Here is a 288358-nt window from a genome sequence, read left to right on the forward strand (position 1 = left end):
ATCAAAGGCAGTTCGCACCGGGGTACTTGTGCTGGCAAGTGGAGCTGTCAGGGAGCGATAAAGGCCAAGAGGTGCCAAAGACCATGTACACTTCAAAGTGGTCTATAGAGCATGGGTTGTTGTTCCCATGTCTACCGCCAGACCCCGTGTCTCCTGCCAAGCATCCCCCCTCACGCGGGACGCCCCCCTGCAAACCGCATAATGCCACGACATATACACGTCATTCATTCACAAACACACCCCTGTTTCGAATTCTTTATAACCCACTTCATATTTCTAATGACAACTTCTTTGCGCTTTGCTAGTCAACCCGTGAAGGTGCTGGTTATCTGCTCTTCGTCTCTGTGAACTTCCGTGACCACTTCGAGCAAACTCATCAGTTTGCAACCTGTGAACTGCTCCCTGTTCTACGACAAGAAACTACTCTGATCCCTGCATCTAACTGTTTGCTCGTCAAGGTAAGGCCATGTACCATACTCATTTTGCGTCCAATTTCTTTTCGTTCAAGACAGTACATGCAAGGAACTAGTCACATGTTCTGAGTTTAGTCAAATTATTTTTGTATTTTTTTAAAGTTATTCAAATACTTATCCGCATGTGAATAACGTGTATAGTTCCAAGAACCAAAACATACCTTGCATTGAACCTTTTATGTATTTAATTTTTTAACACATTGGTATTCATAGAGAATTGTTGATCTTTACTTTTCAGAACTTTCCACAATGCCTGCCTGTTCCATTGGCGGTTGTCCTTCGAAGACCCATAATAAATCTGAAGGTACTATAATGCATGTTTTCCCTAAGACAATAGATCAGATAAGAGAATGGGTCCGATATTGCGGATATCCACCCTCTGAGCTTGAAAGTAGAGTCCTAGAAGTCTTTGCGGACAAGAGGGGTGATCGATACCGCATCTGCAGCAGGCACTTTACCTCTGACATGTACTCCACATCATTGCTAATAAAGAAGAACACACCGCGAGCGAGGCGAAAATTGCTCTCAACCGCTATTCCCACTCTATTCGTCCACATCCCTCCACTGGTGAGTCAAGTTTACGTATTTATCTCTCGGCCTTGCGGTAGTGTGTAGCATTAGCTAACAATAATTTCCCCATTTATGTATCCACTCAATATGAAGGCGGAAGATTCTCCATCCGTGTCGTTATTGCAGTCATCAGCCACTTCAAGCGCCTATCGGGTAATCTTACTTGGCTATTCTGCCACTGACTTGTTTTAGGCATGTAAATCAATAGTTTTAATTTATCGTGTAATTATTTTACCTAATGGTACACCCTTGTACTCGTCCTTTAGTCTTTGTTTTCAGTTATAATTATTGTTATCCAAAATAATTCAAGTACTGTCTTTCAGGGAGATGCTGAGGAGTCCAACGTATTGACGACTACCGTTGATGTCACTCAGATGCTCGAGGTACGTTTCAGGACAGTTCCATCGATGGAGATCATCAGATCTTGCATTCTTGTAGCGTGATTGTTACACACAATGTTTCTTTCGTTTTTAGCCATTGATATGTCCTTCTGTCGTCGCCCTCCTATGTGTCTTCTTTTTTCAATATTGTGTTCATTACTAATGAAAGTCCTATGTTTCAGGGAGTCGATGGAGCATTAGTCCAAGAAGAAGGGGGAGCGTGCAGTTACGGGTCGGCGCAACAGCTTGCAGAAGTGTGCACCGCAGTTACATCGTCCCTTGATGTTCTTATGCATTTCGAGGTATGGATACTGACAGTTCGATGAAGCGAAATCATATGACGTGATTACATCCGCTATACTTCCTTCTTTATTAACGCAAGTACTATGTTTCAGGGAGATGACGGAGCTTCTTCTACAAGAACATCACCCCTAGTAGTTGATGCAGATTTCTGGGTGGTGACACTTCCAACGATCGAGCAAATCGAATCATATTTAGATATCCATTATTTATTTTAGACAACTGATCATTTGTGCAGGTCTATTTAGATGAGCCGTTCACGCCTGCACAAACTTTCTGGTCTTTTTATCAAAATAGAAAACCATACTAATGCAATTACTGTGTTTCAGGGAGTCACTGAAGCATCATCTTCAATAATATCATCAATGGAAGTCTATGAGGAGCCCGAGGTATGGATCTTGACAGTTCCATCTAACTAGATCAACAATGCGTGAATAATTGTCGTTTGAATGTTCTACACAAAGCGTTCATTCGTGTTTTGCTATTGAGAAGTACGTGGGTATTGGTCCCCAAGTACATTTTGTGTTTTCGATATTATTATACATACTAATGAAAGTTCTATGTTTCAGGGAGTCCATGAAGCGTCAGTGCATGATGGATGTGCTTATCAGGAAAACATAGTCGTTGCAGCGCAAGAGGAAGTGGAGACATGCACACACGAGTCGGAGCAACAGCGTCCTGATGTTGAAGTTCGAGGCAAGAAAGTTTCAAAGAAAAGAAAGCAAAAGAAGGTTAGTGTCCTGGTCACTATATTATGTTGTTTTTCACTGTTAATAGTTCAATACTGTAAGTTGTGTTTAAACTGAACAACCCTTTTCCAATCTGTCCTCTAGTTGCGAGTGGGTGTACGAACTAGATCTACACAGACAGTGAAGCGAACGAGAGATGTTGCTTGTCAAACCTTTTGGCAGGGACTTGAGACTGGAGAAGCATTGTGCCAATGGGAAGAATATGAAGTGATTGACAACGGAGCTATACCACCACCAGCCATTGATAGTGAATGTCCTCCTGGTAGTTCGGATGCAGTCGGAGATCAATTCACAGAATCCACACCCGCAAAAACTAAGACGGCGAGAAAGTTGAAGAAATTGTTTTATTCACCCATCGCCGGAGAAGGAACAGATGTTGCAATGGAAGAGAATGAAGTAGACGACAATGAAACACCATCAATATCACTGAACATAGCGGAAGACGATATCAGAGATTCTACCTTTCATGTGAGTGACATGTCCTCAACGTTACAGGCCGAACCAGCTGGGATGCAGAGTGACAGTATAAGGAAAGAGGCCAAATTCATTGTATTCGATAGTTGTTTGATTGATATTATTATTCGGATTAAATGTGGGCATTTGGTAGGTGGGGAAGTATGTGGGGAGCCATTGATTAATGTGACTCGTGCAATTCGAGGCACTAACCTTAAAATACATGCCACCTGTACAAAATATCATCCTTTCACATGGTCTGCACAACCTATGCTGGGACAACTGCCAGCAGGCAATCTACTTTGTGCAGCGGCTGCACTTTTTAGTGGTTCAAGTTTTAAAAAATTAGAGTCTTTCTTTCAGTTTGTGGGAATCCGTTTCATTGCGAAAACTCAGTTCTACAAATACCAAACCGATTATCTATTTCCAGCCATTAGCGAAGCTTGGAGAATGGAAAAAATGTCTATTGATAGTACATTCGCGGGCAAACGGTTCAGGCTAGCCGGTGATGGACAGTGCGACAGCCCAGGATTTTCAGCCAAGTACTGCACCTACCACTTTCAGGACATGGAAAGTAAGAAAATTGTGAGTTCGGTGGTCGTGCAGGTGTCACAAAGTACATCATCAGTGGCCATGGAGAAAGTTGGCTTTGTAGCATCATTGCAAGAACTACAATCGCGGGGAATGGTGATCGACCTGATAGCCACGGACAGACACGTTTCAATTGCCAAGACAATGAGAGAACAGTACAAAAATATAAATCACCAATTTGACGTTTGGCATCTTGCAAAATCAATCAATAAAAAATTGTCGGCTGCAGGTAAAAAAAAAGAATTGCAAGGTATTTCACAGTGGTCCAAGTCAATCAGCAACCATCTTTGGTGGAGCTCAAAAACATGTGGAGGGTCGTTGGAAATTCTACTGGAAAAAGGGCGGTCAGTAATGCCACACTGTACGAACGTTCACCGATGGAACACGAACCAACATTTCCACAATTGTGAACATGGCCATTTGTCCACAGAGGAGGCACGGAAGAAGAAGTGGTTGATTCCTTCATCACCCACTCACAAAGCCATTGAAAAGATTGTATTTGATAAAACTATAACAAAAGCTTTGAGGGGACTCACGGAATTCTGCCACACAGGAGATTTGGAGGTGTTCCACAATATGTGCCTAAAGTACAGGCCAAAACGATTGCATTTTGGCATGGAGGGCATGATAAATCGGACTCTTTTAGCGGTCTTGGCACATAACCATAATGTTGGCCGTCAACAAAGTAGGATGACCGGAACTTTAGGGACGCTTCGCTACAATAAGGCCTTCACTAAAAGAAGTAAACAATGGGTGATCAAACCAGTGTTTGAGGATATGCAATATGAGTTTATTGAGAAACTTATTGTTGACGTCCTAGATAGGCACATAAATGGAGTTGTGAATGAACCTGTGCAGGGGACAACTGCATTGCCACCCAACATTGCATCTGTTCCATGTCCACCTAAAGAAGAACTCATTGAGAAATACACATCACGGTTTAAATGATTGTAATTTGATTGTCTGTTCTCTCAAGTCTCCTCATGTCGCAGGCCCATTGAATATGTGTATCTAGCCAACCTTGTTCATTTGCGCATTAAATTAAACCAAACAGTAATATAAATCATTTTTCAATAAATATAGAATCTCTCTGTATTTATGGTTCTGTGTGGCTGCAAAGCACGCAGACAAAATGCAAAGATGGAGTGTAAATTTCAAGTCCTGTGAGAATGCCTTACACTGAATGTAGCTAACTTGGAATGTGTGCTCGTTCGAAGTGAAGGTCAGCTGCTTTGATTTTTTCTCGGGTGCCAGAATGGCCCACGACTCAGAATAAGGTTCTATTGTATTTTGACCTTGACAGGCCTGGACCACGTAAGAAACGATAATGAATATAATTTCAGAAACGAAAGCCATTTCATGTTCGTTCATTAGAAGAAATAACGTCGGCATAGAAGGAGTGGTATTTCGGGGCTGCCCTACGCACAGACGCAATGGAAAATGCAAATATAATGTAAGTAACTCTTTAGATGAGTTTATACCGCAATTTAATTACTATACAGTTGCTTTAAAGACGGGTTAAGTTGTACTTGTTCGTTCTATGTGGCATGTTGTTTTGTACCGCGCACTATCTTGGGGAGAACCGTCTACTTGGCCCCCTTCCCGCCCCTACCTGCAAGGCTAAAAACCTCGGGGTCATCTTCGACTCCACACTCTCCTTCTCTCCTCATATATCTGACGTCTCTAAGAAGTCACACTACCAGCTGCACCTCCTCAGAGGTATTCTTCCCTTCCTCTCCTTCCCCCAGAAGCTCACTGTCTCCCGAGCCCTGGTTCTCTCTAGGCTGGACTACTGTAACAGCCTCTATCTTAATCTGCCTGCCTCCACTCTCCGCCCTCTGCAACTTATCCAGAACAGAACTGCGAGACTTGTCCTTGGCCTCAAGCGGGCCCTTTTTATTTATTATTTATTATTTATTATTTTATTACGCTACTTACCTTGTACTGCACTTCCCCCCCACCTCCTCTCCTTGCACTTTCTCCTTTTCCCCTTACCTCTGCACTTGCGCGATCTGAATGACACCTGGCCTAGTAGGATCGTTTGTCTGTCTTCCCCTTGTTCCCCTCCCTCCCTGCCTCGTCGCGCCTTGAAACACTTGTGTATAGGCGCGTTACAAATACCATATCATATCATATCATACTTTTACGGAAGCACCTCAAAACCTTTGCTTCTGCTTTCTCTCTCCCTCTCCCCTGCTACAACTGGTCCACTGTCTGCGATCTCGGTCCTGGGCCCTTCCACTCTCCACCTGCACTCCCTGTCAACCCCTGCACTGGGGGACTGTCTCAGTATCCTACAGCCCCCCTTGACGTATAAAACCCAGTTGCACTGTCCTAGCTATGAAATAATTTCCAGACCTAATATATAAAATGAATAATTTTAATAAAGATCTGATGGTGAGACTAATTTCCTTTTTTTATGTTTTTCAAATAGATACATCGTCCATTATTGTCTGTGTCACGAGTACCAGACACCGGCGGATGGGTTTTTTAACCGCCAGTTGCTTCTCCGCGTGAACAACGTTAGCACCCTGACCATTTTGTGGGACGATCGCCAAGTACAAGTATGCCCTTACGCGGTACTAACGGCTAGATGCAACATACAGACCGTTGTGGTGCCCTAGTGCCTCGTTGTTGGAATAGCCATGCGATTATCAGTGCGACCGAAGAGTTTATTTTATCGTAAACCAACACCATGTCTACTGCACACGAACATCGCTTGCCTCAAGACGAAATATTTTGGATCGAGAGCAAATAAAAATTAATTGATCTAAGACCCTGTGTACAGCAAAGGAACATCGTGTGCCTCGAAACGAACTTTTCGGAACGTGAACAAATAAAAATGCAAATCGCTGAATATTCTCAAAACATTTGATGTCCAATAAATGTACTTTGCCAAATGTACAATCTTGCCGTTTGCTTTTAAACCACTGTTTCATATTCCGAATTGTGGCGCTGTATTGTGAGATGATCTAAGACCCTGTGTACAGCAAAGGAACATCGTGTGCCTCGAAACGAACTTTTCGGAACGTGAACAAATAAAAATGCAAATCGCTGAATATTCTCAAAACATTTGATGTCCAATAAATGTACTTTGCCAAATGTACAATCTTGCCGTTTGCTTTTAAACCACTGTTTCATATTCCGAATTGTGGTGCTGTATTGTGAGATGATCTAAGACCCTGTGTACAGCAAAGGAACATCGTGTGCCTCGAAACGAACTTTTCGGAACGTGAACAAATAAAAATGCAAATCGCTGAATATTCTCAAAACATTTGATGTCAAATAAATTTACTTTACCAAATTTGCAATCTTGCGGTTTAATTTAAAAGTACAGTTTCATATTCCCAATTGTCGCGCGCTGTGTTGTTTGAGCTCATCTGTGTTGATTTCCTGGTTCTGTGTGGAGTCGCGTATAAGACGCCTGGGCGCATTTGCCTACGCAGCTCAGTCACGTCACGGATAGAAGCGGGGAATATGAATGTTTTGATCAAGTCTGTTTCAGGGGCGGGGGATTTGATTTAGTGCCGCAAAAGCAGGTGAGCCAGGGCGATGCGGCAAGTGATAGGATTATCATAAAATGGCGGCTGATTTCGAGTGCGTTAATGGACGAAAAGTCGGGTAAGGTCCATAGGAAAGTTTTCCACGATCTACCGAGTTATGCTTAAAAACACATGGCCGAACCGTAGGGACAATAAAAAAAAAGTCCCGGAACTCTCCTTTAACTCTTTGCGACCACAAATTATTGTAGTCGAGGTATACCGCAGGCCTCATCTTTATAGGATGTTCACGAGCTTTTGGCAACGAGCACTGCGAGGATTGAAGCTGCTTCCCAAACAACAGCGTTCACCTTTTCTTCACCAAGGAATGTCAACGACCCGTTGCTCTTGCCTTAAAAGGAGTTTACTCAAGGAGTTAACTCAAGAAGGGTCCGTCGACGACTCATCAAAGAACTCTATGAAACCAGGTACATTGGGGTCGTAGACCCTTTAGAAGGAATCAAGACTATATTAAGCTTATCTGGACTGGGCTTGTCAATACACTTTATTTACATGTTGCCCAGGATGGGGTATTCTCAAACAGAACAGTTTCTCAGTAACGGGACTCAAGTTCTGCCATTTCTCAACTTAACTTGCTTTCTTTCTGTAGCCTATCGTTGATTCATCTTACAATCTGATTAGTATGTTATTTGAGCTTTTAGCCGTGGATGCATTTCAAAGGAATTGATAGTTAAGAGTGGTACCATGTAGAACTGTTTATCTATTTGCCATTATAGTATTGCCAGAGTACAAAGTGTGTTATTGTGATTGTGTATATAACATGAACCTTTTTTCCATAAAGACTGTGTTATCACTGTAACAGAGTCATGTGACAGAACGCATACGCGAGGTTCAAGCGAATGCCACACATGCAAGATTGAATAAAGGGGCTGCCCGCCAATGACAGTTGCCACCGGGAACCTGTGCCAAGTAGACGTGCGTCCGAGTCTTCTCTGAGGTACTGTGGGCTGGGCCTACTTGACAGGAAAGGCCCTGGGGCATATGGAAACACATCACATTTGGCGACGACAATGTCGCTGAGTGGAGGAATGTTTGCTTCACATCCATGACTGGTTTTAGAAGCATTGGCTTCATACGCCCACTAGTTGCGTCACCTGTGCAGTAACCGTGCACCGCCATTTTGTTTAACTGATGGTTGCAGCCCCACACGGGGTGCTTGTGTGCCGTCTGGGAACAATTTTTGGGGACTAAAAAAAAAAGAAATGGGAATATGCTAATCAGGGTGTCAACCTGTGGAAATACATGTGGCAAGCTGAATTTTTGTTCTCTGAGGAATCCATCCTCAGAGACAAGGCTGCGTGAACTGGCCGGTTCCTGCCACTGGGAGAATGAGGAGGGAATGGTCCGAAACCAACTCATACAGGGTTGCAGTTCAGGAGAACTGCGACATCAAGTGCTTTGTGAACCGGGATTAACACTGTTGCAGATCCTGGATATGTATAGGTCACACGAATTGGCCGACAGTCAGGTCGCTAGAATGGATGCCGCGACAAATCCAAGGAAGGGTGAGGAAGCCTTTGCCATCGGAAAGAAGACGAACAGTGGATCCCAAAGCCCAAAATTGACCTAAAATAAAAATGACTTGCCTCTGCCGTGCCAGAAGTGTGGGTATGACCTTCTGCACTCCAATGAATGTCATGACAAAAGGGAGGGTGTGTGTGCGCTGTGGGACCCCGGGCAATTTTGCCAAGATGTGTTGCACAACAAATACAGTGGTCATCCTGCGAGGACTAAGCAGGCCCAATAGTGGTGGCATACGCAGTCAGCAAAGTGTAGCCGCTGTAGAACAAGCATTCCAGGAGCTAGACATCACTGAGGAGGAGGAAGAAGAGGAAGAAGTATTCTTCATTTCCAACATGGACTCTATCTCAATGAAACTCAGGCAGCCCCCATGTCTAGTGGATATACGCAAGACCCCCACACCGGTGTTGATTGACGTGGGTGCGTCCGTATGTGTGATGGTGCTTTGCCACTATGAAGCGTTACCTGGACTGCCAAGTTTGACTGAAACTAAAGCAAAGATATACTCATTCAGCAGAGACCATCCTCTTCCCCTACAAGGAGTATTCACTATATCAATCTCACACGTAGGACGCTTGATAAAGAAAAATTCTTTTTAACCATTGTCAGTCCCCACTCTCTGTTGAGCTGCACCACGTCTGAGGCGCTGGACACGTTGCACTATCTGTGTATAAATGAGTTATTCAAGACCTCACCAACCGCTTTTCAGACATCTTCAAAGGGGTGGAAAATCTAAAAGGAGAGCTGATCCATCTGCACATCAATGAGTCGGTGCGCCCTACAGCCCTGAAACACAGCCGCATACTGTTCCACCTACGAGGGCAGTTTGAGAAAGAACTTCACAATTTCATGAACCAAGACATTATCGAGAAAGTTGATAGCCCCACACTATGGGTGTCTCCTATTGTGGTGGCGACTAAACCAAACCAGCCGGGAGCAGTACGCATTTGTGTAGACATTCAGCTACCCAACATGGCCATTAAGATGGAGCGCCACCTTACACCGATGCTGGATGATATAGCGGGGGAGTTGCAGAGCGACAAAGTGTTCTCGAAACTTGACTTACGCTCGGGATACCACCAGCTGGAGTTACATCAACAATCTAGTTACATCACCACTTTTACCACTCACAACGGCCTCTATCAGTATAAAAGGCTACATTTTGGAATTCCCTCTGCCGCAGAAGTATTCCAAAATGTTATCAGGGGTGCTCTCGCCGGACTCAAAGGGGTAATCAATCTAAGCGACGATATACTGGTGTATGCCACTTCTCAAACAGAACACATGGCCAGACTGGAGAAGACACTGGAGTGGATCAGTGACCTAGGTTTGACCCAGCAGCATGAAAAATGTGAATTCCTAAAAGAAAGTATTGAGTTTTTTGGATTTATTTTCCATGCTGGAGGTATTTCACCCAATCCACAAAAGGTGAAAGACATTCAGGAGGCCAGGCCCCCAAACAACCCCTCTAAGGTGTGCAGTTTCCTGGGGATGGTGAACTATTGTGGGAGATTCATCAGGAACCTTGCTTCCATCTCAGAACCGCTTAGGGCCTTATGGTCCACCACGGAACAGACTGCCTTCGACAATATCAAAATTGCACTTACAGGTGATAAAACAATGGTTTATTTCAACCCGGAGAGCCAGAGCTAGTTGTTGATGCCAGCCCTGTTGGCCTAGGTGCAGTACTACTCCAACCAGATTGTCAGGATCAAATGCAGCCCATTGCTTATGGTAGTAAGTCCCTAACTGACACCGAACGAAGATATTCTCAAATTGCATGGGAAGCACTGGCCATACTGTGGGGCTGTAAACATTTTAGACTCTATATCCTGGGAAAACCTGTCTCGGTCATCACAGACCACAAGCCCCTGATTCCCATCATGACAGGGGCATACTCCAAGCTGCCACCTAGGATAGAGAGGTGAATTCTCAGCCTCATGGAATACGACATAAAGCTTCAGTATAGGCCAGGGACACAGAACCCAGCCGATTATTTATCCTGCCATCCTAGGGAATGCGATGCGCAAGAAACTAGCACAGATGGGGAGTGCGAGGAAGCCATCTGGCAGGTGGTTGAAGCATCCATGCCGATAGCGCTCACACTGGATGAAGTGGCAGAAGCCTCCAAAGCATGACCCACAATCACTATGGCATGCACGTCACAAACTATCTACATCTGAATAAGGCCTGCTAGTAAGAGGGAGATAGACTGTAATCCCAAGGGGGCTGGTAGACAGAGTAATGGGACTAGCGCACAGTGGCCATCAAGGCATTACCAAGACAAAGGCACAACTATGAGCGAAAGTCTGGTTCTCAGACCTCGAGAGATGGGTTGAGGATTATATACACCAATGTGTCTGGTGTCAAGCAGTAGCGCATGTGTGTAAAGAACCATGCATTGCAACCATGGAACAGAGTGACCAGCCCTGGGCACTGGGCATGCAGACTTTGGATCCACAGGGAGGGAAACATATTTTCTGGTCCTCATTGATCAATGGTCCTGCTACCCACAAGTGGAAATAGTAGAGTCGACCTCAAGTGACCAGACCATCCAAGCCATGAACAAGATCTTCACAACCCACAGTTTTCCCCAAGTTATGTGTTCTGATAACAAACCCCCATTTCAGAGCTGCCTATTTGCCACCTTCCTGGATGAATGTTGAGTAGTACACTAGAAAGTGACTCCTGGCTGGCCCAGAGCCAATGAGGAGGTGGAGCGCTTTATGTGTACCCTAAATAAGATTCTCAGGATCACTTAGGGCCAGAGGGGGGAACTACAACTAAATTTAGACCAATTCCTCTGTGAATATCAGTCCACGCCCCATCAGTCTACAGGGGTAGCCCCTGCTGAGGCCCTCTTCAACCGATGTCTAAGAGGTTTGACCTGAAACTGAGGGACAGTCTCTTGAAATAATCAAGGACCAAAAGATCCTGGAAGAACGAAGAACACACAATGAGCGAGAAAATGCCCAGAGACATCTGAAACCGACAAGCATTGAGGTTGGGGACACTGTCCTGGTGTGGAAGCGGCAACCCGAGGGGAAACTGTTGTTGAACTACAAGCCCAAACCCATGGGCGTAACTCATGTAAAAGGATCCATGGTCACGGCAGCTGACAGTCGAGGCACAATCACTAGGAACTCATGTTTCTTTAAGTAAATTGAATCTTGTGACCCACAGGAAAAACCTGTTGAGTGTGGGTCTCCTGCTCGCACCTATGATGGTTAACCTGCACCCAACAAAGACACCGGGGACCCAATGTCAGACGAACCTCCACAAACTGTTAGCCAAGACGAAGAACGCTATCCTCGCCAGGAAGGACGACATTGTCCAGTGAGGTTTAAAGATTGCATTCTAAACCCAAATCTTTAAATAGCAGATGTTACGGTGAGGCCCATGTTGTGCCCGGCATTGTTTGGTATGATATACCCTGCTATGTGTCATGTTGACAACCAAGATGAGTTAATATATTGTTATTTTTGTTTGTTATGAAAAAGGAGGGATGTTACAGAGTCATGTGACTGAACGCATGTGCAACGTTGAGGAGAACGCTGCGCATGCGCGTTTGAATAATGGGGTGGATCGCCAATGGCAATTGCTGCCGGTAAACTGTACCAAATAGACGTGTGTCCGAGTCTTAACTGAGGTACTGTGGCAGGGCCAACTTGACGGGTAGGCCCCTGGGGTATATGGAAACACATCACAATCACTAACATAGTGTGTGGACATTCCTTTGTGGGTGCTTGGGGACTACACTGCACTTAAGAACCAGCCTGCATCACCTCCTGAGAGCTAAGCCTTGATTGTTTGTCCATTGCTACCAACAATAGAAAATCTTGGCTGGGGTGTTCTGTGCTTCGACCGTATAGAGAGCAGGAGTAGAGATAAACCCCCTCCAGTCTTTACACTGGTGGCAGCGGTGGATGCTTATGGTTTTAAGGATCAGTATGCAACCTTGCCACTTACAAAATATCTACACTTTGTTAAATTGACGTTCAGTTGTGTACTAGATAACTACAATACAAGCAATGGAATCTATTGCAAATGTAAATTGACTCGGATGAGCTTAGAGGCTTTCCACAGTGGTTGTGAAGCCAGGGAATTAGACTTTGATGATGAGTCCAGGGCGAATTTGATAGCTGCCCTGGTGGATTATCAGACTGATTGTGAAGCTATTCATGAAAGTGGGGGGGGGGTGCAACCATTGAGGCCCCTGCCACTGGGGCTGTTGTTGAATCTGTTTCTGGGAGTGCCACCACTCCTGTTGTCTCTCTTCCGAAACCCTGCTCTCCACTGAAGATTGAACTTTTAAAATTGGAGCTACAACGGGATCAGTTAGCCTTCCAATATAAAAAGTTGGAAACAGAAGCTGAATTGAAGAAAGAGGAGTTGGCACAACAAGTTATATTCAAAGATAGGGACATGGAGCACTAGAAAATGCAGCTGCAGAGAGACTGAGTGGAGACTTCAGCTAAACCAGTTGAGAGTGTCAAGTCCCTTCCACCAACTTTATGAAAGATTTGGTGTGTGTGTATGTGGAGGGTTCTGGTATCCTCCAATGTATTGAAGCATTTGAAATGGCTTGTGGAATCCATGACATTGACAAAAGAGTTTGGGCTAAGTGTTTGTTAAGCAGAATGCCTCAGACTGGTTATGACTGTATTTTGAAACTAAGTGTGGAGGAAAAGGGTCAGTATGAGTGCATGACGTCTGCTTTGATTGCCAGGTTTGGCCAGACACCTACCCAATAACTTAAAAATGTTCAGGGAATTTAAGAAGCGAGAGAATGTGTCTCGGATAGACTGGGTGAGTGTTGTGCACATGAACATGATGGGGTGGATTGGTGGTTACGAAGTGAAAATGATTGTTGAATTGTCCCACATTTTGTTTTTTGAGCATTTGTCGGAAGCCTGTTCACCAGAGCTGCATCAGTATGCTGCTGACCAGAAGCTTTAAGCTGGCTGGTTAGGCTGGCAGACAAGTGGGTCTCCCATCGGGAATCCCCTAAGGAACCCAGTGGGAAGGACAAGGACAAAAAAAGGGGACCTCTCAGAAGACTGAGAAGTCCCAGAAGCATTCACAGTCGAGTAAACCAAAACCTTACTCTCCTAAGACCCAAAGATCTAGTGGGATAAGTCCTATGTGGGTCCTATGTAGTTGGAAGTAAGTGCAAGAGTAAGAGTAGTGGTCCTTCTTCTGCAAAGCAGGCTCCCAGTCCCACCAGTACCATACCCCACATTTGTGGCACTTGTTGGGAGTGCGGGGCTCTGTATCATAAGAAGGGTGACCCCAAGTGTAAAGGAAAGGCACTTGGAGTCCAGGCTATCAGCCTGACCTACCCTTACCCCATGCCTGAGGTGGAGGCCATTGTGCTCCTGTGGAGATTTCCCTATTGTCCCTTGGGCCCTGGGACCAGTACGCCGACGTACTGGTGACAATCCCACAGAACACCCATAGGTTTTTGAGAAGTGTCCTCCTGAATGGCCAGTCTTCTACTGGTTTGAGAGACACTGGGGCAAGCAATGCAGTGGTGGACAGGACCCTGCTCAAGCCAGAGGACTATGTAGGTGCTCCTATGAGAAACACCAGGTTAGCTGGTGGGCCTCCCAAATTATCGCCTGTAGCCTTAGTCAACATTATGATTGAAGAAAAGACAGCAAAGCTTCCTGTCCTGGTTCAGGACAGCATACCTGCTAACATTAAGTTAGGCAATGATCTTGTAGAATTGGGGACGATCGCGGATGGTCTACCCATGGCTGCTGCGGCAGTCACCCAATCACAGGTCGCACCAGGTACGGCTGAAAGTCTGCTACCCAAGCCGAAAGGGAAACCCAAGGCAAGAAGACAGAAGAGTAAGAAGGCCAATCTGCTGGTATTCATGCTCTGGGCGGGCTGAATCCAGTGGTCATCCAAGACTCCACTCTGAAGGGAGCCAAACCAGAAGACCCTCCTGCGGGAGAGGTGCTTAATCCAGAGGACAACCCTGACCTTCAATGCCGGCCTGCTGAAGGGGGGCCCTCTAGGGGTGACTTCTGTAAGGGTCAGAGAGAGTGCCACTCTCTCAAGGGTCTGAGGAAACAGGCCCTGGCCCAGGCACAAGGAGAAGGACCTAGGTCTTTCCAGATTTACTGGAAGGGTGAGCTCCTTTGTAGTGAGCCCACTTCTGAACCTGGTGCCCTCAAGAGGGTGGTGGTACCGCAGGTTTACAGCCCCTTCCTACTGCAGTTGGCACATTAGGTGCCCTTAGCTGGTCATCTTGGTACTAAGACTAAGCAGAGGGTCTCCTGGATGGGAGTAGATGGGGAGTCCCACTGCAGGACATGCCCAACTTGTCAGTTGTCTGGCAAGACTGGAGGCAGTGTCATTGCCCCACTGCAGCCATTTCCAGTGGTTGGCACATATTTGAGAGGGTGGCAACCTACATTGTCGATCTCCTTGACCCTCCCACTTCATGTGGACATCGGTTCATCCTGGTCTTGGCAGATCATGCCACCAGGTACCCTGAGTCTATACCCCTTCGGATTGTTACTGCCAAGGTATTTTCCAGGGCTCTCCTAGGCATTTTCACCCGAGTTGGATTCCCTAAGGAGGTAGTCTCTGACAGAGGATCCAACTCCATGTTGAGTTACATGAAAACGATGTGGAAAGAGCGCAGGGTAACCTACAGGTTCTCCATCTCTTACCATCCTCCGACCAATGGTCTGGTTGAGAGATTTAATAAAACGCTCAAGGGAATGCTCTGTGCTTTGGAAGTTCCCCAAAGGAGGAAATGGGATCTCCTCCTTCCATGTCAGCTGTTCACGAACAGAGAGGTACTTCAAGAGGGTGTTCGTTTCAGCCCCTTTGAGGTACTCTTTGGACATCCCAGGAGGGGACCCCTTGCCTTGATCAGAGAAGGTTTGGAAGCCACTTCTCCAGGTCCTGCCAAGCAAATGGGGGATTGTGTGTTAGGCCTCAGAAGGAGGATGGCACATATGATAGGCCAAGCAACAGCGAACCTTAAGGCAAGCCAGGAATTAAACAAATACTGGCATGATCTTAAAGCATCACAAGTGGATTGGACTCCAGGACAGGACATCCTTATGATGGAGCCTACCAAGCCTCAAGCTTTGGCAGACAAGTGGACTGGACCCTTCAGGATCATCTCCAAGATGGGCGCAGTCAACTATCTGGTTGACCTGGGAGTCCCCGGTGTAGCCCCTCGGGTATTCCAGGTCAACAGGCTCCCTTTCCATAGGCGAGCAGAAGTCTCATGCCTCTTGCTATCTTCTGAGCAAGAAGAGGATGAGAGTGAGCCCCGTCCTGATTTGCTGCATAGCAACCCTCAGGATAGCTCAGTGGAGGGAGTGCATCTCTCTCCTGATCTGACATCAGAGCAGCAGAGTTCCTGCAGGGCTTTGCTCCTGCAGAATGGCCCCCTGTTCTCGCTGTCACCAGGCCTCACCTTGTGGTGCAGGCACAACATTGACACTCGTGACAGTGTATTAACACAAAAAGGGCAACACACAACTGTGGTGTGGTTTTTAGAAATGCAGTGAGGTTTCCCTCTACCAGAAGGTGTCAGAAAAACAAACAGTGACCAGGGAGTTACAGGGTAAGTATTAAAGACAGAAGGATAGATTGGGAAAAACTCAGGGGTTTTCAACATACCGATTACATACTGTAAGATTTAAACAGTCACTATATAAAAAAACGTAATAGGCCATTTTGTTTTGTTTTGGCAGTGCTGCATTGACTTTACCATGTAACTCGTTAAGACAACATCCGATCTCATCAGGACTGAGTACCATTGCTATAAGGGTCAGAATGACATGAACAAGGGCACCGGCAAGTTCTAATATGGAGCCCTTGTCTTTATTTGCATTGCGCTGGAACCCAAAATTGAAGTGTCCCTATAGGAGACCATAGACATATGCAAATCCATATAGACATTTGAGATACCTAATTTAGTATCCCTACCCTAGACTTATAACCATGTTTGAAGATGGAAGGGGATTTAAACCGACACAGGCCATCTCTACAGCAACTCTATTCTTTGTCTTCACAGTAACAATATTGTGAGGTTTCCACTGAACGCATGCAGACAACTGTCTGTTTATTTTCACCAGATTTTGTCACAAAACCTGATGTATGACAGATGGAAGGTCAGTACACCATTACATCTACTGTACCATTGACACTTCTGTCTACATATAAGAGAGAGCAATAACTTATATGTTGGTAGCTTTGAATGTGTGCCCTTTTTCATCTGAGCTATCTCTCACCATTGGCGCTAATGTGTATTATGTGGATGTCTCTCAGCCTCTCTAAACCATATAGAGATACATAATTTACACTGTACTCTCTAAGCAATTGAGCCTGTAGCAGTGATTGAGGAGTGTCTATGGATTATCTTTGTTTTTCTATAGGTTCTTCTCTTGAACTTTCCTCTATATGGCGAAAAGAAGTGGGGTAACGTATACACCCCGTGGCAAGACTTTTATTGCTTGAAATTACAAAGTTTATACCACAGAAACCGGTAGAGAGTGGTTGTGACATGGTGGAGGCCAAAACCAAACCTACCCACACCATGAGCAACCTTTGTATGTTTTTTAACTTTCCCACACTCTGTCTTATACTTATAATTTTCTAGATGGATGTTGTGGGTCGTTATTGGTTTGTCTTCATTTAAAAAAAGCTCACCCAAATAGGGAGTGCCTGTTACATTTCTTTCGTAACTTGGAGTTACCCTAGGACTGTTCAGCCTGTCTACGGGATATTAAAACATTTTGTACCCAAAGTAGTAGGTTGACCTCCCCATTTTTGCCCCTAGGTGTTAACTCTTTTTAACACTCACTCACCCATATCCACCCATTAGGATACCAGTGACCTGGGACAGACAGGAGTATAACAATTCTTGGATTGTTATGTTTTTTTTCAAAAATTATTTCTCTTTATCCTCTTTTCCTGTCCCTGTTAGATAAGCGGTCCATCAGTGCTTTCTAGGGAATATTCCTGTAGTGGCTTATGCAGATGAAGGGAGAACACGCAAAACTGCGCAGATGGTCCATTAGCCTGCAAGGGTGAGACTTCACAATTGAACATAGACCAGGGAAGAGTCATGATAATGCAGAGGGCCTTTCCAGAAGGTATGTTGACCATCTGGATGAGAGTGTCAGTCTTGTGGGAGATTAGACCACCCTAACCTCAGTCTGGCGGTGTGACTGTGATTCTGGAAATGCATTGGAGGGACACGGCCTACGTATACTTGTCCTTTATGCCTTTATCATGTATGTTCTTCTTGTTTTCTACGCAGGAGTTCATGGAGGTCTCCTGGTGGTGCGGCTCTTCCTCTTTTTGGTTGTGGTGAACAGACCCTTTGAATACCCTTATGGCACCCATGGGTGGGGGTACAACCCTGCACCCCTAATGTATGTTTTTGGGCACCTGTGTGTGGCCCACAGTGCAGGGTATGGGCTGATGGCATCTCCATGCTGAAGTTGATAACTGATTCCAGGCCCTACCATTGGAATCAGTTGATTCCTGATAGGAAACAAGATGGCCCCTGTGGCCTCTTACTTCCTATCGGCTGTTATCTTGTTTTTTCGTGAAGTCCTGGGAAGCCCTGACTCTGTCCCTTCCCCCTGACTGGCTGTTGGGTGGAAGTTCCATATATGCTATTGTGAGGAAGTCCAGGCCAGACTGGCTGGAGCCTTCCCAGTGACTTTATGTTGTGGGTACGCCCGTGGGGTGGGACCTGGGTGAATGGAGTGTGTGACAAATACACATTTCATAGTATGGAAGTCTAGTATCTGGTGTTTGACACAATGACTGAGACAACCCTGCATGAAACTAGTATAAATGCAGTGTGGGGTGCTGAATGGCTGGGTGTTTGTCCAAATACCCATTCCGTGTTGTGATTGTCTGGATGTAGATGAATGGCCTGAATGCACTGTGAGCCTGATTGGCTGTCTGACTGAATGCCCTTCTGAATGACTGGTTGCCTGAGTGTGACCCAGCAGAGTGATTGAGAGACCAAACAGTGTATCTGGGAGCCTCTCACTGATGGAAATCGTTCAGAAGCTGAAGTCGATAATAGATGCTTACTCTCGAAGCAGAGCCGGAAGAAGAAGGTGAACCACTGTTCCCTTCAACGTAATCTGTAAGCTGTTGTGTCTTCAAGAAACTGATCCAAGAGAGCAGCTGGCTAGGAGACCTCTTCCCAATCTACAAAGACTATCATGCACCAGCTGATCTTTGCCAAAGCTTCCTGGTATTCAGAGCCTCGAAAGGCTGCGGACCAGAGAAGGGGACCGCCGCAGAATCCGAACTGAAGCACCCGGACATTCAAATCCATCGTCATTGACCCGGATTCACAGGTTTGCTATAACCGCTGGAAGCCTGTCGAAGAGTGTTGCGCAGAAGCCAGAGACAACTTGACATTGTGTTGCTCAACGACCGGAGCTGCAATGCTCCATTGCCTAAGACATTTGATCCAAGGACTCCTTTGCTCATCATCGTCGACCGCTTTGTCCAGCTGGAGAAAGTCAAGGTCGTCGACGACCGAGGAGAATCCGCCGGTGGGTTTCCTGCCACCCAAAGACGCCACTGAAGATCTGACAGCCAGCCGTGGTCACGTACCTATCGCTGACGTCAGACGCTGATGACTTGATGCCCTTGCTGAGCCAAAGTTCTTCATTAACTCTTTGCAGCAACAAATTTTCGTCGTCGAGGTATACCGCACGCCTCATCTTCACAGGATGTTCACAAGCTTTCATCAACGAGCACCACGAGGATCGAAGCTGCTTCCCCGACAACAGAATTCACCTTTCTTCACCCGTGGCTCCTGCCATAAAAGCTGTTCACTGAAGAAGGGCCTGTCGATGACTCATCGAAGAACTCTACTAAACCAGGCACATTGGGGTCGTAGAACCAAGAATCAATACTATATTAAGCATATCTGGACCAGAGTTGTCAATAAGCTTTATTTACAGGTTGCCCAGGTGGGGGGATCCTCACACAGAATGGTCTCTAGGTAACGGGAGTCTGGGTTCTGCCATTGCTCAACTTAACTTGCTTTCTTTCTGTGGTTTATCATTGATTCATCTTTCAATCTGATTTGTATGATATTTGAGCTGTTAGCCGTGGATGCATTTCAAAGGAATCGATAGTTAGACCTGCATATCTTTGCCATTATAGTATTGCCAGAGTACCAAGTGTGTTATTGTGATTGTGTATATAATGTGAACCTTATTTATATAAAGACTGTGTTATCACTAACATAGTTGTGGACCTTCCTTTGTGGGTGCTTGGGGACTACACTGTACTTAAGAACCAGCCCACATCACCTCCTGAGAGCAAAGCCTTGATTGCTCATCCATTGCTACCAACAATACAGAATCTAGGCTGGGGTGCTCTGTGCTTCGACTGCCATATAGAGAGCAGGGCTACAGATAACCCCCCTCCTGTCTTTACACTTATGTATATAGTTCAATAGCTGTAGGCTTCCTTTATTTATTTCTTTTTCTGGACAATTATTATCTTTCCATGTTTGTACATAGTTTGTCTTCAATACATTTTCAATTCATGATTCAACCACACCCTTTTCTGTCTCTTTGTTCATGTTCACCTTTTCTTTGAACATGTTCTCCAAGTAAATATGTCTAATGGGTGTCATGTGGCTTTAGGGCATTCTCTGTGGGTCATGTTGATAGTGGTCTGTTTTCTGGGGACATGTGTGCATGCTTCATGTGTGTGTGATGTTTGGTATGATGCATTCATGGTCAATATATGTATGCAGACTATTCTGGATATGGGGAGCTGACATTTGTTTCAAATCATGTGTTGCACATCTTTTTCAAGCACATCTGTTGCTTGCCTACTTCTGTGCTTTGCAGTTCTGTTATGTTGGTCGATGGTGTACATGATGTGAGTGAGTCTGTGGTACACGTATGCTACGGTTGACATGACACTTAATTTATGGGAAAAGTTCATGGGTGTTGATTAATGTTGGGGGCTGTTTGAGGCAGGCATGGTGGCATTACTTTGATTGACTTGTCCAAATGGCATGTGGCCATGTGTTTCACATGTAGGGTTGGAACAATCACAAGGCATATGGTAGCAAGGAATGGTTGTCCCATGCCAATACTTGTGTTGGGGCACTGCATGTTTGGTGGCAGTGTCTCATTGTTGGATAAGTGAGTTGTTGATTGTGAGGCTAATAGTGTCAATGTGTGGGTGCATTTGGTGATGAGTCAGATGTTTCATGATAGTGTTTTGGGGATGGGTACTCATTTCCTCCTGTGTCTTGTCAAATGTTCCACCCAGTAGAGATGTTTGGGGTACCTGATGGCAGCTCATTCACATATGCCCATTCACTTCTCGAGGTTCTGATTATTGGACTTTGTGTTCCTTTCTGGTTACACTGATGTTTAAGTGTCCCTTTGGCACTTGATTTTCCACATGTATGTGCTTACATTTCATAAACAGGTATAGCTTATTAACATTGGGAATGGCGAGAAGGGATGTGGCCTCACTCTGGATCACAACCCTACACACATCACATGTGGACTATGTCATCTGTACATCAAGGGACCAAAATGCTGTGACAGTATGGTCAGCTATTGTGGGCAGCTGAGTGTGATCCAATGGGGAGCCATGGTAGAGGTGGCTGTCCTCGATACAAAGGCACTGCTTCCAAGTGATCATGTTGCAGGAGGATATTTGGCAGGTGTACTTCATGGTAGACCCAGGTCAGAGGAGTTTAAGTAGGTAAGTGCTCCACATTAGACTGGGACGAGGGCGTACTTGTGGTGCTGCCTTACGTTAAGGGATTGGATTATAGATTAGTGTGGGTTCTGGGATAAGGCCGGGCGTGTGGGTGCTTCCTTACATTAGGGGCTTCTGGGCAGAATAGTGATGGCACTGGGACAAGGACTTGTCAGTTGAAGGAGAGGAGTGGAAGTAATGGTGGTTGCTGGTTACCGATCCTTAAGTATTTTATTACATGGGGCCGGGTTGAAAAGTTGTTCAACAGCGTTATGTTCTTTTCACCATGGGACCGTGTTGTGGCATTACGGGCCTACTCACTTTTTCTTTATTCTGCAGGTTTCTGGCTGTATTTAATTGCATGAAGCGCTGTTCATTGCGTTTGTGCAATGTTCTTGCTTGTGCTAACTATGTAGCGTGGACTTTATGCCTTTTTTTTGTAAATGAGGCACTGATAAGTGTCATGATTTATATCTGGAAAAGAAGAGAAAAAAAATGAATATGGTGTTTCTGTTGCGAAGGTAGGCACCACCCCCCAAAAGTAAGGATGAAGACGATGAAAAGGGATTTGTAGGTAATGTATTAAGGACTCCTATGTTATATATTAATGTTAGCAGAGTTTCTCACGGTGTGGACATCATGTAATATGTCATTTGTATGGTGCCGTTTCCCATTGGTATGGCCTCAAAGCGATTTAGGTGGACCCCCTTGGGAGACAGAAGTCTAAGGTATGGGAAAATTGTCAGAGGAGTTTAGAATGTGTGTGTGCATTTTAGCCAGTATGGTGGTATTTAGGGGTGGCCAATGCCCTGTTAGCTAACCATGTCAAGCTTTATACTTTATAATTGTTCTTCTAAAATAGGCTTAATACCGAGATTTGTTTTTAAGCACAGGATCGGGTTTCGAACATGTGTTGCACTGTGTTTTCCTGCTTCCAAGACAAACGTGTTGGCCCTGAGCTATCCCCTCTCAGCCATCTTGCTTGCAAGTGGATGGATGCTGTGAGCTAGTTTGGAGCATATACAAGTGCAGGAGACTGAAAATGTGTCCAGCTAGACCACATTTTTGTCATGAGGCATAGCTGCATTCTTGTGTTAGAGGTGTTGTGCGATGTGTCTTAAGTAAAGTAAGATAGCAGATGTGCGCGGTGGGTGGCCATACTTTTGGCAATCTTCCATAAGCATGGAGTGTTATACATGCCTGTGTGTCCTGGCTGGTTTCTTGGTGCATCTATCTAAGGCCAGGCCCACCTGGTGGTAAACAGCCTTCATTCTTAGTCCGAAAAATTATATAGTAGTGATATGTTTTTGTAATAAAATGGACACAAATCATTTATGTATGTGTTGTGTGGCGGCTAGTCTTTTATTTGCTTTAGACTTCCCTTTCACCATTAATGAGGAACATTTTGACACACATTAATGCACCGTCCTTTGGTTGTGCAATATAAGGTTTCTTGGTGCACAATTGTTTTGTTAGATACAGTTCCTTTATCTGTTAGCACATGTTTAAGGGAACAATTAAATATTTAGAGATAGAATTATCCTTAATTCTATCATTGAAATGCATCTGAACTTAAGTATGTTTTATTTACCTACCACCAGCATGTTTTTTGCCAGAACTTCGCAGATTGATGAATGGCAAATACTTCCCTTGGATATTAATTTCTTATGAGACGTAAAGCAGTGAAGGAAAGGATTCATTAGTTCCACTGCTTTAAGTTACTCCATTATTCTCATTTAAGCTCTTGCAGCCACAAACAATTTCTTAAGAAATATTGACCTAGACAATATTTCATAAGTAATTATCTAGTCCTTAGTACTGCTTGTGCCAAACATTTTTCAAGAGTACAGAACAAAATCTATGTGTTGCCAATTATATTTGATTTTCCTCTCCACCACACCTGTATCCTCTTCAAGATGGTCATTACATTGTGCAGTTATATTATCTGTTTGCATTGCATCCTGTTACAAGTCCACTCATGCATTTGCGATGTGTCTTCGCTGATTCACCCAGCCTATCTAGATTGTTCCTTTACATCAGAGAGTTATCGCTGCTGAGAAAAATATACCCATGTCCCTTCATAACGATGATTACAACTTGCAAGCCCGAGAGCATTTCACAACCCGCCAATTACGCGAAGGGCATTCAGCAACACCACTAACAAGACAGTGAAACAAAATACAACACGTTGAGAAGTCAGGGGATGTGTGCTGTACCCAAAGCGTTCAAAGTAGTCTAATTCGTGGCTGCAGACCTCCTTCTGAAGGTAGGACGATACAGAAGGTATTGTACCTCTGTGTATGTATCTATTTATTACATACTGAAATGCCACCTTACTTTTCAGATCGGCGACATATTGTGCTTCCATTTTTTGGACTTCGCCCAATAATAGGCATTCCGACCCGTAACAAGATAGGACAGGCCACCACGAAATAAAGTAGGGAACTGCTCCATTGATTGGCTGTTTCATTCCATAGAAGCAATTACACTTCCTTTTCAAAAAAGTGTGTCACCTCCCTCATCATCCTCTTTGTCTCCCCTTGTAGACACATTACACACACTTTGGTGTACTCGAGAATCACGTTATCGTCCTGATGAAGGCTACTTATCTAACTCACCGCAGTTAGTGACGAGACGGCCGAAACACACCATGTCCACCTTCCTATACAGCAACCACCGGCACTGTTTTATTTAGGACAGGCCCTATACAATTAAGAACATGAACTGCAATTATGACATTGTAACTTGCCAGTGTCCAGATTTTGTTTCTAAGAAAAATGTTGTTTTATGTAGAAAATATTATGTTGAAGACCTTTTGTCTGGCCAAATCAATGTGTATGAATGAACTGTTTTGAAAATGTGTTCCCTATAAAGAGAGATGTATACAAGATTGGTTAGTACTGGAATAATACAAACAGATGTGTTAATGAAAAACTGAAGAGTCTGCATAGTACTGGCTACAAAGAAACTACAAAAGAGGGGACTTTATGGTTGTGATAAAAATGTCAGGCATTCATCTTGGACCTAAAAATCCACTGCTTGGAAAGGGGGACGGAGGAGTATCAGGAGAACATGCCCTAAACTTCTATAATTCAATTTGCAATTGCAAATATCTGCACACATTAGTGGAAATGTATGCAACGATAACAGCTTCAAATTAGAAAAACAGAAGTCCAAATGATACGGTTTCGGAGAAAAAAAAACCTCAAAGGGAGCAGCCAGAGATGCGCTTTAATCGTAGCAAGCATCAGTTTTATAGAAACGCTTGAGAAATTACTATATATTTGCAGTAGGTTTGACAAACGCTACCAAAAACCACGAGGTGGCCTTAATAGAAGAGTTGGTACAAAGTGCAAGGAGTTCCAAAAAAAACGAATGATGGCAGACTGCTAGCAAGTCGAGAACTAATGAAGAGAAGTGATTGCATGAACACAGCGAACAAATAAGCCTTACATTTATCTAAAACTGTAATAAAATGAAGAAAAGAAAATACACGAATTAGGGATCCCTGAATGATGTGATTCAAAATGTGCTGTTTTTCTGCGGGTCACTTGTAATGCTAGACTCGATATTTTGAAACCAGACGCATACAGTTTAACCGCCCGTGTTTCTTGTAATTATCTTTTTTTTTTCCTTTTGGTTTCACGCTGTTTTCATGATTAAACTTGTGCAAAGCTTGGTCGATAAAGAACCAGGAGCGCCTCCAAAATAACGTGCCGAGTGCGGCTTCGCCAGTGCCACTACGTGTGATTTTCTGGTACTGACGAATTCCTACTTTATTAAACAAACTTTCTATCAAACCGAAATGCCAATAACGGTAAATGAAATTAAATCAAAATCAGCTGAATGTCCAGTGAAAAATGTAACTTCGAATCGTGAATGGCATGCGAGACTATGTTATGTTATCTTATTTATAGAGCGCACTTCAGAGACACAATGAAACCTACATTTCGGGGGTTGGGTGGCTAACTGGTAATGGGATGGGCCACTTCTGGTAGTGGGTCGGGTAAACTGGGAGGCTCCACCCCCTTTGTTCTACCCCAAGGGCTGTGTGGCGTGAGGCCCAAGTATCAAGTGGTACCGGCCCAGCATTACATCTAATCACACACACAATTACACATCCACTCACTCATTTCAACATCTCATTCACCATGCACTTGCTCGTTTACATGCACATCCAGCCCCATAACATCTAATTCACACACGCTCACTTATTCACAGATACATTACATACACACCACTTGCACGCATGCATACATACATAATTTGCAAACATAAAACACTCTTTGACACTGCTAGTTTCAGAAAGGCGTCCGTCCCCTCTGTGACTAATAAAACACTATGGGCCTCATTGCGGGTTTGGCGGTAGCCATGGCTGCCTCCAAAACCGGGTCCGGGTTCCCTGAATGGGGAATTACCGGGCCATTCCAAGTTCGGAGGGCCAGGTAATTCCTCCCTCTGGGAACCCGGGCCCGGACCTTCCCCATTCCCATTTGAGCCCCCGTAGGGCTCAATGGGAATGGGAGCTAACAATGGGCTGATTACGACCGGCCCGTTGTTTGCTCCCTGGTCCCCTCGCGGGACCCGGTAATGACATCTGGTTTTACCAGGTATCCTTACCAGGTCACGCGAGGGGACCTCGTAATCTTGCGGAATGGGTTTAACGGGTCCGCCTCCATTAGCGGAGACCATTAACCCATTCCACAATTCTTGTAATGAGGCCCTATGTATGGAAGCCTCACTCCTCAGCTCACATTTGGAGGGTGGCTGAAGCCAGTTTAGCTCAATGGCGTTGCACGTCTGGTGTAACTCCAACACTAGCTGAAGAGTTGGAGTTAGAAGAAAGAGAGTGACTTAGAGAAAAGAGCTCCTTAGGTTTGTTGAGGGCATTCTCAACCTGGTTTGCATAAAAACCATGCTTAGCTTCACCAATAGTGCAATGATAAGAATTAGACATATCCTGAAATGCCAATTTAGCAATTGGGCAGTAGCACTGACGCCATTTGCGTTATGTGTGCCTGCATTTAAGACGCAGAGCTTTGTGGTTTCCATTAAACCAATGCTCTGATGGACGATGTCGATGTATACTAGCGCGTAGAGGAGCAAGACAATCAGTTGTTATGGCAAGAGCATGAGCTAGGGTAGAACAATCAGTGGAGTGGACCCAGCCACAGTTATCAGTAATGAAAGATAAGATATTGTCCTTCACAACTGATGTCCAACTTCGTTTGAGTGTTTTAAATGATCTTGGCAGGGTACAGACAGACTGAGATGTAATAAACAAACGAATAATCGAATGGCCAGACCAAATTATCTGAAAAGCTGGAAAAAATGTAACCAGCGAGCTAACTGCAAAAGCAAGATCCAATGTATTTCCTGACTGATGCATGTGTCCACATACAAGCTGCATGGGATCTAAATCAGTCAAGCATTACAAATGTGTACAAGGATAGATCCAAAGGGTAAATACATTTGAGGTTAACGTCTTCCTTTATGAGTACATTCGTAAATTTACATTGACGTTCAATAGCCGGTTCTAGGAATGGGCTATAGGAGGCTGAATCTGCACCAGGAGTGCCATAAACTGTTAAAATGTGGACCACACAGGAAGCAGAAATGACCAAACGAACCAGTACCGCTTCCATCTTTATAGAGTGATCAAATGGGAGTGGTGTAAAAGAAAACTGGGAGTTAAAAATCTGCACAATACCCCCACCCGGATGAGTGGATGCATGATCTAAGCAAATCATCGTATAGTTTTGTTGAAATGCCTTTACTACAGTGGCACTACAGTGGTAGAGGTGTCTCTTAATCATGTTTCTGTAACACACATAATATCTGTCAGTAACTCCTAATATCTGCTCCTAACGAGCACACATTAATAAGTAAATAAGTAAACATTTAAATGGGCAGCTAAAAAAAAGTGCCACAGATGAACTAGCAGGTTTATATATACAACATTGAAGTAGGGTAGTGTCTGGTGGAGCTAATTCTAGTTAAGTGTCACAGGAGCATAGATCATCATTCCTAGAGAAAGGAATTCCCACTACTGTATTCAACCAGGGCCTGTCCTGCGCAAAAGGCCCTCTTCGTGTGCTTGTCTGCTTTGAATACACATGTTATAACTTGAGCCTTGCCCCTCCCCCTACCAGAAGAGAACAGTGAAGAAAGACTGCACAGGGTGTCTGTGAGGGGAATCCAGGCACCTTCCTGCCCAGATAGTTAACATTACAATGTACCACGAAAAATAAAATAAAATAACCAACTTTAGTTATAATGAGGCACCCAGGCACATGCCTTAAACGTGTGTGAGATTAAAAGGAAATTAATATAACAAATGTAACAAAAGTAAGCTAATGTAATCAACAGAACCAATGAAAGGAAAATAAAAAAAAGCAGGGTAGCTGAAACGCCCATACCTGATAGGATTCTGAGGCCAGCAGTTTGCATTCTAAGAGCAGATAATGCCTGACCCCTCCCACTACCAGGAAAGAACAGTGAAGAAAGACCGCACAGCATGTCAGTGAGGGGAAACCAGGCACCTTCCTGCGGAGATAGTCAGTGTTACAAGGAGCCAAGAAAAATAAAATAAATCATGCAATCAACAGAACCAACAAAATAAAATAAAAACAAGAAGGGTATCCGAAGCACCCATATTAAATGGGATGGGAGACTAAATAACTGCATCCTCCATTGTGCAGTATACAAGGAGAGTTTTTCCACTGAATGTAGCTAGCCAGTACAGACTAACTTGCACATGTTCATCACCAATAACCCTGAAGTGTAATTAAAATACAACGCATTGTATTGAATATATATGAACTTGTTTAACCATAATGACATTTAACATTGCCTAAGTAAATATTTTCAACTTGTAATGGTGTATTAAAGCAACGATTTTAATTAAGCTGTATAAACCTAGCCAGAGGGCTGTATTGGGAATTATGGGCCCTGAAGACTAAGTTAAAGCTCAGAGAGGGTGTTTAATAAGGTCTTCAGGGACAAAAACTCCCGGTAGGGCATGAGGGCGTTGTCTATAATATCCTCCGGAGAAAACGAAATAAAGTCATCTGCATTAAGTGGATACTTTGAATTGGCTAACTGTCTACTTCCTTTACACACTGGACCATATGTTGCATGCTTTGAAACATATGTGTATAGGCGCGTTACAAATGCCATATCATATCATATCATGCTTTGGAGCAGAGGGTAACTTTGGAGTGTGTAATCTCTGCATACCCAGTAACCCTGATCAGAGACAGAAGTAGCACAACATTTGGTGCAGCAGGACGCAATTGTGCAGTCTGTGGCAGCCTGTGGCAGTCCATGGTGAGGCTGTGACTGCTGGAGCAGCGGATCCATTACTGAGACCCCAGTATGAGCACACTTCGATGACCACTGATGGAAGTAAGTCCTACTAAGAGCAATCACTTACACTAATTGGCTAGTCTGCTGTAAGCCCATAGCTAGAAATTAGTGGTTTGAGAGTACACAGTCGCGCTACTAGATCTGGTTGACTTGTTGTATTGTCTGACTAATGTACTTGGGGATGCTGGTCCGCATTTGGACTAAGGGTCTTTCTTTAATGATATACGAGCTGTTGAGCAGCAAAACCAAAATAGTATCACCCAACTAACAGTCGAATGTGCCCGTTGCAGTAAATGGATCAGGTAATACCAATGAGGAGAATATAAAACTATCTCCACAGGTCAAGAAACTACAAATAAAAGATAAACAGTCACTGGCATAGGTGGTAGCCAGAACCGTGAGCTCTGCCACTGATTTAATGGTGAAAAACAGCCAACACAGGGGTTGTGGCTGTTGGACATGTGAGCTCCGCTAATAAATCAAAGGAGGACACAGCTGTGGTTGCTGGTAAACCAGTCAATGTTACAAGCAAAGGTATGAATGGTGTCTCTAAAAATGTTTTACATACATCTTGTTCATTAAACCACATTGATCTTGAGGATCTTTTTTAATTTTCCCCTCAAGGATTTCATATCATATACCTCTATATTGGCCACTTTTGTTTCTGAAGAATTGGATAAGAGAGTGCCACTCTCCATTTGTCCTTGTTCAATGGGCTCTCATATATGGGAAGGAAGGGAGGAAGTCCAGCTATATAGACCATCATTGGGCCAAATGGAATCATCGGCCAAAATTCTGAAAGCAAATTATTGCGAGGAAAGGGGGGAAGGAGACATATGTGACCTCGGGTAGGCAATTAGGTACGATCCTATCAATGAAGACATGGGTAAAAAAGACAGCCTTTAATCATCAGAGCGTACTTGAAAATGAGAGCACTTTAGGTCAAGTAGTTAATGCATTATCTTTTCCAGTATTGTCAAGAATATCTAGCTCTATGGATAAGGGTTCCAACACCCTACAATTTGAAATACGAGAAGTGTTAATGTCATTCAAAGAATTATATGCAAAGCTAAACATTTTGGAGGGTTTCATAACAGCACTTGGCCCTGGGTCAGTTAAGACAGATACCTCAAAACCTATAGCTGTGAATGCCATAATATATGAGCTTGTAAAGCTTTTAAAGATCTTAGAGCCCCCAAACAATATGAATACTCAAATAAGCAAATTTAGATTCTGAGACAAAGAGGCTAGGCAAAGATTATGCAGCCTTTTTTAACTCTACCACTCGTTAGAAATGATGTGAGGCCAAGCTTGAATGTAATGTCATTCCTATTAGCAGAGCACATGCCTTGTTCTGAATAGGGGAGCAGAAGATCACCATGGGTGGGAGAAAAGAGGCAAACGCTAGTGAGCTACCTCAAAATTTGATTGGTGAGATCCAAAGTTAAGGCCATCAAAGATGATATGGGTAAATTGATCTTTCTGGATGCTGGCATTGCTCCTGCCTTTAAAACCTTCAGATTAACCTGGCTTGTACATCATTTCCTGGTGATGGCAAACAGGGATAGCTGATTAATTTGCTTGCAAATCAAGGAAAACAGCATTATACTGCTAACCAGGACCCATCTAATTGACTTGACTCGCCATCAAGGCACTTTACCTTGATAAGTCATGGGCCACCTGTCCAGAGAAGGTTTGAACAAACTCAGGCTATGTCTTCCACCACACTTATCCCACGTACTGCCACAACAGTTCCCACTTTCATTCGACCCAATGGTTTGATTTTACTGTTCATGGCTGGTGGTGATATACAATGATGTCTTTCTTTTCAAGCCAGCCCAGGCAAGAGTTATAAACCTCTCCCTTCAAGAACACTTCCGGTTTCACCTCCTTAGCCAAGGGGTGTTGACCTTCCACCCCTATGATGACATCTGATTTCAATCAATGACCCATTGTCCATTCCATTTAATGCTGGATCTTGCCATTGGGCACATGTCTGTGGCCTTGCTCCAGCAACCCTGACTAGGCCAGAGCCCGGGGTTATCCACATTTGTGCGCAGGTGTAATAAGTTCATAGTTGGCAAAGCATTGCCTTCAGCCAGCATAGGGATGGATGGCCTACGAAAAGTAAGCATTTGGGTAACTTGCTATCATTGGCGTGGGGAAAATTCACTTCCGTTCATATAGGTTTCAAAGCGCCCTCCTCAAAGAGAAAGAAAATCCCTCCCCTCATTTTGTCCTACTGACATGCATTTTTTTGTTGTTATTTAATTTAATGAAACAACATCCCCTCACACAACCTTTTTCTAGACCTTATAAACATCTGAGAAGTTCCTTTCAACAGAAAAGATATCCAGGTTCCTATACGTATCTTTGTACCGAATATTGGCAACAAACAATTTGAATTGCTGGGGGGACCTATTACTTTATTAAGAAGGCAATCAAATCACCAGCTAAGAGAACATCACACAGCCCCAATAGTCTCACATTGTACATAATGTAAATTCATGTGACCAACCTATGGTAGTCTTAGTGGTTGATGCTGAAAAGGCCCAAGATCAAGGTCAAGTTGAAAAGGAAAATACGTTATACCTGTCTGCTCTCAAAGGTTTGTGTGAATGGTGTCTCAGAGGATGAATTCTGGCTAACTCGAGGAATCTGCAACGGGTATCCGCTTTGGCCCATCTTATACAGTCTAGTGATGGAACTACTAATGACTAAAATCAGACCAGATCAAAAGAAGAAAGTATTTGCCTGTCTAGATCTTCTCGTTTTTTTTTAATCTTTAAGGTGGAGAAATCAGAAGTGTATTGCTTAGTTAAGGCTTACAGCAATATTTTGAGTTACGTTAATTGGGACAAAACTGAAGCCATCTATGTAAACCTATTGTGCTTTCCTGAACTGTTCTGGGACATGGATGTGATATGGGAATCAGATGGCATTAACTATCATTGATTTATATGTGCCCTCACATTAGCCACACCCATACACCTACATATGTAATTATATACATAACTAGTTACTGTCTCACATCATCACGTATAATCTGCTGTCCTATTGTAGTGGAGAAGGACTGAGTGAATCTAGATGGTCCTGGTGTCAAAAACCTTACATATATTAGCTGATATTACATTAGCCTTACCTTTACACTTTTTCAAAACCCTTGATTAAACTTTGTCCAAACGTTTGTGGTCCAAAAAGAAACTCCCCATATACATTTGGATACATACTTTAAGAGAAACAATAAAACAAAGGGTTGGGTACACTTTTCACCCATCAAAGAGGTAACTGTTCAGCACAAACCCTTATGGTGCACCTCACATCATGCATTTTCAGTAGAGGAAACAGTAAATTCTCCCATAACTCCAAAAGCATTTATATATGTTCAATTTCCGAAGATGATCCCTTGTGTTAGTACTTTTATTCTTCAGAGATACATTAAGGAGATATGGGACCAAAGCCTTGAACCATATTACATACTGGTAGAATGTTTCATATAGTAATTGCTGGCAAATGTATTGAATGGGCCAAATGGTTAAAGAAAAACTGTTTATTCTAATTAATTCATAAAGGCAATATAAAACATCTTTAATTATATCTGGTTGCAGTTTTAATTAGACCATCACTTTCAAGTTGACTACTTGCAATAGCAAGCTGCATTACCTGCCTCTCTACGAAACAGGGGAGGTCTTGGGAGCTAATGAAAAAGAGAAGGAGGCTTTACCAACTGAATACAAATGAATGGGAATAAAACCATCCCATTAATATAAAAATGTGTGCATGCTAATTTCAACCTCTGCTCCAAAATCCCAGATTGCGTGCAAGTGGGGGTGGGGGAGTGGCTGAGTGGGACAGAGCAAAAGAGAGAAAGAGAGGAAGAGGCCCTGAATCAAATTCAGTGGGCATGTATCAGGAATGATTGTTTACTGGATATCAACTGAGCTTCAATGCCACAGCCAATGTGTTTGTTAGAATAAATGATTCTATGTTCTTTCAACACATTTTATCTCATCGGACAGACAGGGTATTTGTGTTGGTTTTGCAATGATGAAAAAGGTACTTTCCAATACATGCTATAATCTTGCTTTACAATGAAAACATTACTGAAGTGCAGTCTGGAGAGCTGCCTATGCTATTTTACATGATGACTCCCCACTTGCAGGGTATGTCAACATGTAAGGTTGTTCGGCCTCACATGAGCTGCATGCAATGCCATATAGAAAGTTGCTGAAGGTTCTACTCATACTAGTGTAAAGACAATCACAATTAATTGGAAGGATAGAGATAGGATAAATGAAACACTAAAGTGGAATACTGTTTCCAGCTTTAGAATGCTCTAAACCAGTATATAACCTGGAAACAAGAAAGCATAGACTTCAAATGTAGAAGATGATTGACTTTCTTTTAGATGAGAGAGTTAAGAGGTCAAGATCATTGAGGGTGGACCTAACATGAGAAGAATCCCCTGACTACAGTAAAACTATGAATATAACCCTCTTCCCGAGAAGTTACTTCTCTAGAACCGTCTCAGATTGTCACTTCCATTATGATTGAGCCAGAGAATACATGGGGTTCAATGTTCAATTCACATGTATGTTTTAAAATTACTGATTGTTAACTTTACAACCAAGATGCAATATGGTCCAGTCAATTATTTTTCTTATTGTCATAATGGATTTGATCTGACTTGATTTGACTTGGATTTGATTTACAGTGTTTGTTATACTGTGTTTTTGATATACTGTGTTTTTTATTGTATTGTGATTCTAGTGTCATTTTGTAAAGTTTCTTCGAAACTAAACAAATAAATAAATCATAAATAATAAAATATTATTTCAGCTCGTTTTGTGATGTAATTACATCTGCTTGCAGGTGCAGGTGTATATGAGTTTGAAGTTCATACAACTCCTACTCAGCCCCACACTACTACTAAAGCAGCTGTGATGCCAACAATAATTGTGAAACAGGTACAGACTGACACGTATAACTTAGTTGCCTCTTGTGGTAAAATATACTAGAGGCAGGCTCGACTCTTCAGGAGGTATGTAAGCCAGTAAATAGGCAGCCAAACAACAACAGGACTGTGGTGCCAAATCAGAATGTTCACCAAAGGTTCTATACAAAATGGGAGATTTTCACTAAACTAAAAAATACAAACTGTGTTGATTCGCAAGGTACCATCACTTCTCCCCAAGGGGGAGCCCTTTCCCATTAGGCTACAGAGGTGTGACTGCTACTCAATAATCTCCCTAGGGGTGGTAGAGGCAGCATGTGTGGAAACCATTCAGAGCGGGAGTTTTGAATCCTGTCAGCTGACTGGGGAAACTGAAGAGCGGAGGACGCCAGCAGGGTGCTGAGGGAGTTCTTCATCGGTTCAGCAAGAGCTGACCTGAACACAAAGCAGGAAGAGAAAGCTGAGCACTCCAGAAGAGTGCACAGCCACTGCAATACTGCAGAGGCTGAGCAGAGAAGCCTGAAGAGCTGATGAGACGCACCCCAGTCCCAGGAATCCCCAGTGGCATATCGAAGACCCAAAGAATGTAATGGGAAGTACTAGAGATGCGTAGGAGATACAGGGGCTTAAGAGAGGCATGCTCAAGAGGCTCTCTGGTGAAGCAGAAGTAGCAGTCAAACTACTGGGAAGGGTACAGTGAGCATCCAAGGAGAACTTCCTCATCGCAGTGGCAGTAACAAGCCCACTGACCACAAGAGAAGGGTCTGGGACCCAGAAACAAGCATATTGAGCATCAGAGGAGAACTTCCTTGTCGCAGAGGCAGTAATAAGCACACTGACCACCATAGAAGGTTCTCAGACACAACCACAAGCACAATGCATGTAAGAGGATAACGTCCTTATTGCAGTGGCAACAACAAGCCCACTGACTACCGGAGAAAAGTCTGGGACCCCAACACAAGCACATCAAGCATCAGAGAACTTACTTGTTGCAGAGGTCACAACAATCTTGCTGACCATCAGAGAAAGTCATGGTAGCCTGATATAACTATATCAACTGTCCGAGGAAAGCATCCTCATTGCAGTGGCAGGGAGTAGTCCACTGGGGCCCGAGAAGCACTTGGGACTTTGCCGCTACCAGCAAAAGGGAGTAACTCTCTTGGTTCTGAAAGTTGAAGAAACTGAAAGTCCTTTTAATCAAGAGACATCAGGGGAAGGGAGTTATTCCCCCTGACTTTGGTATCAACTATATTGGAGTGAGTGAACTACCACCAGGAAAAGGGAGATATTCCCCCTGAAATCATTTTTGCCAAAGAACATCTATGAGTTTACCACCCAACTACCAGGAGAAGGGAGTAATTATCCTGAGGAAGGAACTTTTCTGTTAACTTATCCTTTAGTTGTGGTGTAAAGGATAGAAAAAGGTTTAGACACAGGATGGTGGAGTTTGATTTCAAATTACTTTCTGACAGATCCTTTAGTATTAATTTGAGATAGGGAAAACCCTCTTAGAAGATAGGGATAGTGAGGCTTTCCTTCCTTAACAGTAACATTCTTTGCCAACCAAAATGTCACCCTTATGTCAGGATCCTTCTTCAAAACCATTACAAAACACATTAAAAAGGATAAACTAATAAGAAATAGTATTAAAGAAGACACAGAATATGCAGACTTTTTTTAACGAAAGTGGGCAGTCTGGATATGAAGCAGGGGACAATAGTCTCTGAAGCAATGCTCAAAAGAGTGGGTTTCTAAATGTCTGTAGGGCCCTTAAAAACAGTCCAGCGCAACAGAACCACTGACAGTAACTTTAACATTTCCTGCAGGCTTTTCTTTGACAAACCAGTCGTCTGGGTGGTTTGGCAGCTGCAATGGCTTGCAGTATGAAGACACTGGGAAACAGGACTCCGATGTTGGATCAGCAGAGCAAAGTACTCGGCAGACACCAGATGTCAAAAAGCAAAAACTCACTTTTGGCATTAAGCAAGCTAAAATGGTTTCTCACAGCATCGTGGTATGGCAGAGGCAAGGGAGCCAGGCGAGACTGGTCACCAGGCAGGAAGTGCTCATTTGGTACATTAAAGGACTCATCAGTTCTCAGATGTGGAGGCAGCTCTGTTTTGGCATCTAGCAAGCTCAGATATGCATGAAGGGAGTTGAAGCAAAGCTCAAAACTGTACTGGTAGGTCTTTGCAGTAGCTAGAAAATGTAAAGCTGGCTAAGGTTATTAACTAGTTTAGAGAATCAGGTTGGCAAGGGAGCAGCCCAGCGCTACCCCCCTAGGAGGCGAGATGCATTCAAAGCACTATGATGGGCCACGGGGTATGGGGGATGGTGAGACGACCACCTCCCAATATAAAAGAACCCCACTTCAATATAATCAAATATAATTAACCCACATAGTGTAGCATAGGACGTGAGCAGCGTTGTTATTTTTGCATAGATATTGGTAACCATAGGCAGAAGGGAAGGCCAGAATGGTAAATGTGGCATTGCATGCACTAGGCCCAAATCGCGAGACAAGAGAAATCACTAGCCATGCCTGAGCTCCCATGAGGACAGACCACACCCCCAATGGCCACAACACTTATTCATTTTCTTAACAGAGTTGCAGAGACGTTCGACAGGGATGCGCCCTACAAGGCTGCGATCAGAGACCGGTGCTGGCGTGCTTGTTATCTCACACTGACGGACAGGGCACTTTGCTGAAGCAACAATCAAGTGATTTGTATTGAAAGGTGCTGGATGGGATAAATTATAGTTTAAAACGAAGGTGGAGACCTTGGAGCCGGATGGCACAGAGGGGAGTGAGTGAAATGTGTGTGTGAAGGTTAGAGTGCCCCAGAACCTCCTTTGTGCCCATTTTAAGGCCTGCCAAGTGACCAGTATGGGTGGTAAAGTAGTCATGTGGTAGGAGTATCATTCATTTGTTTTCTGAGCTTCGAAGTGAGTAGAAGATGATCACTGCAGCACCCACATGATGGAAGACGGACGGATTGGGCTGGAATGAATGACTTGGCATCCCTTATGGGGCTATCCTGTATAGATGCACACCAACCAGCCACACAGGATTTTACTCTATGCATTGCGTAATGTGTGACAATGTTTCTCTTTATAAAATTCTGCTTGTACTACTTTAGCAGCTACGTTGTTTGCTGTTGCTCTCATCTGCATGTGAGATTAAAACGTGTAGCCCTTACAAGAAAGAAAATGGCAAGTCCTTTTTTCTGCCCTTCCAAACTAGAAATTTGCTAGAGAGCAACTCCGATTTGAACAATTCTGGTTGTCATTATTCAGCCAGATGCAGACATTGTCCTGACATACATGTACCTCAAATTATCCTTCATGATAACACTCCTCTTGGAGATTTGGGCCTCATAACGGCCATGGCGGCCAATACCTCTGGGATACCACCAATGCAAATAACATTACAACTACTCGGTCTGGCACTATTAGCGCCGGATAATGAGTAGTGGTATGGCAGTAAATTTGCATGCCCCATTGGGTCCATTGGACCCAATCGTGTTTCTCTGCACTATTAGCACTGGTGCAATAATAGCACTAAAAACGGGTGGAAAGTTGTGATTTTTACCTCCAGCAAAAAGCTGCAGGTAGAACTCCAACTTTCCTCCTGACTCATGATCAGACCGCCCCCTAAATACAGCAGTAATAACGTTACTGCTACATTTAAGGGATACCACCCAGCTGAGGCTCAATCTTCACCTTTATTAGACTGTACCCAAATAAAAGTGTATATGAAACCTTATTCTGATGACCAAAGCTGAATAAAAGATTATTCAACGTAAGGGGGCAGAAAGGCTCTAATCTCTTTATATTACCAATTTGCTACAGTGAATGGGTACATTTCAAGCCTTCTATAAGTGTACAATCATGACTGTTGTGACAGGAATCGTTGCCTGATGTCATCATCCCCAGAGTGCTTTGTCTGCAGGTAGTGAAGAAGCAGCACATGAAATGTGAGTGTCTAGGCTGCAACTACTCTCCTCAGCTACTCTAAGTCCTTCCTCTGCCCCATCTTCCAACACCAAAGTGTTTCTATTAAGAGTGACTGTGGTGTGACCTCTCTATGGTCCTATCAGTGCTTGCCTTTGAAGCACTGCTTCTCAGCTAACACCCTGGAGGTATTACTTGTCTTCTTGGGCAGGTGTCAAGCCTTACCAGAGAGAACATATGGGATCTACTAAGGATGGACACATATGGTTTGTTTTTGCTGAAACCCAGTCCCAGACAGGTGAAACTCAAAATTGACATTTGACTGAGTCATTGGAAACTAGGTTGGTGATAGTATGACATCAGGAGATTTTTGTCAGTAAAGTTGTATTTTCCCATAGACCACACTATCAAACCAGATATGGTTTATATTTATTTAATAAGTTGCCAGCAGGACTTTGGGGTACACAGTTATATATAATTTGAATCAGAGGTGAACAAGGTTGAAGGTTACCCCTGAGGGTTGTATCTTTGGGATCCAGCATGATGTCTACAAAAAGCAAATGTTGGTCTGTAATTGCCATGTCGGCAAACTTTCTGGCAGCTTCTGGGGATATAAGAAGACAGCTCCAGCTATATGTTTGCACTAGATTTACCAGCATGGACCATTATAAAAGGAAGGTTTAATTTAGCAAATCTCAGTTTGTTAGATAGAATTGCCAACATCATTTTGAATTACTAATCAAACACATGTCAGATTAGTACACCCTCAGAGATGGGTTTCTGTCATACCCGCACATTCATACATCTTCCCTTATCTGAAGTTATGTGTATCATTAACTCACCCTCTCCCTGTGCCCCCTTCCTTTGTCTTCCCTGTTGTAGGCAGACAGAATTTCAGAGCCTATTCACGGGTCTTCTTTATTTATTTCTGGTTTACAATATTTAATGACATTTGTTTTGTGTTAATGTGTTTTGGTTTACAGAAAAAACATGTTAAAATAAACATAAACATAAATATATCAATTATAGTAACCTAATTTATTTAATAATGTGCTACAGTTTATATTTAAACTTTTCACATGATTATATAAAATCAGAACAGAAGATAAAAGGAAAAAGAAAAATTAAATGAATAGCATAATTCTAGGGAAAGGACAAATTAGGAACACATAAAAGTAAATACCATAAATTATTGTGTTTTAAATAAAGCAATAGGAATGTAATGTAATTGGCTAGTGTGGTATTGCGCCAAATATGTGTAAAACAATTATTTAGGAAATGGTGAACTGGCAAGTGGTTATTAAAATGAAAGCAAGAGTACAGATAAATCGCTGTGGGCAGTTACTTAGATCTTAAATAGATATGTCCAACAGTATTTCAATCCTGAGACATATATTATTGCCATATATCAATTATAAAAGAAATCATAAATACATCATCAGCTAAGAATGCAACTCATCACTTTAATACAATTAAGCAATTCATAACTCAGTAAGCATAGTCAGGATGTACTACTCTCAGTGTTTTGGACATACTATCATTCAAAAGACCAGCCAACTCACATACATTTTATTTGATGCCTAAAGCTTTGAATTTAAATCAATAATAGTTAGCTTATCGAAGATTTCAATAACAGATCTTGTGGTTGCAGGACTCATGAAACTTTTAGGCCTTCCCAAAACATGTTGGTCTCTATCCTTTTGGTGCAATGTACAAAGTGATCAATGTTAATGTTAATGTCAAAGGATATTTGTGCCACGCACTATCACTACCGTAGTGGTCCCCTGGCACTCTGGCGGCTCTGAAAAAGGGAGAAAAGTGTGGGGGGGTGAGTTAGTGGGCAAAAAGCTGGAAAAGTGCAAGAGAGTAGTGATGTGCTGTTGGCAGCCTCAGCCAGGTGGGTCTGTTGGCTGGGCTTGGGGTGTTTTACGGTCGGTAGTTGTCGTGTGCTGTTGTGCAAGTCTATGTGTGATTTGTTTTGTTGTTGCAGTGTGGTGAAGTTTTTGCGGATTGTTGTGTTGTAGGTTTGTGGTTGTGTTTGGTTAGAGTTTGAGAGGTGTTTGCAGAAGGGTGAAATTGTTAGTGGGTCGGTTAATTGGCATTGCTGTCCGGAAGTGAGGCGCTGAGTTTCCGTGTTCTCTTCAGATGGGGTGCGGGAGCATCTCTGCGTCTTCTGACCTGATCTGGGCTGTCAGATATTCACAGTCCCTTTCACACATGGCATCCACTGACATTCATAACCCCACCCAAGTTCACCTTAGGCCACCTAGTTGACATCTGTCTGTATGCGGGGCAGACAGGCGTTTGTGCCCCCCTTACAGTGTGGCCCAGAGAGCATTCTCCATGCAATTAGTACGTGGTAGTGCCTAGCCAAGGGTACTCTAGCTATATGTGGCGGGTGGTTAGCAATCGGCATCTTATTCATTTATTTTCTTATTTATTAGGTTTTTAAAAAATATATATATATATATTTTTATTTCTGGCTATCACATTTACCATAGAGAGCACGGACATTGACAATCTAACAGTAAGTGTTTTCATGTTTCCAAGCTCTCTTTATATTCACAGAATCTACAGCTTAGCTTATGGACAGGTAGTTTCAATTTTATATCAGAATTTTAATGCATATAAATTATGCTACAACAAATTCTTAAGAACAAACTCTGCATTGTGGGGTAAAGTGCATCATTAAATACATCTGGAGAAATCCATATCTCCCCCTGTCCCTAACACATCCTCAATACAATTTGTAGGAATAAATTATGTTGATCGCGCTGGACCAGTCAAACTCCCAAAGCCTGAGTTTTACCTTGTACAGGTTTTGAATAAAGGAGGTTTTAGTTATCCCTATTTTATTCAAAGGATTTTCAGAATAAATGACAGTCTCCAATTGATCTTGAATCCTTACCCATTGGAGCATTAAAGATGTCATTACCTAGTGAGGTGTCTAGTGAAACACGTAATTTATAACAATCCAATAATTCAATGGGGGCCCCAGGTGGAAATAGCTCAAAGGAAAGGGAGACCGGGTTTAAGGTGATGGCGTAAAATGGTATTGAGGAAACACCTCAGAAGTAATAAAACGGCTTGACGAATAAGATCTTGTTAAGTAGATGCAAATCACAACTTGAGTTAAATTCCAAGCCATAAACTATACCACGCTCTATCTTTTGTTTATGAAACATTATCAGCTAAATGAGTCTAAACCAACATAATTTATGTTTGACCTTTTGTGTTTGGGCTATCTGCATTTGAATCATAAGCACAGAATCTGAGCATTCTTATTAGGTCTATTGGTAATCAAATAGCGTAGATAGGTAAGTTGATTATTACTTGCAAAAGTACTTCACCTAAATTCTACTGTAATATTTTTTTGTTCCCTGAAACGGAAGAACTCATAGATGTTAGGTCAAAAATGATTATATCTTTAGTGTAAGCTTACCACCTAATATTTTTCTTACCTTAGCATGGTGAAAACATTCTTGCAGGGGTTATGAGAGTGCCCCGAATGTCCCACCTTATTCCCACAGATGTATTTGTGCGAAGCATTATTAAAATGCTCAAAAGGCCATTAGCTATGTCCCATGATTTTAATGTATTCCATAGGGTAAACCTATTAAACATCTCCAAGGCCCCAGAGAAGTCTATACTTGCAATAGACCTTGATTCCTGCCTTCATAGCTTGATATTGCAATGACCTACTAATTAGGTAATTCAAAGATATCATTTGGTGACGACGAAATCCAACTTGAAATTTAGCTTGATTGTGTCTACGCCCCATTGTTGTAGCTGATATAATACAAGTGATGCAAGCATGTTTCTATGTATAGGACAATGTGACAGTAGTTGACTGGCTCAGCCCTGTCACCTTTCTTATAAATCGCCTCAAAATATGAAGCATACCAGCATATGCTAATCATATGAGTGCAATCTTATTAAAGACAGTGTTTAATGTTTCGCCCAAGTAATAGGATCATGTTTATTGTACAATTGGATAAGATATGGTATATTTTAGGGATTTAGTTGAAGGTGTGGGGTATAACTTGCTGAAGAATGTCTCTCATACAGCTGCAGGAATTGGGTTGAGTTGTGTATCTCTTTGGGAAACCTTGTTGTGACTGATCAATCTCCAAAATGAGAAATTATTTTGCATCACTACAGACAACATACGTTGACATTTCCTGAGAGCCAATTTCTGTATGTGACTACTTCTTATATGTTTGTTTAAGCTCTTTCTTTTTTAATAATGCATTTAGTTAAGTCTAGGGTATAACCCTGAGCCAGCAATCTTAGATTATATTTAAGGTTACTTTCTCTTTAATTAATTCATCATACGCATGAACATTGCATCCCAGATAAATGTAATTCCTAAAAAGGTTAGTACTAACACTTGGGGCTACAAATCTACTAACATTTCTTAAAACTTATCAGTTAGGAACAAATATCCACATAGTGATATTCCCCACTGAGTTAAAAAGAAGGTTTGACAGTCCTGATTTTCAAAGGAACCACTCATATTATATTATTTAGTTGAAGGATTAACTTGATCGCTCAGCTTGTATCTTCGAATTTGTAGGTGGTGACAAATGAGTAGCCTATTGTAGATGAAGCCTCCTCCCAGAACCACAAGGGAGCACCTTTACCGTCTCCCAATATGTTCCAATTCAATCTAAGTAATTCCTAGTTCTCCATCACTGCACTCCACTGATTCCCTTGCACAAATGGTTTTTCATGATAGCCAGGTTTCATACATTTGTCATTAACCTGAGAAAAGTATTGATATGCCACTTAAAGTTGCTCCAGGTATTTGCAATTTAGATCACCCACCAGTATAATATCATTCCCATCACCTATTCCAGACCATGCCAATAATACATTATTGAAACAATCCAAAAAAGACATATTATCACATGTAAAACATTAAAATAAACATTAATCAACAAAATAGTGGATGACATTAAGATGGTATCTGAAGTTAAGATCACATCCAAAATACCCCAATGTGCATAATTGCAGCAAACTGGCTTAAACATAGAAATGTCATTAATGCCAACTAGTAGATCTCAAGAAGGACAGCCAACTTGGCCTTTATGAGCCCTTTGCAGCAAAATTGTAAACCAAAATTGTATGGGGTCACACCTTTTGTAGAATAAAATATGTTCACATTGGATTGATTTAAGGCTGTAGTGTCTGAGTTAAATAAATTGCTTTGACCACTGTTGTTTCAAGAAAGAAAAGATAGGCTATTTTCCCTAAAGATGAGGGAATCCAAGTGAGGATTGCTGGACTGCAAATGCGCGCAGGTGAACCAGGACCAATCAGATACCTTTTCTTCAGATTAAGAATTGTCCAACATCATTGTTCTTATGCTCGATTTCTCTGAGTCTAAATTCATCCACACAACTGGGTTGAGACATTTGCCCATAATGGGAAAACTGACATTAAAGTTTTCACTTCAGTATTAGAGAATATAGCGTTTGATCCTATGCAGACAAACCTGATGAGTACAATAAGGGGCCCGACGAGGTATTGGACAAAATGTCCCCTCAGCAAATATTTATATAAAAATAAACTTCATAGGATTCTCTTAAGTCAAGTTGAAAGATTGAGTCAAACACACTCTGTGAGCTCTTTCAGACAATTATGGAGGGATTATGGTAGGCCTGGGAGTAGAAGCCAGAGCGGTTATGCTCATTATTTTTCATATCAGAGGTCTATGTGAACAGCATTATCTCTATTGTTTCCTGCAACTTTACTTTTCTTTTGTAGAGTGTATTATGCAAAATTAATTTGGTTCAAGGATTTGCTACTCTGAGTTTATTCTATTGACTCCAGCCATGGCTAGGGTGTGGCCTCTGAACAGTGTGCAGGATATGTTCTTACAGCTAAGAATAATTTTAGCCAGGAGTTTCTTAGTCTTTTTTGGTAGTTTCTCATTACCTTTGTTAGCTTTACACTATTTTCCATTTTATTTTGGGTCCGTGGTTTTGACAGGAAGATCCTCTGTTCAGGGCTGCAGAAAAGGGTCCTTGACAATGTCACATGTGATAGGCCCCACAAACAGTTTGACAGTACATAAAACTGATGGAGTCCAGGTGTCCTGTAAGTGCTCAATATAATTTTTGGCCACCAAAATACAGATAAACTGGTCTGAAAGATTGTTGTTATAGTGGTTTTCTTATTAAGTTGTACATCACTACATATATAAATAGATGATTTATCACAAAATAAACAGATTTGGAATCTGTATACACACATAATTATAAATGATAGAAACAGCAGAGAGTACTATGCCACTGCACTTCATTTCACTCAACTGCACTTAACTGTGCACTTAACTGTGAATTTCACCCAATGCAATTCACACAATGCACAGTCTTTTGCAATTATTCTCTACTGGCATGCAAGCCGTTCAATTAGTAGGTGAGCCGAAGGCTCTGCAGCACCAAAAACAGTTCTATAGGGTCTTCCAACCACTCAAATTGCTGATAAGATTACCAAAATTATTATTTCTATGGCTACCTACTTTCCAGTTCTAATAGGTAGCTAGGAAAATCATTTTGAAAAGCTTCCTTCAGGTATTACCCTTTACTGATTATGGTGTGCTTGTTATTGTTGTGTATTGTACTATCTGTTAAAAATTACTACATATATTGATAACAATACAAATAAAATAAATTATATAAAACAATACTTTTTATTTTGTATTTGACATATATAACCTTGCATGGTTTAAATGAGGAGTTTGACCTATCTTAGACTTTGTAATTGTCTGTATACATACAAGCTTTGAAAAGGGGCATATTGCAACCACCTTTAATCACCCTGGATCCAAAAGTGGGATTGATGGTGTAACAAATAGCAAAGAATGTACTTTTTTTCACCAAGCATGCAAACCGCAATGCACCTCGTCCTTAGGCACTTCAAAAGATGCTGGATAAAACTGAAGACACCAGGAAATTACACTTCTTATATGATATTTGTCTTCTTTCATCCAAACAGTCTTACTTCTTTGACCTTCTTCACTCACAGTTTTCTCACCCTAGATGTCTCTTCAAATCAAGATCTTTCTTGACTGCTTTCATCTCCTATTCCAGATCCTTCAATTAACTCTACTCTCACTGCCACAGATTGTCCGCTTTACTTTATTGCTAAATTTTCTTCCTTTCGATCAGCTATTGAGTCTTCTCGTACTCTGGACAGCTCTCTATCTTCTGTTCCTCTTTTGGAAACTCCTAAGGTACCCTTTTATGGGTTCAATCATATTACTAACAAAGATACTCTTTGTCTTCTTGCTTGTGCTCACCCTACTTCTTCCCCTTTGGAACCTGTACCATCTGCACATATATTTAAAATCTATCCCTCACTTGTGTCTTATTTTACAATTTTATTTAATTTTTGTCTATTCTCGTCTACCTTTCCTTCTTCATTCAAGCATGCTACTATTATTCCTATCTTGAAAAAACCCTCTGCTGATGTAACTTCTGCTTCTAATTTTCATCCTATTTGTCTTCTTCCATTTCTTTCTAAAATTATCAAGCACGTAGTATATACTCAAGTTTCTACTTTCGTCTCTCAAAGTTCTATTCTCCCTCGTTTTCAATATGGGTTTCAGCCAGGATATTCTAACTGAGACTGTTCTTCTTTCGGTCCTGGACTTTTTACAATCTGCATGTCATGCCAAACAGTCTTCTCTTCTAATACTTCTTGATCTTTTTGCTGCGTTCAACCCTGTTGATCACACACTTTTGTTTTCTGCTCTTTCTTCTTTTGGTTTTTCTGATTCTACTCTAGCTTGGTTTGAATCATATTTATCCCAGATAACTTTCTCAGTCTCTTGGTCGGGTGTCTCCTCTGAAACATATTCACATACTTGTGGTGTTCCTCAAGACTCAGTCCTTGGCCCTTTCATTTTTTCTCTCTATACCTCATCACTTGTATGCTGATGACACAAAACTCTTTCTTTCACTTCCACATTTAACTGACAATATTCATCACAAACTTAGTGCTTGCTTACTGGCTATCCAATCATGGATGTCAGATCATTTTTCATTTCTTAATGCTGCAAACGTGGAGGTTATTTTCTTTCCTTCTAGTTCTACTTCTTTGGCTTCTTTACCTTCTGTTATCTCATTTCCTACGGCTCAGCTACCCATTCGATCAGTAGTTTGTAATCTAGGTCTTTTTCCTGATTCACATCTTTATTTTAGCCATCATATTTCACTATCTGCTTGCTCCTGTCGATTTCACCTGTATAAAATCCGAAAGCCTGTTTGTTTATGACTTTCAAAGCCACAAAGCTACTGGTGTCTGCTTTATTTATTCACAGCTTTTGTATTGTTCTTCACTTTTTGGACTTCCTATTTCTCACATAGCTCTGCTGAAATATGTATATCATGCCTCTATTTGTGTCCATTGTCAATTGGCTCCTAGTGATTCTTTTCCTCTTCTTTGGCTCAACTTGGATGGATTTCTTTTCATCACAGTTTAAAGTTACATTTCTTTTGTCTGGTTTTTAAAGCTCTTTATGGTCTCGCTCCTCCTTACCTTTCTTCACTTGTCTCTTTTTATCTTCCCCCTCGTTCCTTTTGGTCTGCTTCTCACTACCATCTTGTAGTTCCTTCTCCATCTTGTGCTCAATCTCGTTTTCAGTCTTTTTCTCTTCTTGCACCTTTAAATTGGAATGCTCTCTCTGCGTTCTATTACTGTTTATTCATCCTTTCGGGTTTCTCTATGGCCCCATCTTATTTTATCTGGCTAATGAGGACATTGTACTATTGCTCAAATACTTTCAGGCCGATTCATGGAATAATTAGCGTGGCGCAAGTGGGCAAAAACGTGCGAATCGCAGTGGAATAGCGAAAATCGCAGTGCAAGTGCGAAAATCGCACGAAAAGCAGCGCATGTCGATTCATGGAAGGCCGTGCGCGAGAAAACCAGCGGATGTGCGATAAAAAAGTGCGCGGCGCACGTTGGCGCACAGGCCATCTAACAGCGTGCGCCAGGTCACAGCGAAAATCGCACAGGCCACAGCGAAATTCGCACATAGCGCGGCGCACGCAACAAAAGTAGGCGGAACACGGGCGTAACACTCGGAATGGGGAACAACTTGCCAAAACGTGGGCGTCACGGGGGAAGTACAGGGCACAAGTGCGCGGAACGCCCACACGCTCGCCTACAACACGTATTCATGGAATAGAATAGGGGAAAAAAGCGCACGCTCAAACCAGCGCACAGGCACAAACATGACCGCCACAAGAAAGCAGGCGGTAGCGTCTCTGCGGCTGTAAGAAATGTGCGCCAAAAGGTGCGCCAACAAATAGCACCTATATACTGCCATGATGAATGTCCCATACTGTGGCCCTCCAGGAAAAATGACGTGCAAAGGGGTACCCACAAACACGGACACCCGCTGACAAAAAATACGTGTGCGTGTATACCGGGGTGCGCGGGAAGTCTCACACGCGATTTCAGCAGGGTACGTGCATCACAGGGGTTCGCGTGAAGTTATTCACGCGATCGGGCCTGGGGGAGCGGGCTATGTGTATTTCAGGGGTTCGCGTGAAGTTTCTCACGCGATCGGGCCTGGGGAAGCGTACTACGTGTATTTCAGGGGTTCGCGTGAAGTTTCACACGCGATCGGGCCTGGGGGAGCGGGCTACGTGTATTACAGGGGTTCGCGTGAAGTTCCTCACGCGATCGGGCCTGGGGGAGCGTGCTACGTGTATTTCAGGGGTTCGCGTGAAGTTTCACACGCGATCGGGCCTGGGGGAGCGGGCTACGTGTATTACAGGGGTTCGCGTGAAGTTCCTCACGCGATCGGGCCTGGGGGAGCGGGCTACGTGTATTCCAGGGGTGCGCGGGAAGTTCCACACGCGAATAGCCTGGGCGCGTGTATTTGAGGGGTGCGCGGGAAGTTCCACACGCGAATAGCCTGGGCGCGTGTATTTCAGGGGTGCGCGGGAAGTTCCACACGCAAATAGCCTGGGCGCGTGTATTTCAGGGGTGCGCGGGGAGTTCCACACGAGAATAGCCTGGGTGCGTGTATTTCAGGGGTGCGCGGGAAGTTCCACACACGAATAGCCTGGGCGCGTGTATTTCAGGGGTGCGCGGGAAGTTCCACACGCGAATAGCCTGGGCGCGTGTATTTCAGGGGTGCGCGGGAAGTTCCACACGCGAATAGCCTGGGCGCGTGTATTTCAGGGGTGCGCGGGAAGTTCCACACGCGAATAGCCTGGGCGCGTGTATTTCAGGGGTGCGCGGGAAGTTCCACACGCGAATAGCCTGGGCGCGTGTATTTCAGGGGTGCGCGGGAAGTTTTACACGCGATTTCTGCACGGTACGTGTATTTCAGGGGTGCCGGGGAGTCCCACATGTGATTTGACAGTGTGGGTCCTCCCAGGTGTACCCTGTACACCCTCCACGGCCCCTGCAGGCAGCCCACACCACAGGGTACTACCCTGCATCCCTGGTCATGTCCCGCAGGCAGCCCACCCAACATGGGCATGCCCCCCAGCAAAGGCACATGTCTCCTTAAACTAATGAACACCAACTCATGTCCCCTTGCACCCCCACCCCCCAGCACTGTGGGGCACCTGCCAGCAGGCCCCCACCCATGTCCAACTCATGTCCCCCACCACCCCCACCCCCCAGCACTGTGGGGCACCTGCCAGCAGGCCCCCACCCATGTCCAACTCATGTCTCCCACCACCCCCACCCCCCAGCCACCAGGGTCACCCTCTACCAGGCCCCCACTCATGTCACCCACCACCCCCACCCTCCAGCCACCAGGGTCACCCTCCACCAGGCCCCCACCCATGTCTCCCACCACCCCCACCCCCCAGCCACCAGGGGCACCCTCCACCAGGCCCCCACTCATGTCTCCCACCACCCCCACACCCCAGCAGTGCAGGGGCACCCTCCACCAGGCCCCCACCCATGTCTCCCACCACCCCCACCCCCCAGCCACCAGGGTCACCATCCACCAGGCCCCCACTCATGTCACCCACCACCCCCACCCCCCAGCCACCAGGGTCACCCTCCACCAGGCCCCCACTCATGTCTCCCACCACCCCCACACCCCAGCAGTGCAGGGGCACCCTCCACCAGGCCCCCACTCATGTCTCCCACCACCCCCACACCCCAGCAGTGCAGGGGCAGCCTCCACCAGGCCCCCACTCATGTCTCCCACCACCCCCACACCCCAGCAGTGCAGGGGCAGCCTCCACCAGGCCCCCACTCATGTCACCCACCACCCCCACCCCCCAGCCACCAGGGGCACCCTCCACCAGGCCCCCACTCATGTCACCCACCACCCCCACCCCCCAGCCACCAGGGTCACCCTCCACCAGGCCCCCACTCATGTCTCCCACCACCCCCACACCCCAGCAGCGCAGGGTCACCCTCCACCAGGCCCCCACTCATGTCTCCCACCACCCCCACACCCCAGCAGTGCAGGGGCAGCCTCCACCAGGCCCCCACTCATGTCACCCACCACCCCCACCCCCCAGCCACCAGGGGCACCCTCCACCAGGCCCCCACTCATGTCTCCCACCACCCCCACACCCCAGCAGTGCAGGGGCACCCTCCACCAGGCCCCCACTCATGTCTCCCACCACCCCCACACCCCAGCAGTGCAGGGTCACCCTCCACCAGGCCCCCACTCATGTCTCCCACCACCCCCACACCCCAGCAGTGCAGGGGCAGCCTCCACCAGGCCCCCACTCATGTCACCCACCACCCCCACCCCCCAGCCACCAGGGGCACCCTCCACCAGGCCCCCACTCATGTCTCCCACCACCCCCACCCCCCAGCAGTGCAGGGTCACCCTCCACCAGGCCCCCACTCATGTCTCCCACCACCCCACACCCCAGCAGTGCAGGGGCAGCCTCCACCAGGCCCCCACTCATGTCTCCCACCACCCACACCCCCCAGCCACCAGGGGCACCCTCCACCAGGCCCCCACTCATGTCTCCCACCACCCCCACACCCCAGCAGTGCAGGGGCAGCCTCCACCAGGCCCCACTCATGTCTCCCACCACCCCCACCCCCCAGCCACCAGGGGCACCCTCCACCAGGCCCCCACTCATGTGACCCACCACCCCCACCCCCCAGCCACCAGGGTCACCCTCCACCAGGCCCCCACCCATGTCTCCCACCACCCCCACCCCCCAGCCACCAGGGGCACCCTCCACCAGGCCCCCACTCATGTCTCCCACCACCCCCACACCCCAGCAGTGCAGGGGCACCCTCCACCAGGCCCCCACCCATGTCTCCCACCACCCCCACCCCCCAGCCACCAGGGTCACCCTCCACCAGGCCCCCACTCATGTCACCCACCACCCCCACCCCCCAGCCACCAGGGTCACCCTCCACCAGGCCCCCACTCATGTCTCCCACCACCCCCACACCCCAGCAGTGCAGGGGCACCCTCCACCAGGCCCCCACTCATGTCTCCCACCACCCCCACACCCCAGCAGTGCCGGGGCACCCTCCACCAGGCCCCCACTCATGTCTCCCACCACCCCCACCCCCCCAGCCACCAGGGGCACCCTCCACCAGGCCCCCACTCATGTCTCCCACCACCCCCACCCCCCCCAGCCACCAGGGGCACCCTCCACCAGGCCCCCACTCATGTCTCCCACCACCCCCACCCCCCCAGCCACCAGGGGCACCCTCCACCAGGCCCCCACCCATGTCTCCCACCACCCCCACACCCCAGCCACCAGGGGCACCCTCCACCAGGCCCCCACTCATGTCTCCCACCACCCCCACACCCCAGCAGTGCAGGGGCAGCCTCCACCAGGCCCCCACTCATGTCTCCCACCACCCCCATCCCCCAGCCACCAGGGGCACCCTCCACCAGGCCCCCACTCATGTCTCCCACCACCCCCACACCCCAGCAGTGCAGGGGCAGCCTCCACCAGGCCCCCACTCATGTCTCCCACCACCCCCACCCCCCAGCCACCAGGGGCACCCTCCACCAGGCCCCCACTCATGTCTCCCACCACCCCCACACCCCAGCAGTGCAGGGGCAGCCTCCACCAGGCCCCCACTCATGTCTCCCACCACCCCCACCCCCCAGCCACCAGGGGCACCCTCCACCAGGCCCCCACTCATGTCTCCCACCACCCCCACACCCCAGCAGTGCAGGGGCAGCCTCCACCAGGCCCCCACTCATGTCTCCCACCACCCACACCCCCCAGCCACCAGGGGCACCCTCCACCAGGCCCCCACCCATGTCTCCCACCACCCCCACACCCCAGCCACCAGGGGCACCCTCCACCAGGCCCCCACTCATGTCTCCCACCACCCCCACACCCCAGCAGTGCAGGGGCAGCCTCCACCAGGCACCCACACATGTCCCCCTGCCCCCAGGTCCTGACGATACTCAATCATGGCAGTAATGGGCAGCATACCCAGCACAAACACCCAGGCAAGGATTGCATCCACCCACATAGTGAATGCAATTACATGATACAACCCCAATGGCAAGTCTGTAAATGAACACATGTCCGTCACACACACATACACAATGGGTGCAAGTCAATGTCAAAACCCATATCACCATATGACATGTATGAAACCAATGAGAAAATACCACAAGTGAAAGTTAAAAAGAACATGTATTAAAGATGAAAAATAAGTAAAAAAAATCAAACATACAACAATGGGGATAACAAAATAAATGGTCCATGCCCGAGAACAAATGTAAAAATAAAAAAAACAAAGTAATCCAAAAACAAATGTTGTCCAAAGCAAAATCATGTGGAAGTAAAATAATGAAAAACCATTTCCTCATGGTCAACACAATAATTAATAAAAAAAATGTTTCTTCAAAAAGCAAACTATATACACGAAAATTCCAGGGTCCATGAGCCCAACACCATAAATGAAACCTACTACTACCTAATGAAAATAATATATACAAAAAAGTGGCCATTGTCCGAGCGGTCCAAAAAAACAAAAATGAATAAAGGAAACCTAACACTAACTAACTAAATAACTATATACAAAGGCAGCGGGCAAGTCCAGCGGCTCACTCGGTGATGTTGCTGGCCAGGGCATCATCGAACTCCATGTCGATGTCCTGGAGGCGGGACTCTGTCCTGGCCCCGAGGTCTCGCAGGGATAACCCCATGTCCAGCTCAAACTCCCTGCGAGCTTCCTCGAGGCACTCAGCCCGCCTCAACGCCCGACGCATGGAGAACTCCGCCCTGACCATGGTGAGCCGCTCCTCTTCCGCCCGCTGCCGCTCCGCACCTATCCGCTGGACCAACTGCTCCCACACGGAAGACACCACCATCCCAGGGTTGCCCTGCCCTCCGGCCGATGCCTGCCCCTCTGATCTTGAAGGCCCCGAGCCATGATGCCTCCCACGTCGAGCCTGCTGCTGCCTCCGACGCCACTGCCTCTGCCAGCACGACGGCATCCAGGCTGATGGAAACCACCGACGCCGTCGTGCACGTGCCCTGCCTGATGATGCTGTCACATCTTCCACCTGCTGGGGTCCAGTTGCTGTGTTGTCCACCCCTGCTGGACCTCCGACTCCCAACTGTGGCAGGGATGGGATCCCCACCGAGCTGGCTGCATTGGTCGGGGCAGGTCCACACGGGGCCCTGGTGGCATCTGGGCCGGAAGACGGCAAGGAGAATGACTGGTGTATAGCCTGCACAGAGGAGGAGAGGGCCGCCAGATTGGACAACACATGCAGAAAACCCCCGAACATGGCCGATCCCAATTGGGCCACGTCGGCACGGTGCACTTCGTGATGACGTGCGTCGTCCTCCCGGGAAGCACGCACGGCATCACGAATCACAGCCGTGCGCATCGCGACCCCAATCAGGACCTTCTCCACACGGCCAGGGGTTCCCACGTCCGCAGGTGGAGGGGAGTCAGGTGACATGGACATCCCCTCTACCTGCCGACGGGCCTGGGACGGGGCATCCCTGCTGGTGCATGGTGGTGCACTCACAGGGTCAGGGACAGCGACATGCACAGGCCCCTCCACGGTGACCTGTGCTGCCTCCTGCCCCTGGCCCTGGACTGCACCACTTGCACCAGCAGGGATGCCCCCACCAGGCCCCATGTGTGCCCCAGTGGCGGCCTCCTCCTCCTCTGTGCAAACCACCAACCTGGATGGCTCCTCACCGTCTCCCACCGTAGCAGGCCCCTGTGGGGGCTCACCCACCCCTTCCGCTGCAGCCGTGGGGGCATCCCCGCCGCCTTGCTCCACAGCGCCGTCTCCACCCTCTTCTTCACTAGCCGCTGCGTAGAGGGAGACAAAGAACACAAGCATCAGGGCACTGTACAATGGTCCCCTAGACAGGAAGCAATAGCAGATGAGCACCACTGTCAAAGTACACTTCCATCATGTCCCTCCACAACACATGGGTCAGTCCAGGCAAAACACACACAGTAACAGGCATGGTGCATGCCATGGACATTTCCATGCATGTCCAATGGACTCTTGAAACATTCAATGATATGTAACTCACATGCATCATGGCTCATGCCTATCACATGCACACACTTCACCTCAGTCACATCCATCTGGCCCCAAACACACCAAACACAGCGGATACAAGGGTAATTTGGCTGCTTCACTGAATCTGTGCATTGTCACACACATGTGTCATGCATCCATGGCATGCACAAGTCACAGACACGCAGGTCAGGCACACAGACATGGCTACCATATATGTACCTGGCATCAGCACCCATCCCTCACCCCCACCCATGTCCAGGTACAGAGACTGGCATGCTCTCATGTTCAAAATCTGCATAGGGCTCCCCATGCGGCATTTGAACACATGCAACAACCATGTGGGTCACACATCACTGGTCGCACATGCATTACCATGATGTCCCTGCACACATACATGCATACATGGCCTATGGCACACATACAGGCAAGTATCATAGAACCAGCACACCGCAACATGCCCTGTCTCACACAGTAATGCTTGGACACTTACCGCTCAACTCCAGACGGGCCTCCCTCTCAAGGATCTGGGCGTGGAGCGCTGGGCGTACGCGTTCCAGGACCCTCATCTGGATGGAACTCATGCGGCCCCGGCCCCCCTCCACGAGGCGCCGGGCCTTCACAAGGGTCCTGGACCTCAAGTCCTCCCAGCGCTTCTTGATCTTCAGGACGTTGCGGGTTGCCACCCCCTCCGCGTTGATGGCAACCACACAGTCGGCCCAGATCCTCTCCCGTCCTTCCTTGCTGGCGCGGGACGATCCAAAGAGGGCATCATACTGCCCCAGGACATGCTCCACCAGGACACCAACTTCGGTGGCAGTGAAGCTGGTGCTCCTCTGCCCCTCTGGCCTGGGGTTGCCACTGGTGCCAGATGTGGAAGTGCCCGACATGGCAACCCCAGAGGCAGGTGTGGGTGGGCAACTGGGTCCTGGGGCTGGGCTGTGGAGCGATGTAATCCCAGTCGGGAGTCTTCAGTTCCAGCAGGGGTGGACACAGCAACTGGACCCCTGCAGATGGCTGATGTGCAGGCACCAAATGGCAGGGCACGGTGGCAGCAGGCAGGCAGGCAGGCAGCAGCAGATGGCACGTGTGAGGCTGCTCAGGGCACTGGGGGGCAGTAACTCGGCCTTCTGGGCAGGAGCGTGGTCTTCCGTGTGTTTTCGCGTGGCCAGCTTGATACGGAGTGATTTGGCACGTGAAAATCCTGCACGTCAGCGTGAAATCCGAGGAAAGGCCCTTAGCGCGTAAGCGCGTCAGCACGCATACGCGATTCTATTGGACCAGAGTCCCTCAGCGCGTAAGCGCGTCTGTGACGTGACCCGCACGGGTGTTCCCCACTCAGCACGTGATGACGGGGCACACGTGGAAATACTGCACGTCAGAGTGTCATCGCGTGTAATTGGACAAAAGTGCGCGTACACGCGATTGGCCTATGTACGTGTATTTCATGGGTGCGCGGGCACTTACACACGCAAGTACGTCAGCGAACCTGTATCCCGTGGTGCGTGTGAATTTCCACACGCTATTGGACTGGGAACTGGATTCCAGGGGTGCGCGGGTCACACGCTCGCCTAGAACACGCGCAAAGCATAAATTTGCGCACTTTAACAATAACAAGCTCAGACGCCAGGATGAACATACCGTTCCTAGCAGCAGTGGCAGTGGGCTACCAAAGGAGGAGGAGGAGGATAGTCAGGGCCAGAATATTCACACCCAGAACCAGCCTTTTCGGGATGCCTGATGACCAGGTGTATGGGAGGTACAGGTTTCCACCACACATTATACTGGACCTGGTGAGTGAGTGGGAGGATGACCTCACATCACCCACCCTGTGCTCCCAAGCACTCAGCCCCCTGGAGAAGGTCCTCAATGTACTGCACTTCTTAGCCACTGGATCATTTCAGCGGACAAGTGCCATAGTGGGTGGGGTGTCACAGGCCACCCAGTCACGCTGCCTACACCAGGTCTTGAACATCATGACTGCACGCCCACCAGTCCGCAGGCACATATACCTGCCCAGAACACCTGCAGAAAGGCATGCTGCCGCCCTGGATTTTTACGGTGTGGCACGATTCCCCAAAGTGCTAGGTGCCATCGACTGCACCCATGTGGCTCTACGTCCCCCCAGGGCATCTGAGAACATCTATAGGAACCGCAAGCACTGGCATTCCATCAACGTGCAGGTAGCATGTAATGCCAAGGGAATCATCACCTCAGTATATGCCAACTATCCCGGCTCCACCCACGACAGCTTCATTTACCGAATGTCCACCCTAAGCCGGGACCTAGAAGCTGGGCGGCATGGCGATACATGGCTGCTTGGTGAGTATGTATGCCACTGCACATGCATGCATGTTGTATACTGAGCAAGGTCACAACCCCACCAATGATACCAATCACCACCTCCACAGGGGACAGTGCCTACCCTCTCAGCCCCCACATGATGACGCCAATTCGGAACCCCACCACGCCACCCGAGGTAAGATATAACACAGCCCACATTACGACCCGGGGCATAGTGGAGCGCACATTCGGAGTGCTAAAGTCACGCTTTCGCTCCCTTGACCGTTCTGGCGGGCAGCTGTTATACGCTCCCCCAGTAGTGTGCAGGATCATAGTGGCAGCATGTGTCCTGCACAACGTTGCAACACGCCGGGGCCTGGCCGTGGGCATTGGTGGTGGCCCCACATCCCCAACCACATGCACAGCCGCTGCGCATGGGAGGGGAAAGCGCACGGGGAGGCAGCCCGTACACAGCTAGTGGCTAATTACTTCACATAGAAATCACACCCCTGTGGAGTGCACACTGCCCTGGCACATTCCATCTGACAATCAATGATGACTCAACCTGACACTGATCCTGAATGTCTGGAGAATGAACCGTGAATACCATATCAGCCTGAGATTGTTCACCTGGCAGTGTCACAATGTGTGCATCCCTACCCACACAGACACCACCAATGCAGTTTTGTGAAGTTACACATTCAAGCAGCTAAAATGAATACCCACTTGCAAAATGCAACAAGAGGACAGTGCCATGTCAGCCAACCCAACCCCAGCACCGCCACACGACACACCGTGCCATGTCATGCTAATTGCAGGTAAACAAAGTAATCCCCACAACATGACACTAGTCTCACTATGTACAGTGTCCCTATTAGAAACCTGCAACACCTGAAATGCTCACAGCAATGCCGGACCAACAACATACTTGAGCACGTAGTACCATTAACATGACATCACAAATGTTACATATTAGTAGTCTCACCACCTGGAAATGCCTGCACTCCCACCACTACCAACTGTGCAGTGTTGGCGCCATGTAGAGTTGTAGGTGCACTGCTGCCAACATGGACCCCATCTCCAGACTAGAGGTCCTTGTGTAGACATGAGGAAGGGACCTGCAAATTGGGAGGTAGACACAGAAGAAGAGTTACACATCAATGCAACATGCAGTGTACAACACAACAGCAATATGCACTAGGAATGTATACACAGTATTGACTACAGACTGCCCACACAGCTCATGGGAGTCCAACGTCACTGTGTAATTCACTGTCACTTGGGCACACCCTTTGCAAGCCCATGGAAACGGGAAGCAGGAGGGGTGTGTGTGACTCAAACCCAAGCATCTGAACCAAATACATTACAAGCCTGCATGTGCCCAGCCACAATGCAGCGTATGCCCACAGGAACCACGGAAGCCAACAAATCGTCCCAAAAAAATTGGGAATAAAAGAAATCAAAATAAAAATAAAAATAAGAAACAATCAAAAATGGCCATTGATGGGCCCAGGGGGGTTGGGGAGGCCACCCAGGAGGTCCGAGGACAGGATGCACACCAGAACCCACCTGCGTGGATCCTGGGAAGATAAAACACCTCCATGGGCTCATGGCCCACACGGCTACCCTATTGTGGGAGTATCACTGCTGTCGCTATTATCACCCTGTGCAGCTGCATCCGGAGGTGGTTGCACTATGGGAGGCAGCCCACGCAAGGCCCTAGTCTGCTCCTCCATGGCTGCAAGCATGCGGGTGTGGTAGGTCTGGTTCTGGAGGATGAGTGTGCGGAGGTCCCCATGCAACAACTCACGGGATGCCCGGACCTCCGCCCTCGTTGCCTGCATCTCAGCTGAGAGCGTACGGGTGAGACGCTCCAGCTGCTGTTCTGTCCTTTGGTGTGTTGAAGCCTCAAGCTCAACAAGAGTCGTCCTGAGGTGAAGGAGCTCCTGCCTCAGGGCTTCCCTGTGGCCCTGGGACTCAATGGAGATGGCCTCCTGCAGAGTCGCCAGTGCCGCCCGCCTGTCCCTGTTGGACCCCAACATGTCCTCCCTGTGTGACTGGCAGATGGAGTCGGTTGCCTGCTCTAGTCGCTCCATCAGCCTTTCTGGGGGGACAATGGAAGTGGCCACCCTATCCATGGCCTGAGCCATCATCTCGGATGATGCAGCCTGTTGGGTTGCCATACCGTAAATGGATTGCTCCCATGCGGTATTGCCGGGTGGCGTACGGCCACCATGTCGGCGGGCACCACACCTGTCTGGGGCAAGGCGAACTGCGCCTTGCTGTGCCGGCACTGCCTGAGGCTGCAGGACTGCATTTCCCCTCTGATCTGCTGGCCCAGGAACAGGATCAGATGTCGCGGAGTGTGACCCTGCATCCGTAACCACCGAAGGCGTAGCTGCCAACACTGATATCCCCATGGAGGGTTCTGACCCTGGTGCAGGTGGGTGAGACAGAACAGAATCCCTCCCTGGAACACTCACCTGCGACGGCACGTAGGTCTCATCCGAATCAACACCTGAGTACAGCTCGGGGGAGGTGCAGCCAGAGACACCCCTTGAGAGCACGACCTGCAGCACTTCTGGGTTCTCCCCCACCACCACACCACGTCCCTCACTGGTGGTTGGTCGGCCCTCGGACCCCTCCTGGGTCTGCACCATCTCCACAACCCCAGCAGTATCAGGTGCGTCTTCCCCTGCAAAGACATGAAAACAAAGAAATGGAAACAGGCATTAGCACCATGGCACACAATGAGGGCTGAGAAGCAAGAGAACCAGTACTTGATTGACACATGTCCCACATGACTGAAACCCTCCCATGCATGCACCCTCACTGCGTATGAAGTGCAGGCAAATGGCACACACTGATGACACCAAGATGGAAGATGAACACATTTTCTGCATGCTGCCTGGCAGTGGCATCACACATTGGCCTGTGATTGCCAGGTGATACACACATGCCATCACACAGATGGCATGTACCATTGCTATTGAGTGAAGATGGAGAGGAGGGCAGCACCTATTCATTCAGTCCAGTTCCCGCATGTAATCGCTTTTCTAATTCTAACAGGTCAGATTTTTCACCTGGAGCTGCCAGTCTGAAATGGTCCAATTGCACAGGGACATGTGTGTACAAATGATATCCAGGTAACAAAGTCACTCCACTTTACCATAGCCATGTCAGACATGTGACTAGTGGACAGCGACATGCCTAGTGAAAGTGGTGGAATGCAAACAAACTGACTGAATGAACAGTGAAAAATAAGCAACTATGTTGTGGCAAGGTGACACTTCAAGGGCAACTGGCGTGCAGTTGGGCTAGATGTCTACTGTTGGCAGAAGGGATACTGCTATGGCCAAATGCAGCTGCGCAGGAAGTATTGCATGAAGCACATGGCTGACCCATACGACTCAGGCGCACACACTCTCACCTGGCACACAAACAGAAGCCCTCACACACACACCATGCACATGGATGACACACACATGCATGTGCACTCACCGGACAATGCCTCGTAATCAGCCAGATCTCCCACGCCTTGGATCTGTTCCTCCGTGACGTAGGTCCCAGCGACTGACTCATGTGGAGTGAGTTCCATGTCTACTACTGGAGACCCACCTCCAGACACTAGAGTTGCGGCATGACTTGAGGCCAGCTTACTCTTTGCCCTGCGCTTTAGGTCATTCCAGCGCTTATAGCAATCATTGGCTGTGCGCCTCACGATTCCAAGGGCACTTACGATGTCCGCAACGGTCTGCCAGTGTGCCTGGCGTTGTGCAGGTGTGGTCTTGGATCCTGCAACAATGACCATCTCGTTGTCATGTCCGGACACATACTCGACAAGTGCATTCAGTTCGTCATCCGTGAAGCTGGGCTTCCTGGATGGGCCGGACTGTGTAGCCGTGTCTGGGGCATCAGCCTGTGCCGGACGAGCACTCTTCCTCTTCCGCTTGGAAGGTGGTGGTGATCCTGAGTGTCCTGAGCCGCTCTGGACACTAGGGGCAGGAGCCCTGGTGGACTCTGTATCAGGAGTGTGGGATTGCACACTCAGCATGGGAGTTGGTGCAGGCATTGGTTCTAGTGTGATGGTGTCAGGGGGAATGTCAGCAGCATGGACTAGGACCGACACTGTCCTGGCTGGGTGTGTGAGGGCTGGGGTGGATGGAGCCGCAGCTGCCCCTGCAGCCTCTCCGCCCTGCCTCCTTGGTGCAGCAGATGACCTTGCTGGCCCAGATGCACGTGGCATGGTGACATCAACGTGCACCAGCGCACGTGTCATAGGCCTGCTGACCTGGAAGTCAGCCATGGAGTCAGCCAGATCTGGTGCCACAATGGGCTGGTCCAACAAGGGCTGAGCATGGATGGTGTCAGCCACATCAGCCTCAACGGGAGGGGGGGGGATTATGGGTGCCCTTGACTGGTCCTCCACACATGGGGGGACAGGCTCACCCTGCAAGTAACGACCACGTCCCCTACCGGATCCACCACGGCCACCACTTGTGGCTCTTCCACCTTTGCCACCCTTACGGAATCCTCGCCTCCCAGCCATGGCACTGATGTAAATGTGCGTATGGGAGTGGCTGGAAACTATTGTCCTGGGCAATTGGGGGTCAAAGGGGTTGGGTACCAGATGGTAATTGTACCCTAGTGCTCTTGCAAGGCTGATTGTAACCCCTGGGGAAAGATGACGGGTCACGCTACGCACAGGAGCCCCAAAAAAGGGAGATGACGTGCACGCAACCCCTCCTAGACCACGTGTGCAGAAATAAAAACCTGCACTACGCTGTGGCACCCAGTAACACAAGAATGAACGTATGCGTTTCACACGCAGCCTAGAATGACCTCTGAAGGGGTAGGCTACACACGGGGCAAGCACAGATGTTAGATACGTGCGTGACTCACCGTCTGCCTGGTAAACGAGCGTGTAAAAGGAGCACGTTTGGTTGGCAACACCCCCGCCAAAAGTAGATTTGTACGCTCTCTGAGGAGACAGGACAAAAGTAAAAGGGAACACTGTTTGAGGGAACAGGCCCAGGTAAACCAGTAAAAGCGAAAAAAGAGAAAAAGCTGTCAGAGGTAACAGGGAATACGAACTTGAAACGCTGTGAAGTAAATCGCGTGTGAAACGACAAGAAGTACAGAATTCACCCACTCGCTCTCCACGAAAAGCACGTACAAGGAAAACGTGTTCTACACATACCTTTTATACAGGGCCACACGTCCAGCGTCACTTACGCGGCGTGTACGCGCTAGGGCCATTTCCACCAATTACACGCTTTGTCACTTCTGCGTGTAGGGCCATTTCCACCAATTACACGCTTTGTCACTTCTGCGTGTAGGGCCATTTCCACCAATCACACGCAATTACACTCTGACGTGCAGTCTTTCCACGTGTGCTCTGTCATCACGTGCTGTGTGGGAAACACCCGTGCGGGTCACGTCACAGACGCGCTTACGCGCTGAGGGCCTTTCCTCGGTTTTCACGCTGACGTGCAGGATCTTCACGTGCAAAATCACTCCGTACCAAGCTGGCCACGCCTACGCACACGGAATACCACGCTCCTGCCCGGAAGGCCGAACTACTGCCCCCCAGAGCCCCGAGCACGCTCCCACCTGCTGCTGCCTGACTGCCTGCTGCCCCTGCACTGCTGGGGGGTGGGGGTGATAGGGGACATGGGTGGGGGCCTGGTGGAGGGTGCCCCTGCACTGCTGGGGGGTGGGGGTGATAGGGGACATGGGTGGGGGCCTGGTGGAGGGTGCCCCTGGTGGCTGGGGGGTGGGGGTGATAGGGGACATGGGTGGGGGCCTGGTGGAGGGTGCCCCTGCACTGCTGGGGGGTGGGGGTGATAGGGGACATGGGTGGGGGCCTGGTGGAGGGTGCCCCTGGTGGCGGGGGGGTGGGGGTGATAGGGGACATGGGTGGGGGCCTGGTGGAGGGAGCCCCTGCACTGCTGGGGGGTGGGAGTGATAGGGGACATGGGTGGGGGCCTGGTGGAGGGTGCCCCTGCACTGCTGGGGGGTGGGGGTGTTGGGAGACATGGGTGGGGGCCTGGTGGAGGGTGCCCCTGGTGGCTGGGGGGTGGGGGTGATAGGGGACATGGGTGGGGGCCTGGTGGAGGGTGCCCCTGGTGGCTGGGGGGTGGGGGTGATAGGGGACATGGGTGGGGGCCTGGTGGAGGGTGCCGCTGGTGGCTGGGGGGTGGGGGTGATAGGGGACATGGGTGGGGGCCTGGTGGAGGGTGCCCCTGCACTGCTGGGGGGTGGGGGTGGTGGGAGACATGGGGGGGGGCTGGTGGAGGGTGCCCCTGGTGGCTGGGGGGTGGGGGTGATAGGGGACATGGGTGGGGGCCTGGTGGAGGCTGCCCCTGCACTGCTGGGGTGTGGGGGTGGTGGGAGACATGGGTGGGGGCCTGGTGGAGGGTGACCCTGCACTGCTGGGGTGTGGGGGTGGTGGGAGACATGAGTGGGGGCCTGTTGGAGGGTGACCCTGGTGGCTGGGGGGTGGTGGTGGTGGGTGACATGAGTGGGGGCCTGGTGGAGGGTGCCCCTGCACTGCTGGGGTGTGGGGGTGGTGGGAGACATGAGTGGGGGCCTGGTGGAGGGTGACCCTGCACTGCTGGGGTGTGGGGGTGGTGGGAGACATGAGTGGGGGCCTGGTGGAGGGTGCCCCTGGATGCTGGGGGGTGGGGGTGTTGGGAGACATGGGTGGGGGCCTGGTGGAGGGTGCCCCTGGTGGCTGGGGGGTGGGGGTGATAGGGGACATGGGTGGGGGCCTGGTGGAGGGTGCCCCTGCACTGCTGGGGGGTGGGGGTGATAGGGGACATGGGTGGGGGCCTGGTGGAGGGTGCCCCTGGTGGCTGGGGGGTGGGGGTGGTGGGAGACATGAGTGGGGGCCTTGTGGAGGGTGCCCCTGCACTGCTGGGGGGTGGGGGTGTTGGGAGACATGGGTGGGGGCCTGGTGGAGGGTGCCCCTGGTGGCTGGGGGGTGGGGGTGATAGGGGACATGGGTGGGGGCCTGGTGGAGGGTGCCCCTGCACTGCTGGGGGGTGGGGGTGATAGGGGACATGGGTGGGGGCCTGGTGGAGGGTGCCCCTGGATGCTGGGGGGTGGGGGTGTTGGGAGACATGGGTGGGGGCCTGGTGGAGGGTGCCCCTGGTGGCGGGGGGGTGGGTGTAATAGGGGACATGGGTGGGGGCCTGGTGGAGGGTGCCCCTGGATGCTGGGGGGTGGGGGTGTTGGGAGACATGGGTGGGGGCCTGGTGGAGGGTGCCCCTGGATGCTGGGGGGTGGGGGTGTTGGGAGACATGGGTGGGTGCCTGGTGGAGGGTGCCCCTGGTGGCGGGGGGGTGGGTGTGATAGGGGACATGGGTGGGGGCCTGGTGGAGGGTGCCCCTGGTGGCGGGGGGGTGGGGGTATAGGGGACATGGGTGGGGGCCTGGTGGAGGGTGCCCCTGGATGCTGGGGGGTGGGGGTGTTGGGAGACATGGGTGGGGGCCTGGTGGAGGGTGCCCCTGGTGGCTGGGGGGTGGGGGTGATAGGGGACATGGGTGGGGGCCTGGTGGAGGGTGCCCCTGCACTGCTGGGGGGTGGGGGTGCAGGGGGACATGAGCAGGTGTGCAGGGAAGTCCCCTGTTTTGTAGGCTGCCTGCAGGGGCCGTGGAGGGTGTACAGGGAACACCTGTGAGGACCCACCCAGCCTAATTGCGTGTGATAATTCCCGCACACCCCTGTAATACACGTACCTGGCCAAATCGCGTGTGATAATTCCCGCGCACCCCTGTAATACAAGTACCTGGCCAAATCGCATGTGAGAATTCCCGCGCACCCCTGTAATACACGTACCCAGCCGAATCGCGTGTAGAACTTCCCGCACACCCCTGTAATACACGTACCCTGGCCAATCGCGTGTAGAACTTCCCACGCACCCCTGTAATACACGTAGCAAGCCAAATCGCGTGTGATAATTCCCGCGCACCCCTGTAATTCACGTACCCTGGCCAATCGCGTGTAGAACTTCCCACGCACCCCTGTAATACACGTACCAGGCCAAATCGCGTGTGATTATTCCCGCGCACCCCTGTAATACACGTACCCAGCCGAATCGCGTGTACAACTTCCCGCACACCCCTGTAATACACGTACCTGGCCAAATCGCATGTGAGAATTCCTGCGCACCCCTGTAATACACGTACCCTGGCCAATCGCGTGTAGAACTTCCCATGCACCCCTGTAATACACGTACCAGGCCAAATCGCGTCTGATAATTCCCGCGCACCCCTGTAATACACGTACCTGGCCAAATCGCATGTGAGAATTACCGCGCACCCCTGTAATACACGTACCCAGCCGAATCGCGTGTAGAACTTCCCGCACACCCCTGTAATACACGTACCCTGGCCAACCGCGTGTAGTACTTCCCGCGTACCCCTGTAGTACACGTACCCTGGCTAATCGCGTGTATGACTTCACGCGTACCCCTGATATGCACGTTACCCGCTTTGCGTTCCTTGTTTTGCAGCCCTGTAGACTGGTCCAGGGTTAGCGCAGCCCTTTGCGATGATTTAGCGATTTTGATGGCTTTTCCTTGCGCGAGGGCGTTCTTGGGGGCGTTACTGGCGCTGCTGCAGGGTCGCTGCGATACTCTGCGCCACGGCTGGTTTGGGAGCCTGAAATCCATGAATACGCTGTGCGCGGAAATCGGTTTTAGCGCACGTGCCTGGCGCAGACAATCGCACGCGGACACTCTGCGGCAGCCGCTTGCAACACTTTTCTGCGAAATTCTATGAATTACCCTGTTTGTGTTTTAAATATTGACTTCATTAGTTGGACTGTTTTTGGCGCTATATAAAATTAAAAAAAAAAAAACAAATACAAATACAAAACATTCTAGAGGAAAGGAGACCTCTTAACCACTGGGGCCCACCCAATTGTCTAATAACTCAAAAGGGCCCGGGCAATTTTCCATAGCCCCACAAGGGAGAAAAGTGGTCAGTAGGTCTTTCCACAAGCCACACCCAGTTTCTACTTCAAATGCCCCGGTGGGATCTGTGGCATGGATGATGGCCATGAACTTTTCAAAGTGACCAGTTGCCCATGCACTCACAATAGACCATATCAACCAATGGTGGCTTCACGTGGTCAGCGGCATGGCCAAAGTCCATGAACTGGGAAATGTGGCCACTGGCAACAACCACATGGCATGCTCAGTCAGCAGAGTGAGGGGCTTTGGAGTTCCCTTGCCCATGCCCTTTGTGTACTATAGACATGGCTTTGTATGTCATTAGTAAGCCATTGAAATTCAGTGACAGACATTGAGTAAAATGGATGGTATGTTTAAGTTGTACTAATTAAAAGCTATACAATTCACTGAAAAGAAACTAAAATGGACAGTGTGGCAGCAATGCAAGATAACATAAACCCATAGAGGTGTGTGTTATAATTTTTAAGGCTACCATAACAGTGCCACTGTGATCGTAATATCCAAAAATAACTCTACCATGCTATGCACGTCTAATGCCACCAAACATACCACCACCAACATATATATAAACGTACTTCCAGCAGGACTTAATCAACAAAGCACAGTTAAAGAAAATGTGATGTAGCCCACCAGTTACAGTCATTTTAAGTTTAATTTGAGTGAAAATATAGAATGAATCCACCCTAACAACATTAAAGATTAAAGAGACCCCATTCCCCAACTTATCACTATACCGAGAGATGAAATAAGCAGTTTATGCTGTTAGATGAATTCTGGTTCTTTTACAGTGATGGTGGCAATGTTCTGAGGCATTAGAAACCAGAATGGATACACTCATGGGGTTTTGCTTTCTTGCGCCCAGCAGTAACTTCCTGTTGATAAAGTTTGATCACTGGAATGCATGTTGTGCTAATTCACACAGAAGTCACCAGACGTCAGTGGAGGACTGGCAATGTTTTGTTTGGGGGGCAAGTTTCATTTTTTGGCACAAAGTGCAGTGACCCAGCCTACTATGTAGAGACCCCAACTTCCAGAACAAGCAACTCAATAACCTCTCCCCCCACACATTTGCCATTATTTTTAGCAGCCATTACTTTCCTTAAATGCAACGTATCTTTCAGTTATGATATGATATGATATGATATGATAAGATATGATATGGAATTTATAATGCACCTATACGCAAGTGTTTCAAGGAGCGATGAGGCAAGGGAAGGGAAACAGAGGGAAGACAGAGACAACGATCCTACAAAGCCAGGTTACAAGGAGATTGAGCAAGTGCAGAGGAGGAGGAAGGGGAAAAGTGCAGGGGCAAAGGGGAGGGGCAGTGCAGTACAAAGGATAACAGTAAAATAAATAAAGACAATAAATAAAAATGCGGCCAGCTGGTGACAAGTGCAAGGGTAAGTGCAGACATCCGGAGTCAAGAGCTAGTAGGGGCTGTAGGGATACAGAAACTGTCTCCGAGTGCAAGGGTTGCCAGGAAGGCAGTGCAGGTGTGCAACTGGCGGGGAGGGGACCTGGGCCCGAGATCAGAGGGTAGTCAGGTATCCAGTGCAATTACAGATTCAGCCAGGAGATCAGCATGGGAGAGGGGGAGAGAAAGCAGAAGCAAAGAGGAAGGTCCTGAGATTCTTCTGGAAGTGAAGATGGTTCTGCTCAAGTTTCAGAGAGGCAGGGAGGCTGTTCCAGAGGGAGGCCCCAGCAGAAGAAAGAGCAAAGAGCTTGAGAAGGAAGATATTTAGGAAGAGAGAGTTCAAGGTATTGAGGTCCCAGGCCCCAGAAGGCCTTGTGGAGAATGCAGAGGGTTTTGAACTTAATCCTCACTGCCAATGGGACCCAGTGCAGAGATTTCAGTCCTGGAGAGATACAATCCCTGGGCTTGAGGCCAATGACAAGTCTTGCAGTCCTGTTTTGGATGAGTTGCAGAGGGCGGAGAGTAGAGGCAGGAAGATTTAGAAAGAGGCTGCTGCAGTAGTCCAGCATAGAGAGAACAAGAGCTCTGGAGACAGTGAGCTTTTGGGGGAAGGAGAGGAAGGGAAAAATACCTCTGAGGAGGTGCAGTTGGTAGTGTGACTTCTTAGAGACGTCAGAGATGTGAGGAGAGAAGGAAAGTGTGGAGTCGAAGATGACCCCAATGTTTTTAGCCTCACAGTTGGGAGCAGGAAGAGGCCCAGGAGAGGCCGGCCAGAGAGTGACAGGAAAGGACGGGGCAGGTGTGCCGTTGAGGAGAATCTCAGTCTTACTGACATTAAGGCAGAGATCATTGGTCGCCACCACTCCTGGAATTCGGACAGACAGTCAGAGATGAGAGAAGGAGAAAAAAGTATTGCTTTCTGGAGACCCAAACCCCAAAAAACTCTCAGACATATCAAATATGGTAAAATTATTTCACACGGATAATACAATTGGAGGAAGTTGAAAGCTGGGTTTTGGGCCTAGGTTTCCTTGTGTTCCATGTTGCAATTTGACTGCAGGTTAGATTACCTCCCATCTGATCCCACCTTTAGTTTTAGGCCAATGCAAATATAGAGGTGGTGAAGCTAGTGAATTCATAAGTAGAGCCAAGTCATTGCTAAACCGGGGGTCTGGATTTGCTCTCAGAGCCAAACATATGGTGGGATGGCAAAAGACCTACACATGGCTTCCTCTCTCCCCAACCCACAACAAAACATCCATACCTGGCACCCTGTCTTCCCACCGACAACATAAGACCATTAGTTGGAAGTTTGCCTCCACACCCATACACATTATACATATGTGGTTACATCCATAATTGTTTATGAAGGAACACTATAGATTATGAACCTATATGAGTGAAACTTTCTCTACAGATAGTTAAAGAAAATAAGACATAATGATGAAAAGTGATTTGCTCAGGATTACATGATATATGGGGTGAGGACAATTGGAATTTGGGCTGGTCTTTCTTGTTCCACAGTTTTCAATAGATAAGGGGAGACTTCATCTTCTCATATTCCATCTTCAATACTAGAGCCATCAAAACATTTTCTGCAGAGTTGTTATTCAAGGGTTAAACTAGCACATGGTTCAATACAATCTGGCTTTAACAGCATCAATATATCCACAAGAGGAAAGTCAATAAATTGTCTGTATCCTGAGGCAAAAACATATGAGAGTACACACGACTGTACAGACTAAAATTATGTTTACAATTAAATCTCACTTTAATTATAAGCTTAGTCTGTACGATTGTGTGTACTTCCAAAGCACCAAGTCACTTTATAAAGAAACCTGAAAAAATAAATATGCATCGATTTGACAGAGAACAAAAAGAGGTTGAGCCAGTCACACAACCAGGTGCAGTGGTATGAAGGTGCAGTGCAGATCTCAACAATAGTCAATCACCATGCTGACTTACCATACCTTCGCGGATGCGTACCTCTGTATCATTTACCCTATTGTCCTTACCCATCGCCCTAAGATGTCCTTGCTTTGCACCACATCCTTAATGCCCTCTGTCACCCTGTTCCTTATATTTAACTGTCAGCCCTCTGGTTCCCTTTAACTCCATCCTTTAACCCTTCACTCAATCCCCTTCCCTTAGTTTGCATGCACCTTCCCTTGACCACATTGTTCATTCACCAATATCTTGCCACTCAACCCCTTCTATTACCCCCACACCAAGCCTATTCCTTTTCCCTTAAAACCTTCTATTACTCTGGTTCACATGTAGACAGTACAGCACATTGAAGCTGCAATTGTGGTGTTGCTGGTAATTATGGCTATGTTGTCCGCACTTGGGCGATGCAGGGTGAAAGATGCCAAGTGGACCTGGGCCTCATTATAAATGTGTCCGTCTGGAAACAAGGGTGCTGGTAAGCTCCCTAGAACCCTTTTTTCTGGACTGGCAAATAATGAGTCTGCCTGCTGGAGCCGCTGTGCCCAACAGGTCTGATCCTGCCGGGCGCAGCGGCTATGGCAGGAAGACCGGTCACAGAAGCACTGGCACTGTTAGCAACGGTGCCGCCGATTCCATGTCCCTACGGGAGTCTATAGGAATGGGGACTTACATTTTACCAGCTTCTGACTTCTCGGGCTGCCGGACTTGGAATCTCCTGGTGATTGAAAGGGGGCAAAAGCAACCTATCATTTTTATTTGTGTATTAGAGGAAGGTGGATTGTGTGTGTGTGTGTGTGTGTGTGTATGTGTGTACACGTGTACATGTGTGTGCATTTGCATGTTTCAGTTTCTGTGACTGGTGATGTGTTTGAGTTATTTTTTCTGCATGTAAGATGCTGCAACAGGTGAAAGAACAAAATGAAGTTTTAGAGGGCAGACTTACGAATATTCTTACTATAATGACAGGAACTAAAGAATATTGGTATAGAAGACACTCTGAAGTTAGATGTATAATCAGAAACCTGGGATTTCCAACCTGGTTTATGACTTTAACTTGTACTGAGTATGGTTGGGATGATCTTGCAGAGAGGATTTGTGAAAGTAATGCAGAGAATGACAACATAGAACACATGACACAAGGATAATTGTGTTCTATGGACCCTGTAAGTGTATCGCAGTTTTTTCATCACAGAGTTTTAGCCATGTTACACTTTATATGTAATCATGAAAATGGCCTATTAGGCCGTGTGGAACATTTCTCTTGGAGGAAAGAGTATCAGGCATGTGGAGTTCCACATATACATATACTGTTGTGGATTAAATATGCTCCTCAATTTGGTAAGGAAAGTGATGTCAGTGTGATGGAGTTCATTGAATAATATGTTACTTGTTCCATTCCAGCTCAGCATGTCAATGTTGATCTACGGATCAAGGTGGAAAGGTTTCAAAATCATTCATGTGGGAAGTACTGTCAAAGAAAATACAAAAGTAAAGAAAAATACTACACTCAGTGCAGATTTGGCTTTCCAAGGCCTGTGACACCAGTTGTTCGAGTGAATAGTCTAATGCCATCTGTTTGCAACCATGTTATTGATAAGTCACAGAGAAATACCTATCATTTCAAAATAAAAAAAGGAATGCAAATGTATTAATGATTACAATCCTGTCATTGCCCAGCTGTGGAATGCAAATACTGATGTACAGTTTATTGTTGATGATTCAACAGTTGTTGCTTGTTATGTTACAGCCTACTTGACAAAAGCTGAAGTATGGGCGGATTTATCATTAGATAAAACTCTCAGTCAGAAACTTTTCATCTTTGGTTTGAAGATGCTGTCACATAGAGTGTGCGATAGATATGAAGCTGAAGATTGGCTTACTAGTTTACCTCTGGATGGTCGTAGCATTAATGTACTTTGGTTAAGTCTTGGACCAGCTAGTAGTAGACATCGGATACTGAAGCCTTTGACTGAAATTGAGCAGTTAGTTGAAGCAGTACCTGTCAGTACTTATTATGATTATAGTGATTGATTAGAAGGAAAATATTGTGATGTACAAACCACTCAACTATTTGAATATACTGACTGGCAAGAGGTATGCAAGGGAATGTAATAGAATTGTGCTATTTAGGGGTAGAACTGTGTGTAGCTGATTCAAGGAGCGATGGTGGGATGTCGCAGGCAGGCCATCTCTATTTGTGCAAACAAGCTAACAAGATTCACACATCTTATTGTGGTGACCTCAACTGCATAACATTTAGTAACTGCATTTGCATTGATTTTATTTTAATGAAATAGAATATTGTTTCCCAAGACAGCCTGTTTCTTGTCCCAGAATTGTGGGGTGGGGTGTGATTGTATACTAAAGAGTGTTATACCAGAATTGAAACTTAGTGAAAACAGCACCCTAACAACAGATATTTAAAAGCATTGTTGGCTCCTCTGGGGGAACTAAGTGGATGAAACAATTGATTTTGACACAATAGTGCATTGAAAAACACAAAATGTGCGCAAGACCACTGATGTGTGTGTAGATGAGTTGGTGGCTGAAATTAGATGTTCCCTTTTGTATAGTCTTAATAGAGTATACATGTAGTTATTCTGACTTCGAGTTTGTGGACTTGTAGGTTGAGAAATAGTGGATTTCGTTCAGAGAAAATTAATCAGGTACATGGTTTATTTGGTTACTTGATTATATATTGTATACAGATACATAATCCATTTCATCACAGTACATCAGGGTTCACATGAAAGTGCCTCTTGATCATGCATTTACTAGATATTTCCTGTATGGGCCCTGTCCGACACAACATATTAAGGCATAGAAAAACAAAATAAAAGAAGTTGTGCAAAATGTAGAAATACATATTAGGTATAAGATGGCCCATTAGATGACGCATTTAAAACCTTGTTTATGACCTTCAGGGTGAGGGAAGAGATCAACAAACTTCCACATCTTTGTGTCTATCTCTTATTCTACTTAAGCTGGTGGAGGACAGATTAGCTGAAAAAGTACAATCTTTACAACAATTTACAGAAAATGCCCAAAAGTCTTTCCGCAAAATTATCCGTCACGCACCAAGTGAGTGATTAGTGCAAACAAGAAATAAAAACAGTTGAATTAATCTTTAGGCAAACAATAACAAAAGAACCAAGTGGAAACAAGACACAACTAATTAAAATGGTTCAGAGAAGCAAAACAATATCTAGAGAGAATGTTTTTAAATACTAATGTAACTGATAGTTTTTTTTTTAACACGCTTAATATCTGAGTTCAGTTTCTAAGCGCAGATCCGAGATTCAAACCTTTGTTGCTCTGCATGGTCTTGCTTCCAACACCAGCACGTTGCACCTGTGCTATCCTGTGACATTCATAGCTAGTTATCCTGTGACATTAACAGCCAGTGTCTAAAGATACATAATATATTAAACGCCAAAATAACTGATCAACCAACTTATACCAATGCATTAATGTAAATTGCATTGTGAGCATGAAAACACAATTTAGGACAAATAAAGAGACAGCTTCAAAGTGTGCCATGAAAAATGAAGATTCGTGGACACAATGGGGCTGATGCATGGAACAAATGTGTGCCGAAAATCGTGGCGCAAGCTTGCGCAAGCGTGAAAAAGCAAGCGCACGTGTGCGATTCATGGAAGGCCCTGCACGTGTTTTCCCTGGGATGTGCGCCAAACCCACGGGTGGCGCACACGGGCGCACATGTCACTGCAGCACCCAGAACGCCGTGCGTGACGTGCACAGCAAAAATACACAATGTGTAGCGCACACACCAAAAAGGGGGCAGAACACGTGGAATGGGGAACAGCACGTGAAAATGTAGGCGTAACGTGGGGAAGTACTGCTGGGAAATACACAGAAAGCCCACACGTACACGAACAACACGTATTTATAGAATCGACTACGGGAAACCCACATACCCCAACAGACATGCACAGGCGTAAACACGTCCGGCACACAAACGCAGGCAGAAGCGTCCCCACGCAGTATAAAAGTGCACGCAATCAACAAACACGTATATACAGCTAAGATGAATGTCCCATTTCTCGCAGCACTGATCGTGGGATACCGCAGGAGGAGGAGAATAGCCAGGCCCTGCATTTTTTTTTGCCCTGGACCAGCCTTTTTTGGATGCCTGATGATGAGGTCTATGGCAGGTATAGGTTTCCACCTCGGATCATCCTAGACCTGGTCACTGAGTGGGAGGATGACCTCACATCACCCACCTTATGCTCCCAAGCACTGAGCTGAGGGTGTCTCACAGGCCACACAGTCAAGCTGCCTACACCAGGTGTTGGCAATCATGACTGCGCGCCCCTCAGTCCGCAGGCACATATACATGCCCAGAACACCCGCATAAAGGCAAGCCGTGGTCCAGGACTTTTACAGGGTGGCACACTCCCCCAAATTGCTCAGTGCCATAGATTGCACCCATGTGGCCTTATGTCCACCTAGGACAACTGAGCACATCTATCGAAACTGAAAGCACTGGCATTCCATCAATGTACAGGTTGTATGCAATGCCCATGGAATCATCACCTCTGTCTATGCAAACTATCCTGGGTCTACCCATGACAGTTTCATATACAGAATGTCTGCCCTGAGTCGGGACCTGGAAGCTGGGAAGCATGGCGACACATGGCTCATTGGTGAGTACAAATGTCTGTGCACATGCATGCATGTCACACACAGACATATCCACAAACCCAACTAATGACAACCATCCTCACCTCCCCAGGGGACAGTGCCTACCCTCTGAGCAACTACATGATGACGCCAATATGGAACCCCACCACACCACCCCAGGTAAGATACAACGCTGCCCATATTGCAAGCAGGGGCATAGTGGAGTGCACATTCAGAGTGCTCAAGTCACGCTTCCGCTCCCTTGACCGCTCTGGCGGGCAACTATTATATGCACCCCCAGTAGTGTGCAGGGTCATTGTGGCAGCATGTGTCCTGCACAATGTTGCAACATGGCAGGGCATACTGGTGGACATGGTGGTGCCCCCATATCCCCAACCACAGGCACAGGCGCTGCTCGTGGCAAGGCAGCCCAGACCCAGCTTGTGGCCACATTTTTCACCTAAACTCCCACCCCTGCGGAGTGCACACAGGCCTGGCACATACCAGATGACAATCGATGGTGACAAAGAGACAGTCGACTGTCAAAACCTTACCACCCTGAGAATGTAGCCACTGAAATGCTACATTGTGTGCATCCCTAGCTACTTAAAAATAACCAATCCTGTGTGACCAAAAGGAACACATGCAAGGTGTATATCACACCACCCCTCTGCAAAACAGGCCATGACAATCACTGGTATGTCACCCAAACCCTCCCAACCCACATCACCCTTGTTGGCCACACCATGACATGGTATGCAACAGCAAAAGAGCAAACCAAAAGCGCAAAATATGACCAATTAGATACAAAGTGACACGTGATAAATGGAAAGAGGCCTGAGACAATCACACCTGACATGGAATCAGATGAAATGACTGGCCAACAACCTCCCACACATACAAAGCATACACAAATGCATGCCACCAGCGGTACCATCAACAAAAGACAGAATGCCTGTTGGCATACACATTGGCCAATCCAAATCCACAAATCCCAAACCCGTGTGCTGTGTGTGTCTCCTGCCTCACACCGATCAGCACACAGCACAGTGAGCAGCCATTGTGTTGGGGATACACCTTGTGCATCATATAAAAAGAACAAACAACAAAAATAACCTACTGACACATGTACATGATCCACAAATGGTAAGTGATCATGCGCTGCAGGGACACAGCATGCCAGAGAAGGCAATCTGTGTGCACGTGTGGGCATGAAAGGGTGGTTGTATGTGTGGTGGAGCATTGTGTAAGTGTGTGTGTCAGTCTGGACATGCACTCAATACATGCAGGTGAAATCAAGTGACCCTCAGTGTCCTCCTGAACACATCACATGTGAACATTGGCCATGTGTAAACCCCAGTATGTCAAACCACAACAATCCCCTGACACCTGAAATGTAAACCCAAAACAGGAACAGCCATTGACCAGCAGAACACATCATGTACATAGTACCCCACAATGAGAATGTCAGAGAGTGCACAAACACTGTAACCCAAGCGTACTGTTCGACAGCAAACGGCCCTCCCTCATTTACTCATCACCATGACCTTCAGAAAAACTGTGTCTGGGGTCTGTTGGCTTCAGACTTCTAGTCTACCTGGCTTCACGACCCCCCTACCCCTTGGTTTCCTTGTTCTACCTTTCATGTAAATAGGGTCCAGCCCCCTCAGAGGCCATCTTGACTAGTAAAAATACCAAATCGCAGAGAACTCTAAGGAGCCAAACCCCCAAACCAGGGAATAAGCCTGTAGCCACCAAAAAACCCTGGAAGAGTCTCCAGTAGATGACTTGAAGTCGCTGAATATGGCCAAGCACATGTCCAAGCAGAATGATAGAATAACTACCAAGGTAGCACAGTTCAACAATGGTTCAACAGGATGGGTAGCAATTTCAGTACACAATATTCAATGAGAATGCAACAACTGATGGGTAGTGTCACAGCTTTGGTCTCCAGGCGCAGGAGTGGCATGAACCAACCACCCGCTCCTCGGTCTGGGCGCCTGCAAGGTAAAACTTACACAGGCCTCCAAGACCCTAGCGAGGAAAGAGGTTTGGGATCAATTGGTTGGATAGGCATCAGTATTTAGGATAACCAGAAAGAGGGTCAGGAGAGGGGAGGTGGATGGGCAATGGAAAGTAGTGAAAATACAAAATACAACTATTGACAATTACACATACTCAATCAGAGAAACCATGTACTTCATGCACATTGAACAAAAAGGCTCAAAGGCGAGCAAAAGAGAGACTTATCTCTGGGGTGAGGGATGGCCTCGTGCCTGCACAATCTCAGGTCCGGTAACAGGAGCAGTTCAATGCTGCAAAGAGAGTGTGAGTTACTATTCTGTGTGTGTTTTCCCCACACACACATAACACCATTCATGCCTCAAACTTAGTGACTCCTCCCCAAACAAGCACTCTTGTCTGCTGCTTTGTTCGTATAGTTTTGCTTGCCCTCGTGATGGTTTATACACTGTTAATGCGGTAAGGTAGCCTACTATATTAACTAATTAAACTAACTATAAAATATAAAATGGCCACATACGACCCGGGGGTGGGGGAGGCACCCAGGAGGGGGGAGGTACAGGGTACACCTCAACACCCACATGCGATGATGTTGAGATAAAAAAAAAAAACCTCATGGGCTCAATGCCTGCACGGCCAGACCTGTGTGGGAGATAAGTCATCGTCCGAGTCACCCTCTGGATGTAAAGCAGAAGGTGGACATGGCACAGTACCCTGACCATGTCTATGCACAGCTTGCCCCTCGTCGGCAGCAAGTCTGCGGGACTGGTAAGCCTGGTCCTGTGCGGCGATGACACGTAGGTCAGCATGCAGCACCCCACGTGATATGCGTGCTTCCTCTTGTAAGGTAGCACGTGTAACACAGAGTTCTTTCTGCATGGCCTCGCATGACATCCGGGGCACCTCCCGGAATGCACGTAGCTCAGCCGAGATGATATTGTCAAGCTGCTCCAACCTCTCCTCTGTCTGCTGCCTCTGGGACATGTTGAGCACACCCTAAGTCGATCTGGGGGATTGATGGTCACCTGTGCCCGTGCCTTTCATGACAGTGAAGGTATGACAATCTGACCATATAAGCCAATGGTGTAACATTTCTCAGAAGTGGGTTGGTGCAGGGCAGAACATGTGTACGTTACCAACTATATACATCAACAAGTACATTATGATGTCAATCAATAAACATGAAGGCAGTGTAAGGGCAAGTTCAGGCATCACGTGCAATGTGCATGCAATGGGTTGCATGGCTACCGGCAACCCCCCCAAGTGAAAATGCAGGGAGGCATTGCATGGCAGTGAAAGGTTGACCAGAAAACTGTGTATCGGCAGACAGTGTTGACTAGCGTCAATTGCATCATCTGAGCCAACTGACAACACACCAGATGACCATGGGACAGTAAGTAGGACACATGATGAACCCTCAGTAGTACACCCATTTGTGCAGAAGCCACTACACCAGTTGAATAAATTCAGAGGGCCTGAAACAGGGGGAGGCCTATGCCCCACACAGACTATGACACCCCAAACATGTGCTTGATGCAGGACTGAGCCAGAGTGGGCATGGAATGGCTGATCAAATTCCATTATATGTATGTCATCCTGGACACGTACTACAATGATCATCCTGCCAAGGACACATAGGGGCATGCATGGAATGCACATGGAGCATGAATGGGCACTCATCTCCCTGCGGAGCATCTGCCATCGCACAGTCTGAGTGAGACACCCTGCATCAAGGACAAAGGATGTACCAAACAGTATGTGTCTGGCAGATTGCCAGGGGAAAGTGTGCATGTACACAGGAGTGTTGAACAGGCCATTGTAGTAGTCCAACATGATACCCACCAGTGCCATGGTGAAATTGGGGTGCAGGGGGTGGAGGGGCGAGGGAGCATGCCAACTTGGAGTACCCGCATCCAGGCAGAACACACATGCACTTCAGTCATGCGATGACATAGTCCGAGTGCTGAGTGGAAAGACACCCCAGGCTACATGCAGAAGGGCCAGTGAGCTGGAACATGGACCGCAGGGGCAGCTGGCTGACTTGCATGTGAGTAGGGTGCCAATGTGATGATGAGGACAGTGTCCGTCTGCTCTACATGTCAAGCATGCTGCACAGCAGGCACGCATCAATGAAGCATTGCATGACTCACACATGAGAACCATGTACACATAGCATGTAGTGGCAGTCAAGCACAACACATCACACAAGCAAACCACACATGGGCTAGACAAACACGCATCAACACTCACTGGATGGGGCATCAAAATCCAGCATCTTTCCCACTCCTTTGTACAATTCTGCCACTAATGAACTCCGCAGTGATCAACTTGTGCGAAGTGAGGTCTTCCTCCTCAGGTGGTGTTGCACCAATGTGGGATTTGGGATGATGTGCAGGGTTCTCGTCTGGACAATGCATTTCATTTCGAATCCCTCTTTGGCCGTGTATTCCAAGCGGTGTGCGGGGAGTTTTACAAGTGATTTTGCTGGCGCGAGAGGGGTACGTGTATTCCGAGGGGTGTGCATTGAGTTTTACACACAATTTTGCTGGCACGTGAGGGCTGTGTGGTGTTTTTAGCACATTTTCGTGGTTGGGGGACTGTATAGTGGTCCATTGGCCTTTGCGCCATGTAAGGGATTTGTGCAATGTTTTTGGTGCACGGGGCGGTGTTGGGGGTGTAACTGGCACTACTGCAGGGTCGCTGCACCACTCTGCGCCTTGGCTGGTTTTGGAAGTAAGTATCCATGAATGCGCTGTGCGTGAAAATGGGTTTTGGCACACGCAGCTGGTGCATGCTGGCGCATGCGCACTCTGTGCGCCAGCCGTGAGCGCCACTTCTGCGCTTGATTCCATGAATTACCCCCAATGTGGCCAGCTATATCATGATATAAAAATCATGAAGTAGCAAACGAATCAGAACACCTCCTAAGTTCCAGAATAACAGATCTAGCACCAGGGTGAGAGTAGAGCAACACTACATACAACAAGAGCTATCAGAGTTGCTAAAGCTACTATCCAAGGAGAGATTGCTATACATCTACTGATGAAAATAAATATGACCAAAGGCCACTCAGTTTTCCGGAGAGTGGAGGAAAATGATCTCAACTTAAACAGTAGGTCAAACAATAGACAGAAAGCATTGACCAAAACATCGGAGCCCAACAGGGAAATCTTGATGCTAATGCTCACAGAAACCTTGACTATGAGTTGAGAGGTCAGGTTGGACCATGACGAGAGAACAGTGTTCCAATTTAATATACACAAGGAGAAGTAGAAAGGGGGGTGTGACAGAAAGTATATGGCAAGCTTTATGGAAAGCTTCTTTTATCTCCTGTGAAAATACTCCTGAGTGTGCTGAAATGTTGACAAAGGCCAATGTTGAACCCTACTTACTCCATGAGACAAAATCAGATATAAATTTAAAATATATATGTTTAGTGAGGAGAAAGATTTGACAATTACACGGATAAAACATGCAACCTCTGTGGACATAGAACCTAGTGATTCTTTTTTCCCACATGTAGGGCCTCCTCCAGAAGAGCAGAGATTTTGAATTCAGAGAAATATGACAAAGAACATGAAATAAAAGATAGGGAATAACCAAACCACATACACGTTTTTCCAAAGTTATTATGGAGATGAGTTTCCCCTATCTCTTAGTTTTTCTAGGTTTCACAATCCTAGTGGCACAGGTGACCTGAAACAGTGAAAGACATGGGGCACCTGTCCAATTTGTAATTGTAAAGTGCATTTTCATTCCTCCAGAGTCCTTGGCCTAACCACACAAACTTGATCCTGAGGAGAATGCCCCTGAAATGAAATACTATCAACAACATGCTATCAGAAGTATCCACTAAGTTACGTTTATTCTGCAATCTGGAGATGAAAGATGACAGGTTATTCACACCCACAAAAGACAGAGTGACTTTTTGGATGTCATAGATACAGGGTCCCCTATGATCTTGGAGAAAAGAAAGGACCTAAGCTAGTTAGCCATCGGTGTGGGCCGCACACCTGTGTTACCCACTAGGGGTTAATTTTCTTATCTATGTTAGTTGAAAACAATGTAAACAAAATGTAGGATACTTTCAATGCGTTCATTTAATCAAAAAAAAGAAGAAAACTTTAGTTGCTTTTTACAATGGCAATTAGTTAAACATCACCAATTAGATTGACGCTGAATAACTGGCAAAAAAAAAACAACTTTGGCTAATGCATTTCAGACATTTTCCTTCATCAGAGTCAGGTTTAAATTCAATGAGATTACTGCTAGAGTGTACATTTTACATAAATACAATACCATTATTCGTTACATGTGCACAAAACATGGTACCCACAGTTGACAAAACAACACATAACACATAATAGAAAGAATTTTGCGAACAATCAGTATCAGTGGCAACAAGGGCTCTTTGTTATTACATTGCTTCTGATTGTGCCTTAACAGTTGTTAAATGAGTGCATTCTGCACAAATTCCATTGTAAAAGTAATCATGCTGTGTATTTTCAATCCTGTACTGTCTATCAAGGGCTATACAGTTGTGTGTGGGGCTGATTAGATTACTTGTTGAAGCATTCCCTTACACCAATATCATACACCACTCTCGTGCCTAGTTGTTCACCTCCCTTCACCATGCTGTAGGAAACTGACCTGTGTGCAGGCATCCTCCCTGCTCTTGATCTGCATGTGTCAGCAATTTCAATCTGCATATGCTACAAAATATAAAGTTTCACGTTCGTTATTCACTCTGGCCATGATGTTGCTTGGGATTTCTGTGGAAGCATCTGGTTAAATACTCTGTGGGCTCACCTTCAATCAGGGCTCGCGGCGCTGCTTAATCTTCCTCTGAGGACGGGACACTGTGAGAATGCCATCAGTGTCTGCGAGGTTGGATGTTGCTGTGGCAACCTGTGCATTTAAAATGGCTGCACGCAGTGAGACGTGTCGGCCATGTTTGTGTGGGCCGTACAACTACTGGTGTCTATTCTATTGCGTGAGAAGCAATGCAAACGTGAATCAGATACTTGTTTAAACTAGATGAGTTTGAAAAAGGGTAAATAAAGGGTAGTAAAGACTCCCCTCCCATACAGAAATATGCACGTGTGTTTAAATGGTTGTCTGAGTGAAGGTGCAATATTGTGTGCTACGTGTAAAAAACTTGTAGCTTGGTACATATTCTGTGCGCTACGAGTAAAAAACTCAAGTACATATTATGTGATGATGATGTGTACAGGTTTGAAGGGGACTACATCAATACTGACTGCAAAATGAGTACCATTATATATCGCTTGGGTTATGTCACTCACTGGTGTTGTGTTAAGTTGCTCGATCGGGTCATGCAGTACATGATGTTAGGTGCAAAGCGGTTAGATACTGGCTTTGCATGATAAACAAGTTCATTAACTACTGTCATATTTCAAAGGAATAAAGATTTGGTGCATAGTAAATTGCAATTCACATTGGTATGTGAATTAAAGAAGAATTGTGTCCCTTTGTAGGTGTCACTCATTAGTGATGTGTAATTAGCTCTCATTAATAATGCACTGCATGGTAAAGTGGGCTATATACTAGTACTCTCACTAAACAATCTGCTAAAGTTATAGCTATGCATGATAAAGAGGTTAATTCACTACTATAGGGGGCTACATACTGATGCTCTCACTAAAAATAGTAAGGGAACATTTTGCCTGGTGTCATGTGTAAAATAGTTAACAGAACAGTTACAGTGGAATGTTCACACAAAACACAACCTTATTCTCTATAAAAAGCAGTTTAAATCAAACTCCTCGTTCATTCCTTGAGGTGATAATGCCTCGAGTTTGTCGATCCAATAGGATTCTCTCTGTTGTCTTCTCCTCTAAGTGTCAGTGTGGGATGAGATGCTCTCGATGACCTCTAAAACCTGGAATTTTACTTGTGATATGTTATACTTTTTTTCATTAAAGTGTTTGGTTACTGCTGAGTTGGTGTTCTGGTTCCGTATACATGATTTATGTTCATTCATCCGAATGCAAAGTTTATGGCATGTCTCTCCTACATAATACAACCTGCATGGGCAGCGTATGCAGTACACTCAGTTCTCAGTATTGCAGGTTGCATGGCGTTTTATTGCAATCTTTTCTCCTGTGTAGGAATGCAGGACAATGCCTCCTTTGATTAAGTTGTTGCAGTTACTGCAGTTTAAACAAGGAAAAGTTCCAGTCCTCCTTGTTGCTTTAGTTTTTCTTGGTTTTCTTCTCGTGTACTAACGAGTAGGTTTCTCAAGTTGCTGGACCTTTGGTAAGCAAAGATCGGTGGGTCCTTAAAAAGATCTTTTGTTCTCTCATCGTTCTTGAGTATTTGCCAATGTTAGTTAATACACCTCTCAATTTGCATGCTCTGTGTTGAAAATGTGGACACATAAACTAATGATGGTGATACTGGCTTTTTTTTGGGACTGAGGGTACTTGCTCTTGTCTTTGCAGCTACTTTTGCTGTTGCTTTTTTCAAATCTTCTTCTGGATACCCACGTTCTTCTAATTTTTTGCTCAATTTGATCAACTCTTGCTCAAACTCCTCAGGTCACTGATAATCCTTTTGAGGCGTAACATTTGTCCATAAGGTAAATTCTTTAGGGTGTTTTGAGGGGGAAAACTCATCCGGTGTAGCAAATGATTTCTGTCTGTGGGTTTGGTGAACAAGGATGTTGTTATTTGTTGGTTTGTAACATTGATGTCTAAATAATGTATCCCAGGGTTTCCTATTTCCGAGGAAAATTGGATGCGTGGATCTATACTGTTGATATATGAGTTTTCAAGGATGTTTAAAAAATGTCTGCTGTCTTTAACGTATGTATCTGTTTTTTTGCTAGTTATTCAGCGTCAATCTAATTGGTGATGTTTAACTAATTGCCATTGAAAAAAGCAACTAAACTTTTCTTCTTTTTTTGATGAAATGAACGCATTGAAAGTATCCTACATTTTGTTTACATTGTTTTCAATGAACATGGATAAGAAAATGAACCCCTAGTGGGTAACACAGGTGTGCAGCCGACACCAATGGCTAACTAGCCTAGGTCCTTTCTTTTCTCCCAGTACATATTGAGTGCCCAGCAAGGTGGCACTATATAGTGGGCTGCACCCTACTACTAAGCACTAAATCCAAGTTAAAATAAAACAAACCAATTGCATAGAAGAACTTTAAACAAGCAGTGCACCCTCTCCTACTTCTCCCCTATGATCTTGACGGTTTATAGTCATAATGTCGACAACAAAAATGTCGACAGTCAAAAAGTCGAAAAAAAAAATGTCAAAAAAAAAAATGTCGACTTTTTTTTTCAATGCATTTTTTTTCGAAATGGGGGGGTTCCCCCCCCAGCCCCCCTTTTTTTGATTTTTTTTTGATTTTTCCCTTTTTTTTTACTCCCGAACCCCTAAAATAAATATATAATTTAAAAAAACGAAAGTCGACATTTTTTTTTTCGACATTATTTTGTCGACATTTTTGTCTGTCGACATTTTTTTTTCGACATTATGACTCCCCACCGATCTTGACATCTTGAGAAGTACTTGAAACAAGGAAAACTTGATTGTATTGCCCTCAAACCCCTCCTTGGGGAACAACATCATTTTGATGGATAGAACATCATAAGTAGATGGGATTACTGAGCGTCACCAATCTCATGATAGTCGTGGCACCATAGCTCACACCTATTTTACTTGGAAACAATTTACTTTGAAGGTTGCTTGTAAGACAGAAGAAGAAAATCAAAAGTTGAGACAGGCATTTCAATCTCATTTGATGGTCTAAATTCCCAGAAAAAGAAGGATTTAACTCCACAAATCTATTTGAATTGAAAACTTTCTTAGGATTGACTCATTACAATTTTAAATGCATACATAATTAGATAGTGATCACGCTGCCCTTGGTCCACCGGTTGAAGGTAGGGGAAAAAGTAGAAGCAGGACTACTCTAAACAGAACCTGTGAAACAACTGAAAATAATCTTATTCCAGGCTCAGTGCTTGGCTCATCTTAATAAAAAACAAAGATTGTATTCCTGGAAACTGGATTTTCCAACACCTATTGGAGTGTGGCCTTATATCAGAAGTATGACCAAGTTTATACATTGACTTCATACACAGGGACATTATTATCACCTTTAAATGTAATGAATGTGAGAAATCACTACTGGCAGTGGTATGAGTTTTAAAAAATGACTGTTAATCAATGGGGAACTGTGATGATTCCAGGGAGATCACCATCTCTCCCCAAGGGTGAACCAAGCTCCTTTGGGCTACTGTAAGGTAATCTCACAATAACCAGACAAAGAAAGAACAACCTGCTAAGGAAAAAAGCTTGATGCACCCTTTCTCAAGAAGAGAAAGAGCTTTATTTTGCATACAAAAAAAGAACATGATAACAGGGTATTATTAGCCCACTGCCACAGAGTTCTCTGACTTCATCCAGGCAAACATAACATTTTAAACATAGAAATCTTCAAGTATGATGCATTCGATATACAAAGTTCATCCCCACCCTCATTGGCTACCGCCTATCTACATGCTAATATTCACATATAGAACCCTCTCCCATTGGCCATCTTCCTCACACGTGGGCAACAGCCTCTTCACCTCAGATTACTGTAAAATGATTGGTTAAAATGTACGGCTCTATCATGAGACTTAATCATGTGATGTGCACCTGGCTGTCAACATGAGCTCGCCAGATAACTTCAAGGTCTCCTTGGTCCCTGCAAACAAACCAACTCTTTTCTCATCCCCGACACACAGGCTCCCCTATCATGACTCCCTGCTGCAATCTTACAAGCATTGACATCATCATTTGATCTCCCTGGTACAAATCACAGATTTTGTTGTTCTCTGCCCCCTCCCCCCTTTTTCAGCTACTCCTCTCAAGGGGTAGTTCTAAAATCTGTACATGTACCACTAATCCATCCAGTTCATGTAGGATTTAGGAATCTTATTCCTGATCATCTGGTAGTTCAAATAGAATGATCATTATTCTGGGGGGCGCTGGTGTCCTAAATCTCAGCTCATGTTTTGGCAGCTCAGGAACTGTGCCCTGGCTCCCATGGGCGTGGCCTTCGTAATGGACAGCAGCACTTCTCCCATTTAGCTGTTTGCATTCCCACCTAATTTTACAAAGTTCTAGCTGGATGCACTTGTTTTTGGGTGTACGTGTGTGTTCCCTACCGTGCCTGGGAATTGGAAAGTAATAATCAAGCAAGAAAGGGGTCTTGTTCTGTGTTTCAAACATGGTTATAAGGATTTAGGCCTACTCTCAAATATAGTGTTAGTTCATTTTATAGACATCATGCGCATGCAGAGCATTCTACATGACACTGTCAAAAAGGAAATTGTTAGTTTCCCTTATATAAATGTCCATAATACGTGTTTCTCTCACCATTCACCTCCATCCATGAGGTTGCTCCTTGCCCCTACTCAACCCTCTACTCTATCCCCCACGTGTTAGTAGATTTTCCACAGTGTAAATCATTCGGGAGGGGCTTGGATCTGAACGTGCATCCCAACACTAGGGAGGATAGTCCGCTATGCAAAACACCCTACCTTTCAGAGGACAGGGCAAGTGGGATCTCTCTGGATATAGGATAGAGAGTCCAACAGGAGGATAAGTCGCCATCCCTTGCCTTTCATGCACTTACACCGGTGTAGGGTATATAGGGGTCAGATTTTCCATACTATCTACACACTTTACTAATGGCTGACTTGGCTTCTGACCCTAGGTATGTCCAATCTCCTGTGACAACAAAGGAGAGATTAGTGAACCAGCTCACTGGAGAAACATCACTGGATCAGCCAATCACAGAGGTGGCTGAGCAGGCTCTGTGGTGTTGGACAGCATAAAAAGGCCAAAGATTTTATATCTCAAGAGAGATACTGAACACCAGTGTCCATGGGCAGGACCGTGACACCCAGCAGAAGGGTGCAGTGAATTGCAGCTGATGACTGGCCAGAGAAGACCAGGCAGAGAGAACGAGATAGTTCTGGTGGGATGGTGCAGAGCCAATCAGAAAAGCTGCATACACGTCTCTGCGCCAACCAAGCTGAGAGAATGAGAGAGTCTCAGTAGGATGGCACAGAGCCCAGCTGAGAAACTGCATAAGTGACTCCACCCCAGCCAAGCTGAGAGAACAAAAGATAGAGCCTCGGTAGGATTTCATGGGGCACAGCAGATAAGCTGCATGAGCTACCCTGCCCGAACTAAGCTTAAAGAATGAGATATAGAGTATTGTTAGGATGACACAGAGCCCGCCGAGAAGTTGCATAAGCGATTTTTCACCGCCCGAGCTGCAAGAGCAAGAAAGATGAATATCAGAGGGCCGATGTGGAGACGAGCTGAAAAGTTGCATAAGTGATTCCTCAGGACCGATCTGCAAGGAAAATAAGGTAGAGTCTCCGAAAGCCAATGCAGAGACCAGCAAAAAAGTTGCATAAGTGACTCTGTGCTGACTGGAGAACTGGCAGGACTCACAACCCTCCTGAGGCACTCTGCTGAAGACAATAAGGTACACTGTTGCTCCAGTGGAGAGGGAGGTGGTTGAAGGAGAGAGCCAGAGAGAAAAGAGCCCTGAAACACATAGAGACTGAGCAAGCCCCAGAGTGGGGATTGAGGTTAAAATGAGTCTCAGAGTCAGGAGAGCCTTAGAACACCCCAGTGTGGTGAGTGAGAGTAAGAAGACCCCCAGAGTGGGGAGGAAAGAGGAGGAAATCCTAAGAAGGGAAAGCAACTGGGAGAAGCCCAGAGTGGGGAAAAAGAGGGAAAAGAATCCGGAGTGGACAAAGAGGAAGCATAACCCAGAGGAAGGGAGTGAGAAGGGGAAATGCCCCAGAGCACAGATGCAATGAGAGAACCCCCAAGTGGTGTGTGGGAAAGAGAAGAGTCTAAAAGTGTGGCAAGAAGGAGAGAACCCTAGAATGGGGAGGAAGAAAGACTGAAAGAAAATGCAGAAATAATTCCAAAGTGGGAAGAGACGAAAAGATGTCTTCAGTGGAACACCTTGATGGCATTCCAACATTCAAATAACTGTCGGTCGTAGACTTCAACTGCGTCAAAGACGTTTACTAATAAAAGACAGTGGCCCTCATTACGACCCTGGCGGAAAGCGACTGACCGGACCGCCACAGCGTAAATAGCGTTTCCGCCATTGCAAGAAGGAGCAAAGTGCGGCCCATTCCGACCCATCGGGCACGAGCACCACGGCATGGCGGAAGTGCAAAGTCCGCGATGGCGGAAATGAACCCAAAACGGCCCACACCGCCGCCGTACGGCGCCCTAGGTGCAATACCGCCACCCATCACAGCGGACACCGCAGTGTGCGCCTACCGTAAAGTACGGTGACCGGAAATATACGGAAACGGAAGTTAAAACACGGGCCCGGAACGGGAAACAACCCGCCGTACACCTATAAAACCACTAAAACCACATAACCACTAAAATCACTACCCTGAGACACAACCCAACCCGTCATCCACCCTAGCGAAACCAAGAAAAATGGGAAAAGTAGCGAAGAAAGCGTGCGACCGCAAGCGGCAGGTCCACTTCTCCCGTGAGGAACTCACCGTGCTAACAGAGACCCTCCAGGAGAATGCTGCCGTCGTCTTCTGCACGCAAATGACCAGGACGGCACTCGCAAACAAGAAGGCCATATGGGCTCTGGTGGCACAGCGGGTAAGTGCGGTGGGGACCGCACCCCGCACCCCACAGCAATGCCGTAAGCGATGGGACGACCTGCGGATACGCGTCCGCAGCATACTCTCTGCCAACCGCAACATTGCCACAGCCACCGGGGGAGGGTCAGAATCACCCATCAAGCTGACCCCCTGGGAAGAAATCTGTGCCTCCACCATCGGAATGGAGAGCATAGAGGGAGTCGGAGGGATGGAGAAAGGAGTGCAGACATCCGAAGAATCAGGTAGGTGGCCCAAATAAAACAATGCTAAATCCACAAAGTCCATCCATGTGAAGCACCATGTGTCCGCATAGTGCAACAGAAACACATGTCCAGGAGAACGTCCACACACATCGTCCTGATAGCGCACGTTAAAACCCACAATAAATACATAAATAATTAAAAACCCCTAAAACACGCACTACACGTGCAGCAGGCACACCCTAACTGCAGGCTGCCAAACAACTGCACCCTCACTCCACACACAAATGGAAGCACCTCCAAGGCCCCGACCCAAATCACCCTCAGGTACCACCCCAATGCATGTGATACAATGCCATTCCAATTCCCACAGACCCACCAATAACCCTCGCCCTCCTTTACTCCACCACAGGGTCCGATCCAAACGACGAGCTGCAGGACACCCCTACCAGCACACCTGCAAAGAGGGCCAAGACCAACGGCCAAAGACCCTCCACCTCAGCTGCACGCATCAAGACACGGCAGCAGCACAAATCAGGTGGCAGCACAGAGGAGGGAACATCAACAGGCACCCCAGCAGCCAGCATGCCCACAACACCACCACCACAGGTCCCCCCAACGGATGCCACAGAAGGCACTGCCTCCGGTGGCAGCAGCACCATAGGTGACACCCCATTGATGGCAGCATGCTCCGACACAGAAGACGGGGATGTCGAAGTCAGATCCATCCATGACCTGTCCCAATCCCCCTGTCTGTCCCATCCCGTACTACATGAGGATACCACGCAGGGGCACCCACAAGACGACGACTGGCCATCCCCCACAAGCCCTGTGGCAGGGCAACATGAGGACAACAGCCCCTCTGTGACACCCCCGCAAATGGCCATGGCCCAGCAGAGGCAACAGTCCCTCGACCAGTTAATAGTGCAACAGCAGCAACTGGCCACGCTCCTCAAGGACCATGCCGATGAATGTGGGGGCACTAAGGCAGACATAGAAACATCAACTGAGACACTTAGGGCAGAAATGGAGAGAGGTACAGAGACACTAAGGGCACAAATGGAGAGTAGCACCGAGAGCCTGAGAGTCCAAATGGAGAGAAGCACCGAGAGCCTGAGGGGGGAACTGCATGCGACGTCCAAAGACGTATGTGGTGAACTTGCCGCAGTGCGCCGTGTGCTCACTGAGCTCTCGCAGACCCTTAGGGACATGCATGGACGTGAGCAGGCAGAGACATCATCCGTTGCAAGTTCCGTCCAGGGCAGCCCCCAACGTAGATCTGGGAGGAACCTGCGCTCCACAGGCAGGGGTGCCCCTGATACCCGCAGAGGGGGCTGGCAATAGCGACTGCCCACTGACGATGAGCATCTTTGGACACTGGTGTTGGGGGGGGAGGTGGGAGGGTGGAGGGGGTGCGTTGGGCTCACTTGGGTGGCGGGTCGATAGGGTGTACAACATGATATCACATATGCCATAAAAAGTGCACGATCAACCAATGAGATGTGTGGACATTGATCTTTGTGTACTAGGGCATCATAGGCGTACAGTCCATATTGTGCATGTCCCAGACACACACAGTGCCACGAGTCCCGTGTCCATGTATCAGCCACAAGGCGTGAGTGCTAGAAGCATACATCAATGAGATGCTGACGAATTTCACGGGCCTCCTGTGCCTCGCGGACTCCTTGAGGTGCTGCCACATCCCCACCCTCATCATGACCATCATCAGGTGCTTGCAGTTCTGCGTCAGGGGGCATGGGCACATTTCTACGTACGCACATGTTGTGGAGCATGACACATGCCATCACCATCTTTGCAACCTTCTCATGGTGGTACAGGAGTGCCCCGCCAGACCTGCTGAGGCAGCGGAAACGACCCTTCAGTAGGCCGAATGCCTGTTCAATGACTACACGGGTACGTGAGTGGGCATGGTTGTAGTCCTCCTCATGCTGGTCCCGTGGGTTCCGGACTGGTGTGAGGAGCCATCTCTTCAGTGGATATCCAGCATCACCTGTATGTGGACGAGAAACGTATGATGTGGAATGCCATTGCTACGTACGCACACCCCCCCCCTTCCTGCCAGGTCATTGCCGAATCACATACCCCACATTATCATGCATGAAATGAGACTCACCGAGTAGCCAGGATCTGTTCCCTGCGTGTCGCTCCATGTAGCGTGGTATCGTAGAGTTCCTCAAGACCATAGAATCATGGGTTGATCCAGGGAATCGGGCACAACAATGTGTAATGATCCTGTTGGAGTCACACACCATTTGTACATTCAGAGAATGAAATTGTTTTCGGTTGCGGTACTGGGCCTCCATGGCATGTGGGACGACCAATTCCACATGGGTGCAGTCGATGGCACCAATGCAACCCGGTATGCCGCCAAGTGCATGGAATCCCACTTTCGTGTTGGTAATTTCCAGCTCCGAGCGTGGTAGGGAGATGTAGTCGTCTGCGTGCTGCAGGAGGGCATCGAGCACTTGCAATAGTGTCCGTGAGAACAGTGGCTGAGAAATGCCATGCAACTGTCCGACTGTGTGCTGGTAGGTGCCTGTGGCCAGGAAGAGGAGTACAGACACCACCTTCAGTAGGGGTGGGATGGCGGTTGGGCTATCTATCATGCTGACAAGGTCAGCCTGTGTCATGTCCACAATGGCGGCTATGGTGTCCCGGTCCAGACGGTAGAGGGTGTGGATCTGCTCATCAGTGAGGTTGAACTACCATCAGTCCTACCTGATCGCTTTAAAGGCGTTTTCTCTCTAGTTTCACAGTTGTGTGTGTTTAAATGCGTCGCGAGGCGCATATGTCCATCGTCTCTCTGTTAAAGAGATAGGTAGTTTAGACAGCCATTCTAATGTTATTATGTCTACTGTAGAGCGCGGCGAGTGTTCGCCGATGCTTACCTGGAGTTCTAGCGTTGTCCTGCGGTCTGTAGAGAGACGTGTGCGCGCAGGCGCCTGTGTGTTTCATTTAAACGTTGTCATGGAGACGGTACGAGGCGCCGTGGTCCAACCGGGTTGCCGGAGCACGTACGCCTCGCGCCCCACCCCCGGGTAATTACCCTGGGGCGGGGATGTCTCCATGGAAATCTCTGTTCCACTATATGCAATAGGTCAAGCTGTCAATGCCTATGTTTAACTCCATTACGGGTAACGAGACATACTATTTGTACGGTGCATTGCGTATATGTCATAAAATATGTGCTATACTATTATTCATTTGTAGGTGCAAGCAGCAATCTTTCACATTTAAACACACACAACTGTGAAACTAGAGAGAAAACGCCTTTAAAGCGATCAGGTAGGACTGATTTCTGTCCTAAAAATCAATGCATACAAAACCTATAATGCTGAAACTAAATGGCTTTTTGTTGGTTGTTTATTTTTCATTTGGCGGAACTTTTGCATATACGTGGGACAATCCAAATGGTATGTGTTAATTTGTTAATATATTGTATTTAAACCGTAAAGTGTATTTAAATTCATGAATACATAATTATGACTAGCTTGATGACGTAATCAAGTGCCTTTATACAGCCCTGACGAAGGTTTAAACCGAAATGCATTGGCAGAATGTATATTGAAGGCAAAATTTGATCGCCCAACACAGTGCAATGTGAATCAATACATGAGAATGTGAATAAACATTCCTGTCTAAAAGTACATAGATATATTTGACTGTTCATATTTTGATTGCAATAAGATATTGAAGAAGGAATCAAATCTTTCGAAAATTTGCAGCCCTATAGAAGGGCCAACTGAGATGCGCCAGTTTTAATAAGGCAGAGTTGCCTTGTTTCTTTATTTCCAATTGACTTGAGCCCAGTAGGCACTCCTCCGGACTTGAGTTTTCTGTCTAATCTGTCTGATCGGGATCAGCATTAGCCTTTTGGCTCGGATTCATTTGTTTCATCATTGAACTCCCCACCAACCCTTTCACCCCCTAGAAGGCTTTCTGCGGCCGCCAGCAGAATTGACGATTTCAGTGGTGAAAGCCAAGATGGGCTCTTGGGTGAAATCAAGCAAGTACTTAGTATTTTGGTTTCTCTATATCAGGGTTTGCAGCAGGAGATTAGATGCAATTTAGTTCTTGTGGAAATGTCATTTTTTACATTTGACAATATACACTTGCATATTGCCGCTAAAGAATTTTTGTTCAATCACAAGAAAGACTCATTACAACCTCAAAACCCATCAGGCCCATTTCTTGTGATAATTTGATCTTTTCACAGGATCAGGCTAGTTCAGTGGAGCCAGAGCAGGGCTCTTGTGCCGGGCTAAATCTGCACACAGTGAAAAATATAATCCACCAGTTGTACCTACTGAAGCACAGTTCTCGAAAAGTGGTGGTTCAGCATTAAAAGCAGAGGTTATCTTTGTTGTTGATTTGATTAGTGGAGGTGCCTAAAATCAATCCTTGGCTACTGGTACTTCTGTGCTCCTTAAAGCTCCTTAGAGATTTAAAAGATGTGGTGTACAAGCAAAGAAGCCCGAAAACCCCCCTTTTAAGAGTTAAACAATCAGGCCTCTCACACATTCTTACACTCACTTTTTGTCCGGCTCACAGGGAAGGCTGCCTGATTAAAGCATCTACTATTGCATCCTTATATGATAAGTCTTGTAACACTAGTGAGCCTTCGGATCATAAGGCATCTTTACCCGTGGCAATATTGGCCTGTTTGAACGAGGCTGTGATTTGTCCCAATGCATTAAAGGTTATCAATGTCCCAGCTGGCCCTTTGCTGAGTAGCACCTCTGCATTTAATCCAGCTTGTATTGCTGTATCAAATCAAAGCTTGTGTTTCTCTTCTAACAACAGTGGTCACCCCACAAGCTTGGCGCTGGGCCCACAGCCATCAACACATGGTAATGGGCTGATGGTTGTTAGCACAGGGCATCAAATGAACTTATCTGACACCTTACGAGGCTCCCTCCAGATGAGTACTCAGGAGGACGGCTCATTCGATCGTTTGCCTGTTGACCCAAGGGGACTTCAGGTACCTGGATACTTGAACATCGGCCAAGGTTCTGATGCATATGCATTGAGTCATCCCTTCATGTTTCTAATTGAAAGTGTTATCCAAGAAACCAGATCTCTGGTGTTGAATCAAAAGAACATCCTTCATCTTCTGAGCAAGATTCTACCCTTGACTGACATTTCTTCTAAGGATCTGGAACAGTTTGATTTGATCAATCTGTATAGAATGGACCGATCAGTTTTATTTTTGAAGCAAATATTGTGTTTGATATTATCCGTAGGGACAGTGTTGGGTTTTGATTTGTTGCCTTAGAGTGAAAAAAACGATTGTTGGTGAAGGCTCATCTGTGGACAAGAGGTGTATCACCTCTGTTAATTCCATAGGGTGTTATGATTTCTTAGAGGAGAAGGGTTTATCTCTAAAAAGGAAAAGGACAATTTCAGATGAAAGTAGGGACTGGTGTTGTTTGCTGGGTGTGTCAAATTGAGAGCACTCTGCAACACCCTCCTTCCTCTCCCCCCAATGAGCCTTGTTCTCTTGCCTTTTTCTCATTGAACATGCGTACTCATTAGCATCTTTTAACAGTCCTGATTTGGGTCTCTGGCTCAAGAACTACACTATTATTACCCTCCAAGAAACATGGCTCAAATACCACCCCTCTTTGGATTGTTATGCTGTCTACTTTCAGGGGGCTCTACAGGGAGATATTAGGTGCCCCTTTGGTGGTCTCTTAACCATGGTGAGATCTTCTATCAAAGGTAAGGGGGTTGATAAGGATGGCATCATTTTTGGTACCATGGCCACACGCGTTGAGATCCGAAGAGAAAAAGTTGTTTCCATCTGTTCATTCTCAATGTGTATTGGTATTCTGGCATCATCCCACTGTTTGAAGATTTAGAACTTATAATATTGTTTGTGAATGAGTGGATTAACAACTTCCCTGGTGGACACATTACTTTTGGGTGACCTAAACTTAGACTGTATTCATTGCCATACGTTGTGTGATGGTGAGGATTTGTGGGGTCAGCAAAATCTTAAACGTTAATGGGAGAAGGTGGCTTTTAGGGTTAACTGGTCTGGGCCTGTTTCCTTTAAATGAGACTGTGGTTGGAGACATTCCTCCCCAGTTCAGTTGGTCTAACAGGGTTTCCCATTCCATCAATGATTATATCTATTTTTTTTTTATTTTTTTTTTTTTATTGTGTTTAACTGTTGTTAGCAGTTTTTACAAAGAAAAGGAGAAGAAATCCTTTTTCAAAGTGCGTTTTCCAGATGCTTGTCCCGGAGGGCTAAGTCCTATCAGGGGCTTTCTAGCCGATCGCAGATGGAATCCAGCTTCAAACTGTGTAGGAAGTTTACCACTGCGATTACTGGTCTTCGACTTAGCCCGTTCATTAGGTATGACCACCAATAGTCCTCGTCCATTCTTGAAAAGTTTGAGTAGAGGTGGCCTAAGTGAGTGTCTCTGTTACCCGTAGTCCCTGGGCATTGTGGTATCGGGTGTTTCAGGCTCTCGTTTGAGTTTTGGATCAGGCAGAACCGACAGGAGTCGGACGTTGATTTGCCTCGGGTTTTCAAGACCTCGTTTGTCTTTAAGATGTTCAATCTTGCTCTCAGAAAGGTCGAGCGGTATGTCTTGTTCGGGAACTTCAGTAGGTAAGTGATGGGTTCATTTAGTTTTTGGGCAAAGGGGGGTAGATGGTCCACAGATTTGTAATTAATTGCAGTCTGCTTCTTTCAGTTTTTTTGTCGTTTTTCCCGGGTTAGTGAGAAGCTCGTCCTCTGAGCTACCTATTGATTTTAGGAGGGCTTGGTTCTTTTCTATCCAGGTTTTGATGGTTTTGTTTGATCCTTTCTCAATTTCTTCCTGGATCAATGCATACATTTTCTCCACAGATGATCGCACTTCTCTGTAGAACATCAAACTGTTGATGGATATTATGCCTTGAAGTGAGGTGAGTCAGAGTTCTCTTCTTATCAAGGTTATTGGGGTCAAAGTGGGCAGTCGAAGGACTTTTTTTCCCAAGTGAACCCTCCAGTTTCGGCCAAGTTGAGTCTGGAATGCCAAACATAGCGGCTGTGCCATACGTAAGAGCTTGTACCACTTTCATCCTGTAGAAGTTGTTGGCCGCCTTTACTGAAAAGCGGCCAAATTTTTTGTCCATGATGATCAATTGGTTTGACAAGGTTTTGGTTTTGTTTATCAAGAGGTCTAGCATTGGTTACTCGTTCCTTTTATTACTGAACATGGTGCCCAGGTATCTAAAGGCGTCCACCTCTTCAAGGTGGGTGTTGTTGAAGAACCATGCCTCTTTCCTTTTGGCCACTTTTGTCAGTCGCATCACTTTGGTTTTCGATGCGTTGCTTTCCAGGTCGTTGGTATGGAGGTATTTGTTCAAGTTATCCAGTTTTCGCTGGAGCCCTATCTTCGTTTGGTCGATTAGGATGATGTCGTCAGCGTAAAGTAGTCTGCTGACTTTTTCGGACCCTAGTGAGGGCGGGAAGGCTTTTACTTTTCTTTTGGCTTGTTGGTAGTCGCCGGTGTAGGCGTTGTAAAGTGCAGGTGCCAAAGGGCATCCCTGCTTTACTCCACACGTTGTGGCGATTGCAGAGGACAGTAACCCTGTCCCATTGAATCTGACTCTCATTGATGTTTCCGAGTAGAGGTCTTGTATAGGATCCAACAAGGACAGGGGGCAGTTCCAGTTTGCAAGTTTTGACCAAAGCTTCTCTCTGTTTACTTTGTCAAATGCTTTAGATAAATCGATAAAGGCCATGCACAGGGGCAGCGCCCCTTCCTGGACTCTGGCCTTCAAGATGTTGATGATGAAAATGTTTGCCATGGTGTTCAGGTTTTTTTTTAAGCCAGTTTGGAAATTATCCCACCCTTCCGATGAAGGCATCCAGGTTTTGAAACTGTCAAGTAGGAAGGATCCGAAAAGTTTGCCAATACAGTCAAGGAGTGCTATCGGGCGATAGTTGTTAGGATCGCTACGATCTCCTGACTTGTAAATTGGCACGACATTAGCTGTCTTCCAGGACTTCGGAATGGATTAGTTGCCGTGCATGATTCGTAGATTTCTGCTATCAAGATTGACCAGCTTTCTGGATTAGATTTTAAGTCCATGTTTGACAGGCCGTCCGGACCGGGTGCTCGTGATGATTTGAGTTTCTTAATTTTGGCTTCGATACAGGCTGGGTCAGGATCTATGGCCCACTGGTTGCTTCGGTGTTTCCCAGGTTCTGTCCCTTTGACCAATGGATCAAAGAGGGTAGAAAAGTGCCTGATCCTGGCTTCTTCTGGGACGCTTGCTGCTAAGGCGTCCTCGCATGTTGAGCTTTTAGAATTAACCAGAGACCAGAATGCCTTTGTTTGCTTACCAGCCAGTACTCGCTGCATTTGCTCAGAATCGTCTTGGTATAGCTGGAGTTTGAAGCCTTTTATCCAGTTCTTGTAGGCCTTAGCAACCGTCCTGGCTGTTTCTATGTTGGTGATTGAGGGAAACCTTTTGGCCCTTCTTTTGGCTCATCTCATCTCCAGCCTTTTTTCTCTGAGGGTCGGGTTGTTGTGGTGATGAGTCTTTGCTTTGTTTTGGTTACCAGTTTTCCTTATCTGGTATGGCTGAAGTTAGAGGGCAGTAGTCCGTGAGGAGGCCTGCCTCTTTTGATTTGACCTGGGCTTTTGCTTGACAGTAGTTTGAAATTAATGTCTTGATGGTTGAGGCTTTCAACCTTAGGCGGGTGGCGTTTGCGTAGGTCTCCATATTGGTCGTTCTCAAGGCGCTCGAGGTCTCCTGGGCTCCGAGACTTGGTGCTGACCACGTTGTTTTCAGGAGGTTGTGGTCGCTATTGCGTGTTCTGATAATCTCGAAGCCTGTGACTTTTGGCAAAAGTTTTCTAGACATGTAGACGTGATCTAGGGTAGCGCGCCTTCCTGCTAGTTCCCAGGTCGGAATTACCAGGTAAGGAACTTTGCCCAAGAAGTGGGCATTGTGAAGGTCGAAGGTATTCATCAGATTAGCCCATTTCATTCCTCTTTCTAGGGAGTTTTCTGGCAATTGTAACGTGTTTGGTTTTGGTTGGAGGTTTTCGTGTTCTTTCCTCCTGATCCTGACGTTTAAGTCACCGCATATGATTATGCTGTCAACTAGGTCATTTGATAAGGCGTCCTTCAGGATGTTTTCAATTTTCGATAGGAAGGGCTCTGTTGATATTTCTTTCGAGTTCCAATACAGATTTACTAGTAGGTAAGTCGCTTTCTTCTGTTTATTTGCACCTTGTTGATTGCTACCTCTCTGGATCAGAGTTGCCAAAATATGCGGTTCCGCCTTTATGACTTTGATAAAGTGGAAATTGGATCCAATTCTCAGCGCTGACAGTAATCCCGCCCTTGGTCTGCCTAAGGCTCCTCTTAGGGCTGGTGAAAAGGCGATTGCGTAGCCCTCTATCGATGGTTTATTTTGAATCCATGTTTCTTGGAAACACCAGATGTCAGATGATCCCAAGTTAACGTCAGAGGAGTGCATCAGGTGCGTGAAGCCTCGGGTATTCCAGGAACCCAAAGTTAGGTTGATGGTTAGTTCTGTGATCGGTGGGTTGCCAGAGTGCTCCTTGTTTGTCTGGCTTTTGTTTAGTTGCTAAGATCTGTGTTTTGTTGATAGGGCCTTGGGCAACGAAGCCCAGCGGTTTGCGTCTTCCTTTGTGCTTGGTTGCTTCCTGTCCAGATTTAGCTTTTCGTTTCCTTTTGTTGAAGTATCTTGTTCAATGGTGATGTTCCAGTTTTTCTGAGGGCCAGGCGGCACTCTCTCCAATTCTAAGGAGCACGGGCGGTGGCCCTCGTTCTGTTTCCGCGTGATGGATCTAGAGTGGCGTCTGTTAGGTGGTGACGACGCCCGAACGTTGGTACCGTGGGCTTTTGTCTTTTTTTCTCAGGTGCGTCTCTCCAAGCATTTTGGTGAGTAGTCTTTGGGATTGTGGCCTTCAGTGCTTATGTAATCTGTGAGGTCGTATCCTAAGGCTCTCAGTTTATTTTTTGTTTTGGTTAAGGTGGATTTGATGGTTTCGGACTGTATGTGTAAGTAGACACTGTCTACTCGCCTTTTGTCTCGAAATTCCACAATTGTAAGGTCATCTGTAGATAAGGTTTTTAGGGTTTATAGTCATAATTTCGAAACCAATAATGTCGAAAGTCATTTTTTTAATGCATTTTTTTTTTAAGTGGGTGGTTCTCCCCCCAACCCCCTTTTTTAATTTTTTTTTTGTTTTACCCATTTTTTTTTATCCCGAACCCCAAAATAAATATATAATTTAAAAAAAACGGAATTTGACATTTTTTTTTTGACATTATTTTTTCGAAAAAATTGTCATTCGTCATTATTGTTTCGAAAAAATGACCGACCACCGGTTTTTAGTGCTGGGACCAGGTGCAGGATTTTTAAGATGGTTTTCCTGTTAAGGATGAAAGAGGAGTCTTCTTTCCAGATGCTTTTCAGGGTGAAAGAGAGAGTCTTGTTCGTCCTGGCCGAGCGTCTTATGAATTCTCTTTTTGCTTGATGGACTTTGCTTTTTTCTCTAGGTGTAGTAGAATGCTTAGGCTTTCGAGGCCCTCTAGATTTTGACGTTCATTGGTGGTTTGGTGTGGGAATGGGTCTCGCTATATGATCTGGTTTTTGATGTCTTTTTGTGCTCCGGCTTCTGGAAGGTCCCCGCTCCACTCTGTTGCCACTTCTGTGGGCTCTGGAGCTCCAATGAGTTGAAGTTTCGGTTGGTCGTTCCTGTCTTTCTGATTCAGAGTCACTTCTTGATGGTTGAGTCCCGTTTGAAGGGTATGGCCTGGACTTCGCTCACTTTAGGGGCTTTTCCATTTTTTTGGCCGGTGGGTACGGGGACAATCTTCCGTCTTTGTTTTTTGGCAAGAGTTTTAATTTCTTCTCTTCCAGTGTCAGGAAGATTGGGCTTGTTGACTCCGGGGAGGCCTCTTTTTTTTATTTTTTTTGTTTTTTTGTTTGGGGTTGAGGCATTCGGCAGGTGACACAGGGGATTGGCTGTTAGCGTTTCGCTTCCTTTTTTGAGGCGGATTTCGGTCGTCCTCGTCCCAATCCTCCCAAGTTTCTGTTTCGTTCAGGGCTGCGTCCATCAGTTCACTTTCCGTAATTGACCAAATGGTGTCATCCGTGTTCCTCTTTTCTTTGGTAGTTGTGCGAGGGGGCTTCGGTTGGGGCGGGAAAGTTGGGTCGTTGGATTTAGGCTCGAAAAGTAGACAGGATTGTTTAAATAAGGGAGTCTGACTATCTTCATTGGTTTTGAGTCTGGTTGGAGGTTTGCTCGCCTTCGAGGGCCCTCTCAGTTTGGGATTGTCTTTTTGGATGGAATGGTCTACAGACCACGATGCACATCCATTTTTCAGTAGGGGTCTGGTATCCTTTTTCTGGGTTGTTTTGTTCTGGTTGGTTTGCGGTAACCGCACGGGTTTAGTGATTAGAGGTTTAGTCTTCTCTTTTGGTTTCAGTGTGGTCTGCTTGGCTGGAAGGACTTCCGGTGTTGACCCTGCTTGCATGCCAAGTGGGACGTTGTTACCTTGGTTATTAGGAACTATCGCAACTTCTTTGGCAGAGTTCCCTATGAAATTGAAGGTTTTGATTACTGGCTCATCGGTTTGGGTGGACCTCGAACTCTTAGAGCAGGCGGCGTGGAGACCCAGTGACGGTTGAACTGTTCCTGAAGGTGAGTTGTTGTGATCCTTGGCTGTAATATAACCTTCAATGAAAGCAAGTCGCATTTGCATATGAGCCAGCAAGGTTACTTGGTCTTTAGCAGAGTCGTTGAGCGCTTCATACAGTTTGGTAAAGGGCGCGAGCGCTATAGTCAGGGACGACATGAGGGCCAAGAGGTCTGTTTTCCTTTTTGGTGATGAAGATGAAGAGCCTGATGTGGCTTGCGAGACAGGTGTTTGGTTTTCGGCAAATGTTGCTGTGAGTTGCAAATGGGGCTATCACTTCCGGAGATCTCTTGAGTGGGCCTATCAGAGGGTTGGACTTCCTTCCTTACTTCTTGGTTCTTAGGAGCTTTGCACGGAGGTTCCGTCTGGCGAGGGTTGTTCGTTTGAGTTACCCGACCTTGTGGAGCCGAGTCCTCCGCTGGCTTGCTTATGATCAGGTCGTGTGAAGTCTGAGCTTGGTCAATGGGGATTAAGCTGGTCTTTTGTATCAACTTGGAGTCTGCAACGTTGGGAGGGGTTTCAGGGCCAGGTCTTTCCACTTTTAGGTGCCACCTTTTCAAGAAAGCAAGTTTACGCAGGGAATCCTTGTTGTTTTCGTGGTTCTGGTCTTGCTGGGTTCCTTCCAAGAGTTCGGTGTCCAATATCTCGGCTTTGTCTTCGTCCGGCAGGAATTTACTTTTGGTCGCAAAGAAGTTGGATATGGATCCCATTACTGGTGTTTTTTTCGCCTTGCCGGGCCGTGGTGGTATTTTTCCTTTCGTCAGCGGTGTTTTGCAAGGCTGCTGCGTAATGACTTTAGAGGGAGTCGTTATACTTGGTTGTGAGTGGCGCTTGGTATGGCTTGCACTGATAGTGTTAAGGCATTTTGTGGGTACTGCTTCGGTCGGCGTGGAATGTGAGTCAGAAAAGTTGAGTCTTAGAGGAATCGATGAGGGTTTGATTACCTCATCTAACTCGTCTTCAGAGTACTCAATGGTTGAGTACGAGCAGTCTTCAGTGCTTTTGTCCGCCCCTCTGTTTTTTACGGGGCTAGAAAAGTCCTCGTGTTTAAGTGGGTGATGGATTTGCACTTTCATTACTTCGTTGTTCAGAGGATCTGCTAGTTTCACTGACGAGCTGGTGATTACCAAAGGCTTGGGTAGAGTCAATGTTTTCAGTGGCGTGGTAAGTGGGTTAGACACCCCCAGTTCGGAAGTAACCTTCATTTTTGGGTTCTCCTGGTTCTCTACTGGGGGGAACTCAATTCCGATGGTTTCGGGCACTCGGGGGCCTCCTGTTCTTGCGTGGAGGTCGGTGAGGTCTTTGCTATCCTTTGTTCGTGCAAGGGCTGTACGAGCTGCAGGTTCTGCGGGAGAGCCCGTTCCGACTCGCCGGTCCGTCCCGTGTTTTCCGGCTCACTCAGCTCAGGACGCGACTCGTCAGCAACAGGGATCGCCACCTCCGCGACGAGTTCCCGGCCGGTGGTGGCGCCGAGCGCGAGAGGAGGCGGTCCACAGCCGGCCGCGGCTGGCGGGTCCCCCGAGGCAATGCTGTCCACGAGTTCGTCTTCAGGGGCTTCAGGAGCTTCTCTCTCTGCGACGGTGCTGCTTGGTATGTATGCAGCCGGGTCTTCTTCGTCGAGAGTGTGACAGCTGGTAAGTCCCAATACTTTGTTTTCTGGAACGCGGGATGGAATGGGTACTGTCTTCTTGTCCTCCAAAGGGGCCTGTTTGAAGGTAACCTCTGTCAGTACTGCCGCGTCTGGCTGGGTACGCTCACCCACCTCGAGAAAGCGATTTCGCTGACAGAGCGGCTGGGGGGGAGACTTTCAGGCTGAATAGGTCTTTTATCAGTACTTCTTTGCAATTCTTAAGTGCCGGTGGTGCCTTGCCTTCGAAAGGATTAGGTTTTTGCGGAGTGGCGGGCTCCTTCAAGGGGGGTGGTTTTCTGGCGCGGTTCAGCCGCTTCAGGGGACTCCACCTCTCCAAGCCGCTGTCCTCGCTTCTCGTCCTCTGACTCCGGAGCCAGTGCCCCTCACTGATTGTTTCGCCGGTTTGCATGACGAGGCCAAATGAGCCGCGGAGCTGCCGCGGACTGCCGTAGACTGGGAGCACCTCATCGAGCAGCTCCGCGGCCGCTCCACAGCGAGAATGAGTTTATGTAGGCTGTGTCACTCCTCCTCCACAGCACAGCAACTGAAAGCAGACTGCTAGGCAAGCAGGAAAGGTGCCGGGGGCTCCGCCGTAGACTGCTATCTATGAAGGTACTTGGTTATTGGAGACATGTTCTTTGCTGAAAATGATTCCAACAGATCTCAGCGAACCAGTCCAGCTTATGGCTCATTTTGATAGTCCGACTGACCTTATTGAGGTTAACCTGCCGTGTAAGAAGTAGAGTGGGTTAAGCTCTAAGAGGCATTCTGTCATTTATAATGAAGAACTTTCTATAAGCGAAAGGGAAATGAGAGGGGCTTTTAGGCAGGTACAGAATTATATAGCCCTCTCTTTAACTGAGAAAGTTATCCTGATTAGAAAACCCAGAAATCTTATAAAAATTGGCCACATGGAAGTCATGCCCTTAGGTATCAGGCTGATGCTGAGTGTATATTGGCCGTTCTGAGTAATACAAATGCCCAGGCCTTTTGGAGGTTTATTAAAGACCTGGATTAAACACAATCAAGCCAACAGGTAAATGCAGTTTCAGAGGAAGATTGGGTATCTCATTTTTAGCCGCTCTATGCAAAGCCTGATAGGACTATGCTTAGTGAGAGGGAGGCTTCTGTCATTAGTTACAAGGTGTATAACATTGACATAAATTATGAGTCCATTTTGAAGATAACTATTGGGATTAGTTCTTTATGGGCCCTGGCCTGATTAAGCTTTCAAACTACTTATTTAAGTCTGACCCGGTAACCTGGGCAAATACTTTTGACTATATTGTTTATCAATGTGGTCAGTACTGATTTTTTTCCACCATCATGATCGCAGGCGCATATTTTCCAAATTTATAAAAAGGGTGCTAAATCGGATCGTGCAATTATAGAGTGCAATCCTGGATGCTTATAGCAATGTGTTTGCCACCATCCTGCTTCAGTAACTGGAATCATGAGCATATAACTTTGGGCGAATTGAGAAATGGCAGACAGGCTTCAGAAGAAATATGGTTACGTCATTAAATATTCTTATGATAAAATGCATTCAACATTTTTTGAGGAGGAAGAACTATAATTCTGTTAGTCTTGCTTCCATTGATCTCACAGTGGCTATTGATGCCGTTGACTGCAATTTATTGTGTTATGAATTGAACAAGTTGGGGACCGGGGGGTTCCTAATGATTTATTGAGACTGATGATTGGCCTATATGATAATGCTAGCGTTCAAGATCGCTTGAAAAATGGTGGTCTATTGTCTCAATCAATTTCTACTTTGTGGGTGGCCAGGCAGGATTGCCTCTTGGCTCCCTGTTTGTTCAACCTGTATATGGCTGATGTTGGTGAAATCCTGTAACCTGAAGCTATGGCACCCCCCATTGGTTTACGCTAATGATATTCTTAGCTTCGATTGTGCTCCCATAGGCTTGCAGTGTGTAATGAATGGCTTTTCTAATGTATTTGACCCACATTCCATGAAGATTAACTCAACAAAGTCTAAGATTATGCAACTTTCCAATGAAAAAAGATAGCTTCCTTCAGCTGCCCAATTCAGTCTGAGCCTGTTGACACAACTGGCGCTCTTCTTCTGGGCTTCTTTATTACTTCAAAAATAAGTAAAACCAAAGTGCGGCCCTGGCTGAGAGCTTGTGCCATTGCTATGGCAAATGAGCTGTGCAGGGTGGATTTGCGTTTTGGTAGATTTTCCGTGTTGCCTTGTATTCACTTTTTACGAAGGAAAAATGGCACATAAGATCCTATATGGAATCACAATTTGATGAGTTTTGTACAGCCTTAATTACTGAATGTGGTTGCACTGTGAGTGATTGGACTGGGAATCCCACTAAAGTAAAGCATGCTTTATATAACCTTGATTGGATTCATGCTATTGATGGTTTCCATCAGTTTGCCTCACTATGTCACTTGCAGGACATTAGCCTCCTTCTTGGCAAACTATCCTGATACGAGTACCCAGCGTCTATTTCTTAGATTTTGATGGAATCTTGTGCTCACCTAAGAAGTCTTTGCTCAATATGGAATGGTACAGGAAGAGCGTACATCAGGATAAAGATCAATGTGAAACTCTCAGGCTTGTGTTGGTCCATTGTCCTGCGATTAATGGATCGAGGTGGATTTTTTTTAAAAGGTTTGTTGACCTTTTAGCTCGGGGAGATAATGAACTAATCTGGAAATATTTTCTGGCTGGTTTTACTACTTCTGTTGTTGTGGAAGTCGCTTTGTGTTTAAAAGCATTGAATATTGAAACAGTGCATTCAAATTAATTGTGATTCTTTGGATGTTTTAATCTTTCCTTTTTTATATCACAGTTTTTAATTTATCTTTGTAATATTCTATTGTAATGTTCAACGTTTGAAATCGTTATTAAAAAATGTTTCAAAGGTTATGTTTTTAACCATATAAAAACGAAATGTTTAAAAAGAGAAAAAATTATCGACCAGCTTGAATCTGAATTGAAGCTGAATGCAGTGGCATTTTTTGTTGCTGTTGCAAGCAGTAATATGGCACACACATATAGTTATTTTTGTGTTGCCAGTATAACTTGTGAATATGTTGCTGGTGCCATGCAAGGTAGAGAATTTATAACACAGCCAAGCCCAGCTTAAAACTGCTGAGAATAAAGTGTGTCAATTTGTTTTCTTCTGTGATACCTTATATATGAGACTACATTAATCATATAACTGACTAACTTAATTAACATTTACTAATCACTAATTCTAACTCCCTAACATTATTATGTAGTCTCATGTGCGAAATGAGGTGAAAATACATATTTTGGTAGAACTGCTATAATTTGTTTTCAAATGCCCACTGGCATTTTTTTTTGCTCTTTCTGTGTTAGTTTGCAGAAAGCAGAGGGGAAGAGGTGGCAGGAAATAAAAGTGAAACAGTTGCTCAGTGAGCAAGGATCTCATTGTTATAAAAGTGAAGGGTGGTGCTGAAAACATGCTTTTATCCTGATTGGAGGAAAGTGTCTGAAGATTCCACGTCAAAATGGAAATGATCCAAGTTTTGCTAATGGCAAAAACTGCAGTGTGGAGTTAGTTCGTGGAGACTGGGCTGTGAAGACAGAAGTCCAAGGTGTCACAGAGCGCTGGCTTGAGAGTTTCTCGGCATGCTTCCCAGACACACAAGATTACAGGAGCCGTTCGTGCTGATTTGTCCTGTCTTTGTGAGGCGAGTGAAAGAAGGTCGCGTGGGGGACTTCAAAGAAACACTTTTGGTAAGGAGATAAGTACAAGTGAGGATACTGTTAAATGCTGCATGAATGGCTGAGCTTTAGAACAGTGTAGAAAGTCAGGAAAGTCACTGCATGTATTTGTTTGCCATGTTCAAAATGGGGAGAAATTAACCATGTTTTAAAAGGCTTGTTTGTTCTGTTTTCTCTCTCTTTTTGTATTTCAGATGATGATGCAATGTATACATGCTAAGATTTGTTAATATGTGAATAAGGTTCCAAATAATAAGTATTTATGAACACAAATGGTTTAGTGTCATTTTTGCATCTTTGAATGTATGTAAATATACAGGGGAGATTCATTTTGTTCAGTAGTACATTTGTCAATTTACCACTGCAGATAAAACAACAATCTAAAAGAAGCTAATAATATTCAGTGATAAAGCAGTTTAATGCGTGTGTGTGTGTGTGTGTCTGCACTGCATGATGATTGGGGGTAATCTGAGATGATATATAGATGTCTGGACGTCCATGAGCCAGTAATACTTTATGACATAGATCACTGGATGTAAATAAGCCAGTGATACCGGCCACAACCTATAGGGGGCACTCTGAATAAAATTGTTGTGTTTCTATCACGTGCATAGGCTCAAGGCTCTCTATAGACCACTGGGAGGTACTCTAATAGAAAGGAAGGTTTTGTTTTATTATGGGGTTATAATATAAGGAAGAAAACTATGCTCACCACTAAATACCACAAAACAATATATCACTAGATTCCCCAATATAAGATAACAAGGTATGGTCACTAAAATAATATGAGGCCAAACCCAATCTAAATGCAAGGCTTACTTTCCACCAAACTACCGCTCATATTTTGACGGTAAGGAAATACCACCAAACCCAATCTAAATGCAAGGCTAACTTTCCACCAAACTACTGCTCATATTTTGACGGTAAGAAAATACTGCCAAACCCCAAATATACCCCAATAATACAAAATATCCTACAGGCCTGAGGAGATGCATAAGCTATCGGTGTGTGCTAGCTTTGTTTAATTAGGGTGATAAGGAGTATGTGGCGGGTGTTAGTATGAGAACAGATATACCGAATGTGTCATAGTAACACTGTGTTGTAGTTGAGTGGTGGTGTGTAGGAGAGAGTATGCGTGGTAGTGTGATATGGTAGTTGTCAGTAAAGCGCTTCCAACCACTCCATCTGTTTCATCCATGCCATCTGTTCTATCTACTCAATCTGTTCCATCCACTCCATCTGTTCCACCCACTCCATCTGTTCCATCCACTCCATCTGTTCCAACCAGTCCATCTGTTCCATCCACTCCATCTGTTCCATCCACTCCATCTGTTCCATCCATTTCATCTGTTTCATCCACTCCATCTGTTCCATCCACGCCATCTGTTTCTATTCACTCCATTTGTTTTATCAACTCCATCTGTTCTGTCCTGTCTACTGTATCCGTTTCATCCACTGCATCTGTTCTATCCACTTGATTCGTTCCATCTATTCCATCCTTTTCCTCTGTTCTATTCGTTCAGTCTATTCATCCTTTCCATTTGTTCAATCTGCTTGTTCGTCTCATCCGTTCTATCTGTTCCATCCATACCATCTACTCTGTGTGTTCCTTCCACTCTGTCAGTTTCATCCACTCCATCTGTTCCATCTAGTCCATCTACTCCATCCACTCCATCCTCTCCATCCATTCCACCCACTCCAATCGCTCCATAAACTCCATCACTCCATCTGTTCTATCTAGTCCATCCGTTCTTTCGCTCATCCGTTATATCCACTCCATCTGTTCTATCCACTCATCTATTCCGTCGGTTCCATCCACTCTGTCGGTTCTATCCACTCCGTTGGTTCCATCCACTCCGTCGGTTCCATCCATTCATCCATTCCGTCGGTTCCATCCACTCAGTTGGTTGCATCTGTTCCATACACTCCATCCGTTCCATACACTCGATCCGTTCCATAAACTTTGTCCATTCCATACACTCCACCCCTTCCATACACTTCATCTGTTCCATCCCCACTCCATCCGTTCCATCCCCACTCCACCTGTTCCGTTCCCACTCCATCCGTTCCATCCCCACCCCAACCGTTCCCTCCCTACCCCATCGATTCCATCCGTTCCATCCACTCCATCCTCTCTATCCATTCCATCTGTTCTATCCGCTCCATCCGTTCCATCCCTTCCATCCGTTCCATTCACTCCATCAGTTCCAACCACTCCATCCGTTCCGTCCATTCTTTCCGTTCCATCTATTCCATCCATTCCCTCCACTCCATCCGTTCCATCCACTCCATCCACTCCATCCATTCTATCCACTCCATCCATTCTATTCATCCGTTCCAACCATTTTATCTACTGTGTTTGTTCCATCGACTTCATCCGTTCCATCCGCTTCATTCGTTCTATCCACTTCATCCATTCAATCCACTTCATCGGATCAATCCACTTCATCCGGTCAATCCATTTCATCCATTCTATCTACTTCATCCATTTCTTCTGTTTCCATCTGCTCTATCTGGTCCAACTTCCATTCCTTCTATCTATTCTTTTTGTTCCATATATACCATTCGTTCGTTTCAATCCAACCATATATACCATTTGATTCCTTTCAATCCAACCAGTCCGTCCGCTCTGACTGTTTCGTCAGCTCCATCCGCTCTGTCTGCTCCATCCACTCCATCCATTCACCCTGACCAGCAGACTCAGTCCAACCAGCTCTCTGTTCCATCTGTTTCTTTCACTCCAGATGTTCTAATCGCTCAATCTTTTGTGTCTGCTCCATCAAATTTACAGGCCGATTCATGGAATAATTAGCGCGGCGCAAGTGGGCAAAAACGTGCGAATCGCAGTGGAATAGCGAAAATCACAGTGCAAGTGCGAAAATCGCACGAAAAGCAGCGCACATCGATTCATGGAAGGCCGTGCGCGAGAAAACCATCGGATGTGCGATAAAAAAGTGCGCGGCGCACGTTGGCGCACAGGCCATCTAACTGCGTGTGCCAGGTCACAGCGAAAATCGCACAGGCCACAGCGAAAATCGCACATAGCGCGGCGCACGCAACAAAAGTAGGCGGAACACGGGGCGTAACACTCGGAATGGGGAACAACTTGCCAAAACGTGGGCGTCACGGGGGAAGTACAGGGTACAAGTGCGAAGAACGCACACACGCTCGCCTACAACACGTATTCATGGACTAGAATAGGGCAAAAAAGCGCACGCTCAAACCAGCGCACAGGCACAAACACGACCGCCACAAGAAAGCAGGCGGTAGCGTCTCTGCGCCTGGAAGAAATGTGCGCCAAAAGGTGCGCCAACAAATAGCACCTATATACAGCCATGATGAATGTCCTATACTGTGGCCCTCCAGGACAAATGACGTGCAAAGGGGTACCCACAAACACGGACACCCGCTGACAAAAAATACGTGTGCGTGTATACTGGGGTGCGCGGGAAGTCTCACACGCGATTTCGGCAGGGTACGTGTATTTCAGGGGTGCGCGGGAAGTTCCACACGCGATTGGCCCAGTGCGAGCAGGGTACGTGTATTCCATGGGTGCGCGGGAAGTTCCACACGCGATTTCAGCACGGTACGTGTATTTCAGGGGTGTGCGGGAAGTTCCACACGCGATTTCAGCAGGGTATGTGTATTCCAGGGGTGCGCGGGAAGTTCCACACGCGATTTCAGCAGGGTACGGGTATTTCAGGGGTGCGCGGGAAGTTCCACACGCGATTGGCCCAGTGCGAGCAGGGTACGTGTATTTCAGGGGTGCGCGGGAAGTTCCACACGCGATTTCAGCAGGGTACGTGTATTTCAGGGGTGCGCGGGAAGTTCCACACGCGATTGGCCCAGTGCGAGAAGGGTACGTGTATTTCAGGGGTGCGCGGGAAGTTCCACACGCGATTTCAGCAGGGTACGTGAATTTCAGGGGTGCGCGGGAAGTTCCACACGCGATTTCAGCAGGGTACGTATATTTCAGGGGTGCGCAGGAAGTTCCACACGCAATTTCAGCAGGGTATGTGTATTTCAGGGTTTCTGGGGAGTACTACACGTGAATTGGCCGTGTGGGTCCTCCCAGGTGTACGCTCCACAACCTCCACGGCCCCTGCAGGCAGCCCACACCACGGGGGACTACCCTGCACCCCTGCTCATGTCCCGCAGGCAGCCCATCCACCATGGGCATGCCCCCCAGCCAACCCACATGTCACCTTGCACTACTGATCAACAATGCATGTCTCCCACCACCCCCACCCCCCAGCCACCATGGCCAGCCCCCACCAGGCCCCCACTCATGTCCCCTATCACCCCCACGCCCCAGCAGTGCAGGGGCAGCCTCCACCAGGCCCCCACTCATGTCTCCCACCACCCCCACCCCCTAGCCACCAGGGGCAGCCTCCACCAGGCCCCCACTCATGTCTACCACCACCCCCACCCCCCAGCCACCATGGGCAGCCCCCACCAGGCCCCCACTCATGTCTCCCACCACCCCCACCCCCCAGCCACCAGGGGCACCCTCCACCAGGCCCCCACTCATGTCTCCCACCACCCCCACCCTCCAGCAGTGCAGGGGCAGCCTCCACCAGGCCCCCACTCATGTCTACCACCACCCCCACCCACCAGGCACCAGGGGCACCCTCCACCAGGCCCCCACTCATGTATCCCACCACCCCCACCCCCCAGCAGTGCAGGGGCAGCCTCCACCAGGCCCCCACTCATGTCTCCCACCACCCCCACCCCCCAGCAGTGCAGGGGCACCCTCCACCAGGCCCCCACTCATGTCTCCCACCACCCCACCCCCCACCATCCAGGGGCACCCTCCACCAGGCCCCCACTCATGTCTCCCACCACCCCCACCCGCCAGCCACCAGGGGCACCCTCCACCAGGCCCCACTCATGTCTCCCACCACCCCCACCCCCCAGCAGTGCAGGGGCACCCTCCACCAGGCCCCCACTCATGTCTCCCACCACCCCCACCCCCCACCATCCAGGGGCACCCTCCACCAGGCCCCCACTCATGTCTCCTACCACCCCCACCCCCCAGCAGTGCAGGGGCAGCCTCCACCAGGCCCCCACTCATGTCTACCACCACCCCCACCCCCCAGCCACCATGGGCAGCCCTCACCAGGCCCCCACTCATGTCTCCCACCACCCCCACCCCCCAGCCAACAGGGGCACCCTCCACCAAGCCCCCACTCATGTCTCCCACCACCCCAACCCCCCAGCAGTGCAGGGGCAGCCTCCACCAGGCCCCCACACATGTCTACCGCCACCCCCACCCCCAGCCACCAGGGGCACCCTCCACCAGGCCCCCACTCATGTCTCCCACCACCCCCACCCCCCAGCAGTGCAGGGGCAGCACCACCAGGCCCCCACTCATGTCCCCCTGCACCCCCACCCCCCAGCATCCAGGGGCACCCTCCACCAGGCCCCCACCCATGTCTCCCACCACCCCGACCCCCCAGCAGTGCAGGGGCAGCCTCCACCAGGCCCCCACTCATGTCTCCCACCACCCCCACCCCCCAGCCACCAGGGGCACCCTCCACCAGGCCCCCACTCATGTCTCCCACCACCCCCACCCCCCAGCCACCAGGGGCAGCCTCCACCAGGCCCCCACTCATGTCTCCCACCACCCCCACCCCCAGCCACCAGGGGCAGCCTCCACCAGGCCCCCACTCATGTCTTCCACCACCCCCACCCCCCAGCAGTGCAGGGGCAGCCTCCACCAGGCCCCCACTCATGTCTCCCACCACCCCCACCCCCCAGCAGTGCAGGGGCACCCTCCACCAGGCCCCCACTCATGTCTCCCACCACCCCCACCCCCCCACCATCCAGGGGCATCCTCCACCAGGCCCCCACTCATGTCTCCCACCACCCCCAACCCTCAGCCACCATGGGCACCCTCCACCAGGCCCCCACTCATGTCTCCCACCACCCCCACCCCCCAGCCACCAGGGGCACCCTCCACCAGGCCCCCACTCATGTCTCCCACCACCCCCACCCCCCAGCAGTGCAGGGGCAGCCTCCACCAGGCCTCCACTCATGTCTCCCACCACCCCCACCCCCCAGCCACCAGGGGAACCCTCCACCAGGCCCCCATTCATGTCTCCCACCACCCCCACCCCCCAGCAGTGCAGGGGCAGCCTCCACCAGGCCCCCACTCATGTCTCCCACCACCCAGACCCCCCAGCCACCAGGGGCACCCTCCACCAGGCCCCCACTCATGTCTCCCACCACCCCCACCCCCAGCAGTGCAGGGGCACCCTCCACCAGGCCCCCACTCATGTCTCCCACCACCCCCACCCCCCAGCAGTGCAGGGGCAGCCTCCACCAGGCCCCCACTCATGTCTCCCACCACCCGCACCCCCCAGCAGTGCAGGGGCAGCCTCCACCAGGCCCCCACTCATGTCTACCACCACCCCCACCCCCCAGCCACCATGGGCAGCCCCCACCAGTCCCCCACTCATGTCTCCCACCACCCCCACCCCCCAGCCACCAGGGGCACCCCCCACCAGGCCCCCACTCATGTCTCCCACCACCCCCACCCCCCAGCAGTGCAGGGGCCGCCTCCACCAGGCCCCCACTCATGTCTACCACCACCCCCACCCCCCAGCCACCAGGGGCACCCTCCACCAGGCCCCCACTCATGTCTCCCACCACCCCCCAGCAGTGCAGGGGCAGCACCACCAGGCCCCCACTCATGTCCCCCTGCACCCCCACCCCCCAGCATCCAGGCGCACCCTCCACCAGGCCCCCACCCATGTCTCCCACCACCCCCACCCCCCAGCAGTGCAGAGGCAGCCTCCACCAGGCCCCCACTCATGTCTCCCACCACCCCCACCCCCCAGCCACCAGGGGCACCCTCCACCAGGCCCCCACTCATGTCTCCCACCACCCCCACCCCCCAGCAGTGCAGGGGCAGCCTCCACCAGGCCCCCACTCATGTCTCCCACCACCCCCACCCCCCAGCCACCAGGGGCACCCTCCACCAGGCCCCCACTCATGTCTCCCACCACCCCCACCCCCCAGCCACCAGGGGCACCCTCCACCAGGCCCCCACTCATGTCTCCCACCACCCCCACCCCCTAGCCACCAGGGGCAGCCTCCACCAGGCCCCCACTCATGTCTCCCACCACCCCCACCCCCCACCATCCAGTGGCACCCTCCACCAGGCCCCCACTCATGTCTCCCACCACCCCCACCCCCCAGCCACCAGGGGCACCCTCCACCAGGCCCCCACTCATGTCTCACACCACCCCCACCCCCCAGCAGTGCAGGGGCACCCTCCACCAGGCCCCCACTCATGTCTCCCACCACCCCCCACCATCCAGGGGCACCCTCCACCAGGTCCCACTCATGTCTCCCACCACCCCCACCCCCCAGCAGTGCAGGGGCAGCACCACCAGGCCCCCACTCATGTCCCCCTGCACCCCCACCCCCCAGCAGTGCAGGGGCAGCCTCCACCAGGCCCCCACTCATGTCTACCGCCACCCCCACCCCCAGCCGCCATGGGCAGCCCCCACCAGGCCCCCACTCATGTCTCCCACCCCCCCACCCCCCAGCCACCAGGGGCACCCTCCACCAGGCCCCCACTCATGTCTCCCACCACCCCCACCCCCCAGCAGTGCAGGGGCACCCTCCACCAGGCCCCCACTCATGTCTCCCACCACCCCCCACCATCCAGGGGCACCCTCCACCAGGCCCCCACTCATGTCTCCCACCACCCCCACCCCCCAGCAGTGCAGGGGCAGCCTCCACCAGGCCCCCACTCATGTCTACCACCACTCCCACCCCCCAGCCACCATGGGCAGCCCCCACCAGGCCCCCACTCATGTCTCCCACCACCCCAACCCCCCAGCCACCAGGGGCACCCTCCACCAGGCCCCCACTCATGTCTCCCACCACCCCCACCCCCCAGCAGTGCAGGGGCAGCCTCCACCAGGCCCCCACTCATGTCTACCACCACCCCCACCCCCCAGCCACCATGGGCAGCCCCCACCAGGCCCCCACTCATGTCTCCCACCACCCCAACCCCCCAGCCACCAGGGGCACCCTCCACCAGGCCCCCACTCATGTCTCCCACCACCCCCACCCCCCAGCAGTGCAGGGGCAGCCTCCACCAGGCCCCCACTCATGTCTACCACCACCCCCACCCCCCAGCCACCAGGGGCACCCTCCACCAGGCCCCCACTCATGTCTCCCACCACCCCCACCCCCCAGCAGTGCAGGGGCAGCACCACCAGGCCCCCACTCATGTCCCCCTGCACCCCCTCCGCCCAGCATCCAGGGGCACCCTCCACCAGGCCCCCACCCATGTCTCCCACCACCCCCACCCCCCAGCAGTGCAGGGGCAGCCTCCACCAGGCCCCCACTCATGTCTACCACCACCCCCACCCCCCAGCCACCAGGGGCACCCTCCACCAGGCCCCCACTCATGTCTCCCACCACCCCCACCCCCCAGCAGTGCAGGGGCAGCACCACCAGGCCCCCACTCATGTCCCCCTGCACCCCCTCCGCCCAGCATCCAGGGGCACCCTCCACCAGGCCCCCACTCATGTCTCCCACCACCCCCCAGCAGTGCAGGGGCAGCACCACCAGGCCCCCACTCATGTCCCCCTGCACCCCCACCCCCCAGCATCCAGGCGCACCCTCCACCAGGCCCCCACCCATGTCTCCCACCACCCCCACCCCCCAGCAGTGCAGAGGCAGCCTCCACCAGGCCCCCACTCATGTCTCCCACCACCCCCACCCCCCAGCCACCAGGGGCACCCTCCACCAGGCCCCCACTCATGTCTCCCACCACCCCCACCCCCCAGCAGTGCAGGGGCAGCCTCCACCAGGCCCCCACTCATGTCTCCCACCACCCCCACCCCCCAGCCACCAGGGGCACCCTCCACCAGGCCCCCACTCATGTCTCCCACCACCCCCACCCCCCAGCCACCAGGGGCACCCTCCACCAGGCCCCCACTCATGTCTCCCACCACCCCCACCCCCTAGCCACCAGGGGCAGCCTCCACCAGGCCCCCACTCATGTCTCCCACCACCCCCACCCCCCACCATCCAGTGGCACCCTCCACCAGGCCCCCACTCATGTCTCCCACCACCCCCACCCCCCAGCCACCAGGGGCACCCTCCACCAGGCCCCCACTCATGTCTCACACCACCCGCACCCCCCAGCAGTGCAGGGGCACCCTCCACCAGGCCCCCACTCATGTCTCCCACCACCCCCCACCATCCAGGGGCACCCTCCACCAGGTCCCACTCATGTCTCCCACCACCCCCACCCCCCAGCAGTGCAGGGGCAGCACCACCAGGCCCCCACTCATGTCCCCCTGCACCCCCACCCCCCAGCAGTGCAGGGGCAGCCTCCACCAGGCCCCCACTCATGTCTACCGCCACCCCCACCCCCAGCCGCCATGGGCAGCCCCCACCAGGCCCCCACTCATGTCTCACACCACCCGCACCCCCCAGCAGTGCAGGGGCACCCTCCACCAGGCCCCCACTCATGTCTCCCACCACCCCCCACCATCCAGGGGCACCCTCCACCAGGCCCCCACTCATGTCTCCCACCACCCCCACCCCCCAGCAGTGCAGGGGCAGCCTCCACCAGGCCCCCACTCATGTCTACCACCACTCCCACCCCCCAGCCACCATGGGCAGCCCCCACCAGGCCCCCACTCATGTCTCCCACCACCCCAACCCCCCAGCCACCAGGGGCACCCTCCACCAGGCCCCCACTCATGTCTCCCACCACCCCCACCCCCCAGCAGTGCAGGGGCAGCCTCCACCAGGCCCCCACTCATGTCTACCACCACCCCCACCCCCCAGCCACCATGGGCAGCCCCCACCAGGCCCCCACTCATGTCTCCCACCACCCCAACCCCCCAGCCACCAGGGGCACCCTCCACCAGGCCCCCACTCATGTCTCCCACCACCCCCACCCCCCAGCAGTGCAGGGGCAGCCTCCACCAGGCCCCCACTCATGTCTACCACCACCCCCACCCCCCAGCCACCAGGGGCACCCTCCACCAGGCCCCCACTCATGTCTCCCACCACCCCCACCCCCCAGCAGTGCAGGGGCAGCACCACCAGGCCCCCACTCATGTCCCCCTGCACCCCCTCCGCCCAGCATCCAGGGGCACCCTCCACCAGGCCCCCACCCATGTCTCCCACCACCCCCACCCCCCAGCAGTGCAGGGGCAGCCTCCACCAGGCCCCCACTCATGTCTCCCACCACCCCCACCCCCCAGCCACCAGGGGCAGCCCCCACCAGGCCCCCACTCATGTCTCCCACCCCCCCACCCCCCAGCCACCAGGGGCACCCTCCACCAGGCCCCCACTCATGTCTATCACCACCCCCACCCCCAGCCGCCATGGGCAGCCCCCACCAGGCCCCCACTCATGTCTCCCACCCCCCCACCCCCCAGCCACCAGGGGCACCCTCCACCAGGCCCCCACTCATGTCTCCCACCACCCCCACCCCCCAGCAGTGCAGGGGCACCCTCCACCAGGCCCCCACTCATGTCTCCCACCACCCCCCACCATCCAGGGGCACCCTCCACCAGGCCCCCACTCATGTCTCCCACCACCCCCACCCCCCAGCAGTGCAGGGGCAGCACCACCAGGCCCCCACTCATGTCTCCCACCACCCACACCCCCTAGCAGTGCAGGGGCAGCCTCCACCAGGCCCCCACTCATGTCTACCACCACTCCCACCCCCCAGCCACCATGGGCAGCCCCCACCAGGCCCCCACTCATGTCTCCCACCACCCCAACCCCCCAGCCACCAGGGGCACCCTCCACCAGGCCCCCACTCATGTCTCCCACCACCCCCACCCCCCAGCAGTGCAGGGGCAGCCTCCACCAGGCCCCCACTCATGTCTACCACCACCCCCACCCCCCAGACACCAGGGGCACCCTCCACCAGGCCCCCACTCATGTCTCCCACCACCCCCACCCCCCAGCAGTGCAGGGGCAGCACCACCAGGCCCCCACTCATGTCCCCCTGCACCCCCTCCCCCCAGCATCCAGGGGCACCCTCCACCAGGCCCCCACCCATGTCTCCCACCACCCCCACCCCCCAGCAGTGCAGGGGCAGCCTCCACCAGGCCCCCACTCATGTCTCACACCAACCCCACCCCCCAGCCACCAGGGGCACCCTCCACCAGGCACCCACTCATGTCTCCCACCACCCCAACCCCCCAGCAGTGCAGGGGCACCCTCCACCAGGCCCACACTCATGTCTCCCACCACCCCCACCCCCCAGCCACCAGGGGCAGCCTCCACCAGGCCCCCACTCATGTCTCCCACCACCCCTACCCCCCACCATCCAGGGGCACCCTCCACCAGGCCCCCACTCATGTCTCCCACCACCCCCACCCCCCAGCCACCAGGGGCACCCTCCACCAGGCCCCCACTCATGTCTCACACCACCCCCACCCCCCAGCAGTGCAGGGGCACCCTCCACCAGGCCCCCACTCATGTCTCCCACCACCCCCCACCATCCAGGGGCACCCTCCACCAGGCCCCCACTCATGTCTCCCACCACCCCCACCCCCCAGCAGTGCAGGGGCAGCACGACCAGGCCCCCACTCATGTCCCACTGCACCCCCACCCCCCAGCAGTGCAGGGGCAGCCTCCACCAGGCCCCCACTCATGTCTACCGCCACCCCCACCCCCCAGCCACCATGGGCAACCCCCACCAGGCCCCCACTCATGTCTCCCACCACCCCCACCCCCCAGCCACCAGGGGCACCCTCCACCAGGCCCCCACTCATGTCTCCCACCACCCCCACCCCCCAGCAGTGCAGGGGCACCCTCCACCAGGCCCCCACTCATGTCTCCCACCACCCCCCACCATCCAGGGGCACCCTCCACCAGGCCCCCACTCATGTCTCCCACCACCCCCACCCCCCAGCAGTGCAGGGGCAGCACCACCAGGCCCCCACTCATGTCTCCCACCACCCCCACCCCCCAGCAGTGCAGGGGCAGCTCCACCAGGCCCCCACTCATGTCTACCAACACTCCCACCCCCCAGCCACCATGGGCAGCCCCCACCAGGCCCCCACTCATGTCTCCCACCACCCCCACCCCCCAGCCACCAGGGGCACCCTCCACCAGGCCCCCACTCATGTCTCCCACCACCCCCACTCCCCAGCAGTGCACGTGCAGCCTCCACCAGGCCCCCACTCATGTCTACCACCACCCCCACCCCCCAGCCACCAGGGGCACCCTCCACCAGGCCCCCACTCATGTCTCCCACCACCCCCACCCCCCAGCAGTGCAGGGGCAGCACCACCAGGCCCCCAATCATGTCCCCCTGCACCCCCACCCCCCAGCATCCAGGGGCACCCTCCACCAGGCCCCCACCCATGTCTCCCACCACCCCCACCCCCCAGCAGTGCAGGGGCAGCCTCCACCAGGCCCCCACTCATGTCTCCCACCACCCCCACCCCCCAGCCACCAGGGGCACCCTCCACCAGGCCCCCACTCATGTCTCCCACCACCCCCACCCCCCAGCAGTGCAGGGGCAGCCTCCACCAGGGCCCCACTCATGTCTCCCACCACCCCCACCCCCCAGCCACCAGGGGCACCCTCCACCAGGCCCTCACTCATGTCTCCCACCACCCCCACCCCCCCAGCCACCAGGGGCACCCTCCACCAGGCCCCCACTCATGTCTCCCACCACCCCCACCCCCCAGCCACCAGGGGCAGCCTCCACCAGGCCCCCACTCATGTCTCCCACCACCCCCACCCCCCACCATCCAGGGGCACCCTCCACCAGGCCCCCACTCATGTCGACCACCACCCCCACCCCCCAGTCACCAGGGGAACCATCCACCAGGCCCCCACTCATGTCTCACACCACCCCCCACCATCCAGGGGCACCCTCCACCAGGCCCCCACTCATGTCTCCCACCACCCCCACCCCCCAGCAGTGCAGGGGCAGCACCACCAGGCCCCCACTCATGTCCCCCTGCACCCCCACCACCCAGCAGTGCAGGGGCAGCCTCCACCAGGCCCCCACTCATGTCTACCGCCACCCCCACCCCCCAGCCACCATGGGCAGCCCCCACCAGGCCCCCACTCATGTCTCCCACCACCCCCACCCCCCAGCCACCAGGGGCACCCTCCACCATGCCCCCACTCATGTCTCCCACCACCCCCACCCCCCAGCAGTGCAGGGGCACCCTCCACCAGGCCCCCACTCATGTCTCCCACCACCACCCACCATCCAGGGGCACCCTCCACCAGGCCCCCACTCATGTCTCCCACCATCCCCACCCCCCAGCAGTGCAGGGGCAGCACCACCAGGCCCCCACTCATGTCTCCCACCACCCCCACCCCCCAGCAGTGCAGGGGCAGCACCACCAGGCACCACTCATGTCCCCCTGCACCCCCACCACCCAGCAGTGCAAGGGGCACCCTCCACCATGCCCCCACTCATGTCTCCCACCACCCCCACCCCCCAGCAGTGCAGGGGCACCCTCCACCAGGCCCCCACTCATGTCTCCCACCACCACCCACCATCCAGGGGCACCCTCCACCAGGCCCCCACTCATGTCTCCCACCACCCCCACCCCCCAGCAGTGCAGGGGCAACACCACCAGGCCCCCACTCATGTCTCCCACCACCCCCACCCCCCAGCAGTGCAGGGGCAGCCTCCACCAGGCCCCCACTCATGTCTACCACCACTCCCACCCCCCAGCCACCATGGGCAGCCCCCACCAGGCCCCCACTCATGTCTCCCACCACCCCCACCCCCCAGCCACCAGGGGCACCCTCCACCAGGCCCCCACTCATGTCTCCCACCACCCCCACCGCCCAGCAGTGCAGGGGCAGCCTCCACCAGGCCCCAACTCATGTCTACCACCACCCCCACCCCCCAGCCACCAGGGGCACCCTCCACCAGGCCCCCACTCATGTCTCCCACCACCCCCACCCCCCAGCAGTGCAGGGGCAGCACCACCAGGCCCCCACTCATGTCCCCCTGCACCCCCACCCCCCAGCATCCAGGGGCACCCTCCACCAGGCCCCCACCCATGTCTCCCACCACCCCCACCCCCCAGCAGTGAAGGGGCAGCCTCCACCAGGCCCCCACTCATGTCTCCCACCACCCCCACCCCCCAGCCACCAGGCGCACCCTCCACCAGGCACCCACTCATGTCTCCCACCACCCCCACCCCCAGCCACCAGGGGCAGCCTCCACCAGGTCCCCATTCATGTCTCCCACCACCCCCACCCCCCAGCCACCAGGGGCAGCCTCCACCAGGCCCCCACTCATGTCTTCCACCACCCCCACCCCCCAGCAGTGCAGGGGCAGCCTCCACCAGGCCCCCACTCATGTCTCCCACCACCCCCACCCCCCAGCAGTGCAGGGGCACCCTCCACCAGGCCCCCACTCATGTCTCCCACCACCCCCACCCCCCACCATCCAGGGGCACCCTCCACCAGGCCCCCACTCATGTCTCCCACCACCCCCACCCCCCAGCCACCATGGGCAGCCCCCACCAGGCACCCACTCATGTCTCCCACCACCCCAACCCCCCAGCCACCAGGGGCACCCTCCAACAGGCCCCCACTCATTTCTCCCACCACCCCCACCCCCCAGCAGTGCAGGGGCAGCCTCCACCAGGCCCCCACTCATGTCTACCACCACCCCCACCCCCCAGCCACCAGGGGCACCCTCCACCAGGCCCCAACTCATTTCTCCCACCACCCCCACCCCCCAGCCACCAGGGGCAGCCTCCACCAGGCCCCCACTCATGTCTCCCACCACCCCCACCCCCCAGCAGTGCAGGGGCACCCTCCACCAGTCCCCCACTCATGTCTCCCACCACCCCCCACCATCCAGGGGCACCCTCCACCAGGCCCCCACTCATGTCTCCCACCACCCCCACCCCCCAGCAGTGCAGGGGCAGCACCACCAGGCCCCCACTCATGTCTCCCACCACCCACACCCCCCAGCAGTGCAGGGGCAGCCTCCACCAGGCCCCCACTCATGTCTACCACCACTCCCACCCCCCAGCCACCATGGGCAGCCCCCACCAGGCCCCCACTCATGTCTCCCACCACCCCAACCCCCCAGCCACCAGGGGCACCCTCCACCAGGCCCCCACTCATGTCTCCCACCACCCCCAACCCCCAGCAGTGCAGGCGCAGCCTCCACCAGGCCCCCACTCATGTCTACCACCACCCCCACCCCCCAGACACCAGGGGCACCCTCCACCAGGCCCCCACTCATGTCTCCCACCACCCCCACCCCCCAGCAGTGCAGGGGCAGCACCACCAGGCCCCCACTCATGTCCCCCTGCACCCCCTCCCCCCAGCATCCAGGGGCACCCTCCACCAGGCCCCCACCCATGTCTCCCACCACCCCCACCCCCCAGCAGTGCAGGGGCAGCCTCCACCAGGCCCCCACTCATGTCTCCCACCAACCCCACCCCCCAGCCACCAGGGGCACCCTCCACCAGGCACCCACTCATGTCTCCCACCACCCCCACCCCCCAGCAGTGCAGGGGCACCCTCCACCAGGCCCCCACTCATGTCTCCCACCACCCCCACCCCCCAGCCACCAGGGGCAGCCTCAACCAGGCCCCCACTCATGTCTCCCACCACCCCTACCCCCCACCATCCAGGGGCACCCTCCACCAGGCCCCCACTCATGTCTCCCACCACCCCCACCCCCCAGCCACCAGGGGCACCCTCCACCAGGCCCCCACTCATGTCTCACACCACCCCCACCCCCCAGCAGTGCAGGGGCACCCTCCACCAGGCCCCCACTCATGTCTCCCACCACCCCCCACCATCCAGGGGCACCCTCCACCAGGCCCCCACTCATGTCTCCCACCACCCCCACCCCCCAGCAGTGCAGGGGCAGCACCACCAGGCCCCCACTCATGTCCCACTGCACCCCCACCCCCCAGCAGTGCAGGGGCAGCCTCCACCAGGCCCCCACTCATGTCTACCGCCACCCCCACCCCCCAGCCACCATGGGCAGCCCCCACCAGGCCCCCACTCATGTCTCCCACCACCCCCACCCCCCAGCCACCAGGGGCACCCTCCACCAGGCCCCCACTCATGTCTCCCACCACCCCCACCCCCCAGCAGTGCAGGGGCACCCTCCACCAGGCCCCCACTCATGTCTCCCACCACCCCCCACCATCCAGGGGCACCCTCCACCAGGCCCCCACTCATGTCTCCCACCACCCCCACCCCCCAGCAGTGCAGGGGCAGCACCACCAGGCCCCCACTCATGTCTCCCACCACCCCCACCCCCCAGCAGTGCAGGGGCAGCTCCACCAGGCCCCCACTCATGTCTACCACCACTCCCACCCCCCAGCCACCATGGGCAGCCCCCACCAGGCCCCCACTCATGTCTCCCACCACCCCCACCCCCCAGCCACCAGGGGCACCCTCCACCATGCCCCCATTCATGTCTCCCACCACCCCCACTCCCCAGCAGTGCAGGGGCAGCCTCCACCAGGCCCCCACTCATGTCTACCACCACCCCCACCCCCCAGCCACCAGGGGCACCCTCCACCAGGCCCCCACTCATGTCGCCCACCACCCCCACCCCCCAGCAGTGCAGGGGCAGCACCACCAGGCCCCCACTCATGTCCCCCTGCACCCCCACCCCCCAGCATCCAGGGGCACCCTCCACCAGGCCCCCACCCATGTCTCCCACCACCCCTACCCCCCAGCAGTGCAGGGGCAGCCTCCACCAGGCCCCCACTCATGTCTCCCACCACCCCCACCCCCCAGCCACCAGGGGCACCCTCCACCAGGCCCCCACTCATGTCTCCCACCACCCCCACCCCCCAGCAGTGCAGAGGCAGACTCCACCAGGCCCCCACTCATGTCTCCCACCACCCCCACCCCCCAGCCACCAGGGGCACCCTCCACCAGGCCCTCACTCATGTCTCCCACCACCCCCACCCCCCAGCCACCAGGGGCACCCTCCACCAGGCCCCCACTCATGTCTCCCACCACCCCCACCCCCCAGCCACCAGGGGCAGCCTCCACCAGGCCCCCACTCATGTCTCCCACCACCCCCACCCCCCACCATCCAGGGGCACCCTCCACCAGGCCCCCACTCATGTCGACCACCACCCCCACCCCCCAGTCACCAGGGGCACCCTCCACCAGGCCCCCACTCATGTCTCACACCACCCCCCACCATCCAGGGGCACCCTCCACCAGGCCCCCACTCATGTCTCCCACCACCCCCACCCCCCAGCAGTGCAGGGGCAGCACCACCAGGCCCCCACTCATGTCCCCCTGCACCCCCACCACCCAGCAGTGCAGGGGCAGCCTCCACCAGGCCCCCACTCATGTCTACCGCCACCCCCACCCCCCAGCCACCATGGGCAGCCCCCACCAGGCCCCCACTCATGTCTCCCACCACCCCCACCCCCCAGCCACCAGGGGCACCCTCCACCAGGCCCCCACTCATGTCTCCCACCACCCCCACCCCCCAGCAGTGCAGGGGCACCCTCCACCAGGCCCCCACTCATGTCTCCCACCACCACCCACCATCCAGGGGCACCCTCCACCAGGCCCCCACTCATGTCTCCCACCACCCCCACCCCCCAGCAGTGCAGGGACAGCACCACCAGTCCCCCACTCATGTCTCCCACCACCCCCACCCCCCAGCAGTGCAGGGGCAGCACCACCAGGCCCCCACTCATGTCCCCCTGCACCCCCACCACCCAGCAGTGCAGGGGCAGCCTCCACCAGGCCCCCACTCATGTCTACCGCCACCCCCACCCCCCAGCCACCATGGGCAGCCCCCACCAGGCCCCCACTCATGTCTCCCACCACCCCCACCCCCCAGCCACCAGGGGCACCCTCCACCAGGCCCCCACTCATGTCTCCCACCACCCCCACCCCCCAGCAGTGCAGGGGCACCCTCCACCAGGCCCCCACTCATGTCTCCCACCACCACCCACCATCCAGGGGCACCCTCCACCAGGCCCCCACTCATGTCTCCCACCACCCCCACCCCCCAGCAGTGCAGGGGCAGCACCACCAGGCCCCCACTCATGTCTCCCACCACCCCCACCCCCCAGCAGTGCAGGGGCAGCCTCCACCAGTCCCCCACTCATGTCTACCACCACTCCCACCCCCCAGCCACCATGGGCAGCCCCCACCAGGCCCCCACTCATGTCTCCCACCACCCCCACCCCCCAGCCACCAGGGGCACCCTCCACCAGGCCCCCACTCATGTCTCCCACCACCCCCACCGCCCAGCAGTGCAGGGGCAGCCTCCACCAGGCCCCCACTCATGTCTACCACCACCCCCACCCCCCAGCCACCAGGGGCACCCTCCACCAGGCCCCCACTCATGTCTCCCACCACCCCCACCCCCCAGCAGTGCAGGGGCAGCACCACCAGGCCCCCACTCATGTCCCCCTGCACCCCCACCCCCCAGCATCCAGGGGCACCCTCCACCAGGCCCCCACCCATGTCTCCCACCACCCCCACCCCCCAGCAGTGAAGGGGCAGCCTCCACCAGGCCCCCACTCATGTCTCCCACCACCCCCACCCCCCAGCCACCAGGCGCACCCTCCACCAGGCACCCACTCATGTCTCCCACCACCCCCACCCCCAGCCACCAGGGGCAGCCTCCACCAGGTCCCCATTCATGTCTCCCACCACCCCCACCCGCCAGCCACCAGGGGCAGCCTCCACCAGGCCCCCACTCATGTCTTCCACCACCCCCACCCCCCAGCAGTGCAGGGGCAGCCTCCACCAGGCCCCCACTCATGTCTCCCACCACCCCCACCCCCCAGCAGTGCAGGGGCACCCTCCACCAGGCCCCCACTCATGTCTCCCACCACCCCCACCCCCCACCATCCAGGGGCACCCTCCACCAGGCCCCCACTCATGTCTCCCACCACCCCCACCCCCCAGCCACCATGGGCAGCCCCCACCAGGCCCCCACTCATGTCTCCCACCACCCCAACCCCCCAGCCACCAGGGGCACCCTCCACCAGGCCCCCACTCATTTCTCCCACCACCATCACCCCCCAGCAGTGCAGGGGCAGCCTCCACCAGGCCCCCACTCATGTCTACCACCACCCCCACCCCCCAGCCACCAGGGGCACCCTCCACCAGGCCCCAACTCATTTCTCCCACCACCCCCACCCCCCAGCAGTGCAGGGGCAGCCTCCACCAGGCCCCCACCCATGTCTCCCACCACCCCCACCCCCCAGCAGTGCAGGGGCAGCCTCCACCAGGCCCCCACTCATGTCTCCCACCACCCCCACCCCCCAGCCACCAGGGGCAGCCCCCACCAGGCCCCCACTCATGTCTCCCACCCCCCCACCCCCCAGCCACCAGGGGCACCCTCCACCAAGCCCCCACTCATGTCTCCCACCACCCCCACCCCCAGCCGCCATGGGCAGCCCCCACCAGGCCCCCACTCATGTCTCCCACCCCCCCACCCCCCAGCCACCAGGGGCACCCTCCACCAGGCCCCCACTCATGTCTCCCACCACCCCCACCCCCCAGCAGTGCAGGGGCACCCTCCACCAGGCCCCCACTCATGTCTCCCACCACCCCCCACCATCCAGGGGCACCCTCCACCAGGCCCCCACTCATGTCTCCCACCACCCCTACCCCCCAGCAGTACAGGGGCAGCACCACCAGGCCCCCACTCATGTCTCCCACCACCCCCACCCCCCAGCAGTGCAGGGGCAGCCTCCACCAGGCCCCCACTCATGTCTACCACCACTCCCACCCCCCAGCCACCATGGGCAGCCCCCACCAGGCCCCCACTCATGTCTCCCACCACCCCAACCCCCCAGCCACCAGGGGCACCCTCCACCAGGCCCCCACTCATGTCTCCCACCACCCCCACCCCCCAGCAGTGCAGGGGCAGCCTCCACCAGGCCCCCACTCATGTCTACCACCACCCCCACCCCACAGCCACCAGGGGCACCCTCCACCAGGCCCCCACTCATGTCTCCCACCACCCCCACCCCCCAGCAGTGCAGGGGCAGCACCACCAGGCCCCCACTCATGTCCCCCTGCACCCCCTCACCCCAGCATCCAGGGGCACCCTCCACCAGGCCCCCACCCATGTCTCCCACCCCCCCCACCCCCCAGCAGTGCAGGGGCAGCCTCCACCAGGCCCCCACTCATGTCTCCCACCAACCCCACCCCCCAGCCACCAGGGGCACCCTCCACCAGGCACCCACTCATGTCTCCCACCACCCCCACCCCCCACCATCCAGGGGCACCCTCCACCAGGCCCCCACTCATGTCTCCCACCACCCCCACTCCCCAGCCACCAGGGGCAGCCTCCACCAGGCCCCCACTCATGTCTCCCACCACCCCTACCCCCCACCATCCAGGGGCACCCTCCACCAGGCCCCCACTCATGTCTTTCACCACCCCCACCCCCCAGCCACCAGGGGCACCCTCCACCAGTCCCCCACTCATGTCTCACACCACCCCCACCCCCCAGCAGTGCAGGGGCACCCTCCACCAGGCCCCCACTCATGTCTCCCACCACCCCCCACCATCCAGGGGCACCCTCCACCAGGCCCCCACTCATGTCTCCCACCACCCCCACCCCCCAGCAGTGCAGGGGCAGCACCACCAGGCCCCCACTCATGTCCCCCTGCACCCCCACCCCCCAGCAGTGCAGGGGCAGCCTCCACCAGGCCCCCACTCATGTCTCCCACCACCCCCACCCCCCAGCAGTGCAGGGGCACCCTCCACCAGGCCCCCACTCATGTCTCCCACCACCCCCCACCATCCAGGGGCACCCTCCACCAGGCCCCCACTCATGTCTCCCACCACACCCACCCCCCAGCAGTGCAGGGGTAGCACCACCAGGCCCCCACTCATGTCTCCCACCACCCCCACCCCCCAGCAGTGCAGGGGCAGCTCCACCAGGCCCCCACTCATGTCTACCACCACTCCCACCACCCAGCCACCATCGGCAGCCCCCACCAGGCCCCCACTCATGTCTCCCACCACCCCCACCCCCCAGCCACCAGGGGCAACCTCCACCAGGCCCCCACTCATGTCTCCCACCACCCCCACTCCCCAGCAGTGCAGGGGCAGCCTCCACCAGGCCCCCACTCATGTCTACCACCACCCCCACCCCCCAGCCACCAGGGGCACCCTCCACCAGGCCCCCACTCATGTCTCCCACCACCCCCACCCCCCAGCAGTGCAGGGGCACCCTCCACCAGGCCCCCACTCATGTCTCCCACCACCCCCACCCCCCAGCCACCAGGGGCACCCTCCACCAGGCCCCCACTCATGTCTCCCACCACCCCCACCCCCCAGCCACCAGGGGCACCCTCCACCAGGCCCCCACTCATGTCTCCCACCACCCCCACCCCCCAGCCACCAGGGGCAGCCTCCACCAGGCCCCCACTCATGTCTCCCACCACCCCCACCCCCCACCATCCAGGGGCACCCTCCACCAGGCCCCCACTCATGTCGACCACCACCCCCACCCCCCAGTCACCAGGGGCACCCTCCACCAGGCCCCCACTCATGTCTCACACCACCCCCACCCCCCAGCAGTGCAGGGGCACCCTCCACCAGGCCCCCACTCATGTCTCCCACCACCCCCCACCATCCAGGGGCACCCTCCACCAGGCCCCACTCATGTCTCCCACCACCCCCACCCCCCAGCAGTGCAGGGGCAGCACCACCAGGCCCCCACTCATGTCCCCCTGCACCCCCACCACCCAGCAGTGCAGGGGCAGCCTCCACCAGGCTCCCACTCATGTCTACCGCCACCCCCACCCCCCAGCCACCATGGGCAGCCCCCACCAGGCCCCCACTCATGTCTCCCACCACCCCCACCCCCCAGCAGTGCAGGGGCACCCTCCACCGGGCCCCCACTCATGTCTCCCACCACCCCCCACCATCCAGGGGCACCCTCCACCAGGCCCCCACTCATGTCTCCCACCACCCCCACCCCCCTATCAGTGCAGGGGCAGCACCACCAGGCCCCCACTCATGTCTCCCACCCCCCCACCCCCCAGCAGTGCAGGGGGAGCCTCCACCAGGCCCCCACTTGTGTCTACCACCACTCCCACCCCCCAGCCACCATGGGCAGCCCCCACCAGGCCCCCACTCATGTCTCCCACCACCCCCACCCCCCAGCCACCAGGGGCACCCTCCACCAGGCCCCCACTCATGTCTCCCACCACCCCCACCGCCCAGCAGTGCAGGGGCAGCCTCCACCAGGCCCCCACTCATGTCTACCACCACCCCCACCCCCCAGCCACCAGGGGCACCCTCCACCAGGCCCCCACTCATGTCTCCCACCACCCCCACCCCCCAGCAGTGCAGGGGCAGCACCACCAGGCCCCCACTCATGTCCCCCTGCACCCCCACCCCCCAGCATCCAGGGGCACCCTCCACCAGGCCCCCACCCATGTCTCCCACCACCCCCACCCCCCAGCAGTGAAGGGGCAGCCTCCACCAGGCCCCCAATCATGTCTCCCACCACCCCCACCCCCCAGCCACCAGGGGCACCCTCCACCAGGCACCCACACATGTCTCCCACCACCCCCACCCCCAGCCACCAGGGGCAGCCTCCACCAGGTCCCCACTCATGTCTCCCACCACCCCCACCCCCCAGCCACCAGGGGCAGCCTCCACCAGGCCCCCACTCATGTCTTCCACCACCCCACCCCCCAGCAGTGCAGGGGCAGCCTCCACCAGGCCCCCACTCATGTCTCCCACCACCCCCACCCCCCAGCAGTGCAGGGGCACCCTCCACCAGGCCCCCACTCATGTCTCCCACCACCCCCACCCCCCACCATCCAGGGGCACCCTCCACCAGGCCCCCACTCATGTCTCCCACCACCCCCACCCCCCAGCCACCAGGGGCACCCTCCACCAGGCCCCCACTCATGTCTCCCACCACCCCCACCCCCCAGCAGTGCAGGGGCACCCTCCACCAGGCCCCCACTCATGTCTCCCACCACCCCCACACCCCAGCAGTGCAGGGGCACCCTCCACCAGGCCCCCACTCATGTCTCCCACCACCCCCCACCATCCAGGGGCACCCTCCACCAGGCCCCCACTCATGTCTCCCACCACCCCCACCCCCCAGCAGTGCAGGGGCACCCTCCACCAGGCCCCCACTCATGTCTCCCACCACCCCCACCCCCCAGCAGTGCAGGGGCAGCCTCCACCAGGCCCCCACTCATGTCTACACCCACCCCCACCCCCCAGCCACTATGGGCAGCCCCCACCAGGCCCCCACTCATGTCCCCCTGCACCCCCACCCCCCAGCATCCAGGGGCAACCTCCACCAGGTCCTCACAATCCCCAATCATGTGCGTTATGGTCAGCCTCCACAGCCAAAAAGCCCTACCAAGTAACCCATTCACCCACATGGAAATGGAAATTACATGTTACACCCCCAATGTTCATGAAGCTAATGAACCCATGTCCGTCACACACAATGGTTGCAATTGAATGGGAAAACACCCAACATGACATGCATGAAACCAATGAGATAATACCACACAGTGAAGTATGAAAACAAAATTGTATTGAAAAAAAGAAAGAATGCTAAGAAATGAAACAAACTACAATGGGAATGAAAAAAAATAAGCTGCATGTCCGTATAAAAAAAAAAAAAACAGCAAATCCTAATCAAAAAAATGTCGTCCAAAGTCAAATGTAAAAAATATCTAACTTCCAAGGGTCCATGAGCCCAACTGAACAAAGGAAACCTACAAAAAAACCTAACTAAAATGCAACTATATACAAAAAGTGGAGCAGTGTCCGTCGACTCCAAATCATAAGAACAAACAAAAGGAAACCTAAAACTAAGAACTATATACAAAGGCGGCGGGGCAAGTCCAGCGGCTCACTCCGTGGTGTTCCGGGCCAGGGCATCATCGAACTCCTGTTCGATGTCCCGGAGGCGGTCCAGTTCCATGGCCCCGAGGGTCCGCAGGGACGACGCCGTGTCCTCCTCCAACCCCCTGCGGATTGCCTCGAGGCACTCGGCACGCCTCAGGGCCCTCCGCATGGAGTTCTCCGCCCTGACCATTGTGAGCCGCGCCTCTTCGCCCGCCGCCGCTCCGCACCTATGGCGTGGCCCAACCGCTGCCACACGGAAGACACTCTCTGTCCTGGGTCCTCCTGCCCTCCGGCCGATGCCTGCCCCTCCGATGTCGAAGGCCCCGAGCCTTCATGGCTCCCACCATGTTGCTGCTGCTGCTCTGCCTCTGCCCGTGCACTGCCTCCTGCTGCCTGCACTCCTCCGCCGGCTGGGTGCAGTTGTTGATGTGGCCACCCCTGCTGGACGTCCGACTCCCGACTGTGGCAGGGATGCCTCCTCCACCAGCCTGGCTGCACTGTCAGAGGCAGCTCCACAGGGCACCCAGGTGACTGATGGGTGGAAGATGGCACAGAGGACGACTGGCGCGTAGGGGGTCCAGTTGAGGACGGGGGTCGGAGCAAGCCCCATCAGACGGAGGAATCCGGTCTGGGTGACCTGTCCCAGCAGGCTGACGTCGTCAACGAGCCATTCGAGATGACGTGCAGTCTCTCCATGAAAAGACTGCAGGTCACCTCGCATGGCCCGTTGACGCAACGCCACCACCAGCCAGGACAGGCTCAACCCGACCTGGATAGCCACGTCCGCAGGCAGAGGAAGGCCAGTTGACGTCAGCTCATCCCCTGCCTGAAAATGGGTCTGGACGTAGGCATCCCTGCTGGTGCAAGATGATGCAGGGACAGGATCGGGGACAGGATTGCACACAGGCACCTCCGCGGCGGCCTGTGCTGCCTCCTGTCCCTAGTCCTGTACTGCACCACTAGCACCAGTGGGATCCCCACCTCCAGACCCCGTCTCTGGTGCTTGCACGGCCTCCACCTCCACCAAACCCCCCACCAACCTGGATGACTCCATGCCATCTTCCCCCTGTTGGGCCCTGTGGGGTCCCAGCTGCCCCTTCTGCTGCCGAGGAGTCCAACTCCATCTTCCGCCTCTTGGAACTCCCCCCGGCAGCTACGGCCTGGGACGCAGCACCGGACTCCTCACTCCCCGACGAGATGACAACACGGGAGGGGAGCCGGGCCTTGCGTCTCCGGCTGGCGGTGGGATCCCCGCCGCTGTGCTCCACAGCACCTTCTCAGCCCTCTTCATCAGTTGACGCTGCAGACAGGGAGAAACAAAACACAGGCATCAGGGCACTGTACAATGGACACATACACACATGACAGTTGCACATGAGTGGCATTGGCAAACCTCAGACATGTCATCACAATCCCCAACACACATGTCATTGCAACTCGCACACATGAGCCATACCACAGCCATATCGCAACTGCCACCACCATCCATACACATACAACAGCATGAACAGCCAAAGGTGAGCCAGACATCACATGCAACACAGGAAGTGCACCACACATGTACACACAACACCACACTTGCATGCATGTGTACACCTCTGCCAAGTGTCACACTGTTCAGACGGGCATCCATGTCACATCTGCCAATCAGGCTTCCACATACCGCTGTCACATGCATCCATGTTGCATCACTGTTGCACCCTTGTCAAATACACACACATGCACATGTACACAGTGCTCATACATGCAGCCGAAAACAACATACATGCGTGACATCACGGACATGTCTACTTACATACACATTCATCCAAACATGTGTGCACACACAACTGCATTTGGCATGCAAGCCTACACACACAAGCACCATCCATGTCTCACACATTACAGCCCTCGCATGTGTCAGCCCCACGGCCCTGTACACCCCCACCCATACTCGACCCCATACAAACAGATGTGCAACCTGCACACTACCGAATAATCACCACACGCACTGCTCACAATCAGGATGCATGTACACTCACCGCTCGACTCCAGACGGGTCTGCTTCTCCAGGACCTGGACGTGGAGCGCTGGGGATATGCGTCCCAGGACCCTCATCTGTTCTTCGGACAAGTGGCCCCGGCGCCCCATGGCATCCGCTGCCTTCAAGAGGCGCCGGGCCTTGTTCAGGGTCCTGGACCTGAAGTCCTCCCAGCGCTTCCTGACATGTTGTAAGTCGCGGACTGCCACCCCCTCCGCGTTGATGGCAGTCACGATGTCCGTCCAGATCCGAGTCCGTCCTTCCTTGTCGGCGCGGGAACTTCCGAAGAGGGCATCATACTGCCCCAGGACTTGCTCCACCAGGACACCAACTTCGGTGGCACTGAAGCTGGTGCCCCTCTGCCTCTCTGACCGGGGGTTGTCAGTGGTCACAGATGGTGTTTGCCCTGACATGACAACCCCAGAGGCAGGAGTGGGTGGGCAACTGGGTCCTGGGGCTGGGCTGTGGAGCGATGGAATCCCAGTCGGGAGTCTTCGGTTCCAGCAGGGGTGGTCACAGCAACAGCACCCCTGGCTGATGTGCAGGCAGCAAATGGCAGTGCACGTGGGCAGCAGGCAGTCAGGCAGCAGCAGATGGCAGCTGGGAGCGTGCTTGGGGCTCTGGGGGGCAGTAGTTCGGCCTTCTGGGCAGGAGCATGGTCTTCCGTGTGCATACGCGTGGCCAGCTTGATACGGAGTGATTTGGCACGTGAAAAGTCTGCACGTCAGCGTGAAAATCGAGGAAAGGCCCTTAGCGCGTAAGCGCGTCAGCACACATACGCGATTCTATTGGACCAAAGGCCCTCAGCGCATAAGCGCGTCTGTGACGTGACCCGCACGGGTGTTTCCCACACAGCACGTGATGACAGAGCACACGTGGAAAGACTGCACGTCAGAGTGTCATCGCGTGTAATTGGACAGCACGTCAGAGTGTCATCGCGTGTAATTGGTGGGATTGGGCCTAGCGCGTACACGCGGCAGTGACAAAGCGTGTAATTGGTGGAAATGGCCCTACACGCAGCAGTGACAAAGCGTGTAATTGGTGGAAATGGCCCTACACGCAGAAGTGACAAAGCGTGTAATTGGTGGAAATGGCCCTAGCGCGTACACGCCGCGTAAGTGACGCTGGACGTGTCGGCCTGTATAAAAGGTACGTGTAGAACACCATTTCCTTGTATGTGCTTTTCGTGGAGAGCGAGTGGGTAAATTCTGTACTTCTTGTCGTTTCACACGCGATTTACTTCACAGCGTTTCAAGTTCGTATTCCCTGTTACCTCTGACAGCTTTTTCTCTTTTTTCTCTTTTACTGGTTTACCTGGGCCTGTTCCCTCAAACAGAATTCCCTTCTACTGTTGTCCTGTCTCCTCAGACAGCGTACAAATCTTCTTTTGGCGAGGGTGTTGCCAACCAAACGCGCTCCTTTTTCACGCTCTTTTACCTGGCAGACGGTGAGTCACGCACGTATCTAACATCTGTGCTTGCCCCGTGTGTAGCCTACCCCTTCAGAGGTCATTCTAGGCTGCGTGTGAAACGCATATGTTCATTCTTGTGTTACTGGGTGCCACAGCGTAGTGCAGGTTTTTCTTTCTGCACACGTGGTCTAGGAGGGGTTGCGTGCACGTCATCTCCCTTTTTTGGGGCTCCTGTGCGTAGCGTGACCCGTCATCTTTCCCCAGGGGTTACATTCAGCCTTGCAAGAGCACTAGGGTACAATTACCATCTGGTACCCAACCCCTTTGACCCCCAATTGCCCAGGACAATAGTTTACAGCCACTCCCATACGCACATTTACATCAGTGCCATGGCTGGGAGGCGAGGATTCCGTAAGGGTGGCAAAGGTGGAAGAGCCACAAGTGGTGGCCGTGGTGGATCCGGTAGGGGACGTGGTCGTTACTTGCAGGGTGAGCCTGTCCCCCCATGTGTGGAGGACCAGTCTAGGGCACCCATAATCCCCCCCTCCCGTTGAGGCTGATGTGGCTGACACCATCCATGCTCAGCCCTTGTTGGACCAGCCCATTGTGGCACCAGACCTGGCTGACTCCATGGCTGACTTCCAGGTCTGCAGGCCTATGACACGTGCGCTGGTGCACGTTGATGTCACCATGCCACGTGCATCTGGGGCAGCAAGGTCATCTGCTGCCCCAAGTAGGCAGGGCGGAGAGGCTGCAGGGGCAGCTGCGACTCCATCCACCCCAGCCCTCACACACCCAGCCAGGACAGTGTCGGTCCTAGTCCATCCTGCTGACATTCCCCCTGACACCATCACACTTGAGCCAATGCCTGCACCAACTCCCATGCTGAGTGTGCAATCCCACACTCCTGATACAGAGTCCACCAGGGCTCCTGCCCCTAGTGTCCAGAGCGGCGCAGGACACTCAGGATCAACACCACCTTCCAAGCGGAAGAGGAAGAGTGCTCGTCCGGCACAGGCTGATGCCCGAGACACGGCTACACAGTCCGGCCCGTTGAGGAAGCCCAGCTTCACGGATGACGAACTGAATGCACTTGTCGAGTATGTGTCCGCACATGACAACGAGATGGTCATTGTTGCAGGATCCAAGACCACACCTGCACAACGCCAGGCACACTGGCAGACCGTTGCGGACATCGTAAGTGCCCTTGGAATCGTGAGGCGCACAGCCAATGATTGCTATAAGCGCTGGAATGACCTAAAGCGCAGGGCAAAGAGTAAGCTGGCCTCAAGTCATGCTGCAACTCTAGTGACTGGAGGTGGGTCTCCAGTAGTAGACATGGAACTCACTCCACATGAGTCAGTCGCTGGGACCTATGTCATGGAGGAACAGATCCAAGGCGTGGGAGATCTGCCTGATTACGAGGCATTGTCCGGTGAGTGCACATGCATGTGTGTGTCATCCATGTGCATGGTGTGTGTGAGGGCCTCTGTTTGTGTGCCAGGTGAGAGTGTGTGCGCCTTAGTCGTTTGGGTCAGCCATGTGCTTCATGCAATACATCCTGCACAGCTGCATTTGGCCATAGCAGTATCCCTTCTGCCAACAGTAGACATCTAGCCCAACTGCACGCCAGTTGCCCTTGAAGTGTCACCTTGCCACAACATTGTTGCTTATTTTTCACTGTTCATTCAGTCAGATTGTTTGCATTCCACCACTTTTACTAGGCATTTCGCAGTCCTCTAGTCACATGTCTGACATGGCTATGGTAAAGTGGAGTGACTTTGTTACCTGGATATCATTTGTTCACACATGTCCCTGTGCAATTGGACCATTTCGGACTGCCAGCTCCAGGTGAAAAATCTGACCTGTTTGAATTAGAAAAGCTATTACATGCGGGAACTGGACTGAATGAATAGGTGCTGCCCTCCTCTCCATCTTCACTCAATAGCAATGGTACATGCCATCTGTGTGATGGCATGTGTGTTTCACCTGGCAATCACAGGCCAATGTGTGATGCCACTGCCAGGCAGCATGCAGAAAATGTGTTCATCTTCCATCTTGGTGTCATCAGTGTGTGCCATTTGCCTGCCCTTCATATGCAGTGAGGGTGCATGCATGGGAGGGTTTTAGTCATGTGGGACATGTGTCAATCAAGTACTGGTTCTCTTGCTTCTCAGCCCTCATTGTGTGCCATGGTGCTAATGCCTGTTTCCATTTCTTTGTTTTTATGTCTTTGCAGGGGAAGACGCACCTGATACTGCTGGGGTTGTGGAGATGGTGCAGACCCAGGAGGGGTCCGAGGGCCGACCAACCACCAGTGAGGGACGTGGTGTGGTGGCGGGTGAGAACCCACAACTGCTGCAGGTCGTGATCTCAAGGGGTGTCTCTGGCTGCACCTCCCCCGAGCTGTACTCAGGTGTTGATTCGGATGAGACCTACGTGCCGTCGCAGGTGAGTGTTCCAGGGAGGGATTCTGTTCTGTCCCACCCACCTGCACCAGGGTCAGAAACCTCAATGGGGATGTCAGTGTTGGCAGCTACGCCTTTGGTGGTTACGGATGCAGGGTCACACTCCGCGACATCTGATCCTGTTCCTGGGCCAGCAGATCAGAGGGGGAATGCAATCCTGCAGCCTCAGGCAGTGCCGGCACAGCAAGGCGCAGTTCGCCTTGCCCCAGACAGGTGTGGTGCCCGCCGACGTGGTGGCCGTACGCCACCTGGCAATACCGCATGGGAGCAATCCATTTACGGTATGGCAACCCAACAGGCAGCATCATCCGAGATGATGGCTCAGGCCATGGATAGGGTGGCCACTTCCATTGTCCCCCCTGAAAGGCTGATGGAGCGACTACAGCAGGCAACCGACTCCATCTGCCAGTCACACAGGGAGGACATGTTGGGGTCCAACAGGGACAGGTGGGCGGCACTGGCGACTCTGCAGGAGGCCATCTCCATAGAGTCCCAGGGCCACAGGGAAGCCCTGAGGCAGGAGCTCCTTCACCTCAGGACGACTCTTGTTGAGCTTGAGGCTTCAAGACACCAAAGGACAGAACAGCAGCTGGAGCGTCTCACCCGTACGCTCTCAGCTGAGATGCAGGCAACGAGGGTGGAGGTCCGGGCATCCCGTGAGTTGTTGCATGGGGACCTCCGCACACTCATCCTCCAGAACCAGACCTACCACACCCGCATGCTTGCAGCCATGGAGGAGCAGACTAGGGCCTTGCGTGGGCTGCCTCCCATAGTGCAACCACCTCCGGATGCAGCTGCACAGGGTGATAATAGTGACAGCAGTGATACTCCCACAATAGGGTAGCCGTGTGGGCCATGAGCCCATGGAGGTGTTTTTTTTTCCCAGGATCCACACAGGTGGGTTCTGGTGTGCACCCTGTCCTCGGACCTCCTGGGTGGCCTCCCCAACCCCCCCGGGCCCATCAATGGCCATTTTTGATTTTTTTTTATTTTAATTTTTGTTTTTATTTTTATTTTTATTTTTAATTATTTTTTTCCCAATTTTTTTGGGACAATTTGTTGGCGTCCGTGGTTCCTGTGGGCATACGCTGCATTGTGGCTGGGCACATGCAGACTTGTCATGTATTTGGTTCAGATGCTTGGGTTTGAGTCGCACACACCCCTCCTGCTTCCCGTTTCCATGGGCTTGCAAAGGGTTTGCCCAAGGGACATTGACGTACATGGTGACATTGGACTCCCACTACATGTGTGGGTAGTCTAGTCAATACTGTGTATACATTCCTAGTGCATTTTGCTGTTGTGTTGTACACTGCATGTTGCATTGATGTGTAACTCATCATCTGTGTCTACCTCCCAATTTGCAGGTCCCTTCCTCATGTCTACACAAGGCCCTCTAGTTTGGAGATGGGGTCCATGTTGGCAGCAGTGCACCTACAACTCTACATGGCGCCAACACTGCACAGTTGGTAGTGGTGGGAGTGCAGGCATTTCCAGGTGGTGAGACTACTAATATATAACATTTGTGATGTCATGTTAATGGTAGTACCTGCTCAAGTTTGTTGTTGGTCCTGCATTACTATGAGCATTTCAGGTGTTGCAAGTTTCAATTAGGGACACTCTACATTGTGACACTAGTGTCATGTTGTGGGGATTACTTTGTTTACCTGCAAATAGCATGACATGGCACGTTGTGTCGTGTGGCGGTGCTGGGGATGGGTTGGCTGACATGGCACTGTCCTCTTGTTGCATTTTGCAAGTGGGTATTCATTTTAGCTGCTTGAATGTGTTACTTCACAAAACTGCATTGGTGGTGTCTGTGTGGGTAGGGATGCACACATTGTGACACTTCCAGGTGAACAATCTCAGGCTGATATGGTTTTCACGGTTCATTCTCCAGACATTCAGGATCAGTGTCAGGTTGAGTCATCATTGATTGTCAGATGGAATGTGCCAGGGCAGTGTGCACTCCACAGGGGTGTGATTTCTATGTGAAGTAATTAGCCACTAGCTGTGTACGGGCTGCCTCCCCCCGTGCCCTTTCCCCTCCCATGCGCAGCGGCTGTGCATGTGGTTGGGGATGTGGGGCCACCAACATGTCCATGGCCAGGCCCCGGCGTGTTGCAACTTTGTGCAGGACACATGCTGCCACTATGATCCTGCACACTACTGGGGGAGCGTACAACAGCTGCCCGCCAGAACGGTCAAGGGAGCGAAAGCGTGACTTTAGCACTCCGAATGTGCGCTCCACTATGCCCCGGGTTGTAATGTGGGCTGTGTTATATCTTACCTGGGGTGGCGTGGTGGGGTTCCGAATTGGCGTCATCATGTGGGGGCTGAGAGGGTAGGCACTGTCCCCTGTGGAGGTGGTGATTGGTATCATTGGTGGGGTTGTGACCTTGCTCAGTATCTGACATGCATGCATGTGCAGTGGCATTCATACTCACCAAGCAGCCATGTACTGCCATGCCGCCCAGCTTCTAGGTCCCGGCTTAGGGTGGACATTCGGTAAATGAAGCTGTCATGGGTTGACCCGGGATAGTTGGCATATACTGAGGTGATGATTCCCTTGGCATTACATACTACCTGCACGTTGATGGAATGCCAGTGCTTGCGGTTCCTATAGATGTGCTCTGATGCCCTGGGGGGACGTAGAGCCACATGGGTGCAGTCGATGGCACCTAGCACTTTGGGGAATCGTGCCACACCGTAAAAATCCAGGGCGGCAGCATGCCTTTCTGCAGGTGTTCTGGGCAGGTATATGTGCCTGCGGACTGATGGGCGTGCAGTGATGATGTTCAAGACCTGGTGTAGGCAGCGTGACTGGGTGACCTGTGATACCCCACCCACAATGGCACTTGTCCGCTGAAATGATCCAGTGGCTAAGAAGTGCAGTACATTGAGGACCTTCTCCAGGGGGCTGAGTGCTTGGGAGCACAGGGTGGGTGATGTGAGGTCATCCTCCCACTCACTCACCAGGTCCAGTATAATGTGTGGTGGAAACCTGTACTTCCCATGCACCTGGTCATCAGGCATCCCGAAAAGGCTGGTTCTGGGTGTGAATATTCTGGCCCTGACTATCCTCCTCCTCCTCCTTTGGTAGCCCACGCCCACTGCTGCTAGGAACGGTATGTTCATCCTGGGTATGAGCTTGTTATATTGTTAGCGTGCAAATTTATGCGTTGCGCGTGTTGTAGGCGAGCGTGTGACCCGCGCACCCCTGAAATCCAGTACCCAGTCCAATAGCGTGTGGAAATTCCCGCGCACCCTGGGATACAGGTGCGCTGACGTACTTGCGTGTGTAAGTGCACGCGCACCCCTGATATACACGTACATAGGCCAATCGCGTGTACGCGCACTTTTGTCCAATTACACACGATGACACTCTGACGTGCTGTCCAATTACACGCGATGACACTCTGACGTGCAGTCTTTCCACGTGTGCTCTGTCATCACGTGCTGTGTGGAAAACACCCGTGCGGGTCACGTCACAGACGTGCTTACGCGCTGAGGGCCTTTGGTCCAATAGAATCGCGTATGCGTGCTGACGCGCTTACGCGCTAAGGGCCTTTCCTCGAATTTCACGCTGACGTGCAGACTTTTCACGTGCCAAATCACTCCGTATCAAGCTGGCCACGCGTATGCACATGGAAGACCACGCTCCTGCCCAGAAGGCCGAACTACTGCCCCCCAGAGCCCCGAGCACGCTCCCACCTGCCATCTGCTGCTGCCTGACTGCCTGCTGCCCACGTGCACTGCCATTTGCTGCCTGCACATCAGCCAGGGGTGCTGTTGCTGTGACCACCCCTGCTGGAACCGAAGACTCCCGACTGGAATTACATCGCTCCACAGCCCAGCCCCAGGACCCAGTTGCCCACCCACTCCTGCCTCTGGGGTTGTCATGTCGGGGCAAACACCATCTGTGACCACTGACAACCCCCGGCCAGAGAGGCAGAGGGGCACCAGCTTCAGTGCCACCGAAGTTGGTGTCCTGGTGGAGCAAGTCCTGGGGCAGTATGATGCCCTCTTCGGAAGTTCCCGCACCGACAAGGAAGGACGGACTCGGATCTGGACTGACATCGTGACTGCCATCAACGCGGAGGGGGTGGCAGTCCGCGACTTACAACATGTCAGGAAGCGCTGGGAGGACTTCAGGTCCAGGACCCTGAACAAGGCCCGGCGCCTCTTGAAGGCAGCGGATGCCAAGGGGCGCCGGGGCCACTTGTCCGAAGAACAGATGAGGGTCCTGGAATGCATATCCCCAGCGCTCCACGTCCAGGTCCTGGAGAAGCAGACCCGTCTGGAGTCGAGCGGTGAGTGTACATGCATCCTGATTGTGAGCAGTGCGTGTGGTGATTATTCGGTAGTGTGCAGGTTGCACATCTGTTTGTATGGGGTCGAGTATGGGTGGGGGTGTACAGGGCCATGGGGCTGACACATGCGAGGGCTGTAATGTGTGAGACATGGATGGTGTTTGTGTGTGTAGGCTTGCATGCCAAATGCAGTTGTGTGTGCACACATGTTTGGATGAATGTGTATGTAAGTAGACATGTCCGTGATGTCACGCATGTATGTTGTTTTCGGCTGCATGTATGAGCACTGTGTACATGTGCATGTGTGTGTATTTGACAAGGGTGCAACAGTGATGCAACATGGATGCATGTGACAGCGGTATGTGGAAGCCTGATTGGCAGATGTGACATGGATGCCCGTCTGAACAGTGCGACACTTGGCAGAGGTGTACACATGCATGCAAGTGTGGTGGTGTGTGTACATGTGTGGTGCACTTCCTGTGTTGCATGTGATGTCTGGCTCACCTTTGGCTGCTCATGCTGTTGTATGTGTATGGATGGTGGTGGCAGTTGCGATATGGCTGTGGTATGGCTCATGTGTGCGAGTTGCAATGACATGTGTGTTGGGGATTGTGATGACATGTCTGAGGTTTGCCAATGCCACTCATGTGCAACTGTCATGTGTGTATGTGTCCATTGTACAGTGCCCTGATGCCTGTGTTTTGTTTCTCCCTGTCTGCAGCGTCAACTGATGAAGAGGGCGGAGAAGGTGCTGTGGAGCACAGCGGCGGGGATCCCACCGCCAGCCGGAGACGCAAGGCCCGGCTCCCCTCCCGTGTTGTCATCTCGTCGGGGAGTGAGGAGTCCGGTGCCGCGTCCCAGGCCGCAGCTGCCGGGGGAGGTCCAAGAGGCGGAGGTTGGAGTTGGACTCCTCGGCAGCAGAAGGGGCAGCTGGGACCCCACAGGGCCCAACAGGGGAAGATGGCACGGAGTCATCCAGGTTGGTGGGGGGTTTGGTGGAGGAGGAGGCCGTGCAAGCACCAGAGACGGGGTCTGGAGGTGGGGATCCCACTGGTGCTAGTGGTGCAGTACAGGACCAGGGACAGGAGGCAGCACAGGCCGCTGCGGAGGTGCCTGTGTGCAATCCTGTCCCCGATCCTGTCCCTGCATCATCTTGCACCTGCAGGGATGCCTACGTCCAGACCCGTTTTCAGGCATGGGATGAGCTGACGTCAACTGGCCTTCCTCTGCCTGCGGACGTGGCTATCCAGGTCCGGGTTGAGCCTGTCCTGGCTGGTGTGGCGTTGCGTCAATGGGCCATGCGAGGTGACCTGCAGTCTTTTCATGGAGAGACTGCACGTCATCTCGAATGGCTCGTTGACCACGTCAGCCTGCTGGGACAGGTCACCCAGACCGGATTCCTCCGTCTGATGGGGCTTGCTCCGACCCCCTCCTCAACTGGACCCCCTACGCGCCAGTCGTCCTCTGTGCCATCTTCCCACCCATCAGTCACCTGGGTGCCCTGTGGAGCTGCCTCTGACAGTGCGGCCAGGCTGGTGGAGGAGGCATCCCTGCCACAGTCGGGAGTCGGACATCCAGCAGGGGTGGCCACATCAATAACTGCACCCCAGCCGGCGGAGGATGTGCAGGCAGCAGGAGGCAGTGCATGGGCAGAGGCAGAGCAGCAGCAGCAACATGGTGGGAGCCATGAAGGCTCGGGGCCTTCGACATCGGAGGGGCAGCATCGGCCGGAGGGCAGGAGGACCCAGGACAGAGAGTGTCTTCCGTGTGGCAGCGGTTGGGCCACGCCATAGGTGCGGAGCGGCGGCGGGCGGAAGAGGCGCGGCTCACAATGGTCAGGGCGGAGAACTCCATGCGGAGGGCCCTGAGGCGGGCCGAGTGCCTCGAGGCAATCCGCAGGGGTTTGGAGGAGGACACGGCATCGTCCCTGCGGACCCTCGGGGCCATGCAAGTGGACCGCCTCCGGGACATCGAACAGGAGTTCGATGATGCCCTGGCCCGGAACACCACGGAGTGAGCCGCTGGACTTGCCCGCCGCCTTTGTATATAGTTCTTTAGTTTTAGGTTTCCTTTGTTTGTTCTTATGATTTGGAGTCGACGGACACTGCTCCACTTTTTGTATATAGTTGCATTTTAGTTAGGTTTTTTTGTAGGTTTCCTTTGTTCAGTTGGGCTTATGGACCCTTGGAAGTTTTTTACATAGTTCTTAATTGGATAGATATTTTTTTACATTTGACTTTGGACGACATTTTTTTGGATTAGGATTTGCTGTTTTTTTTTTTTTATACGGAGATGCAGCTTATTTTTTTTCATTCCCATTGTAGTTTGTTTCATTTCTTTAGCATTCTTTCTTTTTTTCAATACAATTTTGTTTTCATACTTCACTGTGTGGTATAATCTCATTGGTTTCATGCATGTCATGTTGGGTGTTTTCCCATTCAATTGCAACCATTGTGTGTGACGGACATGGGTTCATTAGCTTCATGAACATTGGGGGTGTAACATGTAATTTCCATTTCCATGTGGGTGAATGGGTTACTTGGTAGGGCTTTTTGGCTGTGGAGGCTGACCATAACGCACATGATTGGGGATTGTGAGGACCTGGTGGAGGCTGCCCATGGTGGCTGGGGGGTGGGGTGGTGGGACACATGATTTGGACATGAGTGGGGGCCTGGTGGAGGGTGCCCCTGGTGGGGGGGGCCTGGTGGAGGCTGCCCCTGCACTGCCGGGGGGTGGGGGTGGTGGGAGACATGGGTGGGGGCCTGGTGGAGGGTGCCCCTGGATGCTGGGGGGTGGGGGTGCAGGGGGACATGAGTGGGGGCCTGGTGGTGCTGCCCCTGCACTGCTGGGGGGTGGGGGTGCTGGGAGACATGGGTGGGGGCCTGGTAGAGGGTGCCCCTGCACTGCTGGGGGGTGGGGGTGGTGGGAGACATGAGTGGGGGCCTGGTGGGGGCTGCCCATGGTGGCAGGGGGGTGGGGGTGGTGGGAGACATGAGTGGGGGCCTGGTGTGTGCTGGCCATGGTGGCTGGGGGGTGGGGGTGGTGGGAGACATGGGTGGGGGCCTGGTGGAGGCTGCCCCTGCACTGCTGGGGGGTGGGGGTGGTGGGAGACATGAGTGGGGGCCTGGTGGAGGGTACCCCTGGTGGCTGGGGGGTGGGGGTGGTGGGTGACATGAGTGGGGGCCTGGTGGAGGGTGCCCCTGCACTGGTGGGGGGTGGGGGTGGTGGGAGACATGAGTGGGGGCCTGGTGGAGGGTGCCCCTGGTGGCTGGGGGGTGGGGGTGGTGGGAGACATGAGTGGGGGCCTGGTGGAGGGTGCCCCTGGATGGTGGGGGGTGGGGGTGGTGGGAGACATGAGTGGGGGCCTGGTGTAGGGTGCCCCTGCACTGCTGGGGGGTGGGGGTGGTGGGAGACATGAGTGAGGGCCTGGTGGAGGGTGCCCCTGGTGGCTGGGGGCTGGGGGTGGTGGGAGACATGAGTGGGGGTCTGGTGGAGGGTGCCCCTGCACTGCTGGGGGGTGGGGGTGGTGGGAGACATGAGTGGGGGCCTGGTGGAGGGTGCCCCTGGTGGCTGGGGGGTGGGGGTGGTGGGAGACATGAGTGGGGGCCTGGTGGAGGGTGCCCCTGGATGGTGGGGGTTGGGGGTGGTGGGAGACATGAGTGGGGGCCAGGAGGAGGGTGCCCATGGTGGCTGGGTGGTGGGGGTGGTGGGAGACATGAGTGGGGGCCTGGTGGAGGGTGCCCCTGGTGGCTGGGGGGTGGGGGTGGTGGGAGACATGAGTGGGGGCCTGGTGGAGGGTGCCCCTGCACTGGTGGGGGGTGGGGGTGGTGGGAGACATGAGTGGGGGCCTGGTGGAGGGTGCCCCTGGTGGCCGGGGGTTGGGGGTGGTGGGAGACATGAGTGGGGGCCTGGTGGAGGGTGCCCCTGGATGGTGGGGGGTGGGGGTGGTGGGAGACATGAGTGGGGGCCTGGTGGAGGGTGCCCCTGCACTGCTGGGGGGTGGGGGTGGTGGGAGACATGAGTGGGGGCCTGGTGGAGGATGCCCATGGTGGCTGGGGGGTGGGGGTGGTGGGAGACATGAGTGGGGGCCTGTTGGAGGCTGCCCCTGCACTGCTGGGGGGTGGGGGTGGTGGGAGACATGCATTGTTGATCAGTAGTGCAAGGTGACATGTGGGTTGGCTGCGGGGCATGCCCATGGTGGATGGGCTGCCTGCGGGACATGAGCAGGGGTGCAGGGTAGTCCCCCGTGGTGTGGGCTGCCTGCAGGGGCCGTGGAGGTTGTCGAGCGTACACCTGGGAGGACCCACACGGCCAATTCACGTGTAGTACTCCCCAGAACCCCTGGAATTCACATACCCTGCTGAAATCGCGTGTGGAACTTCCCGCGCATCCCTGGAATACACGTACCCTGCTCGCACGGGGCCAATCGCGTGTGGAACTTCCCGCGCACCCCTGGAATACACGTACCCTGCTCGCACTGGGCCAATCGCGTGTGGAACTTCCCGCGCACCCCTGAAATACACGTACCCTGATGAAATCGCATGTGGAACTTCCCGCGCACCCCTGGAATACACGTACCCTGCTCGCACAGGGCCAATCGCGTGTGGAACTTCCCGCGCACCCCTGAAATACACGTACCCTGCTCGCACTGGCCCAATCGCGTGTGGAACTTCCTGCGCACACCTGAAATACACGTACCCTGATGAAATCGCGTGTGGAACTTCCCGCGCACCCCTGCAATACACGTACCCTGCTCGCACAGGCCCAATCGCGTGTGGAACTTCCAGCGCACCCCTGAAATACACGTACCCTGCTGAAATCGCGTGTGGAACTTCCCGCGCACCCCTGGAATACACGTACCCTGCTGAAATCGCGTGTGGAACTTCCCGCGCACCCCTGAAATACACGTACCCTGCTCGCACTGGGCCAATCGCGTGTGGAACTTCCCGCGCACCCCTGAAATACACGTACCCTGCTGGAATCGCATGTGGAACTTCCCGCGCACCCATGGAATACACGTACCCTGCTCGCACGGGGCCAATCGCGTGTGGAACTTCCTGCGCACACCTGAAATACACGTACCCTGATGAAATCGCGTGTGGAACTTCCCGCGCACCCCTGCAATACACGTACCCTGCTCGCACGGGCCCAATCGCGTGTGGAACTTCCAGCGCACCCCTGAAATACACGTACCCTGCTGAAATCGCGTGTGGAACTTCCCGCGCACCCCTGGAATACACGTACCCTGCTGAAATCGCGTGTGGAACTTCCCGCGCACCCCTGAAATACACGTACCCTGCTCGCACTGGGCCAATCGCGTGTGGAACTTCCCGCGCACCCCTGAAATACACGTACCCTGATGAAATCACGTGTGGAACTTCCCGCGCACCCCTGAAATACACGTACCCTGCTGGAATCGCATGTGGAACTTCCCGCGCACCCATGGAATACACGTACCCTGCTCGCACTGGGCCAATCGCGTGTGGAACTTCCCGCGCACCCCTGAAATACACGTACCCTGCTGAAATCGCGTGTGGAACTTCCCGCGCACCCCTGGAATACACGTACCCTGCTGAAATCGCGTGTTGATCTTCCCACGCACCCCTGAAATACACGTACCCTGCTCGCACTGGGCCAATCGCGTGTGGAACTTCCCGCGCACCCCTGAAATACACGTACCCTGATGAAATCACGTGTGGAACTTCCCGCGCACCCCTGAAATACACGTACCCTGCTTGCACGGGGCCAATCGTGTGTGGAACTTCCCGCGCACCCCTGAAATACACGTACCCTGCTCGCACTGGGCCAATCGCGTGTGGAACTTCCCGCGCACCCCTGAAATACACGTTCCCCGCTTGGCGTTTGCTGTTTGCCAGCCCGGTGAACTGGTCCAGGGTTAGCGCAGCCCTTTGCGATGATTTAGCGATTTTTATGGCTTTTCCTTGCGCGAGGGCGTTCTTGGGGGCGTTACTGGCGCTGCTGCAGGGTCGCTGCGATTCTCTGCACCACGGCTGGTTTGGGAGCCTAAAATCCATGAATACGCTGTGCGCGGAAATCGGTTTTAGCGCACGTTCCTGGCGCACACAATCGCACGCGGACACTCTGCGCCAGCCGCTTGCGACACTTTTCTGCGAAATTCTATGAATTACCCTGTTAATCTGTTCCATCCGTTCTATCCACTCCAACCGTTCTATGCACTCCATCTGTTCTATCCACTCCATCCGTTCTATCCACTCCGTCTGCTCCATCCACTCCATCCGTTCATTCTGACCAGTAGACTCAGTCCAACCTGCTCTCTGTCCCATCTGTTTCATGCATTATATCCATTCCAATCACTCAATCCGTTCCAATCACTCAATCCGTTCAATCCGCTCCATCTGTTCAATCCGCTCCATCCGTTCAATCCACTTTTCAACATCACCTGACCATGGACTATTCCTAATGGATGCACAGACTGACATACAGACTGCACATCACAGTACTGCACTGCTGTTAAAAGATGCCACCCTAAACACTGGCACCCACACCCTGTACAGCGTTCTACTGCTCGTCAGCTATTTCTGCACTTTAAACAATTAAATAATAATAAAATCACAGGGCCTGGAGCAGTGGGAAACCAATGCAGTCGACTGCTCTGGAACACACACGTTAAACAGGAACCCTAAAAAGAGATGCAGAGATCACAGGGAATGTGCCATTGTCACATAATTGCCAGGGTCATGTAACCGATGACTAACCTCACCACATGAAAATGCACTTTCACTCAACAACCGTTTCATTCTTTGATGTATGCAATTCAGTAAGTAAAATGGTGAATAGAATTCAATCAATCAAAGTGTGTTTGTATTTGTAGTTGTCAGTAAGTGCACTTGAGTACAGGGTATAGATACATTCAATAAAGTCACGAAGAATCTCAATATGTAGAAATTGTTTTCACCATATGTAATATAATTTTCAACATAATACATTGTTTCATTTACTAGCATGAACATCTTTAAATATGAAATCATGGTTTCACATACTGGTACATTTCGTTTCAATATAATATGTAGAAATGTTCTGTCGGTTATATTAATTCACTCTGCAATAGCATTGTTTTCTCGGATGATATATACATGCACTCCTATGTTCTATGCAATTTACTATATTATATTAGTTTATATGTGATTTTTTATCCGCCAGAAGTATAGAGTGTCCATGTAAAGTCCGAGATGTAAATATGATGAAATCTACTACCTTAAATATTTTCCCCTTTTCAAGCTTTGGCCATTAATGTGTGAAAGAAGCATTAATAATGTGGCAGCTATGTATTTTAAGAAATAATGCACTATGCACTTTAGCTTCTATACACATTGACAACATTAAGGTTCTTATTGGTTTAACCTTATTCTCCACCTTTTTATGCAATCATGGGAGTGCATAAGAGTTGTTTGTGAGCAAATATGTTTGTAAATTTAAAAAGGAAAATTATAATAAGGATTTTTCTTTCCAGGGAAACTACTACATATTTTTTCCATACACTATGCACTTTATATATCTTTTTAAAATTAGCAAAGTAGTTTCTCCGATATATTAATTCCTGAAAACATATGGAATACACAAACGACTATATTATCATAAAATGCACACTATTGATGTTTTAAACTAAATGTGTAGTGAATACAAAAGTCATTACAAAATGGCCGAACGCTTTTTAACAATGGAAAACATAGAATTCAACGATGGTAGAAAGTGAAAACGGACAAAGAAACTCAGTAGAACCATAGAGTTTTTTGCTTTTGTACCTGTATTTAATGGCTGGATGTATGTCTGTTGTTTTGTACGTGATCAAGCAACGGGAGAGTTGCGAAACGCGTTGTACGTGGCAAATCTGTTTTTACTGATGCCTAAATAAAACTGGATATAAGAAATACATACGTTGTTGTGTGATGGGCTGACCTGAAGGAATTCTACGAATTGGCATACGGCTGTAACTTGACGAGTGCCGTCTCACTTTGGAAGAAGTGCGATAACTTCTTTTTCTTCGAAATATATATATACATATTATATATAATATATATATATAATATATATATATAATAAATATATATATATATATATATATATATATATATATATATATATATATTATTAATTACGCCACAAATACTTTTCAGTATTTTATACAGTTTTTTAACCAAGTTATGTGTTGGAAATCCTGAATTATTTCCGTAGCAGCGCTACTTTGATGAATTCCTGTTAACGTTTTCATCACTGTCGAAATTCAATTACTTTTTTAAAATGCATGACTAGCAGAATACGGTGCTTCGCTGATTTAAATGAATGGATGGTCAAAGGAGCTACTGTTACTGAAGAAAACCATGTGGCCTAGATATGTCAGTGAAGGAAAAGAGGGAGCCAGACATGTGATGTCATCAGTGATGCCATCAAGGACATTTGTGATGTCATCTTTGATGTCCTGGGTGTTAGTTTTAGCGTGCACTGTGGTGGCGCGAGTTATGGTTGCTTAGCTTACCATAACTGGCGAATTTCAGGGGTTTTTCGGTTTTACTTGGAACCATAACGTCCCTTTAACAAAGTTTTTTTACTGAATTTCATAGGTTTTTAGTAGCGCAACTTAACCATAACGTCCCTTTAACCAAGATTTTTTACTGAATTTCATAGGTTTTTAGTAGTGCAACTTAACCATAACGTCCGTTTAACAAAGTTTTTTTACTGAATTTCATTGGTTTTTAATAGCACAACTTAACCGTAATATCCCTGACTTTATATACATGTAACATAGAACATACTGAAGCCCAGCTAGTGATTTTGTTGTCCGCGGGCTGTGCGAATGTCCGCAGACGGACGCGGACAACAGCAATACTACCCAAAAACTCAGGGGGTATCTTAAATTGTCATGCCATATGAACACTTCATAAATTAAAAAAACAGCACACAAACACGTTATATGTACTAATAAATAAGAAGTGGAACCTATATATCTAACACATCAACCATTCATTTAAATACAATGGGCCTCATTACGACCCTGGCGGAGGACCATGGTGCAATTTGCACCATGGTCCATGGCGCAGAGCTGCCAACTCCGCCATGGGGGTTGGCGGACTCACCGCCCCATTCCGACCTTGGCGCGGCGGTTAGTCCCCAATCCCCATTTACCCTTCCCCATTCCCATTTTTGCCCCATAGGGTATAATGGGAGTGGGGAAGGCGTTAATTACGCCACCGTAGATTACGGTGGCGTAATTAACAAGAGGTCCCGTAGCGCCATGGATTTTTCCGCCCGGAAAATCCGGGCGTAAAAATCACCATGGCGCTACGGAAAGCCGTAATCTGGCGGAGAGGTACGCTATGCATTACGCTGGCGTAAACCCCTCTCCGCCAGGGTCGTAATGAGGGCCAATATGTTTTAAAATGGAATATACCAAAAGAAGAAAAATAGCCTTCCAACATGATTAACTCACAGAAACACCACAACTAAGAGCAACAGCAGATGTACAGACCAGTAAGAACAAACCTTACCAGAAGCTAGTAAGTGTACTTCATTTTAATAATATATTTCTAAAATGTCTGTATTAGATACAAAAAAAGTGATATATTTTTTTTTTCTCACAGAAATGTCTAGTACTATGGAGTGGCTAGAGGAGCATTTCCCTCGTGAGGAAATGTCTGAAGATAGTGAACCTAATGGTAGAAACTTTTCTTTATAAACCAATTAATAAATATTATTTTATATATATTTAACATATACATTTTTTTTTGTACAGACCATACAAACATTGAAATTAGTAAACGAAAATAATTATTTGATAATACTTTCCAGCGCATGGAAAAAAAAATGGACATACTCATGGTTCATTTTAACAATTTAAAAAACTTTGTGGAGGATCACTTGAAAGAAAAAACTGGATACCATTGTCCCACATGTACCTGTCCCCCCTCACCATATCCCACTCAATTATCCCCAAATCCTCTCCATGAACAAAAACGTTTTGATGAGACTTCCATCCCTTCTTCACCTCATATGAATCCTCTTGAAACCCCCGATTCTCCTGTTTTTGTTTCAGTTTCTGCCTCACCTTCTCTGTCATAAATTTAACATCCATATAAAATAAAGTAAAATTATTATATTGTGTCCTAATTCCTTTCTTGTCTTTTTTTAAAAAGCAGTTCAGTTGTCCGCGGACAGCGCAAGTGTCCGGAATGTCCGTAAAGAAACGAAAATGGGGGCGTCCTAAGGACACTATATCTGTCTGTACTGTTCGCATGCAAGTTGAAACTGTTCTAAGAACACACATGGTGTTCGGGATGTCCGCAATCAAACTACCACATGCAGTGTCCTGAAATGTTCATAAATAAACAAAATGGGGGTGTCCTGAGTATGTTAGACCTGTCCGTATTGTTCACAGGCGAGTTGAAACTGTTCTAAGAACACAGGCAGTATCCTGAAATGTTCTTAAATAAACAAAATGGGGTGTCCTGATGACGCTATACCTGTTCGTATTGTTCACAGGCAAGTTGAAACTGTTCTAGGAACACAAGCGGTGTCCTGAAATGTTTGTAAATAACCGAAATGGGTGTGTCCTGAGGACGCTATGCCTGTCCGTATTGTTCAGAGGCAAACTGAAACTGTTCTAAGAACACACGCTGTGTCCTGAAATGTTTGTAAATAAACAAAATGGGGGTGTCCTGAGGATGCTAGACCTGTTTGTGCTGTTCGTAAGCAGGTTCAAACTGTTCTAAGAACACATCAAGTGTCCCGGGATGTTCGCAAATAAACAAAATGGGGGTGTCCTGAGGATTCTATGCCTGTCCGTATTGTTCGCAAGCGAGTTGAAACTGTTCTAAGAACAAATGCCTGTTTGTAACTGTTCATTTCGTTTGTGATGCACTTTTAATTCGTTTCAGGACCCGAACAGTGTCCGTAGAACACCAATGCGCATGCGCAAAACAGTCTCAGTGCATTTTGTGTCCTGCGGACACTTGCTCCCTTCGCGGACATGTTCGCAAAGCTATCATATGACTGCGCCCACGCTGAGCGTGTGTTCATACTGCGGACACTGTTCGTGTCCCCGAACAATTTAAAACTACCTTTTCAGACAATCCACAATATTTTTCAATAATAAATCACCATAGCACAAGTCCCAGACAGTAATCCTGAGTTTCTACATACTTTTTGGGACTTTCTGAACCTTTTTCTGTGTTCGATCTGTCAGCGGACGGTGCGTGTGTCCGCGAACCGCGCACAAGCACCCCTATAAAAGGCCACATCCTAGAGCTCATTCTCATTGTGTTTCTGGCTATCTTACAGAACACAGTACATTTTGCTGCCAACTTTCCAGATTTTCATCTGAAACCTGATGGCATCCATGGCTGCAGTACTGCCACCTGGTGCTACATCTGCCTCAGTACCCCCCACTACCTCCCCAAGGGCCTGAAGAGGGGAACAGGAGTGAGGATGCAGAGGAGAATGAAGAGGATGACGAGAATGAGGTAGTGGAAGTCCCTACTATCAGCACTCGGCGTGAGTCTTGGGTGTGGCGGTTATTTACCATTCATGGTAATGTACCTAAGGCGCGTGCGAACCAAGAGACCTGCAACGAGTGCAAAATGGTACTCAGTCGCGGGAGGCTTGGTTCATACAGCTTTGGGACAACTACTATGAAGCGACACATAAGGTCATTCCACACTGGGGCCATTCGCAAGGTTGTACCTTGCGAGGAGCGTAGTAGGTTGACTTCCTCTAATACATCCTCTGTTTCCGATCCTGTCACCACAAGGAACACTCCTGTGGGACAGCGCATTCCTCAAGCTGCCTCACAGGCCATATGCAATGCTAATGACCCTTAACTTTTGAGGGTCACAGTTGTGTGTATGTACTGTGACGCAGTACTCTGCAGGGGGGAGAGACTTTGAAGTGCTTTTGAGACTCTGGTATCAGAGCATGACAAGATCTGCTCACTACCCAAGAAAGACCCACCCTACATCTTCCTCTCTCCACCCGCCCTTTCTTATCCCTGTGGTTGGTGTCCCCCCCTTACCCTCCTTTTCCCTCCTCTCCTAGTGCGTCGTGTGTAAAAAATCAAAAATAAATATGAAACAACAAAAATAAAAAAAAGGCTCTTTTCAGAGCCGCCTTTCACAGTTTAAAAATAGAAGTGGCAAATAAATGGAGCAGGGCCTTGTGTATTTTTTAGAAGTCCGCGGACAGTCCGCGAACATCTAAAATTTTGGGGTGCTGCCCTATCATAACCATTGCACTTTTATCTGGGAGGAAGTGGTGGCTCTGAAAAAAGCCTTTTGGTGGTGTTTGTTTGTGTTTTAAACACTACAAATGGTCAACACCTACTACAAAAAGGATGTTGTAATTCCAAAAAAGGTTGCAATGCATTTTGTACATTTCTCAGAAAAATCTGATTGCCAGCATAAGTAAGATGGACTGCGAAAAATGTATGTTTTACAAAACATAATATTTTCATTGTGAAAAGAGGACATGCCAACCATCTCTTAGAAAGGCACAAACAGCCTAATGGACATTGCGCCTTGCTTTCTCCATTTGTGGACCAAATGAAGAAGAACGCAGCCACATTTGTCTCTGCGCAATCCGAGAAGAATTACTTGAGAATTTGGAAACATGTCCATGACCTTCCCAAGTCCTTTTTTCATTGCAAATTGCAAAGAAATTCCAGACACATGTCCTAAACTGTTCCCTCCACAATGAATTACAATTATGTCTGGATGATGCTCTGTCTCCAAAGTAGCACAGAGAGGTAGCAGGTCCAACCACTTCATTCCACGCACTCCATGCCAGTGTACTTTCACTTGTGGGAATCCAAGATCTACAGCTACTCCACAGCTTTCTGCAATCACCTTCAACCAATGTATCCATGAGTCTCCCAAAATCCAAACAATCTGTTTTCTGAAACACACAGCCATAGCTATCTGTTCTTCTCTCAGGAAAAAGAGTATCTGACAAACTCTCTCCTGGCAAAACACACCCACTACACTTTACTGACCAATCCCTTGCTCTACTCATTCTCATTTGCATGCCTCCCCAACTCAAAATCCCCGTATGTAACATACCATGTCCGCGGACTACCACCATGTCCGTGGACATATCGTAACATGGACAACCCTTCTACCATTTCCACTTCACTCTCTGTGCCATTCTCTCATTGGATATAGCTAACCAGTCACACGACCATCCACCAATCACATCCAAGACCTCTACATCTAACTCCATCATCATAGATCAGCACTTCAAATGTACTGTTAATCACTTTGATCACAAGTGTCATATCATTGGAAAGCACCTTCTACAAGAAATACTGTACAAGTCTCCAAGATTTCTAATTGCAGCTGGATGCATATCCATATGCATGAACACAAACTACAGGTAAGCATATTTTCTGTATAGTACATGTTCAATTCTTATACATTCATATAAACAGATTAACTGACTTTTAATTTGTATAACCTATAAAATGAACTTACTGACATTTTTCCAATCTGCTTTAATCTACTGTCAATTCCAAACCTATCTACTATTTAATTTCTTTTTACACACACATTTGCTAACCATGTTCAACTAACATATTTAAAGTTAAATATATAGAGTGCACATAGTCAAACAAAATTGCATGCACACACTATGTTCAAATCTCAAACAACAATGCTTGTACAAAAACATAAAAATCAATGTCTAAATTAACGTAAGTGTTATAAACACACAAAATTACTAATTTGTTTCCTTTACAACTGCAGTGAAGAATACTCCTCCTGAAAAGCAGCAGCAAAATTTGAACTACAAACAACAACTAAGAAGAAACCTGTTCATTCAACAAAAAAAGTAAGTTAAATACCACTATAATATTTTTATCATAAATCAAACACATTGTGGGGTTAATTCATGCTATTTCTGCGCCTAAAAACAGAGATTGTGCACCATTCTGTCCACAAATCCCCATTTGTTAAACAGAGATTTACAGACAGAATGGCACACAATCTCTGTTTTAACTCAGCCCCTAGAATTGTAATATTATAGTACAAACAACTGTTTTAATTCTATACCATTACATTTACTATTTGTACTTCTCCTCACCACTAGCTTACTTTCTACTGTCATCTGAACCCCAGTTTAATAGCACATAAATTCAAGAATACCCATTCCCACTAGTTGTAGTTGCCCAATGCACAATCACACACCATCACATACATCTTTATCATCATACTCAGACACTCATGCACACAGCACACATACATTGCAGAACACCCCAACCCATACCTTCTTTATTTTTTTCAACAGACCCTAAATAATGCCTACCATAAATCAAGTCCGTAGAAAGCAACGCCGAAGTAGAGCAAATAAAAATAGAAGTGTCCAAAATAAGCATTCATCTCTAGCAGAATTTATAAAAAAAGTTCAAACAAAACAGGTAATACAGTCATTTAGCAAAACACAACAAGCTTCAAGTTCAGAAACGTTGCCTCCTCTAGCAAAATGTAGAACGAAACAGAAAAAGATTAAAAAGAATTCAGCTAGCACTACTGCTAAAACTGTTCCTATACATCTTGATATAGTGCCAAGTAAGCATACCAAAAAATGTATTTTAGCAAAAATGTTCCGCCACAGAGTCCTTCAAAATCTTATAAAAACAGGAGACAAATCATGCACAACCCTCAAAACCTACCGTAGAAAATTAATCTTAGATGCTTTGATAGACAGTGCAATCCTTCTCAAAAGAAAATTATTTATTTTAGTGTTAAACAAAATGAAACTACTAACAAAACTAATGACTAAATTACAAAAAAGACTTCTCAATAAACAAAATGTCATCAAAAATAACTTCTTAAATATCTGTGGAGGTGAGTGGAGTCACACTACAAGCGCAGAACCATATTTTAATGAAGAAGCATACAAACAAAAGCAAACAAATACAATTGCCACACATAGCAGTGGACGAGGTTATGAAAAAGTTAGTAATACCATAATGGAACAAGAAATACTGCTTACAAAAAAATCCCCAGAAAACATAGAATAACCTCGCAATTCAACTGAACCAGAACGTCCAGTATACAAATGGCCATGCACGTGAATGTGTAACATTCCCAAAAAATCTTTCAAGTCTTTACGCCAATTCCTCAATCAGTATGTGAAAGGCAAAGACAAAATCAAAATTAAACTACTGCAAAATATGGATATCTGTCCAGTTCGCAAGTACACAGGACTACAAGGACATTAATTGGTCTGCATTTCAGGACCTACTTGCAAAACCACCTTCCATCATATCAAAATGATATCAACACATCATTCAACTATTAGAAATCTAGTCTATAAACTGTACTATGCTAAAAGTCCTGCTTTAGCACTAGCCAATTTAAATAACATTCTTCAACATGGTACAGCAAAAGACCTACTTGAAGAAATCATCTATATCCAGAAAAAATATTTTGGAAGTGAAAGCCACTTACAGAATGAAATAGCTTTACAACAAATTAACAACAATTCTACGCATGGCAACCTTCTACTACACACATACAAAAACGAAATACTGAAATTTAAAAGTACATCTGCTGCAGTACCAAATCATGTGTGTGTATGTTGCCGCAGAACTTTTTATAAAAGTAACACAAAAACTGTAGATCTAACATACAAAATAGAAGACAATGAAGATTCTAAATGGTTTGAATTAGCTCTCTATAGTATAGCAGAAAATAAATACGAAATAAGTGACCCCTTAATACTTTGCAGTTACTGCACTATAAAACTTGACAAGAACCAAATCCCTTCACGTGCCATCACAAATAATTTAGAATTATTCCCACTACCAAAATCCCTAAAACAACTCAATTTATATGAGAGCATCATAATTCAAACAGTGCACACCTTTCAAGCAATAATACGCCTTCAACCAAAAACAGCAAAATTACCTCCCTCTGAATTGGTGAAAGGCATTCGTGGGAAAGTAGTGTATTTACCATTAGATCTTAAAAAAATGTGGACACTCTGGGAGTGCAACGTCCAATGGAGCAATCTTTAATTATCTTAGTAAATGGTGTACCTACAAAAGACAAAAACATTTGGCAACAACTGGTAGACTTATATAAAGTTAGACAAGCCTTGCAATATCTAAAAGATAATAATGAATACTACAAATAAATTAATAGTGAAGAAAACTTGAAGGAAACCACTGAAATAATTCAAGAGTCACCAGAAACTGGTCAATTTGAGCTTCTAGATCCTGCTACAGTATCCAGTACGTTAGACCATTATACAATTCATCAATTGCACTCTAATGACACCGTAGAAGATGCACTAGAAACGTACCAAATGCAACAAACAAAAGGATCACCAATCAGCATATCGGAAAAAAGTATAGAAGCACGTGCTTTTCCTCTACTCTTTCCTACTGGCAAAGGAGGAAGGTATGATAATAGACCTATTCAAATATCAGCTTCAGAATACCGCTCATTACGGATGCATTCTGAAGATCCCAGATTTAGACAAAATGTGGAATACTTATTCCACCTACTCTTTGAAAGTGAACTAGCAACTCTATGTTACGGAGTTGCACACACATTAAAATCAGGAACCCACTTTCAAAATATGTCAGCTACACAATTATTAGAAAAAGTGCAACAAAAAGATGAGGTCTTACAATCAAGTATTACAAATCTATTAGCAAACATGCGTGGTACTAAAGAGTACTGGTTCCGACGTCATGGAGATGTACTTTGTATGATCAGAAATCTTGGCCCACCCACTTGGTTTGTTACATTAAGTTGTGCAGAATATGCATGGGAAGATTTACATGATTTCCTACGCATATCAAACAAAAACAAAACAAACATAGATATAGTAACACCTGGAGAACTTTGTTCTCTAGATCCTGCTAATGTTTCAAGATATTTTCACCAGCACTTCATTGTTATGCTACACTTTATTTGTAGTAAAACTGTTCCTCCCCTCAGAGAAGTGCAACACTTCTTTTGGAGAAAAGAATACCAAGCCAGAAGAGCACCACATATCCACATGCTTTTATGGATTAAAGATGCTCCTAAATTTGGTCAAGACAATGATGCCACTGTGTTACAGTTTATTGAAAAATATGTCACTTGTGAAATTCCATCGGAAGCAACAAATAGTGTTCTTCATGCACACATTTTACAATTTCAAAAACACAAATGTGGCAAATATTGTCGTCGCAAATACAAAATCAAAGGGAAAATCAAAGGGAAATACTACACCAAATGCTGCTTTGGTTTCCCTAGACCAGTTACAAAAACAGGTCAAGTAAACAACTTTATGTCTTCAGTTAGACATAGTGTTAAAGTTAAATCACCTACGAACACATATTACATAAAAAGAACAGAAGAAGAAAAATATATCAATGATTACAATGCAATCATTGCCCACTTATGGAATGCAAACATAGATGTGCAGTACATTGCAGACAATTCCACTGCAGTTGCACGATATGTTACAGCATACTTAACCAAAGCAGAAAAAACAGAGCTCCAAGATCTCTGGAATGACCTGTCATCAGACAAAACACTGTCTCAGAAATGATACAGCCTGGGCATAACAATGATCTCCTATAGAGAATGTGGCTCCTATGAAGCAGCAGATAGTTTAACCGGTACTGCTTTGTATGGAAAAACTGAAAAAATTGTATGCTTAAGTCCTGGTCCTGCTAAATCTAGAAAAAGAGTTTTGAAATCATACGACGACACAGAAACAATAGCCAAACATGATCCCGACAGCCAAGACATTTTAAAAAACAATTTGCTGGACACATACTACCCAAACAGAAGTACCACTTTGGAAACCATGGGCCTCATTCCGAGTACGGCGCTAACCAATGGCGCTATTAACGCCTTGGTTGACGCCGTACCCGGACCGGCAGCGCCTTGGTGGTTGGCGGAATTACCGCCCCATTCCAAGGTTTGCGGGGCGGTAATTCCCCAATCCCCATTTACCCTTCCCCATTCCCATTCTTGCCCCATAGGGCATAATGGGAGTGGGGAAGGCGTCAATTACGCCACCGTAAATTATGGTGGCGTAATTAACATCAAGGTCCCTTAGCGCCATGGTATTTAACGCCTGCTAAAAGCAGGTGTTAAAAGCACCATGGCGCTAAGGGAACTCGGAGTATGGCGGTAAGGGATTACCGCCACCGCTCTCGTTAGCGGTGGCCGCTATCCCTTACCGCCATACTCGGAATGAGGCCCCATGTGTCTATACCACATAGCCCAAAACTTCACATACAAAAATAATATAATACCCGATGAAAAAAAGGTAGATACAGAGTGTCAAATTGTGAAGGCAGTTTAGTAAACTCATCAAACCAAATTTAATTAATCATATCAAATTGTCATTAAAGACTCCTCAACATAAAGAACTATACTACATGTCCCTGCTACAACTGTTTAAACCATGGAGAAAAGAAGAAGAAATACTAGATAACTATGACTCCTACGAAGATGCTTTCAAAGCAAATGAAAGCCACATAACTGATGTAAACTTTAGGCACTACAAAACAATGTTGGACAATGAACAGCAACACGAAGAAGAACTCCAGGCCCAACTAGATAAGGACACTCCTAACAGTAGTCAACCTTCTGTAACAGGAAGCCAAGAACCACTGGGACAGCCACTAATAGCAAATGAGGCAGAATTAGCTATGACGGAAATAGAAAACACCATGTGTCAGTATGAAGATAAAGAAGACTTAACTATACTACAATCAAAACTAAAGAATGAGCAACGTAGCATTTTTGAAGAATTAACAAAAGAAATTGCACATGGTGTACAACATGAAACTAAAGAATGCACCTGCCAAAATTACAAACCTATACTACTGTACGTCAGTGGTGAAGCTGGTTCTGGCAAAACATTCTTAATCAAAATCATCAGCAAATTCCTTCAACAATTGACAAACAACAAACTGTCAGCTGTTGTTACTGCCCCCACAGGTTTAGCTGCCAACAACATAGGCGTTGTCACTTTACACAGATTACTACTCCTACCAGTAGAACACCAAAACAAATTAGACTATTACAAACTTTCCACAGAAGCTGCAATGGAATTACGCACAGTATTAAAACAAATGAAAATGCTACTAATAAAGGAAGTGGGCATTGTCTCCAACCTAATGTTGGCTTTGATTCACCTCAGATTACAAGATGTACTCAAAACAGATTACGAAGAGCTCTTTGGAGGAAAACACATTATGGTTTTCAGAGATTTTCTTCAATTAACACCAGTAAAAGGTAAGCCTATTTTTAAAACATTAGGCCACAAACTCTGCCGTAAAACTGTTGGCAGCATAGGAAATGTCAACCTTTGGCAACATTTCCAATACAGAGAATTAACAGAAAACATGCAGCAATCTGCAGATCTCACTTATGCCAACATCTTAAAAAGTATTAGAGTTGGTATACTATCTCAAGAAGCACAAGCAATATTGAAAACCCGGCACATTCATGCACTTTATGGCGATAATGCATGTGCTACTGATGTTATGGAACAAATAGCGCACAAAAATGTCAATTGTATGGCCTTAATGCCAACTCTTGCAAGCTGTTTCAAATTCAATGAAACAATGTTAAATAAAGAAATGCAACCAATAATGGAAATTAGCGCCACAGACAAACTAGACGTACATGGTATGACACTACCCATGTGTGAGCAAGCCACAACAAGTCTAAATAGTTTAGATAATTCAATCTCCAACTCAGCTGGGTTGGAAAAAATATTAAAATTATCCTTAAATTGCTTAAACGTATCCTTGACGTGGACCAAGGACTAGTTAATGGATCACTGGGTACAGTTGTTGGCTTTCAAACATACCCACATGACAACAACATTCAGTTTGTCAATATTCTCTTTGACAAACTTTCAGAAGTGAAAAGGATAGGATGCTCAGCAGCTCGATTCTTTCTCTTCAAAGACATGTATATATTTAGAGAACAATTTTCTCTAACTCTTGCATACGCAGTCACCATTCATAAATCAAAAGGTCTTACCCTAGACAAAGCATTGATAGACATTGGTAACACAGTCTTTAAAGAAGGCATGAGCTACGTAGCACTATCATTCTTACGTACACTTGACAGTCTATTTCTAATCAATTTTGATGCAAGTATAGTAAGCGCTGATATTCCTTGCATTTTAGAATACAATAGACTTCGTTCATTATACACCCCCGATCTAAAAACATATCCTGTTCCACAAAAAGTAAAACGTTGTAAAAGAAAACTAAATCAAACAGAAACGCAACAGGATGTCACTGCAAATCCTCCAAAGAGACTAAAAGAAACTAATACTTCATCAAGTACCACAAGCAAAAAAGAACCAATTAGGGAAAGTAAACCAGGTACTTTGTCAAAGAAGGAAGACAAACTCAAAAAAAAGCACTCAGACATAGAACTACCTGGTCCATTTAAAATCCCAAATATAATTGGTGTAAGTTGCTACACAAATGTAGCAATGAATATTCTATTTCAATTACCACCAATTGTTGACAACATTTACTTACACAGTACAGACCAATTGTGTTTGCAAATGTTAGTACTTCATAGAAATGCAACAAACAATCCTGACAACACGTATAGTGTTTATGGAATAAGACAAGAATTGGACTACTGTGCTGGAATGGTGAAACATACATGCACTCTCTGCAACAATGTGACACAAGAACAAATCCCCAATGAACGCTTCATATATATATCAATAACTAATTGTGAATTTTGTTCCATTTCAGCAACTTGTACAGAATGCAAACCATGGGAGAGTATGTTCTACCTGCAATTCGGATAATCGCTCCACCTTACTAATACAAACACATAGTAAATATGTAATACTAATGCTTCTACGTTACAATGCAGATGGTACCAAAAACAACTGCATGCTGACTGGATTCACACATGGTCAAGTATCACTTGGTAAGAAAACCTTCACAACAATAGGAATAATCTACCACGCAGGAGCCACAACCAATTCAGGTCACTACACTGCATATATAAAAAAGAAATATGGATGGTTCGAATGTAATGATAGTACCATTACTCTAAAGCAGAGATTACCAGCAAATCTTACAAACGCTTATTTAATCTTCTTAAAACCAAAATGTATTAACTAAACTGTACTTAAACATTAACTAAACTTCTATTAAAAAACTATAAACAGTTAGAATATGCCAACAGGTATCTAGCTAGCCCAAGATTCTACAACAACTAAACAGATAAATCAATACCACTTCATTATAACAAAAAATAGACAGTTACAATATGTCAACAGGTATCTAACTGCTCCAAAAATCTGCAACAAGCCAATATATAGAGCATTAGCCAGAAACAACAAGTGAACACTGAAAACAAACAAACAAATAGACTGTAGCATAACAAAAAAAGGTTTTTATTTAATCCAACATGGATTTTTTTTTCTCCCACAGATCCAATGATTTTAGCAACAAACACAGAAACTGAGCAAATTGCACAGTACACTGGTTTGTAACCTACTAAATATGAGGCTCAAAAGAAAAATGTTGATTATTCAATGTTATAAGTCGTTACAAATACCAATACTAACATGATCTTTTCTTTTATCACAGAAATGAACAAGAAATACATGTACTCCAGTTACTAAACCAAACAGTAAGTATATTATAATAAGTACAACCATTGCAGCAAATCACACCCATAGTGACTTATAACTTCGGTGCTTATAAATGTGGTCTTGTCCATGCACCCAAGACTATAGGCCCTGCCCACAACCCCCACAGCATATCACACCCATAGTGGCTCCCAAGACTGTATGCCCTGGCCACAACCACCGCAGCATATCACACCCATAAAGTCAAACATTTTAACTATGCCATATGGCCCTTTTAATGTCCGCGGACATGATGAGTGTTCTTAGAACAGTTTCAACTTGCCTACGAACAGTACGGACAGGCATAGCGTCCTCAGGACACCCCCATTTTGTTTATTTACAAGCATCCCAGGACACATAATGTGTTCTTTGAAAACTTTCAACTTGCCAGTGAACAATACGGACAGCGTCCTCAGGACACCCCCATTTCGTCCATTTACGATCAATTCAGGAGACTGCATGTGTTCTTAGAACTGTTTCAACTTGCCTGCGAACAAAACGGACAGGCATACTGTCCTCAGGACACACCCATTTTGTTTATTTTTGAACATTTCAGGACACCGCGTGTGTTCTTAGGACAGTTTCAGCTTGCTTGCAAACAATTCGGACAGGGCTAGCGTCCTCAGAACACTCCCATTTTTTTATTTACAAACATCACAGGACACTTGATGTGTTCTTAGAACAATTTCAACTTGCCTACGAACAGTACGGACAGGTATAGCATACTCAGGACACCCCATTTTGTTTATTTACGAACATCCCAGGACACATGATGTGTTATTAGAACAGTTTCAACTTGCCAGCGAACAATACGGACAGTGTCCTCAGGACACACCCATTTAGTTTATTTACGAACATTTCAGGACATCGCAAGTGTTCTTAGAACAGTGTCAGCTTGCTTGTGAACAATACAGACAGATGTAGCGTCCTCAGAACACCCCCATTTTGTTTATTTACAAACATCCCAGGACACTTCATGTGTTCTTAGAACAATTTCAACTTGCTTGCGAACAGTACGGACAGGCATACCGTCCTCAGGACACCCCATTTTGTTTATTGACGAACATCCACCGTCCTCAGGACACCGCCATTCTGTTTATTGACGAACATCCCAGGACACATGATGTGTTCTTAGAACAGTTTCAACTTGCCTGCGAACAAAACGGACAGGCATACCGTCCTCAGGACACACCCATTTTGTTTATTTTCGAACATTTCAGGACACCGTCTGTGTTCTTAGAAGAATTTCAACTTGCCTACGAACCATACGTACAGGCGTAGTTTCCTCGGGACACCCCCATTTTGTTTATTTAGAACATTTCAGGACATCCGTGTTGTCCGCGGACAAAGCAAACACAACAGGGGGTCTACCACCTAAATAAATACAACATTTAACCCATCTCTTACTCCTCCACCCTCCCCAAACAGTCTTACACACCAAAACACTCTACTAAATAGTATTTTTCCACCAAGTTTCACTGCGCTGTCTGCGGACGTCTGCAAATCCAAGATGGCGGGCGTTCCAGAAAATCTGACGCGCTTCACGCTCTTCACCGTCCAATCAGCGAACACGTTGCATGTCCGCGGACATGACGAGAGCCGGTTGGCCAATCAGGACACTGTCCACGGAGCGAACAGGGAAGTGTGTCCGGGGACCGAACATAGATATCACTAATTTTTTGTGACCTACTTTTTGGTCATTTAAAAAAAAAAACTACTGGATGGATTTTCACCAAATTTGCAAAAGCACGCTTTCGGGACCAAGCTGCTGCTTCTGTTCCAAATTTGGTAAAAATCCATCCAGCGGTTTGGGCTGTAGGCATGAGTAAAGTTTTTTCCCCATTCAGTCTATGGGAAAAAAATAGGTTTTGGGACCCCCCTTATAACTTTGCCCCCCCTGGACCAAACCTCACCAAATTTTGCAAAGAAATTCAGAGTGAGCCATATACTTCAAAGTTTGGTGAGGATTCGTCCAGGGAGAGCAAAGTTATAAGCCACCCAAAAAGGGCTCTTCCTATGGAAACAGTAACTTAACCATAACTACACAGGCTGTGTACTGTGGCTGTGTAATATGTATATATATTCAGTAAGAAAACTTTGTTAAAGGGACGTTATGGTTCAAAGTGATGTCATCAATGACATTTGTGATCTCATCTTTGATGTCCTGGGTGTTAGTCTTAGCAATGCATGTTGGTGGCGCTAGTTATGGTTGCTTAGCTTACCATTACTAGCGAATTTCAGGTGTTTTTCGGTTTTACTTTGAACCATAACGTCCCTTTAACAACATTTTTTTACTGAATTTCATAGGTTTTTTAATAGCCCAACTTAACCATAACGTCCCTTTATCAAATTTTATTTTAATGAATATACATATTCATAGTGTGAATTTGATGCATGTTTACTAGGATTCCCTTACTTTATATACATGTAACATAGAACATATTGAACCCCCAGCTAGTGATTTTGATGTCCGTGGACTGTGCGTATGTCTGCGGACGGACAACATCAACACTACCCAAAAACTCAGGGGGTATCTTAAATTGTTCTATCATTCCATATAAACACTGAACAAGTTCAAAAATCAGCACATAAACACATTGGGCCTCATTACGACCCTGGTGCTAAGTGTTTACCGGTACCCGTAAGGGTACCGGTAATCCCTTAGCGCCCGATTACGAGGTCCCTTTGCGGGTTCCCACCTTAACAGCTGGTTTTACTAGCCGTTAAGGAATGGACCCCTCAAAGGGTCCTTGGTGCTAATTACGGTACCGCAATTTGCGGTACCGTAATTACCGCCTTCCCCATTCCCATTTTGCCCTATGGGGCAAAAATGGGAATGGGGAAGGGCCATGGTGAAATGGGGAAGTACAGCCCCACCAACCTTGGAATGGGGTGGTACTTCCCCATTTCACCATGGCGGACTCGTTACAATACCGGCATCAATCATGGTGCTAATAGCGCCATGGTTTAGCGCCGGTGTTGTAATGAGGGCCATTATATGTAATAATAAATAAGAAGTGGAACCTATATATGTAACACATCAACCATCCAATTGAATAGCATATGTACTAAAATGGAATATACCAAAACAAGAAAGATATGCTTCCAACATAATTACCTCACAGAAACTGCACAGCTAGAAGCAACAGCAGGCCTACACAAGAGTAACAACACAATTTACCAGAAACTAGTAAGTAAACTTCATTTAACAGATCATAAAACATTGAAAATAATATAGCAAAAGAGACATTACAACATACTCTGCAGCGCATGGAACAAAAAATGGATATGCTTATGGAAAATGTCAATCTTTTAAAAACCACCAGGCCTGGGGGGTGGGGGTGCAGGGGGACATGAGTGGGACATGAGTGGGGGCCTGATGGCAGGTGCCTCGCAATGCTGGGGGTGGGGGTGCAAGGGGACAGGAGTTGGTGATCAATAGTGCAAGGATACATGTGCCTTTGCTGGGGGCATGCCCATGTTGGGTGGGCTGCCTGCGGGACATGACCAGGGATGCAGGGTAGTCCCCTGTGGTGTGGGCTACCTGCAGGGGCCGTGGAGGGTGTACAGGGGACACCTGGGAGGACCCACACTGCCAAATCACATGTAGGACTCCCCGGCACCCCTGAAATACACGTACCCTGCTGAAATCGCGTGTGGAAATTCTTGCGCACCCCTGAAATACACGTACCCTGCTGAAATCGCGTGTGAAAATTCTCGTGCACCCCTGAAATACACATACCCTGCTGAAATCGCGTGTGAAAAATCTCGCGCACCTCTGAAATACACGCGCCCAGGCCAATCGCGTGTGGAACTTCTCACGCACCTCTGAAATACACGCGCCCAGGCCAATAGCGTGTGAAACTTCTCGCGCACCTCTGAAATACACACGCCCAGGCCAATCGCGTGTGAAACTTCTCGCGTACCTCTGAAATACACGCACACGCTCCCCCAGATCCGATCGCGTGTGAAACTTCTCGCGCACCTCTGAAATACACGCACACGCTCCCCCAGATCCGATCGCGTGTGAAACTTCTCGCGCACCTCTGTAATACACGCACACGCTCCGCCTTCTCGTGCGTGTAGGACTTTGGCGCACATTTTTTTCCTGCGCAGGGACGCTACCGCCTGCTTTCGTGTGGCGGACATGTATGGGCCTGTGCGCGTCTTTGGCCGTGCGCTGTTTTTCCCTATTCGATTCCATGAATACGTGTTGTAGGCGAGCGTGTGGGCGTTCTGCGCACTCGCCTCCTGTACTTCCCCCGTGACGCCCACATTTTCACGAGTTGTTCCCCATTCTGCATGTGATGCCCTGTGTTACGCCTACTTTTGTTATGTGCGCCCCGCTATGTGCGAATTCGCTGTGGCCTTATCGCACAGCGTTCGATGACCTGTACGCCAGCGTGCGCCAGCGTGCGCCGCTCACTTTTTCAGCGCACATCCCACATTTTGCGCGTGCACGTACTTCCATGAATTGATGTGCGATGTTTTCTGTGCGATAATCGCACTTGCACTGCAATTTTCGCTATTTCACTGCGAATCGCATGTTTTCGCACGCGTGCATTAATGCCATGAATCGGCCTGTATACCTGTCCGTGCTGTTCGCAAGAAAGATGGAACTGTTCTTAGAACATACTTGGTATCCGGAATGTCCATAATTAACCAAAATGGCGGTGTCCTAAGGACACTATACCTGTCCGTACTGTCCGCAAGCAAGATGGAACTTTTCTTAGAACATGCTTGGTGTCCGGAATGTTCATAATTAACCAAAATGGCGGTGTCCTAAGGACACTGTACCTGTCCGTACTGTCCGCACGCAGCCGTCTCTGGCCCATCAGTCTTCGGTCCCTACCAGGCCAATATGTTAGTAGACTCCAAATCAAATAGAAAAGGAACAGATTAAGTACATAGCACAACACACATTTTACCCATTCTACCACCTGGCTAAAAAACATAAATGTGGCCCAAAACATTACGTTCCATTAAACGTATTACTTTTGGATATCTGCAAATAAGAACTTGTTATAGAGAGAAACAAGCAACATAAAAAACCCACGTTATTACACATTTCCAAAAATCTGCATGTAGAATAACTTTATCACATTGTGCTACAATAGATTGATTTGACTCAGCACCTTTCATTAATGCTTAGTGTCGCATTTTCTATGTGTTTTTTTAACATTGCTTTTTCATCTACTACTATACTACCATATTTTTAATTTCTCATGGAATAAAACACCACCTTGTCATTTTCATCATGCATACATTACATATAGTCAACAGTTCTTCACTCATTCATCAACATACAAATGTACTGTGTTTTCATCAGTTATCTTACTGCTAGCTTTCTTTCCCATGGAGTTAGTACACCTAACCTGTCTCCACCTGTTCAAACGTCTTTATTTCGTGCTTTGGGTGACAGGGCTTGATTTGATTAACATGGACAAATATCTATGTCGCTATTTCACCCTCTGTCTTCAAATTTTTTAACACTACCGGGGACACCTTATCTATGATTTTCGAATGGCACTTGCCATGGCGCAAGACATTTTGAGTTTTTATGTTTACCTCTCCCAAAATGAAACTTATATACCCGATCACTTATTTTATACTCTTTCACAGATGTCTTTTTTATCATAGTAGGACTTTGCAATATCAGCAGCTCTTTCCAAATTTCGCTGCACAAATGTAAATGCATGTTTTAAATACTTTCTCAATTCTTCCACATACTTGTGAACTGTAGATGCACTCACAAGTGTTTGCTCATGCGTCCTGTACAATAAATGTTGTGGCAGTAGCATTTTCCTTCCTGTCAACACCTCATGAGGACCTCATTAAGGCGCTCGTGAAATGACTTCCTCTATCTGACTCTATTCTTTATGGTAAGCCAAATATTGAAAATGTATGATTCACTAGCAATGTAGCTGCTGTTTGTGCACTACAATCTGGTGCAGGAATACATTCTACCCATTTCGATATTAAACATACCACCGTCAAAAGATATCTGTTTCCCCTACTCAATCTCTTTTCGATTTGCAAATCCGACCATGGAAGGGTTAATCCTCTTTTCATTAATGGAGCTCTATGCATTGGTGAAGCAGGTTTAAATTGTGCACATACCAGACACCCCATGGTATATAATTCCACATCTTGGGACATGTGTGGCCAGTAAGCATAATCTTTCAGTATCGCTAAAGATTTTTTGTGAACCTCTTTGTTCTGCAGTTATCGCATCATGTGCATGGTGTAACATTAGCCCTCTGAATGAAAGGGGTAACACCCACTGTAGCTGCCCTGTTATGGATTCCCTGATCATCAGACCATCCTGTAGTTTAATTTGTTTTTTGTTCTTTAATAACACCCTCAACTCTTCTTTTCCCGTACACTCATTTTCAGATAAAGGATTTTGTTCAGGGTCCATCAAATGATTATAATAGACCCACAATACAGGATCTTCTTTTTGTGCCTTAATCAGATCCTGATCCGGTGTATCATAACTCCATTTCACTAGAGGTTGTTCAACTTCTTTTGGAGATTTAGAGCATGTAACTGCATCTATTTGTATTTCACCAATTAAGTGTTCAATGGGCAACACTTCTCCCATAACAGCCCCAATCTTGGCTAATTGATCTGTTCTATCATTTCCCTCCTTATCCTCTCCCAGAGTTTTCAAATGTCCGCAAATTTTTCTCCAGTATATTGTTAAATCATTATCTGACACTAATTTGTCTATAGCTTGAATCATGTTCTCATGTTTGAGGGGCTTTTTGTTATATGTGAGCATGCCCCTTTCTTTCCAGCCAGGCAAATATTCTACAAAGCTATTTTGTGCGTAATCAGAATCAGTCACCAGGACAATTTCACTGAATTTCTTATCAACTGCAATAGCAATTGCTTTATAAATGCCTGCTAACTCTGCTATCTGGCTACTCCTGACTCCAATTCTCATTCCTATACTAGGATTGTCCTCACATCTCAACCAGACGTTTCCTATCCCTGACACCAACTGTTTATTGCTGTCATTTTCAATGTGAAAAGCACACCCATTAACATACACAATTGGCAATTCCTTGCATGTATTTTCTTCAAAAGCTTTATATGGTGATTGTTCAAACTCCTGCAAACTGGACTCCCCCTCTACCTCATCTGATACACACTCAGCTGCACGGGTCATGTAGATATGCCAACCGTTGAGCAATTGGGCTCTTTTTATTCTGGCCATATCTCACTTCTTCATGAAAGCCCTGCAATGCCAATGTCCATGAAGTAATTCTGGACTTTGCTAGATTGCCTGATCTAATCTTTTTATTCTGTAAAAACTGCAATGGTTGATGACTTGTCTCAATGATCACCTTTTCCCCTTGAACAATGGGACAAAAATGTTGCAATGCCCATACGGTGGTCAGAAGAGCCTTTTCACATTCACTGAATTTAGTTTCATCCTGAGAAAATGCCTTACTTGCATAAGCAATAGTTTTATGGTTCAAATCATATTTTTGAGCTAACACTGCTGGCATACACTGCTCAGTGAATCCTATTTCTATTAAAACAATCTTTATTCTTTATGGGATAGGCCAAGCATGGTGCCTTTATGAGACAATCTTTCAATTTAGCAACTGCCTCAGATTACTCCTTGTCACATTTCCAGGGTGTATTCAGCTTCAATAGTTTAGTTAATGGTGAGTGATTTCATCATAATTTTCAATACATTTCCTGTTATATCCTGTCATTCCTAATAGACTTTTTAAAACATTCATGTTTATAGGATCTTTCAACTTCTGTATGGCCTCCACCTTTTTCTTTTGTGGATTTAACCCGCGTTCAGTTACTTCATGGCCTAAGAAATTCACCTTTTTCTTGCATCATTGGGCTTTCTGTAAAGATACTTTGGCACCCGCCTTCTGCAATTGGTCAAATACATGTCTAATTTCCTCAAAATGACTTTTTAAGCTTTCATTTATTATCAGGACATCATCTACTTAAACTATGGTCCCTCTTTCTGCTGCATCTGGCATAGCTTTTCTCAAAAATATGTCAAATTCGCTCCCACTATCGACATACCCAAATGGTGTTCTGGACCAAGCGTATTGCGTTTTATCAAATGAAAATGCAAATAAATTCTGAATGTCTTCTGCCAATGGCACACACCAGTACCCAGATGTAAGATCTAATGTGGTAAATACCTTTGACCCATGCACCTGAGCAAGGCCTTGATCAATGAATGGCAGTCGTCATCTAGACACTGGAACTCTTTTATTTAATTCCCTCATGTCTGCACACAGACACCATTAACCATTTGGCTTTAATACACCTAAAATGGGAGTGTTGGATGTACTATGAATGGGGCTGATAATTCCCCTAGACTCCACGTTTTTATTTATCTCTGCCAAACACTCCACACATGCCAGTGGTTATCGATACTGGTGCAGAAATACTGGATTTCTACCACACCCCGCTGGTAATTTGCCAACATGTAAATCAGTTAGGCCGCAAACATATGCGTCTTTGGCAAAAACCTCCTTAAATTCCATAGATATTTTTCTTAATTAATTCTTATCCTCTTCACTATCACAGGCATCTGCTAACAGATTCTGCTCCTCTACCATTTTTGAAAATTCTGGGTAATCCTCCAATGGAGGAAGCTCTGTGCTTTCTTCCAACTGTGTGGCTGTATCTTTATACTGAGTTGCAACTTTTAAATATTTTGGCATATCAGCCTCCATTCCAATGTGCTGATTTCCTGTTTAATTGTTATCTAAATCAAATAATATACAATTCTCTTGGTGACAGTACACTGTCTCATTGGAGGGCACACAGACTGAATTTTGAACATCACTTTGGGTTGAGTATTCAAGTACTCTGGTAACACACCCTGTGCATCTACATATCTCTAAGGGATATTGTTGAAATCTGCAGAATAATGTGATTTTTGTATTGCCGTTCTTAGCACGGAATTCTCTTCTAATTAAACATCTTGACATCCTTTATTATCCACCATGATTTTGACGGACCCCTCCCCAATATGTACCAATGGGGTATATTCATAGTTCAGCCCTTGCTGTTTTATGGACTCTTTCAAGCACACAAATGCATCAGAATCCTTCATTTGCTGTCAATTTTTTGCGCTTTAGTGTTATATCAACCTGCCTGGTGAATGCAGGAATCATAATATCCTTCTTCCCCTGTAGTTCAATTGCATATGGCACCAATTGTGCACAATGATAAGCCTTTCTTTTGTCTTCAAATTCGGACGCAGGCTTGCCTAGCCGGGAACATACTTTTTGGTTAAATAATCTAACACCATACACATCCTGTGCATGATATCATTGCCCAGATAAAACACATTTTGTGTTCCCCTCACTATCCACACTTTGTGAGAGATTCTTTTTGTCCAACAATAATCTTTAGCATGCACCTTCCTGCAATTCGATTTTCAAAATTTGGATTGTCCAATCCAGAGATGTATTGGTTTTTCATTTTAAACTTCGGGATCTCCTCCCTTTCCATCATTCTCTGCAGTAGTTTCTCATTAACAAAACTCCTTTCCTGTTCAAGTGCCAAAGTGGCTTTTATCACTTCAGAATGGCAGTTTATACCAATATGAATCCATGGCTGCTCATCTTCCATATGTATTTCAGCAAGAGTGGTGATGTGTTTTTCTATGTCTGCTTTAGGGATGGTGTTCTGTTTGCACTTCTTTTCTTTTAAATAGAAGCACAATGTGTGTTCCTCTATTTCAGTTTGCCATTTATTCCTAGGATCCAAATAAATGTGCACGGATGGTTTTTCTTTTTCACTTTTCATTATGTCCTGACACATCAAAATAACAGTGACACTAGGCACGCAGCTATTCTGGAGATACACTTCCATTGCATCATCTGATTTGGCAACAGTATGGCATTCATTTACAATGCTGTATTGTGACTTTATTTTCTTAGGCCTTAATGGTTGTTTGGTTAAAGACCACAGAACCCCATTTACCCATCAATGAGAGGAGAGAATCTTTTCAGGCTATCTGTTCATATCAAGAATGGAATTTCACAAATAGATGTGATCAATATGTCCGGTTTCCGTCTGTGTTTTCCTATCTTTATGTCAACTTCAGTGACACCTTCAATAGGCACCTCCTCACCGTTAAAATTATTTACTGGGCCTTCACTTTGTCGCACTTTGATCTGATTCTGTGGAGATCTCCCTTAATTGATACTTTTTACCAATTCTTTGGACATAATTGTGGCCTGTGCACCCGTGTCAATAATTGCACTTCTCTTCCACAGTAATGGGAGCATAATACCTGTACTCAACTTCCTCCCATACACCCAAAAAGTGTGATTTTTTACTGATTTCAGGACTCACTTTTCTCAGACCCTTCTCACTCTTGGCTAAGCACATCGGTAAATGAAAGGTCATTTTTCCCTCCTTATTTCCATTTCCTTTTGATACACTTTGCCTATCTCTCCATGTTCAGAGGTCATTTGGAGTGTGTCCACTGTTCGCTCTTCTGTCCGGGGATCATCAGAGTTCACACTGCAATTCTCCAACTGAATATGTTTATAAACATCACATGATAGGTTGTCATTTTCTAATCCTGGACATTCATTGGTATTTGGCATGCTATCAGCCTTTTTAATTTCTTCAAAAATATGTTGCTCAAAGAACTCTTCAGGTGACTGATCTGTACCCTCCTTTTTAGTACTTATTTTTCCTGACTGCATTTTGTTAGCATCTTGATTGTCTAGGGAGGGTGTTCTAACATGCACATCTACTCCCTCATCAATTATTTTATCAGTGCATATGTTGTCTTTCTTAAATCTGTCTCTTTGTTACTTTGGAGCTTTATTTTTTTCCCCTTTTCCTTTTTCATTTGTACGGACTTCTGACGTTTGATTCAACGCTAGGTTAAACCATACCTCTTTTTTAGATGTGTTCGCAACTTCTGCCTCATGTTCATTTGCAGGTATTTTCATGTTTAAATTATCAAGCAGCTCAGGCCCATTATGCAAAACTGGCTCGTCGGAATCTGTCTTTTTATCATTGCAGGTGTCATGAATACTTAGTCACTTATTATCAGAAGCCACCTGGTCACTTCTATGACCTTCTGCCCCTTCATTTTATGACTGTTTTTGAACTGTACAGAGTTTTCCTATTTGTTTAGCTAACATTTTTGCTTGGGCCTCGAGACACTGGAACCTTTTTATTTCTCTAGAATCTTCTCTTTGCGGCCCCGGCCGGTATTGGTTGTTCTCCCCCTGGTTAAATATATTCTAATATCTCTCAGGAGAGTGATTCCTATTTGAATTGTTTCTGAACTCTTGATTCATGTGAGGCGGGGAGTGGGGTGTACCTTTTCTTTGGTTGTAATCCCCTGGTGGCGGTGATTGATTGTATTGATGTGGAGCATAGTTCATATTCTGCCTCGTGTTCTGTCTCTCATTTTGTGAGTACTGTTCCCTATGCTGATTCCCATTTTCAATAAATCAACCCACATACCGTGGTCTGTCCTGGTTGCTATATATAATGGTGTTGGGGTCCAATCTGCTCTGTGTCCCCAATGTCTGATAGGGACTATTACTTCTTTGATCTTGATTTTGTCTCTGATTGTTGTTCATGCCTGACATATCGGGCCGATATCCTACCCGTGGTCTGTCTCCTAGGTACCTAGGACTAATGTAACTCTCTCTACTACTAGGATCATGTGACTGAAACATTGGTGCCGAGGGCGGCAAACTCGGTGGAGTACCCCTCTGTTCGGGTGTCATATTATTTTTGCCTGGACTTTAACCGGACTCAAGTGAAATTTTAGCCGACCTGATCTCCATTACTGTTGTAGAGGATTCTTTAGATTTTGATCTTGTTTCTTATATATTATCACCCTCTCTACCCTGACAGTGCAGCACTTGATGCAGTTTGGTACTTTGGTGCACAATCCATTCAAGGGACTTATCACGATTAAACTCAGGGACTAACTGTGATATAATGTCTTTCTGCTTACCATAAAAATAGGCAGTTTTAAACTCATTGGAATTGGGATCAAAAGATACATCAAAATGAGAAAAGGCTCTTTTTAAGTCTTGAAGAAATTGGCAAAGTGATGTATTTGGCCCAGCTGTGATCGTATATGCAGCTTTCTTTGCCTCCTGTAATGATTGAAATGGAGAAAAATGATGCCTAACCTCTTTTTCAAATTCTGCCCATGACATGTTCTCCTGTTCATGCAATCCTCTGATGATGCTTGCTGTGGGAGCATCCAGAGTTTAGTGAAAGTATTGTCTGTATTGTTCCTCAGGTATGTTTAGGGCTTTAAATATATTGTGCACTGCTCCTAAGTGGTCCTCTATACAGCACTCCCCTCCTTTGAACGGTTTGATCACAGCCTTGAATGACTTCATTATCTTGATAGGGCTACTTGGCGCTATATTTGGAATTGCATTACTTTGTGGTTCAACCCTTTTCTGAGGTGTATGGATTGGTGGTAACCCCCAATGGGTGAGTTTAACCCCCCAAAGGCGCTGCAACCAAGTCCAGACACCGGCACAGCCACCGGGGCGCTATTTCTCCATGTAGGAATGGATTCCACCTCAATCCCATTGAATGTGTTGCTCTGTCGCTTTTAAGGAGTCGGTCTGCCTCCATATGCAGGTAAGTGTTTTCATCACTCATTTTATTAATCACATTTTGCATATTGCTCATCTGCATTCGACATTATTAAACTCTTTGTCACGCTTGTCCCTTTCTTGAAACATTTTATCTATCTCTTGTTCAACAGTGTGTAGTTCACCTTCTTTCTCTAGATTCTTTCTTTGTAAAACTTGTATTTCTAAAATAGCCTCCTCTTTATCTTCCAGGTGTTTTAATTCTTGTTCACTGTCCTCAAACTGTTTTCTCCTTTGAGACAACTGAGTGTCGAATTCTTTACACTTTGATTGCATGACTTTTTGACATACCTCCAGTTCTGCACTTAACTTTTTCTCCTTTTCACTAGTTCCATCTAATTCAACTTTTAGTGTACTAATTAGCTTGGCATCATTTTCTTGCATTCGCAGATACCTATTTAAAATGAACCACATTTTAGCACAGAGTCATATCAAACAGTCTTTCTCTGAATGTTTGTCAGCAGCATTAAATAATCTCAGAATATGTACCTGAATTATGCTACCTTCTTCAAAAATGCTGTCCAGTGGTTCTTGTTGAGCTTCCCCATAGATACGGTCATGCCATTCTGTGGCATCATTTCATGACCATGTTCCATGTGCATATAATTTTGCCTCCAAATATTTCACCAACTCTGGGAATGTGGCATCAACTTGAGACATTCTGAGAGTCACTTTCCGTGTCACACTGCTCTCACAAAATGAGTTCCCTTTAATGCACGTATATGGCGCTGTGGAACACACTTGCCACGCCCAGTAGTTGTTCTACAGTCTGTTCCCACTGGGCCAATGCACCATTGTTGTAGGAGGTTTTGTCTTTTTGGGGCAAATTCGGAATTTGGTGGTATTTTCTTACCGTGATATTTTGGAGGTAAACTGGTGGTAAACTGCTTTACCACTAGAGATAGTTCAGTATTACCCTATTTTGGTGATAATATAGTGTTAGCTTGTGTTGGCGGTAATTTTTACTGGTATCTTGCTTTTGTAGTATCTTCAGAATTACCTTATTTTTGTGGTATAGTGGTGAACATAACTTTTTTATACTACCGCCCCATCATAAAACAAACCTTTCCTCTCTATTAGAATATATCTTAGTCATCTGTAGAGAACCCCCCAGACTTATCACATTTTCAGGGAACACAGTGAGTTTATTCAAAATGCCACCTATAGTATGTGGCTTGTATTAATGGCTTATTTACATCCAGTAACCTATGTGTCTTGTCTGACACTGCCTTCTTTTCGGCATGCAAAGCAGGACTCATTCACACCCAGACACCCTTCTGTCTTGCTTATTTGTTTACGTTTACTCTTATTCTTAACTTGTCTCATAGGGTAAACGAGGAAGCAAAATGCTTTACCACATTGGTATAACATTATAGTTACCCATTGACTCTTTCCCCTAACACAGTGAACATGGGAGACATAAAATAAAACCAATAAAATTGTTCCAGATTTGTTTTTTGTTATAATATTTTTATGTTATACACAATTCAGCATACCAACAATGAGCATAACCTTGTCTCCTAAAACAAAACACAGTGTTTGTTTGTTTTATTATTTGTATAGTGCACCAAACCCGAGGGTATTCAGGCACATTGCAAGGTTACTCAAAGCTTAGTTACCCATACAGAGGGAAATTTGGACAGTACATGGGAAACTCGATACTTGATTACAGCAAAAAGAAGGAAAAATACATTCTGGGTATTAACACACATAGGCCCTCATTACGACCCTGGCGGAAATCGAAAAACGATGGCGGAAATGCAATACCGCCATCGAATAGCGCTCGGTGCGATTATGACCCGTCACCGTAAAGTACGATGCCATTAGCGACACCGTAGTGAACACCAACACTAACTGCACCAAGTACGCGCACGCGCGCCATGCGAAACCGTAATTACCACCATGGCGCAACGGTACGCGAATTCTGACCCTAGCGGACATTTACCTAACGCCATCAAGCATGGCGGAAAGTACCATTCCGCCATGGTGAGAAGAACGGCAACGCGAACCAACCGTAAATGGCCCTACTGAGTGCCTGTACACCACACCCTAGCCACATTGCACAACTCCTCGTAGGTGCAATGAAGTCACACAATGCAACCAGTGAAATGTACACGTCACCCATGCATGCCAACAAACAAATGAATGTAGGGGCTCCAAGTGCCTTGTGAGTGGCCATCCATATTTGCCATGTCACCATTGCCGTACTGATGCAGCACAGGCACGTGAAGGGTCAAGTACAGCAATATGAACTGAAATATGAGACAAAACAACAACAGGCCCCCATCGCTTGACACCAGTGTAAGGCAACATTCAAAGCAGTAACCTGAGGGAGACTGCACCAGCCCTGTACTCTTGCCAGTAAACAAACCAACCATCAGCATAAGCATGTACCACACAAGTTGGCAGAGTGACTGAGCAGCCAGGCCCATCTCAAGAGGGGCCAATGGGAGCTGCAGGGCACAGATGGCACGAATACAGAAGCTATTCCAATGGACATGACCTCAGTCTCCCTCCAAGAAACGCACGCAAACACAGGCACCTGTGACCAGCCATATTCTGATAATCACATCATTCCACCAATCCACCTGGCTGACCGGCATCTGTTACACAAAAGCTAATCCCCCGCCCCTGAGCATGACATCATTAAAACAGTCATAATGGCAGCCCCTATCCCTGACCTCACTGGGCTTCGTAGGCAAACGCGCCCAGTACAGTACCACGCAACTATAACCAGAAGCCGGAACCCAATGCAGATCTACTCACAATACATCGCTCCACAAATAGGAATATGCTACATTACTTGCAAAGAATAACGCTACACGGTTAATATCATAATAGAAATTTAATGCACTACAAAATCACCAAGCCCATACAGCCATTAGGTCATGAACTCCAAAATACATTTCAGTATTGTGGGCTGCATCCGCAATAAATGACCAGCTTCTGCTTGTGTGACGCCCTGTTCCTTCATGGTACACAGGGGCTACATACACGTTCAAAAAGGCAACATGGAAGCGCCTAGAACCGCAGGGCCATCCCATTAGGTAGGCACTAGTCCAGCTGAAAGGTCGATATGTTGCTCCTAGCCACTAGTACTGCGTAAGGGCATGTGGCCCATTGGCGATCGTCCCATAAGATCGTAATGGTGCTCCACTGATTAACACGAAGCAGCAGGTGTCGGGAGTAAAAGCCATCTACAGGAGTGGCATACAGATGGCAGCGGCAAAAGGGGAGGAGATACCTGTCACCCAAATGAAATGAAAAAGAATGGTATGGGCATCAGAACTTAATTTGAATTACTCACTTCAATGATCACACTAAATCTACAGCCATATGCATGTTAGCCCACTCAAAAGGATCATTCCCACCCAAAAATCACTTGTGAATCATAACTATATAAATCGAGGTGAATACACTATTACAAACGAGTGTTTGTGTGCATGCGTCTGTTAAAATAGAATCCATTAGAGGGGATTAGTAACGTGCATAGACACAAGTGTTTGAAGGCGCGTCGAGACAGGGAGGGTTCAACAAGGGCAGATAGACGATGGTCCCACTATGGCAGCTCTGCATCACATAGCGCAGGGGAAGTGGATAGATTCCAAAAAGCCATGTACATGGTAAACTTCCAATTAAATCATCTGTCCATGCATCCATACATCATACCCTCATCCCGGTATGAAAACGCCTGATTATTTACTCACATAACATGTGAAATTTCCATTGAGTCTGTGCGTAATGCAGTCTGCAAAATCCACTGTGCTCCAGCCCGGAATTCTAGTGTTGTGAAGTAACATGTATTTGGGAACGTCCTGCCTTATCGTCCACTACGCTATTGTGCATCCCATACTATTCATATCAATCATTGCATTCTTGCCATGGCCCCTGTCCCAAGGACATTAAACAATAGAACTTAATATCTGCAGTCAGACCTGTGGGCGTCTCCTCGCCGCTAGCTGAAAACCGAAAGCGCTGTCCTTCGAATTCCACATTTGCAACATCACGTCGAAAAGGCATCTGTGACCGCTAGAAATCACAAATTCATCCATGTAGTGCGGCAGTGTGTGAAAAAGGCAACTGGCTTCACTCACAAATGGGACGCCCCACCCGTCGGTGAACCTCGGTACAGTGCTGCATGAGGGTCCAGCGTTAATCGAGTACTACATTCCACTGACCCTTCACAAGTTTGTTCGCGACTGTAAAGATAGTATGTGAAACAATGGGACCATTGCAGAATGAACATATGAACCAATATTCCACTGCCATTTAAATACATGATTGTAATAGCAAGATGCCATGCGTCGAATTGCAGCGTTGTGTGCGGGACGTGCTCGCCCAAAGGGGATTGCAGCTTGCACAGGTGGAATGAATCACCACAGGTGGAGGCTATACAGCCTGAAAACACATAAATTGCACACCCAACCCCCTCCCACAAACACACCCACTGCAAAATGCTACCGGCAGGACTAGCGATGTTGGCCCTGGGGGACCTGATAGCACTGCAAGTACTCCAACTTCAAGAAGAAGACGAACACCAACTACTACAACAACCGGCCGCACAGAGGAGACGGAGGAGGAGGAGGAGGGCAAGGCAGGGCCAGCAAGGCCCACCAGCACAGCCACTACCACCACGCAGGCAGCCCGCAATCCCACGCCTCCGAGCTCATCCGTTCAACCTCACTGATGAGCAGATCCACACCCTCTACCGTTTGGACCGGGACACCATAACCGCCATTGTGGACATGACACACGCTGACCTTGCCAGCATGATAGGTAGCCCAACCGCCATCCCACCTCTACTGAAGGTGGTGTCTGTACTACACTTCCTGGCCACAGGCACCTACCAGCACACAGTCGGACAGTTGCATGGCATTTCACAGCCACTGTTGTCACGGACACTATTGCAAGTGCTCGATGCCCTCCTGAAGCACGCAGACGACTACATCTCTCTACCACGCTCGGAGCAGGAAATTACGAACACGAAAGTGGGATTCCATGCACTTGCCGGCATACCGGGTTGCATTGGTGCCATCGACTGCACCCATGTGGAATTGGTTGTGCCACATGCCATGGAGGCCCAGTACCGCAACCGAAAACAATATCATTCTCTTAATGTACAAATGGTGTGTGACTCCAACAGGATCATTACACATTGTTGTGCCCGATTTCCTGGATCAACCCATGATTATATGGTCTTGAGGAACTCTACAATACCACGCTACATGGAGCGACACGCAGGGAACAGATCCTGGCTACTCGGTGAGTCTCATTTCATGCATGATAATGTGGGGTATGTGATGCGGCAATGACCTGGCAGGAAGGGGGGGGGGATGCGTATGTAGCTATGTCATTCCACAAACATCCTTTATTGTCCACATACAGGTGATGCCGGGTATCCACTGAAGAGATGGCTCCTTACACCACTCCGGAACCCACAGAACCAGCATGAAGAGGACTACAACCATGCCCACTCACGTACCCGTGTAGTCATAGAACAGGCATTTGGCCTACTGAAGACTCGTTTCCGCTGCCTCAGCAGGTCTGGCGGGGCACTCCTGTACCGCCATGAGAAGGTTGCAAAGATGGTCATGGCATGTGTCATGCTACACAACATGTGCGTACGTAGAAATGTGACCATGCCCCCTGACGCAGGACTGCAAGCACCTGAAGATGGTCATGAGGAGGGTGGGGATGTGGCAGCTCCTCAAGGAGTCCGCGAGGCACAGGAGGGCCATGAAATTCGTCAGATTCTCATAGATTCATGCTTCTAGCACTCACGCCTGGTGGCTGAGGACACGGGACTTGTGGCACTGTGTGTGTCTGGAACATGCACAATATGGACTGTACGCCTATAAAGGCCTCGTACACAAAGATCAATGTCCACACATCTCATTGGATGATTGTGAAATGTTTATAGCATATGTGAAATTATGTTACACACCCCATCGACCCGCCACCCAAGAAAGCCCAACACACCCCCTCCACCCTCCTACCTCCCCCCCGAACACCAGTGTCCGAAGATGCTCATTGTCAGTGGGCAGACGCTATTGCAAGCCCCCACTCCGGGTATCAGGGGCACCCCTGCCTGTGGAGCGCAGGTTCCTCCCAGATCTACGTTGGGGGCTGCCCTGGACGGAACTTGCAACGGATGATGTCTCTGCCTGCTCACGTCCATGCATGTCCCTAAGGGTTTGTGAGAGCTCAGTGAGCACACAGAGCACAGCGGCAAGTTCAGCACATACGTCTTTGGACGTCGCATGCAGTTCCCCCCTCAGGCTCTCGGTGCTTCTCTCCATTTGTACCCTCAGGCTCTCGGTGCTTCTCTCCATTTGTGCCCTTAGTGTCTCTGTGCTTCTCTCCATTTCTGACCTAAGTGTCTCAGTTGATGTTTCTATGGCTGCCTTAGTACCCCCACATTCATCAGCATGCTCCTTGAGGAGCGTGGCCAGTTGCTGCTGTTGCACGATCACCTGGTCGAGGGACTGTTGCCTCTGCTGGGCCATGGCCATTTGCGGTGGTGTCACAGAGGGTCTGATCACCTCATGTTGCCTTGCCACAGGGCTTGTGGGGGATGGCCAGTCGTCGTCTTGTGGGTGCCCCTGCGTGGTATCCTCATGGTGTACGGGATGAAACAAACAGGGGGATTGAGACAGGTCATGGATGGATCCTACATCGACAGCACCGTTTTCTGTGTCGGAGCATGCTGCCATTAATGCAGTGTCACCTATGGTGCTGCTGCCACCAGAAGCAGTGCCTTCTGTGGCATCCATTGGGGGGACCTGTGGTGCTGCTGTTGTGGGCATGCTGGCTGCTGGGGTGCCTGTTGAAGTCCCCTCCTGTGTGCTGCCACTTGATTTGTGCTGCTGCCGTGTCTTGATCCGTGCAGCTGAGGTGGAGGGTCTTTGGCCGTTGGTCTTGGCCCTCTTTGCAGGTGTGCTGGTAGGGGTGTCCTGGAGCTCGTCGTTTGAATCGGACCCTGTGGTGGAGTAAAGGAGAGCGAGCGTTATTCATGGGTCTGTGGAAATTGGAATGGCAATGTATCACATGCATTGGGGTGGTACCTGAGGGTGATTTGGGTCAGGGCCTTGGAGGTGGTTTCATTTTTGTGTGGATTGAGGATGCAGTTGTTTTGCAGCCTGCAGTTAGGGTGTGCATGCTGCACGTGTAGAGGGTGTTTTTAGGATTTTTAATTATTTATGTATTTAATGTGAGTTTTAAAGTGCGCTATCAGGCCAATGTATGTGGACGTTCTCCTGGACATGTGTTTCTGTTGCACTATGTGGACACATGGTACTTCACATGATTGGACATTGTGGATTTAGCATTGTTTTATTTGGCCCACCTACCTGATTCTTCGGATGTCTGCACTCCTTTCTCCATCCCTCCGACTCCCTCTATACTCTCCATTCCAATGGTGGAGGCACAGATTTCTTCCCAGGGGGTCAACTTGATGGGTGATTCCGATCCTCCCCCGGTAGCTGTGGCAATGTTACGGTTGGCAGATAGTATGCTCCGTACGCGTATCCGCAAGTCGTCCCATCGCTTTCTGCATTGCTGTGGGTTGCGGGGTGCGATCCCCACCGCACTTACCCGCTGTGCCACCAGGGCCCATATGGCCTTCTTGTTCGCAAGTGCCGTCCTGGTCATTTGCGTCGAGAAGACGACGGCAGCATTCTCCTGGAGGGTCTCTGTGAGCACGGTGAGTTCCTCATGGGAGAAGTGGACCTGCCGCTTGCGGTCGCACGCTTTTTTCGCAACTTTTCCCATTTTTATTGTTTTCACTAGGGTGGCTAACGGGTTGGGATGTGTCTCAGGGTAGGATTTTTGATGGTTGTGTTGGGATTCTGATTTTATAGGTGTACGGCGTGCTGTTTCCGGCTCCGGGACCATGTTTTCACTTCCGTTTCCGTATATTTACGGTCACCGTATTTTGCGATTACCGCTCATTACGGTGACCGCTATGATGGGTGGCGGAATTGCACCTAGGGCGCCGTACGACGGCGGTGAGGGGCGTTTTGGGGACATTTCCGCCATCGCGGACTTTGCACTTCCGCCACGGCGTAGTGCTCGTGCCCGATGGGTCAGAATTAGCCGCACTTTACTCCGTCGTGCAATGGCGGAAACGCTATTTACGCTATGGCGGTCCGGTCAGTTACTTTCCGCCAGGGTCGTAATGAGGGCCATAGGGTGGTAAGATTGACAGTGTACCAAATATTTACAGAGGATGTACCCAAGTCCGGTATATTACAGCAGCAAGGTAGAGATAGTGGTCAGGGCATGTAAGCTCTGGGGATAAGTGTGGCGCTAGTGGTCAGCATCTTTTAGCCACTTTATTAAGTTAAGTTGGAATTTTTGGCAGGACTGCTCTAGTCTAAGGGTAGAGGAGAGAGCATTCCAGAGTTGGGCTGCCTTGACCTGGAAGCTACGACCTCCCACTCTGGCCAGTTTATATCTGGGAATCAGAAGACAATTCGTCTTGGAAAGTCTGGTTGTTCTTGTCATGGTTTTCAGGCTAATTCTGTCCAAAAGGTAGAGAGGAGATACATTGTTAATACATTCATGAGTGAGCAAGGCGACTTTTAGTTTGATTTTGTCAGCTGTGGACAGCCAGTTATTGGCTCTTCTCACCTCAGAGATATGTTGTCTCCTAGCTATTCCTAGTGCAGCTCTAAGGGCATATTTTGCAGAAGTTGGATTTTCTTGGTTACTTGTTTGGTTGCCCCAATGTACATGGCATTACAATAGTCTAACTTTGAGAGAATGAGTACTCTGGCAAGGGTAATGCAACTGTCGTTGTAGAGGAAGGCTTTGTGAAGAGAACAAGCATATAGCAACATGTAAGAAATACAAATCTTGTATTCAATTCTTTTTAGAATAACTGCATCAAAAAGATATCAAAATAAAACATATCGCAAATGAACTCAGTTTGCATAATTTTTTTAGCCAGTGCAAACATGCTTAGAGAAACATTTAATTTTTCTTTTTCAAAGTTACCTCCATACACTGTCTTTCACATCTCATACATGCCCATGCTCCTCATCTTTGACTGACTCACCAAAATGAGTGAATTCTAAAGCACTTGTCACCGGAGCCTTATCTATGCGAACCTCCCTCGTGCGATTAGAACACAGCCTTGTATTGCCTCAAAATGCTTCAAAGTAAGGCACCTTTCCCACTCTCTTTTATTTTCAAGGCTGCAGCCACGGATCTCCCATCCCTGGAAGTGACCATTCGCACTCAAGTCCCGAACAGCCCTGAACTCTTCGGCCCTCATTACGACCCTGGCGGTAAGTACCGGTCATTACCGGCATGGCGCAATTACCATGTCCGTGCTGGCAATAGACCGCTAAAAGCGGCCCATTACGAGTTCGCGGGCACGAGCTTTGCACCATGCCGATAATGAACTCACTGCCATGCCGCTAGAGGCCGAAAAATCCCCCTTTCCGGCATCGTATCCAGTGGAAATAGCACATCTGGCATAGTAGCCATCGGCATTAGCGGTCACCACTAATAGCGGTCACCTCAAATAGCGGCAACCGCTATTAGCGGTGACCGTGAATAAGCGTATCCGGAAGTAGCGTCATCGCACAGGAACGGGAAAGAGCACGGCGGCCATCTTTAAAAACACAATCCATTGCCATCCACCACAACCAGGAGCCATCTGACCCCAGAACTCCCACACACCTCAACCACCACCTGTCTGAATTTAGGATGCCAAAAGTTGTGAGAAAAAGTGGAGATCGGCTGCGCCAAGAGCGCTTCTCCAGAGAGGAGCTCACCATGTTGGCTGCAACACTTCAGGAGCATGCAGACGTGGTGTTTGCAACTGAAATATCCCGACCAGCGCTGCTGCGCAAAAAGCAGATTTGGGCATTGGTCGCCCAGAAGGTCAGTGCTGTCGGCACCACACCCTGCACACCAAAACAATGCTGCAAGCGATGGGACGACCTACGTCTATGTGTGAGAAGCATACTGGGGGCAAACAGAAACCTCGGGATGGCGACAGGTGGAGGTGCAGAGTCACCCCTAAAATTCCAACCATGGGAGGAGATATGTGCCTCCACCATAGGCACTGAGTCAATAGAGGGAGTCGGGGACATGGAGAGAGGAGCCCCGTCATCAGCAGATGCAGGTAGGTGTCTCAAATCAAACAATGCCAATACCACCACGATGATGTCCAGATGAACTGACAGTACAATGATGTAAATCAGGGTCCACCAGACACATAAGCACACGACTGCCTACAGGCCGTGCAGAGCATCACCTTGTCCACATGCATGATGCAACCGCTACGACATCAGAAGGCCAAGAGCACACCACAGACCATAGCACCAATGTGCTCTACATCCCCTGCTATGGCACCCACAACAGCCAGCTTCACCCAAGTGTCGGTGGCAGAAGGGACTGCATCGGCTGCAAGCAGCACAATTGGTGAAACAGCTGCCACAGCAGCAATCTCCGATGATGAGGAAGGAGATGTGCTGCATGTTGCAACTCCCCCCACTGGCCCCCTGCATTCCCCACACGTGTCCCCATGCAGCCTGCCTGATACCAGCATGCACAGGCTGTCTCCGGCTAACTCATGGCCGGCAACTCCCAGCCCACAACTGTGCACAAGGAACACAGTATTTCAGACAGGGGGGCACCTGGCGCTGGAAGAGGGGGATGCCAGTAGGCACAGCCTTGCGTACTGGTGCCATGTGGTCCACTGGTGGACAGTACTGCACACCATGTGTTGGGAAGTTGAGGGGGGAGTGGGTGTGTTGGGGAGTTGACGGGGGAGGGGGGGAGTGGGTGTGTTGGAGATTTGAAGGGGGAGGGGGGAGTGGGAGTGTTGGGGAGTTGAGGGGGGGAGTGGGTGTGTTGGGGAGTTGAGGGGGAGGGGGGAGTGGGCGTGGGAGTTGAGGGGGAAGGGGGGAGTGGGTGTGTGGGGTGGAGGGCTTGTTCACTTAGTTATGCTTCTTCAATATACATTTTGGTTACTCATATTTCACATGTGTGGACATTGCTTATTGCGTACGTGTGCTTTATTGGTTAACAGTCTACAGTGTCCATGTCCCTGACACACCCAGTGCCCCGAGTGCCATCTCCATGTAACACCCCCCGTCCATGTGTGCTAGAAACATTGGTTGATCAGAATCTGAAGCATGGCACGCCCCTCCTGTGCATCGCTTCCTCCCTGAGGTGCTGCCCAATCCCCACCCTCCTCATCCTCTTCGTCAGGTGGTTGCAGTGCAGCGTCAGGGGGCAGGGGCACATTCTGTCTGATGCACATATTGTGTAGCATGACACATGCCATGATGATCTTTGCCACCTTCTCATGGCGTACAGGAGTGCCCCACCAGACCTGCTGAGGCAGTGAAACCGTGCCTTCAAGAGGCCAAATGTCTGCTTAATCACCACAAGGGTTCGTGTATGGGCACGATTATAGTCCTCCTCGTGCCTGTTCTGTGGGTTCCGGACTAGGGTAAGGAGCCACCTCTTCAAGGGATAGCCTGCATCACCTGCATGTGGGCAAAAATGTATGTGTAAGTTATCACATCATATTTGACCTCATTAAGTGACACCATGGCATGCATTTATTTCTTAATTTCAATCCCATTTCCATGCATGAATGGAGACACACGATGTGACTGCTATGTGTGTATTCCTCTTATGGACTGGTGTGGATGCCATCAACTAGTGGGCACAGGGGGGGTCCAGTTCCTTGTGAGTGCCCATGCACTGGATTAGTCCACAACGGTTGTTTCTGTGATCTGGCAGATGTCCAGTAATTTGTATGCTTTCATCCTGGCACCGTTGATGTCAGCCTCATGATGATCTCACTACGCACAACAAATGGTGTCATGCAATTCAGTTGGGCCTCTGTGTCAGTGTAGTGGTGTATTGATATATTTGACCCTCATGTGACTCCTTTGTATGCAGTAATGGGGGACTGTCTTTTCAGTTGATGGTGTATTGGCTATAGTCATTGCTTGTAGCTGCATTTTGTTGAGGGGGATGCGGTCTGATTTGGTACAGTGCACATGGAGATGGCTGTGGAATAGTTGTGACACTGCTTCATTTACATGGTAGGGCTGCTTACATCTTGCATTATGTGGTCAGGTGTCAGCTCCAGTCTGGGCTGCTTTGGGGTATCAGCATGCTCCATTCCCTCTGGCACTCGCAGCCAGGTGAAGTATGCATCCCCCATCTCAGCCAGGTGAAGTATGCATCTCTCCCCCCCCATCTCAGCCAAGTGAAGTATGCATCTCTCCCCCCCATCTCAGCCAGGTGAAGTATGCATCTCTCCCCCCCATCTCAGCCAGGTGAAGTATGCACCCCCCATCTCAGCCAGGTGAAATATGCATCTCTCCCCCCCATCTCAGCCAGGTGAAGTATGCATCTCTCCCCCCCATCTCAGCCAGGTGAAGTGTGCATCTCCCCCCCATCTCAGCTAGGTGAAGTATGCATCTATACCTCAATCACCTACCCACATCACATTTCCATGTGCATAACATGCGACTCACCGAGAAGCCAGGATCTCTGCCCTGCATGTCGCTCCATGTAGCGTGGTATCGTGGAGTTCCGCAGGACCATTGAATCATGGGTTGATCCGGGAATCGGGCACAACAATGTGTGATGATCCTGTTCGAGTCACATACCATTTGCACGTTGATTGAGTGGTATATCTTACGGTTGTGGTACGCTACCTCCATGGCATGTGGGACCACCAATTCCACATGGGTGCAATCGATGGCGCCAATGCAACCAGGTATGCCGGCCATTGAATGCAAACCTACTTTGGTGTATGAGATCTCCTGGGCAGACCGTGGTAAGAAAATGTGGTCATCTGTGTGCTTGAGGAGGGCATCAAGCACTTGGTTCAGCGTGCGTGAGAATAATGGTTGTGAAATGCCATGCAAGTGCCCCACTGTGTGTTGGTAGGTGCCTGTGGCCAGGAAGTGGAGCACAGACACTACCTTCAGTATGGGTGGGATGGTGGTGCATGTTTCAATCAGGCTGACAATGTCGTCATGTATCATGTCCACAATGGTGGTGATGGTGTCCCGGGCCAGATGGTACAGGGTGTGGATCTGCTCAGCGGTTAGGTTGAATGGACTGGATCTGATGCATGGGATTGGGGGCTGCCTGCGTGGTGCCACTGGCTGTGCTGGTGGGGCATGCTGGCCCTGCCTTGCCCTCCTTCTCCTCCTGCGTCTCCTCTGTGCTGCCTGTTGTTGTTGTTGTTGTTGTAGCACTTCCACTGCAATCAGGTCCTCCAGACCCAGCAATGCTAGTAGTATTGGAATCATTGTGGAGTGTGACTGGGTGTGGGAAGGGGTGGAGTTTGCTCCTTATGTGCTTGCCCAGTCTTTATTGCCTCAACCTGTGCTGATTGTGTGCACCTGTGGCAGTTGGGAACACTGCACATGGCCGTTTACGGTTGGTCCGTGATGGCGGTATTTGCACCATGGCGGTAAGGTACTTTACGGCCTTCACAAGGCCGTTAATTGCATGCCTGCGCGACTCGTAATGTTCCCCACTTTGCGCCATGCCGGTATTTACAGCATGGGAGGTCGTGTGTCCGCGCCCTTGGCACTTTTAGCGGCACCGTTTATTACGGTGCCGCTAATAGCGCTTTATCGGGTCAGAATTGGCCGGAGCAGTAAACGATGCTGGTAATTCTTTACCGGCAATCGTTTTTCACTTACCGTCAGGGTCGTAATGAGGGTGTTCATCTCACTTTTCCCATTAAAAAAAACTCTCCCTGTATATCAACTGCAATTACATCAGCTGTGCCACCTCTCTACCATCTGTACCAATCATCGTGCAAGAATGTTTTGTAAAAAAAACTCGCTCTGTTCCAGAACAATGAAAGCTTCACACAAATGTATCCCTTCGCCTTCCTGTTGCACATGTTTCTGCTCTTCATGAAAAAATTGAATGCATCTCACTGTGCTCGCGAACTGCATTTCAATGTTAGAGGGAGTGGGGCAGTTATTATATTAGTAATATAATTAGTATATGGTAAGTTAATTATGTATTTCTAATGCAGTTTTACGCACATGGAATCATCCAAATTGTCACTTCTGCACTTTAAAATGACTGGCATGTTTCTAAAATGTTTTGCTAAATGCTTTTTTTAAAAAAAATAATGTTTGCTGAAAAACTGTGCCTGACACCCATTTCGAAATGGCTGCATATCCATACTGCATACTGCATACTGCCAATACACTAAATGTTTTTAAAAATAATACCTGCTGAAAAACTGTGCCTGTCACCTATTTCGAAATGGCTGCATTTCCATACTGAATACTGCATACTGCCAAACAAATCCCCAACTATATCCTTACAATTGCTTGAACATCTTGGTAGGTGACTGTCCCCTGTAAAAGAGCCAAAGACATGGTGGGTGGATTTTCTCTCTGAAAGAGCCTTTAGCACTTTAGTGCATGGCTGAGCTCTGTGAAAGAGCCCACAAATCTTAGTGGGTAGTTACACCCTGTGAAAGAGCATGAGAACCTTAATGGGTATCTATACTCTGTGAAAGGGAATGAGAACACTAGTAAGTGGCTAAACCCTGAGGCAGAATCCAAGACCCTTAGTTGGTGGCTGCACACTTTGGGAGAATATAGGAGAATTTAACAAGTGGGGTGATCATGAGGAGATTCAAAAACATTGAGTTAAATGTCTTTCAAAAAACACCCGTGCTCCCTTTCAAAGTGCCATTTTATGTTACAAGTACTGCAGCAAACCATACTTGCAAATTCGCAGTCTCTTCTTCTTTTCTTTTTTGCTTCAAGTCCACCTACCTGAAACCTGTGCATGAAAAGTGGTCACGTTTACGTTGAAATGTACATCCACAAAGGAAGCCACAAGATACATAGGGCCTGATTCATGGATTATTTCAGCAGAAAAAAACGGGATTTGTGCACCATTCTGCCCGCAAATCCACATTTGTTAAACAGGGATTTCCAGGCAGAAACGCGCACAAATCCTGTTTTTTTCGGTGCAAATAATCCATGAATCAAAGTCATAATGTTACCAACTGCCCATGATTCACCATGCAATATTCAAATTAGACCCCTTACGATCTGTGCTACATCAGCATCACTGGCAAAGACTGTACAACTTCACAATGTCAATCTGATTGCACCTAAGCAGATACACTGTAGGGATAATCTAACTCAGGAGAAACCTATTGTGATGGCTAGCATTTGTAATGTCATCCTAGAAAGTATCTTGAATGTGGGAACATTAGACAGCAGCTGCCACTGGCACAGTGTTAAAAGATGTCCCATCTAGAGCTCTTCTGTGAGTGATTCAGTAATCTTTGATGGCTTCACACTGCTAGCATATCCTGTCAAACATGTCCAACTTGTGGCACCTGAGGTCTACAGGTTATCCAGAGGACACTTGTGGTGAACGTTCAGTGGGTACCATACACTTTTGACTTGAGGACCCTGTCTGAAATTGACCTAAGCTTCTAGGCCACAGTGATAGTTTTGTTCAGAAGTTAAATATTGCTTATACATAAGTGACGATTAGGTGAAGAGCAAATACAAAGTAGAGGACATGCATCCTCCTACCAATTCATAATGCAGCAAGAGTATTTCATCCATGAAATAAAGCCCATAAGCAAACTGAAAAGCTTTGGCCACTACGCTATAGCCTCCTCCAGCTTCTCCTATATGTAATTGTCCTTGTGGCTTCTGTCCTGATCTCTGTGCATGCACAATGTTGACTGGTAACACATTACATATATTTGTTTCTCCCTTTAATTACTATATGTCAATTTTGGCTGATTGAGGAATGGGAGGTACCATTGTTACCGGACCGGCACACTCTGAGTTCTGTGGGCGACTGCCGTCCCGCCCACCAGGTCAGACGGATAGCAGCTGCCCACAGACTTTGACGGAGGCACCGGCACTGTTGTACACATTGCCAGTTTTTCCGTCCTCCCCATTCCCATTGAGTCCTATGGGACTCAATGGAAATGTGGAGTAACATTTACTGGCGCTTAGCTTAGCTTCACGGATTGCCATGGCTGTAATGCCCCAGTGATTCCTTAAAGCCAGGCGCCATAAAAAAACAGAACTCCAGAGGTAGCCTGCTGTTTTCAACGGCACGTCTACCGCTGGGGTTGTAATGAGGCCCAATGTGTTTTGATGACCATGGTTCAACAAGTGGCTCACATCTCCATTGTGAAGTCAACATTTTTCCGCACATACTGTTTTAACAACCACACTACTGCTGCCATAATCTATTGTACAACTTTGGTAATGCATTGTGAGATAATACATTTTAATTGTGAACTTCCCAGTGTTGATTAACTTTTCCCACAAGCAACCACAGGTTAACACAAACGTGTAGGGCACGCAATCTATTGCAAATATTAAAGCCAGGTAAGCCTCTAACTGGCACTGTCTGTTCTAGGAAATGTGATATTCATAGCCACGCTCAAATGCTTCCAGAATACTGACCTAGCACAATAGAGGATCACTGCTGTGTGCCACCGTATTGATGCTATAAATGTGTCTGCCATCTCCAAGCAATAACACAGCTGTGATATGTTCAGGGGTAATTGTTTGGAATGGTGAGATAAGATGCTTGTCTGATTGTATGGGTAAGGATGCATGCCTTATATTTTAAGTTCTTCTCATGTCTTTGCATTGTACCATAACATATGAATCAAGATAGATGTGGTAGCCAATTGTGTCCCTGGCTTCCCTCTGCATACCGTTTTCCAGAAGAGTGTGCAAGTTGCCAGATTTGTTTACTGTTTATTCTCTATGATGTTCTGCCATTCTTTTGACTTTTGTAGTTGTCTAGCACAAAGGCTTTGTTTAGGAGGGCATCACAATTGCAGTGTCAGTGATGCTGGTAGTGTTCTGGATGCCATGTAATTATGTGATGTGCTTTATGATCTGTGACAAGAAGGCTGTTTTACCAGTGGGGTGCAGGCTCCTACTTACACTACAACAACTGTATCTGCTATTTCATTCTCCTCTTCCTCCTTTGTATCACTAATTTTCAACAGCAATGACTCCTCCCATTAGGACCTTGATGGAGCATAATAATTATATTTCACCTTAGACATCATCATTTATGTATGACCTACCAGTGGGTGTGGGTGGCAGAGATAGAGACCTATGCTTTCCAACCTACTGACACTACTAAATTATTCTGTGTGTTGTTCTTCCCTGATATTTCTATAGATAACGCCTGCACAATCTTGGATGTCATGACTCTTCCTCCACCTTAACCCAACCAAAACAGAGGTAATCCTCTGTCCTCAATCTTCTGCCCCCTTTCATTCTCTCCATCCCCACCCGCTCAGCTGTCCTTCTCTCTCTCAGTCTGTAATCTCGGTGTCCTTTTGGACTCTTCTCTCTCATTCTCCATCCACATTTCTCTTGCAGCACGCAACTGTCACTTTTTTCTCTTTAATCTCTGCTGAGCTTGTCCTTGCCAGTCCTTTTACGCCTCTAAACTACTAAAGTCTGCTCTCATTTTCTACAGGCTTGGCTACTGCTACGCCCTATTGATTGGCCTCATTGCTTCCTGACTCACCCCTCTTCACTCTATTTATAATTCTGCTATTCTTCTTCTTTTCCCACTTCCTCCTCTGTTGTCGATGTCTTCCTCTTTACTATCTGCATATATTCTACTATTTCTAAAACGGCTCAGTTTTCAATGTATGTTTATTGTCTTCAGATGTCTTCATGGTTGTGTGCCTTCCTACCTCTTATCTTTAGTATCCTTCTACTCCCTTGCTCGCCCTGCCCATTCACAATCCACCTTTCATCTCATCATCCCCAAACCTCCTTTTGCCTATTCTCTTTTTCGCTCATTCGCTTTACTTGCCCAGTGTCACTGTAATTCTCTTACTATCTGCTCATCTTCCACATATCACATTTTTCAGACCCGTTTCAAAGCCTAGTTTCTATGCCGCCTATCTGACCCCTAATCATGTGAATTGAAACATTGTATTGCTATCTTATGTTTACACTGTGTTCCCAGTTTGTTCACAATAAATACAAATGCAAATACATACTAGACTGTCTTTTGGCAAAGCCTGGTAACATCTTTTTATAATCAGCGGGAGAGAGTGGAGTTGGAAATGGAAAACACACATTGACAGACAAACAGACATTCGAATACATTAGAAATATTAGCAAAACACTGCATGGCCTTACATAACAAAACCTGCAGTTAAGACATGAGTAGCACATTCCAAATGAAGCAACATCTCTGTGAAAAGGCAAAGCAATGGCTGCCCTATCTAAAGCTTTGTAAGCAATGTAGTATTCACCCAATTATATTTCATGCCAATGCCTTATTTGCAGAATCTGAAAGATATAGTGGTAAGGAAAGTCATAGCCAGTAAGGAAAGCAAAACCAGTAGGATCCACCAACTCTTGGTTCACCCCTGACCTCCTAGCCCTCCGAGCCAAAAAATGATCTGCTGAAACAGCATGGAAAACCCCCAAACTGACACCCCCAAATTGGCCTTCATGGACAAACAGCCAATCAATACAAACAGGCGATCATTCACGGAAAGCCACCACCTTAAATGGCAGAATTGCTTATCCAAAATCCAACACTTAGGAACTATTTTCTATATTGAAAGAACTGGAAACCCCTGAATCCCCAGTTCCCTCTCTCCTGAAGGATACAATATGGTGCGCCAACATCCAAAATGCTGTTTCATTAAAAATGGTCACCCTCTTCATCAAAAGAACCATTCAAAAAGATCGTCCCTCAAGACCTCACTGCAAATCACCTCTAACATCTGCCCTTCTGACACCAGTGTCCGGCTATCCCGATTCCAAAAAATCACAGACTTGGAAACATCTCATATTCTAAAGAGTCTTAAGCCATCAAGATGCAAAGGTGATGTCTGCCCAGCTACACTCATCAAAGACTGTGCGGAAACTCTTACTCCCTTCCTCACTAGTTTCTTCAATGCCTCCCTTAAAACTGGCACTGTACCCTGCTGCCTTAAGGAGACATGGGTTCTACCCCTACTAAAAAAAACTACGCTTGACCCTGCACTCCCGAACAACTACAGGTCGATCACCACAGTTCCCTTCCTACTAAAAATCTTGGACATGGACAGAGCAGTCTATGTCCCAATCCAGCACCACTTGGAAACCAATCACATCCTAGGAGTTAGACAGTCCGGCTTCCACCTAAATCATGGCACTGAGTCATTCTTGCTAGACTTAAAAATCAATGAAATTAGGGATAAAGGGAAACCTGCCTTGCTACTACTCCTAGATCACTCACCCACCTTTGACCTTGTCATTCATAAAATCCTTTGTCACCACATAGCCACTTCAGCATCAAGTGAAGCCACTACCTGGATCGCCACCTTTTTACAAGGCAGAGAGATGAGAGTAATTGCAGAAAATGAGAGTGAACCACTAGCCCCAATCAAGTGCGGAGTACCACAGGGCTCATCCGTTTCTCCCACCCTCTACAATGTATTTTCCAAACCGCACTTTGACCTCCTTGACTCCCACAGCATTGCCTACACTATGCTGACCACATGCACATTTTGCTCCCCCTCTCTGGAAATTACCCTCTTGATTCTGCCAGTTTATGCACAGCATATGTCACTATCCAAGCTTGGATGGCAACCCACAGACTCTGCCTGAATAACAAGAAAGATCCTCCTTGTCGGACCTTCAACGGTACTAAAAAAACTGCAATGTTCAACATTTATGGCACTCAGATTCCGGTCTCCCTGGCAGTAAAAATGCTAGGGGTCTACCTCAATGCCTCACTCTACCTGACCTGCCAAGTTAATGCCATCTCCTCATCGGCCGCCTATACTACCAAGTTGATAAATGCTGCCAGACCATTCCTCTCCACTAAAATGTGCCTTACTATCGCACACGCCGTAATAGGTGCCCGAAAAGACTAGTGCAACATGCTATTCGCCGGCACTTCTGCACACAACATTAAGAAACTACAGACAATCCACAATAATATCCTTCGGGCTGCATTAAAATCCATAAAACAGAGCACATCTCAGCTGCTCACAGGGCTGCTCACTGGCTACCAATCCAAGAGAGGATCATGTTTGAGACCCTCACCATTACCCATGAAATTATCTCTAAATCTGCCACCCCTCATCTGGCTCAGAAACACATCTAGACCAACCAGAATACTGTACATTCATAGACTAACCCTGCCTATGGTAAAGCAGGCCAAGGCCGGAGGCTCGGGCTTCCCTTCGATTGCAGCCAGACATTGGAACTCCCTCCCTCATGAACTGAGTGCTGAAAAATCCTACTGGGCCTCCCAGAAGGCCCTTAAAATGTGGTTATTTAAGCATCCATAAACCCTACCACCTACCCACCCTGCACCTCTTTACCCCGACCCCTCCTTCCCTTTCCGTCAATACTGCTCCAGTCTTGGCCTGCTTTAGTGAAGCCCAGCATGACCTCTGATGATGGAATGATTTATCTATGTATGTAGGATCCACATGTATGCTCACCTGTAAATTAAACCACCACGTGTAACAGCTTTTCAATACCTTTGGGTTCTTGTGTATTAAATAATAAATACATCAAAATAAATAAATAAATACATATGTTATCAAATGGTTTCTAAGTTTGCATACCAAGTTTTTATAATCCGTCAAGTCAGGTTGCCTGAGACAGACTAAGTTTCATCACGTAATGTTATACATTGCTGAGTTTTTCTTCCAATTATTTACCATCACTTAAATGCTTAACGATGATAAAATTGAAAATAATGTAACATTTAAGGCCTGATGAATGAATAAGTGGCAACACCACCTCACAGTTTCATCCACAGTGACATAGATATATGGATATTGGGGCTTTGTTTAGAGATACCTCACAGATTATTCTCCAGATTTTGGTCCAGAACACATTAATTATCTCCCAAATGAAGGACATGTGAGGTAAGTAACTAATTCCTTTGAAACTGAATCAACAACTTTTAAATTAGGTTATTGTCTTTATAAGCAATTTAAAATGTACCTCCTATATATCCTTTGACCCAGCCAATAATGTTTCAGAAGCACTGCTGCTCTTCTCGAGGTGTCTTGCTATCCCGCCCAAACCACTGCACATTGCTCATAATGTAGGTTTATCTACCAGGCCTGTTCCACTTATCTTCCACTTTCAATACGGATCTATGTTTTGTTTCCGGAACACTTTATAGCACTATGAGGCTGTATTAATTGTCAATTTTTCTGATGGTGGCCATTGCGTAGTATACACCTGGTGAAGGGAAACCCTTATTAATTGCTTTGGTGATTACATCTTTCAGCTAAAGGTTAGCAAAAGAGTCTACAGATATTTTTCCTACATAGGGAATTAAAACCATTACATGTTCTGCTGGCAAGGCATTGATCAATTGAGTGTGTCCTGCAGGTTATCCAGCTGGGCCACAGTATTGGCCTTCCCAAATGAATTACTTTCTGCCGATCCAGATCATGGAATAGTGGGAATTCCATGTTCCGGCTATGTAAACTATGAAATAACTTATCGAATTTGAGAAGAGTGAACTGTAATACAGGCTTATCAGTTTAACTAGACTTGGCATGTGTCTATAAGAAAAGTGAAATAATTAATGGAAGAACATGATTCCGCCTCATATGAGCGGATCCCTTGTGATGACTTTTAGATGGATAATTAGTCCAGCCAGAGGTGGCTTGTCCAATTGTAAAGATTCTGTGTTCATTTTCAAAAATTGGAAAACTCCCAACACCTTGGGGGTCATTACGAGGTTGGAGGTAGCCATGGCGCTATTAATGCCATGCCTACTCCCTTACCGCATACCAGGCCCGGATTTCCTAATTGGGGAATTACCGGGCCAATCCAACCTTGGAGGACCCAGTATTTCCCCATTCAGGGAACCCGTTCCCATTCCCATTCGAGCCCCCACAGGGCTCAATGGGAATGGGGACATGCTAACAATGGGCCTGTTAATAACGGGCCCGTTGTGAGCATGCTGGTCCTTTAGCGGCTCCTGCTAAGGGCGCCTGGTAATACCAGCTACCCTTAGCGGGACCCGCTAAAGGACCTTGTAATGCGGCGGTAAGGGGTTAATGGCACCGGTACCATTACCAGCGCCGTTAACCCCTGACCACCAACCTCGGAATGAGGCCCCTTGTGTTTTCTCCCCTTAGTTTGGTACAGTGACATTTGCCCTACCATAAGTAGGTAGAAATCTTATTGTACAAAGTAATGAAAAAGGGTTACAATAAGAGGGTTATGGGAGGAGCCATGAATGAGACAAAGACACAGAGGAGGCATGTTTGTGGTAACAAACTTTTATTTAAAAGAAATGGGGGTTGGAAAATACCTCACTATCCCTATTCTAGGAGGAATTTCCCTACCTTAACCAAAAACAAATGGGTCTGACCAGTGTCAAAATGTCTAAACAAAAGTGTGTCCTGTTTCCGTAAGCCTATTTTGGCCCTCACACTCTAAATAAATCTGCAGTGTAAAGGATACTTTCTCTTGGTATTCACAAGTGATCAAATGTTCAGGTTCAACACAAAAGTTCAAATACAACAAAATAAATTCCAATGACCAATGTTCACAGTTCCAGGGAACAGCTTCCTTTCCCAGTTTCCTTGTATCAAGCTTACCAATTAAAAAACAATAATCAAGTTCCAGAAGGATTACTCTCTCACCCTTTGGTCAAAAGAAGTTCCAATGAACAATGTCCACATTTACAGGAAATGGCGTATTTCCCCAAATTCCTCATTTCAGTCTCACCACTTCAAAAAGAATAATCAGGTTCCAAGAGGATTACTTTCTCCCCTTGAAATATTCACCTTTCTTGGGGCATCAACTCCCTTTCGCAGGCTTTCTCTTAATTTTAATACTAGCAAATACTAAGGGTATGTCTCTTCCTAAAGTCTTTCTTTTCTTCTGAACTTATTCTGAACAGTTCCTGATTTGAAGGGCATGGCCTACCTTTCCTTGAAGTGCTTTACAATTGTTATCTATATTTTTCTTCACCTGATATTTGCCCCTGCCAGGACTTTTTTACACAAATGTTTATCTTCATCTGGTATATTTGACGGCCATGACTTTATTGCACATATACTTAACTTCACCTGGTATACTTGTCTGCCATGACTTTATTATACAAATTACTCTTTCATAGAGGTTGGGGTTCAATAACCCATTAGTGGCTTTCTGTACTTTTACTTTCACTTCTTTAATGGCTTTGCTGTTCACTTCTCCTTGCATTTTCAAGAAGCAATTTACTTTCTTAGGCCATCCGTTAACCCACTTGCTTTCATTAGGTTTACCATTGGTTTCTGGCTTCCCCTTGCTTCCGTTCCCTTCAGTTTCCATTACTTCTACGAAGCGCCATTCACACTCTGGATACCCAGTAACCCTCTTTCCTTCACATGGCTTACTGGTTGCCTCCTGTGCTCCGCCATTCTCTCCTGCTTCAGCGTGCTGGCTCTGTGTGTGCCCTGTCAAACATTGCACTCTCCTTTCACTGTGCGCGGTTCCTGCTGCTCTCTCTCTCTTTCAGCGGTGGACCGCCTGAACTCAAGCTTCTCCTTTCATGCTCTGGATTTGCCTTCACGTCACCTGCCACAGTGTGTGTATCCCCAGTGTGATGCTCAGCAGGGTAATGGGCTACACTGCAGTTCATCGTCTGAAGCTCTCCTCTCTCCCTTTTAGTGTCAGCTGTAGCCGGCCCATATTTGAACTTCCCAGCTTGCTTAATTATCTTCCAACAACTACACTGCCGCGATGGTCACCAAGTCCTCATTATCTTCGTTAATCTGTTGTTCTTTGTCTTGTCAGTAGTTCTGGGACCATTTCCTGTAAGGCTCTGAGGACGTGGATACTGAGTCTCATTGAAGTGATCCTCACTGCTCCCTATCTCTTCCCCGTCCAGTTTTCAACATACTATGCCTAATGGGAGTTTGAGGAGCGTTGACAGTAGATCTATCAGGAAGTTTTGAAGGAATGTGGCAAAATGCCATTAAGACAAGGGGACAGAGGAAACATCCCTGAAAGGAAAAAAGGGTATGTGGTTTCCTCCAACAATGCCCTGTTATCTCCCAAGGTGTAACTCACCCCTGATAGTCCTCCCTCATAAAAGCGCCCAAGGGTTAAGATTAAGTAGCAGCTGCCATACCCTGGCCAAATAGGCAGAGGCCTCCTCATTGAAAGAACTGAGGACATTGCCAGATTCATCACATACCCTTCCCCTGATGCCTTTGCTTTCCGCCCAATGGTCTTCAAATAGACTGTGGCTCAGGGATCCCCCTGGAAGAGGATTCTCCCTGTATGGTTTCATGTCCCATTCCCAGATAGGATACTCTGATGCAAACGGTTCTTCATCCCAGGAGTCAAAAGCAGAGTAAATACTGGAAGGGTCAGTGACTTTTCTCAATATGGTCTCAAATTCTGGAAAATCTGTACCGATTATAGTTTCCTCCAGTAGCCCCAGAATAATAGCTGAATTAATTTCACTAGTTTCACCCAGAACCCGGATTGTCACTGGGGTCTGGTGATATATTTCTTCCTCCCCGTGAACACAGTTTATTCTTACTGGTGTTCCCTTTCTTAACTCTTCAGTCTAAATCAGCTCAACCCTTATTGCTGTTTGTCTACTGCCAGAGTCAGTTAAACCCGTAATTGTTATCCCATTAACAGTTGCAGGTTCATGAGCTTTGAAGGGGGTCATTTTACAAAAGTAATTACTTCTGGTTTCTAGAAGTTCTTCCTCAGGGAAGTCTACCTCCTCCCATTCTCTCCCGGTCATGTAACCAATTTCCATAGGTTTGTTCTTTTTATTTAATGGGCACTGTCTGGTCAGGTGTCCCAATTGTCCACAAGAGAAACATAAGGTTGGGCTTGATTTAAAGGTTTGACCCTCTTCAGCTCTTATTTCTGCCCTTTCTTTGGTCACCGTAATACTTTTCTTTTCACCTTTCCCAGGTTATTTTATTCCTGTTTTAGAAAAGCTATCCAGACTTCTATCTCACAGGATTTTTCTTTCCCCAGCAGGATATGAAGGATGGAAGAACCCATTTGAGTGTTTCTTAATCTCTTCACCTCGATGGATTGTTCTCAATTGCTGGTTGGCTTCAGCATCATTTTGGACTGCCTCAACTGCCATGGCTAGGCTGGTTGTGTTTAAATGTAAAATTGCTTTTTGTAAATAGGATGGTAGAGAGTTGACATATTGTTGTAGAATTAGGATTTTTATAACCTTCTCTAACATTTTCTTTCCAAGCCATAGATAAATTGTATTCTGTACTTGGGCCCCCAACTCTATAGGTGTTTCTCAGGGTTTTGTTTAATTTCTCTTAGTTTTGTTAGTAAATATTATCTGTTTTTCCCACCCTTTTTAGTAATGTTTGCTATATTTTGTCAAATGTTGCTGTGCCTAGCGGATTCAAAAGTTGGGCCCTCAATAACAGGTCTTCAAATGATCCCCCCAGCAGAATTGTTGTGCTAACCTTTCAAAGTTGATGAACGATTTCCCAAACTCACTCCTTCTCTGTAGGGCTACAATATCCCATGGGGTAGGATGGGTCTTTGTTGGGCAGCAACAATTTGATCAAATCCGGCTTCAAACCAAGCTTCTGCCTGGATTGGATGGGTTTTTAGCTGGGTGAACTAGTTCTCTAGTGTATCCATGGTATTGTTCAGGGGAGGATCAATCACAATGTCCTCAGAAAATGTCCCATTATAGAAGTAAATTTCTTTTTCAAAGGCCTGAGAGTCAGTTTTCTCGGTCTGATCTATTGTGAAAGAAAAATGTTTCTCCTCTGGTCCTTGATGGATCTCTATATATTCTACTGTCCTTTCTCTTTCAGTGGGGACTTTTGCTGGTCTCTTTGGGCTTTGTATAATTCTCAAAGAGGTTACTGGTGGAAGGTCCCTGCTATTCTTAACAGAAAGATTTATTTTACTGCTGGGTTTTATTGTGTATTCTGATAATCTCAAGGCATTTGGTAAAGGGCATCCCAGATGGAGAAGTCATTGACACTCAATGGGAAGACAAAATGATTTCACTATCAAATGGTTGATATTAAAATTTGTTTGGAGTCTGCAGCTCTCCTCTCTCCCTCTCAGTGTCAGCTGTTGCTTGCCCATATTTTAACTTCCTGGCTTCCTTTATCATCTTCCAACAACTAGACCACTGTGTTGGTTGCCCGGTAACTAGACCACTGTGTTGGTCGCCCGGACCTAGGGATCTTCATTAATCTGTTGTTCTTTCTTGTGTCAGTAGTTCTGGGACCATTTCCTGTTAGGCTTTGAGGAAGTGGATACTAAGCCTCATTGGAAGTGATCCTCACTACTCCCTGCCTCTTCCTCATCCCAGTTGTCAATGTACAATCCCTAATGGGAGATTAGGGAGCAATAATATTAGATCTACCATATGTCATTATGGCAAGGGGTACAGTGGAAACATCCCTGAAAACAAAAGGAGGGTATGTGGTTTCCCATAAGAAGTCTCTGTTACTCTCCCAGGGTGTACCACCCCCAGATGATCCTCCCTCCTATAGCTTCCCCCAGGGTTAAGATTAGGTAGCGGCTGCCATCCCTTTGCCATATAGGGGAGGGTACGACATCCTTTGAATGTGGGATATTTTTTCACAGGGTTTTTTACTACAGATTTTTTAATGAAAAAAACCATCAAAATGTTTGGGGGTTAGAAAAACATATATATGGGGTGTGGGTGTTCGGCAATATATACAAAATTAAAGGGGTTGGTGGTTTGGGGGGACCCCCCCAAAAATGAAAAAAATAAACATTTGATGAGTTTTTTTCATTAAAAAATATGTGGTAAAAAAAAACCTGTGAAAAAAACATCCCACGATAAAATGAACCATAGGGGAGGCCTCCTCAGGGAAAAAAGTGAGCACATCGCCAGATTCAACACAGTTAGTAAATGGGGTAATTAATGAAGTATTTTTAGGCCTAATACCATCCTCATTTTCTTTAAACAATCCTACTATTACATATATTAGATATACGTAGATTGCAGTGTCATATGGATTCATCAACACAGTCTTATTTTTTATTTTTTTACGATAATAGTGGAAATGTCTACCACGGTGGGTCCAAACAACACACCTAAGTATCTTAGGCCATTGGAGTTCCAAGAAAAAGATATCCTGCAAACATACCAATTGTACAGTATTTATTAAATGGAATAAACATGTATCCTGAGAGTTTGGCATAGTCTCCAATGAGAGCTATCCATTTGGGGAGTGCCCTGCTGGAATGTTTCAAGTAAACCTGAACATCATATGTATATGTAGAACAGTTTCCTGTTAACCATATTACCAAAAATCTATGCATCTTACATGATTCCGAAATGTAGGACCCCACTCATATCCACTTGGTAAACCTTAATTTCATCAATCATATGCATAAGAACAGACATATAGCATGCTGAAGATAATTATGTGGGGATAATGTAATGACAGAAGAATTATTAATCTGAAAATGATTCATCCTTCCTTTAGGGGTAAAGTTATGAGTGAGTTTATTTTTCAAAAGCATGACCTGATCCTCTTCAAAAAAACTTGGCTACAGGGTAGCGGCAAGTTAAACGGCTTTAAGATAATAGAATATCTGGCTATCTGTCCAAATGGAGGTAGGCCCTGGGCCAGCCTATTTACAGTGGCACGTAATTCACTGGTACTTAACTTCAAACCCATTAGTATACAAGGAATCATGGTTTCTAAGGTTTCTTTGAGAGTAGGGAATGCAATAAAAACAATAGTGTTGGCTGGGGATCTAAATTCACATTGCCTTCAGAATGCACAGAAGAATGGTGAGAATGGTGGGGTGTATGAATTGGCATAAGATGGAAAACATTTCTATCAGATTGGAATTTGATGCTGGTGAACGGGAATATGCATGAGGATCTGATTGCATCAACAACCTGGAAGAACGGATCTGCAGAAACAATAATTGATTACTTGGCGCTTCCTGCAGACCTTTTTAGTCAATGTGAATTATTTAAAATAAGTGTGTTGGGCTGCAGCGATCATAACCCGTTAACAGCCCCTTTTCTCTGAAAATCCATCTTGCAGAGAAAGGTGCATATACAGACATAAGGGTACAGTCTGGTAAAAACAGATTAGTTCAATTTAAAAATAAGGGTTGACCTTGAATTGGAAATTACTAGAAGTAATGAGCTCAAACTCTGAATCAGATTTAGAGAACTTATGTGGTCCAGCAGACTGTGTAGAGTTTTGATGGGATTTGGACCAGACCAAAGTAAAACATTGTCAGAAAACCTATAGGCATAACCACAGCTTTAATGAAGAGACATCTGGGTGGAAAAAAGATTTGAGGAAGGTGACTTCCTTTTTAAGAGGTTTAAGCTGTGCACTGCATATAGAAATTGGCCCAAGCAGCCAGGATGTGCATGCAGTGTTTGTGATGGTCAATTGATGTTGGAGTCAGTCAATGCAGGACATTCAAAAAACTTTTGGGGTATGATTAATCAACAACAATAATAATGATAATATGTATTGTGATTTAGTTTACATTGAAACTTTACACAAACATTTATAATAGAAAAATTATTAACATGTAATACATGTAAAATATAATACATATTGGACGGTCTAATCAGATCCTCAAGAAGGACGAAGCTACATGGGCACAAACCCTGCTGCTGATGATCAGAGGCATTCTAATTGCAAAAGAGTGTGCAGATTCATGGAAACAGGCCATCGTCATCCCCATTTACAAGAAGGCCTATAAGGTGGATCCTGTCAACTACTGCCCCATTGCCCTCTTGGACGTTGGTAATAAAATGTTTTCAGAATTGATTTTGAGGGAATTGGAAGAATGGGCTGAAAAAACGGTATTTCCTCAATACATCAAATTGGCTTTCGTAAAGGCCTATCTACATCTTTGAATCGCTTGAAAATGAACATTGTAAATTACCTAAAGAACAGTCCAGCTATATATGGAGTGTGGACTGATTTGTCAAAAGTCTTTGATACTCTTAATAGAGGTAGATTGTGGCATAAACTGAAGCAGTAGGAACTCCTTGATGGTCTGATGACCATTATTATCCATCTGCATCAGAATATCTGTATGCAAGTTAGGCTAAATAAGCTTGGGAATTTAACATCTGGCATACCAATGGAGAGAGGTGTGAGGCAGGGATGCATTGGGGCTCCCGGCTTATTTAATCTCTATTTAGCAGATCTATCTGGGATATTTACAACACAGGCATTAGTCAGCCCAAAGATTGGCACCTGTTAATTGGATGGCCTATGCAGACGATAAAGTCCTTTTTGACTATACGCCTATAGGCCTCCAACATCTGTTGGCCGCTTTTAACAACTATGCGGCCCTAAATGATCTAGAAATTAATCCAGCAAAGTCACATATGTTAGCCTTCTGTACTCCCTTAAAAAGGGTTCCCAAATTTAAGTGGACATTAAGTGCTCAAACACTACCTGTTATAAAATAAATCCTATATTTGGGTTTCTGTCTAAGGGCTAATCCATCATTAAGAATGCTTGAGGCTGACAAGCAGGAGAAAGCATTACAACTGTCATGCCAGAGGAAGAAGATCTCTTACTCTCTTTGCAGATATGCTATCCTTCAACTAATAACATTGTATAAAGGAAAGGTTATCTTGACCATTTTGTATTCTATGGATATCGTGCCCTTTGCTTGTAAAATCAATTGGATCAGAATAGAAGGTCAGATATGGAAGAAGTTGTTAAATCACCCGATGTCCCTTCCAATTGCCCACTTCAAATATGAACTAGGCCTCCAATCATTAAGAGCATATTTGGATTGGAAAGTAGTATCACTTTATAGAAAAATACTGGTACCTAGGAGGAATTCACTATATGTGGATAACAGAGTTTACCTGGACCAGGGCAATAGTGCAACTCTTTTCACTCTAAAGAGTGATGGTCATGGAATTCTAGTCAACTGCGAGCAAAAAAGTAAAAAAAAAAGCCGTAATGACAATGGATTGGATTATGACCAAAGCAAAAATTAGTGATTTGGTAATCTTAAGGTTATTTCCTATTACAGACAGGCCAACAGGTTTTGTGTTGCCATACTTGCATTGATTCACCAATCCAAGATGGAGATCTGAATTTTTGAGATTCTGTCTCAATTTAATACAAACTAAAGCCATCCAGCAAATTCATAACAGAGAGCAGTGGGGAACTGTATTCTTTGCAGTGAATTTCAGACTCAAGATCTCTGACATCTATTGACAGTCTGTTGGGCAACAAGGTCCTTGAGAATAACGCATTTTTCACAGATTGTAAGTAATATTGACAGGTTGGACACAAATGATTTTTGGCGGAGACTATCTGCAGGCCACAAAACCTTCTTAACTCTGGAAATACTGAGGTTTTTAAATGAACTGGGTTTTATTAAATTATGAATTATGTGAATGCGATGAGAAACGATGCACATGTGGGATGTTATGTTTGCAGTTTATTGAGTTGTGATTGTAGGTATTTTCTTTTTATTTAATTGTAAAAAGTCGAATTACGACTAAATGCCATAAAAACAACATTTGAAAAAAGATTCATTATTGCCATTGTTTCACAGTCCATTAGTTTGTCACATTCACTCATATTTCTCTCTGAAACTTCCTAGAACTCTTTCTAGGGCACATACATTCTTGCCAGTGCAAGCATAGTTCACAAACAAAATGGTGGAATTAAGTGTATTCAGACTCACATTCTTATGACTTATAAGCAATAATCCACTTAAAGGGCCTACAGGCTTCTATCGCACATTCATTTTGTGTCCTACTGTAAAGATATATCACGCAAATAAAATCACACCCATGAAATAATCTCACACTTGCAAAATACAAACACCATATGGAGTTTTTAAAAGCAAAGTGGAAACAAATTATGACATTGTTATTCATGCTGGATACGCAGGCACCATATTGGTTTTTGGATACAGACGCTTGTTCTGGAACTTTCCAGGCATAAATCTGTGGCAGGAAGAAGAGGGATTTAGGGCAGAAACAGTCAGGAACACCGGGAGCATACACCTGTGAAATCGGTAGAACAGGAATAATGCAGCATACATTGTTTAATCTTGAATGCATGGCTTCTGTAAAAGTAAATGATGAACGGATAATGTCCCTGGTGTTTTCTAGGAATTTAAAGCATGTAATATGCAGATTGCCGTACTTCACTTCACAGTACTTCTAGGGATGTGTGTGGTCGCATGATGCGCTCAGCATTTGCTCTAGCATTCACATGAAGTATAGAATGTTTCCCAGGTGCAAGTCCTGAGTTGTAGAGGGAGGCTAATTACATCTAAAGCTGATAACTCAAAGGCAGGAGTAATAGAAGGAGAGGGAAATCACAAAGAGAATATGTATGATGATAGGATGATCACTTAAATAGCCTGACAATTTAATCTATATGATTCTCAAATATGGCCTGATTCTGTTCCACTGCGTGGTCTTGATGTTAGGTACCCTTCTATGGATTTGGATTGAGACATCAGCCTTCATGAGTCATTAGACATTGTCAAAATGTGGTCAGCTGTGTCAAGAGGGAACACAAATTGCCATTGACCCTTGAGACATCTTCCCATGGTACATCCTACACTCAGAACCATGTAGTGCTTCATACCACAGTAAGAATCTCTCAGAGTGCTGATGGGGAGAAGAATAAGGGGAATAATTGAGGCATTCCAAAGAAATTGTGAAACAACTTTACAGGTTACAATGAAAAATGAATAACAGAACAAAATCACAAAGTGAGATGATTCAAATGTAGTCTTTGGCAAACACATTTGCATGCGCACATAAGCACTGAAACAGTCTCCAGGATACAACTGAATACATTGGTTTACTCACACTGTTACACATACTGTGAAAAGAACCATGTATTCTCTTCTTTTGGAAGTAAGGGTTTGACAGGGATTCATGGAAAGGGAAGTATGTGTAGTGCATCTAAAAGACCCATGGAGCCAAAGGAGTGTGATGCACTGCCACATAAAATGAAATGTCTGACGTGACGGCTTCTACAATACAAGTGAATAAAGCATCATTTCAACCTGGACATGTATACAACATTGTATTTATTCATTTAACTCGGAAATACTGTATTGTGCTAACACTTCACTTCAGCATGCTCTGTGAGAATGCAAAAAAGAATCGAAAATAGTGGGCCAAGAAGGTCAATTAGTTGAGAGAATCTTCAGCGTACACCTATTTGAGTGCAGTTCTAAGGTGAGTGCCACTTTCAACAGTACGTGTTTTACAGTTTCCAGAACTTTAGGTGATTCGGTTAAATACATTCCACAGTACATGGCCGTAGACTCCCAAGGACTTGGTACCACGTATAAGGGAGTTAAAATATCTCCAAGATATTAGTAAAAGAGCTTGTTGACCTTAGGTGTCTGGTCGAAATGTTATGTCGGTCGAGGTTCTCATCATATGCTGTACATACGGACACATGTGATTGGCACATAGTGCTTCAACTTTGGAACCTAACTCTAGCTTCCACCGGCAACCACTTGAGTTAATGCACAGGCTTGTTTAATATGCTTCCAGGATGTTTTCAGTCCATTCTGAACTGCCTGGTTCTGCAGTTTCTTTTATGTTTCTTGGAAAGAACAGTGTAGATTATGTCAGTAGCCAATCCAAGCCATTCCCATTGTTTTAATCCATTACACCTGATATTCTGATTGCAAAAGTAGGCGAAATGATCAGAGGAGGGAGAACAGGGGGTTGAGGTATTGACCCAAAAAGCAATCTGGAAAGCAATCTGGGGGGCATTAGAGAAATATTCATCAAAGACGACCACTGGATTTATAACTTGCTGGGGTTGGAAAGAGTATGACCCTAGGCAACATATTCAGCCTCATCCCGATTTGGCCGGTATCCCGACTGGGATGCTGCCCAACTGTATTTGCGTTACTGACCAACCCCCCGGCAGTATTACTGCCGGATCACGGGTTGGGCGGTAACTGTAATTCCCCATTGGACCCAATTTGGAATTTTCAGCGCAATTAGCGCACGCTAATAGCGCAGCACTAATAGCGCCCGAAATTTGGCATTTTGCCGGCTCATTTACCCATAGCACTGAGCTGGGGTAAACACACGAGACCCATGTTTGGGCGGACTCTTAAATGCAGCGGTAATAGCATTACTGCCGCATTTAAGGGCTACCACCCAACTCATGACGAGGCCTATTGTTTTGGGATTGCCGCACTCAGTAATACGACCTGTTTTCATTTTGTTTTCCGCCGAAATATCGCTCTTTCATTCCATTACACATATGATGCGGGGAATTGCAAATATTGTTTTAGCTACCTGTGTCATTTTTCAGCCAGATACAAATGTTTATATCATCCTCATTCATTTGGAATTAAACCGGACACTGCCCAATTGCTTGTGTCAGTGGGTATATATTGATATCGAAAAGCATTGGAGAAAGGTGTGGTGCTTAGGTATGCCTTGAGGTAGTGTGAAAGATGAATCACCATCTAATTCAAATCAAACTTCTGGGTTCAGAAAAAAAGACAAAGGATTGGATCCATTCCAAGGCCGGATGTCCCTCTCAACTCTTTGTGCCTGCAGGAGAAACTAATTAGCCAATATGTCATATACCTGAACAAAGTCTTGGAGGATAACGGTGCTGGCATGTCATTATCCATGGTGATCAGCAACTCTTCTTTTATCACAGATAGTGCGGTCTCTGTTGCTTTTATAGGTCCTATTTAAACAATAAGCCCCAAGCAGGGGGGGGGGCATTTCCACTTCAGGGGGCTTATTGCTATTAGTACCCTGGCCCGTAAGACCGGGTTACTAAAAGCATTTTTTTTCTGTTCCAAATCGCTCTGGCTTTTTGGAACAGAACATTTTTTTTGTCTTAATGGCCAATGTGGAAGGGAAAAGGAAGTCTATTTTCCCTTTCCATGGCGACCATGAAAACAATAAAAAAATAAACAAACATAATGGCCACTGTGGAAAGGGAGAAGGGACTACAAGTAGTGGGAAAAAAAGTAAACAAAAAAAATATCCACCATGCTATGGATATAAGGTAATATCTGTTGTAATACCTGGCGGTCACAGATCGGCAGCGGACGTGCTCCAGACAGAAGTGTTTCCAGTGTGTCCACTCCCGATGATGAGTAAAAAAGAAGGTATGTGGAGGGAAGGGGGGAGGGAAGGGAAATCTGTGGAGGGTGGGGCACTGGAGCTCTTACCTCATTCCCCGGCGGAGGAAGATGGCGGCCTCCAGCCATGAGGCGGCTCGGAGCAGGGGGATTACCGCTGGTAATTTCCCCATTCCGAGCCTCCCAATTGAGTGAGAGGCCACCATACCCCCCTCACCGGGTACTAATCCTATTTAATGATTATTTGGAAGGCAGTTGTGTTACAAGTAATAAGGCAAGCTTCTTCTAACTTCCCTTTGCATGATTGAACTGGGTTAGGTGATGTTTACTATAGGTTGATTATTTTCCAAGATGTTCAGGATTATGGACTTCTGCAGGGGAATGATAATAGCATGTTTGACTGGACTGTGAAGGTTTCCCATTTCTAGGGAATCATTGAACAGGCTACTGATATTAAAGCCATTCACATGCAGAATGCTGAGCATAGATGTCATGGTCATGAAGCCAGGGGCACAGGCATGCAGGGGTTGCATGCACAGGAGACCTGGGTGAACACTGTCCTGGCGCCATTGCCGCCAGGCTCATGAACAAAAGTAAACAAGAACATCCATTTAACACCAAAAAGCTTTTATTATGGACATATCACTTCAGATGTATTAACCTTGAACATTCCATCCATTAAGCAGAATGCATTGACCTTGAACATTCCATCCAATAGGCAGCCCCAAGTGTATTATTGGGTGTGGCTGCTAATGTATTGCCTTTGCATGTGTTCACTCTCTAGGAGTGGCAGGGTGTGGATGGTAAGCCGGCCCTAATGGGAGTGCCAACAATCTCAGCTATATAAGCTGCCCCAATCCTCAAGACAGAATCTTCGCGTTATTCTGCACTTGCAAGCAGCGTACCGCTCACCGTCGCCTGAGGTCAGACTTACATTTGAAGATCCTGCTTCCTGGACATCCTGCTTCCTGCCAGCATACTTACCAACTGGGGGAAGCTGTTCTTACCTGTACATCTCTGCGGAGAACCAAGTATTCATATTTACACTTTCCGGAACGCCGAAATCTTCATCTTGGCACTGCAACACGACACTCTCCATCGTTGACAGCAGCGCCTGCAAGGAAAAACAGAAGACAAGGTCAGACATCGAACAAACAGTCAGCTTAAGGTTGCACTTCGCCATACCTTGCACTTTTCCTTAAACATCACTTACCTGCTGTCAAACATTGCGGTAGGATCCATCTTCCATCCGGCCGTGTCTCGCGTCTCACAGCTGCATTGAGGCTGCATTTCCATCTAAGGGAAGAAAACAGAAGAGACATTATTGCGGGCATAAATAGGAGTACCATATAAAGACATTAAACAGAACGAACAGCATCACAAGCGCTCAAGAAAGACTTACCAATCAGAAGGAGAAGCATAGTCGCAGCTGGACTTGACTAATCCTTATCAGGGATCAGTGAAGGAACTAGATCCCATTCGACGCGCCCCTGCCAGAAGTAGCAGGACGGAGAGCTTATCTTCCATAATTCACAGGTGAGCTTTAGGGGCCGGGGTATGCTCACAGAAACTGTACTATGGGGTGAAGGGTTCGAGAGGTACAACAATCACAGATTGGCGCACTCACACACTCTTATCTCAATGCAGGAGCAGTATCACCACGTACCACCGCTCACAGCTGAGGGAGAGGCCTGAAGAGGGTGATTCAAGTTCAGGGAGGGCTGCAACCATGCCTCAACGCCTCCACAGAGACAAGGTGAGCGTAACAATGGAGCAATTGGTATGTTGGATACTTTAGTTTTTAACTGTAATTTAGTAAATGTTTCCAGTTTTATAATTTTGAACAATAGATTCAGAAGAGGAAGTGAAATGGGATGGAATGGTGTTGTCTCAGTTTTGTTCAGAATGACCATCCTGGAATAAGAAGTAGAAGAGGTTCTTCACATGCTGACTGATTTCTAGGAGTTTATTCAATGATTTCTCAGACAGAACATTCTTTAAAGATATTGGGCCTCATTACGACCCTTACCGCTTACTGCTAGGTCCGATCATGACCCGTGAAAGTGCAATTAGCGGCATCATAGTTAACGGTGCCGCTAATAGCACCAAGCTCGCGCGCATGCGACCTTCCACGCCGTAAGTACCGGCATCGCGCAAAGGTGGGCAAATCACGAACCAAGCGGACATGCTCTTAACGCCATCGCGAAGGCCGTAAAGTACCTTACTGCCATGGTGCTAATTCCGCCATCGCAAACCAACCGTAAATGGCCATGTGCAGTGTTCCCAGCTGCCACAGGTGCACAGAATCAGCACAGGTGGAGGCAATACAGACTCACCAAGCACACCCCACCCCTTCCCACACCCAGTCACACTCCACAATGATTCCAATACGACTTGCAATGTTGGGGCTGGAGGACCTGATTGCAATGCAAGTGCTACAACTACAACAACAACAACAACAACAGGCAGCACAGAGGAGACGCAGGAGGAGAAGGAGGGCAAGGCAGGGCCAGCAAGCCCCACCAGCACAGCCAGTGCCACCACACAGGCAGCCCCCAATCCCACGCATCCGAGCCAGTCCATTCAACCTCACCGCTGAGCAGATCCATACCTTGTACCGTTTGGACCGGGACACCATCACCACCATTGTTGACATGATACACAACGACATCGTCAGCATGATAGAAACACCCACCGCCATCCCCCCCTACTGAAGGTAGTGTCCGTGCTCCACTTCCTGGCCACAGGCACCTACCAGCACACAGTAGGGCACTTGCATGGCATTTCACAACCATTATTCTCACGTACGCTGATCCAAGTGCTCGATGCCCTCCTCAAGCACACAGACAACCACATTTCCTTACCACGGTCTGCCCAGGAGATTGCAAACACCAAGGTGGGTTTCCATGCACTAGCCGGCATACCTGGTTGCATTGGTGCCATCGACTGCAGCCATGTGGAATTGGTGGTCCCACATGCCATGGAGGTAGCGTACCGCAACCGTATACTATTTCACTCAATCAATGTGCAAATGGTATGTGACTCGAACAGGATCATCACACATTGTTGTGCCCGATTCCCCGGATCAACCCATAATTCAATGGTCCTGCGTAACTCCACAATACCACGCTACATGGAGCGACATGCAGGGTCAAGATTCTGGCTACTCGTCTCTCATGGCCATGGAAATGTGAAGTGGGTAGGTGATTGACGTACCAATGCATACTTTACCTGGCTGAAAGGGGGGGGGAATTATGCATACTTTACCTGGCTGAAAGGGGGGGGCGAATGATGCATACTTTACCTGGTTGAAAAGGGGGGGTGATGTATACTTTACCTGGCTGCGAGTACCAGAGGCAATGGAGCCAGCTCATACCCTAAAGCAGTCCTAACGTCAACTGACACCTGCACACATAATGCCCGATGTAAGCAGCCCTACCATGTGAATGAAGGTGTGTCCCAACCATGACACAACCATCTGCAAGTGCATTGTACCGATTCGGACCACATTGACCTCAACGAAATGCACCTACATGCAATGACTTCAGCCAATACACGGCACTAAACACCATCAACTGAAAGGCCCCAACAACTGCGCACAAAGGAGGCACATGACAGACAAAAACATCAATACACAACTACACAGACACCGAGGCCCAAAAAATGTGCCTATCACTTGAACAGGCCACTTTATAATACCTTTCTTGTGGGAATGTCAACTGTCTCTTCCAGGTCAAAGAATTCTTTCTGCCCTCAGTGCAACGGGTGCTCAGCATCTACTGCTGACATTTTCACCCAGATGGCATCTCAGTGTGAGGGACACCAGTTGCTGGAACTGGATTTTATTTTTGTTCAAAATCTGCAGTCCATCTTGCCCCTGTTAAACCCAGGTCCCGCTTGTCATAGCCTTGATTTAATGACCAATGTAGGGCTCTTTGTCTCCAAATGACACAGGCTGGACAGAAATGGCTTTCCACGTATGGCCCTGAGGCTAAGCTGTTTCTTTGTCAAATCTCCTCCCTTTATCATAAAGCCATTCATGAAGCTAAGTTTGTATATTTCAGGCACCAGGTAGAAGATTCCCTTAATCAGCCTAGAAAAACTGTTCAGAGTTGTGTGTTCCCTCTCTTCTCTCTCCCCTGAGGCTATTGTGGCATCTCAATCTTTATGAAACTCCCTGTCCTGCATTGTTCCTTCTTCCAAATCACTTCAACATTGGTCCGTCTTTCCTTTTTTTTCCCAACAGGAAATGATTACAAGCACGGTTAAGCTCAAATTAGCCTCCACGGCTGATTCTATCCTTCTTTCTGTGTAGAAGGAAGCTATGCCTTTAATTGCCCCTTTGATTACACATGCTGTCAATCTATCATTTAGCTAAGGTCACAATCTGGCCATTCTGAAGCACACGCTGGTCATTCTGCTTCTGAAGAAACATTTCCTGGATCCTTCTGTGCCAGGCAATTTATGTCTTATTTCTTTACTTCCCTTCTTGATGAAGCTCTTGGAATCCTTAGTGGTTCCTTGTGTCAAGTTTGTTCTTAGATGATTTTTCTTTTTTTCATCACTCTCAGTGCGGTTTTTGACTAGATCATGACACTGAGGGAGTGCTCGTCTCTGTGGTTGGATACCTTGCATGGCTGCAGTACTAGGGCATTGTGGGAGGTCTGATTTTACTTGACTTCTCTGGTGCCTTTGATACCATCGATCACGCTGTCCTGTTGGAGCACCTCGCTGGGGCTGGTGATGTATTATCCTGATTCAGTTTGTATCCATCTGACCAAACCCAGTCTCTTTCTCTTCCTCCTTTTTGTTCTGTATCTGTTACTCGTACCTGTGGTGTCCCACAGCGGTCCACCATCTCTCCGGTCTTGTTCAACTTTTGCCGTCAGCCTCTGACCCAGCTCATCCTCTCCTACTGCTTTCTATGTTATTCTTACGCCGATGATACCCAAATCATTGTGCGTCTCGACCTCTCATTGGATGAGTCTGCGTCTCGAATCAGGGTCCACCTGGCGGCTGTGGGGGTGTGGATGGGCAACAATTGTCTCATGCTGAATGTTGACAAGACCGAGGTGTTAGTGAAGCCCCCCTCCTCTCTCCTATAGCTCTTTGGACTCCCCTCTTCTGGTCCTCCTCTCCTGGCGCTTTTTTTATTCATATGTCAGTAATGAAGGATCAGGCAGTTAAAATCTCTGCCTCTCTTTCAGCTGAAAATCAGATCGGTGCTCTGTGTCAGAAAGGCCACTTCTACCTAAAAATCATGTGTAAGGTTCTTTCTTTTATATCTGCTCAATTCAGGGCTCCCGTGGTTGCCTATCTTGTCCTATCTGCTCTGGACCATTGCAATGCCCTCCTCTTGGAGCAAAATATCTAACTTATTGAATGGCTTCAGGCCCTACAGAACGCTGGCTACATCGGCACCTTGCTACTCTCATACCACCTCGGTTTTTCTTCACCTTCATTGGCTTCATTTGGCCAAGCGCATCCATTTTAAGTCCCTTTGTTTGGTGCATCATGCTTTGACAGTATAGGTGCCAAATATTTACAGATGAAATTCTGACCTGGCTCGAACTCTACGCTCAGCCCATGTTTGTTTGGTTTTTGTCCCTCCTGCTAAATTTGTGCACATAGGTGGTCAAGCACTTTCTATCGCTGCCACCACACTCTGGAACTCACTTCCACTGTCACTCCTATCCACGAGTGATCACCTGTTATTTAGGCAGTCTGTGCATACCTACCTGTTCTAAAATTTAGGGTTGCAGTAATCCTCTCTCTGTTACTTAGTGCCAAGATGCCCTTAGGCATATGTTGGGCTCTTCACATAACATAACATACTTTGATGTTATTTTTTTTATTTGGCAAAACACATCAAACTCAGTGAAGTTGCTCCATTATATTTACATCGAAGTACTCAACTGATTCTATTAAATTCCTGAATATAGACGTAACGATTAGAAATGAGAAATTCACATTTAAGTATTTAGAAAAAACACATCCAGCACTCACTTCCAGATGCAGAGTGTTTTCACCGAAATACTTTAGCTAAGTTTTTACAGGTGATAATGAGAATAGAACACAATCCATCAGAGCAGTGGGATTATCAAAGACACATTGCAAGACTTTCTAAACATCTAGCTGATGAAACAACAATACATGCAACTTTACACTGGAAACATGATTTGTCCAAAAGAGCCTGGCCATCATTCATCATTCACTGAAGAACGGATGAAAGGATTAGCTCTACATTAACATAAGTCTAAACAAGCACACAAGTTAAAATAATTATTTATAAGCATTGGGATTTTTTTTCTTTTAATGATTTTGCCTTTGGGTCATGTGTCAGGCTCGAGGCTATTTCTCATTCCAGATGAGAGAATTTCACCATTGGGTGAATCCTTTTAAAAACAGATATTCTAGCTTCGACAGAGACGTGGGGAGCTGATGAGCAGCTGATTTTCTCAAATGAGACTTTTTTCAGAACCTCTTACTTCACGTGGGCTGCAATAATGTGCTGGTTTCTTGAGCGGCACAACAGGCTTTAAACTAGATTGTAATCCCTATTGGCAGCCTCAATCGATTGTCAAAACCCTGCACACTCCCCGTGGAGCTAGACCATTGTGATATGTCTTTATCTTTTAATGAACAATATTTATGTTCACGATTGCCTTGGCCGGTATCTTGTCAACTGGGTAGAAACTGCACAGTGTGCATGTTGCTTGATACACTATTTTTTCCCGCAGGTGTGCACACTATTTGAGTGAAAGGAATTCTGTCACTACTAACAAATTATGAAAACAGCAGTAAATGTAATGGGGATAACATATATCTTTCTATTGAATAGCATGTTCCAACCCCTTCCTAAATCTCTAAATATCTTGCACTTGTAAATACCCTGTGAGCAGAATGCTTTAATATTGAATGGTTGCTCTCCTTTTTTCCCTAGTCTGGGCGTCAGTACTCTATCCGTAATTTTACGCATTAGATGCTTGAAGTACAATTTACAATATTGTGTTAGTTTCCCATAGCATGTGTATTGTAGGCTCCAAACTGTGTGATTAATTTATACTGTTTGGAAAATATTGCATTAATTCCATTTTATCACGATTGGTCATGTTTTCACCAATAACAAATATTTTAACAGACGGGAAAATACTGGTTGGAATCCTGGTTTCAGATAAGATTTTGAATTGTGTATTGTATTCAGTATTGTTTTTAAGCTTGGAACAAAAGGTTTGCTTGGGAGTAAAAGAGAAACACCCCTACCCACTGGAGGCCTAGCGTACAGCGATGTCTAGAGATTTCCAAGTGGGCATCTGTGCCACGAGTATCTTTTGTGTGGGTACGCAATCTTTACATTGCCACGTGGCACATGCACAATGCTGATTTGAACAAAACTAAAATAACCCTGAGAAGACAAGAGTGTCTGGGATTTGCAGAGTTCTATTTGCTATTCGAAAATGTACTGATGCTCTCACTCCATGCAAATGCACAGGTCATGCATGATCTTGAATCTGCAAGTCCAGAAGAGGGTGGCTGGCCGCCGGCTGCTGGCCGCTGAGAGCGGGTCACTATTATAATCTCCCTAAATGTACAACTTGCAAGGTAGGGAGCTATCCTGTGGCAGTTCCAGTGACAATTCCTGACTTTCTAAGGTAGAAAATCAGAATGCCAGCTACCCTGTGAGAAATAGGGATACTTAAGTGGCAATCTAGTGAAGTTCCTGCTGATTGCTTATTTTGTATAAACACAAATGCAAGACCAATCTCCCATAGAATACATGATTAGGTAACTAAATGATGCAATCTGTTATTAGAAAGGGTACATGAAACTATGTCCAACATACATTCTCAGTAGAGGAGCTATCACACTGGTTATACATTAACATATGGCACTCCCCATTCGACTTTAGGAATGTCAGAGACAAAAAACAATTGCAGAAATGTGTGCCCCTCCTAATACCCCTCTAGTTCTGCACAGCTCAGTTTGTTACGTCCAGGGGCCAGTGGGAGGGCTCGCCATCTCAGAATTAGGAAACATGGGTGCCCCTTCATCAGCAATCCTATTCCTCTTTATTCTCTTCCAAAAATAAGAGCATTTTGTTTAAGAATAATATCACCATAAAATACATTTCAATGGTCTCTGTCTAGCTGCAGGACTGTATTGGTGGATGTACTGCTGACTAGGTGGGAGAGTGTGTATTTTAATATTCAGTAATACAAGCACTGGCTATTTTCATAGCACACAAATCCTAAAATCTGTTACCTTCTAACGAGGCCTGAAAGGAGGACGCGTACACAGAGGGGTTTCTCAACACGTCTTTATTTTATTTTCCTTAACAGTAACTGCTGCTTCTCGCGCCTTACCCAGAACTCCCTTCATTCCCCAACTCCCCGTCATAAACTCCGCCTCTCCAACGGTGGGGGCTAAACAAGTTAACCCATTGGTGGCCGGTAACACCACCCCCGAACAATATGTCCAAACATCAACTCAACACTCTTCAACAAGCCTCATAGGTTTCTTGATGGCTCACCGTGGTCTCTCATCTCGGGCAACTGGCCCTAACATTTCCTGAGTTCCTGCTTCATGGCTTGTCCCTCCAGGGTCCCCTACCGGAGGGGTCCACAGGTCGTCTCGCGGCTCTCGCGGTTCTGGGGAAACCGGTCTCTGAGGTAACTCCGCTCCCTCTCGCCTGACATAGTGTCTGAATTGCTGACAGTTCCTGGTGACAGCTCTGTTTTGATCTTCGGCTGTCACCATTGTACCTTTCACTGCGGTTACCCTAATGGGACTTGGGGCAAACCGCGGATCTGTCTTTCTGGGCATTGGCTGTTGGACGAGAACTTCATCTCCTATGTGGAAATCTTTTGTCACTGCATGGCGGCGAGTGTCAGTGTCTCGTCTTGCTCTCTCTTTGGCTTCTGCATCCTTTTGGAGTATGTCAATGTCCGGCGGCTCATTGCTTGACGGGTTGCGTAGTATGCGGGTTCGCACTTCGTAGCGGAGTATTAGCTTGGCGGGTGTCTTGTTCGTAGCTTCATGGGGTGTGTTTCTATAATCTCGTAGGAGTCTGCACAGTGCCTGGTGGGGATTGACTGCTTCGACTCTGGCCCTCTGTATCGTCTTTTTAATTGACGCCATGAAGCGTTCTGCCATTCCGTTCGCTTGCGGGTGGCGGGGGGTTATCTTCATATGTCTGAAACCCAGATGCTTTGCCATTGCCCTGAACTCATGTCCACAGAACGGTGGTCCATTGTCAGATTTGACTGTTTTGGGGATTCCCCACTCGCTGAATACTTCCTCCAGTGCCGCTGCTACTTGGGGAAACGCTGTGGTGGTAACCAGTTTGACAATCGGGAATGTTGAATGTTCGTCTATTAGAAGCAGGAGATAGTCACCCGCTTCCGTGGGCCCTAGAAGTCCATGGCTACTCGCTCCCACGGGCGATCGGGTATCTGCGTATGCTGTAGTGGGGGTGGGTTTTCAGCCGGGGCCGTGCACTGGCAGGCATGACAGTTCTTCACCCATTCCTCTACTGCTGCATCTAAGAAAGGGAACCAGACATGGCACCTCAACTGTTTTTTGGTGTGTTCAGCCCCTCTGTGTCCCTCATGGGCCGTTCGGACAACCTCGCTCCTTAATGTGGCAGAGATGACAATCCTGCACCCTCTGAGAAGAATATTGTTGTCCTTGACAGCCAGTTCCTTGTGCACCCTTGCCAGTCTTTCGATCTCCTGTCTGCTCACTCCTGGGTGTGCCAGCATTGCCCTGTGATGGTCTTTCCACTTATTGGTCAACGTGAGGCTGATAGCGAGGGCTGTCGTAGGGTCAGCACCTAATGCGGTGGCAACCATCTCAAGGGATAAGGCCGGTCGTAACGAGTTAGATGCTACGTACTGCACATAGGTGACATCACCTTTCCAGGTCAGTAGGGATCCGACTGGATGTCGGGACAGATAGTCAGCGGGGTTGAGGTCGCCCCCGGGACGATGTATAATGTCATAGTTGTATTCCTGTAGACGGATGCCCCACCACTCAATCCTTGGGGGCATCTTGGTGTGCGGGTTCCCGAACAACGACAGCAGCGCCTGGTGGTCAGTGATCAAGGTGAACCGTTTCCCAATGAGGAAGTTGTGCTCACATGCCCAGACCGCTGCCAAACTCTCCTTCTCCGTCTGGGAATAGGCCAGTTCTGGGGTCGACAATGCCCCGCTTGCATAAGCAACCACATGTCTGGGGTTGATATCTGCGCTGCTTGTTTGAGCTAAAATGGGTCCAAGGCCAACGGGGCTCGCGTCTACCACTACTTCTGTGTGCCACGAGGGGTTGAAGTATGCAAGGCGGTGGGCTTCCGTTAGGGCTTGCTTGATGCTGGTAAAAGCCTGGCAGCATGCGGGGGTCCACTCAAAAGTTGAGTCTTTTTGCAGAAGCTTTCTCAGCGGGTCAGTGAGAGAGGCATAATGGGGTATGTACCTTGCACAGTATCCCGCCATGCCGAGGAAGGAGCGGACATCCGCGACCTGCTGTGGTTCGCTCTCGTTGGTGATTGTGTCGACTTTGTCGGCATCTGGCATCATCCCTTCACTGGAGAAGATGTGTCCAAAGAATTTTAGTGTTGTCTTGCTGAATCGGCACTTGGTGAACTTAAGGCTGAGGCCCGCCTCCTGAAGCGCTGCACAGGTGGCGTGTAATGCTTTGTCCTGAGACTCCTTTGACGACCCAAAAACAAGGATGTCGTCACTGTAGTTCAGAGTGCCCCTTATGGGTCTGATGACCTGGCGTATGGCTTCCTGGAAGATCTCTGCGGTGGACGAGATACCAAAATTCAGTCTCCGGTATCTGAGAAGTCTGTCGTGTGTCGCAAACGTTGTGATGGGCCTGGAGTCAGGATGTAGCTCCAGCTGATGGTAGCCTTGGATTAGGTCGAGCTTGGAGAACATGCGGGCATTGTTTAGTTGCACAATCAGACCCGGATGCCTCTCTCGTTGAATGTCGGTGTTTGCTACCCTCATGTCCACACACAACCGGATCTTGCCTCCTTCCTTGGGCACGACCACGCGAGGGGATACCCATGGTGTTGGCCCCGTTGCCGGTTCGATGATACCATCGGAAAGCAGTTGTTGGAGTGCTTCTGACACTGCCGCTTGCATGTGGAACCCAACTCTTCTGCGATGTTGTGGCACAGGTCTCACCGAGGGGTCGATGTGGAGTCTGATGGAAGGGGCCTTGAGTTTACCCTGCCCTGTGCATACGTTGGGGAATTTTCTTGTGATGTCGCCTTGTGTGATGAGGTTCTGTGATTGATAGCATGCTATAGTGCCGACAGAGTCCCTCGGATTGAGTCTGTTCAAGGTTGCGGTAATGGTGTCTCCCGCCTTCACGTGTATCTCAATCAATCCTAGGCGGGATGCCGTATGATAGCTGAGTTGGCATCGGCTTCTGGCAAGTGAAGGGATGATGTGTATTGTTGTGTCCACTTGCCGACCATTCAGGAGGAGTCGTTGTGTGAAGCGCCCCACTGTCTGCAGGGGGTGGCAGCCCCCCACTGAAAAATTATCGAGTGTGATGGTTCGAGCGTCGGCGGGTTTGGTATTTTAGCGTAGTCCTGCTCGCCCATGATATTAACAGTAGCGCCTGAGTCGACCATGAATTGGAACTGGCAGTTCCCCATTTTGATCGGGATTTTGGGGGCCTCCCTGGCCTCTTCATTGTCAAGTATGAGATTGACGTACTCGTCCTGGTCGTATTGATCATGTGGCGTGTTGTATACTGCTTCCTGATCATCATGGTAGAATGTTTCAGGCCTATATTCTGTCGATGGGTAATCATACTCATCCGTGAAATATCTGGTTTGGTCTGCCTGGTCTAGCTGTGTTTGGTACCCCTGTGCTTGGTACTCATCAATGGCTCTGATGTATCGCCTCTTTCCTTGCCCTGGTTGGTAGTATCTGGGTTGATTATATTGTGGGGACGGCGAGCGGAGAGGCGTCCTTGCGGGCGCTTGGGGGCGCATTGGAGGAAACAGTATGCTTTCTCCACATTCAGAGTGAAAATGTCCCTCTCTTTCGCAGTTTGTGCATCGTTGGGATAAAGCTGGGCATGACCCTGAGTGTGGAAAGGACATCCCACAGCGGTAGCATTGTCTCTGTTGGCGTGGAACCTGCATAGCTTGTGCTCTGTATGATTGCGACCCTCTGTCGCCTTGACGAGGGGGCTGTATGGCTGCAACGAGTTCATTGGTGTATTGTTTGGGGTTGCCTGTGTTGCCCATGGATGAGGCTTGGGCATCAACCCTCTCATGTATGCGAGCAAGCTCACTGACTTCTGGGATGGTGAGGGTTTTTTTTAGTAGCTGTTTCTTGAGTGCAGGGGAAAGACACCCTTCTATGACCCTCAACCTTATTGCTTCTTCTAGAGAAAATGCGTCGAACTGGCACTTTGTGCTCCCTTCACTCTTAAGCGGGTTATGAATTCATCGACTGTCTCTTGTGGTAATTGGGTGCATTTGTTAAATAAATACCACTCGTGGTCGCGGTTGACTTCAAAGATGAGGAGTTTGTCTAGGGCCCCAATCAGGTTTGTGAAAGTGTTTTGTTCAGCTGCGGGAATCGTTTTCACAACTGTCTTTATCTCCCCCCCCCACTAAATTGAGGAAGATGTCCCTGATGTTGGGGGAGTCACCGTCACCAGACCCCCTCACATAGTGCTGGAAGTCTTCCATCCAGTCAGTCCATCTCTTCCCCTTGTTGGCTTGGGGCGCCATGGTGAATGGTAGGGGTAGCCGCAGCTGTATTGGTTTTGTCTCGCGGGCCGGTTGGGGGGATCCAGGATTGGACACAGGGTTGCTCATGTTGCTGGACGGTGGGAGCCTGTGGGTGTACAATAAGCCCGTGGTGTGGTGGTTTGCTGCCTCAAACTTGCTGGCCTGGAGTGGTGGCCGTGCCGCGGACATTCACGCACGCTGGCGTAGGCCTAGCAGGCAGGTGAGCGTGAACTTGCACCCACTTGAGAGTCCGGTGACAGGAATGGGCCGCAGAAGGAGCCCCAGGTGCTGTGAGGAGGAGGTTTCCACTCGGCTCCGATGGGTCTCCGTGTCGCGTGGTGGAACGTGCAGCCGGAGGGCGTGGGTAGGATCACTGGCACGCGTCGCTTCATAGGATCTGGCGGACTACCAGGACCAAATGCGCACTTCCCAGTGCTCACGCAGCTGTCTGGCACGCCGTACCAGACGTGACGATGTTGGAGGAGAGGAGCTTGGCGTGTAGGCAGACTCGGCAGGTCATCCGAGCGATTATGTGGCGGATTGCCAAAGGAGGACTCTGCTGTGCGCACGGACAGCCTTCGTCGCCAGTGTTACCTTCTAACGAGGCCTGAAAGGAGGACGCAACCACGGAGGGGTTTCTCAACACGTCTTTATTTTATTTTCCTTAACAGTAACTGGCGCTTCTCGCGCCTTACCCAGAACTCCCTTCTGTCCCCAACTCCCCGTCATAAACTCCGCCTCTCCAACGGCGGGGGCTAAACAAGTTAACCCATTGGTGTCCGGTAACAAAATCTAGAGCTCAAATGCCAAATGCTCTTTCTCCCCTCTCACTGGATGCAGTTGTTCCTCTTCTCTATTTGGCGGGTCTTACGCCATCTGTGGACCTTCTCTCAACCTTGCCTCTGGACATTGTTAACCCTGCACCAGAATGGCGTATATGGACTCTGGAAAGACTCTCATTCTTTCTCTGAGTGGAATCGTTCCGTTGTCTGAAATTTCTGTCATCCCTGGTTTTAGACTGCCCCTTGCCCGGGACACTCTCACCTGTTTATAGGTGCTTTCTCTCCTGTCTCCTCCTAGTTAAGAGATGGAAAGAAGAGACTGGGTAATAGAGGCGTGAGGAGGAAGTGAGAAGAGAAGATGAATTGCAGAGTTGAAACCGAGCGTAAACACATGAGCTACTCCATAATTGTCAATTTCATACGATGCATCTGTTGGAGGCTAACAAATCTTTCTGTGCAGTTTTCTTGGCCTTTTGTGCCAGTGAGTGTTTAGTAAGCTTCTGGAAATGTGAGAAATTGGTTTACAATTGTGCGTTGCAAAAGCATATTCTTAAAATGATATTGGCTAAACGAGTATATACATTCATTAAACAATCCAATACTTTAAAATGTGGTACATTAGTCAGCAGCAATAAGATTGGTAGACAAATAAGAAGCATTTGTGGTCAGTGTTCACAACAGGACTAGTTTGGGTCGTGTATTCCTATCTGCTAATAAAAAAAACAAAGTCACAAGCAAGATTGCGGAAGTCCTTATAAAAAGAAAGATGCAGCTCCCTATACCCTATGCACTGAAACACATATCCTGCAATTAAGAACTCTTCCAAAGACAGGGATGTTCTAAAAAGCACTGCCTTACCATGTACAAGAAAACTCTCAGGACACAGCTTCAAACAAGAAGAACTACCAGATTTTTCTTATATAGCAGGACACACAAAAGGCTGCATTACGATTACTATGAGTTGGGCGGAAAGTGGGAGAATTCACCTGCAGCTTTGAGCTGGATGAAAAATCCGACGACTTTCTGCCCATTTTGGGCAGAAACCTAGTCCTGTGCCTAGGACAACTGCATGTTATCGAAGATTACTGGGATTGACAATGAGAGATGAATACAGAAAGGAAAGTGAAAGGCTACTTGTGTAAAAGGAGGGAGCATAGAAGAGAATTAGTGAAACTAGGAAAGCTACAGTGCACCTTAACGTTTCCAAATGCAGCGCGTGTATTTTGTCTTTGCCTCTTCTACTGCCATTCATGTGCTGGAGAATCATCGGGCATAGCATAACTGGGGCCAATAGAGATTTCTAGTAAGGCGCAGTGCCATAGACAGGGTAGGGCCTGAACGGGCAAGGCTGACACCAACATCTATAAATGCCCACTCAGCAGTGCTCTGAGGGCATTTACAGATGTTAATGGCACTGTGGTGGGCCCGACTACATTAGCATTTTGTTGCCTTCATATCATATATTGACTGTCTTCTAAGTGAAACATTTTTTCAACTTTATTTGGTTTCTATGGAAGGCAGATATTTTAAAAACTCACTGGTCCCTGGTGGGTGCCATTCCGTTCATACCATGAGCCTGTGGTGTGTGTATTTGGGTATAGTTAAAAATGAATGGACCGGAGTTTTGAAATATATTCTCCTCTGTCGCAGGGTGTTCAAAAATCTAGATCTTTCCTTTTATTTGATGGAGAGATCGGACTGTGCACTGGATCTTTTTTATCCTAGTCTCTTTCCAGTACAGACACAGTGTCAAGGTGAGCCGACCAGTTTCAGTGGTAATCAGGTGTTGGTACGACTTTCATCAGGGCTAGTACAGCTGATATTATGTTGTCTGCTGTTTAGATTTTTCGGTGCAACATCTGCTGGCTGTTTTCTGAGGGCCCACCCTTAGGCAGTAAAATTCTACCTTTCCTGGGTGGTCCTTTGTTGTAGACTGAGTATCTTCAGTCTTGTTGCAGGGGCTTCAAGCCGTCAGCCTACTGCGATGTGACCTTTCCTTAGTGCTCCAACTTCAGAGATGCTGCTTCCGGTCTGGGTCCAGGGCGGGGGATTACCACTGAAACCGGTCAGCTCACCTTGATACTGTGTCTGTACAGGAAAGAGACTAGGATAAAAAAGATCCAGTGCACAGACAACAGACTACTTTGGGGTTGGTCGTCAAAGGACACCTCGTGCTTTGGAATTCAGAGGTCTTAGGTTTTAGTCAGTTATACGGGCTATAACTCGTGGTCGCCCATGGATGGGCTGGGTCATGCTTTGGCCAGTGTGAGATAATATACACACAAGTCGCGAGTCTGTGATCACAGCCTTGCAGGGCACATGCCTCACGCACATCTTTGAAACACTTTTAGAACAATGAATAGACATTGTGGCAGTTGGGAGTGTGGTCTGTCCTCATGGGGGCTCTGGCATGACTGGGGATTTCTCTTGTCTCGCAATTGTTGGCCTAATCTATGCAATGCCGCATTTACCATGCAGGCCTTCCCTTCTACCTGTAGTTACTAAAATCTATAAAAAAAATGCCAATGCTGCTCGCGCCTTTTGCCGTACTATGTGGATAGACTATATTTGGTTATTTTGAAGTAGGGCCCTGGCCCATCATAGTGCTTTTAATGCATCTCACCTCACTCTAAAGTGACTAGGGGTGTAGGGCAGCGCTGCCCCCTTCCCAACAACCCCCCCTTTCATTACTTCTACAGTAACATTTTCTGCTATACTTCTGTGTTCTTGTTCCCTCCTTTTGCCTTCCACATATGGCTGAGTTCCCTTCATTGGCACCCAAGCCCTACACACTGAACACAAACTCTCCACTCGTGTGCATACTCTTCAGGTGAGCAGGTCATGTAGATGCACTCCCCTTCACCCGCCAGGTCCACCCAAGCTTCAGTGTCATTTTCTAGATCAGGGGGGTGGAGAAATGATAGTGTGGTATAGATTATCAACTTCATCTCCATACGGGATGGGGAGCATTTCATATTTCAGTCCAACCTGTGGGATATCAGTTTGTACTTCAATATTTTTTGTATCGTGAGGTGCTTTTGGAACCCCAATTGATACCATTGTTCTTGCGCTATTAGGTACCGCATTGGCACAACATCTAAGAGCAAGGTGACAGGTTCAGAAAATAACAAGTATGAACACAATGATGGGCATTGACATCTTCATGATCGCTCTGAGCCATGACGGGCCAAACTGAATGCCATAGTAAACCAATCACTGTCCTGTACTCCTCCCTCCTTCTTCATTCGTATGCCCAGGATAGCTGTGATGATGTGGGATAATGATGCAGTCTCCGCATCCACTGGAGGTAAGAATGTGCAGCATGAATCACCAAACTTTCAAACCCCACCATCCATTGCTGGTAACATATCCAACACATTGCAGTTTTGCATGGTAGTAAGTCTCAATGCACGCAGCTCGACCTTCATCACGTTGAACCCGTTCTCTGTGTCGTTCAAGAGCTAGACGAGTTCCCATCTTACGATCTGCAACCATTTGGCATTTCCCTGCACTCCCAGCAAAAGTAAAGATGCAAAAAAGGATTCTGCTAAGCTTAAGAGCCTGTATTCCTCTGGTATTTCAGCAAGCAACGTGGAAGAGTCTTTGGATATGTAATTTGATCGTTCATGTTGGAACTGACTAGTTGGTCCCTTGGCAGGCAGTGCTCTCCCTTTAGATGTTCTTCTGGGATTACGAATAGCGCAAAGTGCAATGTGGCCAGCGAACAAGAGCCCATCCATGATGGTTGGAGGTGAAAGCAACCTTATCAGCATTGACCCAGTAGTAATCCATCATTGCCACTTTTCCTTTCCTCATGTCTGTAATAATGAGAGTATTGTTTCAAAGTTCATTTGAGCTGACAACGACTGTACCCCTGCTGCAGAAAAAGAGTCTATAGTGTTCTTCCTTGTGCACTTGCACCGGCTTTTCCATTGTTGCAATCCACGTCAACATTGGGATATTCTCTGTCCAGGTTTGCGCACATAAATTGTCCACTCGTGCTATCCTTTCATTGCTATATGTTACCAGTCCTTCTGCCAAGCAAGGTAGTGTGGTGTCCTGCCAGTTATTATTGACATTCTATGTCCTTTCACCATCAGATATGGCAGCTCCACACACTTGATGTCTTTTGAAACGCTGCTGCACTGTACACAATCTGGACCCATCATTTGCAGTTGCACATAATGTGCCTGGAACATTCCTTTTATTCTGCATAGCGTAAGATGAAATATGCATTCTGCCACTATCATTGGGACTGCTTGTGGTACTGACACCTTGGGTGCCCCTGACACATGTAGAATGAATAAACATGCATAACAGCTTCCATTCACAGCATTTCTCCACACACCACTCATATCAGAATACCATGAGTTGGTGAACTTGGGGTGATGAATATCCTCAATCACATCCAAACATAGCCACTTATAATGGAAATTAATTGAATTAATTTAATAAGCTCAATACAGCAGTGGAGGAAACAGTGACCATGTTGCAATAACACTAGTAAACCCGCCATCCCTGAAACCAGATATAGAATAATGAAAAGAGAAGTACGACAAAAGTATGACACGGATAAAGGTAAAAGGATGGCGGTTTTACTAAATGAATTTACATTATAATAGTTAGTGTTCAAATTAGTGCAAATACATGTAATTCCTCCCATATTATTAAACATTTCTATGTATTGTCCCATTCGGATAATATACAATCCTATTCCCCTATTCTCCCCTTTATAGGACCTCCCCCTATAACACCACCACCCAATACAATCCCAACAGTACTATAAATATAACACAGAGACAAATGGTAATAGTCAACCCACAATAATAAACATAGGTCCATATTCTCTCATTTGTGCATCTACACCTTGTGTCCCTACTTAACACATTATTTACATAAGTCACATCCATCTTCTTTTTTCCTGAAATGAAAACACAGACACACAATACAACAACAAGGAGAGACAAACAAGACATACATTTTACACAAAAGAAAGAGGAAAAGAAAGAGAAAGGCAGAGAGAAAAAAGAGAGAGATAGAGAAAAGAAAGAGAGAGAGAGAGAGAGAGAGAGAGAGAGAGAGAGGTGCTCCTGTAAAAAGTAAGATACATAACTTGCAGCTAGGCATTGGCCTGCCACTGGAGGAGGCTACCCTGCACATATCACCCATGGACAGGCTGGTGAGGTAGAAGGGGTACAGGTACTGCTACCCCTTGTTGTAAGATACCTGATGTACCAGTGTACTCTCTGGAGATGCTCTACGTACGTCAGAGAGGTGGATCCAATAGCGCAATTCCTTCTTTGACTTTCACAGTGAGGGGAGTACAAAACACCAACTCTTAGGGCACTTTGAACTGAAGATTTCCATCTGCACACAAAATTGCAGACATATATGAGGTCCCGAGAAAGCAGTGGTTGTGTGGTCATATGCTTGGGATATGTCACCGTAGTAGTCTCAACATCCAGTATCTCTGTCATCACAATCATGGGAGGTGCAATCTGTCAGGAGACACATTTAATGGCCGTAGTTAGGGTGGTCAAATATTCTTTGAACTCATCACCTAGCTGCCCTATGTGCGTCTGAAGCCCTTCTTACTGGGGGATATGAGAGTAGGCATATGCCGGCCAGCGACCACTTCATGAGGTGACATATGGTGCCCCTTGCTTGGCTGTTTGCATTAACTAAAGAGGGACAAGGGTAAACAGTGCACCCAGTTTTTCTTCGACGTGTTACACAGTTTGGATAACTTACTTTTAATGAGCCCATTCATCCTCTCCACATCGCCATACACCTGTGGGTGATAAATCAAACATACCTGGTGCTTGATGCCAAGTAGTGCTGTAACATGCTGGAATAATGCATTGAAGAAATGTGTACAATATATAAAGGGGGATTCCCAAATGACCACATGAGTAGTCGCTCTAGCTTATTCTGGGAAATAGAGGCTAATTAAACAAGAGATAGATAGCTAAAGTTTACACAAAAGTTCTAATCATTAAAAATCAACTGTTCATTTAGACACATTAAGTATTTAATAAAGACATAAAAAAAATTCAAAATCATCAAAATTCACTTTTCATCAAAATTCACTTGTTAAAACACTATAAAAATGTGACAAAACGTGACCATTGTTAGTTAGCCATTATTTTCTGGCTAACTATACAACCATTGATAGACTTTAACAACCTAGATAAGGACAATACTAGAACAAAGGTTATCAAGGTGCTCTGGAATAATATTGATTGGATTTACATTGATTGTAGTCTTACCTATTTGGTCACGGTTTGTCACATTGTTATGGTGTTTTACCAAGTGAATTTTGATGAAAAGTGAATTGTGATGATTTTGAAAAGTTTTTTATGTCTTTATTAAATACTTAATGTGTCTAAATTAACAGTTGATGTTTAATGATTATAACTGTTGTGTAAACTTTAGCTATCTATCTCTTGTTTAATTAATTTGAAGAAATGTGTGCCATTGTCTGACCTTAAAACCTCGCACACACCCAATCACAGAAAGACATCCTGCAAAAAAAATGTAGCAGCACACCTGGCATCCGGATGTGCACATGGCCCTGCTTCCACCCACCATGAGAAAGGACAAACCACTACAATGAGGTACCTAGATATATTACAACACTCACTAATATCAGTGTAGTCCATGTGTAATTTAAGAAGCAGCCCAATACGGGAGGGAAAGGTGCCCCATAACATCCATAACATCATCCCTGTACTGAAACCTTGACAAGTGGTGCAGTTTATGACCATTTCTGTAATGCTTTCCTGGATTTTTGGTATAAACCAGTCCTCCTGTATATCTGCCCTATGTGCTGCTTCTAACTGTGGGATGACTAGTATAACTGTTCAAAAACTACTGCTGGCAGCTCCAGGGGCATCACCGTTGTCCCAGAGCTTTCCTGCCTCCATAACACATCTGTTGGCAATTGCTTACAACCTCTTCCTGACTGTAACTCTTTCTCCCTTTCAGGTGTCCTTCCTTGTAGTTCGATACTCTGGGAGATGGGCAATGCTGTATAAGGTGCTGGATGTTCACTTGTGTGTGGGACAGTCACAAAGTACTCAGTGGGCATTTGTTTTGGCAGATATGCCACCATTTTGACTGCCACATCGGCAAATGCGTTCCCCATCGATATTTCATCTGTCCCTTTAGAATGGGTGTTGCATTCAACGACCACCACAACAGATGGCTGGGGTAATGCTTCTATTAGTATTTCTAGCAGTGCTGCATGCTGCACTGGGGATCCATCCGTCCTCCGAAACCCCCTCCTCTTTCAGCGGGATAGACCAGCATGCACAGCTGTTGTGACATACACAGAGTCTGAAAATATTGTAACATAGCACCCTGTATGATATGATATGATAGGTTATTTATAACATGCATAATACCCAGAGGTTTCTAAGCTCGGACCCGCAAATCGAACCTGTGTTTCTCCGTGTTGTCTTGCTTCCAAGGTGAGCATGTTGCCCCTGAGCTATCCTCCTGGATTTAGACACTCTCAATACCTCAATGAGTGCTATGTGTTCCGCTGTCTGTGCAAAATAATGCATGGGCAACCTTTCCATGACCACTATCTAATACTCTCCTTCCACAAGTCATACTACAGCTGCCCCTGCCAGTCTTTGCCCAACCTCCTGATGAATTGTGGAAGACCTGTCAACAAAAAGTGCCTCACCTTCTGTCAATGCACAGTGCCTTGCATTGGGGATGTTGTCCTCCTCCCCCTCATATGTGGAACAATCATGCATCGTTAAGTACTGTGTAGTAGCCATGTCCGTTATAAATGTGGCAGGGTACACTGTTTTGCACTTAACCACATGAATATGGGGTTTAGAAATAATGATCTCATATGCCAAAGACCTTTGTGTAGTCAGGGTAGATTTTGACCTTTCTAGAATGGCAAACAAAGAATATTCCGCATACAACCTGACTGAACACCCCATTACAATTGTAGAATTTTTCTCTAATGCAAAGCAGCAGCTGCTAAAGCTTGTTCGCACGCAAACTGCCCTTGCATCACTGTATCCAAGTGCTGCTATAATAGGCCAATAGCTTATGGCTTGTAGTGCTCTTCGGAGTCAATACCGCTGTCATAAACTGGCCATCTGAATGTGAAGACAAGTAAAATTCCTGTGTGTAATCTGGGGTGGCCAGTGCAGGTGCTGAAATAATGACTTTGTTCAAGTCATTAAAATGTTTGACCATGTCTGCCGTAGATTGTAACTTGTGGTATTTAGTTTTTTGCGCTTCCCTAAGGGCCTGCAAAAGTGGCCTGGTGTATGCTGCATAATCTAGAATCCAGGCACTGCAGAAGTTACAGAGGCCCCTAAAAGTCTGCATTTCTTTAACTGAGAGTGGTCTGGGCGTGGCGCATACTGATGCTGCCCTATCTGGAAGTATTCATTTACCATTTACTGATATAAACTGCCCCCGATTGAGCACTTCCTGTTGACAATATTGCAATTTGGCCTTGTTGGCCCTGTACCCCTTACAGGCCAGCATTTGTAGGATTGCAATGGAGCCCCTTCAGGTCTGCTGTTCACTGTCATGCAGAACTAGCAGATCATCCACATTTCTATGGACCACACAAATTCCTGCTAACTCACTGCCGCTTTTCGTAACACCAAAGAAAAATCAACCTCTACCCTTTTCTGTCACCCTTCCTTGCGTGCACACACCACTCCACAGAATCATCCAATACCAGACCACAACACACACAATTACCACCCTTTCATTCAATAAAAAACAAATATGATGCAATAAAATAACAAGCAAACATAACAACCACTACTTATTGCAGGCCTATTATGAGACCACCAGTTGTATTTCTATATTCCTCCTTTAAATAATATACTGTCTTGTGGCACCACCATCTCTGTCTTGTGGCACCACCTTCTCTCCTTTTCCGAGGAGGGGCTCCCTTCCTTACATTTGCCTTACTTTATAATGCCTTACCAAAATGCTCACTTCGTGGTACAAATTTTAACAACAAATAACCCTAACCTCACCCACATCGCATCAACAACCTCACTCTCCACGTACTCACAGCTTTTACACTCCCTGTTAGGAAGAATTCTCATAAATGTGCTAATTCCCTTCACCTTAGAAACCCCCACCAAATTGGTGGATTTTTAAGACTTTTTTTCCTGGAGAGAGTGTGGGTCTTTTTTCCCACATTCTCATGTATTTTGATGTGTGGTTTTTTCTTGTGTTCTGTGATTATCGTGTTTTAAAACAACTCCATAGGCATCATCTTTTCATGTGTGTTACACAGCACCCTCAGTGCAGTGACCCGGGGAAGCCTTTTAGTCTGTCCCAAGGTTTAAATACCTTCTCTGGGGTAACTACTGTTTCCCAGAGAATGTAAAGTTAAATTGACTTTACTAGTCTTTTGAAAATCCTAGGCCCAGCACACACTATCTTACAATAGAGTGCTGGAGGGGTTACTTAGTATCCTCTGTGTCTAGAAACGCACGTAGCAGTCAAATGATACCTTTTCCTATCAAAATGGCTGGTGGCAGTGGTTTTACAATGAACTAGCATGATTTTTCCTGACCGTGAGCACTGGCAGTGTTAAATCGCAGGAGCCATGTTTTTCCAGATGGCGTCTGAGCCCCCTTTGTTTAAACAGTTCCCGGTCTTCTTTTTTCACCATTTCATTTTAGAAAGGTCCTTCTAGAGTTTGACTCTGCGCATCAAACCAGGTTTAGTCCCTTTGTCTCTGTGCCTTTGGCGGGCTTCAGGACATGAAGAATGCCTCTGGTGTTCCAGTGTCTGCGGTGGGCAGGAAGTAAGGGAGGTGCCTGGATCTCCCTGTACTTAGTCTCCTAGGAGACCCAAATGCACTCTGGCCTGATTGGCTGGCTGACTGTCCGGCAAGTACAGCCACCTTGCTGTGTGACTGGCAGCTAGGCTGGAATGAATGGGAGAAAACTATTTAAAAGGCAAGTCTCTTGGACTGAAAGGCAGAGTCGACCACTGGAATGAAAGAACTGAAGATGAGCTGGAAGAGGACAGCTGCTGCAACTACTGGACCATTGATTTGCCCGGAGAAGCCCTGCTGCAGGTCCGAATAGCCAAGTTCACCTCAACAGAGAAGCCCCTTCAAGGATGACTTCTTCCTTTGAGTTGGTGGGACCAATCAACTTGTAAGCCACCTGGATATTCTCAGAGCTGGTTAGGATTAACCAGGGAGAAGGACACCAGCTTGTGTGCTTGAAGAATAGCAACCGGAATCGAAGATTTGCCAATTTGCCAGCTTTGTGATCCGTCCCTGTGCAGTGCAGAAGTCCCCCGACGTCTTCACTCTTGTCCCCATGACTGAGGCTCAGGAACAGCGAGATCTGCAGGAACTGCCAGGAACAGAAGTCTTCAGCTGCATCTTTTTCTTCAAAATGAGGTACTGTGAAAATCAGACCGAGAGAACTCACCTCTTACTGCGAAAGTTCGTGGAACTTTGACAACTTGCAGGCCTAGTCAGCTTGTGACCCGACATACAAACCTTTCTTCCATGAACTACTTCTAAGAACTGGGGCAAAGACATTTTCGTTTTAAATACCAGAACCGTTTTTACTTATACAAGAAACTGGCCCATTGACTTTGACCTACCTATTGCATTGAATCAACTCCTCTGGTGAACTCAAACTATTTGCACTGTTTTAAGGTAACTGTAATATTCGTTTTATCAACTTATGCTTTTTTGCTCCTACTTCAATGGTATTTTGCTCTGACTTCAAGGGAGCTCAACTGCTTAGTAATCAGTATTGTAGTATATTTTGTGTGTGATATTGGTTGCCTCATTTAGTGAATTCTTTCTAAATGATTGTGTAATAAATTAATAATTGTTTTACCAATAAACCTTGAGTATAAGTGTCTATCTGAATACTTGCTATTGTAGACCTTTGTGTAACACCCTTACAGTCTCACATTCCCATTTCAGATAAGCCTGGCTGCTCAGCTCGCTACCAAAAACAGTGTGTTACAGATTTATACCAAAGGTTGGTTTTGCTTACACCTGTAGTCCTAGTTGTTTGTGGTGGTGCCAGAGGGTACTGCATTCAAACTTTGCCTAACACTCCCCCATGCATCTATCCCCTACTTGTTATCGCTTACAAGAGTCTACTCACATGTGCATGCTCACTCAAACTCCTCCATCACAGGGTTCCAATACCAGCCGCACTCTCCTCAGAGCTGCACCCCACTTCAAAGTGCAGAGATGAATTCTCTGCAAATTGCTCCTGCTAAACCACTTGGAACATGTGTTTTTTTGGGAACAGTCACTGTAGGGGGGGCGTGGCACCTTCTGGAGAAGTGGCCTGGAAGCCTCTGCAAATATGGGGGTGCTGGGAACACATGGGGATCAGCAATTGAAGCCAATTCCCTGAACACTTGAACCAGAGAGAATACAACCCACTAGGGAAGAATGGCCCAAGTCGATCTTGTAAGGATAAGAAGTTTTAATCTCACACACATATGAGAGCAACAACAACGAACTCTGCTGCTAAGAATGTTCTGCTAGTAGTAGAAGCAGAATCGTATAAAGCACAATATTATCATACATGATACAATGCCTAGGGTAAAATGGTGCACCTATACAAGATCTGCCTGCCCCATAAAAGATGCCCGGACATTGGTTCCAGCCCAGTCCATCCGTCTTCCATCATGTGGGTGCTGTGGTGATCACCTTTTTCTCATGTCGAAGGTCAGAAAACAAATTAATTTTCCTCCTACCACACAACTATTTTATCACTCGTACGGTGCACTTGGCAGGCCTTAAGACGGGCATAAAGGAGGTTTTGGGAAACTCTAACCTTCACACACACACATTTCACTCACTCCCCTCCACGCTATCTGGCTCCAAGGTCTCCACCCTACCTTTGAACTATAAAGTATCCCTCCCAGCACCTCGCAACACAAATCACAAGATTGTTGCTTCAACGAAATGCAATGAACGTCCTCTTTGAACATCTCAGGACTTGTTACTTTGGGGTTTGTGGTCAGCGGGCACCCGGTGCCATGGAATTCAGAGGTCTTAGGTTTTAGTCAGTTATATGGTCCCCAGGGATTGGCCAGGTCATGCTTTGTCCAGTGCAAGATAACATACACACCAGGCGCCAGTCGGCCTTGTAGGGCACATTATTCTCGAACATCTTTGCAACACTGTTAGAACAATGAATAGACATTGTGGCAGTTAGGGGTGTGGGCTGTCCTCATGGGAGCTCAGGCATGGCTGGGGCTTCCTCTTGTCTTGCAATGTTGGGCCTAATGTATGCAATGCCGCATATACCACAAAGGCCTTCCCTTCTACCTGTAGTTACTAAAATCTATGCAAAAATATCAATGCTGCTTGTGCCTTATGCTGTACTATGTGGATAGACTATATTTGGTTATATTGAAGTAGAGTCCTGTTAAACTAGGAGGTGGTCCTCTCACCATCCCCATTACCCCCATCATAGTGTGTCAAATGCATCTCACCTCACTCTAAAGTGCCTAGGGGTGTAGGGTGGGTCTGCTCCCTTCCCAACAACAGCACAAGCCAAAACAAACACATTGTGCACACCAAAACTGACAAAGAAATTAGTGAACACCATGCACACCACTAATATGACAAAAGTGGCAAAACACATTCAAAGAGATCAACAACCAAATGACAAGACACCATCAGGTACATAACATCTGTGATCTAATAACAACAAGTGGATGCATTGTAAGTCCATGCCAATAATACAAGCACACAAGGCAAACATTTGGAACTAATTGATGGTTCAAACAACCTGTAGCTGGTTGATTGGGGGTTTGTAATCTAACTGCATACAAACATAGCACATAACCAGACTATTTTGTTTTCCACCATAGCTATCTATATTCCCAGCACATATCTGGGATGTTTTTTAAAAAAAACATATCTATCTGAATACTTAGTACATAGCTATGCTATCTTGCACCTTAACTGTCTGCATAGCTAGCACATAGCTGCACAGTTGTAACACAGCTGCATGTAACATAACACACAGTTGGGCTCTTTTATATTTTCATCTCAACTATTTGCATACCTAACACATAGTTGGGCAGTTGTGACATTACTGCACACATAACTAGCATTTAATTATACTATTTTCGTTTAACTTATCTATCTGCCTAGTGAGCATATAACAGTGCTGTTTTTTAACATAAACAATACATATACAAGCTGTTTCTGACACAGGTGCCTGCATAATGAGCACAGAGCTAAACTAGGATAACATAACTGTCATAACATAACTACATGCACATCTAGTGCATGACTGGATGGTTCTTTTTTAACATATTTTTTGAACATATCTATCTGCATACTTGCCACACAACTAAATTAAATTAAATTAAATTAAACGAAATTAAATTGTGTTTGAAAGCAAATACAGCAGCCAAACAACAGAGACACCATATTGCCATTACCAAAAGAAGCCATACAGGAAAACATCTTCCCTAAAACAAGAAAATAACATACAAAAAGTGGGCTGCCAAATCTTGACTTCAACAACACCACCCCACATAAATGTGGTGATGAATCAGAAATACACCTACCACCAACAATGTATAACATTGCCTCAATACTAGAAAGACAAGTGGTCAGGCGGGGAGAACATGACAAGAAATAAACCACACAAAAAAAAATCTCAATCCCACAGCACTGCAGAGATCATTTCAGGACCAAAATGAACAAAATCCAACAGGCAATTGACACAACTACCTCCAACACAACAAATAGTCCTCGCAACACAGGAAATCCAACATTAACAACAGAACTTAACTACTTCAAACCAATTACAGAAGAAACCATCCAACCACTAGCAAAGGAGATTAATAAAGCCAAATCACTCAATGACACATGCCCTGCGGACATATGCAAAAACATACTCACCAAAGACACTCCAGCATCTTTTTCCAAAATCGTTCACTGAAACAGGCAATCATAACAAAGGCTTTCAAAGCTGCCTAGATGGAAGCCACTCTGAAGGAACAAAGTAGCAAAAGCTGAAAACCCAACAAACTACACGCTAATATCCATCCTGCTTTACACTGCCAAATTACCAGAGAGCTATGTATCCAAAGAAGGTCTTGGTCAAGTGAAATAAAATGGACTAATGGATGACAAAATCTTAATCAAGAGACTACAAGTGTCTGGCATTAATAGCTCTGTACTGCAATGGTTCAAATCCTTCCGCTCAGACAGAACCAAAGCAATATTTTTACCTCTTTCACAGCCAAAACCAGAACCATCAACTGCAGTGTCCCTAACGGAGGAATTGTCTTGCCACTTCCCTTCAACTTATATATGACCCCTCTGATGCAAATAAAGAAAAAAACACGGACTAACATTCTAGAACTACGCATACAACACTGAACTACTTTTCAAGATGACTACTAGCTCTGACTCAAACAACTCCCTCAACAACTCCTTCGAGGAGATAAACCTCTGGATGACCAACAACAAGCTGAAGCTGATCTCTAACAAATTTAAAAAAACAATGATCATCCAATACAAAGACAATGAACTGAATACTCCCTTAACCCCAGGAAACGGGTACAATACAGGAAACATCTAAAATATTTAAGAATCTGGTAATATTCATGGTCTGTGGACCCACACTGAAACCACAGGTCAACTCAATTGTAAGAAAAAGTGTCTACCACGTACTATCAATCAGATACATCCTCCACTATCTAAGCTTTGTACACTTTGGACACTTGCCATCAGCTCACTGATACTGGCAAAACTACACTAAACAATTAGACAATACCTTGGAATGTGGGAACACATTGCCCAGGCCCCGAGAAACCTTTATTGGCTTCCAGTGAAGAAATAATTCATTTCAAATCATGTTTGCATCGCTCAAAAAGCCCTGCAAGGAGAGGTACAGGAATTCCTGCAATCAATAAATCACCCGTTACCACCCAAAAAGGACATTGGGCCTCATTACTAGTTAGGTGGTATCTGGTGGTACCATTACAGCCACTTGTCCCGACAGTATTACTGGCAGATTGCACGTGGTGACAAGTGGTGTTTGTCCCCATTTATTTTAGTCCATTGGACTCAATGGGGGATTTCAGTGGAATTGCCACAGCGGTAATTCTGCCATGGTAATTCCACCAAAATTGGGTGGAACGTTGGCGAATTTACCTTCATCACATTGCTGGAGGCAATTCCTCCAACTTTTTGCCAAACGTATAGTTGGGTGGTGCAGTATTGCAGTGATACACAGTAATACCGCTGCATTTCATCCACACCGCCCAACTTGTAATGAGCCCCATTGACATCAAGCATTGACATATATGCACAAAGGTACCTCCTTCTGCATCCTCCAAGCAAAACTATGGAACGTAATCCCAAAAGAAATCAGGATGACAGAAGGAAATAAAACCTTCCAAAAAAAATGTAAAAAAACCTGACTTTGCAATACACCAAGGTAGAGATTGATCAAGAACCCAAAAAAAAGGAAACAAACTACTACAGATACCATCACCATGTGAACAAACAAATTATCAACAAACGACACACCAAAATAATTAAAAGTAACAGAACACCGCCAGGTATGTTTGAAAAAAAGAAAAAAAAACACGTCAAACTCCCACAAAACAGAATAAATCCAAACAGGACCAACTATCTGAAACTAGCACTTTCTCCCTCCGGAAACCATTGGTGCCACGTCACATAAACATTGGACTCTTATGTGAGACAAGAACACAATCCAACCCTAATATTCAAGACAACCTACACTACACTAACATATTGCAAATAACCCAACCAACTAACAATCCCTCCTTTAAGCACATGGCTGCACAAATCCTCACATGCTCGCCAACTCAATAAATAGCTAGAACAAACCCAGAAACTACAGGCCCCCCAAACCCTCGGTGATACATCTGGAAATGTTGACCTTAGGCAATAACACAAATCACACAATTCCTCCTGGTTCTACTAACAACAAAAGGTTAAGCGTAACACCTAGTCTTCTCCCACTAACCCCCTAACCACCCATACTCCCCCCTTCTCATTCAGATCAATGAGAATGCCTGGAGTACATGACCCATATGTCACGTGCATCATTACTCAGCCATAGCACACTGCCCTCTCCTGTAATCCTTTCCATTCCTATGTTTGTTTCCCAGTTCCCTCCTCCTCAAGGTGAAGATCTTCTGCAGCTGTATTTCCTGTCTGGAATCTTCTTCATAATTCTTCTTTGCTTGCACTAGAATGCTAGCTCCCCTTCCTCAGTGCCTCAGAGTGTTGTCTTTTCCTGAGAACTGTTGTCAACCCTGACTGGATAAAACGCAAAAACATGTTGGATACTTACTACATGGTCATTTTTGTCTGCTTTAGGTAAGAACCGGGATGAGGAGATCCAAAAACAACGATACAGAAGTGCTAAGTGTGTGGGTTTATTATGTATTCACACAGGACATGGTAGATAACTTCACAATTTAATTTACATTACTTCCGATAAGCACGAAAGTTAAGTTGAAGAGGACGGACAGGGTTGGTTTATGCAGTAGTGACACAAGTGGGTGTAGGCCTCTGAAGTATAGAGGTCGGCACTACACTAGGATACATGTTGCCTCATAAATCGAGGGGGTATAGGAACCCGCAGTTACACAAAACACAAAAAGCACACAACAATCTTTGAATTTTAGCGGGTGCAAGTAGTGATACAGTTGTGATAGGAAGTTCGACACAGGGAGTGACACAGGGTGTGTTTCGGCCAAAGAAAGTGGCTTGGTTGTAGCCGTCTTTGTGCTGGCCTTCGTCAGGAAAAAGGGGGCACCAGTAGTGGTGCTGTCCGTGCTGTCTGTGGGTGAAACAGAGTAATTAGGATCTCGGATAGTTGTTCGTTCAGGACTATAAGTATTAAATACGGGCCTAATTGTTGCCCACGTTGTACACCATGTGGTGTTTCTAAAAGACAGCTTACCTGCCGTGCAGGGAATCGGGTGGGTGCTGTCGGGGAAGCCGCGAAAAGTGCGGACCGTCCGGTGCTGGGATTAGCACTGGTGAAAGGCTTTAGTTTCCTAGGGGCTGGCGTGGTTCAAAGTCTCACGAAGCCGGAGTTGGGCGTAATTGGACCCCAGTCTGAAATGAAAATTAAAATTAAAAACCGGTATAGGTAACCTGTGAGGGTCAAATGCGCCAGGGAGTATGTCCGCGTAGGAATCAAGTGGAACTTACTGTTGTCTGGGTGGTACGCTGCCGTGCTGGACGTGGACTGCTGAGAGCCGGATGAGTCGGACAGCGAGGGAGCCGTGTTGGACTTTATAAAGGACAGCCAGTGGCTGGGGACCGGCGAATGGGAACCCACGATTCAAGGGCGGCACCCAGCTTGGGCCAATCAGATGGCTGTGCGCCGTGTCCCAATGAAAAGGCGGTACTCCGTGTGTGATGTTGGGTAATGTAGTCCAATGTGGTGTACGGGGACTCCTGCTCATGGGTACTTGCACAACATAACAGGTAGGATACATGGTTGCGAACAAAGGTCATTTACGTGCGCCATGTGGATGGGCGAATGCCGGTGAAGCAAAATAGACTCCCGTATACAATAGTGTTCACAAGGTGGAGGATAGATGTCCAGTGTATACAAGAGAAGTTAGTGCCAGTGTAACAATGCTCACAAGGTGAACAACATTGGTTTCTAATGTGTGTCAGGACACAAGTTCATATTCAATGGTCGAGCGCAGTGGCCACTTGGAGGAGTACTCTAGAAGTGTTTCCATTCGACGGTTACATTTAGGCCGTCTTGCACAGAGTTCAATTTGTGGACCCATTTTTGTTCGAGTTTGGTGAGGGCAATGTTTATGTCGCCTCCTCGTCTTTGTGGCTGGAGTTGTTGGACCACGGTCCATGTGAATTGTTCGTGGGTATGCTTCTTCTTAGTGAAGTGTTCGACCAAGGGTTTGTCCTCGACTTGGTTTTTGATGCATGATCTGTGTTCATTAATCCTTTGTTTGACAGGTCTAATGGTTTTGCCAATATAGACCAGATCACAGGGACACTTAATGGCGTAGATAAAGTGTTTGCTCTCGCAGTTGGTGTGGCTGTTCTGTTTCCATACCACGTTCTTGTGGATGAAAGTTTTGCTGTTGGTGGTAAAGCGGCAGGCTACGCATTTACCACAGCTGAAGTGGCCAACTACTGGTGGAAGGTTCCATAGTGTGGTGGCTGGTTTGGTGGGTTCTAGGAAGGTGTGGACTAGGGAATCTTTTAGATTTCTATTCTTTTTGAAGGCAAACAGTGGTTTCTTGGCGAGGGTGCCTTCATTTTTAATCAGATGCCAGTGTTTGTTGATGGTATTTTTGATGAGGTTGCTGACTGGACTGTATGTGGTGACGCAAACAGTTCTATTGTTCGGGTCTCTTTCTTTGGTCGTTAGGCAAATTGTGTGGTCGGTGTTGGCTGCTCTTTTCTTGGCTGTCTTGATGGACTTCCATTAAGATCTTAGACTCCATACATCTGACTGATGAGTCCATTTTGGTCACCATGGACGTTGAGGCACTGTATACCTCCATCCCCCAGGCAGAGGGCCTACAGGCTCTGGCCACATGCCTTGAAAAACGAGCCAACACCTCCACCATACCCACCAACTTTTTGGTCGAGTGCATCCGGATCGCCATGGGCGAGAATTTCTTTCTATTCGGCCAACAGATATACCAGCAAATCAAAGGAGTCAGTATGGGCGCCACGTTCGCCCCAGACGTCGCCAACCTCTACATGGCACAATATGAAGATGATCACATCTACCACGATGATAACCCATACAGACCACACATCAAAGTCTGGCGTCGATACATCGATGACGTATTACTCATCTGGGAAGGAAGCGCTGAAGGATTACTAGCCTTCCACCAATGGCTCAATGCACGGAACGAACACATCAAGTTCACCATTGAATGGGACCATCAAAAAATCAATTTCCTCGACCTACACATCTATCGGTCCGGAGAGACACTGAAGACGGAACTCTTCAGGAAACCCACTGACAGGAACACCCTTCTCCACTTCACTAGTTACCATCCACAAGGATTAAAATACAATCTCCCATATGGTCAGTTTCTACGTATCCGGAGAAACTGTTCAGACAGAGAAAAATTCAACCACCATGCACGACTACTACAAACACGCCTTGGAGAGAGAGGCTACCCCAGGAAGTCCATCAAGACAGCCAAGAAAAGAGCAGCCAACACCGACCGCACAATTTGCCTAACGACCAAAGAAAGAGACCCGAACAATAGAACTGTTTGCGTCACCACATACAGTCCAGTCAGCAACCTCATCAAAAATACCATCAACAAACACTGGCATCTGATTAAAAATGAAGGCACCCTCGCCAAGAAACCACTGTTTGCCTTCAAAAAGAATAGAAATCTAAAAGATTCCCTAGTCCACACCTTCCTAGAACCCACCAAACCAGCCACCACACTATGGAACCTTCCACCAGTAGTTGGCCACTTCAGCTGTGGTAAATGCGTAGCCTGCCGCTTTACCACCAACAGCAAAACTTTCATCCACAAGAACGTGGTATGGAAACAGAACAGCCACACCAACTGCGAGAGCAAACACGTGATCTACGCCATTAAGTGTCCCTGTGATCTGGTCTATATTGGCAAAACCATTAGACCTGTCAAACAAAGGATTAATGAACACAGATCATGCATCAAAAACCAAGTCGAGGACAAACCCTTGGTCGAACACTTCACTAAGAAGAAGCATACCCACGAACAATTCACATGGACCGTGGTCCAACAACTCCAGCCACAAAGACGAGGAGGCGACATAAACATTGCCCTCACCAAACTCGAACAAAAATGGGTCCACAAATTGAACTCTGTGCAAGACGGCCTAAATGTAACCGTCGAATGGAAACACTTCTAGAGTACTCCTCCAAGTGGCCACTGCGCTCGACCATTGAATATGAACTTGTGTCCTGACACACATTAGAAACCAATGTTGTTCACCTTGTGAGCATTGTTACACTGGCACTAACTTCTCTTGTATACACTGGACATCTATCCTCCACCTTGTGAACACTATTGTATACGGGAGTCTATTTTGCTTCACCGGCATTCGCCCATCCACATGGCGCACGTAAATGACCTTTGTTTGCAACCATGTATCCTACCTGTTATGTTGTGCAAGTACCCATGAGCAGGAGTCCCCGTACACCACATTGGACTACATTACCCAACATCACACACGGAGTACCGCCTTTTCATTGGGACACGGCGCACAGCCATCTGATTGGCCCAAGCTGGGTGCCGCCCTTGAATCGTGGGTTCCCATTCGCCGGTCCCCAGCCACTGGCTGTCCTTTATAAAGTCCAACACGGCTCCCTCGCTGTCCGACTCATCCGGCTCTCAGCAGTCCACGTCCAGCACGGCAGCGTACCACCCAGACAACAGTAAGTTCCACTTGATTCCTACGCGGACATACTCCCTGGCGCATTTGACCCTCACAGGTTACCTATACCGGTTTTTAATTTTAATTTTCATTTCAGACTGGGGTCCAATTACGCCCAACTCCGGCTTCGTGAGACTTTGAACCACGCCAGCCCCTAGGAAACTAAAGCCTTTCACCAGTGCTAATCCCAGCACCGGACGGTCCGCACTTTTCGCGGCTTCCCCGACAGCACCCACCCGATTCCCTGCACGGCAGGTAAGCTGTCTTTTAGAAACACCACATGGTGTACAACGTGGGCAACAATTAGGCCCGTATTTAATACTTATAGTACTGAACGAACAACTATCCGAGATCCTAATTACTCTGTTTCACCCACAGACAGCACGGACAGCACCACTACTGGTGCCCCCTTTTTCCTGACGAAGGCCAGCACAAAGACGGCTACAACCAAGCCACTTTCTTTGGCCGAAACACACCCTGTGTCACTCCCTGTGTCGAACTTCCTATCACAACTGTATCACTACTTGCACCCGCTAAAATTCAAAGATTGTTGTGTGCTTTTTGTGTTTTGTGTAACTGCGGGTTCCTATACCCCCTCGATTTATGAGGCAACATGTATCCTAGTGTAGTGCCGACCTCTATACTTCAGAGGCCTACACCCACTTGTGTCACTACTGCATAAACCAACCCTGTCCGTCCTCTTCAACTTAACTTTCGTGCTTATCGGAAGTAATGTAAATTAAATTGTGAAGTTATCTACCATGTCCTGTGTGAATACATAATAAACCCACACACTTAGCACTTCTGTATCGTTGTTTTTGGATCTCCTCATCCCGATTCTTTTGTTTATACTACGCATACCCACCTGGGTAAATCGGGACCTAGCCAGGTGCCCTAAGATTGAAATATGCTTTAGGTAAGATACAATTTCAGGTTGTTTGACATTGATTTCAGGCTTGCTGAACTCAAAAGATGTATAAGTGCCACAGATGGCTTCAATAACACACCAACTCCCAAAGACAGTAGTCAGGTTTCAATTAAGATATGCAGTATTTCTTCTAGATCGAGCGACCAGCGGAGGAGCAAGAGCTCCCCCACACTGCTCCTGCAGTGCTTCACTACCCAGCAGCCTAATCCACTATTTTCGAGATAAGCGTGAAAGTGCCTCCTCTTCCCAGACAACTGAATTATTCAAAAGGCATTTTCGCGGCGAGTCGCGCTTTATTCTGTTTGCACTCACCCTTCCCTGCTGCCTGGCTATCTGCTTATATTAGCCATCTGTAGCCAGGAAACAAGCCCTGTGTGCCCCAGCAGCCGAATCCTCACCACGAGACCCAGACCAACCGAAGATGGCCGCCTCGACAATCTGAGCATTGCATCTGCAGCCTAGCTTGGCCATCCGGTGCCATCACGCACTGATTGGCCCATCCTGCATTCTTATCGGCCAATCCACGGCCTGGAGGCGAGAGCCGGCCCTCTCACTGGAAGGCCCTCGATTGCACGGCTCTCTGCCTGTCCGAGACTGTCGGACCCTGGGGCCGCAGAACGCTGTCCGTGCTTTGCTGAGGTAAGTGCCAGCCAATAAAGACCAAATTACATTCCCTGACTTTGACATGATACCAGCACGGAAGTGAACTACATGCATGTGGGGCAGAGCATAATGACTTATAATCTGTCCATTCTATCTCCGTCATTACCACAATATTTGAAATCATGCTCTAAACGTTCATGCCCACGCTAATAAGAACACCTGCCTGCACATCCTGATTCGCTACTCGCAGCCAGCATAACTTTCTAGCCACTAAGGCTAATGCCTACTCTGCCACTCCCTTGCTCACATTGCCATTGCTGTCTATGCTCATTGTTAAAGTGTTTTCCATTACTGTCTATGCTCATTCGAAAAGTGTTTGACACATCCTATACTGTCTCTTATACTATTGGTATAATGTTTTGACTCTGCACATGCTGGCCATTCTGCCCGTGCAAAGCATATTTTGCCATAGCTGTCTTGATCTTTTGACCCATGATATATTTGTTGTAATCAACCCAGCCCTCGCTGATCCAGTGCATTCTGAATTAGTCATATGGCAACCTGCACTTCTACCTCCCACAGTATCCACGCCCTATCAGTCCTCCACAGTGAATTGTATGCCGCCTTCTGCTGATTTGTGTATTGCCCAACTTCTATACAAAGTCGCTGCCCACCTTTGAAATGTACTTTGTTCACTAAGAAATGCTCACAAATAACCACCTATTTAAAAATTGCTGCCTACTCTAAATGAATGCCACCCACTAGCAAAATATGTATCACTCGTTCTGAATGTATTAGTGTATCCTAAGCCACCAATACTGCACTTAGCTTGTTGCACACTCACTACACAGATACTGCACCTCTCCTATAACTCACCACTGTTCCCAATAGAGACATTACCACTCCCACTATGTCACCCCACAGCCACCATCCCGCATCATAAATTAGCTAGTTAATAGACTGACACCTCATGGCTTCTGGTATCTTACCTCTCTCTGCAGTATATCACTCCTCTATACAACTCACATCATAATCCATAACATGCATCCCACCTACTACAATCCCAGTAAAACTCATCACATCATCACAAACACCACTATGCCAAACCTTACACTCTCCGAGAACATAGCCCCAACCTGGTTCCTACCTGAACACATACATCCAAACATAGATCAACATGTCACCATAAGCACCACAATGCCAATAACACTCCCCAATAACATAACACCAACCTGGTTTCTACCACCTTGCCTTCCAGTTCACTACAACATGATCCACAAACATCCACCCCAACAACCACACACAACACTCCTTCCACACGCACCACCTAAGCCACACAATCCCAGATCGCCCTCTACCATACCCAGTACAACCACAAATAGAAACCTCAGATTAGGCTCAAGGACTCACCAAACTCACACTCCCAACAATGCTCGCCGGAAACCTAATACTGCTACCACTCTCACACACACCACAGCATCCCTGAACAACACGCATCCCCCCAATGGCTCAACCCAACCACCACTCATCAGGAAGTCACAGCCCACCACAGAAACGATCTAAGGTGCTCTCTTTAACACAAGATCCTTAACAGCACATGCTCTCGACATAGCAGACATTATTCCCCTCCAAGGACCTTGACTTCCTAGCTGTCACTGAGACCTGGCTCCACGCAGCTTCAGGACCAGCCCTAGCGCTAGCCATACCTAAGGTGTATTCCATATACCATCTGGACAGACAAGCGTCGCCTTTATAGCAAAGACCTTTATTAATGTCAGACACATAGTCAACCAAACACTCCCATCTGCAGAACTGATCACCATCAAACTATCCCCAACCAACACAAACACCACCACCATCCACCTCCTATACCGACCCCCTGGTCCCATCTCATCCTTCAACGACGCATCACTCTCCTGCTCTCCAACAACACCAAACCTAACTCACAGATACTCATTCTATGCGATTTCAATCTTGGCTATAACGACACCAAAGATGACAAAGCAAACATGATCGCCAACACCATCTCAGAGCTAGGATTCACCCATCACAACTCACAACCTATGCACAATAAAGGGAGAACCCTTGATTGGTTAGCGGACCTCAATTGCAATACCACCATTCCATCCAACACACCCTGTGCCTGAACTGACCACCACCTAATCATCTTCACCATCAACAAAAACAAACATGCCTCACCTCCGACAACTAATGCCCCACCTGCATTTACAAGAAATAGCAAAAATATCACAGCTGAGAAATTACTCCTGCTGCTCCAACCCATCATCAAATTCGCACCCACCAAAGCCAACCCCACAGATCTAGTAGACCTATAGAACTCAACTATTCTCAAAGCCATCAACATTGTTCCGCCCCTTAAATTACGCAAAGCCAAACCACATGCTCACCTTAACTCTTGGTTCACCCCTGAACTAAAAACGCTTCGGAAAAACAAGAGACATGCCGAATCAGTATGGAAACACTCCCCCTCAGTCATCAATAAGATGTCATACACCGCAGCCTCCAATAACTACAAGCAAGCCATCATCCAAACAAAAAATAATATGTATAATGAAAGAATCAGTAAGGCCAAATCTAACACAAAAGAGTTCTTTAATATCTTAAGATAGCTCCAATCCCCTTCACCCATACCTGACACTTGCACCAAAGATACCTTGTGGTGTACAAATATACAAGAAGGCCTCCTTGGCAAAACTGCTGTGCTCCAGGCAAAAACCGAAGCTAAGAAAGCTAGCCTTACAACTGCCAGTAACCTCACCCCTTCCCCTCCCACCAAACAAACAGACAACAACACCCCCATTCGAATTCTCAACCATCACTACAAAAGAGGTCGAAGACATAATATCCACCCTGAAACCATCCAAATGCCAAGGTGACACCTGCCCAACCCCAGTAATCAAAGACACACACAAATATCTAGCCCCTTTCATCACCTCACTCATAAACTCTTCATTCACGTCAAGTCTAGTACCTGACAATCTGAAGGATTCTTGGGTTTTACCACTGCTCAAGAAACCCACACTGGACCCTAGGATCCCCACCAACTACAGACCCATCATTACAGTGTCTTTCCTCTTAAAAATTATGGACAGAGCAGCCTACCTGCAGATTCAGAACTGCCTATAGAAAAACAACTTACTTGGACTAAGACAATCTGGCTTCCGACCCTAAACATGGTACAGAGACCACCCTGATCGACCTCAAGACTCAAATAGACAAGTTAAAAGTCAATGGCAAACTGGGCCTTCTACTCCTTCTTGACTTATCAGCCGCTTTTGACTTAGTAAATCATGACATCCTATGCAAACATCTAGCCTCTGCAGCCAACTTCTCTGACAAAGCTAACGCCTGGATTCAATCTTTCTTGACCAATAGATCCGTGAGGGTGTTCGCACCCACCGCTACCGCCGAACCAGCACCTGTTACTTGTAGTATGCCACAGGGATCCTGCATCTCACCCACACTATACAACGTGTTTACAAAACCCCTATTCAACATCATTTGGGTGTCATCTACACAAACTATGCAGTTGACACTCACATACTCATCCCACTAACAGGCGACTATTCCACTGATAATAAAGTCCTCAACAACATTTATTCCATCATCCAAGAATGGATTTCAAATCATGGACTATGCCTCAATGACGACATGACCGAGCTTCTTCTCCTAGGCTCCCAATCCAGACTCAACATCCTTGACAAACTTTACCAAGCATTCACCATTGACGGCAACAACATCGCTCTATCTAACCATGTAAAAACCCAAGGAAGCTGTTTCTGACACAGGTGCCTGCATAATGAGCACAGAGCTAAACTAGGATAACATAACTGTCATAAAATAACTACATGCACATCTAGTGCATGACTGGATGGTTCTTTTTTAACATATTTTTTGAACATATCTATCTGCATACTTGCCACACAACTAAATGAAATTAAATTAAATGAAATTAAATTGTGTTTGAAAGCAAATACAGCAACCAAACAACAGAGACACCATATTGCCATTACCAAAAGAAGCCATACAGGAAAACATCTTCCCTAAAACAAGAAAATAACATACAAAAAGTGGGCTGCCAAATCTTGACTTCAACAACACCACCCCACATAAATGTGGTGATGAATCAGAAATATTCAACATCATTTGGGTGTCATCTACACAAACTATGCAGTTGACACTCACATACTCATCCCACTAACAGGCGACTATTCCACTGATAATAAAGTCCTCAACAACATTTATTCCATCATCCAAGAATGGATTTCAAATCATGGACTATGCCTCAATGACGACATGACCGAGCTTCTTCTCCTAGGCTCCCAATCCAGACTCAACATCCTTGACAAACTTTACCAAGCATTCACCATTGACGGCAACAACATCGCTCTATCTAACCATGTAAAAACCCAAGGAATTTACCTCGACTCTTCCCTCACCCTGACTAGACAAATCAACGCCATCTCATCCTCTACCGCCTATACATGCAAGCTTATCAACGCCTACAGACCATACCTCTCCACCTCCAACTGCACAACCGTCGCTAGAGCCTTAGTACTCTCTAAAGTAGACTATTGCAATGCACTATATCTCGGCACCAGCCAAAAGAACATTGACAAGCTTCAAGTTGTTCAAAATAATGCTCTCAGAACAGCCTTGAATATACTAAAATCAGAACACATTTCAGATCTAAGACGCTCCACCCACTGGCTATCTGTACCACAAAGAATTGAGCTCAAAACACTGTCTCTCATCCACAAGTGCCTATCTAACCAAGCCCCCAAATACCTTGCTGACAACTTCACCCTTAACATCTTTTCCTGGCCAACCAGATCAGCCCAAACTAATTGATTAAATGTCCCTAGAGATAAGCTCCAAAGAGCTGGTGGCTCAAGCTTCCCAGTGCTTGCCTTGAAACTCTAGAACTCCCTACCACTTGGCCTCAGAATTGAACCATCCTTCCACCGATTCAGACAAAATGCCAAAACATGGCTGATCACCAAAGACGCCTAAGCTCGCATCCATCATTCACCTGAGACACTTGTACATCTATTTATAGACATATATAGCTAACACAACCTGCATTAACTGCTCTTCTTGCAATCTTATTGTAAATACCCTACTTGCTATTTTTGCTCTGAATATCCCCGCACCATAACGGATTGCACAAACTGTGATTAATTTGTACCACAAGAACCATGCATATGTAACATTCACACTGTACTACAACAACCATGTATATATTACCTGCTACCTTGTAACCTTGTCTAGCCTGTATATATTTTCCGCTACCTTGTAACCATGTCAAGCGTCCAGTTGCCCCAGGGCCAGGCCGCACTATACAAAACAATAAACTAAACTAGTAGAGGGGCTCTAAGGGCTGTCCTGTTCTATCTAACATAGGGAAAGACATTTCCTTCTTAGCCCAGGCAGGCCTCAACCACAGAATTGTCATACAAACTTGCAACCCCTACTGTCTAAAAACTGCCTAGCTCAAGTTGAGGGTTTAAAGTAAAACACTTTATCTGTCTAAACTCTCACAGACAACACACTAGTAACATAAAGGTTTATGCCTCCTGACACTCAATCTCTACTTGATCACCCCCTTCCATGCTCTGATGTTCCACTTCCTCGCTGTCACTCTCCCTTGCCTCCTCCACCTCTCCTCCCTACTATTGCTCTCATCATCTCTCATCTCTCTACCCAAAGCTGCTTCCTCAATACCTCTTGATCTTCCTCTCTCCACTGTGTACCTCCATCATCTGATTTTACCTCCTACTTCTCTCTGTCTCTGCTCTCTAAAATAGTACTGCTCTTCCCTATCCACACTACTACTTCCCCCTCCCAATATTACCACTACTCTCCACTCGCCATACTACCACTACTGCTACTCTCCTCTCTCCACAGACTACTACTCTTCACTTTCTGTACTACTAATCTCCCCTCTCCTCACCCACACTGCTACCAGTCCATTCACAACAATTCCCTCTATAACTCTCCCTTCATTTTTGTTTTATTTTTATTTTTACATTTGTATAGTTCCCAGAACCATTTCTTCCCTCAGTCAGCTTCCTTTTCACTACATACTCTCACTTATCACTCCACTCACATACATTCATTCAATTTCACGTACCAATTTCCATCACCAACCAACTCCTCACATAGACTATCTGAATAATCTGTCTACACATTTCGCTACAGCATCATTTCTACTCCTGGTGTCATGGTCTGCCTCCTCTGACCTCTTTTGAATAACCCACAACTTCCTTCTTCATTTGTCTCCCTTTATTCTTGCCCCTATCTTTCCATTCGCTATCCTCACATGCTGCTTATCCGAGCTAACAGCTTACTGTTCATCCCCTCCCAGGAGTGGGCAAAACACATAATAGTGGGTTTAAGCCCCAACCATTTTTCCGTTGTGGGTCTTCCTGGGTTTGTCATTGGCAACATTCCGCAATTACTTTTGCAGTTCATGCCCAGATTTGTGTGAGGGCTTCCGAGGATTGTTAGCTTCTTCGTATGCCTCGGTGCAGCTCCACAGCTTTCATAAATGGTAAGTGTAATTTAGTTTGGTGCGTTCCCTATTGCACTGATACGTCGGTCAGCTGGGCTGTGACGTGTGGCATCTGCACTCTATTTTTTTTTTTTTTTTTTTTTTTTTTTGATATAGCTGAATGAATTAACTTTTCAAAAAGAAAAAACAAGCAAATTAAGAATACATACATCACATAACAAACACAAAAAAAGACACAAAACATTAGTTATTTTAAAAACAATTATCAGTTGCAGATTGTTAAAAAACAGAAAAATATTAAAACAACACTATACACATCTCAGAACCCAGCTTCACATTTACCTTTGCAAAATGTGTTCACAAGATGGTTACATCTTGATTTCCGCAGGCAGGATTACATCAAGAAATTGAACTAGCGCTTTGATCATAGGAAATTTCATGTCAACAAATAATAATTTCAAAATTTGATTTTCATCCTGTTCACTATACAAATTCAGCAAATTGGTAAAGAATTTGTAACGTTGATCATGTAAGTTAACACAGGACACAATCAAATGCTGTAGAGTCTCCTTTTCAGAGGCTAACTCACAATAACAACAATAATTCAAATTGGCTGGGATGAAATGGCGCCTAACAAGCACTTCCCTGGTTAACCAAAAGTTCATTCTGAATCGTAAAAATGTGTTCCTTATGATTGCTGAGGGACATTTTAACAAGTAGCCTGCAACTTGGCCCAGATGTTTATGACCAAAGTTAGTGCTGTTGAAGTCTTTAAATTTTAGACAAATTTCACGATTTGATATCCAAGCCCATTGGTAAAACTTTATCTTGCGCGCACTGGATTTTCAACAAGAAGTGTAATTGTTATGTCGGCCTCCGCCAAGGTGTTTGTTACCTGATTACGCCATGTTTTATAGTCACGCCCAGAAGCCGTTAGATGCAAGGCCTAAACAAAGTAAGAAAAATGCTGTGAATATATATATATGCTTATAAAAGTCACTTTATAAACGCTTTCCTGTGAGTGTCTTCAGCTTGTGGATCTTGCTGTTCCTTTTGTATTGCAAAATGCAGAAACGCCTTAAGTGGATTCCAATGTCCAAGCAACAAAACGAAAGTCGGCAGCTAAGCGGGACTTTCACGGGGCTTCCACGGTTGCGCGCACGCGTTGTGCGCGCAGCCACTGTTTTATAGTCACGCCCAGAAGCCGTTAGATGCACAGCCTAAACAAAGTAAGAAAAATGCTGTGAATATATATATATGCTTATAAAAGTCACTTTATAAACGCTTTCCTGTGAGTGTCTTCACCTTGTGGATCTTGCAGTTCCTTCTGTATTGCAAAATGCAGAAACGCCGTAAGTGGATTCCAATGTGCAAGCAACAAAACGAAAGTCGGTGGGTAAGCGGGACTTTCACGGGGTTTCCACGGTTGTGCACACTCTATTTTATTGCTGGTTTCGGTGCATCGTTTTAAAACAATTATTCTGAGTTTCTCTTAGGCTGTTCCATTTTCCTTCTACTGCCAGGCATGATGTAAAATGTGCTTTCCAATAAAGGACTGAAAGAAGCAGGTCAGCATGGTGAGAGACAGGTATGGGATGATTGACAGTGACACTGTGTTCAAGCATAATGACACAGTAAAAAGGTACAGAGATTTGGACACTCCCAACTGCCACCTTTTCACTCTGGGGTAGAACTGGCTCTGACTTCCACCCTGTTAGACCTGCCACCTCAACCTGGGATTGGTCCTCATTCCCTCTTGAAAAAGTCAGACTTCTGGTCCTGTAATACTAAATGTGTAGATAAAAAAGAAGCTCGATTCAAACGATACTGAGGAACCGGGGCTGGGCGACATCTCAGAGACAGCGAGGGAACAGCAGGGCGTTTAATGCAAGGATTCACATGGTATAATATCTCTACAAATTGTTAATTATTGTGGTATGAATATTAACTGGAATACCTGTTCTGCTTCATTCCTTTCATTTTATAAATTCCAGGTAGGCCTCGCTGGAGATAGCAATCAATGCCGACTTTGTTATACTGTTCACATGCTACACTTCATCATGTCTATAATTCCTGGAATTAGCATTCCATCTTTTAACTTTGCCCTAGCTTAGCGAAATGTAACTGTGAAATATGGCCTAAATTACTCTATATGCACCACTCATCAAGGCTCCAAGGTAAAACAAATAGGAGGGAGGAATTGAAATAAGCATTGTCTAGCTCTGCAGGACAAGCACCAGACCAAATATGTTGCATTCATTTTAGCCTGTTAGTACATCAAGTGCTGTCATTCAATCTGGGTGCTTCATTATAGAACTAGTTAGAAATTAAACCTCAGGGAAGAAGGACAGAGTTGGTACTTCCTCTTTGGAGGTAGAATAGGCTCCCAGAACTCCTCCGATATAGTAATGGGTTTGTCCCCCAAACAAACACAACAATATTATCAATCAAGGGTGTGTCAGAATCTGTGACTATTTACGAAGTGCATTAACTAGTCATAAAAGGCAGGGTGATGAATTACACCTGAAACACTTGTGTATAGGCGCGTTACAAATACCATATCATATCATATCATATATCATATCATATCACAGAACATATGTCTATGCATCCTTTGGTCTGCCATATCTTCTCTTGGAGTAACTTCCTCGCTGCTCACATCAGCCCACCATTCAGAAATGTAAAGTTATATTATTGGATTATGGAATTCATTTGACTTTTCACTGCTGAGGATTTTGAGTGAAACATATGTCCTAAAATAATTGAAAATGGCAGTATGTTCTTTTTCAGATGTATTAGCTCAGACTGCACACGGCAAACATCCAGAGGTTATGAACATTTATTTACGTATGCTGATTTCACAATAGATTGTGTCGCTAGTTCCCCGATGGTGGCCTTCCATTTCATAGTGGCCATGTTGTGCTCTTGATTTCGCAATGGCAACATTTGTGGCAGTAGCAAAACAAACGTGGTGATGCCTGGAAGGTTTAGAAGCAATCAGAAACTCTGACATTGCTCTTGTGAGCCATCCAGACCATTGTTCTTCTCCTGTCAAGCCATTACAAAAGACCATATGCAAATCAGGCGTGGTCCCACCCTAAAAGGAGCAGCCAGCCCAAATGCTTGGTAGCATCCATTTTGCACTGGAGCACAAGCATCCCCAGATATATTTTGGCCTCATTAGTGAGGAGTAGCTTGGGTCTCTAGGCCCAACAGGCACAGGACACACATCTGGGCATACCTGTCACACACAGAGTGACTATAGTTACATGAAAGAGGTGATTGCTGGAAGGTTTAGAATTAATCTTAAACTCTGGTATTGCTCTGGGCAACCCTCCAGACAATCTTTCTTCTCTTGCAAACATTGCAAAAGGGGAAATATCATATGCAAATCAGGCTAGGTACCACCCCAAAAGGGGCAGTCCAGTCTGAACTGCTTAGTGACATCCCTTCTGCACAAGACCACAAGCATGCCCAGACAAGTTTCAGCGTTATTGGGCTTCATTACTGAGGAGTAGCGTGGGTATCTAGACCCAGCATGGCCGGGGCCCATGTCTTGGCAATCCCGTCCACTCAGGGTTACTATAGAAAAACAAAAGATGTGATGGGTGGAAGGTTTAGAATTAATCTTAACCTCTGGCATTTCTCTGAGCAACCCTCCACACCAATGTTCGTCACCTGTCAAGCCATTACAAAAGGGGAAAGACCTTATGCAGATCAGGCTTGGTCCCTCACCTAAAAGGCGCAGTCTAGCCCCTTTTGATAACATGCCATCTACTTGGTCATATCCCACCTGCACGAGGCCACAAGCATCCCCAGACATTTGTAGAAGTTACATCACTTTACACAATAGCGGCAGAATGGCAGGTTCATGATACATTGAAGGACTAGACTTTTGTCAAAATAGAGGACCATAAATCATAGCTAACAAACCTTAAAGAAGCTGCATACACTAGTATTTACTCAATATCACCGCATTATTGTTGGGACAAGAATGATGCTTCCCAATTTCTTGAGTTCTGCTGTGTCAATGAAAATTCAGCAATCAAATTCCACAGCAGGAGCTATGCTATAAAGAATATGGAAATTCACCAAGACTGCTCCCTCTACTTCATCCATCTTGTCAGCTTTCAACCCGCATTTGACCCTCTGCAGTCAATCCCAAGTCTGCCTGTCCCAAACAATAATACATATACATGCATATATGTACATTGTGCAAATGCTACCCAGCCTTTAATTTGCATCTTGGTTGTGTCTGTTCACATGTCGATGTCCCTAGTCTTTGTTTCTTTGCATCACCTTTTCATCACTTGGTCTACTCTCCTCCATACTTTCCTCATACTTGTAAGGCAAGTTACCTTGGGATTAATTCTACCTTTCCCTCAGCCCATTCCCTGAACTTCCTGTCTATTCTTCTCCTCAGCATTAAACCTCAAGTCATTTTGACTGTAAAGAATAATAGAGCTCTCACTTGCAAAGACCTTCTACAGGGATAGTATATGACTTGATGCTCGTTTCAACTTTAACAGAGCGTCCCATAATAGATGGCTGAGTCCCACTCCAAATTCGGTCCAGATATCACATTTTATTGACTTAGCAAAAACGCTCAGCTCTGAATGAATACAACTGCTAAGTTAATGATGCCGTACAAGTAATCTCTGCCAATATTTGGCACGTTTCTGTAATTGTATAATTGATTGATTTTACACTCTCCTTCAACACTGTGCTGTTCATCATGTATGTATGGACAACTCGTGGCCATCAAGAGTGACATGCACCTTGATGGAGTCATACCTCAGTTGTCCTCATGTGCCCTATCACTAGGGTCTGTAAAAGACCACAGTCTTTTCTTCCAGAAACATAGCAACAAAAAAGCCCACACCACCTTGTATCGTGTAGACAATGGTAATATCACACCAAGATGGAGAGCACAGCCTCCCCACTTGAATCCCAGTAACACGCCTGCCACCCACCTACACCTGATTATGCCTCATAACAGGAACTATGAAATTTGACTACAACTCCCCTTTCCTAACACACTTAAACTGGATACCCATCCCAGACAAAACTGCCTTCATCACATATAGAGCAACTTCTGCCTTGACACAAGCTTACCTAGCCTCAAAACCTGTGGGCTCGGTGGGACACATTCATCTATTAGCTAGACCCATGTGAGGCTTTAGATAAAACTAGCATCAAGAATATACCAGGAAACAGTCCTATTGCCTAGACTACTGGAACATTAAGCCAGTCACAATCAGTACTGCTACACTGTTCATGCAGTTCAGGGAGGAAATCAACACTCTGCTCTTCAGGGTATACTGAGGTGTGTTAGGTGTATTGCAAAGTATTGCATATTGTGACAAAGTTAGTAACCTGGTCTTGTCAAGAGAGAAGAGGAATCCTTCTGAATCAGGGTTGGGAGGCATACCAGGTAGCAATCCAAAGCCATTGCGTGGACAGTGACAGCAGAGAGGGTGAAAATGTCTGTCCTCACCTTTGAGTCAGCATGTTGGTATGCAGACCATTCTCTCCAGCCTTGCCGCCTGCATTAGATTCTCATCATTGTCTTACAGTTACTGTTAGAATGTCTGAATCTGAAGTCAGCAACAAACCCTCAACAGAATAGAAGGAGGCTCCATCCATGGGACAAAGTCAGTCAAGAAACGAGAGAGGGCCTCCTGTGAGATCCAAAAGCCTAGAAGGTCTCGCAGAGATTGCAAAGGGAGCAAATTAGCACGGGTAGGTGCTTGAAAACCTCCTGGACCACCATCAAACAGAAAGTAAGCCAAATCCACCCTCCCTAGAGAGACTCATCAGGGCACCCCACTGAACTGGGACCCAGGACACAGACTGGAAAACTGGAGTATATATGACCCATCTTTGGTATGTGATGAGTCTGGGTAAGTCTTTTCCCTCTTTTCAAGATTTTTCCTCACACATAGAGACCATGGGTGGGGAGGACAGAACCAGATTGGCCAGGGAAAGGTGTCCAATCTACACATGGCGAGGGGACATAAAGGAACAGGTTTTTCGGTTCACTTCTGAGGTGGAGGTGACGGACGAGCAAGAGACCAGTGGAAGGATAGAGGAGGAAGAGGTTGGAGGGGAGACTCATAAAGGTGAGTTATTTACTCATGAGTGAAAGCGGTTCTGCAGTTTGAGTATGTGAGGATGTGAATCGTAGTTGGTGTTAGGACGTTTTTTTTAAAGTCCAACTAAGGGCTTAGTAAAACCATTCAACTGAGGCAGTACAAGACTCCACTCTTAGTATAAGACTGCACCACCTGAGTATATGGTAGCCTAGACAGAGCACCCAGGCTTATCGTAGGAGGGAGAGAGTGCAGTAGACACAGTACAAGTGAAATTGTAATACAAATGATCCAAAGAAACACTGAAACACTATGGGGGTCATTACAAGTGAGGCGGTAAGTGGTTAACGGCGCCAGTAAAGGGGCCGGAGCCGTGAACCCCTTACCGCCTCATTAAATGACTGTTCGCAGGAACCCGCTAAGGGCGCCTGGTTTTACCTTAGCGGGTCCCGCAAGCAGACCAGGGTGCTAACAATGGGCCCGTTATTAACCCAATGTCATACATTATTTTACTTTACTTTACATAGTTATTCTAGGTAGGCAACAACCAAATGTAGACTTACTAAGGACAGGTTAAGCAAGAACCAGTTGGTGAACACTCATACAGTTATCCTAACAGGACTAACCTGGTGATACCAACAGTTGGAGGGCACTCATACAATTACCCTACAGGAATAATCTGGTGAAACCAACACATTACTTTTATAAAGAGGCACAACCTAATCACAGGAGAGTAAAATACCTTCACATCTACTTTCTATTAGACTGGCAAAAGAGTGGCTAAGGAAGAAAAGGTGTTAACCATACTTTTAAGAATAGTGCATCCCATATTCAAGATCAGTAAGAACTTGTGTAACTGTTCACTCTTAGAATTACAGTTACCAACCAACTCTTTACAAGTAAAACACTTGATTTCTTTTCTAGGCAGAAGTCCCAATCCCTTCAAAGTCGTTCCCTTATTCTTGGAGCATAGGTGTTCTCAGTGGCAGAAGGGGGGTCACTAGGACTAGTGACCAACAGACAGTGTTTGAATAAGTTCTTTAGTAGCAAAAGTCAGAGTTTCGTAGGAAAACTGAGAAAACAGGCGAGTACTTTACTTTTAGAGTTAGAAGAGGGTCCAGGGGCTTCACAGAAGACGCCCCACCAGGATTCTAGCAGTGGGACTGGGTGCACTGGACGAGGGACCTCCCAATCACAGAAAACACCACAGGACTACACAGAAATCCCAAAAGGCTTAAGGTAAGTATATACACAAGCCAACACAGTACCTCAGCAATGAAGAAGAGATTTTGCAGCAGGAGAACTTTAGGGTCTGCAGCCAAATATCCGGTCAATGGATTCCTTGTCGTGGAGACTGAAAACAAGACCTCAGCAGGGATCTATGAAGAAGGCTCTAGGCAAAATGTCCCTTGCAGCTGAATGCGGTTCTGTGGTTTTGGCACCTTTTCAAGGAGCACAGAAGAAGAGAGAAAATGGTGGTTTAATTCTTGTCATTTTAAAGGTCCAGCACTCCTGTGAGGGGACTTTTTGGACTTGATTCATGCCTCTGGAGACACACCAGTATGCCTACAAAGTTTTAGCAAGATTCGGATTTCAGAAGACCATGCACCGCACAGTGGCTGGAGGTCCCAGGATATTGTGGTATTGCAAGAACGCAAGGTCGCAGCAACCCTTGGAATGGCTCAAAATGCAGAACTTCTTGAGTCTAGTGGGATTAACCAGACTCTGGGTTCGGTTTGTCATTTTCAGAATACCCAGGTTGATTGGAACGAAGGGCTGCAGCAGGCTTGGGTTACACAGCAGGCTCTCCAGTCGCTGGAAATCGTCTCCAACACTTTTCCTTCATCATCCTCTTTGTTTCTATGTTCCAGTGGTCGACATGACTTCAGCTTCCAGGTTTCCAGTATTTATCAGGAACTACAGCACAACCTCTGCATTCTCTCCCCACATTTTACAAGAAAGGGGCGTCTGGTTGTGCATTCAGGACAGCCAGCCCCCAACTGGGATTCCTCCCAGTTGAAGCAAGGCATAAGACATAGGAGGGGGAGGTTTTGTACTCCTCCCCACTTCCTGTGCTTACAGACTGACTTGATCCTGGGCGGGTTGTTCAGGGGACTCCCGCCGAAGACAAAACTCACACAAAGGAACTTCCCACCCTAGATGTCAGGGGAAGGAACAAGAAATGTCAAGAAATACTAACATGGCAGAAAAAGACGACAGGGGCCATTTTGGTAAAATGAGCACCCTTAGGTGCCTTTACTGCAACTGTGATTACAGCCCACGGTAAAGGTGCACCAAATTAGTAAAGGGTATCACTGCCACCAGCCATCAAAGGTAAGCTTGTCACTGTAACAGAATTGTTACAGTTTTAATGTGAGAGGGGATACATATTATCTCCCCAGCACTCCACATAAGGTGGGCGGTGCTGGTTTCACAGAATCAAATGTAAAAGGGATCCAAAGATCCTTTCTACCATTGGGAACTGTAGTTCACTCAAGGTTAGCACAAGAAAGTTAAATGGGGAGGCCCTAGGGCAACCCAGTAACAACAGGCACTTATTGCCAATAAGTTATTAAAACATTATAACTTTAGAAAGACACTAAAAGACACACGGTTTAATACATTCTAGATCTTTAGTTGCTGATGCAACAGAGATAGCAGATATCATTCATTTAGAACACCTAGACTTCCTAGAAGTCACGTAATCATGGCTACATGCCGCGGCAGGACCCACCCTCTCACTGGCTATACCTAATGGATATACCATACTGAGATCAGACAGAGCTAATACTCGAGGAGGAGGCATTGCACTCATAGCGAGAGACAACCTATCATGCAGCCTAGTGCCATCCCCAGACATTAATTCCTGTGAAATCATGACAGCCAAACTCAACATAAACAGCTCCCATACTCACTATCTACCTGATCTATAGACCTTTAGGCCCTATAGGGACATTTGAAGATGACCTATCAAATATCATCTCTAATAATCTAAAAACTTCCTCACAAGTCTTATTGCTTGGGAATTTTAACCTGGGTTACAACGACCCCAAAGATATACATGCATCTAATGTGACTAACATCCTCGCGGAACAAGGTTTCACCTAAAGAGTGCTCTGCCCATCACATAGCAAGGGCAGAATACTGGAGTGGGTAGCAGACTACAACTGCAATGCCTTGATATCCTCCATATCTCCCCAGATCTGGACGGATCACTACCTCATAACCTTTACCCTAACTACTGCCAAACCTACATCGGCACCTGTACCTCTAGCCCCTGCCATTCCTATCCCAAATAAAAAGAACATTATTTGCGACAAACTACTCCCCCTTATCCTCCCGACACTCAATGCAATCCTGGAAAACATGGGTCCCGAAGCACTGGTTAAGGAATGTAACCACATCATTGTAAAGACTGGTAGGGGGTGTCTGTACTTCTGCTCTCTATATGGTAGAAGAGAGGCACAGAAGACCCAGCCAAGATTCTCTATTACGGTAGCAATGGACGAGCAATCAAGGCCTAGCTTCTCAGGAGGTGATGCAGGCTGGTTCTTAAGTACAGTGTAGTCCCCAAGCCCCCACAAAGGAATGTCCACACACTGGCCCTCATTACGACCCTGGTGGAAAGCAACTGACCTGACCGCCATAGCGTAAATAGCGTTTCCGCCATTGCACGACGGAGTAAAGTGCGGCTAATTCTGACCCATCGGGCACGAGCACTACGCCATGGCGGAAGTGCAAAGTCCGCGATGGCGGAAATGTCCCCAAAACGCCCCTCACCGCCGTCGTACGGCGACCTAGGTGCAATTCCGCCACCCATCATAGCGGTCACCGTAATGAGCGGCAATCGGAAAATACGGTGACCGTAAATATACGGAAACGGAAGCAAAAACATGGTCCCGGAACGGGAAACAGCACGCCGTACACCTATAAAATCAGAATTTCCACACAACCATTAAAAATACTACCCTGAGACACATCCCAACCCGTCATCCACCCTAGTGAAAACAATAACAATGGGAAAAGTAGCGAAAAAAGCGTGCGACCGCAAGCGGCAGGTCCACTTCTCCCGTGAGGAACTCACGGTGCTCACAGAGACCCTCCAGGAGAATGCTGCCGTCGTCTTCTCGACGCAAATGACCAGGACGGCACTTGCGAACAAGAAGGCCATATGGGCCCTGGTGGCACAGCGGGTAAGTGCGGTGGGGACTGCACCCCGCAACCCACAGCAATGCAGAAAGCGATGGGACGACTTGCGGATACGCGTACGGAGCATACTATCCGCCAACCGTAACATTGCCACAGCTACCGGGGGAGGATCGGAATCACCCATCAAGTTGACCCCCTGGGAAGAAATCTGTGCCTCCACCATTGGAATGGAGACTATAGAGGGAGTCGGAGGGATGGAGAAAGGAGTGCAGACATCCGAAGAATCAGGTAGGTGTCCCAAATAAAACAATGCTAAAACCACAATGTCCAATCTTGTGAAGTACCATGTGTCCACATAGTGCAACAGAAACACATGTCCAGGAGAACGTCCACATACATTGGCCTGATAGCGCACATTAAAAGTCAAATTAAATAAATAAATAATTAAAATTCCTAAAAACACCCTCTACACGTGCAGCAGGCACCCCCTAACTGCAGGCTGCAAAACAACTGCATCCTCAATCCACACAAAAATGAAACCACCTCCAAGGCCCTGACCCAAATCACCCTCAGGTACCACCCCAATGCATGTGATACATTGCCATTCCAATTTCCACAGACCCATTAATAACGCTCGCCCTCCTTTACTCCACCACAGGGTCCGATTCAAACGACGAGCTCCAGGACACCCCTACCAGCACACCTGCAAAGAGGGCCAAGACCAACGGCCAAAGACCCTCCACCTCAGCTGCACGGATCAAGACACGGCAGCAGCACAAATCAAGTGGCAGCACACAGGAGGGGACTTCAACAGGCACCCCAGCAGCCAGCATGGCCACAACAGCACCACCACAGGCCCCCCCAATGGATGCCACAGAAGGCACTGCTTCTGGTGGCAGCAGCACCATAGGTGACACTCCATTAATGGCAGCATGCTCCGACACAGAAAACGGTGATGTCGATGTAGGATCCATCCATGACCTGTCTCAATCCCTCTGTTTGTTTCATCCCGTACACCATGAGGATACCACGCAGGGGCACCCACAAGACGACGACTGGCCATCCCCCACAAGCCCTGTGTCAAGGCAACATGAGGTGATCAGCCCCTCTGTGACACCACCGCAAATGGCCATGGCCCAGCAGAGGCAACAGTCCCTCGACCAGGTGATCGTGCAACAGCAGCAACTGGCCACTCTCCTCAAGGACCATGCTGATGAATGTGGGGGTACTAAGGCAGCCATAGAAACATGTACAGAGACACTAAGGGCACAAATGGAGAGAAGCACCGAGAGCCTGAGAGTACAAATGGAGAGAAGCACCGAGAGCCTGAGAGTACAAATGGAGAGAAGCACCGAGAGCCTGAGGGGGGAACTGCATGCGACGTCCAAAGACGATGGGCTGAACTTGCCGCTGTGCGCCGTGTGCTCACTGAGCTCTCACAAACCCTTAGGGACATGCATGGACGTGAGCAGGCAGAGACATCATCCGTTGCAAGTTCCATCCAGGGCAGCCCCCAACGTAGATCTGGGAGGAACCTGCGCTCCACAGGCAGGGGTGCCCCTGATACCCGGAGAGGGGGCTTGCAATAGCGTCTGCCCACTGACAATGAGCATCTTTGGACACTGGTGTTCGGGGGGGAGGTAGGAGGGTGGAGGGGGTGTGTTGGGCTTACTTGGGTGGCGGGTCGATGGGGTGTGTAACATAATTTCACATATGCTATAAACATTTCACAATCATCCAATGAGATGTGTGGACATTGATCTTTGTGTAGGAGGCCATTATAGGCGTACAGTCCATATTGTGCATGTTCCAGACACACACAGTGCCACAAGTCCCGTGTCCATGTATCAGCCACCAGGCGTGAGTGCTAGAAGCATTAATCTATGATAATCTGACGAATTTCACGGCCCTCCTGTGCCTCGCGGACTCCTTGAGGTGCTGCCACATCCCCACCCTCATCATGACCATATTCAGGTGCTTGCAGTTCTGCGTCAGGGGGCATGGGCACATTTCTACGTACACACATGTTGTGTAGCATGACACATGCCATGACCATCTTTGCAACCTTCTCATGGCGGTACAGGAGTGCCCCGCCAGACCTGCTGAGGCAGCGGAAACGACCCACGGGTACGTGAGTGGGCATGGTTGTAGTCCTCCTCATGCTGGTTCTGTGGGTTCCAGAGTGGTGTAAGGAGCCATCTCTTCAGTGGATACCCGGCATCACCTGTATGTGGACAATAAAGGATGTTTGAGGAATGACATTGCTACGTAAGCGCCCCCCCCCTCCTTCCTGCCAGGTCATTGCCGCATCACATACCCCACATTATCATGCATGAAATGAGACTCACCGAGTAGCCAGGATCTGTTCCCTGCGTGTCGCTCCATGTAGCGTGGTATTGTAGAGTTCCGTAAGACCATGGAATCATGGGTTGATCCAGGAAATCGGGCACAACAATGTGTAATGATCCTGTTGGAGTCACACACCATTTGTACATTAAGAGAATGATATTGTTTTCGGTTGCGGTACTGGGCCTCCATGGCATGTGGGACAACCAATTCCACATGGGTGCAGTCGATGGCACCAATGCAACCCGGTATGCCGGCAAGTGCATGGAATCCCACTTTTTGTGTTCGTAATTTCCTGCTCCGAGCGTGGTAGAGAGATGTAGTCGTCTGCGTGCTTCAGGAGGGCATCGAGCACTTGCAATAGTGTCCGTGACAACAGTGGCTGTGAAATGCCATGCAACTGTCCGACTGTGTGCTGGTAGGTGCCTGTGGCCAGGAAGTGGAGTACAGACACCACCTTCAGTAGGGGTGGGATGGCGGTTGGGCTATCTATCATGCTGACAAGGTCAGCGTGTGTCATGTCCACAATGGCGGTTATGGTGTCCCGGTCCAAACGGTAGAGGGTGTGGATCTGCTCATCAGTGAGGTTGAACGGATGTGCTCGGAGGCGTGGGATTGCGGGCTGCCTGCGTGGTGGTAGTGGCTGTGCTGGTGGGCCTTGCTGGCCCGGCCTTGCCCTCCTCCTCCTCCTGCGTCTCCTCTGTGCGGCCGGTTGTTGTAGTAGTTGGTGTTCGTCTTCTTCTTGAAGTTGGAGTACTTGCAGTGCTATCAGGTCCCCCAGGGCCAACATCGCTAGTCCTGCCGGTAGCATTTTGGAGTGGGTGTGGTTGTGGGAGGGGGTCGGGTGTGCAAATTATGTGTTTTCAAGCTGTATAGCCTCCACCTGTGGTGATTCATTCCACCTGTGCAAGCTGCAATCCCCTTTGGGCGAGCACGTCCCGCACACATCGCTGCAATTCGACGCATGGCATCTTGCTATTACAATCATGTATTTCATCCCGATGGCAGTGAGATATTGGTTCATATGTTCATTCTGCTATGGTCCCATTGTTTCACATACTATCTTTGCAGTTGCGAACAAACTTGTGAAGGGTCAGTGGAATGTAGTACTCGATTAACGGTGGACCCTCATGCAGCACTGTACCGCGGTTCACCGACGGGCGGGGCGTCCCATTTGTGAGTGAAGCCAGTTGCCATTTTCACACACTGCCGCACTACATGGATGGATTTGTGATTTCAAGCGGTCACAGATGCCTTTTCGACGTGATGTTGCAAATGAGGAATTCGAAGGACAGCGCTTTCGGTTTCCAGCTAGCGGCGAGGAGACGCCCACAGGTCTGACTGCAGATATAAAGTTCTATTGTTTAATGTCCTTGGGACAGGGGCCATGGCGAGAATGCAATCATTGATATGAATAGTATGGGATGCGCAATAACGTAGTGGAGGATAAGGCAGGACGTTCCCAAATACATGTTACTTCACAACACTAGAATTCCGGCCTGGAGCACAGTGGATTTTGCAGACTGCATTACGCACAGACTCAATGGAAATTTCAAATGTTATGTGAGTAAATAATCAGGCGTTTTTATACCGGGATGAGGGAATGATGTATGGATGCATGGACAGATGATTTAATAGAGAGTCTGCCATGTACATGGCTTTTTGGAATCTATCCACTTCCCCTGCGCTATGTGATGCAGGGCTGCCATAGTGGGACCATCGTCTATCTGCCCTTGTTGAACCCTCCCTGCCTCGACGCGCCTTCAAACACTTGTGTCTATGCACGTTACTAATCCCATCTAATGGATTCTGTTTTAACAGACGCATGCACACAAACACTCGTTTGTAATAGTGTTTTCACCTCGATTTATATAGTTATGATTCGCAAGTGATTTTTGGGTGCGAATAATCCTTTTGAGGGGGCTAGCATGCATATGGCTGTGGATTTAGTGTGATCTTTGAAGTGAGTAATTCAAATGGAGTTCTGATGCCCATACTATTCTTTTTCATTTAATTTGGGTGACAGGTATCTCCTCCCCTTTTGCCGCTGTCATCTGTATGCCACTCCTGCAGATGGCTTTTACTCCCGACACCTGCTGCTTCGTGTTAATCAGTGGAGCACCATTACGATCTTATGGGACGATCGCCAATGGCCCACATGCTCTTACGCAGTACTAGTGGCTAGGAGCAACATTTTGATCTTTCAGCTGGACTAGTGCCTACCTAATGGGACGGCCCTGCGGTTCTAGGCGCTTCCATGTTGCCTTTTTGAACGTGAATGTAGCCCCTGTGTACCATGAAGGAACAGGGCGTCACACAAGAAGAAGCTGGTCATTTATTGCGGATGCAGCCCACAATAATGAAATATATTTTGGAGTTCATGACCTAATAGCTGTATGGGCCGGGTGATTTTGTTGTGCATTAAATTTTGATTATGATATTGACCGTGTAGCGTTATTCTTTGCAAGTAATGTAGCATATTCCTATTTGTGGAGCGATTTATTGTGAGAAGATCTGCTTTGGGTTCCGGCTTCTGAGTATAGTTGCGTGGTACTGTACTGGGCGCGTTTGCCTACGAAGGCCAGTAAGGTCAGGGATAGGGGCTGCCATTATGTCTGTTTTGATGATGTCATGCTCATGGGAGGGGGATTAGCTTTTGTGTAACAGATGCCGGTCAGCCAGGTGGATTGGTGGAATGATTTGATTATCAAAATATGGCTGGTCACAGGTGCCTGTGTTTGCGTGCGTTTCTTGGAGGGAGACTGAGGTCATGTCCATTGGAATAGCTTCTGTATTCGTGCCATCTGTGCCCTGCAGCTCCCATTGGCCCCTCTTGAGATGAGCCTGGCTGCTCAGTCACTCTGCCAACTTGTGTGGTACATGCTTATGCTGATGGTTGGTTTGTTTACTGGCAGGAGTACAGGGCTGGTGCAGTCTCACTCAGGATACTGCTTTGAATGTTGCCTTACACTGGTGTCAAGCGATGGGGGCCTGTTTTTGTTTGTCTCAGTTTTCAGTTCATGTTGCTGTACTTGAAGCTTCACATGCCTGTGCTGCATCAGTACGGCAATGGTGCCATGGCTAATATGGATGGCCACTCACAAGGCACTTGGAGCCCCTACATTCATTTGTTTGTTGGCATGCATGGGTGACTTGTACATTTCACTGGTTGCATTTTGTGACTTCATTGCACCTACGAGGAGTTGTGCAATGTGGCCAGGGATTGGTGTACAGGCACTCAGTAGGGCCTTTTACGGTTGGTTCGCGATGCCGTACTTCTCACCATGGCGGAATGGTACTTTCCGCCATGCTTGATGGCGTTAGGTACATGTCCGCTAGGGTCAGAATTCCCGTACCGTTGCGCCATGGTGGTAATTACGGTTTCGCATGGCGCGCGTGCGCGTACTTGGTGCAGTTAGCGTTGGCGTTCACTACGGTGTCGCTAATGGCATCGTACTTTACGGTGACGGGTCATAATCGCACCGAGCGCTATTCGATGGCGGTATTGCATTTCCGCCATCGTTTTTCGATTTCCGCCAGGGTCGTAATGAGGGCCACTGTCTTTATATAATCAATATTCAAGGTTATGTACACTTATCATAATAACTCACTTTATACTTAGGAAAATCAACAATGGCAAATATATACAATTCTAAAGTGGTACCACCCTTTGTATTAGATCTCATTAAAGTGCATCAACAATACTGTAACAATGTCACACAGATCAATAGAGTGAAACCAGCAATAGAGAGAGGAGAGAAAATAGGATGGTTGAGCAATAGGCAGAATACTGGCCCCTACCACTAGACACAGTTCTGTGTGGAGATCCCCCACCTGGGCAACCTGTAAAATAAAGATATAGCACAAGCCCAGTCCATATATTGTTCTGCAAGTCCTATTCCCCTCCTATAATGTTTTTACCCCCCCAATGTACCTGGTGGAGTCGAGTTCTTCGAAGAGGCGTCGACAGATCCTTCTTGAGCGACCCCCTTTCAAGCGGGAGTCACGGGGCGTCGAACGTCCGTTGAGGAACTCGGCGTTCGGCATTGGGGAATCGACGGCCTATCTTGAATGCCTTCCCTTTCAAGCGGGAGACACGGGGCGTCGAACCTCCGACAACAAACAGGGTAGAACGACGTCGATGAGGCTGCAGCTTCGTCCGAGCGGTGCTCGTCGGCGTCGGAGCGTCGGCGTCCTGCAAGGCAGAGGCGTGCGGGGCACCTCGGTGACAATAGTTCTGGACCGCAAAGATTGTGGAGACGGAGGCCCAGCAAGGGCATCGAGTCGTTCGAGTCTTTGTGGTGTTCGGGTGGCGGGAAACCCACCGGTAGGTTTCTCCTCGGCGCGTTGGTCGTCCTCGACTTTCTCCGGCAGGATAAAAGCGGTCGACGGTGCGGACGAGGGAGTCCTTCGATTCAAATGTTCTTAGGCAAGGAGCGGACGGCTCCGGTCGTCGGCGGAACGTCGTTAAGTGGTTCCCACGGCTGGGCAACACAACTTCGACGGGCCTCCAGCGTTACACAAACCTGCGAACCCTGGTCGACGGCAATGGACTTTGACGGCGGCGATGTCCGGGTGCTTCACTTCGATCGCCTCGGCGGTCCCGTCTCGGGTCGGCAGCCTTTCGAGGGTCTGTCTTCCAGGGCGCTTCGGCGAAGATGGAGCGGTGCTCGATGGTCCCTCTGAGCACGGGAAGAGGGCGCCTTACCAGGTCCTCTCTCGGGTCAGTCTTCGACGACTTCGGCAGCCTTCGGATCGGTCGAAGCAAATTCAACAGCAAGTCTTCTTCTTCCAGCTGGACGTCGAGGATCAGCAGTTCCAGGTACTCTTAGAGTGGAGACTCAACTCCAGAACGCTTCTGAACGCTTCCGAACAATTACCAGTGGTGAGAGGTCCCCAGGTATACTATTCTGTCTCTCATCCACACTGCTGGCACACACTCAGCAGCCAATCATACAGAAGGGCATTCATGCAGTCAGTCTGCCAATCAGGCACACAGTGCATTCAGGCCACACTCCTCCCTTTCAGACACTCACAACAAGGAATGTGGATTGGGACAAGTACCCAGCCATTCAACACTACACACTGCATTCAGGCCAGTTTCGGGCAGGGCTGTCTCAGTCTTTGTCTCTCATGCCAGAAACCAGACAACCACAACAAGGAGTGTATATTGGTCACACACTCCATTCACCCAGGTCCCACCCAAGGAGGTACCCACAACATACAGTCACTGGGAAGGCTCCAGTCAGTCTAGCTGGGCCTTCACAACAACACCATATATGGAACTTCCACCCAACAGCCAGTCAGGGGGAAGGGACAGAGTCAGGGCTTCCCAGGACTTTGGGAAAACAAGGTAACAGGCAATAGAAAGCAAGAGGCCACAGGGGCCATCTTGTTTCCTATCAGGAATCAACTGATCCCAATGGCAGGGCCTGGGTATCCCAAAATGGAGGACACCCAGACCACCTGTCAAATTCAGCATGGAGCTGCCACCAGCCCATACCCTGCTCTGTGGGCCACCCACAGGTGCCCAAAAACATACACTAGGGGCACAGGGTTGTACCCCTACCCATGGGTGCCATAAGGGTATCCCATGGGTCTGTTCACCAAACCAAAAGAGAGAGCTGCACTGCCAGGAGTCCCACATGGACTCCTGGGCAAAATACGACAGAACACACAATAAAAAGCAGTAAAGGACAAGGATTCAGAGGCCCTGTCCCTATGATGCATTTCCAGCATCACAGTCGCCCCCCCCAGACTGAGGTGGAGGGTGTCTAATCTCCCACGGGATAGACACCCTCATCCAGATGGTCAACATACCTTCTGGAAAGGCCATCTGCATTATCGTGAATCTTCCCTGGTCTGTGCTCTATGGTGAAGTCTAGCCCTTGCAGGCTAATGGACCACCTGAGCAATTTCGGATTCTCACCCTTCATCTGCATAAGCCACTTCAGGGGCTTATGATCTGTTTGGACCTTGAAGGTAGACCCCGTAAGGTAGGGCCTAAAATGCCTAAGGCTCCCAACTATGCTAAAACACTCCTTTTCAACAGTAGCCCACCTAAGTTCTCTAACCTTGAGTTGTCTACTGATGAATATGATAGGATGTTCTCTCCCTTTGTCATCTAACTGGGACAAGACAGCTCCAATTCCGGTGTCACAGACATCCGTCTGGACGATAAAGGGTCGGCTGTAGTCAGGCGCAACAACACAGGTGCCCTACACAGACTTTCTTTCAAGCCATCAAAGGCCCTCAGACAGTCTTCGGTCCAAATAACCTTCCCAGGCTGTTTGGGTGAAGTTAGAGCTGTCAGGGGTGCAGCTATGGTTCCATAGTCTGCCATGAAATTGCGATAGTACCCAGTGAGGCCCAAAAAGGCTCTCACCTGGGTTTGAGTAGTGGGAGTCTCCCAGTTCTGTACATCCTGTACTTTACTGGAGAGAGGTTGGATTTGACCCCCTCCTACCTCATGACCAAGATAGGTAACTTTCCCCTGAGCTATCTGGCACTTGGTGGCCTTGATAGTGAGGTTAGCCCTTTTCAAGGCCTGCAACACCTTATCCAGATGTGTCAAATGCTCTTCCCAGGTGGAACTGTAGACGGCAATGTCGTCTAAGTAAGCCACACAAAAGGCTTCCAGCCCACTGAGCGCATGGTTGACCAATCTCTGGAAGGTGGCAGGGGCATTCTTCAACCCAAAAGGCATGACCCTAAACTGGTAGAGTCCCTCAGGTGTTAAGAAGGCCGTCTTTTCCTTGGCATGGTCCGTCAGAGCTATTTGCCAATAGCCTGAGGTAAGGTCAAAGGTGCTCACAAATTTGGCAGCACCTATGGTGTCCACGAGCTCATCAGCCCTGGACAATGGGTGCGCGTCAGTTTTGGTGACGGCATTGACTCCTCGGTAGTCCACACAGAACCTCCAATCCTTGGTACCCGCCTGCGAACTTGCCTTGGGGACAAGGACCATTGGACTGGACCAGGGACTGGTTGAGGGTTCAATAACACCCAGATCCAACATCTTGGCGACCTCAGCCTGGATGTGGTTCTTGACGGCATCTGACATACGGTAGCACCTGCTTTTGACAGGCACACTGTCACCAGTGTCAATTTCATGCCTACACCACGGTGTAAGGCCTGGCGTCAGTGAAAACAGAGAGGCATACTGTTGGAGCAAAGCCCTGCAGGCCCTCTGTTGCTCTGTTGTCAAATCCGGAGAGAGATGTACTCCCTCCACTGAGCCATCCTGAGGGTTGCTATGCAGCAAATCAGGAAGGGGCTCACTCTCATCCTCTTCTTGCCCTGAAGCTAGCAAGAGACATGAGACTTCTGCTCGCCGGTGGAAAGGCTTGAGCCGGTTGACATGGAATACCTGAGGGGCTACCCCAGAGGCTCCCATGTCAACCAGATAATTGACTTTGCCCATCTTGGAGATGATCCTGAAGGGTCCAGTCCACTTGTCTGCCAAAGCTCTAGGCTTGGTAGGCTCTATCACAAGGATTTCCTGTCCCGGAGTCCAATCCACTTGCGAGGCTTTAAGGTCATGCCAGTACTTATTCAATTCCTGGCTGGCCTTGAGATTTGCTGTTGCCTGACCCATCATCTGTGTCATCCTCCGTCTGAGGCCTAACACATAGTCCCCCACTTGCTTGGCGGGACCTGGAGGGGTGGCTTCCAAGCCTTCTCTGATCAAGGCGAGGGGCCCCCTCACGGGATGTCCAAAGAGTAACTCAAAGGGGCTGAAACCAACACCCTCTTGAGATACCTCTCTGTAAGCAAACAGCAGGCATGGCAGGAGGAGATCCCATTTCCTCCTTAGGGGTTCTTCCAAAGCCCCTAGCATGCCCTTGAGAGTTTTATTAAATCTCTCAACCAGACCATTGGTCTGGGGGTGGTAAGAGGTGGAGAACCTTTAGGTTACCCCGCACTCTTTCCACATGGTTTTCATGTAACTAGACATGAAGTTGGATCCTCTGTCAGAGACAACCTTCTTGGGGAATCCAACACGGGTGAAAATGCCCAGGAGAGCCCTGGCAACCACCTTGGCAGTAACAGTCCAAAGGGGTATTGCCTCAGGGTACATGGTGGCATGATCTACCAAGACCAGGATGAACGGATGTCCACCTGAAGTGGGAGGGTCAAGGGGACCGACGATGTCGATGCCCACCCTCTCAAATGGTGTGCCAACCACTGGCAATGGCGGCAGTGGGGCAATGACACTGCCTCCAGTCTTGCCAGACAACTGACAAGTTGGGCAGGTCCTGCAGTGGGACTCCACCTCTACTCCCATCCGTGGCCAGTAGAAATGGGCAGAGAGCCTCTGCTTAGTCTTCTTGGTCCCAAGATGACCAGCCAAGGGCACCTCATGCGCCAACTGCAGTAGGAAGGGCCTGTAAACCTGGGGTACCACCAACCTCTTGAGGGCACCAGGTTCAGGCTTAGTGGGCTCACTAACAAGGAGCTCACCCTCCCAATAAATCCGGAATGTCCTAGGCACTTCTCCTTGTGCCTGGGACAGGGCCTGTTTCCTCAGTCCCTCGAGAGAGTGGCACTCTCTCTGTCCCTTACAGAAGTCTGCCCGGGAGGGTCCCCCTTCAGCTAACAAGCATTGAAGGTCGGGATGATCCTCCGGGTTGAGAACCTCTCCCACAGGAGAGTCTTCTGTCTCTTCTCCCACAGGAGTTGAGTTTGGGTTTTCCACTGGACCCAACCCGTTCGGAGCATGGATCCCAATGGGTGCTGTCGGAAGAGCAGGAAGAGAAGGTGTTCCCTCCACAGAGGTGGCCTTCTTGGTCTTCCTTCTTCTTGCCTTAGGCCTCGCCTTTGGCTCGGGTACCTGACTCACAGCCAGACCCGGTGTCACCTGTGACCTAGTGACTGCAGCAGCAGTCATGGGAAGACCATCCGAGATCAACCCCAACTCTACTAGATCATTTCCTAAAAGAATGTTAGCGGGGACATTGTCCTGAACCAGGATAGGAAGCTTTGCTGTCTTGTCTCCAATCATGAGTGTGACTAAGGCTACAGGCGATAATTTGGGAGGACCACCAGCTAACCTGGTGGTTCTCAGAGGAGCACCTACATAGTCCTCTGGCTTGAGCAGGGTCCTGTCCACCACTGTCAGGCTTGCCCCAGTGTCTCTCAAACCAGTAGAAGGCTGGCCATTCAAGAGGACACTTCTCAAAAACCTACGGGTGTTCTGTGGGATAGTCGCCAGTACTTCTGCATACTGGTCCCAGGCCCCAAGGGACACTAAGGAAATCTCTACTGGAGCACCAAATGTGATCCCGGTAGAGGAGGGGAGGACAGTGGCCTCCACCTCAGACACGGGGTGAGGGTAGGTCAGGCTGACAGCCTGTACTCCAAGTGCCTTACCTTTACACTCAGAGTCACCCCTTCTGTGATCCAGAGCCCCACAGTCCCAACAAGCGCCAGGAGTGTGGGGTACGGTACTGGAACCACTGGGAGCCTGCTTTGCAGCAGGTGGACCACTACTCTTATTCCCACCCACAGATGACTTATCCCCACTAGATCTTTGGGTCTTAGGAGAGGAAGGTTTAGGTTTACCCGACTGTGACTGCTTGTGGGACTCATCAGCTTTCTGAGAGGCCCCCTTTTCTTTGTCCTTGTCCTTCCCACTGGAGTCCTTAGGGGACACCCGGTGGGAGACCCACTTGTCAGCCAACCTAGCCAGCTTAAAGGGGTCCAAAATGTTCTGGTCAGCCACATACTGACGCAGCTCTGGTGAACAGGCTTCAGAAACATACTCAAAAAACAAGAGGTGGGACAATTCAACAAAAGTCTTAACCTTGTATCCATCAATCCACCCCATCATGTTCATGTGCGCAACACTCACCCAGTCAACCCAAGACACATTGGGCGTCATTAGGACCCTGGCGGAGTGGGTTTCCGCCAGCGCTAATCGCGGCGGACCCGTCCGCCGTACTACGAGTTCCCTTAGCGCCATGGAGGTTTTCTCCGCCTGGTTTTACCGGGCGGAGAAAACCATGGCGCTAAGGGACCTCGTTGTTAATTACGCCGCCGTACTTTACGGCGGCGTAATTAACTCCTTCCCCACTCCCATTATACCCTATGTGGCAAGAATGGGAATGGGGAAGGGTAAAATGGGGATTGGGGATTTACCGCTCCGCCAAGGTCGGCATGGGGTGGTAAATCCGCCAACCCCCATGGCGCTATCGGCGGCTTTCCGCCATGCTCCGCGGTGCATTTAGCACCGCGGATTCCGCCAGGGTCGTAATGAGGGCCATTCTCTCTTTTCTTAAAATCCCTGAACCTTCTAAGGTATTGGGTAGGTGTCTTGCCAAACTTGGCAATCAAAGCAGACTTCATACACTCATACTGACCCCTTTCTTCCACACTCAGCTTCAGAATACAGTCATATCCAGTTTGAGGCACTCTGCTTAACAAACACTTAGTCCAATCCCTTTTATCAACATCATGAATCGCACAAGCCATTTCAAACGCTTCAATCCATTGGAGGATATCTGAACCCTCCACAAATACACCAACCAAATCTTTCATAAACTTGGTGGCTGGGGACCTGACACTCTCACTGGTTTTAGCTGAAGTCTCCACTCTAGCTTTCTCTAGCTGGATTCTCTGACATTCAGTGTCCTGGCTCTTGAGTTCAAGGTCCTTATTTCTGAGTTCAAGATCCCTATTCTTGAGCTCCACTTGTTGAGCCAACTCCTCTTTCTTAAGTTCAGCATCTATTTCCAACTTGCGGTATTCAAAGGCCAATTTCATCCTTAATAACTCAAGCTCCAAGGAATTGCTCGGGTTTGGAACAGAGGCAGCAGGAATGGCGGCATTCCCAGAAACAGATTCAGCAGAAACCCCAGGGGCAGAGTCCTCATTGGTTGCATTCCCCCCCTCATCAAGAGTTTCACCATCAGTCTGGTAGTCCACCAGGGCAGCTATCAGCTCAGCCCTAGACTTATCCACAAAGTCTAACTCCCTGGCTTCACAAGCACTCTGGAGAGCCTCCTAGCTCATCCGAGTCAATTTGCCATTTGCAATAGACTCCATTGTTTGTAATGCAGTTATCTTGTACACAACTTAACCTTAATTTCATAAAGTGCAGATATTTTGTAAGTGGCATGGTTATACACTGATTCTTAAAACCATAAGCATCCCACCGCTGCCACCAGCTGTAAAGACTGGTAGGGGGTGTCTGTACTTCTGCTCTCTATATGGTAGAAGAGAGGCACAGAAGACCCCAGCCAAGATTCTCTATTACGGTAGCAATGGACGAGTAATCAAGGCCTAGCTTCTCAGGAGGTGATGCAGGCTGGTTCTTAAGTACAGTGTAGCCCCCAAGCCCCCACAAAGGAATGTCCACACACTGTATTGGATAGAACACAGTCTTTATACAATCAATATTCAAGGTTATGTACACTTATCATAATAACTCACTTTGTACTTAGGAAAATCAACAATGGCAAATATATACAATTCTAAAGTGGTACTACCCTTTGTATTAGATCTCATTAAAGTGCATCAACAATACTGTAAAAATGTCACACAGATCAATAGAGTGAAACCAGCAATAGAGAGAGGAGAATAAATAAGATGGTTGAGCAATAGGCAGAATACTAGCCCCTACCACTAGACACAGTTCTGTGTGGAGATCCACCCACCTGGGCAACCTGTAAAATAAAGATATAGCACAAGCCCAGTCGATATATTGTTCTGCAAGTCCTATTCCCTCCTATAATGTTTTTACCCCCCCCAATGTACCTGGTGGAGTCGAGTTCTTCGAAGAGGCGTCGACAGATCCTTCTTGAGCGACCCCCTTTCAAGCGGGAGTCACGGATCGTCGAGAGGCGTCGAGAAGCGTCGAGGAACTCGGCGTTCGGGGGCGGGGAATCGACGGCCCTTCTTGAATGCCTTCCCTTTCAAGCGGGAGACACGGGGCGTCGAACGTCCGTCAAGGAACTCGGCGTTCGGCGTCGGGGAATCGACGGCCCTTCTTGAATGCCTTCCCTTTCAAGCGGGAGACACGGGGCGTCGAACGTCCGACAACAAACAGGGTAGAACGGCGTTGATGAGGCGGCAGCTTCGTCCGAACGGTGCTCGTCGGCGTCGGAGTGCCGGCGTCCTGCAAGGCAGAGGCCTGCGGGGCACCTCGGTGACAATAGTTCTGGACTGCAAAGATTGTGGAGACGGAGGCCCAGCAAGGGCGTCGAGTCGTTCGAGTCTTTGTGGTCTTCTAGTGGCGGGAAACCCACCGGTAGGTTCCTCCTCGGCGCGTTGGTCGTCCTCGACTTTCTCCGGCAGGATAAAAGCGGTCGACGGTGCGGACGAGGGAGTCCTTCGATTCAAATGTTCTTAGGCAAGGAGCGGACGGCTCCAGTCGTCGGCGGCATGACATCAAGTGGTTCCCACGGCTGGGCAACACAACTTCGACAGGCCTCCAGCGGTTACACAAACCTGCGAACCCTGGTCGACGGCAATGGACTTCGACGACGGCGATGTCCGGGTGCTTCACTTCGATCTCCTTGGCGGTCCCGTCTTACCCGGTCCTCTCTCGGGTCAGTCTTCGACGACTTCGGCAGCCTTCGGATCGGTCGAAGCAAATGCAACAGCAAGTCTTCTTCTTCCAGCTGGACGTCGAGGATCAGCAGTTCCAGGTACTCTTAGAGTGGAGACTCAACTCCAGAACGCTTCTGAACGCTTCCGAACAATTACCAGTGGTGAGAGGTCCCCAGGTATACTATTCTGTCTCTCATCCACACTGCTGGCACACACTCAGCAGCCAATCATACAGAAGGGCATTCATGCAGTCAGTCTGCCAATCAGGCACACAGTGCATTCAGGCCACACTCCTCCCTTTCAGACACTCACAACAAGGAATGTGAATTGGGACAAGTACCCAGCCATTCAACACTACACACTGCATTCAGGCCAGTTTCGGGCAGGGCTGTCTCAGTCTTTGTCTCTCATGCCAGAAACCAGACAACCACAACAAGGAGTGTATATTGGTCACACACTCAATTCACCCAGGTCCCACCCAAGGAGGTACCCACAACATACAGTCACTGGGAAGGCTCCAGTCAGTCTAGCTGGGCCTTCACAACAACACCATATATGGAACTTCCACCCAACAGCCAGTCAGGGGGAAGGGACAGAGTCAGGGCTTCCCAGGACTTTGGGAAAACAAGGTAACAGGGAATAGAAAGCAAGAGGCCACAGGGGCCATCTTGTTTCCTATCAGGAATCAACTGATCCCAATGGCAGGGCCTGGGTATCCCAAAATGGAGGACACCCAGAGCACCTGTCAAATTCAGCATGGAGCTGCCACCAGCCCATACCCTGCTCTGTGGGCCACCCACAGGTGCCCAAAAACATACACTAGGGGCACAGGGTTGTACCCCTACCCATGGGTGCCATAAGGGTATCCCATGGGTCTGTTCACCAAACCAAAAGAGAGAGCTGCACTGCCAGGAGTCCCACATGGACTCCTGGGCAGAAAACACGACAGTACACACGATAAAAAGCAGTAAAGGACAAGGATTCAGAGGCCCTGTCCCTCTGATGCATTTCCAGCATCACAATCATGACCACTGCTTTAGACTCTACCACACCACTCAAACTAAGACAAAGCAAACCCAAAGCCCATCTCAAATCCTGGTACACTCCATACCTAAAATCATTACGTACCAAAAAAAGGCAATGTGAGACATCCTGGTGAGCACAACCGTCTGAGGAAAATAAATCCAATCTTAGTGCCATCACAGCCCTATACAAAAAAGAAAATCCTCCTAGCTAAACGTGAAACCTATAATGCCAGAATATCCCAAGCCAGTTCTAGCATGAAGGAACTCTGTCATCCTCAAAGAGTTAGAAGACCCTATCCCAGTGCCAGATAACTGCATCAAGGACAAACTCTGGTGTTCCAACATACAGCAAGCTCTAGCAAGCAGGAATTGCCAAAAAAAAGAAAGTCACACTATCTGGCAATTAGCCTATTTGCACTAACCCAGAGCAACTAAGTAACACTGCCAATCACTTCAGATTTAAGTTCTCTAAAGTCACCATTAAAGAAACAGAAAATACTATACTATCACTTAAACCCTCCAATTGTCATGGTGATCTATGCCCTGCTCAACTTATAAAGGACGCAGCCACAGACCTGACCCCCTTTATCACGAAGCTCATTAATTTGTCATTTTCCACTAATACCATCCCATCCAACCTCAACGAATCATAGCTCTATTGAAGAAGCAGACTTTAGACCCACTGATAACTACTAACTACCGCCCAATTACCACAGTGTCTTTTCTTTTGAAGATCTTAGACAAAATGGCATACTCCCAAATACAAAAACACTTGGAAACTAACTCCCTACTAGGAACTAGGCAATCAGGCTTTCGACCCCAACATGGGACCGAAACAGCCTAATAGACCTCAAGTCACAGATAGAGAAAACTAAGGGATAAAGGGAAATCAGCCCTACTCTTACTCTTGCATTTATCAGCCGCTTTTGAATTGGTCGACCACAGGGTCCTATGCAGCCACCTGGATTTGGCAGCACACTTCTCATCAGAAGCCATAGCGTGGATACAATCATTCTTAAATAATAGGACAATGAGAGTTTTCTCACCCACGGCAGCGGCTAACCCGATTCCCATCACATGTGGAGTGCCCCAAGGATCTTGTGTCTCACCTACACTCTACAATATCTTTACCAAGCCCCTTTTCGATAATTTGGATATTCTGGGTGTCACCTATACTAACTATGCCGATGACACTCAGATTCTCCTACCGCTTACTTGTTATTACGACAAGGATTTGGCCTTGGTAATCAGGATCTATCTCATCATTCAGGCATGGATGGCCACCCATGTTCTATGCCTGAATGATGACAAAACAGAGATCATCACCCTGGGCACACCTTCGACCCTTAAAAAATTAAGACCCAAATATTTGGCCTTCAACATAGACCATAATATTATTACTGTCGCCTAGGAGGTAAAAACTCTGGGTTTCTACTTGGACTCTACTCTCTCCTTCAACAAACAGGTCAATGCCTTGGCCTCGGCCATGACTTACACATGCAAGCTAATTAGAGCAGGCAAAACTTTCCTGTCACAGTCTAGCTGCATTACCCAGGCCAGAGCTCTTATTTTATCCAGGCTTGACTACTGCAATGCACTGTATATAGGGGCCAACAAACAGACCATCAAAAAAATCCAACTCTTACAAAATAATGCCTTGAGAGTAGCCCTAGGAGTTGCTAAGAGAGAACATATTTCTAGGACAAGAAGAGCCAACAACTGGCTCTCCACACATGATAAAATAAAACAAAAAGTTGCCTCCCTTACCCACCAATGCCTGAATAATGCGGTACCCCGCTACCTATCTCACAGATTCACTCTGAAGCCTGCAACAAGAATAACCAGACTCTCCAATACTAACTACATTTGGGTCCCCAGATATAAGCTATCCAGACTCAGAGGTAGTAGCTTCCAGGTTAAGGCAGCCCTCTTATGGAACTCACTACCTTCCCCTTTAAGAATGGATCAAGCCTACCAAATGTTCAGTCGGAGCATTACTAGTTGGCTCAAAGACGCTGACATCTAGGCCTGCCTAATTTTTATGAAACCTACCGACTCTTCTGTATATAGTCAACCACTAGTCTCCGCACTGACTGTGCCCTGCACTGATTTTACCCTGTATGAACCAGGACGGCTCCTGGCCTATAATGCAAAATTATGTTTGTATATATCCCCTGCATGTACCAGGACGGCTCCTGGCCGAGATTGTGAAATTATGTTTGTATATATCCTCTGATCTCAATGTGCCTGTATGTAACCAACTGGCACATGTACCTACCTGTACTTTTATGTTGTCACTAAGCTGTGAGTATCCTTATGCCATGGGCCCAAATACCTACAGGTCTGGAGCTCAATACAAGTAATAAACAAATAAACAAAGAAACAGTAAGGAGAGTCTTAAAAATGATACCCATAAAAAGAATTAAAGATAGGTGAGTGTGGAAAAAGGTTCCCACTCACTGAGGTATTAATGAAAAATATCCCACTAGAAAAGCAAAACGTTCTGGGGTTGAACCAGGAAAGGAAGATTTACCAGTTCTGTGTAAATCTGACCTAACACTCGCCCCCCGCCCCCCCCCCCAAACTAAGGAACAGGAGAAGCTAATCCTCACCTGGATGGATCTCTTGTTTCAAGTCAGTTAAACCGTTTGCTGAGTCAACTAGCAATCTTTTTGTAGCCCTTGATGTGATACTTTTTCTTATATTAGTCATCATTTGCAAACAATATGACCTACAAGTAGTGTTGGGCACTTTACTCTTGTGTAAGGTATAGGGGATTTGAATAAACAGTCCCTCAGAAGTTGTGACAACCTCTGAACCTACAATAGGCTGTTTAAAAGGGTTCTTATTAAGAAGTCCCTTAGACCTAGAGGGATCTCCATGATTCCTCACCACCTCTCTCACATGAACAGGTTGGGACTCAGGTATCCTAGTTGGATGGGTTGTGGCAAAGCATTGTACATCCTTCCACTTCTTCTTAGATAAGTTTTCACCTTGGTTAGAGTTTTCCCTTCTAGCACTGGGACTTACAAGGGGGTCTTCAGCAGAAGAGACCACAATGTCAAGGGGTTTAGCCTTAGACATATCTTTTCTGGATTTCCACCAGCTTTGAGCTTTACCAGTCCTCAAAGGCCTAGTTATTTTTCCAACTTGTTTATCCACCCCTTCCTCAGAAGCAATGTGGGTCAAATTCTTTAGAATTGGAACTGAAATGGTAGAGCATGGTTTGGGCTCCCATTTCCCTAATATTCTAGATTTTGATTTGCCTTTGTTAGAGGTTTCCCTTCTAACATTAGAACTTTCAGTAGGATTATCTATAGGGGATCCCACAGGTTTAGAGTGGTATCTTGAAACAGAGACACTAGTCTTGTCAGAACACCTATCCATCTCTCCTGTAGGAGTAGTTGGAGTCACAGGCTTTTTATTAAAAGGCCTAGTAAGAAAGCTATTCTTAGGTTTCTTATAACTCGTTTTGGTTTTCAGATTTTCAGGCCTGGAAGTTACATTCTGGGCACTCTGAACTAAAGGAGAAAACTCAATTCTTACCTTGGGGTCAAGGAAACTCCTGGCCCTCTTAGGGCTGTTAAAAACACCTAAGCTTTGTACATCCATCTGGATCACCTCCACTGTAAGCAGATTTTCAGGTGTATCCATGTATAGAGTTTTACGAATCACTTCCACTGTAAGTTGGTTTTCAAATGGTTCAGCCACTAATGGTTGAACTGAAGGGGCCTTTATTCTAAAGGACATACACCACACAGGGTGGGTGACATGAACACTAAGGTTCTTGTCAGTTTCAACAAAGTTTTTACACAGTGTTATAGATTGGACAGGAATATGTACGTTTCTATCCACAGGGTGATCCACTTCCACTCTAGGTGGGTTTTCAAGAGGTTCTTCCAACTCAGTGTTAACTGAAGGTGGGGTCGCAACAGTGACCTGGTTAATGGTATTACACCATATTGGAACTAGGAAAGACGTTTTTAAGTTTCTGGGAACTAGTTGAACCACTTCCACTACATGTGGTTTTTCAATTGGCTCTATCACCTTAGCAGCAGCTAAAAGTGGGGTCACACGAGTGACCTCTAGCTTTGTGGGCCTAGTTTCTTTTCTCCCTATTTGAAGCTATGGGTGCTACACCCAAGTGCCCTTCAGAGTGGCAGTTAATGCCTTTTATCTCTAAAACGGGGTCTCATAAGGGGACCTTTCTTACTTCAAGATTAATAGCCTCAGCCCTTTTACAAGGGGGCTCAGCTGAGTCTAAGACCACAGCTTTTCTGCTATACTTAGTATCGACAGATTTTTTTAAGGGATGAGGAGACAGCACTTGTTGACCTACCTGTATTCTCAGAGTCCCTTAAGGGGTTTAGATATGGAGAAACTTTCTTCTTATATCTATCTATGCGAGCTGTTTTTACCCTATCCCAGTTAGCTTTTTCTACTTAATGTAAATCTAAGAGCACTCAGTAGTCTCTCTTGGGAAGCCTAAAAAGAACCCAGGGTATTCTATCACTCTCAGACAGACCAAACCTTTTACAAGTGAGGTCAAACGTTTTCAGCCATACAACAATGTCATACTTCATATCATACTGCCTCACCAATTCTGGGAACCTGGAAGCTGTAGACACAGAAGACGAGGAAAAAGAAGAGGGGTGCAGAAAACTGTCTTCTACAGACCTGTTATACTCATTCCCATATTCCTGCATTTCCAAATTGTTTTCCACAGATATTTTCTTATATCCAGTTCCTTAGATATCTCAGAGCACATGGTAGGCAGTAAGGTAGAGGCAAGAGAAGGAGAGGGGGGTGAACTAACATCCTCCTCATCAGAACCCTCATATTCCTCCTCTGAGGAGTTTGGACAGCTGTCTGAACCCTCATCATCCTTACTCCCAGCAATATTGTTAGAAGTGGACACAGGTTCACTGAAGCATTCATATGGTCCCATAACCTTTGTAGTAAGTCAAGCTTACTTCCTTCACAATTGAAGCCCTTCTCTATACACATTGTGACCACATTTTCCATTGCAGCATAAGAGTAGTCCTCAGGCCTAAAGCATGCCATGGTGTTGGTTCTTGTGTTAAATACAATATGTACACTTTACCTTGGCTAAACCAAACCTACTGTATGGTTTCCTTTGGACACAATGTATATCAATAATCAATGTAATGCAATCCACCTTTATCCCAGAGCATGCCAACAGTGTTAGGATAGTTTTTCTGAAGTCCAACTAAGGGCTTAGTAAAACCATTCAAGTGAGGCATTACAAGACTCCACTCTTAGCATAAGGCTGTACCACCTGAGTATATGGTAGCGTAGACAGAGCAGCCAGGCTTATTTTAGGAGGGAGAGAGGGCAGTAGACACAGTACAAGTGAAATTGTAATACAAATGATCCAAAGAAACACTGAAACCTATGGGCCTCATTACGCGGTAGGTGGTAAGGGATTACCAGCACCCATAAGGGTGCCGGTAATCCTTTACCGCCATATTCCGAAGTCCCTTAGAGGGTCCCTTCCTTAACCCCTGGTCTGACAAGGTGTTAAGGACGGGACCCGCTAAGGGACTTCAGAGCTAATAACGGTACCGCAAATTGTGGTAACGTTATTAGCTACTTCCCCATTCCCATTGAGCCCTATGGGGACTCAAATGGGAATTGGGAATGGTTCTCAGAATGGGGACTTACCGGGTCCTCCAAGGTTGGAATGACCCGGTAAGCACCCATTCTGAGAACCCGGACCCTGTATGCAGTAAGGGGGTAGCAATGGTGCTAATAGCATCATGGCTACCTCCTACCGCATAATGAGGCCCTATGTATTGTATAAATAAAGGATTTATTTAAATACAGGTAGGCCCAGATAAATCTGGGGGTTAAGTAAGTACTAACACATTATATGAAATCACAATATAAAAAACCACACTATACTTGAAAGTACACAGACCCAAGTATAAACCTTATTTGGAACACCTAACAATAGTTCTAGGGAAGTCAAAACCTTGTTATACACATTTAGTATAGGTCAAGCTTATTCTTTGGGAGTAAAAGACCAATGGTTACTTTCAGATTACATTCAGTAATACAAGGGCAGTAGGCCCTTCCAGTTGTACAGTGACTCTTGGAACAAATCAAATAAACAGTGAACTGACAAAATATACTTTTGGTGAATAGTGAAACACGTATCCTAGGTGCAGTAAAAACCTATTACTACTTTTACTGTAACTGTTCACTCTTAGAATTGCAGTTACCAACCAACTCTTTACAAATAAAACATGTGTTTCTTTTCTAGGCAGAAGTCACAATCCCTTCAAAGTCTTTCCGTTATTCTTGGAGCATGAGTGTTCTAAGTGGCAGAAGGGGGGTCACTGGGACTAGTGACCAACAGACAGTGTTAGAATAAGTTTGGTTGGTAGCAAAAGTCAGAGTTCCTTAGGAAAACTGGGCAAACAGGTGAGTATTTTACTTTTAGAGTTAGAAGAGGGTCCAGGGGCTTCACAGAATACACCCCAGCAGGATTCTAGCAGTGGGACTGGGTGCACTGGACGAGGGACCTCCCAATCACAGAAAACACCCCAGGACTACACAGAAATCCCAAAAGGCTTAAGGTAAGAATATACCCAAGGAAACACAGTACCTCAGCAATGAAGAAGAGATTGCAGCAGGAGAACTTCAGGGTCTGCAGCCAAATACCCGGTGAATGGTTTCCTTGTCATGGAGACTGAAAACAAGACCTCAGAAGGGACTTTGCAGCAGGATTCGACGAAGAAGGCTCTAGGCAAGATTTCCCTTGCGGCTGAATGCAGTGCTGCAGTTTTGGCACCTTTCCAAGGAGCACAGAACAAGACAGAAAACCGTTGTTGAATTCTCGTCGTTTTAAAGGACCAGCACTCTTGTGAGGGGACTTTTCAGACTCAATTCATCTCTTTGGAGATACACCAGCATGCCCAGAAAGTTTAAACAAGATTCAGAATTCAAAAGACTGTGCACCGCACAGTGGCTGGAGTTCCCAGGGTATTGGGTTATTGCAAGAACGCATGATCGCAGCAACCCGTGAGATGGCTCAAAATGCAGGTCTTCTTGAGTCTAGTGGGTCTCACCAGGTTCTGGGTTTGGGTCATGGTTTTCGGAGTCTGCAGCCCGTTTGGAAGGAAGGGCTGCAGCAGGCTCGGTTTACACAGCAGGCTCTCCGGTTGCTGGAAATCTTCGCTGGAACTTTTCTTTCGTCATCCTCTCTGGTTTTATATTCCAGTGGTCGACATGACTTCAGCTTCTAGGTTTCCACTATTTATCAGGAACTACATCACAACCTCTGCATTCTCTCCCCACATTTTACAACAAAGGGGCGTCTGGTTGTCCAATCAGGACAGTCAGCACTCCACTGGGATTTGTCCCAGTTGAAGCAAGGCGTAAGACAAAGGAGGGGGAAGTTTGGGACTCCTCCCCACTTCCTGTGCTTACAGACTGACTGGAGCCTGGGCGGGGTGTCCAGGGGACTCCCGCCGAAGACAAAACTCACACAAAGGAATTTCCCACCCTGGATATCAGGGGATGGAACATGAAATGATAAGAAATACTAAAATGGCAGAAAAAGAAGACGGGCCATTTTGGTCAAATTAGCACCCTTAGGTGCCTTTAATGCAGCTGTGATTACAGCCCACGGTAAAGGTGCACCACATTAGTAAAACATATCACTGCCACCAGCCATTAAATGTAAGCTTGTCACTTTAACAGAATTGTTACAGTTTTAATGTGAAAGGGGATACATTTTATCTCCCCAGAACTCTACTTAAGGTGGGTTGTGCTGGTTTCACAGAATAGAATGTAAAAGGGATCCAAAGGTCCTTTCTACCCTTGGGAACTGTAGTTCACTCAAGGTTAGCACAAGAAAGTTAAATGGGGAGCCCCTAGGGCAACCCAGCCTCAACAGGCACTTATTGTCAATACGTTGTAAAAACATGATAACTTTAAAAAAGACACTATGGAGAGTCTTAAAAATGACACCCATAAAAAGAGTTAAAGATAGGTGAGTGTGGAAAAAAGGTTCCCACTCACTGAGGTAATAATGAAAAATATCCCACTAGAAAAGCAAAATGTTCTGGGGTTGAACCAGGAAAGAAAGATTTACCAGCTCTGTGGAAATCTTACCTAACAGTTGGAGGGAGGACTAGTAAAGGGGAAGGTGAGGATTAGTAGTGGGAGGAGAGTAGTAGTAACTCTGGTAATTGTAGGGACGTATAGTAGAGTGGAGGAGGAGGAGTATTAATTAGGAAGAGATGAGCAGTCTTAAAGTGGAGGAATTCCTAGTGGAGTGGGATACGAAGTAGCAGCAAAGGGTGAAGGTGAGAACTAGAGGTTGTGAAACACTGAAGGGACAGAAGACTGGTGGGAGAAGTAAGGCGTTGGGGTGTGGTAGTATTCATAGAAGGGTAAAGCTGAGCGTGGGTGGGTGTGATTGAACCAGCTTAAATCTAACAGCGTAAGTGCAATACCCCATAGCACACTACACTGTGGTTAGAGTAAAGGGAGTTAGGAAGTTCCTGAGAGAGCTTTGATAGCCAGAACCCAGGGGAAAATCCATAGGAGAAGACATTTTTAAGACAGGAAGGGGCAAAATTCGGGAGCACTAACTGGGGGAGGCAGATGAATGGGCTGGGAGGGAGGGCCATAAAAAGATGAAAGAGAGAGGAACTGCCTTAAGCCCCACAAAGAAAATAAACAAAAAACTATTTAGCTGTCTCAAAAGCTTGCAATGTTTTTTGTGTCATCTGTGACAATATTGTGTTGTATTTATGGCACATGCACCTAGCATATATAATGTATCATTTCATCTTGTAATGTTTAGCAAATGTGCATGAAAGGTGCAACATTTTGAATGTTATGTTTGACAAATGTTCCGATCATTTTCATGTAAAGAACTGAAAACAGGTGCTCTAGGGAACGATAGACAAGTACTTCTAATGCTGGTTTCACATTAAATGTCCCATGATCAATTGAGACCAGATAGCACATATTCACTAACATGGCTAACCACACTAGCAGGTAAAAACCTGCTAATGTAATGTTACTGTACTAGTCATCATAACTAAAATAATAACTTGCCTGCATTTATAAAAAATATTCTGTGATTTTTCAGAATTCGGAATGTCAGCAGCAAAACCTTGGCCTGTCTAAGCCATGTTTGTCTCTATCCATGTTACAGAATGTACCGACAAGGTTAGGGGGAAGATTGGGTGGACTGTGCTGATGTGCCTCCAAGGTGCGCTGCAAGAAATTGATGGTTTTGAGAAGCACACACAACCCAGCCTTTATCTGTCAGGCCAGGGGCACAAGGCAAGAGGAGGGTTTACCAAAACAGTACAGTCCACATTACCAGACAATGGGCCTCATTACGAGAATGGAGGTAGAATATGGAGCTGTTAGCTCCATGGCTGCCTCCGTTCCGGGCTCCATTACCGGGTTCCTGCAATGGGGACTTACCGGGTTACTCTCACATAGGAGAACCCGGTAATTCCTCCTTGCAGGAACCCATCCCCATTCCCATTTGAGCCCCCATAGGGCTCAATGGGAATGGGGAGGGAGGTAATAACGGGCAGATTACATCTGGCCCGTTATTGCCTCCCTCTTCCCCTGGCGGAACCCAGAAAGCATGCCTGGGTTTACCAGGCGTGCAATCCGGGTCCCGCGATGGGAAGCTCGTAATCAGCGCTCCCGGAATGAAGGGGGCCATTCCCGTACCGGCCCCCTTCATTACGGGAGCGCCAGCCTTATAATGAGGCCCAATGAGTCATCATCTACCGACCCCATCTAGCTGCGTAGGTCTTGCTGCTGAAATACTTTGTATGGACTGTGGAAATTATATTATCCCTTCAGACTGGGAATAGCCTTCTGAGGGATATGCATATCAGAAAATGCACAGCGAGGACAGGTATAACCTCTTCATGCAGATGCTGTGAGAAAAGATGTTCTGATAATCCTCTTCTGCTTGTAGCTTTTGTCGCTGGTCGTCCTTTGTGAAAGTGTGAGTGCGTTGTGGTCCAGTCCACAGGCCAAAGCTTCTGGATCCTACCATGTTCCATTGTCTGGGAATACTAAAGTCAGAGCATACACTCCAAAGACAAAAGTAAGTGATTATCGCTTTTGCTTAGAAGATCACGATGATCACATAGGATTTACAAGTGAACCCTGCTGCAGGGTGTAACAGCTAAATACAGTTTCCTCAGAGCACAGATAAAAGTGAAGGATTAAAGGGCAGACAGAACTAGTATCAGTCAGAACACAGATTGGTCAGAATACATTTGTTATCATAGCTGGTCAAGTGGCACAGCGAGTAGAGCGCTCGCTTTGACATCCGTGCAGAGCCTGCTAACCCAGGTTCGAATCCCGGCAGGGCCAAACTCAGCCTTTCATCCTTCCGAGGTCGATAAATGAGCACCACACACCGTGGGTAATAATAAGCAGCGCTCAGATACCTGAGGGTTCGTAGCGCTATATAAATGCCAAATTATTATTATTATTTATTATTATATATGGTAAAAGCCAACTACAATAACGTGTAGGCTAGACACTGATTAATTAACTGGGTCTGAAGGAGGAGGGGAAACAGGTGATCCATAAATATCTGCAAATGGAAGTGCAACACTGTTGATAGAAAGACATTGGCCCTCATTACGACCCTTGCGGAAATCGGAAAACGATGGCGGAAATGCAATACCGCCATCGAATAGCGCTCGGTGCGACTATGACCCGTCACCGCAAAGTACGAAGCCATTAGCGACACCGTAGTGAACGCCAACGCTAACTGCACCAAGCACGCGCGCGCGCGCCATGCGAAACCGCAAACACCACCATGGCGCAACGGTACGCCAATTCCGACCCTAGCGGACATGTACCTAACGCCATCAGGCATGGCGTAATGTACCATTCCGCCATGGTGAGAAGTACGGCATCGCGAATCAACCGTAAACGGCCCCACTGAGTGCCTGTACACCGCTCCCTGCCCACAAAGTACAACTCCCCGTAGGTGCAATGAAGCCACAATGCAACCATTGAAATGTACAAGTCACCCATGCATGGCAACGAACAAAAGAAACACAAGAGGGGCCAATGGGAGCTGCAGGGCACAGATGGCACGAATACAGAAGCCATCCCAATGGACATGACCACAGTCCCCCACCAAGAAACGCACGCAAACACATGCACCTGTGACCAGCCATATTCCGAGAATCACATCATTCCACCAGTCCACCTGGCTGACCGGCATCTGTTACACAAAACCCAATCCCCCGCCCCTGAGCATGACAACATTCAAACTGTCATATTGGCAGCCCCCATCCCTGACCTCACGGGCTTAGTAGGCAAACGCGCCCAGTACAGTACCACGCAACTAAACTCCGAAGCTGGAACCCAATGCAGATCTCCTCACAATACATCGCCCCCCAAATAGGCATATGCCACATCACTTGCAAAGAAAAACGCTACACGGGCCAAATCAGAATAGAAATTTAATGCACATCAAAGTCACCAAGCCCATACAGCCATCAGGCCATGAACTCCTAAACACCAATCACCATTGTGGGCTGCATCCGCAAGAAATGACCAGCCACTACTTGTGTGTCGTCCTGTTCCCTCATGGTACACAGAGCCACATTCACGTACGAAAAGGCAACATGGAAGCGCACAGAACCGCAGGGCCGTCCCAATGGGGAGGCACTAGTCCAGCTGAAAGGCCGAAATGTTGCTCCGAGCCACCAGTACTGCGTAAGGGCATGTGGGCCATTGGCGATCGTCCCATAAGATCGTAATGCTGCTCCACTGATTAACACGAAGCAGCAGGTGTCGGGAGTAAAACCCATCTGCAGGAGTGGCATACAGATGGCAGTGGCAAAAGGGGAGGAGATACCTGTCAACCAAAAGAAAAGAAAAAGAACAGAATGGCCATCAGAACTACATTCCAACAACTCACTTCAATGATCACACGAAATCCACAGCCATATGCATGCTAGCCCACTCCAAAGGATCATCACCACCCCAAAACCACTTGCGACTCCTAACCATCTATATCGAGGTGCAAACACCATCACAAACGAGTGTACCTGTGCATGCGTCTGTCAAAACAGAATCCATCAGATGGGAATGTTAATGTGCATGGACACAAGTGACTGAGGGCGTGTCGAGACAGGGAGGGCTCAACAAGGCCAGATAGACGATGGTCCCACCATGGCAGCCCTGCATCACATAGCGTAGGGGAGGCGGATAGATCCCAAGAAGCCCTGTACATGGCAAACTCTGTATCAAATCACCTGCCCATGCATCCATGCATCATTCCCTCATCCCGGAATCAAAACGCCTGAATAATTACTCACATAACATTAGAAACATCCATTGAGTCTGTGCGTTATGCAGCCTGCAAAATCCACAGTGCCCCAGCCCGTAATTCCAGTGTTGTGAAGTAACATGTATTTGGGAACGGCCGGCCTCATCGCCCACGTAGCAATTGCGCATCCCAAACTATTCATATCAATCATTGCTTCCTCGCCATGGGCCCTGTCTCAAGGACATTGAACAACAGAACGTTATATTTGCAGTCAGACCTGTGGGCATCTCCTCGCCGCTAGCTGGAAACCGAAAGCGCCGCCCTTCGCATTCCACATTTGCAACATCACGTCGAAGAGGCATCTGTGGCCGTTTGAAATCACTAATTAATCCATCTAGTGCGGCTGTGTGTGAAAATGGCAACTGCCTTCACCCACAAATGGGACGCCCCGCCCGTCATTGCAACTCGGTACAGTGATGCATGAGGGCCCACCGTTACTCGAGTACTACGTTCCACTGACCCTTCACAAGTCTGTTCGCGACTGCACAGATAGTATGTGCAACAATGGGACCACAGCAGAATGAACATGTCAACCAATGTTACATGGCCATCGGGTACAAATACATGATTGCAATAGCAAGATGCCATTCCCCGATTTGCAGCGTTGTGCGCGGGACGTGCTCGGCCAAAGGGGAGAGCAGTTTGCACAGGTGGAATTAATCACCACAGGTGGAGGCCATACAGCCTGAAAACACATAAATTGCACAGCCAGTCTCCTCCCACAACCACACCGAAATGCTACCGGCAGGACTCGCGATGTTGGCCCTGGGGGACCTGATAGCACTGCAAGTACTCCAACTCCAAGAAGAAGACGAACACCAACTGCAACCGGCCGCACGAAGGAGACGCAGGAGGAGGAGGAGGCCAAGGCAGGGCCAGCAAGGGCCGCCAGCACAGCCACTACCACCACGCAGGCAGCCCGCAATCCCACGCCTCCGAGCACATCCGTTCAACCTCACTGATGAGCAGATCCACACCCTCTACCGTCTGGACCGGGACACCATAGCCGCCATTGTGGACATGACACAGGCTGACCTTGTCAGCATGATAGATAGCCCAACCGCCATCCCACCCCTACTGAAGGTGGTGTCTGTACTCCACTTCCTGGCCACAGGCACCTACCAGCACACAGTCGGACAGTTGCATGGCATTTCTCAGCCACTGTTCTCACGGACACTATTGCAAGTGCTCGATGCCCTCCTGCAGCACGCAGACGACTACATCTCTCTACCACGCTCGGAGCAGGAAATTACCAACACAAAAGTGGGATTCCATGCACTTGCCGGCATACCGGGTTGCATTGGTGCCATCGACTGCACCCATGTGGAATTGGTCGTCCCACATGCCATGGAGGCCCAGTACCGCAACCGAAAACAATTTCATTCCCTGAATGTACAAATGGTGTGTGACTCCAACAGGATCATTACACATTGTTGTGCCCGATTCCCTGGATCAACCCATGATTCTATGGTCTTGAGGAACTCTACAATACCACGCTACATGGAGCGACACGCAGGGAACAGATCCTGGCTACTCGGTGAGTCTCATTACATGCATGATTATGTGGGGAATGTGATTTGGCAATGACCTGGCAGGAAGGGGGGGGTGTGCGTACGTAGCAATGGCATTCCACATCATACGTTTCTCGTCCACATACAGGTGATGCTGGATATCCACTGAAGAGATGGCTCCTCACACCAGTCCGGAACCCACGGGACCAGCATGAGGAGGACTACAACCATGCCCACTCACGTACCCGTGTAGTCATTGAACAGGCATTCGGCCTACTGAAGACTCGTTTCCGCTGCCTCAGCAGGTCTGGCGGGGCACTCCTGTACCGCCATGAGAAGGTTGCAAAGATGGTGATGGCATGTGTCATGCTCCACAACATGTGCGTACGTAGAAATGTGCCCATGCCCCCTGACGCAGAACTGC

The sequence above is a fragment of the Ambystoma mexicanum genome, chromosome 4p (genome assembly GCF_040938575.1).
Source record: "Ambystoma mexicanum isolate Mex_15411 chromosome 4p, UKY_AmexF1_1, whole genome shotgun sequence".
Lineage (NCBI taxonomy): Eukaryota > Metazoa > Chordata > Amphibia > Caudata > Ambystomatidae > Ambystoma > Ambystoma mexicanum.